The following is a 243,793-nucleotide window of genomic DNA, read 5'->3' as shown; positions in this document are numbered from 1 at the left end:
AGTTCTGGCAACTACTATTCTATTCTCCGTTTATTCCACATGTAAGTGAGATTGTGTAGTATTTGGCTTTCTGTACCTAGCTTATTTCACTTAGAATAATACCCTCTACATTCACTCATGTTGTCACAAATGGCAAGATTTCCTTCTTTTGTAAGCTTGAATAATATATATATATATGTGTATATACATAGATGACAGTTTCCTTATCCATTCTTCTGTCAGGTGGTTTCCGCATCTTGGCTATTGTGAATAATGCTGCAGTGAATGAACATAGGGTGCAAATATCTCTTTGACATACTGTTTTCACTTTATTTTCCAGAAGTGGGATTGCAGGATCATGTGATAGTTTTATTTTTAGTTTTTTGAACAGCCTCCATATTGTTTTCCCTAATGGCTGTAAGAATTTACAGTCCCGGGCCAGGCGTGGTGGCTCACACCTGTAATCCCAGCACTTTGGGAGGCCGAGGCGGGCAGATCACGAGGTCAGGAGATCGAGACCATCCTGGCTAACACGGTGAAACCCCATCTCTACTAAAAAAAATACAAAAAATAAGCCAGGTGTGGCAGCAGGCGCCTGTAGTCCCAGCTACTCGGGGAGGCTGAGGCAGGAGAATGGTGTGAACCCGGGAGGCGGAGCTTGCAGTGAGCCGAGATCACGCCACTGCACTCCAGCCTGGGCGACAGAGCAAGACTCCGTCTCAAAAAAAAAAAAAAGAGAGAATTTACACTCCCACGTACAGTGCACGAGGGTTCCCTTTTCTCTACAGCCTCACCAACACCTGTTGTCATTTGAGTTTTTATATATCTGTTGGCTATTTGTATATCTTCTTGGAAAAATGTCTATTCAGGTCCTTTGCCCATTTTTTAATCAGGTTATTTGTGCTTTTGGCACAATATTGAGTTGTTGAGTTCCTTATATGCTTTTGGATACTAGTTCCCCATCAGATAATCGGTTTGCAAATATTTTCTCCCATTTCATAGGTTCCTTCATTTTGCTGATTGTTTCCTTTGCTGTGCAGAAACTTTTTAATGTGATGTAATCCCACTTGTTTACTTTTGTTGCCTGTGCTTTTGGTGTTATATCCAAAAAGTCATTGTCAAAACTAATGTCAAGGGGCTTTTCTTCTATGTTTTCTAAGAGCAAGTGTTGATAATAGGAAGGAAACAACAGAAAATTTAAGGGCAGCAGGACCCTTGACTATCCAAGACTGTTTAAATGGTGTTTGTACTTAAAGTAAAAACTGAGAATATTTTAACATATGCCTGAAGTCTGTAGTGTGGATCTGGATTGCAGATTCTCCAGTGCTCAATCATCCTATATTTGTGGGAAAAGAAGTCTGACGTTTCCCAAAGGATTAAGTAATATTGTTTGATATGGAATAAAGTGCCATGTATATTGAGCTTCTTTAGGAGGATAGTTTTATTTATCTTTTTGGATCTCTGTCAAAATAAATGCAAGGGGAGGGAGGCCCAGTGCTCCACTGGTCCCTTGAACAGAGGTGAATTTACTGTGAAACAATGGCTTTTAAGTTTCAGGGGCTCCTGCTTGCATTAGCCCTAGCCATGTATTTACAAGATCATTGTCAAATTTACAGAAGTAAGACATTTTAAACATAATTGATGAATACCACTTATTAAGACCGCTGCCTCTTTTCACTCCCACTTCCCTTGATGTCAGGTGGTGCTGGAGTGGCTGTGGACAAAGAGAAGTTGAGTTGGGGATACATTTGGATTACAGGGATATATTCATGTTGTTCACAGTCACTTCTGTATGGAGTTACTACTGGCTGTCCTGATGTAGCAGGGGCTTCCAGGAATATTCTTACAGACTTCTGTGCTAACTCATCTGGCATCAGGACAGTACATCAATAACAAACTGAAACATCATAAGCTTTAGACTCTGAGTAACCTGGGTCCACCTACTCAATGAGCACAGTTCTTTGACTATGTAGAGTCTGTGCAAACCTGTGAACACCTCAATTTGGCATCCCAAGTAGGAGAGTGGTGGTAGAGGATTCTTTGATCCTTTGATTTACTGCCCCACATGTTACTGTCCTGGCCAATAACAATGAAAGATCTATTCTGGGAAAACTTTTGGCCTGATTTTACACTATTATATGAACTACAATCTAATTTAGAACATTTTAGAACATTAATTGATTGATTAATTTAGAACAAGGAGAAAATATATATATTTTTTTCAGTTGCTGTGTGTCATCTGCTTTTGTAGCCATGTCTGTAGAGCAAAAAGGGAGTGAGATGACTTGACTGTTAGTCTGTATTAATTCCTAATTTAACATTCCCTAAAATCATTTATTTATTACAAAGACTCTTTCAGCCTATTATATTTGTTGTTGTTTTTATAAAATATTTTTAGTAGAAACAAAAATATTATATAAAAATATAAAAGCTTTCATAAATCCTTAATGTAGACAACAGAAGCTTTTTAAAAAATAGAATCCAATAGGTTTGTTGTAAATTCTTACCTTTTTTGGTATACAGTATATGCATATTATGTTTAACTTAGTTAAAACATTTTATCACAAAAGTGGATCATATCCATATTGCTTTTAAACTTGTCTTTTTCACCTAACAGTGTGTCTTGGACATCTTTCTGTGTTCTTTTTAAAGGGCTATCCAGCATTGGGTGGTGGAGGGAGTGGTCTGGTTAATACCATTTAATCAATCAATTCCTTATATTTGAGTGTTTTCTGGTTTTGGTGTTTCTTTTCCTTTTTTTTTTTTTTTTTAAAACTGTAACAAATGATGCTGTAATGAGCCTTCTTATTCATATATCTTTGCACACTTGGGGAGTATTTTTCCCCTGTAATATACATTTCTAGCCATGAATTGCAGGATCAAAAGATATTTACATTTAAAAATGTTAACAGATGTTTTCAAATTGCCATCTAAATCATTGTACCAATTTATAGACTTTCCAATAATGTATAAGAGTGCACTTTTTCTCCACCCTTGCCAGCCCAATATTATCAATCACTTTACTCTTTGCCAGTCTTGAAAACAGTAGCTACAGGTTTCTTTAATTTTTATTTATTTAACAGTAAAGTTGGACATCTCATACCTTCATATTAATCATATTCTTCTATGGCTTGCCTGTTCATATCCTTTGCCCATTTTGAAAAAAAATTGATTGATTTTTTTCTTATTTACTTGTAAGAGTTATTTGGGATTGCTTGGGATATTAGCCTTTTGCCTTAGCATGATACTTGGTTACAAAGGACACTTACTATTGCATTATTTTAATATTTCTTACTTTTTCATTGGATACCATATCATCACTAAACATACTGCATTTTAAACTCTTAAGTGAAATTCTGCTATGAAAATCCCTTCAATTATAGACTCAATGATGCTGCATGTGGGTTATTAATAGCAATAAAAGGGGATGCTTCATACAGTTAAAAAATTATAGAAGTGACCATTAGTCAAAAATTTACTTAGAAGGTAAACTTGTTCTGTATTAGGGGAGAAGTTGTCACTTTTCTTCCCTAAGCCAAGGAAGGAGCCTAAGTTGGAAGCAAAGGTCCCATTGCCAAGCTTACAAAAGTTATGTGATTAGAAATTAGTCCTCGTTATAGCAGAGTGCATATCATGAATAGTTCGTTTTTATTTTTCATGAATTTACTGCTCAATATTAGGCTCTACATTTAATATTTATATATAGAAAAGTTAAACAATTTTTTTTTGAGACTGAGTTTCACTCTTGTCGCCCAGGCTGGAGTGAAATGGCATGATCTCGGCTCACTGCAACCTCTGCCTCTTGGGTTCAAGTGATTCTCCTGCCTCAATCCTGAGTAGCTGGGATTACAGGTGCACGCAACCACACCTGGCTAATTTTTGTGTTATTAGTAGAGAAGGGGTTTCACTATGTTGGCCAAGCTGGTCTCAAACTCCTGACCTCAGGTGATCCACTCACCTCAGCCTCCCAAAATGCTGGGATTACAGGCGTGAGCCACCGCACCTGGCCGACAATTTTTAATTATATAGGAAACTAGCATTTATGAAGTACTTCTGAATTTAGCGCCTAGGTCAAATTACGCTGGATATGTTTTCATGGAAGCTGTTGTATTCTCTTATTTTGCATGGTTTGGCTCTTAATTGCTTATAATTCTGATACATAATGAGCACAAGGGAAATATATTTTAAATATGCATAAGTTAAACTTGCCACAAACATTGAGATTAGAAGTTGCAAACTGACCACTAGGTCATATCTGCTCCACAGGCATCTCACATAGTTTGAGAACTATTTTGAACTAGTTGCTAAAGCTTAAAAATAGAGGGATTTCTCTTGAAAAATGGAATTTTGGATAATAATGGATTTATATATATATATATATATATATATATATGTTAGTCATGAACTGTCACTACATAGTAGCTATTATTTTTAGACAGAGTACGTGCTCTCCAACTTGACAGAGCTCCTGTCATTCTTTAATGTATTACAACTGGCCTACTTCACTCATATACCTTATGTAGATTCCTTTTTCGTTATTTGTAGATTTATATATATATACACACACACATATATACACACATATACATATCTATCTATCTATCTATCGAGAGAGAGAGAGGCAGATATATAAGGAAATTTCTTAGTTTTTTCATTAATAAATGCAAGACATCCAAAGCTTCTGTGCTTTATTATTTTTCTGGTACATTCATCTCCTTAAAAGGAGACATTAGAAGCAGTAAACATCCCAGAGATAGTAACTTTCTTCTTCAGAACTTTTCCCAACAAATCACTCCATTGGCTGGTGAAAAAGAAGATGACTGAAAAGGTTTATACTTCCTGGAGTTCCACTATCTTACGCTGTAATTTCTTCAGGTCTTTCTGTACTTTACATTTCTCTAAATCCATCTTTGTTTTCTGTATTTGCTGGAGAGAGCTGAGAGAGTCATGAATTGATTTAAATCCTGTAAGAGGGTAAAAGAATAGGTACACTTAAACAATGCATTAGAACTTTTTTTTAAAAAGTTGCTAATTGGCAGTCCTACCATAATTGATTATCATTTAATTCAAAGGGCATTAAATTCTATTAAGACCAGCCAAAAATTGTACATAATCTGTTTCTTGTATGTCATGAAGATTCATTCACAATAGTGTTTCAACTTATATCTGGTTATCTGGTTTCATTGTGAAATTAATTATTTTTCTCCTCCTCTCCGCAAATACATTGCATAATTCTATATTGCAAGAGAGAAATTTAAAATATTTTATTCTTTCCGTATGCTTTGACAAGAGATTTGTGTGATTTTTTTTTCAGTCTTGTTACCAAATTGAAGGTAAAGATCCCAGAGGAGATTTTAAAACTTCTCTGCAAGTAGCCCATTTGAGGGACCTCAGAGCAGCCCCCTGCTGCCCTCCTCCCTCCTGGCACTTTGTATATCTCTTACATCTAGTCACTCATGACCACAGACCTATCAAACCTCAAGGTCTTAGGGCACAACCCATTTGTTATTCACTGGGGCCTTTCACATAGTCGTTTCTCAACACATTTTTATTAAAGGCATAAAGCAGCAAACCGTTAATTTGAAGTTCCCACTTTCTAGAACTCCTCCTTGTTAGTAAAATGAAAGAACTTGCAGATGGTAAATTCCTTTTCAGTTCACTAATGGAATGAAGTTTTACTAATGGAATAAGTACAATTAAACCTCTGATAGTTAAACAGAAAGCAGGGCCTTTAAAAGAAGGGCCAGTTAAGTTTGGGACATGATTCCTGGCCAGATAATTCATTATTTTGATATGACGGTGGGAGGGGTATATTGTGAGGGTTGAACTTCCAGGCAGCAAATTCTACTTATATGCCAGGAACATCTGGCAGATTGAGAACATCATGTCCTCCCAAGGCACCTCCAACGTATCTCTCTACAGGACCAAATTTGGTAGAATTTACACATGAATTTTTCTGAGATCTAGAATAAAAAAGAAAAAAAATTACTTGGGACTTTCTCTAGTAAAGAAATTCTTCTGAGCCCTGGTAATTCTCTCAGAATTATGACTCAAGGCAGATGGCTGCTCCACAGCACCTATCCCATGTCCTTCCCTTTGACAAATTAGAAGAGCCTTTCAAATTAATCCTCTTTGATGTTAGCTCAGCTTGACACTGCTGCCATTAGCTTCTTTAAAAGAAAAGCAGTCATTATACTGGACTCTACTAATTCATCCCTCTTTCTCACTTCTAAAGGTCAGGTCTCCAGTCTGACATCTGTCCAAGCTCATTACTTGTAGTTGAATGAGAAGGGCATTTGATTTAGGCTCTTAATTTCATAACATACCCACAAGTCACGTCTTGGGTATCTCCAAGGATTTTCCAAGTCTGACAATTCCGTGATTCTATGATCTTAGTTAAAAAAAAAAAATCTGGCCGGGCGCGGTGGCTCAAGCCTGTAATCCCAGCACTTTGGGAGGCCGAGACGGGCGGATCACGAGGTCAGGAGATCGAGAGACGATCCCGGCTAACACGGTGAAACCCCGTCTCTACTAAAAAATACAAAAAAATAGCCGGGCGAGGTGGCGGGCGCCTGTAGTCCCAGCTACTCGGGAGGCTGAGGCAGGAGAATGGCGTAAACCCGGGAGGCGGAGCTTGCAGTGAGCTGAGATCCGGCCACTGCACTCCAGCCTGGGTGACAGAGCAAGACTCCGTCTCAAAAAAAAAAAAAAAAAAAAAAAAATCTCACGCCAATGGCAGGCCTGTGACATTCCAAGTATGAGTGAAGAAAGTTAATTTATTTATATGCCTTCCAGTATAATACTCATATTCTATAGGATATTTAGAAAAGTGGATTAAATACATAAGGATGTCACTGATGACAAGATTGATCCCTGACCATTAGCTCAAAGTGGAAGACTGAGGGATTGAACAGGAAAGGACAGATATTCTACCTGATTGATATTCATTCTGCATTGTCTCTAATTCACCCCAGATCTGCTTTTCCATTTGTTCCATCTTTTTGGACAATTTATTTTCCATTTGCTTTACTTTACTTAGTTGTGTTTCCTGTTTCTCTGTGTTAATGAAATTCTCTACTTTGCTTGAAAGCTGCAGCAGTTTTTCTTCCATTTTATTTTCAGACTTTTCCTGTAAAAGAGATTATGGGATAAAACTTCTGAAACGTACATGGATTTATCCTTCAGCTTAGAGAAAATGTTTTTAACATTCATTTTTCCATGCTGAGCATGAAAATTCAAACCAAGTTCCTTTGTATCTAAAACTGTGTTCATAAGTATAAGAGTTAATCCCTTTGGCCCTGTCCATTTGTAGTTTCTGGAATTCAACATGTTATGGAATAAAAGAAAAGGGCTGTAATGTGGCCCAAATTCCTTGAGAATTTGGAATTTTAGTCTAATATTCAAAGATATTTTAGATACCGCTTTTCCTGAGCTCCTTGCACATCCTCCTTCGAATTTTATACCTCCATGTGGACAGACTTCAGCTAGAATAGTGATTCGTCATTCCAGTCATTTACTAGAATCACCTGGACCATACCCCCCGCCCCCAGAAATTCTGATTTAATTGGTCTGTGATGGAGCTCAAGAACTGATAGGATTTAAGCACTCTCCAGGTGATTCTAATGTGCAACCAAGGTAGGGACTGCAGAGGCAGCCTTAGGATGATCAGCTGCTTTTCTCCTCACTTCTCCACAGGGAATCTGGGAGCAGGAGCTGGGCATGGCAGGTATGACCCCTTTGGTTCTCCTCTCTTTGGTCCCATCTACCTCAGGAATAAGAGTTGGTGGATTCCAGTCTCTGTGTTCCTTATGGTGGGAGGTTTCTGCCTGCACGATGACCCCATGGTTACCTAGTGCCGCCTATAACTGGTAAAGGAATCTGCCTAATTCAGGAGTGAAGAGCTAGCAGCCCCACTTGGCAGCTGCGATCTCACCACACATACTTCAGTAGCCTTACCAGCGATAAAGCTTTGTTCATCTCCAACTCTTGGACTCCTTTGTAACTCTATCAGCTATTTACAAACTCGGGTTGGAGCTGGGGACATTATTTCCTGAGCGGCCTCTGCCTGAAGTCTCTCTACCTAAGTTCTCAAAACATCTTTAGTCAACTGCAGGACTGGCAGCCATTGACCACAGTGATGGCGCTGTGCTGCCCTTCCTATCGGGTAAGATGTGATGGTTGCAGTGGAACAGGGGACTCTTGAAATAAGTATATTTCTCATGTACCTTGGTAGCCTCACCCCAAAGCTTGGCGCTGTCTTTACATGGTCTGATCTGAAAAAGGAGTTTTGGAAACCTTTAATCTACTAACAGATCTCCAGAAAAGTCAAATGATTTGTCTGCACATCACCCGGGGAGTGTGCCTATAACCACTGATTCCCAGGGGAGGCCCCTAGAGAGTCAGATTCCCTAGGGCTGGGGTGGCAATCTGGTTTTTTTTTGTTTTTTTTTTTTTTGTTTGAGACGGAGTCTTGCTCTGTCGCCCAGGCTGCAGTGCAGTGGCCGGATCTCGGCTCACTACAAGCTCCGCCTCCCGGGTTTACGCCATTCTCCTGCCTCAGCCTCCCGAGTAGCTGGGACTACAGGCGCCCGCCACGTCGCCCGGCTCGTTTTTTGTATTTTTTAGTAGAGACGGTGTTTCACCGTGTTAGCCAGGATGGTCTCGATCTCCTGACCTCGTGATCCACCCGTCTCGGCCTCCCAAAGTGCTGGGATTACAGGCCTGTATTTTTTTTTTAAAACCTCTTCAGATTCTTTTGATAAGGGTAGAGCACACTCTGAGAAAGACAGGTTTGCAGAGTTGGGGAGTAGCAAACAGGACCAGAAGACAGGCCTCTGGGCTCCTATTGTGGTGCTTAAAAAAAAAGTGACTGAAGCAGTGAAGATTACCATAAATGTAGAAGTGCAACCTCCCAGACCTTTACTCCCTGCTAACAAGGACCATGCAGGTGTTTACTTCACAAAATAACAGAACTCCTCACCAGTTTCTCCTGTAGGACCTTCAGACATTCATTTATATGGCCCAGGTGGTCTTTTCTATATTTGAGAAATTGGTTTTCTGTCCATTTTTTATTATTCTCAACTTCTTCATACAGATTACTTGAAAGTGAATTAAATCTAAGGGAAAAAATGTTTTGTTTCATTTTAATAAGTGAATTTAAACGTAAAAAATTAGTGTTGAAAAAGTCTGCAGTTTTTTGAGGTGATAAGACTCAATGTGCCTAGCCAAGTATTTGTGGGGTGATAATGGGAGGTGCAGAGGCAAGGCAAGTACACTCTGGGTTCCTGTCCTGAGCTTGAGTTCAGTCCAGCTACTGTTAACACCTCCTCTACATACCCTAAAATACATACACACATGACAGGAGCACTGTTGGCTAGGAGCTAACCACAGCCACACTGAAATGTAGCGTTATCCATGCAGAATTGCTCTCATGGCCTGGGGCTCACTGGTTGTGTGTGGAGGAAATACTTTGATAAGTTCACTTGGGGTGGGGACTATTACTCATGCTAGGAGTTGTCTGTCAAAGGCCAGATAGTAAATATTTTAGGCATCGTGGGCCATATGTTTTCTGTTGCAACCACTCAATGCTCCATTGCAGTGGGAAAGCAGCCACAGGTAGTATGTAAAGAAATGAGTATGGTTATAGTCTAATCAAACTTTATGTAATATTCACATGTCATGAAATATAGTTCTTTAATTATTAGAATGCATAGAAACCATTCTTAGCTGTGGGTAGATGTGGCTAAGGGTGACAGTTTGCTGACTCCTGCTAAGTGCCAGTATGTGACTGGGAGAGGAGCAGGGGCAGAGAGGACCTGCCTCTGACCTTTCTCTAGCAGAGGAGAGAAAGGTCAGAGGCAGGAAAGTGGAGGGAGAAAGCCCCCAAAGAACCTGGGAAATACGCCAAGGGGGACTTTATGTTGCCTTTGTCTCAGGCAAAATCTTCCATAAAGTCCCCATTGCTACCAAGGAGTCTGTGTGAGTGGATTTTTTATAGGGGGCATTTAAAGAGGCCCTGAATTACTCATGTGGGGCAAAAACAGAAGTAATAGAGGTACAGGAAGGGACCTATGGGACCTGTCAAGATGCTGCACCATAGAAGTATTAAATAACAGAGAATGAAGGATTTTTAAAAATGGAAGTGGACAAAAGGGTTGGAATCATATATCATCAGTTGAAAAGTCACTGTAGAGTGGCTGCGGGTTTGAGGAGAGAGGGGATTCCAATCTGAATTAAATCAGGTATGGGACTGGGAAGAGGTAGGATGAGGGATGGGGACTTGTGAGTGGTTTCTGTGTGTTTTCTGCATGTGACTTGCTCGTGATAAGATGTCGGCTTCAAATTCCCTTTTAGAATAGGTAAAACTTTTAGATTGGCAAGAACAATGTTTGTTATTGAAAGTATTCAGACTGTTTTACAATGTATGGTACAGACTGTTAAATTAATAATTGCTCTGATGTTTTCAGACAAAATTATATGCATATAATTTAGTTTGTGATGTTTATCATTGGAAATTAATGATTAAATCATCCTGGACATACACTGCATGTACATGCCTCTCTTTCTCTTTGGAAAAAGTGTTTGGGCTAATTATTAGAAAATACAAGTTCTGTGAAATCATTGCTTTTAGGCTAATGGCTCTCAACAGGAGGCAATTGCCCCCTCCCACCTTCTCGCCCCCAGGGGACATTTGGTAATGTCTGGAGACAATTTTGGTTGTCACAACTGAGAGATGTTACTGGCATCTAGTGGGTAGACACTAGGGATGCTGAGAAACGTCTTAATGCATAGGAGACGCCCACAACAAAGAATGATCCAGCCAAAATAACAATAGTGCCAAGGTTGAGAAAACCTGACTCAGATGATGAAACCAAGGAATGGGAAATGTAAGTTCATTTTCCAATAGTTGTATTAGTTACAGTCTAATAGCTAAATTCTGATCTTCGTCCTCTGAATTCTCTCATTATTTTTGACACAGAGTGATATTTTTCACATAGATATGAGGCATATCTTGATTGACTGTTGAGTACCTCAATGCTGCAGACGACGGAGTTGGCTTCTATTTGTGTTCTTTAGTCTACTTATGATTCCAATCACCTGTGCTATTGGTTAACAGCTATTGGATCTCAGACAAATAAACCCACCCACTGAATATGTAGACTCCCTTATTTTAGCCAATTGTTTTATCTATCTGGAATACTCTTCCTCAGAATATCTTTTGGCTCCTGCCCTCATTTCATTCAGATTTACATTCATACACCACCTTAAAAAATAGAACTCTTTCTCTTTATTTGAAACTTCCTATTCTCTTACCCTACTTAATTTTTCTCCAAAATTCTCACCACCATCTGACATACACTAATTTGTGTTCTATCTCCTCCACTGAAACTTAAGCTCCATGAAAGCAAGAATTTTGCATTGTTTATGGCTGAGAACAATGCCTGGAATATAATGAGTGTTCAATAAATAGTTGGCTAAATGAACAAATGGATCATTCTTTCTCATTAAGTATCTTTTATTAGCATTGCTGACAAATAACAAATCATAGATTTGTGAATTTATTTAGAAATCTAATCTATTTTGGTTTTCATCTTCCTTTCCCTGCCTCTGGTGGAAGTATTAATTAATAGTCATAGTTTAGGGGGCCAGTAAATCCCCAGATAATCAAGAGATAGCTTTACAATTGAGAATCCAGCCTTCAGTGCTCACCTTTACTGTATAACAAATAAATGAGAGCATCTACTCTTTTATCACTGATACAATATTAACTTCCCTCTGAAAACCAAGGAACCATTAAATATGCCCATGTAGTATCTCTGGAAGGGCATATCAGTAATTAAAATTCTGAAATTAAAGCCATAAAGAATGAATTACTACTTATGATCCTTTTGTTATGAGATTTGCTTGCAATTGAGAATTAATTTTCCTAGTAACACTCAGAAGTTGGACTCTGTTGGTAGTTTATTAAAATTTGAAAGCATTTTTGAAACAGCAATCTCCTTGAGAGATGAAAAGAATAAGTAAAATAAAGGTTTGTATAACTCTTTTTCTTTGCATAGGATTTTCCCAGACATAATGGACATGATTTGCCATAATCTATTAATTACAGAACTTACAGTTAAAATGTCAAAAGTATGAATCTATCTTAGATAACATTCACATTTTAGATCCCAAATCTTCTATTTCAATAGGTGTAAGAGCATTTCTATTAGATGTAGATAGATAGGTGATTAGATAGAGCTTTTTCTTTCCTTTTCCTCAAAACACAAAAGTCAGACATTTAAATTATAGCTAGAGACCTCACTAGGATGATGAGGGCTATTGGTTGTTTTTATGTTTTTGTTTTTAAGTGTTTATGCTGATTTAATCAAATTAAAATATACACCGAGAGCAATTGCAAGGGAGAAAGTTACAAAAGAGTGAAGGAAAGCTGAGTGAAGATCTACAGACACAGCAGAGCACAAGGAAGAGAGCTGCAGTGAAGGATTAGTGGTGAAGGCAGCCAGGGTCTGCCTTCCTTGGTCATGGATGACGTACAGAAATGAGGATGTAGCTCTATCCTAGGCCAGTTTTGCCAGTGCACTTATGTCCCAAAACCAGTGTCTGGTGTTAAAAAAATCTATTGAATGAACTTTTCCAAGATTTTGAATTCTTGGAAACTATTACTGCTGGCAGCCTCTCAAGAACTTAGATAGGGCTTTGACCAACTGTGAATGTAAAAAGAATTAGTGGCCTTTCATTTGCTGATAAACAGAAGATATTTTCAGTTTTTTGTAATCATATTTGAAAAAGAGCTTAAGATAGACCATATGCTATTTTATTTTAGAGATTGAGTCTAAGATTCTAAGTTTCACATCAGAAACCAAAAATTAGTTCCAAGAAATACTGTATTTCTACTAACTTTATACCTACAGATAGAACTCTCAAACTAATTTCTTCTTAATGTTTTATGATTTCTAATTAGTGACACTAAAAATCAATTCTGCCTCTACTCTGATAGAAAGACTTTTGTTTCTTGGATATTCCAAATTGTTCAAATCCCAATACATTCATAGCCTGTTTCCCAGCCACCCAAGTCAATGTGGTCTTTCCATTTTTAAAATTTCTATGGTAGAATTAGTTTTCAATAGATAGAATTGTGAGATGGAGACATCATGAATTGATCAGAACAATTTGAGCTTTAGAATCAGACACTTTCTAGCTGTGTGATTTTGGGCAAATTAATCTCCATGGTTGTAGATATCCTCATCTTTAAGATAGGGATAAATAAGAGCTACCCTGCAGAGCTGGGTGCATTGAGTATCTTCAGCGCTAGTGGTTGGTAGGCATTCATTAATGACAATTACTATATTTATTATTTCTGCCTATTGATATATCATCTCATTTAACATTGTCTTAACTTTTGCTTTTCCTGTGTTTAGCTTTTCACTTACGTTTTTTCTTCCCAACTGTAAGTGGCAAGGATTATGTTTGGATATTCTAAAACACAATGTACATAATATAGGTGCTCAAAAATCATTCATTCATTCATTCATTGGCGTCTACTTCTGTTTCAATGTGCTGGGTGCTAAAGATACAAAGGTGAATGTGACCTATCTCTGCACTGGGTAATTTTTAACTTTCTATTGTGGTAGTGTTTTCAAAGTTGGATGATATTATTTGAGTCTATGCATTTGCTTTGTTGACCAAATACTTTTTCTTTTCTTATAAATCACTGTCTACTAAACAAGCATCAGCAGTAAGAGGTATCTAGGGAGTGACTATTAAGGGCTGCTCCTGCCAAACCCTTGTTAAAAGACAGCTTTATTTCCTGATGGCCAAGACTCTTGCTATGTAAGCACTAAGTAGTTGGCTTAGGACATTACTTAGCAGAAGCTCTGAGGATGATCCTTCTGAGGAGGAGGAACAGTGGAGGGGTTCAATGTATGTCTTTGTCGGATCCAGTGATGAGTGCCCAAATCCCAGCAATTCACTGGAAAACCGTCAGAAAACATTGTAGCTTTTAAGTTCAATATAAGTTTAGTTGACCATTAAACTTGAATTTGTAAATGTTTCTAAATGGGAAGATTGCCTATTTAACCTTTTTTTTTTTTTTTAATTTGCAGACATAGTTTTATTATTTATTTATTTAGATACAGAGTCTCACTCTGTTGCAAGGCTGGAGTGCAGTGTGGCATGATCTCTGCTCACTGCAACCTCCAGCTCCTGGGTTCAAATGATTCTCTGCCTCAGCCTCCTGAGTAGGTGAGACTATAGGCGCGCGCCACCACACCCGGCTAATTTTTGTATTTTTAGGAGAGGCGGGGTTTCACCATGTTGGCCAGGATGCTCTCCATCTCTTGACCTCTTGATCCGCCTGCCTTGGCCTCCCAAAGTGCTGGGATTACAGGCATGAGCCATCAAGCCCAGCCAGATGCATAGTTTTAATTTTGAAAAATGCGCATGTCAACTTTGAGGCATCTCAGCTGCTGTTTCTGGTGCTCAGCTGCCAGGAATGGTGGCTATGGAAGCCAAGGTTCTTTGTATGTTTTGGCCACTGGTATCATTTTGACAACCTGCCTTAACAGGTTTTAATTGTATCTTGGCAAGTGAGGTGACACGAAAGCCATCATCTTGGATTTCAATTTACTAATGAGGATGGTGGTGGAGATGGAATTACCTCGGCATTTTGAAGGCATTTGCTCCTAGATTCCTTGTCAAGACACCTGCGAGTAGGTGTGGCACGGGGAAACCTTTTCAGTATTGCTCTTTTCTTCTTTCCCACCCTCAAGGTACCTGGGTCATTTTCCATGATTGACATCTGGTAACCACAGAGGTACCCTGAGTGAAGGTGGACCCGGCCTGCAGCAGCTCTGCTCTTTTTTTTCCTACTTTCCTAAACTTTATTAGAGAAAAAAGCACTAGAACATAGTCACTTTTCTGGGATTCCTCCCCCAAAAATGTGACGTTTGATTTCCAAACATGCCAGAAGTGTACATGGTTCCCAGTTGTACTAAATAGGTGAGAAGCTGAAGTCCTAAAGTGTTCATCTTCCAACGTCTCCCAATCTGTGGTCTGTCCTTGGATCAGCAATAATTGTCTGAACAGCTACTATGGCTTCATTAATTTTTGTCTGTAGCTCTCTGAGCTCTTCTATATCCAGCAATTGCAGAATTTGAGCAGCTGCATTAAGAACTGCATCTCCTGCATCAAAACCAATAATATTTTGTCTAAAGCAACAGGCAAACCCTCTTTTGTTTGATTTGCCTTAGCAACTGCACCCTGTGTCAGGTGCTCCTGGGCCAAAATTCGAATTGCCTCAGGCATTGCCAGGTAATCGTCATGACATTGAATCTGAAGCAGGTTAGCCTTCACACCAGCCTTAACATCAGGATTATTTACGTCCAAATTGATCAACGGTTCTGCATTTTTAGTTGCATTGTCAGCAGTTTTTGCATAATCAGGTAGTAAGTCCTTGTATTTTTCAGCATTATCTCCATATTCAAGCCTAACAGCTAGAGAAACCAGTCAATAGCTTCTTGTTGATCTTGAATCTTGAAAGGACAGTCAACATCTCTGAGACACTTTTCAAAGAACTTGGGCCAGTCACTGCTGTGGATGTTCCTTAAATTACCTGTCTTCAATCTTGTAGTGTCTAACTTTCTGGTCTTCAAGCCAAACAAAGGTTAACCTTAACCTTGCTAAAAGACTTTTTTAGAGACCGGGTCTTGCTCTGTCATCCAGACTGGCATGCAGTGGTGCAATGATAGCTCATCGTGACCCAAACTCCTGGGCTTAAGTGATCCTCCTTGCCTCAGCCTCCTGGGTAGCTGGGACTACAGGTGTGTGCCACCGTGCCTGACTAAACTTAACCTTTAATGTTATTAAAACACTTTTATTTAAAAGTTAATCTCTTTATTCAGAGAAATTTCTTTCTTAAAAAAAAAGCAAATTCTACACATTATCTACTTTATTTTTAAATTTATATGTACCTCAAAATCCTAACATTAGCGACAATTTACTTTTTTTTTTAAGTAGTAGAACTACTTATTCTTATTTTTGTTCAAAGTTAACCTTGTTAAAAACTAAATCCAGTACACTAGATTGAAACAGAAGTGCTCTGGAAAAAACAAAAACAAAAACAAAAAAACCCTGTCTTACTTTCTCTTTGAGCAAAATACATTTTCAATACATATCTCAGTCAAATGGTTAATATCTCTAATGTGAAAGAATCCTACACATTGATAAGAAAATGACAAAAATCCCAATACAAAATTTGATAAATAATAATGGGCAATTCACAGAAAATTCAAATAGTAAAAGGGAATGCAAATTAAAACAGATGCTTTTTTCATCCTTTGGCCAGTATTAAAAAGAGAACACATTCATCATTGGTTAAAATGTAGAGAAAGGTCTTCTCATACATTGCTGGTGGAAGTGTAAAACCCTACAACATTTTAAAAAAGAAATTTATGAAATTAAAAAAAATATATATATATATATTCTTTAACCTAGCAAGCTTGCTTATAGAAAATAAAAGTGCCAGTATTTAAGGATATCTAAGGATATACACATACTACATTTTTTTTTGTGATGATCATAAACTAAACATAATCCATTCAGCAATAAGATAAATGGTTGAATTAATTATGGCACATATATAAGTTAAAAGATTGTACAGCTATAAAAATGTTAGAATATTTACTGATCTGGACAGATATCCAGTATGTACTAGAAAAATCAAAGAATTGAGTAATATGTATAGAAATTATTTTTAAAACCCATGCTTCCTCTATACATGTAATGCATACATATCCTTCCTATTATATATTTATATTAACAAGCAGGAAATTGAGGACGGCTACATCCCTGGTATTGATTACAACAGAAGGCTGATATGCTGACCTCTTTTTTCACTGTTGTTGTTGTTTTTACAATTAATGCATATTTTTAATTTTTAAAACCGGAGAAAATTTAAATATAAAAGTCAGTTGTGTAAAAATGAATTATTAGAATTATTTGCCTGGGGAAAAGCGTGCTTTATAGATTCTCTGTCACCTACTGTAATACTACTGAAATGTTAAGACTTCACTACTTAAAGTGAGAAAAAGATTCAAGTTTACACTGTTATAAAAGTGTCCAGATTCAGATTTAACTACTCAGATGACTTTCCATAAGCCAAATTCCCACAGTACCAAACAGAAAAAATAAGCATCATCAGTAATGAAGCAGTTAGCCCTGGATCTCAAACATTTCCTTTTTCTCTGTTTTTCACTTGTTAATATACCTCATCCCATTTCAGTTTATAAATCCCATCCCTTCCCTATACAATCAATTCTTAATCTGTATATCTAGAAACAGATTACTTTTCTACTTTTCCTTTGGACAGTTTTCTTTGTCTTAATTCCAAGCTAAAGGTATTAGATCTAGTATCACACAGCTGTTCACCAAATACCCTCATTGTGCTAGAATTTAAGAAAGTAGGAATGCTTTCTTAGAATATGAAGAACATGGGTATTTTCTGTTTACTCGACAACTACTCCAAATTTTAGTGAGGACAATTGTTTTACATCAACTTGTAAGACACACATATTTCACATTTTAGCATCTCCAAAATCAAGAGCTATCTTAAAATGATGATATGCTGTGGTTTAATTGTTAGCTTCATGTCTTACAGGTACAAAATTATAATGGTGCATGTTATATTCAGTGGCACTTAGATTTAATAAAATATAGTACAGACGGGAAAAAAATAGAGAAAGTAGAGTATTATCAGGATACTGGATTTGACCAAGGTATTAAACCCAAATGGCATGAGACATAGAGGAAAAAGAATAAGAGTGTAAGGGACAGTAGATAGTATCCAAGTGACTAGAATTTCCCTCTGCCTGCACCACGACCCTGGGAAATGATGATCTTTTTTTTTTTTTTTTTTTTTTTTTTAAAAAAAGAGAGATTTGATAATAAGGAAGCCAGTAATTTGAACATTTGTAGAGCCCTGTCTCCTTTACTGCTTTCTCCATTGAGTGGAGGAAAAAATTCAGTTTAAGATGGGGTAGAGACCAGTCTTAAAAAGAAATAATGTAAAGGAGTAAATAGAGGACCTTAGAAAGAATCTTAAAGGAAAAGCTTGTGTATCAAAATCATTTAAAAAAATATTTGATAATCTTGAGGAATGAAATTATTTTCCATAGTGCTTTACTTTGAGACATTTTAATATAAAATTGATAATAAGTAAAAATTACAGGAAGGGCAAAAATGATTGTGTCAATTCAGTTGAGACATTGTGCAATCAAAGTGAATGACAAGATTAATCTTCATAATTCTTTTATTATAAATAATGTATAAATTACTTTAGTGTAGAATATTCTCTGTGTTAGTTCACTGCTTTATTTCTTGGCCAGGTTCAAATTCCTGGGATAGGTTTTTATTTCATGCTAATGCTTCATTAGTCAAAACTCTTTGGAATGCACTTAACAGAATTAAAAATCTTCTATTCACTTACTTGAATTCCAAAAGGTTCATTTCGTGGCGATAATCCCCCTGGACCATCTTTAACTTTGAGGTTTGCTCAGAACTGGCAGTCTCTATCTTTCCTAAGAGCTGCATCACCTAGTCAAAGTACAAGAGGGTTTTTTGTGTGCATATGAACAAAACCACCAGCATTCACATTAATATACTTTATTCCTTTCAGGAGCCGGGAAACAGATTTGAACGTAAAGCATGATTGCACTTGAAAATGCCTTGTGTTCAAATGAGTATTATAGTTATGCTATCTTCAAGGAAAGAATAATAGGGAGTGTTCCATTCTGTTGTGTAGAATATTCTTTTTGATCATAGGCCATCTAATGATATAACAAAAACATGCTCTTTCCATTAGTTTGTTTATTAATCTGTTAATTTGATTATATCTCTACTTCTCTATTGTCTCTCCAGTTACAATACAAGATATGTTATGCTACTGCCACCATATCCTCAGTGCACATTAGGTGATCAATGGTAAATGATCAACAAATACGTATTGAATAAATGTTTAAATACACAATCAGGCTCTGAGGAAAACACACATGACTGGCCCAAGATTTCCAGATAGTATTCTGACATGAACACAAATGAATCCCAAGTGAAATGACTTAGGGCATTTAAGGATAGGAAAAAAACAAATTCTAGTTTTAGAATTTAAGATTAGAGCACCTTCCAAATTGCCAGAAACATTGAGAAAGTTCCTTTATGTAAAAGAACTGGATTAAAAAATAGATGCAGAATTGCAATCCATAATCATGCCTAAAGTAGTCACTTCTAAGGAGAATGAAACTACATGATTGGCTTTGGTCAAACAGAATTCATCTGCTAATAAAGGTGGTCATATGGAGGAGAATGGGCATTTAATAAAATGAGTTCTTATGAAAGAAAGAGGGGAGTAACGGAAGGATTTGAATAGTTAAGTGTTGGGTGGGCAACCAACAGTCCTTGAGTGGCTATTTACAGGAGAAAGATACACTTAAAACAGGCTAAAGATGGAAATGTTTGAAATAAAATAATAGGCAATTTATTATAAAGAGAAATTATAGGTAAAGGCAAAGGAAAAGAAAGCAGCAGAGCAATATTAACATTAGGTAAAATATCACTTAAAGCAAAACACATTTAAAAATGGGACAAAGATGGTCATCTTTATAAATGAAGAGTAAAACTCATTGTGAAAATAGAGAGCTGTGAATATTTATATATTGAGCAAAAAAGTAACAATACATTAGTGATTTTAAATGACTTTTCTTGACTCTTTACTGGTCAAGTAAGTAAAATATAAATAATGATACAGGAAAATATAAAAACTATAAATGTATTTAATAGATTTATATACCAAACCATGTAACTTGGAAACAGCATTCTTTTTTTTTCAATATGTTGTTGATATGATTGAGTACCTTGAAAAACAAAGAGAGTTTAAAAATTATTGGGCCTAATAAGATGGGTAAGAGGTAGATAAGGAAAGCCAGATGACAGATGAGACTAGAGGAAACTATGTGCTCAGTAACACCTGCTCTGGACTAACTGGCTCCCACCAACAAATAATCAAAGGCCAAACTTTCATATTCCCAATTTCCAGAGGATTTCTACTTTGCTCTGCCCAGATGACTTCAGAGGAGAAGAGAAGTGATTGTTTTGCATAAGATATGTGACAAAGTGGAACACAGAAAACTTGGCATTGGGCTGCACTTTAGTGAAACCGTTGACTGGGAAGATGAAAAAGAGACACTTCAGGCAGAAAAGAGCACAAACTAGGGGAAGATGTGTAATATCTTGGTGTGAGTGGGGACCTACCTACAGGGAGCTCAGCATCACTGGACATAAAGGGTGAGTCAAGGAGCACAGTCAGTCTAGAGATGGCCTTTAAAATCCAGACCAACCAAAGGACTTACATGTCATTTTGTAAGAGATACAACCCATTGCAGGGCTTTAAGCAGGGATGTAACATGAACAATTCACATTTATGTTGGACTTTTAATAATAATAGCTTCCATAGGAAATTCTTTTGTTTATATTCCTTGGTTCCATAGTCTTTGAGTAAAAATCATTTTACTACTTCCAGAGAGTAAAACAATAACAGCAATGGTGGACTCAAGCAGTGTATGCTTAGAGTAGATGACTGTGTTGGAACACAGCAGACAATTCATTAAACATTTGTTGATTGAATTGACTGTTCCCACGGTGTACATGAGTGAGCTGTCAGAAGTACACCCTTTGGAAGAAAAGAGTTCTCTTAAAAAATTACCACCTGATTGGGCATTTTGATAAGCTATAATGATCTTACTTCTGGCAGTAACACATAATATGAGTCCCATCTATTTTCAGTTACCTTCATGTCCAAATTCTTGGAAAGGGTTTCCAGGGCGGGCATGAATTCTTGAATGGCTTTCTCAATTTGCCGGTACTCTTGCCTGAAGAAGTGAATGTCTCCAGAAAGCTTCACGATGCTTGAATCACATCTAATGGCAAGATGGAAATTGGTGTGAGATCAATATCTTTATAATATTTGTAATACTAGAGTAGACACCTGCACATTCATTTGATGGCCAAAGTTCTAAAGTCATTTGAAGAATGAGTTGGTAGATACTGGAGTGTACTCAGGAATCTCTTCATTTTTCTCTTCTCTTTCTGATGAGAGAGAAACCAGGTTGAATGCATTGGCTCAAACTAGAGCACCAACTTGAAATAGTTTAGATGGGGATATTGTGGTAAATTGAGGGAAATTTTACATTTTCAGCTTGATATTAACTTAGTCATAGAGAGTTATAACAAATTTTGATGTTTTGGAAATACAGGCTGCTGCCTATGGTTAGCCAAAATTAAAATTTGTTCCACTTTTATATCATGTTCTAAATCCATTTTCCTCTCTTTATCCGCTTTTCTTGGCCCCCGGACTGTCAATTCTCCTTTGGCAAGAAAAGGTGTCCCAGCAACCCAAAATCTTCCAATCCATCTTCTCCAATTCCTCACCCTTTTAGCCTCAAACAAAACTCCTGTTCCTTGAATGGTCTCAGTCAGGCATTGCCATGTTAAGACAAAACCAATTCGCACTAACATATGAATGAAGCTTTGGTCCATAAAGTTGCATGTGATAATTTACGGAAGGAATTCTGGTCAGAAGGAGCTAGTAAGGTGAGCTGAAGATTATCTTCCCAGTATGTTAGGGAAGATAACACACAGAACCACACCCTCACAGCCATTACCCTTGACTCTCTTGGGAGAGAGCAGGTTGTACAGTGTATTAATGGTCAGTTTCTGTATATTTTCACATATGCATGAAGGATAGGTTGAAGAGCACTGAACGACTTTATCTTATGTATATCTGAGTTATCAGGATTATTTTGATATTTGTCATTTTATAAAATAACTGTTTTGACTGTCATCAAATAATATTAATTAGGAAATACATTTTCATATTATTATGCTAAGTGATATAAATATTGTTTGCTTTATGACTTCAACATTTTTAGGATCCCAGAATGAATCTTTTTTCCTTAAAGTTTTTGGTGCAAAAGATTTGAGGCAAAAGTGAGTTAAGACAGCAATTTTGCCTGAGCATTTCTTTAAAAAGATCCTGAAGGTATCCCTTTAGTATCACCCTTAAAGATGACTGTAGTGGAGGCAAAGAGGCTGCTGGGAGAAAAAACTAGGAATTAGTCTGATCAAGAATGGGAGCAGGATGGTAGGCACAACATTCCTGATCAAAAGATGTTTTGCACCTTTGCATATACGAACTGTCATTGTCAGAATGGCACCTCTATTGTTGGTTAGTTAGAATGTCCTGATTTGAGTCCGTATTAAGAGCCCCCAAAACTACTCAGGAGTGGCGGCTGCTGCTACCACTACTTCCTGCCATCTCCCTTCCATCCTTCTCTTGTTTCCCACCTTCAGGGACAGCAGGGTCTGTGCAGTGGAGGCCACTGGTTAAAAATGTGGTTTCTGGTGTCAGATAGACCATGCTTCTGCTACTTCCTAGGTTTATGATCTGGGACAAGCTTCTTAATGCCTACGGGTTTCAGTTTTCCTCATCTGAAACAAAGGGGTAATGATGCCATGGTCACTGCATACAGTTGCACAACTTGTCTACCACACAACTCCGGGGGTGCCAGAAACACATGGTTGACAATGCAAATAGTGTCTCCTGGAGTGCTCAGCCTTCAAAACTGTAAGTGGCTGTCCTGAATAGTGTTACTTTGTAGGTTATTTAGGGATGGAAGGAGGCGATGCATGCAAAGCATATAGCCAGTGCCTGACACAGGGGGAGCACCCACATAAGATTAGCAGCTAGGATTTATTTACTCATCTCGAGAGTTGCCGCCTATTCATTCTCACCTCCCCTAACCACCACCCACTAGCCTAATCCCACATGTTGAAGTCAAGGATTGATTCATAGCTTTTCAAAGCTGCACTCTATATTCCAAAAGGAGTTCCTCTGCCTACTCCTTCTTTAGAATGATTTTATTGTTTCTGTTAAAATAGTACATGACTGTTACAAAAAATTTCATATCATGCCTAAAAAACAAAGGTTAACATCTTCCCAAATCCTGCTTAAAAAGTAACATTATGAATATTTGATTATCATTCTGTTCATCATTATACATATATACTTAAAATGTATGTGTTCTTATAGATATATATACACACACACATAGAGATAGGAAGGAAGAAACATAATTTAGAATACTGGGATTATATTACATGCATCAACTTTAAAATATTACATTTAATTTTACTTTAACCTAAGAAAAGGTAATTGTAGCGAGAAATGAAGAAACCACTGAGTTTCAGATATGTATTTCTTTACTATGAGAGAGATTTCTTTTCTAAAAAAAGAAGCTATAAAAAGCTATCATAGATTGGAATTGTTATACTTGTCACAGCTACCATCTCAATACCAACTTTAGATATTACTAACTTTAGATATTATCGTTGACCATATGCCAAAAAATGAGAAAATAAATAAGTTTATACACTTGTGCCTTCAACATTAAAAAAATAACTTGCTAATTTAAAAATGTTAAATTTTATGACATTTGCACTGTGTTCTGTCACTAGAATGCCTATGGTTATTTAATGTTCACTTTATATGTAGATTAGACGTTCATTGATCGTCCTTTCAAACCATGATTTCTTTTCTAAGATCCTTATTTTGATTTATTCCATGGTTGGCCAGAGTTTGTCATCCAGATTTTAAAATCAGGGCTCAGGAGTGCTAGAATTCTCAAGTTCTTGAGTGCTTGAGAATGCCTGACTTCTCTTGTGATTGAAAGGTAACTTAGTTGAGATAACATATTTTTCTTTCTTTCAGAACATGACAAACATCAATCCATTCTTTTCTAGCATTGGTTGAGGTGGAGAAGTCTGAGGTGATGACATTTCTTTCCTTTTTTATGAGACTTGCTTTGACTACCTGGATGCTCTGTGAGTCTTTATCCTTGCTGTTCAGCAACTTCAACCAGGATATCTTGGTTTCATTGTTCTTATATCATTTTTTCCAGGGTTACAGTGTTTCCTTTTAATCTATAGATTCAAATCTGTATTTCAAGAATGCTTTCTTCTCTTATACGCAGGATTTTTTTTTGAAGAATTTGTTCTGTTTCTTCTTTAGGGCCTTCTATTAGTTCTATGTTGGATGAGTTTTCCTTGTCTGTCATATGACAATTTTTCTACAATAATTTTTATATTGAAAAGTATCTCTTTTCATTTAGTGTGGTTTACTCATGTTTTTACTTTCTATAACTCATTATTTTTGGTTGCATTTGTTCTATTTTAGGAGTTTCTAAGGTAGATTAATCTTCATAATATCTTGACTTTTTCTTTTACCTATCCCTGAGCAATTCAGTTTATCTATCTCCTTTTGTTATCTGATAGTCTCTTTTGGAGGGAAACCTTTTTATACCTTACTTTGAAAATTATTATTTATTTTATCGAAGTAAAAGATGCCTGTAATTTGAAAGTTAATAATAACAAGTTGATAATAAACTACAGTGGTTTCTGACCCTTCCTCTCGCTGCCTCTCTCAGTTCCTCTCCCTAGTGGCAAGGGCCTGAAGCCTTTTGAGAATTCTGTTGCATAAAGTTAGGTTGTTCTCAGCTTATCCTACAACTTTAAAATTGGCCTTCATTCTGCTAAGGCAGTTTTCATGTTTCCATCTGCTTTCTAAGTTCCAAGACTTCTATGCTGATATCCCCAGTCCCTATGGGTTCATATTTTAAAGAAAAAACCTTTCTACTATAGATTCAGTGGGGCTTTTGGAAGGGCCAAACTACATGTGACTGTTCAAAAGTAACCTTTTTTTAAACAAATAAAATTCTTTGTCTTTCATTCTTAATTTCTTTGAAACCGGGAGAACTTTTGGTTTGAATTCTTCCTATACTTTTCTGGGTAGTTCCTTCATGAAGTATATTCACTAGTCTTTTGCTTACGTTTTTGTGTATCTATTATCTGTCTGTCTGTCATCTATCTATCTGTCTTCTGCCTATCTGGGGATGATAGTGGAGGTGATTCATATGCATGACTGCATTCCAACAATCACTATTATGTCTTTGAATGTTTCTGCTACCTGCAGAGGATCAGTGAGTGTGTTTGGTGGCAGGTAGATCGCATCCTCTATTCAGGCTTGCAGTATCAAATCTCTCTCCTTCCTCAGCCTGTTGCACTTCAGCCAGTTTCTCTCAGGGATAAGTGGGCAAGGAGGGAGGTCCTAGATGATAGGAATGATAAAGAACATGGTTGCATCTTTGGCTATACCTCCCAGCTGTTCAGTGTTGCTGACCTGAATCTCTAAGGGGACATGTCGTCTTTCTCCGATGACCCACCCGAGCCTCTACGTAATGCTGCTTGATTCCATTTTGCCAATGTCTCTCAAAATGATGACTGTTGACTAGTGGGAAATCATTATGTTTAAAACCTGAGAAGGACTGTATCAGTCCAAATGTCACAATATTTGGTAAGTGTGTTCTGTTTGTGGTTACTAGCTACAGCAACTTCCTTATTATATTAAAGATGGAGTTTTTGTTTTCCTCCTTTTTCTTTTTCACTGGCATTGAGCTGCCTCAAGTAAGAGGAGTGGAATAAAAGGTCTTTATTCTGCCCTCTGTAACCAAGACTGTTTCCTCTTAAGTGGTCAAAAGTCGATAATATCCACACACTATATGTTTCTTTAAAGAACATGATTTTGCATTTAATCACAAATCAACAAAATTTATATATATTTTTCCCCCCACATGTAGGTTTGTTCTGGAATCCTAAAGAGCCAAATGGGGCTAGAAAGTTGACCTCAGACTGCTGCTACGGATGGTAAGTCATATGCATCCCTAGGGTGCCCTTCGCATGCTCGCCTTTTCCTTTTTTGCACTTCATCTGAATCTCTAAGGGGATATGTCCTCTCTCTCTGATGACACACCCAAGCCTCTAGTCTATTAAATAAAGGACAGGGTGTCAAAAGCAGGCTGGCAACTTTGAGAACCTCGTCTCATTGGGAGGACTTACTTTTAAACAGCAATGTATTGCCATGGGAAATAAAGTGTAAAATTCAAATCTCATTGTAGTTATTAAATGTTGAGACTGATTTATGAAGCAGTAAAATGTTTGCTAGCAATTATGTTAAAACAACCAACTTAATTTTACTTATGCCAAAATGCTAATTGGAATAGAGGTCCCTCTATGTGGAAAGACAGTAATCAATCTGCCTTAGCTTGTCCATTAGTCATTTGCCTGGCAAAGGCACAGAAAAGGAACAGGAGAAGGAGGGTGAATTTAAGTCTCATGGCTCTTAGCCAAATTCTGTCTCAGATTGCCAAATAGATTTTAGAAATTTTCCATAAAAGGGAGACATTTCAAGGAAAAATAAGACCTTGTACTAAAATCACTGCTTATGATTGAAGGGGAAGGTAAGCAAAAAGCTAGCAGAGCAAAAAGAATTGCACATCTTGATGTAATTTCATTGATCTCTTTGTTTCTTTGAGATCCATTTGCTCTTTTGTCTTGTAAATAGAACAGGGTTTACAAAAATAAAATAATTGGTTTGTAAGTGGTTTGCAGGAAGAAATAGTTGGTAGGAGTGTCGTCAGCATACCACCAAATTTAACTGAATTATATTTCATTTAAAACATGTTTGAAATTAGCCAGTCATGGTGGCATACACGTGTAATCCCAGGTACTCATGAGGCTGAGGCATGATGATTGTTTGAACCTGGGAGGACAAGGTTACAGTGAGCCAAGACTGCACCACTGCACTCCAGCCTGGGTGACAGAGTGAGACTCTGTCTCAAAAAAGAAACAAACAAAGAGACCATGTTTGGTTTTATCTTCTTTGCAAAATCTTGGCACACCTAAATAGGGTTATGGGTTTGCTGATATTTGTCTTGTTATCTTGTTTTGTAACTTACCCAAATATTATAAAACTTCTTTGGTATTGATCAAATATTAAATAATGAAATAAATATTTCTACATATATTTAATTTATATATTCATATACAATATAAATTCCCCTCTTTATTCTCTGGACTCACCAGCAGTTATTTTTTTCTTTGATGAGAGTTTTTCAAACATACGTATTATTTCCTAGACAGCATCTTTTATTTTTAACAAGAATGAAGCCACACTCCAGAACTACAAAGTCTTTCCCAAAGCTACTAAGTCATTTATGTTGTGGGCCAACCAGAAACCTGGGCATCCTTGACACCTCCTCCCTTCCTCCCCTTTGAGCTCCATGCCCATTCCAGTTAATATCCTGATGGTGTCTCATACACAACATGGTGGAAACCAAACACTTTATTACTTCCTGTTTCTCTTTCCCCTTCCTTGTTATAATTGCTCCTTATTTCATATTTCCTTCTCTGTGGAATAACATGAGTATTCAACCAGTCTCTAAGCCCAGAAACTTTGGTCATTATCCTTGACCTCCCACTGCTTAATTCATCCTCCATGTTTATTCATGCACTAATCCTGTAGATTCTATTTCCTTAATGTCTGTGTTGTCTGTCGTCTGCTCTGGGCTTTCATGGCTAGTGCCTTGGTTTAGGCCCTGCCACTTCTCACCTGGATTGGTACAACAGCCTTCCTCTGATCTCCACATCCTCTTTTGTATCCTACCAATTCAGCTACAACTAGAATGTCACAAAACATGATATGCCACCCCCTACTTAAAATTCCTCCATGGTCATTTATAACCTTCTACGTAAAGTGCCAACTCTTTACCTTAGCCTACAAGACCCCTCATCTTCCAGGTCTGGACTGCTTCTCTGGCTTCATGTCCCAACTTTCTCAAAATGCCTGCTCCAAAATGCCATAACCAAAATGCCATTCTCCCAGGTAGGCCCATGAACATGTCACAGGATCCTTCCCTCAGTTCTTTTGCATATATTATTCTTCCAGGTAAAGTGTCTTTCTCACTTTTCCTTATCTAGTTAACTGTTATAAATCCTTCAAAACTCAGCTCAAGTGTCACCTCCCCTGGGAAGCCTCTCTTCTGCATGGGTCTGATTTGGACATTTCCATAGCCTCCCAGACTTTTAGTATAGCATTCACTTCATGAGTTATTGATACAGCTTGTTTTCCTTGGTAGACTGTGAACAGCTATAGAAAGGAGAACATGTTGCTGAATTCTAACACATGGCCTGGCATAAGATGAGTGCTTAATACATTTTTGTTGAATTAAATGGGTAAATACTCTAGGAGAGCTTTGTCTTAGGTAGTAATTATCTAATTCCAAGAGGATTAACCAGATGGAGACAGCAGTGTTACAGGAGAGAGGAATGAGGTACTGGCAAAAGATGTAGAGATGGAAAGGTGTCCACAGTCACCCATTCACAAGTCATCTTTGACGTGTCCACCAGAGTGGTCCTGCCATTCTCAATACCTACACATATTTGCTGAACTGCATACCATCAATTCTTTTGATTTAGAAATCCTGTACAAAAGATGTTATTCAAAACTTTATCCATTTGGCAATAAATCCCGTCAGACTATTATAATCCTTGTATATTTTAAAAGTTTTACTCATTAGCATTTGACATATATGGGGATTTCGTACATGGTTATGAAGGTGTGTCTATGTATGGATGTTGGCATTTGGACAGTTGAGGCCATAAAGACAGAACTCTGGTCACTTCCATCGGTACCAAACTGTGTAAGGGGTCTTTACAGAAACTTTGAATCTCACAGGTAGCGTGAAGCATTCAAAGTTCTATGGTACACTTTCTCAACTGCCATCTCATTAGTTTAGCTTAATGTGTAGACAATATCTTTTTTCTACAGCATGGAACTTGTTTGGGAATGAGAATTCACTGGCCAAGAATTGACCATTAAACATTAGTCAATATGCTGCTTCTCACCTGGCTACTCTTCCTCGAAGATCTCCAACTCCTTGTAGGTGTTTCATGTTTATCTCCTGTACTGCAAAGTTAGTTCCTGTGGCCGCCTGATCTCGAGCTCTTATTTGGTCTTCTAAAATCTGTAATTTTGAGTCAAATTTCCCATTAATTTCCCATCACACATGATAAGGAAACATCATTTAAAGCAGGGGTTACCTAATTGAATGCATTTTGTAGTTAGGCTGATGGTGTAAATGAGTGAGAGAGTCCTAGCTCAGAGAGAATTGATCTCTGCTAATTTATCTGAGGGACAGCAGTGGTTTGATTCTAGCTGATTATTGCCAGGTGGGAAAGATATCTCAATAGTGTTTTAAAGAAAGCTAGAAATCCAGATTTTATATGAAATTGCTCACATTAACAATATTGGCATATTATTCAAGATCTTTTACAAACCATATATGGACCAAACAGAACATATTTATTGTGTTGATATGGTCATGGGTTGCCATTGGCCATCACCAACATAAAAGCTTTTCACAAAAATGCATTTCACGATTGGTGCCATAAGTTTGAAAAAGGATTTTTTTCAATATGGCATCAGGCATGATTTTTTATGGATTGAACCAGAACCACAGTGAAGTTAACATAGTGCAAGCAAATCTGAATCAACCTGTTTAATACACAATGCAAAAGAGTTTATCTAGATTACTTAGAGAATATGAGAGATTTCTGGCTCATTCGTGTCCAGATTTTGTCCATGAATATTGTTAGTCATGTCTTTATTGTGTTTTGGTGTTCTGGAAATAGAACTGACTTTCTTGTACCACCAGGCTATTGGTCCCAAGAACCATGGATTTTAATTTTTTGTACCTATTTATAAGTATTGATTTAAAAAAATAAAAAAAATTCTGCTTGTCCATAGAAAAAAATTGTATTATACTTGACATTCAAATAAATTCCAATGTAAAGTGAAGACATATAAGAAATTGGTATTTACTAAGGAAAAAAGTGAGAGTTCTGTGTAGGCCTTTGGAAAACACAAATCTGTTACTTGGGGAGACATTTCAGTTTAAGTATTATATTTGACAAAGTCCTAAATTATGTTTAAACTATGGCTATGAATTTTACTAGGAAAGAAAGAATTTTTATAGCAAATAAATTATAGGAATTTCAAAGACCACAGACAGACTCTTGCTCATTTTTTAACTGGGATTGAGACAACCCAAGGGCAAATAAAGCCTTAATTGAAGATGTAAAAGTGTCAACAACACTAACTAGAGTTTGGTTTTTGTCTTTTTGCATGTATGCAGGTATTTTGTTTTCTGTTTTGGTAAAGTTAGTGATGAAAGGAAGCTTATTCTACTATATACTAAAATATTTTCTAAAATAAGGATAAGTAAATCAGTGTAGTAAAGGTACATAGCTACCTGTGATGTCATGAAGACCTTGGCAAGTGTAAGAAAGGAATATGCTCTATATGCAACGCACAGATCAATGGAGGAGTAATTTCACAAGTGGGTTGGGGTCTCTAATTACTCAGAAAATTATTAATTTAGATCCTTACCTCAAGTCATATATCATTATAGATTTCAGAAAAAAAAAATCTAAAATATTTTTTAAATTAAACCATAAAAGTCACAGATAATAGAGGAGATTATTTTGGAACTTTCTAGTCTGAGAAGTATAGTAGTCCCCTCTTATCCAAGGGGGATATGTTCTAAGACCCCCAGAGGATGCCCAAAACCTCAGATAGTACTGAACCCTATATATATTGTTTCTCCCTACACATACATACCTATGATAAAGTTATTTATCAGTAAGAGATTAACAATATCTAAAAATAGAATAATTATAGCAATGTACTATAACATCATACACACTGTGGCTGTAACTCTTGTAGCTTGAAGTGTGACAGCAAAACTAGCATGAATTTCTTTTTCCTTTGTCACAATTTCATGGATAGAAGATTTGTTCTTACCGTAGATTTTAGCAAACTCAGCATACAATTTTTTTTTTCCTTATTAAGTTGAGAACTTCAACCTTCTCACTTAAAGAAAGCTCTTTACAGCTTCTCCTTGCTATAGTGGAATTGCCAGCATCACTACTTTTGTGCTTTGGGGCATTATTAAGTAAAATAAGGGTTACCTGAACATGAGCACTGTGATACCTCATCTCAAAAGTTGATCTGATAACCAACAGGCTACTGAGTGACTAATGGGCAGGGAGTGTTGACAGTGTGAATGTGCTGGACAAAGGGATGATTCACACCGTGGGTGGGATGAAACAGGATGTGCAAGATTTCATCCCACTACTCAGAACAGCACACAATTGAAAACTTATGAATTACTCATTTCTGGAATCTTCCATTTAATATTTTTGGAAATTTTTGAAATCACAGAAAGTGAAACCACAGATGAAGGTGGGAGGACTACAGTAATGAGAGAAATTACAAAGCTAAATATTTGAATATTTACCTTTGTTTAAAACTTATAAAAACATTGTAAATACAATTAAGATAGAAAAAGCAAACTGAAAAAAAATTTTCATCATATACTATTGCCAATGGTCTCAGTGATATACTGCAAGCAGCCTGGATCTGTCTGTGAAGGTGGATTGTATACATCTCTTCTGATCTTTGTGTACAGTGTCATCTTGCTGGTTGTTTGAAATTATAGTAGGAGTATTTACACCATAGAAATAGGCAAATACTACAAACCAGGCTTTCTTTTCTTCTAGAAAAGGACTGATTGCTGATTGTTAAACACTTACTCTCATTTACCAGTTATTATTTCTAATATGTGAAATAAAAGAGCTCATCAAATCAACAAAAATTTAAAAGTACTAAAACCCAAAAGATAAATTAACAAAAGACATAAATCATTAGCAGAAGAAACGAAGCTGTAACTTTATTATTATTAATTTTTTGTTGTTGTTGCTGTTGTTGTAGAGACAGAGTCTTGTTGTGTTCTTGCTGTGTTGCCCAGGCTGGTCTCAAACTCTTGGCCTCAAGCAATCCTCCCAAGTCAGCTCCCCAAACTGCTGGGGTCACAAGTGTGAGCCACAGAACTCAGGCAAAATTATTACTTTAATTAGTCACTTTAAAAAAGTGGATTCAACACTTTCACTAAGAAAAAAAATCTTATTTCTGTTCTATGAAGTTAGCAAAAATTAAAGTAATAAATTTCAATTCTGGCATAGGTAAAGTGAAAAAAAGCACTCAAATAATGCTAATGGAAGTGTAAATTAGTATAAACTTTCTGGAAAACAATTTGGCAACATGTACCAAGAGCTTTCACAGTATTCATACCTTAGTAATTCCACTTCTAAGAATAGATACTATGGAAAGAATCCAAATGCAAATACATGTTTATGCACAAAGGTATTTCTTTTTAAAATTATTTTTATTTTGAGACAGGGCCCAGACTGGAGTGCAGTGGCATGATCATGGCTCACTGCAGCCTTCACCTCTTGGGCTCAGGTAATCCTCCCACCTCAGCCTCCCAAGGAGCTATGTCTATAGGCATGCGCTACCCTACCCAGCTAATTATTTATTTTTTTCTTGTAGAGGCAGGGTGTCACTATATTACCCAGACTGTTCTCAAACTCCTGGGCTCAATTGGTCCTACTGCCTCAGCCCCCACCCAAAGTGATATTTCGACATCAGGAGAATAACTAAGAAAACCATGGTGTATGCACCATGCAAAGAGATTTTAATGAGATATGATAGAGTTTAGGGTGAATGTTAGAATAAAAATCATGCTTACAAACATAGTCTCAGCCTCCTAAATGGAATACTTGGAAAGACTAGAGGGAGATTCATCTGGGTATTTGTAGAGATCACCATTTGGTGGTAGAATTGTGAGATATTATTTCCCCAAGTTTAAAAATTTTTTTTCCTAAACTTTCAAAATAATGATGATGAACAAGTATGGCTCTTGTAAGTTGAGGGGAAAACCCACAATAAAATAACGCTATATATAAAATTTTCTTTGAGTTAAAAATAAATTAATTCTAAAACTTTTATCAACTGCCTCCTTTAAAAAAGGAATCATTTGATTTTTAAAAAGAAACAAGCACTTTGATGCAATTGTGGTAGATTAAAAAAATTTTTTTTCATTTAATTTAAAGACCTGTGTCAAACTTTAGCTCACACTTGAATTGATCTTGTTAGCCAACTTGCAAATGGGCTGACCTGGTTAATGAGGTGAGTTTCTTTTAAAATACTTGAATAACATCCATTTCTCTATAAAGTGCTTATAGTTATTTACCAAAGGTAGCCGAATAGTTTCTTCTTCATAATATTTTAACTATGTTATCTACAGCCTTTAAAATATTTTCTAGTTCAATTTCCACAAACTCAGTCCAGTCCTTTTCATTTTCCTATATATGCCAAACCCTTAACACGGTCGTAGGTATTTTGAGGTTTTTGTCCTCGTCTTTTGGAAAATGTTTTGGATTTGTCTTTTTTTTTCAGAGAGATAATCTAAGATAGTCAATTATCATAGGAGAATAAACTGTCAACAAGATTTCTAGAGATTTGAAAGAAAGACTTTCTCCTTATTGCTAATAGCATTTTACTGGTGTATAATTTATATGTATTGAATGCACAAGTCAAAGTGTACATCTGGGTGGATGTTTCTAAGAATGTCATTGGCTTTTTCAATTACCAAGAAGTTTTGACTCCTAAATTGGAATCTTGTTTTAGCACTATGCTATACTTACTTGATTTTCTAGTCATTTCAAAAGGCACAGGGCTGCTTGCCTCTTGTCACTTTCATGATACTTCATTATGCATGGAAATACCTTTAATCACTTTGAGACTGGCATTGACCTTTGAGGCATTGAGGTCAATTCAAAATGTGCTAAATACCAATAAAGTGCCTTTTAAAAGTTCACTGAGGGTTTTTAACTTTTCACAGTGACTCAGATATATTATGGGGTCCGCTAAACCCTGCAGATGAAAAATAAATTAATAAACATCCTTGCCCTTAAGTACAAATTCATGAAGAAGTAATTGCTGGGTCAATCCCATAATTTTAATAACATCCAGTATTCTCTCTGATAGTAGAAAAGGACAAGTATCGTGAGAGAGCATTGTTGTTGATTCTCATGATAACTCCACAAGTTTTGGGCCAGTTTCCTAAAGTGCATTCTCTACAGCCCTTGCATGAAAGTTGTTAACCCAGATTCATCATGTACATTTGTACCCTAACAACTCTCAAAGACCTCTTATACAAGTATGTTTATCTTGATTTAGACAAATAATTTTCTTTTTTTGATGAGAAACTCTATTTTTACTTTAATGCCTTCAAATTCATTTATTTATTCACTCGTCAATTTAAGGATTATTTAGAGTGCTGACTATACCACCACTGTTGTCTAGTATGGGATGTGGGATTTAGTATGAAGAAAACAAACTCTTTGCCTTTATAGAGATTATATCTCAGAAAGAAAAAACAAACAGGAATCAAATATAGACCATGGTAGTTTGCAATGAGTGCTATGTGACAAAAAAATAAAGTAGGCTTTAAGGGAGATTGAAACCATGTGGGTAGAGGTGCTATTTTATAAAATGTCATGCAAATCCTGTCTTATGAGGTTATATTTGAACAGAGACCTGAAGGAATGAAGAACATTGCATAGAAATATCCAAGGGAAGATGATCCAGCCAGAGTGAATTATGAGTGCAAAGGCCCCAAGGCTAACAAGTGTTTGGAATGTCCTAGGAACAGCTGGGAGGCCAGTGTGGCCAGAGTGAAGGAAAGAAGAGTAGAAGATGGGGCCAGAGAAATTGCTGGCATCAGATTGCAATGGCTATACAATGGAGCATTACCGATGTGCATTATGAAAATCTCTATTTGAAATTATTGCATTAATAGAGTCTTGGAGATTTAAGCTAACATAAGCATTTTAGCACAATGTCTGACATAATGTCTTTATTATTACAAAATAAATACACAGTAAATATTGTTTGAATCGAAATTCCTTCTCCTTTTTGGCATAAATGAGCAGCTGAAAAATTGCACTGTTTCCCTCTTAGACCACTAAAATGTAATCATCTGAACTTAAGGAATAGTGATATATTTCTGTACTTGAAAAATGACACTGATGGTTGATAATCTTTATCAAGCAATGCTGCCAAAATACAAAACAAAAACAAAACAAAATTTAAAAAAAAAAAAAAAAAAGAACTACCTCAATGTTTTGGCTGAGTTTTTTGACGATGCTGGTGATGGTCTGGATGTGGCTTTCCAGTAACTTCCTGGCAAGTGATTCCTCTTTTCGAAAGCCATGGGTCCCCTGCAGACAAGCAGAGATATCCTCCTTGATGCGGAATGCTTGTTCAAGGAGGAAAGCTATGGTACGCTCCTGGTTATTCAGTCTGTCTTCTAGCTGACTTCTCTGGGTGTTTGGAATGATGGGGAGAAAAGGATGACTCCTGATCAGAAAAAGGAAAAGGAAACACAAAAGGGGCGTTACAAGAATGAGCTGGAGGAACCAGGAACCAGAAATAGAATCTTCACTTCTGATCCTTTATTTTTCACCCTGTGAGAAGTTTGATAGGATTTTAAGCACCTGTCATGGTAAGAGTTTGGTGAAGGTCTCATCTAAGAAGCGGATCCACTTTTTCATGCTTCAAGCCAATTGGTGATAGTTAGGAGTGGGTAGGGGGATTCATGAAAGAAGATATTAGAAGCCTTCTTCCAAGACTGATGCCTTTATATACCCCTCATTAAAATTCTACTTTAATGTAGAAAAAAATTAAGTTTTTAAAACTATAAAGATACAAAAGTGACTGTGTTAGAGAGTTTTCCAAGGTGCGAGTCCTGGAATAGCAGTCAGGAGGATAGGCCACCACAAAAGAATTCTATGATCAAATATACTTAGAAAACTTCGCATATGATGTCTCTCCCTTAGAGATTCCCATTGTGCATTTTCATATTGTCTAACAGAATTATTCTAATTTCATACATAGGGAAAATAGTTCATGAATGATACCAATCATAAACCCAAAAGACATAATCCCAAACATTGAAATTCCTAAAGTTTAAAATCTCTTGACTGGATTAAGGGGTACCTAGAACCTAGTGAAGCAGTGTATCTGTGAGGGTGTTTCCAAAGGAGATTAGTGTGTGAGTCTGAGTGCACTACACGAGAAAGATATATCCTCGATGTTTTGAATGTTTTGAAAATCACAGAAGTAAAAACAGGTGAAAAATACAACAAATGTCCCCTGCCAAATGATTCAATCATGTATGATTTCTGCCCCTTCACACATAGTGCCATGCTTGCCTTCAAAAAACACTCTTCATCAGAGAATAAAAAGAATTCCACAAACTGAGCAGCATTCTGAACCAAAGATGCTTGCTGATACAGAGGTTCCTCCAGTGTTCTGAAACTCATTGAATGATGAAATATTCTTAGTTAGGGATTTGACTGTCAAAGAAGATAGACTTCCTAAGTTTGCCACTAAATCTAACATAGACAAACTAGTGCATTCTTCACTGTGGCTGGAATGGCACTTTCAAAATCATCCCCATCTTTCTTATCAACTATATGCCATCATGCCCCAGCTGGATCCAAACTTTCTTGAACTTACCTGCTTCTTTATATATTAATGACTGGAAAAAGTGAAGTACTTTATAAACATTTATTTGAAGATTTGGTGGACTTTGCAGAAGAAAATGGATTTTAGTAGAATCCCCAAACCATGACAGATTTGGAATTAAGTCCCATCAAGGCTTCTAAAAGTGAATCTCAAGGTGTCATCAATAAAATTTGTTTTTGTCATTCAGCCCAATGCATTTGGTGAAAAATTCAGACAAGTGGATTGACCACCCCATATGGTTTAAAAATATTTCATTTGTTTGCAGTGGCATTCCTCCCAGCTAATGACATTTTAGGAAATTTTAATGAATTAAAGTCACATTTGCCTGAAGAGAAGCCAGCAAAGTTGCCAACTGTTTCAAATATAATTATGCACACAGTAAGATAAGAAGACACACAATAGTGTGACTATTTGATTATCAGTATTGCTTCTGCATATGAGTGCATGTGGAATGAATTTCTGTATACCAAAAACAGCACAGAAAAATTATGCAAAGATGGAAATATTTAATAGGGAGTGCTCATGTTGGTGTATGTTGAATCACAGAATTTCAAAAAGAGCAGTGCTATGTGGAAAATCAATGAAACGTGAACATGTTCTCTGAGGAGAGCCATGTCTTAAAAGAAAAAAAAAAAAAGCAGCAATTCATTGCCATGCAAGACTTCAAAATATGATTGTGAAAGTTGGCCAGCTCTAATGGACTACCTCCATGCAATTGCCCATAATGTAGCCCTGTAATATACTTTCTCAAATGTTGAATTTTCTTTCTAGTTTTTTCCCACTATCTTAAATTGTCAGCATTGTTATTATTACTCTTCACAATTTGCTATACTATGTATTTCATCTTCACATCATTTGCAATACTGGAGTACAAATTGTATAAAGACTTGCAGAAAGTTCTAATTTGTTTTATGCATATTTTATAAATTTCTCCACAAAAGTGCATTATCACAACATTGACTTCGTGTGTAAGCATCGTGTATGTAAAGATGTTTAAACTTCCCCAATAAATGAAGAGATGTCCTTTTTTGTACAACTGCATTTGTGAAAGATAAAATTTCTCAAGATCTCAGCTCTTTGTGCAATTGCATATGCCATAGTGACTCATTGAAGTTTTGGATCAATCTTATCAAAAGACTTAGGTTATCTGTCATGGTGTTTCAGATGACTACAGTTATAAAGCTGGGTTGCACAAAACTACCATCCATAGTATTATGCATTTATACATTTTGAATTTTGACATTTTTTTTATGAATATGGTTCATCCACTTATAACATTATACCCATATGACTGTTGTTAGTATATCTATATGTTTATGCTTCTAAAAATGCATGATACTATTGCCTATTTTATTATGTAAGGTGGCCTGTGAAATGCTCTGTCATGTTTTCATATGCTTCTAAAATAAATCTCCTTTTATAAATGTGAAGAAATGTCTTTTAAATTAGTTTTTCCAGAATTATATTGTGGGGATTTTGATCTTTTTGGGATGTCCACACTTGGTATTATGACATTCAGGATTGTGTTTTTTGGGATTGCCAAACCCATTAATGGAGTAATTAACTGGTCCTCGGTCATCCAAAGCCCATGCACTAAAACACTTGGTTATATAGTCCCCAAATACAGGTTATTTCCAAAGCCCTTATGTGTACTGATTTCTGACCCTACACCAAGTCACATTTTTAATACATGAACATGACAACCTTCCTTCAAATCTATGTAACTGAGTTAGAAGTTTACTTTAAATTTGTCTTTAGTGCTATTAAATTTCTTGGGGATTTCTTATTATCCTATCACCCAGAAGAAGGGGCTGTGCGTTTTCTCTCTTTAATCTTACCTGCTTAGTACACTGAATTTCTGCACGAGTTTTTATTTGAAGAAATATTTCAATGTCCCAGAACTATTTATTTAGTAGGGCCAGGATTACCTCTACATCACCTGTAACCTAGCCTAGGATGTTTTCCATGTTGTCGCCTCTGAATGGTAGCAAATTATGTTGTGAATGTCACTGTAAAGAGAAGTCAGCCTTAAGGAAAAGGGGATTTGGCCTTTGTTAGGGCCTGGGAACAAAATGATGAATAAGACAGATAAAGCCCCTGCCCTCTTGGAAATATATATTTGTATCTATATACTTATGTAGATGTATAGATATATAGTATATATATTTTTAAAACGACTATTATATATGCTAGATCATAAAAAGCCAAGGCCAAATAATTCATGCTTATTCCCATTGCATGAGCCAAAATAACTATTTGCTTTAGGCCAATAGTGACAAATTTTCTTGGAAGCGAAAATGTCCTCAGGACAGCAGATTTTAGGGCTAGATTGTGAACATTAGCATTTTCTGGACTGCAAGTTTCAGCTGGGGTTGTGTTTAGCTGTGTTTTTGAAAAACCAAAGAGAGTGACTTAAGTAAGTAGGATTTATTTGGCTCATGTAACAAGAAGTGGAGAGGTAGAGCAGCTGACCGAGGAAGTCATCAGGTACCCAGCTCCTTCTGGCTTCCTTGCCCACTCATAGTGTGTGACCTTTACCCTCAGGTCTCAAGGTTGTTGTTCCACCTTGAAGTGTTGTGTCCCCATTCCAGATAGAAAAGACAGAAGGCAAAAAATAAAATAAAATGTGTGCATCTGTTGAGTTTATCAACACCCGTCCTTTTTAAAATCAAGACAGACTTTCGAAAAGACTCACCATAACACTTTTGTCTGTATTTCACTGACTGAAGCCATGTCATATAGCCACCTCTTACACCTTCTTTTGTTTTGTTTTTTTGAACTGGGTACATTGCAGCCTTAAAAAAACTGGGACTTTTATTAGCAAAGAGGAAGGAGAAAATGTCTCCTGGATTGACTACTGGTAGGATTTGCCATATGCAATTTTCTTCCTTTTTACCTCTAATTTGATATCAAGTATCTCTGCCAAAAGAATTTAAAAAATAAGAAGTTTGTGTCTTCTCTGTTGGTTGTTTGCTGTCTTAGGATTAATCTGCAGCTAAATTTTTTTGGGCTGTGCCAGAAGCTAAATGTTGGCCACAGATATCATTATTATTACCCCAGTGATGGATGGTTGCTCACAAGGATCAGTGTGTGCTGACAGCAAGGTTTCAACTGCCCAGTGAAGGTCAGCAGAAACTGGTTGGCTCATAAAGGAAGAAGAGGGACTCATGCTATGCAGATAAAGAAAATATAGAAATATTACTTCTTTTTAATTTAGTAGCTCTGTAATTTCATCTTTATAAAACTGCTCAAAAGAAATATAATGTAAACCTTATAGACAATTTTAAGCTTTCTAATAGCCACATTAAGAACAATTTTTAAAAACCTGATGACAGGCCAGGCGTGGTGGCTCACACCTGTAATCCCAGCACTTTGGGAGGCTGAGGTGGGCAGATTACTTGAGGTCAGGAATTCGAGACCAGCCTGGCCAACATGGTGAAACCCCCTCTCTACTAAAAAATACAAAAGTTAGCTGGACATGGTGGCGCACGCCTGTAGTCCCAGCCACTCAGGAGGCAGAGGCGCAAGAATCACTTGAACCTGCGAGGTGGAGGCTGCGGTGAGCCGAGATTGAGGTACTGTACTCCAGCCTGGGCGACAGAGCAGAGCTCCATCTCAAAAAACAAAATAAAACAAAACAAAAAACTGATGACATTAATTTTTAATGATATATTTTATTTAACCTATTATATCTAAAATGTCACTGTAACGTGTAATCAATGTGAACTTTTTAATGGAATATTTTACATTCTTTTTAAAAATAAGTCTTTGAAGTCCAGTGTGTATTTTACACTTAGGGCACAACTCCTCAATTTGGACTAGCCACATTTCAAGTGCTCTACAGGCACATGTGGCCAGTGGCTACTGTTTGGGATAATTCTAGAACCTGAGAATCAGAAAGCGGGAGGAAAACACCACTGAGCAGTCAAAAGCGTTACCACCATGTCCATACACTACTCCTGCATTTTATAAATAGTTACAGCTAATATCTTTGAGCATTTAATATAAGCCAGACCTTGTGGCTAGCACTTTAAATTATTCATCTATTGAATCTTCATGATAACACCATGAAGGATCTATTAATATTACCCCATTTTTAACGATAATGAAACTGAGGCTTAGAAAGATTGAATAACTTGTCCGACTTTATTCAGCTCACAATGGTGGACCAGTATTCAAGCTAAGCAGTCTGGAGTTCATACTACGTTACATGCGGAGAAGAGGTCCCCTTCAAACTTTGCCTCCAAATCACCCCTGGAATGTGCTTCCTCCTCAATTTACCCACTATTCGAACAAACCAAGTTGGATGATTTCTGGATCCATATAAATGTAATACCTGATAATTCTATGCTGAGGAGAGGGTTGCCTACCAATAGATGGAAGAAATCGCAGATTAAAGGCAAAGATGAGCAAAAGAGTCAGAAGTTCAACGAAAAGTAAACAAAGTAAATTAGAAATGGGAAAAGACAAAGGCCAGGGCTCTTTCATGTACGCACGTACGAGCAAAGAAACTTAAAAATCCTGATTACCTCTCTTGGCATTAATCTATTACTCCTTCCCTTCACAGATCAGCTTCTTGCAGAAGCAAGCTAGTTTTGTTGTGCCTTTCAATATGTGTGGTTTGCTCCTCACCCTATGATAATCAGATACCTCTCTCTCTTTCTCTCTCTCCCTCCCCACTTCCCTCCTCTCTCTCTCTCTACCTTCAGGCATTTTGGGGGAAGCCAACTGCCATATTGAATAGCCCCAGGGAGAGGTCCACATGATGAGGAACTGAAAACTCCTGACAATAGCCAGCAAGGGTCTGGGGTGTCCTATCAAGAGCTATATAAGTGAACCATCCTAGAATTCCTGATCCTGAGAAACTGTGAGGTAAATATTTGCTGTTTTATGCCGCTGAGTTTTGGGATACTTTGCTACACAGCAATAGATAACTAATATGGACAGTAATCTACATGAAAAAATGAGGAAGGTCTGAGACTCAGATGGTGATCTTGGACACAAAGAAGGAGGATAGATGCTACAGATATTATAAACCTAGAAGCTGTAGAACTTTGAGATGGATTGGAAATGAGCCTGAAAGCGGGAGAGATTCTGATGTTTTGGATTTGAGCTTAATGTATGATGTCACTTTTCATCAAGACTGAAAATTCAAACAAAAAACAGTTAGGTTTAGGGGGAAGAAAACAAATTTGAGATTTTGTATATGGCATCTATATGGAGATGCCCCTTGAACAGTCTGAAATGTGTCTGAAGATAGAGATTTGGATGTTACCAGAGAAGTAAATGGTAGTTAAAGACTTGGGTGAAGAAAATGAGATTGCCTGAGCTGGCAGCTCTGTGTGTGTGTGTGTGTGTGTGTGTGTGTGTGTGTGTGTGTAAAAGAGAACAGGCATTTTTGAAATCACTTAGGTAGCTTTCAAAAGGAAGAGTTGCACCATCACTGCTCGCCTTGGCTCCTACCCCATCCCACATACTGCAACTGTCTGGTGGGGTGGGGGCCTGGGACCTGAGAAATGATGGGGGGTTCTGTGGGACTTACAGAGCAGATTTTGGCCCCATGGAAAATATTGCCATCCCCCCTGCCTAGAGGTGTCCAGAGCCAGCACACCTCTGCTCAGCTCTGGCTGAGTCTTCAGAAGACTCACTCAGCTTCAGCCTCCTGGGAAAATAAAGCTTTGAGCAAGCAATACAGAACTGAGGGCTAGCGAGAATATGGGAGCTAAAGTAAATCGACTCCAGAGGGATATGACAGCTCATGTCAGACAAAGTTCAGAAAGAAAGGAAATGAGTTACACAGTTATTCAGAGGTTAAAAAACTCCTGGGCTGACTATGATTTTGACAAAAAGGTTGAATTAATGTGGCTTCCCATCCTCTCTCCCTCACAAAATGCTGAAGGACTTGGAGAAGGTGAAAAACCCCTGGGGTAGTGGGGGCTATTTTAAACTGGTGCATGTGTGGGTGGTGCTGTGGATGCCACGATGTGCCCCCCAGCTCCCTGTTCAGGAAGGAAGGACTTATACCCCCCAGCTGTTGGGAGTGCTGCCAGCTGGCAGACCTCAGCTGTTAGCTTTCTCTGAGAACTGCCTTGTCAAGGTCATGCCCACTTTCTGGGGCAGCTTCATTCAGTGATTGGACAGTGTGTGGGTATAAAGGCCTGACATGCCTGGTCTAACTCTGGACAACTTTGAAGGGCTGTCCCAGCTCCAGAGCTTCCTGTGAAGTTGGCTGTAGTCTTCTTTGGTTCAAGTATTGGAGCCATGGTACCTAATGTATATAAAATCCATATATAACTAATTGAAATTAGTTGGCTCAACTCACTTTGTATAGTTAAACTATTCCTTCTGTTCAGTTCCATTCCTTTCCCTCCCCTTCCACAGGTGTTGATCCCAGTGTGCTCTATAATAAGCCTTCTATTCACCAGTCTCCATCTCAGAGTCTGTTCCCTGGGTAACCCAACCTGAGTCAGATGGCTGCGTTGGCCTGGGACAAGGGACAGCTTGGGAGCGCTGTGGGAAGATAAAATGGGGAAAGGGAACAAAGTAAGTCTGCTCTTCTTCTCTGTTGCCTTGGGACCAGTTGCTCTGACTCATGTGAAATGTCAAACTGTTCCAGGTGTCCTCTAAAGAAAGATTAGGCAGGGCAGAGAGACTGTGTTGGTAAGGAGTTGGAGCAGTAACAATAACAACAGACTTGGGGAACAATTGACTCTGGGGAGTTGCTGCCACCTTGCTCCACTTCTAAATGTCCCCAGGGTGGGAAAGCAACTGCCCTCCTAAACCTGCTTCTTCCTGGGAGCAAAAGGTGAAGACCTGGCAGGAGAAGTTATTTTGTGGAATAGTGAGTGGTTTTCTGGTGCCTGGGGCTCATCCACACCCCACCCCTGGACTCACTGGAGCTGACAAGGCTCCACTGGAGACCAGGATCTGGCTGAAATGCCCAGGGGAAGTGAGTTCAAAGGCCAAATTAATAGGACTTTTGAGGAGCACAGCCTTTTTAAAAGTAATTAACCTACAAATTAACAACCTACTAAATTACAGATTCCCACAGAAGAGAGATATTAAAATGTACACAATAAATTTTTAAAAGGCTAATAAACATATTAAGAGAGAAGACAATAGAAGGTATTAGTAAAATAAGAAAAACTAGAAAACGTAAAAGTAAACAAGTAGAACCATTAGGTATGGAAAATATAATTGAAATAAAAAATAAAAGGTAGGATAAATATAACAGAAAAAATAGCTAAGGAATGAATTAGTGATTTGGAAGACCAGACTGAGGAAATTTACAAGGCAGAACAAGGAATGGTCCACAAGTTGGAGATGTCAGGGTCATAATTTGAAAGTTATGGATTCCAAAATCAAATGTTAACATTAACTCCCACATTTTCTCATCATTCCAACAATAAGCAGGAGACCTTAATGCTACTCATGTGCCCTCATAGGGTAGCTGCATAAATAACACCCAGAAGTATTCTTAGACTCCAAACCCACAGTTTGTTTAGTTCTTTCTTCCTTTCTTGATCCTGGCTACCATTATCTTTTCCACTTTTCCTCCTAACAAATAGCACATCCTCCATACGGCAGCTAGAGTGGTCTTTCTAAAGTGTAAATGGTAGCCCTTGACTACTTAAAACCTTCCTATAGCTTATCCATTCTTTCAGAATAAAATCCTATCTCTCCTTTCTAACCTCATCTCCTCCCATTCTTCCCTCCGTTTATCTCATTCAACCACATAGGCCTTCTCTCATAATACCCCATTTTATCTTCTCCAAAGCATTTGTCATTACCTAAAATTATCTTATTTACTTGTTTCTGTTTATTGTCTATCCTCCATCACTAGAATGAGAGCTCCCTAAGTGAGGCACTTTTCTATGTGTTCTGCACAGTCCCCTAACATTGAGAAGAATGCATGGCACATAGGAGGCAGTCAATAAATATTTGTTGATTGACGGACTGATTTCTCTACCTGGACTGTTCCCTTAAGACTCAGTCGTTGAAAAACTGGACAAACAAAACAAAACAAAACAAAATGGCTCCATAAAGTCACAGTTCGTTGGAGCCTCAAGACATAGTTTACTCTCTTGAGCAATATAAAATAGTCTCAGCATGGGTGAGATTCTTCTTTTCTTTTTTTTCAAATTGAATATTTCATTAACATGGTAGTTGTTTTTGTAACACATGCATACACACTTGCACACTCAGAGAGAGTCTTCTTTTCTATCACCTGTAAATCTGAGGTGCAAAGAAGACTTTGCCAAGGGGTTTTGTGAGTCAGATTGCATTTACCACTCATTTGGTTCAAAAATGTTCTTTTGGAAAATCACCAAATGGTACCTACCATATATAAAATCCATTCCCCTAAAACCCCCACCATGCTGACAGTGCTACCCTGGATTGGATGTATGAGTCAGAGGCAGAAGGGAAGAAGATGCCAGGCTCTGCTGAAGGTGACACATAGCCTCGCGGTGGACTGCAGATTTGCTCATTATTTTCTTTGAGCCAGTGTTGCTTTGTGGCCTCTAGACAATCTATAGCCCAGATTTGCCAGCAAAGGTATTTGATCTCCTGGTTTTCAGTCCTGTACAGACACTTATAAATTATGCTTCATTTCTCCCCAAATTTAGAAATTGTTTTCTCCTAGATGTTTTCAGTATGGCAGACACCATTGGTTACCCTCCCACCAGCCACTCCCACTTCTGCCTGACTTGATTCATCCTTCCTGTCCCCCATAGCCTTCTGGGGGGCAAACTAATCATAAGGATTCCATTCTTCTGGGTTGAGATGCAATTGATCATGGTAAGAGCATGCGAAGCAATTCTGGCCCATGAGATGCAAAGAGAAACCTGCTATGTGGCTTCTGGGTAAAGTGTCTTTGCCTTCAAGAAGGAATACACAAGAAGAAACTTCCCTCTTCTTTGCTGAATGTTGTCCTGTCTGTGCAAGATGCTTGGAACTACCAAAGCCATCTTGTGATCATGAGGAAAAAGGAAATCGTAGAGAGAAAGGATAAAAAAAACACCTGGCTGCTTAATGATGTTCTGAAGCTACTAAATTTACCAAACTCTGGATTTTTTTTTTTGTTATATGAGCTAAGCAGTATTCCTACATTTAAACTATTTTTGGCTAGTGCTTCTATTATGTGCAGCTGAAAGTATTGTGTGTGTATCTAGTCACTTACCAATAAAAGTGTCATTTCAAATAAAGATACACTAAGTACTTACTAAATATTTACTCTAGTTCATATACAATATTTACTCTAGTCCATACACATGTTTACTCTAGTCCATGCCTGTAATACTACATATTTAAATATAATTGCTCTGTTCCTCAAGGAACTTAGATTAATTCTGATTTCTCATACTTCAATTGGTATCACAGGGGAGAGTGAGGGAGGGAAGTTGTTAAAATATAGATTACTCCACTCCAACACAGACCTACTGAATCATAATTTTAGGGTAGGCAGGGAGAGTAAGAATATGCATTTTAAGCAAGTGCATAGGTCATTCTAATGTATCCTAAAGACTAAACACCACTCATTTGTTTAGGATTGGTCATGTGAATCAGCAAATAATATAAGGCAGGATATATAATGAAGTGCTAAAGTAGTGAACTATGGAATATGAGCTCTCAAGTTCTGCAGACATCCAGAAGCAGCTTGGCAGGTTGGAAAGCAAGGTACACTGAGGGTAGAATACAGGCTCCACCACTTACCTACCAAGTGTTCTAATTGCTTCATCTGTAAACAGGGTCAACAAGGCCTGTTTTGCTGTGTGGTTGTAAGTTCTGAGATAATAAGTGAGAATCATGCAGTAGGGAGGGTGGTGAAACCAATGCCATACAGCTATATGTCTGGGGTTAGGAGGGTCCCAGTGCCTCACTCTTGGGGGTGAGGTGCTGTTGGCTAATGTCAAGATTATGTCCAGAAAGAGCAATGAGGGGGCAGACCCAAGCCAGCAGGTCTGTGGTCCTGTCTGTCAGGTCTGATTTCAATGCTGTGGCTATTTGGCCCATTGAAGGAAGCCTTTTAGGAGAGTATCACCTACTGCTATGCAAAGCTATTTGTCTGCAACCATGGAGACATTAAGTGGGATGCAAATGCTGGACTGTAGTTATTTCGTTTTCTTAATTTTTAAAGTTTATTTTAAAATTTTATTTTATGTCTAAATGGAGAGCTTTCCTTTTTGAAATTTCTTTTCAGGCCTGGGATTTACTATTAACTGCAGTCTTATTATTATTGCTAATTCTTAAGGTTTAATGAAGCCCCAAATCATGGCTCTGTTTGGTTTTATTTACATGGTTCCTGCAAGATAACAGACAGCTTATATTTTTTCCCTATTTGCATTGCCACAAGGACAGAGAATATTGTTTTCCAATTGACCTTTCTAAATCAACCATGGAAGAACAAACGCATGAGCATGTCTCAATTTTCTAAGAGCGATTCCTGACGAGGCCATTATTCAAATCATTAGGTATTCCTAAGGGATACAAACTGAGGGCTTTCCCTAGTAGTAAGATGTAAACTTAAGAACCTCACTGCTTTCTTAGTATGTTATGTATGTCAGTGGAACCTAGATCTAAATTTAACTATGAAAGGAAAGAAATAACTGAATATTCCAGACGAGTGCAGATGGAGTCACCAGCCACAAGAGGAAAAATTCCTAGGGGGCCTTTTCAGAGAGATATTTGGGCTTCACATAGATCATTGATTATGTAGCTGACAACTGAATCCGAACAGATTTTCCACAAACTCTGAGTTCTATTTTTCTGTAATTCGGTGTGACTTACACCAGCTGTGCTGTAGCTGGCAGATCGGCCGGTACATGGAGCCTCTCACTTCCCTGCCTGTTCTGTTCTTGTGAATAGAGTCCTAAATTTACTGAGGAGATTCTGATAACCATTTTGGCAACCTGTAATACTCAGAGAATCAAACTTGAGAATTTAACCTTTTTCTAGAACACAAAAAGGCATACTGAAGAAAGATTTCTACATTTTTATGAGATCTAATGTATGACTAGTTATGGTCTGAGTGCAGAGAGTCCTACAAAAAAAAATCTAAAGTGAAATCTCAGGGAATATTTTGATGCCTCACAAAAATAATCTATGAGTGTGTATGTGGGGAGTGATGAAATAGAAAAAAACATTTTCTATAGTTTCTGTGTTGCTTGTTTATAACCACTCTGGCAAGTGGATGTTTGTAGCTGGAGAAGCTCCCACTGCTGAGTTTTAGGTAGGGCTGAATGCTCTGGGGCCTGAGGCAGGCAATTTGAGTTCTGGTGGCCTCAGTCCAGGAGGAAGTACACCAGGCCAACATGGGTAGGCCATCACAGAGCACCAGAAAGGGCCCAAAAAGGAGAACTCCATATAGTGGCATGGTCCAGAAGAGACTGGAGAAAGAACTGGTCGTGATTCTTTTCCAGTGAAAAGTGATGCGCTCTATAAGGCATACTCCTCATGTTCAGTAGAATTTTTAATAAGATTGCAAAATGAGTGATGTGCCTGGTACAGGTTTTCCTTTATGTGGAGGTGTCAAGGTTGACAAAGGTTCCAAACAGAGTCCCTGGGTCAGTGAGGACAGGGTGGATGTCTGGGTCATATTTACAAGTAAAGCATATGCAAACTGCAGTGGCAAATTGTTTTGATGATGTTGGGAGTTCCTGTAGCATTTGTGGCCCTCTTGAGATACCATATTACCTTTCTCCTCTCGAGGGGAAAGAACGCTGTACTTGGAGTCAGAGGACCTGGGTTCAAGTTCTATCTCTGTCACAAGCTACCTTCAACCTCTCTGAGGTTGCCCAGAAGAGGGCTCCCTCTCTGTGCTGTGGAGAGAGGGACTCCTGACCCTCCCACCCGGCTGATGAGATCAAATTAAAGGATGTGTACCTGAAATACTTTGCAATGTCTTGTAACCATGTCTTGTACAATGTTATATATATGTGTTCTTACAATTATATATAATTATTAAATGGTATTGTGGGTTGAATTGTGTCCCCCCAAAAGAAATGGTGAAGTCTTAAGCTTAATACCTCAGTATGTGACCTTATTTGGAAATTGGGTCTTGCAGATATAAATAGTTAAGGTGAGGTCCTACTGGAGTAGAGTGGGCCCCTAATCCAGCATGGCTGGTGTCGATGTGAAGATGGCTGTATGTATGTATGTATGTATGTGAAGGTGGCTGTATGAAGACAGAAACATAGGGAGACACCATGTAAAGATGGAGGCAGAGATTGGAGTGACACATCTATAAGCCAAAGAGTACCAGGGACTCCCAAAAATCACCAAAAGCTAGGTGGGAGACAAGGAACACATTCCCCTCAGAGCCCTCGGAAGGAACCAATCCTACTGGCACTTTGATTTTGGACTTCCAACCTCCAGAATTGTGAGGTAATACATTTGTATTGTTTAAAGCTACCCAGTTTTTGGTAGGGAGTTCCCAGCCCAGGAGAAATATAAGGAATTTATTATAACACTATCTTATTTCTATTTAGTGCTTATAGTCAATGTATCATTTTCATTGCATTCCCATCACTACCCTGTAGCATAAGTAAAATTTGTCTCTACTCAGGAGGAAACTGAGGCTTGGAGGCTGTGAGTCACTCAGCAAGGAAACATTCCAGTTAGCCTCTCCTCTTTCTCCTACATCACAGCAGCTTTACTTGGGCCAATTAATGGCTCTTCCTGTTACATTCGTACTTTTCTCAGAGGAGAAAGGTGTGTCTTTCTCTCTGCTTCTTAATATGTAACTTGCTGCCAACATCATGTAATTTTTCACCAAGTCACCTTTCCTGTCTGGCTCACATCTCTCCTTGGAGTCCTAAGGGTCTTCTCAGAGGCCCAGAGGTTGAAGGGGGCTCCCTCTCTGCTCTAGAGAACTGAGATCAGCATCAGCCTGACCTCAGTGGAGTTCTCACGCTTGAGCAGAAGGTCTTAAATGTGACAAGAATCCAGACAGCCTCCTGGGAGGGACTGAGCATCATTTGGGCAGCCCCTTCCCTTACTAACTGGGGGTCCCTATGGGTAATGCCCAGTCCCTGCAACTGTGCCCACTCTCTGCAGAGCCTTGCCCATCACAGGTGACGGGAGGCATGAAAAGAAGAAAGAGAAAGAACAAAAGACTGCACTGTGGCTGATAACAGCACCATCCAACCTAATATGATCTATCCATAGAAAGTTCAATCAACAGAGTTTTGTCTTCCTTTCTCATGCATTGTAGTGTGAAATATCTGTGTTCATCATGTAGTAACAAAAGCAATGCATCACGGAATAATAAAGTGTCTGCCATGGTGCTAAGCAAAACCTTGAAAATGAATACTTTCAGACCCTGAACTCCATATTCCACTCATGAGGGGAAGTCATTAATCATTTATTATTTTGCCCATTTGACTTGCTGAAAGTTTTATGTATCCAGATTTTAAATATCATTCTTTGGTTGTCAGCCAGACCCTCATCTTCACAAAATGTACTCTTGAGAGAATTCCTGAGATATATATTGGCTATAGCCCAGCCTGGAAAACTCTTCAGTATAAAACATCATTTCCTTGGCCTCCTTTTTGTTCAGGAAAGTTGGAACTTGCCTCATGGACAGCAGAAACTCAGGATTCATTCTCTCTAGAGACTTCCAAATAGGATCCCAGATGCTATCATAGTTCCAATTTGTATTTCCCTCCTTTTCACCCCAGCCATCCTTGCCCCCATTCTGTTGCTGCTACACCATAAGAATGTTCTTGCCTTAGAAACTTTGCTCTTCCCCCAGATGACCACATGGCCAAATTCCTCACTTCCTGGTCTTTTCTCAAATGTCAACTTCTTAATGAGGCCTACCCCAGCCAGCTATCTAATAATTCGTTTCTCTGCTTCCTGCTAGAATGGCTCCAAATGCGTTATTAGATAGCTCCCTGAAGGAGCTTCTTGTCAAATTCTTATCACATTTGAAGGATCTTTGTCTGACTTGTTCACAGGTGTCTCTTCAAGCGCCTAGCATGTGCCTGGCACATAGCACATGCTTAATAAATAGATACTAAGTAAGTAAATGGTAACAACCAGTTTTTGAAGATCAAAGAATTGTAAGGATGGAAGAGACCTTAGAACGTATTTGATTCCACGGAAAAAAACTTCCCCCACCCCCAGGAGAGTCAGTTAAAGAAAAAAAAAGAAATGTACAGGCATAATTGATTTTACAATAAAAATTAAATCCCATGGGAAAATAATATACATTCCTAAAGCTTAACCGCTTACTTTATTTCACAGGACAATGTTGATGAGAAATTGTGGGCAGAGTTGAGAAGTAGCAGGCGCTCATCACTGATCACTTGAAACCCCCACCCCATTTTATAGCATAGGCAGATATTGCCAGAGAAGAAATTTTCTTTTTCTCAAGGTCATATAGCTGATTAGAGGCAGATGCAAGAGTAGACCTGAGGTGTCCTGGTGTCCTTTTAGTGCTCCTTCCACCACCATCAGCAGCAGAAGAATCAGAAAAAAAACGCTCTGGTACTTTTCTGCTCAGTTAAGCTTAAATGAGCATTGAATACCCTGTTGTAAAATTAGTGGATATCTGCTCATTGTGAATCAATGAACAAATGTGGAAATCTGAATTGTTACCTTTAATAGAATGTCACCATAATTGTCCTGTCAAAGACTGAAAGCATCCCTCCTTACCGTGCCCCATGGATTCTTATGACCTAGCATTTATCAAATACTAATAATGCTTGGATGCTGCTCCAACTGCCTGAGGCAGGAAGGGCTTTGTAAACACACCCCATCTGCCTGTTTCTTGAATGTGCGTATCTCTGCTCCTAGAGATATTCCCTCCTTGGCTGAGAATTACCCCTTTAGTCCCTGGATTTTTCCTTTTTGAGTTGTTATTCTTTGCTGATAGTATTACCTGTAAATATACCCATATAGGTTTTAAGGCCAAACCTCTGAAAACCTGTAATATATATTCAGGACATTTTACGAGTTGATAATGATTTTTACTTAAGTAAAAATGCTTTTCACATAAATCTACAGGAACCTATGGAGGTCATTTAAAGAAAAGGTAGTTAAATCTGCTTGTTCTGTCAATCAGAAAGGAACAGGATCACGTTTGTCTTTCTGACGTGATTTAGTCTCTCCTGAAGGCAGAGAGCTTAAGGTCTCATTCAGGCACATTCATCTCTGACTGAATAATTAAACACAGGATGTTTTCTTTCTTGCATGTGAGATTTGTCACAATAAATGCAGTTAATAGTTAAAACTAGTTGTAATTTACACACTTACTTGTCAACATATTCAACTAGATCTGTAGAATTCTTGGTTGACATTTTGGCTGGAGATAATCTTACCTAAAACAAAGGTTACAGATTCAGAATACATCATCTGCTTCTTTGCAGATTACTTTTACGCAGTTTATCTTTAAAGTGTTTTAATTTTAAACAAAAGATATACCATAGACCAGATAATCAGCCCAGTTAATCTTATACATGCCCCCTTTGTGCTGCTAATGACTAAAAACAAAATTACGTTCTGTGGAGCTATGAGAGAGCTGTATTTCATAGATTAGGTATCACATTCAAGAAAACTTTTTTGGAAAAGTCAAAGCCATAGATTATTCTTAGATAATTTAAAAATGAAATATCTAATGATTATTGACTGAATTACTAAAGAAGTCTTTACAGAGTGAATGATTCCTGACATGCTGATTTCTGAGGAGAAACAGCTAATTTTCAAACACAAAGCCCCGAACTACAAAACTAGCCTATCTAAGTATCTGGATGTCAGATTATTATAGCCAGAGCCCAGTCATATACATAATTTATTAACATTAAGTATAGCTGGCCATATGTACACTTAACTGGCAACTTCTAATTCAATAAAGTGGTACTACTAGAAAGTTCTATTTTCATGAAAGTTGATAATTTGCAGCATTTTTATGACAGGAAAGAAGATGCCCAATGTACTCACTGTTTTTCATATCTCGAAAATGCCTTAAATTCTTTTAAGTTTAAAAAACAAGACAGATTTATCCTAATTTTAACAGCCTATTGCTGAACTGGATTCAATATGGAGAATATGAGTGGTATTCCACCTCAGCTAAAAACTTTAACAAAATATATTCCTAAGATATTTTTTCTTGCTTTATGTTACTGTGTACTGTAATGGTGGGCAGAATATGTTAAGACTCACATACAGAAAGCATTCCTTTTTCAGAGGCCCAAGGAATTACTACTTCTTAAGTTTTAAGAAACTTAATTGGATACCTCCCTCCTCTAAAAAACTTAAAGAAAAAAATGTTAAGTCCATTATCAAGGATGCTAATAAAGAAAGCCTGACAAAGTCTCTCCTGACCTAGCCTTGTTGGTGGTGGGCGGGCAGAACAGGCTCGAGGCTGCTCATGAGGGAGCCCGTGAGCCCCCAGGAGAGAGCTTTTACCCTCCCCGCATTGCTGAATGGGGTCTGCAATGGGTCTAATGCTGTTAAGCCATGTCTTCCCCTAGAAAGTGTGGAAACTGTCCTAAGTCCCAGAGGACCTGGTGCCTTCTAGCGTGCAGCGTTTTTCACTCCTGTTTCCCACTGAAACAGTACTGAGTCCTGAGACCTCACCTACTTCATTGTCAGTTCTTTCCTCGTCACCTTTCCACCGCTCCCTCTGGTCTGTGGGGGGATCTATTTTTGGCATTTCCTCAGCAACCCGTTGGTCCCTCCTTGTATGTTTGCAAACAGTAGTCCTCTCCCAGTATTTGTAGGATTAAAGTGTACGATGAATACAGTGTCCAAGAGCACTAACTTGTCCTTTCTCCTTCTGAAGTGTAACAAGTAGATCTATGTTTTATTTTTATTTTATTAATTTTTGAGTCTTATTTGAAAGACCGTAAGTAGCATCTTCTTAAAAACACACCTACGACACACACTTTTTTAGTGACAAATGTTAAGCACAATGATGGAGGAATATTTGGAAAAGTATAGAAAAGTTAAAATACAGAATAAAAATTCTTGCTTGTAATTTTGCTACCTAGAACAAAAGCCATTGATGTTGGCTTTTGGTGCAATTTTTTAAGTGTAATTTTTAGGTATCTAAGACAGTATTTAAATTTTTATATCTTTGCTAATTGAACATAAGAGTCAGTTCTCTTTTATCCTCATTCCTATAAGCTAGGATGTTATACGTAAAAATTGTCTCACAAACAACTTGATGACTACTATGGGAATTTATCAGTTTTTAGCCATTTCATAATGATACTTTAAAATATTATAGCTTTTTGGTTTTATGGGCTATGAAATACTTTCTTGTATGTGACATACTTTTATTTGACATGATGCCCTATAAAGTGGATATCATTACCTTTACATTAGTATAAGGATGACATTAGTTACTTTAAGTAGCTGAAATCCTTATTATGGAAAGAAATTAAGATGATTATTTTTTATAGGTGAGGAGCTTCAGGATCAGAGAAGTACTAGACTTGCCCAAGATCATGTAGATGATGATGATAATCATACTATAGCCCTTCCTACTTGCTAAGCACTTACTTAGGTGACTCATTCAAACCCACAATAACTTTGTATGATAAGCCTAATTCACCCATTTTACAGAAGAAGAAACAGGTTAAGTAATCATTTCAAAGTCCCACAGCTAGTTTGTGGTACAGCCAATATAATACATACCAAAAATCAATGTTTGATATTGTGCTAGTTGTTTACGTAACAAGTGACTGCATCTGCCTCTTGTTATGTAAATTACGAGGTGTTAAGAGAAGTACAAAAAAAAGTCTAAAAACACTGCTTTAAAAAAATGTTCTTTTTAACGGAGAAGATATGACAAGTTCTAATAAAGGAAACATTCTATTTAGCTATACTGTTTTTCATGTTAGAGATAAAGTCTGCACCTTTAGTTTATCATGGTTCCTTTTGAATCATCATAAAACATACATCATGATCAACTTAAAACAATATTAGCCCCATATATTAAAAATCAGTCTAATTAGTGAAATTGTAAATCGAGGCCATTTTTCTTTTCAGCTTGTGTTGTCAGCACTCATTTTGCCAAGACAGAACAAACAGGAAATGTGGGAAAACTATTCTTCCAGGATGTCTGAAACTCTCTGAGCACTCTAAGCTTTAAAAAAGCTGAGCAAAGTATTCTAATTTTAATGTAAATATTGAAAAGTACTTGCTTTCTTTTCTTGGTTATTGGCTGAGCCAGGAAGGGGGCCATCAGGTTCATCTGGCTGTTCCTCTGCAGTCGCAGTTGGAGAGGCACTTTTGTTTACATCTGTATCTAGGTAACCAGAATGCTGAATCAGGTCAGGAACTATGGCAAGTGAATTCTTGCAGTGCGGCTAATTTTTTTTTTTTTTTAATTGAGGAAAGTTTCTGTACATACAGCTTAGCTTAAAGGGAGGCTTTCAATTTGTTTTACATTTCCCCTTTCCTCACTTATCCCAATTCTCCCCCATACCCCTATAACATCTATAGTTAGCTAGAAGGGCATTTCTTTACAGATACTTCTATAAGACTTTTAGAAACTTTGTTAGGATCAGACGGCTCTAAAATAATCGGGAATATATATTTTTTAAATTATACTTTAAGTTCTGGGATACATGTGCGGAACATGCAGGTTTGTTACGTAGGAATACACATGCCATGGTGGTTTGCTGCACCCATCAACCCGTCATCTACATTAGGTATTTCTCCTAATACTATCCCTCCCCTAACCCCCCAACCCCCAACAGGCCCCAGTGTGTGATGTTCCCTTCCCTGTGCCTATGTGTTCTCATTGTTCAACTCCCACTTGTGAGTAAGAACATGCGCTGCTTGGTTTTCTGTTCCTGTGTTAGTTTGCTGAGAATGATGGTTTCCAGCTTCATTCATGTCCCTGCAAAGGACACGACCTTATCCTTTTTTATGGCTGCATAGTATTCCATGGTGTATATGTGCCACATTTTCTTTATCCAGTCTGTCATTGATGGGCATTTGGGTTGGTTCCAAGTCTTTACTATTGTGAACAGTGCTGTAATAAACATATGTGTGCATGTGTCTTTATAGTAGAATGATTTATAATCCTTTGGGTATATACCCAGTAATGGGATCATTGGGTCAAATGGTATTTCTAGTTCTAGATCCTTGAGGAATCACCTCACTGTCTTCCACAATGGTTAAACTAATTTACACTCCCACCAACAGTGTAAAAGTGTTCCTATTTCTCCATATCCTCTCCAGCATCTGTTGTTTCCTAACTTTTTAATGGTCACTATTCTAACTGGCATGAGATGGTATCTCATTGTGGTTTTGATTTGCATTTCTCTAATGACAAGTGATGATGAGCTTTTTTTCATATGTTTGTTGGCTGCATAAATGTCTTCTTTTGAGAAGTGTCTGTTCATATCCTTTGCCCACTTTTTGATGGGGTTGTTTTTTTTCTTGTAAATTTGTTTAAGTTATTACCCTGTTGTGCCCAAGCCTTCTGAGGTTCTTCATTGGGATTCATTATTTTGTTTATATGTAAAAGGAAATATAAGATAGTGAAGTAGGAGAAATTTAGAGACCTCGAGTAGTCCGTAAGTACCTGAACTCATGATGCTTGGATTTTCCAGCTTTATTTTTTGTTGATTTGATATTTTTGAAAAAAAATCTCTGTGATTTTTTTTCTTTTTTCTTAGGAAGCCAGAGTACCAAGGAATTTTAAGTGCATCCTAACTAAGGTCTTGCTGTTTCTGGGGCCTCTTCCCAAGGGTGACTTAGTAGCATTGTGACTGCAGGAAGGATCTGTGATGTCAATGTGGCTGGCCCTCACAATTGAGGTCAGGAAGTCCCTGGGATTTAGAAGCTTTTAGCGTTTTCTGTAGTGCTCATCGTCATACAAATCACTAAGCCCTTCACTTCTTTGTCTCATGGGGTGGGAAGTGGCCATTGTTAAACTGATATTTCACACTCTTCTCCTGATTTCATCTTCACAGTTTGAAAAGAGACCAGTTATCATCAAGTTGGACCAAGAGGAAATGAAATGCTGCGGTATTCCCAACTCTTTCTCCAAGTATGTTAGGGAGGAAGTTAACTCTTCTAGGTTACAAGGTGACTTCACAGATAGTGCAGCACTAACGAAACGTGACATGGGTCAGAGTTTTACAGAAATAAAAATATTGAACTTTGCCTTTGTAGGGGAAATTTTGTTCAGTTATTTAGCCAAAAAGGGGTGGATGGCTTTAGCTGTAAAATGTTTGTCCGAGTTTTAAAATTAGAATTTGAATGTTTGTTAATACTACTTGGCCTCCATATATGGGAATGATGCTTTGGCTAAGTTGTTGTCCAAATTATGGTATCAGATTTGCCTTGTTTAAAGGCACACAATGTTCAGGATGCTGAGTGACAAACTTTGATCCCACAGATAAAGGACACCTATGATTTGGGTTTCCATGCATATCCCCTAGTCTTAAGCTAAGCCCTTAAAAACTCAAAGATGCAGTAGTTCATGGTTTGCAAGCAGTCCAAAAGGCTCATTACGCTACCCTAATCATCATTTTATATAGTGCCAAGGGACACTGATACACAGCAGTGACTAAGAGCAGGTGGCTACAGATTCCGAGAGAGTGTGTTGGAACCCTGACTCCTCAACCTACCAGCTATTTACTTTGGACAAAAGTACATCACCTCTTTAAGCCTCAGCTTTCTCCTCTGTGAAATGAGCTAATAATATCGATCCCATAAGGTGGTTGAGAGGGTTAAATGTAATAATATACTTACTGTGTTCAGCTGAGAGCAATGCCAGGAATCCACTAAAAGGTAACTATTATTAGTGGTTATTTCACAAGGTGCCAATTATCCAAGAAATAGACACAAGCAGAGTCTGTGTGAAAAAGAAAAACTAGATTTAACCTTGCTTAACAACTTTTTGAGATTCTTTCTCTTCTTAAATTCAGCTTTTAATCCATGGTATTTGGTTAGAAAAATTGGCCCTACTAAATTGGACAATTTTAGTAGGTTGTTCTCTAAACATAAATGGCTATTCAATTTTAACATAACAATGCACATAATATATATGTATATTATTCATGTCTGCTCTGGTTTGAATCTCTCCACCAAAACTCATGTTGAAATGCAATTGCCATTCTTTTTTTTTTTTATTTTTCGAGACAGAATCTCACACTGTTGCCCAGGCTGGAGAGCAGTAGCGCAATCTTGGCTCACTGCAAGCTCGGCCTCCCAGATTCACACCATTCTCTTGCCTCAGCCTCCCAAGTACCTGGGACTACAGGTGCCTGCCACCACGCCTGGCTAATTTTTTGTATTTTTACTAGAGATGGGGTTTCACCGTGTTAGCCGGGATGGTCTCGATCTCCTGACCTCGTGATCTGCCCACCTCAGCCTCCCAAAGACTTGGATTACAAGTGTGAGCCACTGCGCGAGGCCTATTGCCATTCTAATAGTATTAGGAGGTAGAGGCTTTAAGAAGCAATTAGGTCATAAGGGCTCTCTCCTCATGAATGAATTAAAGCCTTTATTGTGGAAATGAGTTAGTTATCATAGGAGTGGACTCCTGATAAAAAGGGTGAGTTTGGATTAGTATCTCTCTCTCTATCTTGCATGCTTATTTCCCTTCTTTTTATGTTACGATGTAATACAAAGATGTATCCTCTCTATCTTGGACTTCCCAGCCTCCGGAACCATGAGCCAAATAAATACCCAGACTTTGGTATTCTTTTTTTGGACAGAGTCTTGCTCTGTTACCCAGGCTGGAGTGCAGTGGTGCGATCTTGGCTCACTGCAACCTCTGTCTCCAAAGTTCAAGCAATTCTCATGCCTTAGCTTCCTGAGTAGCTGGAACTACAGGCGCGCACCATCACACCTGGCTAATTTTTGTATTTTTAGTAGAGACGGGGTTTTACCATGTTGGCCAGACTGGTCTCAAACTCCTGACCTCAAGTGATTCCCCCAACCTCAGTCTCCCAAAGTGCTGGGATTACAGGTGTGAGCCACCGTGCCAGGCCCCAGACTATGGTATTCTGTTATAGCAGAAGAAAATGGACTAAGACACCTTCCCACTTGTCTAAAATGTGTATGCAAAATCCTTCCGAGAAGTCAGTAATCTTCATATATCTTTCCTAATCTAGGGCTAATAAAAGCACAGAAGTTAAAAATGTTCCATTTCAATCTTAAAAGTGGCCTTATACTATAACATATTTAATATAGATCTAAAGACATAATCCTGACATGGTGGTCAGTGATGGGTGCTAGTCAGTGCTGAGGGTCATCAGACAGAAACACTATGTGGTTGTGCACTACACAACTCTCTGGGGCACTCATGGTAACACTGTAGATTTTCATATTTGTTACAATAATTTTTCAGGCATATATTAAGAAAATGTTTCATTTTAACAAAGAAAGAGGATAATTTTCCGACATGGTAGTAAAGGGTGTTGAGAAAGGGGCACCTATTTTTAACTCGCACAAGGAGTGTACAGTGAGGCACTGTCAATGACAGACTGCATATATGATGGTGGTCCCATAAGATTTTAGTGGAGGAGAAAAATTCCTATTACCTAGTGATGTTGTAGCCATCATAACATTGCAGTGCAATGCATTACTCATCTGTATCTAGTGATACTGGTGTAAACAAACTTGCTGCACTGCCAGTTGTATAAAAGTATAGTACATACAATTATGTACAGTACATAGTAGTTGCTAATGATAATAAACAACTATGTTACTGGTTTATGTATTTACTACACTATACTTTTTATCTTTTTTATTTTTAGTTGACACATAACTGTACATATTTATGGGAGACAGAATGATATTTAGATACACGTATACATTATGTATTGACCAAATTAGGATAATTAGCATATCATCACCTCAATCATTTATCATTTTTTCGTGTTGTGAATATTTAAAATCCTCTCTTCCAGCTTTTTGAAAATATACAGTAAATTATAGTTAACCATTTTTACCCTATAGTGCTGCAGAACATCAGAACTCGTTCCTCCTATCTAGCTGTAATTTTGTTTTCATTAACATACTGTCCTCATTCTCTTCTCCCACTACCCTTCCCAGATTCACAATTCTATTCTTTATTTCCATGAACTCAATTTTTTTTTCTGCCGCATGTAAGTAACAACATGCAGTATTTATCTTTCTGTTCTTGGCTTATTTTGCTTAATGTAATGCCCTCCAGGCTCATCCACATTGCTGCAAATGACAGGATTTCATTCCTTTGTATAGCGAAATAGTATTCCATTGGTTATATAAACCACATTTTTTTTATCCATTCATCTATTGATGGACATTTAGGTTGAATCCATATCTTTGCTATGGTGAATAGCACTGCAACAAATATGGGAATCCAGATGTCCCTTTGATATACTGATTTGCTTTCCAGTAGTGGGACTGTTGGATCATATGTTAGTTCTATGTTTATTTTTTTCAGAAGCCTCTGCAGTGATTTCCGTATTGCCTGTACTCATTCGCATGCCCACCAACAGTGCATAGGTGCTCCCTTTTCTCTGCATCCTCACCAGCATTTGTTAACTTTTGTCTTTTTGATAATAGGCATCCTAACTGGGGTGAGGTGGTATCTCGTTGTGGTTTTAATTTGTATTTCCCTTATGATTAGTGATGTTGAGCAGTTGAGCTTTTTTTCCACATTCCTATTGGCCATTTGTATGTCTTCTTTTGATTAATGTCTATTTAGACAATTTGCCTTTTTTTTTTTTTTTTTTTTTTTTTTTTGCATGGAGTCTCGTTCTGTTGACTAGGCTGGAATGTAGTGGTGTGATCTCAGTTCACTGCAACCTCCGCCTCCTGCGTTCAAGTGATTCTCCTGCCTCAGCCTCCCTAGTAGCTAGAGGTACAGGTGTGCACCACCACGCCTGGCTAGTTTTTGTATTTTTGTTAGAGATGGGCTTTTACCATGTTGGCCAGGCCAGTCTTGAACTCTTGACCTCAGGTGATCTGCCTGCCTTGGCTTCCCAAAGAACTGAGATTACAGGTATGAACCACTGCACCTGACCCTTTGCCCACTTTTTAATAGATGATTTGCTGCTGTTGAGCTGTTTGAGTTCCTTATATATTCTGGATGTTAATCCTGTGTCAGATGAATAGTTTGCCAATATATTTTCTCATTCTAATCGTTGTCTTTTAACCCTTTGATATTTTTCTTTGCTGTGAAGAAACTTTTGAGTTTAATACAGTCCTATTTGTCTATTTTTGTTTTCATTGCCTGTGCTTTTGAAGTCTTTAAAATCTTTGCCTAGTGTCCTAAAGTGTTTCCCCTATGTTTTCTTCTAGTAGTTTTATACTTTCAAGTCTTATATTTAAGTCCTTAATTCGTTTTGAACTAATTTTTTTTAAATATAGTGATGGATAGTATTCTACTTTCATTCTTCTGCATATGAATATTCCATTTTCCCAGCACCATTTATTGAAGAGAGTATCCTTTTACCATTATATTATTCTTGGTACCTTTGTCAATAATCAGTTGGCTGTAGATATGTGAATTTATTTTTGTTCCATTGGCCTATGTGTCTGTTTTGATACCAATACCATGTTATTTTAGCTATTATAGCTTTGTAGTATATTTTGAAGTCAGATAGTGTAGTGTCTCCAGCTTTGTTCTTTTTGCTCAGGGTTGCTTTGGCTATTCAGGGTCGTTTGTGGTTCCAAATTTTAGGAGTTTTTTTTTTTTTTTCTATTTCTGTGAAGAATGTCATTAATAATTTGACAGAGAATGCATTGAATCTGTAGATTGCTTTGGGGAGTGTGGTCATTTTAAGAACATTAATTATTCTAAGCCATGAGCATTGGTCTTTTCATATGTTTGTATCCTCTTCAATTTCTTTCATCAGTGTTTTATAGTTTTCAGTGTAGAGGTCTTTCACCTTTCTGGTTAAATTTATTCCTAGACATTTTATTTTTTTGTTAGCTATTTGATTTCTTTTTTAGCTAGTTCATTATTGATATATAAAAATGCTACTGATTTTTGTATGTTGATTTTGTATTCTGCAAATTTACTGAATGTATTTATTAAGTCTAAGAGTTTTTTTGTGGAGTCTATGTTTTTCTAAACATAAGATCATGTCATCCTCAAAGAGGGACAATTTGACTTCCTCTTTGCCAATTTGGATACACTTTATTTCTTTCTCTTGCCTAATTGCTATGGCTAAAACTTTCAGTATTATGTTGAACAGGAGTTGTGGAAGTGGGCATCCTTGTCTTGTTCCAGTTCTTAGAAAACGGCTTTCAACTTTACCCCATTTTTTCTAATTTTTAAACATTTCTGTTAAAAACTAAGACAAACACACACATTAGTCTAGGCCCACACAAGGCCAGTATCATCAATATTACTGTCTTCCATCTCTTGTCCCACTGGAAGATCTTCAGGAGCAATAGCATATACTGTTAGCTGTGAGTTTGTCATATGTGGTCTTTATAGTGTGGAGGTACGTTCCTTCTATGCCTAGTTTGTTGAGAGTTTCTATTATGAAGCAATGTTGAATTTTGTCAAAAGTTTTTTCTGAATATATTGTGATGACCATATCATATTTTTCTGCATTCTTTTGATATGATGTATTACATGTATTGACTTGCATGTGCTGAACCATCCGTGCATCCCTAGGATACATCCCACTTGATCATGGTGTATGATCTTTTTGACATGTCATTGTATTTGGCTTGTTGTATGCCTGATGTGCATAGATGCAAAAATTCTCAACAAAATATTTTGGAACAAGAAATGGAAGACAGTATAGGCCTAGGCTAACATGTGTGTGTGTTAGCTTTTAACAAAAATGTTTAAAAATTAGAAAACATAAAGTTTTAAAAATAGAAAAAAGCTTATAAATAAGGATATAAAGAATGAAAATTTTTGTACAGCTGTGTGATGTGTTTGTGTTTTAAGCTATGTGTTATTACAAAAGAGTTAAAAATTAAAATGTGAAGTAAAAAATTATAGTAAGCTAAGGTTAATTTATTAAAGAAAGCAAAGGTTTTAAATAAATACAGTAAATAAATACAGTATAGCCTAAGCGTACAGTGTTTATGAAGCCTACGGTAGTGTACAGTAAAGTCCTAGGCCTTCACATTCACTCATCACTCATACACAGACTCACCCAGAGCAACTTCCAGTCCTGCAAGCTCCATTCATGGTATGTGCCCTACACAGGTGTGCCATTTTTTATCTTTTATATCATATTTTTACTCTACCTTTTCTATCTTTAGATACATACATACTTACCATTGTGTTGCAATTGCCTTCAGTATTCGGTACTGTCGCATGCTGTGCAGGTTTGTAGCCTAGGAGCAATAGGCTATACCATATAGCCTCGGTGTTTGGTAGACTACACCATGTAGGTTTGTGTAAGTGCACTCTATGATGTTCACACAATGATGAAATCGCTTGACATATTTCTCAGAACCTGTCCATTGTTTGACCTTTGTAAAGCAATACATAACTGTATTTGGACCACTGACAGCCAGTACCCTGGGTGTCCTCTGTTGAACTGGCCTTAACTAGTCATGGGCCAAAGCAGCCAGTCATCATTGGTAGGCTGTGTCCTCCTCAACTCTCTTTTCTTTCTTTCTTACTTTTGCCTCATCTCCTACCTGTTGTCCCAAGAGCTCTTAGGGTGTCCTTCGGGTCTCCCTTAGGGCTCCTCACCTTTCCTTGTGCTATTCTGATTTTATCTGCTCTGGCCTTCTAGTAATCTCTAATGTGTTTAGCACTTAATATTTAGGAGATATTCTTCGTGTTTCACCTCATCATTCTTACAAGTGAGGCTGCACAGGTATGAATATCCTGATTTTACAGATAAGATTACAAGGAGGTTCAGAGAAGTCAAGTGACTCACTGAAGAAACTGGTGAAACTCTCACTGAGTAGACCTCAGGTCTGCTGACCCTTAGTCTTGGTACCATTCCTCCCAGGATGCATCACACCGAATTCCACTCAAGTGTGGGGCTTTGACTTCCATTCTCTTCCATTCTGTGTTTGAACCCAGTGAAGAGACTAGGGTTGCTATTTCAGTGAATGGGGCATTTTTTGAGGCAGGGTATATTTTCATTCCCCTCGAGCTGAGTGACTGACTTCTGTAGTCTTCAGAGAGATGACATGGATCATCTGGTAAAGTAGTTAGAAACATGTTCTCTGGCAACAGACTACCAAATTCAACTCTCCTCTCTGCTGCTTACCAGCTGGATAGTCTTGCAAAATGATATAATCCTGTTTTCCACCTATAGAATGGGATGATGATAATAGCACAATATTAATAATTCTGTAACAATATAATATTATAGAAATTAATCAGATGTGTAAAGCTGTTAAAACATGGGCTAGAGCACAGTAAGCACTCAATAAATCTTAGCTCATGTTCTCTTAGGTCTAACCACATCTGTTTTATTGAATTTTCTAGGTGGGTTTCTTAGTAGGAACTCAATAGCTATTAAATGAATAAATGTAAGACTGTACTTTAGCCGTGAAAGACCCAGCCTGTGGAAGGAGCCAGAGGCCAGTTTCCATGCACTATTTCTGAATGGCCCCAGTCTCCCTCCTAGTGCGTGGATCTGACCCGTCTCCCGTCACCACAAATCTCATTCTAGGAACCTCTACCACTGACTCAGCATCAAAGGAATTCTCTAAGATTTCTAGAATCATTTAAGAACAACTCTCAGCACCTCCTAATTTAAGGAACTGATTGTTCTGGGAACATTAAGAAAATGTTGAAAGTCTCCTTTTCTCAAGAAACTTCATTTCTCAGTAGGGGAGGGGGTGAGCCCACAGCTGACTTGTAAATCAAGGCAGCCAGGGCTACATTATATGGTCATACAGTTCCATCATCCTGGCTTCTCACGCTTCCCCAAACTTTCCCGGCTAAACCAAACCTAGGCGAAATCCATCTCTCTACTCACGCTGCCTGTATTTTTGCAGCAGAACATGGCTGGGAGAAAACATGCAACTGTGTTGACTGGCCTCCAAATTTATGACTACAAACCTTAAGTGGGTCCTTAATGCTTCCTGGCAATTATAGTATCAGATTTCCTTAGTTCATCACTCTCCTACTCGCCTAGATGACTCTCATGCCTTTTCCTTTGACCTCAAACTACCATCAGCTCCCCTGTCACCTGCTGACCTTTCCATTTTACTTCCCCAAGAAAACAGAAATAATCAGAAGGAAATTTTGACAAGCTCCACCCCCACCCCCACATCTATCTGTGACCTACGTGCACTCGTGTCCATATATTCTGCCTGCTCCTGTTTCAGCAGATGAACGATCTGTGCTCCTTGTTAGGGCCAATGCCCCAGTGGTCCTCAGATCTCACTCTCTCTCAACTACTCAAGGACATTGTTCCAGGGATTTTCCCCTCTTCCCTCTTTATTGGCTCATTTTCATTGGCATGCAAGCATACATTTATTTCTCTCACTCACCTTAAAACAAATAAACCACCTTCTCTTAATCCTATAATATATCCCCTTCCAGCTACCACTCAATTTGTTCCTTTTCTGCACAAGAACATTTCCTGAAGTGTTGTTTATATTTTTCTCTTCATAGTGGCCTCTTTGCTATGGCCTGAATTGTGTCCTGCCCCCTCTGATTCTTATGTGGAAGCCCTAACCACCAGTGTGGAGATAGGGTCTTTTGGAGGTAATTGCATGTAAATGAGGTCATAGGGTGGGGTCCCAGTCTGACAGAGTTGTGGCCTGAAGAGAAGGAGGAAGAGGAAGAGGTTGAGCATCGTGGCTCACCCTCATGCCTATAATCCTAGCGCTTTAGGAGGCTGAGGCAGGAGGATCACTTGAGCCCAGGAGTTCAAGACCAGCCTGGACAACATAGTGAGACCTCATCTCTACAAAAAAATTTAAGAAGTTAGCTGGGCATGGTGGCAGCGAGTGCCTGTAGTCCCAGCTGAGGCTGAGGCGGAGGATTGCTCGAGCCTGGGAGGTCAAAGCTGCAGTGAGCTATGATTGTGCCACTACACTCTCTCCTGGGCAACAGAGCAAGACCCTGTCTCAAATATATAATAAAAATAAAAAAGAAGGAGGGGGAAAGAGAGATCACTATCCCTCTGCCATATGAAGACACAGGGTCTGCAAGCCAGGAAGAAGGCCTCACCAGGAAACAAATCTGCCAGTGCTTTGATTTTTGACTTCTAAGCCTCCAGAACTGTGAGAAAATTAATTTTTGTTGTTTGAGCCAGCCAGTTTGGTATTTTGTTAGGGTAACCCAAGTAGACAAAGACACTCTTGAACCACTGTTTTCCCCAGCCATGTTCTACTGTACAGATACGGGCAGGAGTATGCAGAGAGGTGGATTTAATCAGGGTTTGGTTTAGTCAAGAAAGTCTGAGGAAGTGGAAGACGCACAGGATGATGACATCGTTTGACCATGTAATGTAGCCCTCGATGCCTTGATTTCGAGTCAGCTGTGGGCTCACCCCCTCCCTGACAGAGAGATTCAGTTTCTTGAGGACAGGGGCTTTTTTTTTTTTTAATCCTTATATTTCTCCTTACATTTCTCAATGACCTCAGCACAATTGATGCCTTAAATTAAGAGGTGCTCGGAATACTTCTTAAAGAACTCCTAGAGAATCTCAGGATGCTGAGTCACCAGGTAGAGGCTTTCTATCTATCCCTTGTAACTTCCATTAATGCTGCTCTTGTCAAGGTCCCCAATGACCTGTTTATCAGTAAATCCAGTGGTTAATTCTCAGCCCTCATCTTACTTGCCCACTTATCAGCATTTGACAGAGTTGACAGCTGTCTTCTCCCTGATACTTTTCCTTTACTTCTCTCCCACTTTTCTGCTACTCCTTTTCATGGATTTCTCGTTCATCTCCCTGACTTCTGAGTGGTTGTTCCATCATCTCAGTTGCCTAGACCTTTCCTGAAAATCCCACGTCCTTGGAAACTCCTCCCCTACCTCTGAATGTTGACGCACCCTGGAGCTCAGTCCTTGGACTTCTGCACTCGCTACCTTGATGATCTCCCCTAACCTAATGGCTGTAAGGTGATGTTGCCTCAAATCCTCTTCCCTGAAAAGCTGCTCCCCTCATAGTGTTTTCCATTGTAGTAAATGGCAATAGCCTTTTTCTAGTTTGCTCAAGCCCCAAACCTTGGAATCCTGCTTCACCCCTCTCCTTCTCTGATATCCTACTTATTTACCCCACCTTTAAAATATATCCAGAATTGGGAAGTTTCTAGCTGCTTCCTCTGCTAGTCCAAGCCACCATTATGCTAGCCCAAGGCATCATTCTTTCTCCTCTGGATGATTGCAATGGCTTTCTAATGCATTTCTTATTGCAATGGATTTCTAAAACCAATCTTGCCCCCTCTCATAAATTATTCTCAACAAAATAGTCAATGAGGTCAAAGTTAAGGCTGAATATGAAACTCTATTCAAAATCCTTCAAGATTTTCCATCTTGCTCAGAGTAAAGGACAAAACTTTTCTAAGATCTGCAAAACGTTCTGAGGCAATGTGACAGGGTCCTCCCATTGCTGCTGACCCCATCTCCTGCTACTCTTTCCCTTGCTTACTCTCCTCCAGCCACGGTGGCCTCCCTATGATTCTTTGAGCACACAGGCAGGTCCTTGCCTCAGGGCCTTTGACCTTGCTATTGCCTCTGTTTAAATGCACTTTCCCTAGATCCTCCCTCTTTACCCCCTTACTTGATTCACGACTTTACTCAAATGTCACTTTCTCAGACAGTCCTTCCCTGGCCATCTAAAACCACTGTTTCCTTTCATATGACACATACTTCCTGTTACTATTTCCCTCTGAGTATTTACCTATCTAATATATGTAAGAGTTAAAGAAGGAGGAAAGAAACATGAAGAATGGCTCAACAGTCAAAGACAAGTTTATTTTGGAGGATAAGCATAAGAGGGGCTTCTGGCCGATTTCAGTTAGGAGCACTCTCTCTTACAGACTAAGAGTGTTTAAGAGTTCAGGGTGGGATAATTTATCACAGACTTGGAATGTTTCTGTGTGGAGGAGAAGTTTATTGCAGGGTTGGAATGTCTCTGGTTGGAGGGGTTGTTATCCTGGGGCTGACATCTCTCTGGTAGTAAGGGAGGTTATCTTGGGGCTGGCATGTCTCTGGTCAGGGAGGGGTTCATCTTAGGGTTGGAATGTTTCTGGTTAGAGATGTCATTTGTTGTTTATGGTTATGCGGACATTAGCCATTAGGCTGATGCCCTTTGGGTTGGATTTAGGCAGTTTTTGATCAATGGGGAATTTTAAAATTGCGGCGCTTGTCCAAAATGGTGATGCTCTTGCTCTGTCAATATACATTTTAGTTTTCTTTTTAATTCTTTCCTCTGCTAGAATCTAAGCTCCATAAGACCAAAAATTTTTGTCTTTTTATTTCACTGCTCTACCTCAATGCCTGGAGTGGTGTCTGGCACATTGTACGTGCTCAATAAATATTTTAACAGACTGAATACATGAAAACCTTAAAAGGTGTAGACAAATTATACAGGCGAGTTCAGAAGCACAGGTGACTTCTCTCTGAGGTCAGGTGGATGAATGTGGCATGAATTATGGGGGATTTGGCATTTTACCTGAACTTTGAAAAACGTGCAGGCTGGAGATCTACAAAGTTTGAATGGCACTCATGGTTGCTTGACTCTTCCCTTCTCCCAAAATCAATCCTAAAGATACTTCCAGTAGCTCTTACTGCCTAGGACCCTTCACTGACACTTGTAGAGAGGCAAGCCCCCTCTCCTCACCACCAAAAATTCGTTGTCGTATTCTCTCTCCTGTCTGATTTTCAGCCAGTTGTCTATTAGAAAGAATCTGATCAATTCAGTATGGCCTTTATACCTGACAAGGGACAGTACCTTCATCCAGGCATTTCAAACATTAGTGTATATAAAACTCACCTGGAGAACTGCTTACACAGTAGATTTGTAGGCTCCACCCCACGGGTTTCTAAACAAGCTCATGTTGATCCAGAGATCCAGGGATCATACACTGAAAAACTCAAAGAAAAGGATTTCTAAAATGGTATCCCTGGAGGCCTATAGAGAAGTTAATTTTGGCCAGAGGGCATCTTTGATGTCCTTAAAATTGCTACCATATTCCTATAACTCTATCATTATCTATCTATCTCTTTGTCTGTTTATCCACCCATCCATCTATCATCTGTTTCAGATTCTGTGTTTGAATGAATTGTATAATGTAGCAATGCTGGAGATCTCTCCTTTCAACACAATTTCCCTGGTCTTGATTACCATCTGCATCTTTCCCAAGGCCAAACCACATCCTATGGGAAGTCCCTCTCCTATGCCAACTAGCAATTTGCTTTCATTCCTTCTTTCTATTTATACCTGGCTACTACCCCTTCTTCCAACTGTCAGTGAGGTACTTATTTTCATTTCTTTTGTTTCCTATTATCACTTCTGTTTTCCCTGCTCCTGAACAAAAAGCTTCTCCCCAGACACATATTTGTAGTCAAGATACTACGTTAAATCCCACCTCCCTTAGCTCTCATTTCATTTCCTGCCTTCAACTCCCATTGCCCTTTATCTGGCTTTGGCTAATAACAGCCAGATGAGTTGAATAACCAAATTAAGATGTGCAATGCATTAAGATATAGTGACCTTGATAATTTTCAATGGAATAAAATGCAAGGGAAAAATATACTCTGGAGAAATGTATTTGTCTTTGGCACAGTCTGTCACACATATTCACATGTGCAGAGTAAAACAAACAAACCAAAAATGACTAAAAAATAGACAAAATCTTACGTGATGGCAAATGCAGTACAAAGATAGGTGAGCTAACAATTCAAAGACAATGACCACTCCTGTGGCTGTTTATTTATTATGTTGCTACCAGGAATAGGACTAATAGACCTTTGTGGGGCCAATAAAAGCTGTGCTCATTGTTAAATTAGTTTACAGAATCTATATGCAGATCTATATGTAGTAGATCTATACTATATGGCAGTAGGAATATTTATTCTAGCTGCAAAAATCTTTTTTCCTATGGAGAAGTTTCTTGTTCTGCCAGAGAGGCTCTGAGCAAGCCTTTGTGGACCCAGCAGTCTGCTCTGAAAAACCCTTAGTCAGCATCCCTGAGACATCAGCCCACCAGGACCAGGCTGGTGGTGGGCAGCCATCCTAGATTACTGCTCTAATGATGAAGATCCTATTTTTGTTGTGGAGCAAGACTGGTGTCCCCAACTCTCCAGCCTGACACAAGCAACCTGTGCTTCAAGGTGACCAGAAATATCAGTTTAAAATGCATATAAATAGATTCTAATTCCAAAATCAATGGATGTATTTTTGGCCCTAGACATCTACACATTTAAAATGGCTCTAAGACAGAAGTTAATATTGTATCTGTTTTGTCTCATCAATTTAAAGAATAAGGAAAGCCATGAGAGAGAAGTTTTCATGTGTTCTGGGAATACCTTTTTATGCCACCATTAAAATAGATGATTCTATTCTGTACAAAACTTACTCCCGAGGAACCCTCTCTTCTGAAGAAAGGCCCATTTCAGTAGAGGCTAAATACCCACATCTCCCTGTGGCCATGATTACTTATCTTGTAAGAGTTTGGGCATCTTCCATTCATTATTGTTGCTGTCTAGCATGCCTTATCTTTTTAAAAATCAAAGTAAAAATAATTTGTCTGATGTATTTCTTTCCCTAGAAATGTGTGATTGGTTTTCATAGGTATAGAAACACCTAGGCCAAATTGTAGAGTAAGGAGATAGGAGCAAGTCAAACATTTTACTGAATGCCTACTATGTGCAAGGCATTCTATGTGTATATTCATTCAGATATTTATAATTCAACCATTCTCATAACAACTCAATGAGTATATTATCCCGTTTTACAGGTGCAAGCTGAGAAACTTTCTCAAAATATGACAAATCCATGCTCTTCCCACCTTACCAAGCACCTTATCACTGAAGTCTCTCTGTATCTTCTTTGTCTTCTCCTGTCCCCTTCTTTTTGGCACCACGTCTGCCCTTTGCCAGGCACCTTGTGATTAGATACTCAAGTTCCCCACTGAAGACATCCAATCATTCATTCTGTCATTCATTCAGGCATACGAGCATTCAAACATTTATTGGGTATCTTCTATGCACTTTTCTAGGTCTTGGAAATATAACAATACCAAACAGAAAAACATTTCTGCCCTTGCCAACATTCTAGAAGGGAATGGTCAATAAGTACACAGATAGCTAAGATGCAGTGTGGTGAGTGCAATTATAGAGGAAAGTCCTGTAGCTGCAGGGGTGGAGAGGAAGAGCACAGAGAGGCCTGCAGGGAAGAGGGAGGGAAGAAGACTTCTTGGAAACTTTGACATGTGAGGGGAGTTGTGTGGCCCTGTGAGAATTAGCCTCATGCAGTGGACAAAGCATTTCTGCTCAGTGAATGCCCATTCCCAGAACAGGTAGTGCAGGGTGGCAGGACCAGAGGGTTGACAATCAGAGATGAGGCCGTACAGCTGAGTAGAGGCAAGACTCTGAAAGACCTTCTATCTTTGTAGGCATGTTAAAGAGTTTGGAATCTATCCTGCTGCTGATGGGGAACTGAGTTGTCAAGTAGTGTTCACTGAGTCCTTGAGTCCTGTGGATGCCCTTACGTGCTAGAACAAAGCCTAAAAAGATGCGAATGAAATGTAAACATGGGCAAATGTATGAACTCTGATTCTACTTTGGTGTAAAGGTAAACTTAAGACCTCAAGTCAATAATGTGATATGTGATAAAAACTTAAGTCCTTGTGGAAAATTCTGTTGTACTTCTTCCTTGTGTCTAAAACTGCTGGTTTTTTTTTTTTTTAACCCATTCAAACTATTTGGAAACTTGGGACCCTGAGGCCACATTGCTGCTGAGGAGTTTCACAGCACTTTGTCAGAGAAATACCTATTAATTACAAAGCAGTTTCATTTTTGTGACATTAAAAAAATATATATGAATTTGAAAAGACTGTGCAAAATAAAGAGACAAAAAAATCAACTTTGAAAAATTATTTCCCAGAATTGGGGTATCTCTGTAATTATTTTTATGTTTTAAATATTATATTCAATTTTCACACATATATAATTTTACATAAAAGCATAAATGTCCTATAGCATAGAAATACCAGAAAGGATTAGTATTCTGAATATAGAAAACATATTCCAAAGTATACAGGAATGGACACCTGTAGTTATCCCCTTTGACATAATCACTGTATACATTTTTTATGTGTTTTTTTCTATTTCTATGAGATCTATTGAGATCATGTTATATATAATTTTATATCTTGACCTTTTTCACTTAACCTTAATGATAGGCTGTATTTTGACTTCTCACCTGTTATTACATATTTTTGAAAATGTGATAAAGTACATTCTATGGAAAATGTGATTTTGTTTATCTGCTTTTTTATTTCAGGGCCTTTGAATTGTGGTCTTTTTTTGTGGAAATAGTACTCCAATAATATTGTAAACAAAATCTTTTCATATATTTTTTATTGTTTTCTAAGGGAATAGTGGACTGATACGGTTTGGCTATGTCCCCACTCAAATCTCATCTTGAATTGTAGTTCCTATAATCCCCACGTGTGGGGAGAACCCGGTGGGAAGTTACTGAATCATGGGGATGATGGTTTTATAAGGGGCTTTTCCCCCTTTGCTCGGCTCTCACTCTCCCTCCTGCCACCCTGGGACAGGTGCCTTCTGCCATGACTGTAAGTTTCCTGAGACCTCCTCAGCCTTGTGGAACTGTGAGTCAATTAAAATCTTTTCTTTGTAAATCACCAGTCTTCACAGCAGCATGAGAATGGACTAATACATAGACTTAAGGGTAGAAATATTTGTGAGGATATTGATACATACTGCTAAATTGCTCTAAAAGAGATTATTATATTTTTTGCAAAGCAAATTAAAAATATGCAACAAGAAACAAATTTTCATCCCCAATTGCAGTAATTACGGGTCTGAAAATATGTCCTTGGGAAATAACGCAAAATACAGAAGAAGACATATATCAATGTGCTCATCACAGTGTTAAAATTACCAAAAAGTGGAATTTGCATAATTGAACACTAGGAAATCTGAAAAGTATTACTTTTGTAGGACTTAATTATAATATGACAACCATGAAAAAATATTTATTAATAATTACTTATAGTAGGAAAATGTATATGTTATAATGCTAAGTGGAAACTCAGGATACAAAATGTTATATACAGTTTATCATATTTTTATTACTGTGATTTTTTTATATTTTAAAAAGTGAGTAAACAACAACTCTTCCTTGATTATACAATTATACTTTTTTATTCCAGTTTCCTTACCATTGTCACTTTTTGTGTAAAACTTCAGTCATTTTCTCTTTATCTGATGGTGTACTCCAGTTTTTACATTTTGCTAAGTCATGATAGAAATCACAAGAACACTCTAACTGCAGCCTGCCTTGAAGTAAACAAACAGCCTGAAGATTTCTACTAATTCCAGAATGCTTTCACAGATTCTAGCTGATAGAGATAGATGTTTAGAATCAGGAATTCCGATTTGATTACTGACTTGCCCAATCCTCTGCATCTATTAGAAAGCAGCAACCGGGGAAGTTTTGTCTGGTCTATGATTGATCTGTGAAGCATGCAGGAAAGCACTTTCAGAGGAGAATGTTCAGCTTCAGACTGAGAAAACACTTTTCACTCCAAATCTCAGCCTTGATTTTCATCAGTCAATAATACATTTTAGATTTCAGTTTGTTTTTATTTTTTAAGATGGAAGAGAAAATTATTTGATGTGGCATAAAACAAGAACTGTTTTGAAGGCTATTCAGCAGGAGAGCTCTAAAATTTTTGTGAGAATTGGGAGGTTGCTGTAATTATTTTTATATTTTAAATGTTACATTCAATTTCCATATATAAGCTCATAATTTCACATAAATGGTTGAATGTGATTTTTTTTTTTAGTAGAGTCTTTTTTTCTCTTACTATTTTTACTTCCTTTATCTTCCAGCCCTCTTACCCATGTAGCCTTGGTAGGAGACCTTTCTAACTTCAGAACATGTCAAGTAGGTTAAAACACTCCTATTTGACTCAGATTTTTGGGTGGATATTGCACTTCAAATGTTAGCCAGGTTTGGAAGCTCTGTAGCAATGGATTGTCATTAGTAGCTCTTCTGCTAAACCTACACTTAGAGAAGTGTTATCTGATTTTACACAAAGAATTGAAGACCTAAAGTTACTGGCAGGTAAACAGGTTCTTTTTTTTTTTATGGTACTCCAGTTTAAAAATGCAGAAATAGGCCAGGTGCGGTGGCTCACACCTGTAATCCCAGCACTTTGGGAGGCCAAGGTGGGTGGATCACCTGAGGTCAGGAGTTCGAGACCAGCCTGACCAACACAGGGAAATCCTGTCTCTACTAAAAATACAAAAATTAGCTGGGCATGGTGGCACATGCCTGTAATCCCAGTTACTCAGGAGGCTGAAGCAGGAGAATTGCTTGAACCCAGGAGGCAGAGGTTGCAGTGAGCCAAGATTATACCATTGCACCCCAGACTGGTCAACAAGAGTGAAACTCTGTCTCAGAATGAATGAATGAATGAATGAATGAATGAATAAGCAGAAAATAAAAATGCAGAAATAAACGTTATGTGACTTTAAAGATCATCCTGTGGGCATTGACAGGGAAGGACACCAGGAGGCTTTTTGGACTGATGGAGATGTTCTAGAGCTTGAACTAGTGGTGGATACATGAGCATAGAGGATTTATCCAACCCGGCCCAACTATGTGCTTAAAATAGATGCAGTTTTTTGTAGGCAAATTATACACAAATGAAGTTTATGAGAGAAAAGCATTTCTATTCATTTACACTCTGGGTTTTGGAATTTGTTGTGAAATCCTTTCAAAAGAGCTCCAGAGTCTTGATAATAATGTTAAGGATATACCTACATATTTATTTTCACTACAGTCCTCATGCCTCCTCCACTGGTGGTAACATGTGAGTTTCAGATGATTTATTCTGTGGAGTCACTTAAGGATAGGAAGGCAGGGTGTGGCAAAAAAGTGGCTCTGCGGGTGACCAGGCGCCACTCAAAGAAATGTCAGCAGCTGTGGGCATTGCACCCTCATTCTGCTACAGAAGCGGCTTGGCTCTCTGTTCTTCTACAAACATCTCTCAGGTGGTAGCAAAACATGTAGAAGGAGGCAGTTCTTGATGTGGTATCGTGGATACAGAGTCCAATTCTCTCTCAATTTCTTTCTCTCTCTCTATCTTCCATTACTATATCAAATATAGGTCAGGCGGAACAATTGGTACAAGTTAATAAGACATCATTGTTTCTGATGCAAGCCAATCTCCAACTGCTTGTTACCATTTTGCTTAAGGTGGTTTTGGGCTAAACTTAATTGTCCTTTTTGTTCTGTTGTTTACTTTAATCATGATAACCAATAAGTTATGATGATTCAAGGAATCAAGGAATGATTTCATAGTATGTCCACCCTAAAGTCCCCTTGGTTAGAAACAGTGAAATTTAGACCATGAAATGGGCAAAGCAGATAATGTCATTTCCCCTAGTCTCCCAACATTTAGACTTTCATTAAACACTGTGCTCCCTGTATGTTATCAGGGAGACCCTGCCTTACATCTCAATTTTTGTTAAATCAACAATGCCTATGTTCATGTACGCTCTTCATTTGCTATTAGTAAGTCCCAGAGAGGGTCCAGTAGTAATTCTGGCTTCAGCCAAAGCAAAGGAGCACAGTAGAGTCAGGGAGATCCGGTGGGGCTGGAAAATGCACAAGGTGGAGTAAAGTGTGGCAGTTGAGTGAATCTGATGGGGATCTGGGCCGGGAATTGTAAGAGAGGTGGTGGATCTGGGTGAGCATGTGACTGGCATGGGAAAACACACTGTCTACCCAAATGTCTCCACTACCTCCGATGGCACCTCTAAACCATGTTTCCCAAATACTTTTTAATATTCACAACTACAGTTCACAAATGTAAAGTTTGGAGATAATGCAAATTTGTAATCTAATATTGGGTGTGTAACACTGAATCAATGAATTTTTTTATGCTCATAACACGGAGAAAAACTTAACTAGTTCAAATTGGTTGTGTAGAATCTGTGATAGTTTATGCAGTTTAGGCTGAAGTTTTTGACAGTATTGTCAACCCTTTTAAGAAAAGCTCTAGAATCTTGGTAATAATGTTAAGGATATACACAAAACTGAAGAAAGATACTACAGATACTCATGAGGAAAATCTTCAGCTACTTTCAAGAAAGTCAGAAAAATGAATTTATGGGTATATGTCTGGTATGTATGTATGTATGTATGTATTTTAAAATATCTCAACAAAGTCCCTGGGAATTCCATTGATTATTTATTAGCCTACTTTAAGTAATAAATAACAAAATTATATATTTAAGTAATGAAACTATTCAATAATGAAGTTTTCATTTTATCCAAATTGAAAGAGACCAACAGACATTTACATTATAACACTTAATAGATACAATAATGGCACTGACCAAATGATGAAAGCCGTAGGAAGTCAATCAGTTATCCATTAAGATTCTGTTCTTTAACATTCCTCCAGGTGGCACACCCACAGTAGGAAGGACCTGGAGCTGCTACCACACTTGGTGGGAGGGGTGGACCAGAGTGGAAAATATTGCCACTCTCTAGACCTCTAATCCCTCAGGATATCTTCCTCATCAGATTGGATATGAGTATGACTCAGATGAAGGTAACCACTTTTTAAAGGAAAATGCCAGGGAGTGCTGTCAGCAAGATGAGAAAATAAGACTTCCCACTCTTGCCCTCTTGCAAAAACATCAATTTGAACAACTATCCATGCACAAAAATACCTCCACAAGAGCTAAGGGATCCAGGTGAGAGATTATAGCACCTGAATGTGGTACAGAAATAAGAAGCTGTATTGAAGAGGGTAGGAAAGATCGTTTCACATTATCCTCGTCACCCTTCACCCAAACTCACACAGTACAGTGCAAAAATACCATCTACGTGATTCAGTTTTGGGCAAAACTAAACTTCTGTCAGCTTTAGGATGACTTCAGTTTTAGGATGACACAAAATGTGAGAGACACAGCAAAAGATGAAAATAATACAGGATTCTGGGTGACTTCACTGAGCTACTAAGTCAAATATTTCTTGAAAACTTTATTACTTTAGACTTTCAAGTTTTATAGAATATATAATCCCTTTATTGTATAAATCAGCTGGAATAGGATTGGACCTGTGGTGCTTAAGGGTATTAGGGTTTTCTAGAGGGACAGGACTAAGGATAGACACATATATATATATAAAGGGGAGTGTATTAAGGAGTATTGACTCACATGATCACAAGGTAAAGTCCTACAATAGGCTGTCTGCACGCTGGGGAGCAGGGATGCCAGTCCAAGTCCCAAAACCTCAAAAGTAGGGAAACTGACAGTGTAGCCTTCAGTCTGCGACAGAAGGCCCAAGAGCCCCTGGCAAATCCCTGGTATAGATCCAAGAGTCCAAAATCTGAAGAACTTAGAGTCTGATGTTCAAGGGCAGGAAGCATCCAGCACAGGAGAAAGATGTAGGCCAGAAGACTAAACAGTCTAATCCTTCCACATTATCTGCCTGCTTTTATTCTAGCTGCACTGGCAGCTGATTAGATGGTGCCTACCCAGATTGGGGGTGGGTCTCCCTCTCCCAGTCCACTGACTCAAATGTTACTCTCCTTGGGAAATACCGTCACAGACACACCCAGGAACAATACTTTGCATCCTTCGTTCCAATGAAGTTGACAATATTAACCATCAGCGATGTGGAACAATTTCTCCAAAGTACAAACTTAAGCTATTTTTCCTCCCTGTACCTTTTATAATAACTCAGGTTTTTCAAGTTTCAGGAATGAAAATATTTCAACTAATCCAAGAGTTATTAGGCTGAGAACATAGATAAAATTTTACTATTTCAAGGAGAGCAATTTAATCATAAACCACTTGAACATTAGCCAGCTTGTAATATTATTATATACGGCTGAAAGAGCATGCCACAAGTTGTCGTGAAAGAATAAGTTCAGAATATCAGTTCTTTTCATGTAAACTCATCTTTCTTGTCCCTTTGATGTTTTCACCTCCAAACAGGAGAAGCAGTCTTGGGAATCTGAGTCATTTCCCCTCCAGCAACTTTCATTAACCTTTGAGATTCTTTTTCTTGTTTACTGAAGAGCTGTGACTTGTCCTATTGAAATCTTGCTCTTGACTCAAGTCTGTTACTGCCCCTCGTCTGAGAGACTTAATACAGCAAGAGAGAAAAAAATGGATAGAGAGAAGTTGATATAGATGTGCATTGTGTTTTCTCTGCACAGTAAGCATCTGTTGACAGAACATAGCTAAGTATTTCTCTGTGTAAATGTGGAAGGGTGGATTCAGGAAGCTGTGAGACAGCAAGATGGTTCTGGAAGGAACTGTGTCAGACCAGGAGGACTTGTTAGCCACATTGGTCACAAACAATAAGTAGATGGAAAGAGGACCCACATGGGGTTACTGTAAGAAGATGGATGTATCAGCTATGGATGTATCACCCTAGGGAGCATCTGACTGTGCTGCCTTATGTCCCGACTGCGGAGAGATATGGTCTTTAGGTGACTCTCCTCATTATCATGAGATACTAATAAGGCATAACGAAGGAAATAGTAAACCACAGTGGGACGTTTGTGACCAAGACTTGGAGGGGCATAGAGATAGAAAGAGGAAGCTTTGTGGGGAGCTTGGAGGTACTGAAGGGGAGGAGGCAGGAAGGGGAGGAGCGAGACTCCTCACTGTGTCACTGAGTCTTTATCAGGCTCCAGCTGGTTACTGGGACCGCTTGAGGCAAATGCTTTCAAGGGGGAATCACAGGAAAGGAGGTTCTGCTACTCTGGGAATCACAGGAAAGGAGGTTCTGCTACTCTGACTCTTTGCTTTTACTGGAAAGACTGCTGCCAAAGGCTATTTGGCTGAGAACAGGCAGACCAATCCCAGTTTGTACAGGACTTTCCCCGTTTTAGTACTAAAAATCTTGGGAAACTTTTCAGTGGTTGGCCACCCTAGAACCCTGTGAAGTTGGGCCTGGTGTTTAGTGACCTTGCAGGAAGTGGTGCTCTCTTGGATGCCATATTACTGACCAACACCGGTCAAAAGAGAATCAGTGGAAGAAAATTTAAAAAGCATAGTTTCTATAGGAGATTTACTTTTCTCTGCATTTTAATTTGGATTCCAGGTGCCCTTGATCCAGGGAAAGAGGGACAGAGTCATTACTGTTGAGGTTCCAGATCATACTTCCAATCTTCCTCCAGGCTAGGTGAGGCATCAGTGATCAACAGACCTGAGTTCTAAGTTCAGGGGACAGAGAAAAGGTTTAGGACTATGAGGTGGAGGAGGGTGGGAGTAGATGCCTGGCTATGGAGTAGGTTTCTTCTTTCCCTCACCTCCTCCACAGCAAGAAGCTGGCTATTCATTCAATTTTACTCTTTCTCCTGATGGAAAACAAAGTGTATGCCACAGTTCTTGTTGGAAGAAGCCATTACTATTTGAAAATATGGAAGAGGGAATCAAATTATAAAAATAAAAATCCACTGATTTCAACTAAAAATACGTTTGTATGTGAGAAAAACTGCTGGGGAAAACATATAAGAAGATAAAATAGTGCCATGGAGCAAAGAAGAGTCATATTAACCTATAGCAGCAGCTACCTGTCCTTTGTAGAAATTAGAAAACAGAACAGTAACACTCTTTCACTCTAGAAAACGCTGTCCAGCACGTGGATGAGCCCCTGCTGATGTGAATACGTGATGGATACAGAGCTGAAGAGCCCTAGGGGGATGGAGTGGGACATAGAAGAATGGGTAATTTACCTTTGAAGCCTTTGAAGCTGCTTCAGTGGCTTCAAATTATTCATTGGGATATAATACTTTTTCCTTGATGGAAGACCTCATGGTCAAATAAGTTTGGAAAACACTTTTGCCTTAGCTCTCTTTTCAGTATGTACTTTAGCATGTCAAACTACTTAAATTTGTTTAGCTATTTTCAAAAGTAACGTTATTTTATTTTAAATTGGGAAACAGTTATCATCTCAGGGATATAGTGACTTATAGAATACAGTTGCAGAAATACTGCCTCAGAAGGTTTGTTTCTAGAATAATACCAGTGAAAATCTTAGAAAGGAATGTCCTTGAAATTCTTTTAGAGTCAATGGCATCTTCACTGGTAAATTTCCAAAATGGAACCTTCTTCTGCAATCAACCTTCTTCTGATTGCAGTGTCAATACTAACTGCCCAGAAAATTCAGTCCTTCCACTTAAACCCAAGTTTGACATTGGAATACCTGAATTTCCAGAAAATAATCATTACCTTATTTCATTGGAGCTCTGAATCATTGAATCTTTGTGACTTCTCTTGTTGAACAAATATTTTAAATCCAAGATCTAAAATGAGACATCTTTCAGAAATGTTGTAAACAAGGAAAGGGTTTAAAGGCAAATATGATCATTGAAGTGGCCATTTCAAGGTCCAAGTGATAATTTAAAAAGAAGCTTTATCACTTAAGACAATTGTTGTCTTAAGTGTCTAAAATTTAGATGGAAGAAAAAAATAAAAATTATGTTGAATAAGGGCCCACTGGGAAAAGATTGCTATTTACTTGGGGGAAATAGTTGAACTAGTTAAATATAAATATAATTTCCACTCAAACACTACCCTTACAATTGCAAACTTGTTGAAAGGGCAAAACATAGGAAAATTACTCTATAAATATTTTATAAGTAGAGAACATTTTAGCTGAGCAGCCTAAACATAGCCTTTTAGGTTAGAGACAATATACTCTCATTTTCATATGATGTAAATAGGTCATCCATCAGTATCTGAGATAATTCTTTTGCATTTAACTAGAAAAATTGGCTTTGTTCTGATGAAAGAGTAGGCACTGATTAATAATATTTAGAAACAAGATATATTATCTTTCAAGAATTCTTCTGAAGATCTGTCTTTATTAAGTTTTCCTAAGATGTATGAAGCTTTGTACAGATTTATTATACTTGACTAAAGTCTTCTTGAAAAGTAGTTTCTCTCTGAGAGTCATGAGACACAGGGAGAAAAGTAGATATGTGGGCCTTGGATGACCTTCTGTGTTCTTTCTGGAATTGTCATGTTCATACACTGAACCATGCCTGGGAAAATTTGTGAATGGTGTTTTTCTTGGGGACTTCCACACCCTCCAAGAATATTTCCCCTCCCCATTTTATAAACTCCACGGGATCCAACCCTTTAGTTCCCTGACTGCCCAGAGATCCTTCTTAGGTACTCCACCCTGGCCTGCTTAATAATGCACCTTTCCTATATGTCATTGAAACTTCAAATCTTACCCTCCTACCTTATTCACAAGAGCAAAACATTGGAAACAAATGTGAAATGGTAAGAAAATTTTAAAAATGAATTCTTATGAAATACTAATAAATAATTAAATGGATATTTTGATAACTAAAGAAATGTTAAGCAAAACAACTCAGATGCATGAAGACAAATGCCACATGTTCTCACTTATAAGTGGGAGGTAAGTAACATGTACACATGGATGCAGACTGTGGAATGATAGACACTGGAGACTAGGAAGGTGGCAGGGGACAGAAGGTGGGTGGATGATGATAAATTACTTAATGGGTACAATGTGCATTGTTCTACAAGGGACACACTGAAAACTCTGACTCCACCACTATGCAATCTATACATGTAACTAAATTACCTTTGTACCCCATAAATGTGTACAAAAATATTAAGGAAAAAACAAGATATAAATTCTGTGTATTATATAATCTATATATTAAACTTATTTTTTAATGTATTCTACATATGTGTGTATATATGCACACAAAATATATAAATTATATCTAAATACTCTCCCTATACCCATGTATCTATACATACATGCACACACACTGTTTATAGCACTTATCTCTTTAATTATGGTTGATTTTTGTCTTCTTTGTATGTTTTATTAATTCCAATTTCCTACAATGAATGTGTATTACTTTCCTAGAAAGAAAAAATGAAAACGGTTAAAAATAATAGAACTGTATTCTCTGTGGTTCATGTATTTGAATCCTTGGTTGTTGCTAGAAGAACTGAATTTATTTCTGTTCCTCCAGCAAACTGATGTTATGCTAACATCTATCATGCAGACTTGAAATTTTGTGTCAAGAAAGCTGGAGAATAGACTTGGCTCTCTGCTGATTGACTCTGTGACTTTGGACAAATTCCCTGGCCTCTCTGAGCCTCAGTTTTTTCACCAATAATAGAAAAGGTCTGGGAAGATCATGGTGGACAGGAGGCAGTACTAGATTGCAGCTCTCACTTGGACAGACAGAGTGGTGTGTGGAGGCTCACATCATGAACTTTTGCTCCAGAATGACTGCAGGAATAAATCAGGAAAGCCAAGAGAACCCACAGACCTTCTGAAGGAAGTGAATTTCTCCTGCAGGACCCAGGGGACACCTCAAATACTGTGAGTGCACTCCAAAAACTGTGGAAGTGGGAAAGAGGGATCATCCATCCCTGAACACACACTCTCACTGGGAAACCTGAACGTCTAGATCATGGGAGAAGATTCTGACCTTACCTGGAGCTGAATCAATCTAGAGAGTCAAGCAAAATACAGGGGTAAAGCCCTGTGTGCTCACTGGGTCCCCTAGCAAGCCATTTCTGCCTTGCCTCAAAGGGATCCTTGAGGAAAGCTGCCAGAGGCACTGGGAAAAGGCCACTGGAGAGGAAAACCTCCAGCTGAAGTTTGTAACAATTTGAACCAATAGAGAAGTCTCCTGGCCAGAACTTGGGGGAGGACATGAATCCAGTGTGCAGACTCCACAGGTGAGGGAAACATGAAAGCCCTATTTATTTTCACGGCTGAGAGGCAGGTAGCCTGGGGCAAGTTCTCAGCCCTGCTCACCCACTGCCTGGAAATAGACTTCGTACTGTTAGGTGGGGCATGGTGGGAGTGAGATTGGCATTTGGGTTCCGTGGGAGCTGGGAAAGGCCTGTGACTGCTGGCTTTCCTTCACTTCCCTGACAACCTGCATGACACAGTAGAGGCAGTCATAATCCTCCTAGAAACACAGCTCCATTGACCTGGGAACCACACCCCCATCCCCAAGAGCAACTGCAGTAAGACCTGCCCAAGGAGAGTCTGAGCTCAGACATGACTAACCCTGCCCCCATCTGATGGTCCTTCCCTACCCACCCTGGTAGCTGAAGAAAAGGGGCATATACTTGTGGGAGTTCTAGGGCCCTGCCCACTGCCCCATACTACCACATCTGATGCTCTCTTGAAAGCGCCACCTCCTGGCAGGAGGCCAACCAGCACAAAAGTAGTGCATTAAACAACCAAAGCTAAGGACCCTCACAGAATCCATTTCACTCCCCTGCCACTTCCATCAGAGCAGGTGCTGGTACCCCAGCTGAGAAACCCACAGACAGTTCACATTACAGGACTCTGTGCAGACACCCCCCACTACTAACCCAGAGCTTGGTAGACTTGCTGGGTGGCTAGGTCCAGAAGAGAAATAACAATTACTACAGCTTTGCTCTTAGGAAGCCACATCGCAGGAAAAAGGGAGAGTACTACATCAAGGGAACACCCTGTGGGACGAAAGAATCTGAGCAACAGCCTTCAGCCCTAGACCTTCCCTCTGACAAAGCCTACCCAAATGAGAAGGAACCAGAAAACCAACTCTGGTAATAAACAAAGTTCTTTAACACCTCCCAAAATCACACTAGCTCACCAGCAATGGATCCAAACCAAGAAGAAATCCCTGATTTACCTGAAAAAGAATTCAGGTTAGTTAATAAGCTAATCAGAGAGGCACCAGAGAAAAGCGAAGCCCAATTTAAGGAAGTCAAAAATTGATACAAGAAATGAGGGAAGAAATTTTCAATGAAATAGATAGCATAAATAAAAAACAATCAAAACTTCAGGAAACAATGAACACATTTAAAGAAATGCAAAATGCTCTAGAAAGTCTCAGCAATGAAAACAAACAATCAGAAGAAAGAACTTCAGAGCTTGAAGACAAGGTTTTCGAATTAATCCAATAAAGACAGAAAAAAAGGATAAGAAAATATGAACAAAGTCTCCAAGAACTCTGGGATTATGTTAAACGACCAAACCTAAGAATAATTGGCATTCCTGAGGAAGAAGAGAAATCTAAAAGTTTAGAAAATATATTTGGGGGAATAATTGAGGAAAAATTCCCCAGCCTTGCTAGAGACCTAGACATCCAAATATAAGAAGCTCAAAGAACACCTGGAAAATTCACTGCAAAAAGATCATCGCCTAGGCACATTGTCATCAGGTTATCTAAAGTTAAGACAAAGGAAAGAATCTTAAGAACTGTGAGGCAAAAGCAACAGGTAACCTATAAAGGAAAACCTATCAGATTAACAGCAGATTTCTCAGCAGAAACCCTATAAGCTGGAAGGGCTTGGGTTCCTATCTTCAGCCCTTAAACAAAACAATTATCAGCCAAGAATTTTGTATTCAGCAAAATGAAGCCTCATAAATAAAGGAAAGATAGTCATTTTCAGACAAACAAATGCTGAGAGAATTCGCCACTACCAAGCCACCACTACAAGAACTGCTAAAAGGAGCTCTAAATCTTGAAACAAATCCTGGAAACATATCAATACAGAATCTCTTTAAAGCATAAATTTCACAGGACCTATAAAATAAAATACAATTCAAACGAAACAAAACAAAACAAAAAACAAGGTATACAGGCAACAAACAGCACAATGAATGGAATAATACCTCACTTCTCAATACTAATGTTGAATGTAAATGGCCCAAATGCTCCACTTAAAAGATACAGAACTGCAGAATGGATAAGAATTCACCAACGAACCATCTGCTGCCTTCAAGAGACTCACCTAACACATAAGGACTCACATAAACTTAAGGTAGAGGGGTGAAAAAAGACATTCCATACAAATGCACACCAAAAGCAAGCAGGAGTAGCTATTCTTACATGAGAAAAAACAAACTTTAAAGCAATGGCAGTTAAAAAAGACAAAGAGGGACATTATATAATGATAAAATACTTTGCCGAATAGGAAAATATCACCATCCTAAATATATATGCACCTAACACTGGAGCTCCCAAATTTATAAAGCAATTACTAATAGACCTAAGAGATAGACAGCAACACAGTAATAGTGAGGGACTTCAATACTTCACTGACAGCACTAATCAGGTCACCAAGACAGTCAACAAAGTAACAATGGATTTAAACTATACCCTGGAACAAATGGACTTAACAGATATTTACAGAACATTCTACTCAGTAACTGCATAATGTACATTGTATTCATCAGCACATGCAACTTTCTCCAACATAGATCATATGATAGGCCACAAAAATGAGCCTCAATAAATTTAAGAAAATTGAAATTATATCACGCACTCTCTCAGACCACAGTGGAATAAAACTGGAAATCAACTCCAAAAGGAACCTTCAAAACCATGCAAATACATGGAAATTAATCTGCTCCTGAATGAGCGTTGGGTCAAAATGAAATCAAGGTTGAAATTAAAAAATTCTTTAAACTGAATGACAGTAGTGACACAACCTATCAAAACCTCTGGGATACAGCAAAGGTGGTGCTAAGAGGAAAGTCCATAGCCCTAAATGCCTACATCAAAAAGTCTGAAAGAGCACAAACAGACAATCTAAGGTCACACCTCAAGAAACTAGAGAAACAAGAACAAACCAAACCCAAACCCAGCAGAAGAAAGGAAATAAGATCAGAGCAGAACTAAATGAAACTGAAACAAACAAACAAAAAATACAAAAGAAAAATGAAACAAAAAGCTGATTCTTTGAAAAGATAAATAAAATTGATAGACCATCAGCAAGTTTAACCAAGAAAAGAAGAGAGAAAATCCAAATAAGTTCAATTAGAAATGAAATGGGAGATATTACAACTGACACCACAGAAATACAAAAGATTATTCAAGGCTACTAGGAACACCTTTACATGCATAAACTAGAAAACCTAGACAAGGGGCATAAGTTCCTGGAAAAATACAACCCTCCTAGCTTAAGTCAGGAGGAATTAAATACCCTGAATAGACCAATAACAAGCAGAGAGATTGAAATGGTAATTAAAAAATGATCAACAAAAAAAGCCCAGGGTCAGACAGATTCACAGCAGAATTCTACCAGACATTGAAAGAATTGGTACCAAAGCTATTGACACCATTCCACAAGATAGAGAGAGGGAATCCTCCCTAAATCTTCTATGAAGCCAGTGTCACCCAAATACCAAAACCAGGAAAGAACATAATCAAAAAAGAAAACTACAGACCAATATCCCTGCTGAACATAGACGCAAAAATCCTTAACAAAATACTAGCTAACCAAATCCAACAACATATCAAAAAGATAACCCACCATGATCAAGTGGGTTTCATACTAGGGATGCAGGGATGGTTTAACATATGCAAGTCAATAAATGTGATACACCACATAAACAGAATTAAAAACAAAAATCTCATGGTCATCTCAGCAGATGCAGAAAAAGCATTTGACAAAATCCAGCATCACTTTATGATTAAAACTCTCAGCAAAATCAGCATACAAGGGATATACCTTAATGTAATGAAAACCATCTATGACAAACCCACAGCCAACATACTGAATGGGGAAAAGTTGAAAGCATTCTCTCCGAAAACTGGAACAAGACAAGGATGCCCAGTCTCACTACTTCTCTTCAACATAGTCCTGGAAGTCCTAGCCAGAACAATCAGACAAGAGAAGGAAATAAAGGGCATCCAAAACGGTAAAGAGAAAGTCAAATTGTCGCTGTTTGCTGATGATATGATTGTTTACCTAGAAAACCCTAAAGCCTCCTCCAGAAAGGTCCTAGAACTGAGAAGAGAATTCAGCAAAGTTTCTGGATACAAAAATGTACACAAATCAGTGTAGCTCTTCTGTACCCCAACAGCAACCAAGCTGAGAATCAAATCAAGAACTCAACTACTTTTCAATAGCTGCCAAAAAATCAAAATACTTGGGAATATACATAACCAAGGAGGTGAAAGACCTCTACAAGGAAAACAACAAAACATTGCTGAAAGAAACCATAGATGACACAAACAAATGGAAACACATCCTATGCTCATGAATGGATAGAATCAATATTGTGAAAATGACCTTACTGCCAAAAGCAATCTACAAATTCAACACAATTCCCATTAAAATACTACCAAAATTCTTCACAGAACTTGAAAAAACAATCCTGAAATTCATATGGAACCAAAAAAGAGCCCACATAGCCAAAGCAAGACTAAGCAAAAAGAACAAATCTGGAGGCATCAGATTACCTGATTTCAAACTATACTACAAGGCAATAGTCACCAAAATAGCATGGTACTGGTATAAACACAGGCACATAGACCAATGGAACAGAATACAGAGCCTAGAAATAAATCCAAATACTTATAACCAGTTATCTTTGACAAAGCAAACAAAAACATAAAGTGGGGAAAAGACACCCTTTTCAACAAATGGTGCTGGGATTATCGGCAAGCCACATATGGGAGAATGAAACTGGATCCTCATCTCTCACCTTATATAAAAATCAACTCAAGATGGATCAAGGTCTTCATTTTAAGACCTGAAACTATAAAAATTCTAGAAGATAGCATTGGAAAAGCCCTTTTAGACATTGGCTTAGGCAAGGATTTCATGATCAAGAACCGAAAACAAACGCAGCAAAAACAAAGATAAATAGCTGGGACTTAATTAAACTAAGGAGATTTTGCATGGCAAAAGGAACAGTCAGAGAGTAAACAGACAACCCACAGAGTGGGAGAAAACCTTCACAATCTACACATCTTATAAAGGACTAGTATCCAGAACCTACAACAAACTCAAACAAATTAGCAAGAAAAAGCAATCCCATCAAAAAGTGGGCTAAGGACATGAATAGACAATTCTCAAAAGAGGATATACAAATGGCCAACATACACATGAAAAAATGCTCAACGTTGCTAATGATCAGGGAAATGCAAATCAAAACCACAACACGATACCACCTTACTCCTGCAAGAATGGCTGTAATCAAAAAATAAAAAATTATGGATGTTGTTGTGGATGAGGTGAACAGGGACCACTTCTACAGTGCTGGTGGGAATGTGAACTAGCACGACCACTATGGAAAACAGTGTGGAGATTCCTTAAAGAACTAAAAACAGAACTACCATTTGATCGAGCAATCCCACTACTGGGTATCTACCCACAGGAAAAGAAGTCATTATATGAAAAAGATACTTGTACACACATGTTTATAGCAGCACAATTTGCAATTGCAAAAACATGGAACCAACCCAAATGCTCTCACCAATCAATGAGTGGATAAAGAAACTGTGATATATATATATACACACACACACACATATACACACATATACACACACACACATACATATATATGTGTATATATATTATAGAATACTACTTAGCCATAAAAAGGAATGAATTAACAGCATTTGTAGTGAACTGGATGATATTAGAGACTCTTATTCTCAGTGAAGTGACTCAGGAATGGAAAACCATACATTGTATGTTCTCACTCATAAGTGGGAGCTAAGCTATGAGGATGCAAAGGCATACGAATGACACAATGGATTTTGGGTACTCGGGAAGAAGGTGGGAAGGGGGTGAGGGATAAAAGACTACACATTGTGTGCAGTGTATACTGCTTCAGGTGATGGGTTCACCGTAATCTTACAAGTCACCACTAAATAACTTACTTATGTAACCAAACATCACCTGTTCCCCAATAATCTATGGAAATAAAAGATGGGAAAAAAGAGGTTTGGAGGAGACAGCCCTTGAGGTGCCCTCTAGGTCTGTTGAGTCTGTGGCTATAACTCCCCTAGTAAGATATGGCTACTGGAAGAGGCTTGTGCTTTGGTCCCGAGGAATAAATGTAAATGAATAAACATTTTTGTAACATAAATGGAAGTTTTTTTTTTTCCTTGAGAAGTATTTGTGGCCATGTAGGCTGTCCTGGGCCCATATTTATTACTCTAGGATAATAGTTCTCAAACATATGTGTTTATCAGAATCACCTGGAAGCTTCTTAGAATGCAGATGGCTGGATTCTAACCCAAGAGTTTCTGGTTCCATGGGTCTGGGTGGGGCTGGAGCAACAGCATTTTTACAAGTTACCGGGTGATGTTGATGGTCTGGAAGAACCTACCTAAAGAGAATATCCTGCTTAGGGAAAGACATTTCTAAAATCTCGCTCTCCCCTCTCCCCTCTCCCCTCTCCCCTCTCCCCGCTCCCCTCTCCCCTCTCCCCTCTCCCCTCTCCCCTCTCCCTCCCTTCCTTCCTAGAATTGTTAGAAAAGTGTTCTGAGAGTTATTCGAGGATACCTTCAAGGACCTTTTTATTTTAAAATAAATGTATTTGAAAACATTATTCCTCTGAATGCTCTAAGTAGAAACAAAGGAAGGAATTAATGAGAGGCTGGGGTCTGAGGGTGGAATAGGGAAGAGGAAGTTGTTGCAGTTGACTCCAGTCTACTGTAGGTAACTGTCACATAATTTCTTTGACTAAGGAATTAAACAAGAAAGTGAAATGGCTTTCTCACAAGTGCATGTTTAACCTAAACACCAGGATGGTTTCAAGATGTCAGTTACTTGATCGGCACCTGGGTAATTCTTCATGCATATTTCCTCTTTCTTGTTATTTGACTTACAAAATCCATGGCAGTCTAGAGGTGTGTGCGTCAGAGTCAGCAAACTCACACAGGTGTGCTGACAAGGCAGCCTCCTCTGCCTATGGAACTAGTTCCCATTCCAGAAATAAATCATGTATTGTCACTTCCTAGATTGTTGCACACACCACTCCCTTTTCCTGGAGTGCCTAAGACTAAGCAACTTCTTTTTCTTCATTTTGTTCTAAGAGCTCTTTGTAAATCATTTTATTATAGTACTTACCACATCTTACTGCCATTGCTCAATGATGAACTGCAAATATCATAAGTGCAGGGATGGTCTCTGTTTCTCCAGAACCTAATAGAGTATGTAGGAAACATTTGCTATTGAAAATAGGGCCATGGATATTCATTCACAGACACAATTTTATCTTTAATATAAGTAAAATGATCAATGATCAATAAACAAGACCACAACTCAAGAATGAGCAAAGTGTGAGAGATCAAATACCATTGTACTATCTTCCTGTTCAAATGAAGCATAACCACAAACTTCCTCTGGTCCCCAGGCACTCTCAGCTCTCAGCCTCTCACAGTCTGTCTCTGCTCCAGTATCTGCCAGTGCTTTTGTGGAAATTACAGGAATCTGCCTTGGCTTTCTCATCTAACTTTTCCCCAGACATCGCTGAAGGGGATTCCCTTTTTGGTTTTCTTCTCAGAGACAGAACAGAGCCCTGATATTTTAAATGAATGAAATGCAGTATAATGTAATTAATGCTCAGAAAGAAGCTTGGATGTATTTGATACTATTTTCAATTTTATTCTTGCTTTTAAAAGAAGGAGGTATTTCTCTCCATTTATCTGTGTAGCTATTTAAACTAGCTATCTATCATATATTTGTTTGTGTGGATAGAACCGTGTCCGAAATGACATTTTTCTCCTTTTAATCATGGATATTTTAGATGGTAGAATTTAAGTATTTAATTAAGATGCTGTTCTTTATCCTGGTCAGCATTGTACTTAATTAGTGAGCATGTATTATTTTTATAATTGCTATTCCAAAATAATTAAAGAACCTACTGCTTCTGTAAATATTTAGAAGACTCCATGCCTCATCTAATGTTGAACTATGGATTTATCTGCCCTGTTATTTAGAGGGCCCCCAACACAAAGATGCATAGTCTTGAATTACCAAACTTCAGAGTGGAAAGATGTCTTGTATTTATTTATAGCAGTTTTGACTTTTGAAATGCTGCTGAGCTGAACTTGGGTTCCTTTTTAATCTGCAGTACACATGGGGAATGAATCTGACACTGTTTACCAGGTAGATTAAGGAGAGAGGTATGTCAGGCAGCCAAGGTGGTTTGTGTTTAGAATGAGTCAAAGCAATGGTGTTCATCAAGCTTTCTCCCCAAAAGATATGTAGCTTCAGAGACTAAAACATAGTGTACAAGGTGGTCATGAAGTAGTTGTTCTCCAGGTGAGAGAGTATGAAGGGTTGTTGTCTTAAAAGTAGTTGGTAAAGGATCTTTTTTATCTTGCAGACTTTATGGGGTTTTGGTGTTGCTATAAGCTAGCTATTAGTTCTTGCTGGGAACCGAAAGTTAAAATAGAAGTTTTGGCTGAATCCTCAGGTGATAAGTATCACATCAAAATATGAGCTGTGAGAGTATCCTATAGGAATTTCCAAGCAAATAACCCAAAAGTAGTTATATGTATAGTTATATGATTCTAACACATCTCATTTACCTCAAGGATAAAGAAGGGTCAGTTGTTGAAGATCAGGGAGAATTTGTGAAAAGGATTTCATTGGACACCTAGTCCTCAAGGAGGAAAGGTTTATATGTGTGTGGGTACTTCCCTTGCAGGCTGAGTCGAGAGAGAGAGGCTTTGGTGGGATCTCTTGGAGAATATGACATGTGTCCCCTTAAGTTAGGAGGACACACTGAATTGGTGTCTGACTCCTTCCTGGGAAATATTCAGGGTGAGAGATGGGCTAAGGACCTGCTGTGGCCTCATTGAGCCTGTAGGATGGAGAAAAAGACATATATTAGAATGACAGGGAATGAAGGTGTTCCAGGGACAGAGTTCTTTGGCTCTCTTTGGGATAGTGGCAGAATGCACTGCAGAAAGTGAAGTCCCAGAGAAAATAAACTTTTGAGTTATGGCCCAGGGACAATAGCTACCCTCGTACTGAGATTCAATCTATGCAATGGCCTGCTCCAAAAGGATGACAGGTCAAAGGCGGGATAAGAAAACATGTCAGTGGAGTCACTAGTTTATAAGCCATGTTAAGATAGACTTGGGATAGAAACCATAATAACCCTAGAAGAAAACCTAGGCAATGCCATTCAGGACATAGGCATGGGCAAGGGCTACATGACTAAAATACCAAAAGCAATGGCAACAAAAGCCAAAATTGACAAATGGGATCTAATTAAACTAAAGAGCTTCTGCACAGCAAAAGAAACTACTATCAGAGTGAACAGGCAACCTACAGAGTGGGAGAAAATTTTTACAATCTACCCATCTGACAAAAGGCTAATATCCAGAATCTACAAAGAACTTAAACAAATCTACAAGAAAAAAATCAAACGACCCCATCAAAAAGTGGCAAAGGATGTGAACAGACACTTCTCAAAAGAAGACATTTATGCAGCCAACAGACACATGAAAAAATGCTCATCCTCACTGGTCATCAGAGAAATGCAAATTGAAACCACAATGAGATACCGTCTCACACCAGTTAGAATGGCGATCATTAAAAAGTCAGGAAACAACAGGTGCTGGAGAGAATGTGGAGAAATAGGAACATTTTTACACTGTTGGTGGGATTGTAAACTAGTTCAACCATTGTGGAAGACAGTGTGGCAATTCCTCAAGGATCTAGAACTAGAAATACCATTTGACCCAGCCATCCCATTAGTGGGTATATACCCAAAGGATTATAAATCATGAGGCTATAAAGACACATGCACATGTATGTTTATTGTGGCACTATTCACAATAGCAAAGACTTGTAATCAACCCAAATGTCCATCAGTGATAGACCGGATTAAGAAAATGTGGCACATAGACACCATGGAATACTATGCAGTCATAAAAAGGATGAGTTCATGTCTTTTGTAGGGACGTAGATGAAGCTGGAAACCATCATTGCGAGCAAGCTATCGCAAGGACAGAAAACCAAACACTGCATGTTCTCACTCATAGGTGGGAATTGAACAATGAGAACACTTGGACACAGGGTGGGGAACATCACGCACAGGGGCCTGTTGTGGGGTGGGGGGAGGGGGAAGGGATAGCATTAAGAGATATACCTAATGTAAATGACAAGTTAATGGGGGTAGCACACTGACATGGCACATGTATACATATGTAACAAACCTGCACATTGTGCACACGTACCCTAGAATTTAAAGTATAATAAAAAATAAATAAATAAATAAAATACTATGTGTGTTAGACTTGTTTAAAAGTAAGAATAAAACATTCTCAGCAACAATAAAAGGAAAGAATGACAAAAAAATATATATTTGGGATAAGTCAGAATTATGGCACCAGTTACTTTGGGTTTCCATAGGCAACCTCTTACATAATTCCTGAAAGATTAATTGGTCCCATACCTGCTGAAGAAATCAGTACCCTCAGGTGTAAATTAGCAACAATTACAACATGAAACCAAGCAACCAATAAACAAAAACCTCTTGCTGGTAGTTCACACATCACTAAATATTGAACAAATTTAAGGAGTATCAGTTAGAAAGGGCACCAGATGATTAGTTTTACCTGGGAAACCCACATGTGATGGTTTAGCCTTGTATTTGGGATTTTGGTGACTCATACCTTGGTCCTAAGCTCATTCCTTCACTCTTTAGCACAGGTCTTGCCCCTAACACCATATCCCACACTATCAGCTTCACAGAGAAAACACAAGATTGGGATATTTTGAGTATAAAACTGTAAAATCAGAAAATTTTAAGCCTTATTTTATTTAAATCAACTTTAGTTAAAGAGTATAACTGAATTTCACAAATTATCAGTTCCAAATAGCAATTATTCATAAAGAACCAGGAAAGAATGGGAGTCTGCTGACGTATGAAATTTGTGAGGATAAGTCTTGAATTGACCATTACATCTTAGATAAATAAGGTAAGGCAACAAATATTATCATAATAGTTACTATAAAATTATAGTTAAAGATAAACTTATTCTGTGTCTTGTCATCATAAAATCAAATATTTGTCTCTGTTTACTATGGAAGACATTCAGCTTTCTTAAAATATTGAGATGCTGATTTGAGTAATTTCAAGGAATGTTGACTTGTAAGTTCCAGACTAGACTGTGATATGTATAGCAACCCAATTTATTAGAGTATTTGTTGCAGAAAACTATGTTTTTACTTACATTTGTAAACTACATTTTTCATGAGAGGTTGATTTACCATAGAAGGTTAAGTGTTGGTGGTTATTAACTAATGGTATTACTAATGTAGCTCAGATTAACTCAATAAGAATAAAAGGACTGTGGATTTTTTTAAATTAGGAGCATACCTAAATGTATAACTATAACTCTTCTTTGTGATATTTATTTACAATTAAAATGAAGAGTCTAACATATTGACTTGGAAACACAAGAGAATTTTGAGTTCTTTTCTGTGTCTTACAGTAACCTTTACCCCTGTCTAACCAACCAAGTCTACCTCCAGGGTAGAGGTTGTAACAAGATCCGATGCTGAAATCCAGACAATTTCCTTGACTCATTTTTGCCTGTCCATTTGTCTATTATTTAGAATTTTTGTTATAATTTTTCAATAATTTAACTCAAAATGATGACTCAAGCAAAAGAGCTTAATTCACACAACTGTAAAGTCTAGGCAATATGTTAGATCCAGTATCACTGGGATTGGCTGTCTCAGTCTCGACTCTGCTTCCTCATGTTGACTTTGTTCTCAGACAACTTCTTTTTTTTTTTCTTTTATTATTATTATTATTATTATACTTTAAGTTCTAGGGTACATGTGCACAATGTGCAGGTTTGTTACATATGTATACATGTGCCATGTTGGTGTGCTGCACCCATTAACTCATCATTTACATTAGGTATCTCTCCTAATGCTATCCGTCCCCCCTCCCCGCTCAGCACAATAGGCCCCAGTGTGTGATGTTCCCCTTCCTGTGTCCAAGTGATCTCATTGTTCAGTTCCCACCTATGAGTGAGAACATGCGGTGTTTGGTTTTCTGTTCTTGTGATAGTTTGCTGACAATGATGGTTTCCAGCTGTGTCCATGTCCCTACAAAGGACACAAACTCATCCTTTTTTATGACTGCATAGTATTCCATGGTATATATGTGCCACATTTTCTTAATCCAGTCTGTCACTGATGGACATTTGGGTTGATTCCAAGTCTTTGCTATTGTGAATAGTGCCACAATAAACATACATGTGCATGTGTCTTTATAGCAGCATGATTTATAATCCTTTGGGTATATACCCAGTAATGGGATGGCTGGGTCAAATGGTACTTCTAGTTCTAGATCCTTGAGGAATCGCCACACTGTTTTCCACAATGGTTGAACTAGTTTACGGTCCCACCAACAGTGTAAAAGTGTTCCTATTTCTCCACATCCTCTCCAGCACCTGTTGTTTCCTGATTTTTTTAATGATTGCCATTCTAACTGGTGTGAGATGGTATTTCATTGTGGTTTTGATTTGCATTTCTCTGATGACCAGTGAGGATGAGCATTTTTTCATGTGTCTGTTGTCTGCATAAATGTCTTCTTTTGAGAAGTGTCTGTTCATTTATTTGCCCACTTTTTGATGGGGTTGTTTGTTTTTTTCTTGTAAATTTGCTTGAGTTCTTTGTAGGTTCTGGATATTAGCCCTTTGTCAGATGAGTAGGTTGCAAAAATTTTCTCCCATTCTGTAGCTTGCCTGTTCACTCTGATGGTAGTTTCTTTTGCTGTGCAGAAGCTCTTTAGTTTAATTAGATCCCGTTTGTCAATTTTGGCTTTTGTTGCCATTGCTTTTGGTGTTTTAGACTTGAAGTCCTTGCCCATGCCTATGTCCTGAATGGTATTACCTAGGTTTTCTTGTAGGGTTTTTATGGTTTTAGGTCTAACATTTAAGTATCTAATACATCTTGAATTAATTTTCGTATAAGGAGTAAGGAAAGGATCCAGTTTCAGCTTTCTACTTATGGCTAGCCAATTTTCCCAGCACCATTTATTAAATAGGGAATCCTTTCCCCATTTCTTGCTTTTGTCAGGTTTGTCAAAGATCAGATGACTGTAGATGTGTGGTATTATTTCTGAGGGCTCTGTTCTGTTCCATTGGTCTATATCTCTGTTTTGGTACCAGTACCATGCTGTTTTGGTTACTGTAGCCTTGTAGTATAGTTTGAAGTCAGGTAGCGTGATGCCTCCAGCTTTGTTCTTTTGGCTTAGGATTGTCTTGGCAATGCGGGTTCTTTTTTGGTTCCATATGAACTTTAAAGCAGTTTTTTCCAATTCTGTGAAGAAAGTCATTGGTAGCTTAATGGGGATGGCATTGAATCTATAAATCACCTTGGGCAGTATGGCCATTTTCACAATATTGATTCTTCCTATCCATGAGCATGGAACGTTCTTCCATTTGTTTGTGTCCTGTTTTATTTCACTGAGCAATGGTTTGTAGTTCTCCTTGAAGAGGTCCTTTACATCCCTTGTAAGTTGGATTCATAGGTATTTTATTCTCTTGAAGCTATTGTGAATGGGAGTTCATTTATGATTTGACTCTCTGTTTGTCTGTTACTGGTGTATAAGAATGCTTGTGATTTTTGCACATTGATTTTGTATCGTTCTCAGGCAACTTCTTCCCTCAGTATGGTCAGATGGCCACTAGCAGCTCATGCTTCCATTTGAACAACTTAGTGGGAAAAGAACTTCTTTCTTAACACTTCCAATAAAAGCCCTGGAACTGATGGCTATTGGTTCTGATTGGCCCAGTTTGGGTCCACCCCAAACCAATCACTATTTTACAGAGATGCAGCACTCCAGTTGGCAAGATCAGGGTCACAACTCCCCTCCCTGTGAACAAGAGGAGGACCCACCTATTAGATAAACCCAGAGAGCAGTGTGAAGGGGATGTTTCGAGTAAGAAGCAGGTCTCTCTGGTTTATGTACAGCCTTATCAGGCCTGGTTCACTGTTCTTCCTTCTTTCCTGACAAACTGGTGGAGTTTGTCATTGTGCATACACTGTACCCTCACACTATGCCTAGCCTCTATCTGCCTCATTTTTTCCTCATCTCTAAGCCCTCATTACCTCAGTCCCACATTAGAAGCTACATGGGACACTTTAACTTTGAAAGATAAGGACACCCAGGCCCACCTGAGAGATTCTAATTCAACTGGTCTACGGTAGAGCCCTCTTGGCTGGGTTTTGTAAAAACTTCCTAGGTGATTTTAATGAGCAGGATTGAGAACAGCTTCCTCAAGCTAAACTTGATGCTGGCAAGAACTTGCCCACCATTCACACAGAGGAAAGTGGTTGTCGTAGAAATTCAACCAGACCCAATCCTTCAGCTGAAGGAATGAAGCACTAATGGTGACTTTACAGTTATTTACCAGGACAGAGAAAGTATTTGGAGAAGTATGGGCCCTTCTTATTACTCTTAAAATGATACCAGAAGCTGTCCCTTATTTTGCCTTTGCATATAGCTTACCCAGTCTATAACAACCTGGTCAAGATGAGTTACCAAATAGATGTTGTTCATTGATTTTTAGAATGAGAGACTTTTTAAAGTGCTGGCTTTGTGTGTATGTGTGTGTGTGTTTCCTCCACCAAAAAAAAAAAAAAAAAAAAAAAAAAAAAAAAAAAAAAATTCACTTAAAGAGGAATAAATCTAATGTATCCTTGTTTTTTTATACTGAGTCTTTTTTCATTTCCCATCCCAGGATTGAATTGTCATTGCTTGGCTCTCAAGAACTACGTTGTATATTTTCTGCTGCATGAATCATTATAAACAACAGCTTTGGGAAGGCGTTCTAGGGCCAGTAATTATACTGATGAAACAGAAAGACTGTATTCCAAGTGAGGTTAATTTTAGCAGAAGTCAGATAAAAATGTTGTCAACTAACAGCAAACATGCTGGCAATGGAGCCAAAAGCACTGGTAGCAGAATCTGCTTGTTTGGGCTGAGCAATTCCCAGGGTCACCACAGAGAGCCAGACCGGACCTCCTGGCAGCCCCAAGTTGCTTAAAAGTTTGAAGTAGACATAATTAGCTGATTACATAATAATCCTGAGAAATTACAAATGGAAAGTTTTCTGAATTAGAAATGTAACCAAGAGCATATAATGCTGACCATTTTAAATTATGGGTGTGAGGTGGGGTTGTGAGGGGGTGGCGAGGCTCATAGATCTCTGCAGTTGAGAACTGATCCAAACTTAAAACATTTATTTCTCCATGGAATAAGCTATTCTGTGAAGAAAATCCCTGAATAGAGAAAAAGAATGTTGCATCTTATTAGGAAAGACATTTAGATGTCTTTTTTTAAACATCCATGCTTAAACTTTGTTCAAAATTATGTTTTCTGCAAGGAATACAGTTTCTTTAAGAAATCACACAGGCTTCTTGTAGCGAGTATCTATCTCAGTTCAGCTTACAGAAATGAGTTACTGGATAATTAAGCAAATGAGTCTTTCCAGAAAAGAAAAAATCAAGGCTAAAATTGCAAAGGCAATTGGTGAGGAAGTCTGCCACTGAAGAGAATTTTGGCATAAGGAGTTCAAAGCATGACTTTAAAAAAGACTTCGACAAACTCAGAGATTGCCTTTGGATGATACAAGAATACCAACTCATTTTAAATATAATAAATACAGGCAAAGAATACAAGAAAGCATCTACCTTAATTTTCCTGTAAGAACTATACCTGAGGGTAAGCAAGTACTAGATAAAGAGTAGTTCTTCTTAGAAAATGTTTTATCTAATGAGGAAGGAATGTTAAAATCAGAAGATCACCATTTTACAACCCTCAGTGAATTAACAGATCTGTGAACTGACCATCAACAGCTCCTGACATTACATTTAAAAAATGCAAACAGAAATCATGTGCCTCCTAATGGATGTATACAGCACCACCAATCAATTAGTCTTGCCTACAAAAAAAGAAAAATATCTTTATCTATCTATCATCTGCATATTTATCTCTATATATTTACCTATCCTATTATTTATTCATCCATCCATCCATCCATCCATCCATCCAACTTGAATGTGATCAAACCTCTAAATATTACTATCAACTTATAGGAAACAAAAGAGACAGGGGAACATGTTCAAAGACACCTTGAGAATGCAAACAGCAGAAGTTAGACAGATGGAAACTCCATGAGACAAACAATTTGGCTTCTTCAGGAATAAAGTTGTAAGGAAAAAATATTAGATATAGTAGAAATCTGTAGATTATTAGAGGCATAAGAATCATGTTAACTAACTGTAATTATGTTCCTTGGTTAAATCCTAATTTTAACAAAGAAAATACTTAAAAATATTTATAAGCCAATTGTAAAAATATGAGCACAAAATGAATATTTGATAATATTAAATAATTATTGTTACTTATTAAAAGTAAAGTCTGTATTTTAGATATATAGTGAAATATTTACAGATGAAATACTCGAATACTTAGGAGTTACCTCAAAGTAATCTGATGTGAGTGGGGAAGTGGTAAGGAGTTTAGAAGAAACAAAAAATTATATTACAACATTTGAAGCTTTGTGATGGTTACATGGGGGCTAATGATAGATTAAAGATACATTCGTCTTCTTTAATATGTGTGATGAGGAATCTAATTTCATTTTTTGATGTTTGACTGCTGAAAGGTTTTAAGCCTCACCCTTCCCTCATCCCCTTGGACCTCACATCTAGGCAAACTGATAAGAAAGCCTGGTATTCCCTTCCTTGTCATAGGTGGGAGAGTCAAATCTTGCAGGCCCCTTCCCAAACAGGCAAACCCTTCTCCTCTCCCCACCCAGGCCAATCTCCTTTCCTGGCTTTGTCAAGCCATTTCAAACCTGCTTAAGAGGCCTGCCCCACTCTCCCCAGAGAACTCAATTATGTAGCCAGTTGGTCAAACATGTGGGTGGCCAGGGCACCCCACTTGCAGCTGGTGTCTGAAGTGGGGGCAGTCTTGTTGGAGATGCTGCTCTTTAACTTGTGCGGTCTGCACTAAATCTGGGTGGCTAAGATCAGAGTTGTGCTGCAGTCCACAGTATACCAGTTGGTGTCAGATAACTCTTCATTTGCTCTCTCAGAAACATCTGGAAGTCATAAAACCCATCTTCTTTTCTAAATACACCTCATTGAGCCACTGAAATGTCTCCTTTATACAAAAAAAAAAAAAAAAGGAAGGTTTGGGTAGATTGAAACTCATAAAAGCAATTAAACGATTCTAGAAAGCAAGCTGTATCTGAGGAAACAAGAAGCAATTTCTCAGCTAGGAGAGAATACCATTACACTGATTCCACTCAAGCACAGATTACTCTTGTTGGGCCCTGCTTTATTTCTGACAAGCCTAGAGCTATTTTTTGAACACACTAAAGACTTCAATATTAAAAATAACTTCAAGCTGAAGGCAGAGGAACATAAATTAATCCATTCATGCAACATATATATTTATTGAATGTCTACATATGCCAGGCATAGTTCTAGACTCTGGGCATCTATGGCCAAAGTAGACACAGTCTCTGCCCTTACAGAGCTTACAGTCTAAAAAGGGCTTGGATGAGGGAGAGAGACTAGAAAAGTAAGCAAATAAATAAGTTAATTTTTAGAATTGTGATAAGTGCTTTAAAGACAAATTTAAAAGTTAGCTGGAGGAGAATAGCTGGAAATGATGATCTCAGTGATGATGGGCAGCTATGTGAAAAGCAGAAATGAAAGGGGGTCTAGGTCTCTCAGGTGTAAAACCCAGGCATTGCACAGGGCCCTGTACTTAGCAGGGTGTCATGCTTGCTGTAAAGCTCAACTGGCACCGCCTTGAAATTCTTAATAATGAGAAAGAACATCCACATTTCAGCTGTGCACTGAGACCTGCAAAGTATGTAGCTAGTCCTGGGGAAAAGCATTATGATTAGAAAGAATAGAATTTGCTCAGACTGAGACAAGGAAGAATCGGTTGTATGAGAAAAATTGAAAGACAGCCAAGAAGTTTGAGGGGAAAGAGTGAGGAGCTGAGTGGCAGGAGATGAGGCCAGAGGGAGGCAGAAGCTCTGGCAGTTGTGGGAGTGTCCTCTCTGTTGTGGCCATAGACTCAAGTGAGTTCAGTGACACCTTATTAGTCTATTTTCACACTGCTGATAAAGACACACCTGAGACTGAGCAATCTACAAAAGAAAGAGGTTTAATTGGACTTACAATTCCATGTGGCTGGAGAAGCCTCACAATCATGGCAGAAAGCAAGGAGGAGCAAGACACATCTTACATGGATGGCAGCAGGCAAAGGGAGAGATTGTGCAGAGAAACTCCCATTTTTAAAACTGTCAGACGTGTGAGACTTATTCACTATCAGGACAACAGCACAGGAAAGACTTGCCCTCGTGATTCAGTTACCTCCCACCGGGTCCCTCCCACAACACATGGGAATTCAAGATGAGATTTGGGTGGGGACACAGTCAAACCATATCAGGCACAAAGACCATGCCCTCCTGGGGAGCCTTTTCTGACAATCCATCCCTAAACTGGGGCTGAAACCTTACATCACAGGCCAACAAGAGGCAATAAGCGGCTGGAAGAGAGCCAGCTGACTGGAGGCTTCCTGTTGGTGCTCTCATCTGGAGGCAGAGGGCAGTTGGTTATGGAGGTGGGGACCACTGGGGCCATTGCTGGGGTGATGGGGCTTCTGCCAACCATCATCAGGGATCCAGGAAGGTAGAAGCGCCAAGGAGAGGAATCTTCAAATGCCTAGGAGTTATTTTTCTCTATATTCTCACTTTAAAGTAATATTTCAAATCCTGTATTCTTTCTTCAAAGAAAATCTGGCATTTTAAATAGAGTCTATTTTGATTTGATTAAACAAAGTCAATTTATAAATCTAGTCGGCTGTTACTAAGTTATGAATAGCAAATAACGCCATCAAGTGGTGAGTAAAACTTAAATCATTTGTAAGTTTCAGGTATTTTCTGCTATGTGTAAGGTAGGACATTCTAGACTTTTTTATTGTGTGAGGAAAGCATCTATTTTTATTTCTCTCAAACCTTGAGATCACTGGATACTCAGGAGACAGGGGTTTAACAGAGCTATCTTCAAATTGATTAGAGACAGGAAATTGCTACCAGCTACTTTTCTCTCCCATCTGAAAATCCAGGAGACCTTAGGAGAGAAGGCATAGCACAGTACAAAGGTCATGTTGGAACCGTTATTTAAAGTATCTAAAATGTCTACATCTTTTCCTCACCAGTGGGGGCCCTGAGGCCAACAGGTCCTCCTGACCAGGCCGTAGACTTAGACAATGGTGCCAGGGTGGGATGTAGTGATTGAACTGGCACAAGATGGCCTTGGTAGGTAGCTGATTTTATAGACCCTCAACACCCGCCATGTCTGTTTGGGGATGAGAAGATGCTTAGGAGGTAGGCCTTCCTCTACTCACCTGAGAAATGGAGCTTATGAATTAGAATAAAGAAAAGCGTATCTGCAGTTGTTGAACACCTACGATGTGCCACACTCTTTATGTGCATTCTCACCACAAATCAAATAAGTAGTTCTTCTACAGTTGCTAAAAGTGAAGCTTGAAGCAGTTATGTAAGTTACCTAAGGACTGGGATCTTAATGCCCATGAGTGGAACCCTGGAATTTGTGCTTCAAGTCTCCCTGAAGTCAAAGTCCATTCTCCCAATGTTTACCCCATTCCTCCCCAAGGAAGCCTCTTCGCCCACTTGCCACAGAACTGGAGCAGAGCTGGGTCTGCAGTCAGCACTGTGTCCGTCTCAGACTGGCTGATTCCTGATTGGCCCAGTGCCTGCAAGAAACAGATGGAACAGACACTCGGATGCTGCTGTGCTCAAAAGAGACAATCAAGCCCTGCTCCGTAAGACTTTTCTACATGACATTTTGTTAGATGGTTTGAAATGTTACTGAAATCAGGGCACTAAAAAGCAAACATTAGCACAGCTTGGTTCACTGGATGTATGCTGAGATTGGTTGTTATGTTAAAACAGATTCATTGTTATTATGTTTTTAAAATACTGTCCAGTTCAGCACAGTGGGTTTTGCTTTAAATACCAGATGGCTCCGAATATCCAGCCAGATTCTCTCAGGGTATAAGAAATTTCTTGGCAGTAAACTGGGCATTTGGGGAGGTGTATTAACTCTTTCTGACTTATAATATGTTGACTATTGAAGTGCATCTGTAGTGTTCTCAAAGTGTTAAAGAGACTCATTCAGAGAACTAAAAACTACCTAATGCATATGAAAAACAAGACATTATTAAAGAGAAATTACTACCAAGAAACTAAAAATGATGGATTAGATACAAGCAATACTGTCTCTAAATTGGGTTTAACTATGATCACCGAGATGAGTGAAAAGAATGATCTAGCTACACTATCCTCCTTTCCCCCTTAATTGGTGAACCCTCTCCAGCCTTTGAACCTTTGCAAATGTGTTCCCTCTGCCTGGAGGGCTTTCCCAACCCAGCTCCATAGTGGGGTTGTCTTTTTCTTATCCTCTTGGCCTCAGCTTAGACGTTACATCCTCAGAGAGCACTTCCTTAGCAGTTCTCCGTCATTTTGTACCCAGTTTATTCCTTTGGCAGCATTTCTCACAACGTGGCATTTTTTTCGGTCGTCTATGTGTTTGTTTCCTACCTCCTCCTCTGGAATATAATCTCCGTGAGGGAAGAACCTAGCATATTTGCTTTAGTGATGTGTTGCCAGCTCCGAGATCCCAATGCCTGGCACTTTCAGAGAATCAGCAAGTATTTGTTAAAAGAATTCATGATTAAGTATCCCTTGACATTTGACAATAATTTTGAATGCCAAATTTCTCTAGTATAAACAAAATCTAAATTTTGTCTTTATAATTGATCTTCCTCTTAATAATTATGAATACTTTATTCCCAAAACAGAAGTTGGTACTCATGTAATACATTAGAAATAGCAGGAAGATGTGTGGGACTATGCATTATTTTTTTCTCTTTTTGAAGGAAAAAAAAATGATAGTACACTGTTATGTGGAGATTCAGAGCGGAGATAATCTTGAAGCAATCAAGATATTGACTGGCCTTCACATTTGCCTGGGAGAGAAAAAATCAGAGCAGAAAGATCAGAGACAAACTTAACCTATTACTATATTGAGAATTCATATTGAAGGACTTTTGACTGAATTAATAATAGCAGAGAGGAAAAAGAAAAATAGACTGGCAAACATGATGAAACAAAGAGTAATACTGTGGTTTTTATCTAAACTAGGTTTGAAAATTCTTCTTTGTCTAATTATTTCTGGAAGATGTATGCTGGGTTACGTGTTATGAGACTTTAGCTAGATTGTTAGAAACAGGGAAGTAAATGTATCATTCTGGTATAATTAGAAAAAAAGAGAAAAAAATGATGGCACAAGACTTTCAAAGGATTTGGAAAGATAATATGTTCTATAGGACTTGGATTGAAAGCCTAAAACTTTGTACTAAGCTAGGTAAAGTAAAAGCAAATTTAATTACCTAAAAACCACCAGTTAAGAAGGAGGAAGGGCACTAACTTCAGGAGGGAAAAAATGATTTGGCCTTGATAATACTAGATACTAGATGTCTTTATTGATAATACTAGTACTAGATGTCTTTATTTTAAGTCTTTTCTCACAGATGGAACGATACTAATAGCATATGAAAATATTATGATAGATGGAGAAACTGAGTTTTTAATTATCCCAAATTTATATCATTTGTTCTCATGCTCCTAATAAAAAACAAAGCTCGCATTTTAAATTAATAAGCCTGCCTAACCCCCAGAATTTGGCACCTGCATCTATCTTGGTATGGATGAGAACATATTTTATTTGCAATATGTTGCTTGTTTGATTATTATTCATTTTCCTTTTGACTGTCAAAGTGCTTCACTGCAAACCAATTCCTCTCTCACACTTTTTAAATCCCACTGCAAGTCTGGGCAGAATCCTCGTTTAGGTCTTCTGCTGCATTATGGTGCCTAAGCTATGGCATTACCCTAGGCTACTATGATGTTCTCCACTACTTTGGCCTCATGGAGCTCATTCTCCTTTCTTTGGGTAACAGAACTCTCATATTTTCCTTGGGGACCCAGCTGTGACTGTGACTCCAACCTGCCCATATGGCACATCCTGCCCTCCTGGCTGCAGTGTTTGGTTGGGGGTAGGCACTGGACCTAAGCTGATCCAATCAGAACTGATCCTGGGACTTCTACAGGAGCCAAAGGAAGAAGGCTTTTCCTCCCCTGGACTTTCAGCTATGATCATGTTAACCTGGAGAAAGGAAGCCTACCACAAGGATTGAGCTTGCTGGAAATAAAGCCATACAGAGGATGATGGCATAGCCCTGAGATGGAGAGAGGGTCCTACCTGACAACCGTTCTGAGCAGGTGGATTCAGCTTGTGACTTGCCCTCTGACTGGATGGAGAGTCATCTGTCCTAGAGGTTCATTGTCAGTTCGTGGGCCAATGACTGTCTATTATAAAGTTATCACTCATTCATGGTGAAAAGAGAAAAATCAGGTTAAGGCCAAGAGTTTTCAAAGAAGTTAGTTTTTCAAGTTGAAGAACTGCTCCTGTTTTTAAGACTATAGATTTTGTACATCTTTTAATGTTAAATAGGCCTTCATTTGTGATAGTAGATGATATTTTTTAATGTCCATATTTGGAATATAAGTATGTGATGACAACTGCTGTAACCTCAGATATTAATAGATTAACCCAATAAATTAATGTCTTCCTCAAGTAAAATCTGAATATAGGGACTATCCCCCATGTTCACTCAGGGACCCGAGTTGGCTTCCATATTGTGGGTCTGCCCTTACCTAGATTCCCCAAGGTCTCCTCTGTCCAGCTGGCAATGTAGGGAGAGAAGGAAGATTGCTAGAGGTAAATTTTTATTGGTCAAGCCTGGAAATGTGATATACAATTACTGCTATTCCTATTCCATTGCTAGAACTCACCATGTGGCCAAACCTAACAGCAAATAAGGCTGGGATTTACAGTTTAGCTGTCCGCCCAGGAGGAAGAGGAAGCAGGATTAGTGACAACTTAGCCAATCCCTCCCACATTTGGCAAAATTAAGTTTCAAGCCTTCTGTTATATATCTTCTTTTGTTCTTTGAAAGTTTAGTAATCTACAAAATCCAAAAAAACCTGGTAACGACTGATCTAACTTCAATTTCTTCATCCTATAAATGAGAAAACTTAATTCTGAAAGGTAAAATGACTTGCCTAAGATAGCACAGCTGTAAGATGACACACCTGTACTTAGATGAACTGAAGCCAGGGTGGACAGCTTCCATTAAGCCAGGGTTACCCAAACTTCAGTCATTCAAGTCATTCCTTTGTTATCAGTTTAACTGCACCACCCCTACAAAAGAAATGCTAAAGTCCCCCAGTATTTCAGAAATGTGACCTTATGTGGAAATAGAGTTCTTACAAGAGTAATACAATTAAAATGAGGTCATTAAGGTGGGCTCTGATCCATTATGACTGGTGTCTTAATTAAAAGGGGGAATTCGGACACAGACACACAAAGAGGAATATGACAAGACATAGACAGCACATTATTTACAAGCCAGGCATGTCTGAGGCTACCAGAAACTAGGAGACCTGGAACAGATTCTCCCTCACAGGCCTCAGAAGGAATCACCCTGCTGGCACCTTGATTTCAGGCTTACCAACTTCCGAAACTATGAGACAACAAATTTCTGTTGTCCAATCCAGTTGGTTTGTGGCATTTTGTTATGGCGGACCTAAGCAATTAACATAACCTTGATGATTTTTGCCATATTTGTGAACCTCTTGTGGTTATAAATTTTGAGTAATAGGGTTTTGTTCTAAGATGAGTCACCATTCAAATTTAAATAAATTTACTACCCTGAGTCCCTTGGCATACAGTTGGGCCTGTCTACATCTTCATACCCCCATGTCTTCTGCATGGGTTGAGAGCCCTCAGCTGGCCTCTTTCCAAGGCAGTGGGGTAGGAGCTGGGAGGGACCTCCAGTAATAAGAGAAATGCAGTACAGTGGTTGTTCTAATCGTGAGATGGTTTTGTTGCTGTACTCCATGAGAATGTCCTTGGTCTCTGAACTTACTTGGGTGCTGACAGCCCTATGTGCTGTCTGAGCTAGAGATCACTGCAGAAGGCAGGAGCTGGGGAATGGGATTCCTTATTCCTCCCTGTTTGAGATAAGTCTAGCCTAGCCTCTCCTTACCTGTGTGATTTTAGCCTATTAAAATCTAAAATGATTGTCCTTGTATTAACTGAAATCATATTACATGGTCCACACTTTGCGAAATATTGCCCCAAGCTGACAGCTCTGGCTGCCTTTACTCATACTGACTCTTGTACCTGGGGTGTCCTCACCTCTTTATTCCATTACCCAAATATTTTAATGTCCAATAATATGTCTTCCTTCATGAAACCTTTTCAGGTCCCCATGATCAGAGTACTTCTTCCTCCTGTTGGCCCACAGCATCAATTTTTCTCTTCACTCATTGACTCTGACACCTGGACTGCCCTGCTTCACATGGAGTTGGATGTCCTTGTCTTGCATTATTATTTACTTTTTCATTGTCCCTTGTCATATACATCTCTGTATCCTTATGCACGTTTTCATGATTAAACTTTATTGAGCAAGAGCATGATAGATATGGTAAACGAAGTCGAAAGAAAAAAAGCTGTGATATTTCAACCTCAATCTATTTTTTTTTTAAAGAAGCAACACTCATAAAGATGAAAGGTACTATGGAGGTAAGTACTCTGAGAACTGAAATAGGTAAATGCCAAACAGATCAAAACTATTCCAATATCTTAAGACTCTGAAAAAATTCCAAAATGCTCCAAGAGACAGAGAAGTCAAAGATAGCTGATAGTAGGTTAAGAAAGATTGCATTCATTGTATAGAAAAATTGGAATAAAATTAGAAATATAATAAAGTCAAATGATTCTGTTCATCTTCCCAAATGTTTGGATTATTCAGTTCGTAGCTTTGTTGGCGTCATCCTTTTTCTGGAGCATTTCCTCGCTCATTGGCAGCTCAATCAGGGAATTTATCTTTGTTTCTCAAAGGTGGCTCTGAAGGTCAGGTAGAGAGAGGAGGCTAAAGTGAAGCAATGACGTGGCTCAGGATCTGCAGGAAGAGATTTCACCTTGTTCCCTTTCAGGAGGTACAGAGGTGTCTCTGGCTTAGTCTCTCATTACTAATGTCCTTTAGTTCACTTTGCTTTGAAATGGGTCATTTTTTTTTTTTTTAGAACCAGAATCTGCTGAAAGACACAGTATTTTATTTCATCCCAATTGGTGCCATTGGAAAATATGGATTTTTTAAAAACAGGCAGATTTACTGTTCATTTTATTTCAGGTAAGGAACTGAATACTTAAAATGACTGGGAAAATTAGTAAAGGGTTAAAAGATCTATACATTTAGTTTTAAAAATAATTTAGGTGGGGGGGTTAAGAAAGAGAGCTAAGCACTTTTGAGCACACATTTTATGCCAGATACTGTGATTTATGCATTTATTTTTCAAATAGGCAATACATTTGATAGTTCGCAATTTGAAAGACACAGAATGGTACAGAGAGTTTCCCTCCCATCTTTTTTCTTCAGCACCCCCAGTTTTCCTCTTCAGAGTTCACCGAAGTGAAATGATCCTTGTGAGTCCTTACAGATCTATTTCATTCATATTGAACCTAGTTTTTTCTTTAAAAAATGCACAAATAGTGATATATTACATACTCTTTTTTTTTTTTTTTTTTTTTTTTTTTTTTTGAGATGGAATCTCGCTCTGTTTCCTAGGCTGGAGTGCAATGGCACGATCTTAGCTTACTGCAAACTCTGCCTCCTGGGTTCAAATGATTCTCCTGCCTCAGCCTCCTGAGTAGCTGGGATTACAGGCACATGCCACCATGCCCAGCTAATTTTTGTATTTTTAGTAGAGATGGGGTTTCACCGTGTTGGTCAGGCTGTTCTCAAACTTCTGACCTCAGGTGATCCACCCGCCTTGGCATCCCAAAGTGCTGGGATTACAGGTGTGAGCCACCGTACCCAGTTTACATACTCTGATTTTATACCTTGCTTTTTCACTGAACAATTTATTTTGAAGATCATTCCATATAAGTATGCAAAGAATTCCTCATTTATTTTATAGCTTTATAGATTTTTGTTGTATAGATGTGAATTTCTTGAACCAGTTTCCTAGTTTTGTTTATTTAAGGTTATTTCTAAGCCCCTGTAATTACAATCTTATAATGAAAAACCATGCACATGTTATTTCTTGACTGTGTGAAACTGTACGTGTGATAAATTTTTTTGATGCGGAATTACTTGTTCAAAATATATATCATTTTTGTGTGATAGATGTTGCCACATATCCTTCCATACTTACCAGTTTTAATTCCCACTAGCAGAGAGTTATTAGGACCGTAATAAAGTAATTTAATTAATCTTTCCACAACCCCATGAGCCTAGTGTGATTATCCTATTTTGCAGGTGAAGAAACTGAGGTTCCAATGAATAAACATACTTGACAAAGATGGCCTAGCTAATAACAAGCAGTGCCAAGCTTTGAACCCAAGCTTATCTGAACACAGATACATAAATCTACCTTCTTTCTGCCACGCCATCCTCTTGGACCTTATTATTTATATTGGATTATAGGCACAAATTTTTCTAGAAATGTTTGTTTTCAAATTCACATGATTGTAACAAAAATGCTTACAGCAGTATGCATCTTTAGTATAGCACTTACCTTTTAAAAACGCTCTCATGTTTGTAAGTATATATCTATAAAAAGACTCGGGAAGGCAGATTATATATGTAAGCATTCTGACACTGGTAAATAAATGTTTTAAAAACCTGAACATTTAGTTACTTGCATAAGGTCACACAATAAGTGAGTGGTAAAAGAGAGTCTAGAAACTTGCCTTTCTACTATTTAGCACCATGTTATACATGAGGTATAACATGCCTCAAGGAAAAAGGAAACAGACGGGAAAACAGGCACGGGCACCCACCTCTCTCATTAGACAGTGATGATCCGTGGTTCTCTGAACCAGGATAGGCAATCAGATGTGAGTTCAAAATGCTCCTTCATCACTCCTTTCTTTTTTTAATTTAGGACTATATAGTTTGACATTTTTCCTAAAAAGAAGTGACAGACTTGTAAAAATGGAGGGGGTGGGAGAAAATGGTTACAGTGTGAGATACAAGAAATAGTGAAATTCTGGAGACCACACAAGACTACAAGCTCCGTAAAGCAGAGATTGGTTGTTCTTTTATAAAATAAATATCTGATATACCAAAAAAATATTTCCATCATAGTACCTTATAAAGCATAACAATAGAACAATCACCTGGGGAAATATCACCCAACCCAGAACTCTGACACTACCCATACCACCGGGGCCACCTGGATATTCTTCACCCATCCTGTCTCCCTACTTCCTCCAAAGGTGGCACTATTCTGAATTTTGTGGGTTTTAAAATCAATTCCATCACAAGTGTATATAGTCCTAAATAATATATAATTTAGCTTTTGATAGAGTTTCATAAATCCTGGGACATGGCAGGAAGAAAGAAAGAAGGAAAGAAAGAAAGGAAGAAAGGAAGAAAGGAAGAAAGGAAGAAAGAAAGAAAGAAAGAAAGAAAGAAAGAAAGAAAGAAAGGAAGGAAGGAAGGAAGGAAGGAAGGAAGGAAGGAAGGAAGGAAGGAAGGAAGGAAGGAAAAGGGAAAGGAAAAGGAAAAGGAAAGAAAGAGAAAGAAGGAGAAAAAGAGAAAGAGAGAAGAAAGAAAGAAAAAGAGAAAGAAAGAGAAAAAGAGAAAAAAGAAAGACAAATAAAAGAAAGAAAAAGAGAAATGGAGGAAACGAAGGAAAGGAAGGAAGGGAGGGAAGGAAGGAAGGAAGGAAGGAAGGAAGGAAGGAAGGAAGGAAGGAAGGAAGGAAGGAAGGAAGGAAAGAAGAGAAAGAAAGAAAAGAGAAGAGAGAAAGAAAGGCAAATAAGGAAGCTTAGTCCATTGTGTTTCACCAACCATTGAAACAAGCAAAGATGTGGTACATTACTAAAAACTCTTTTACAAATAATGCTCTTTGGTATTTAATTATGTATATTGCTGTCAGTTATTATAAAACAAATTCTTATTAATAACCATTAGGAGAGTGGGACTGTTCAGACTAATGCAAGACCAGCTCTTTTTCATACTTTGAGGCGTGAAGATGGATGCTATTTACATTTGTGATCTCTGGGAGGAGCCCAGAACCTATTAAAAATAAAAGAACTTTAGGCCAGGCGTGGTGGCTCACGCCTGTAATCCCAGCACTTTGGGAGGCCAAGGCAGGTAAATCACAAGGTCAAGAGATCAAGACCATCCTGGCCAATATGGTGAAACCCCATCTCTACTAAAAATACAAAAATTAGCTGGGCATGGTGGCACATGCCTATAGTCCCAGCTACTTGAGGCTGAGGCAGGAGAATCACTTGAACCCAGGAGGCGGAAGTTGCCGTAAGCCAAGATCACACCACTGCACTCCAGCCTGGAGACAGAGGGAGACTCCATCTCAGAAAATAATAATGATAAAGATAATAATGATAATAATGAAATAAAGGGACTTATGTATGTTTTATGTATCTAACAAAAATCCTCTTTTGTGACACATTTTGGAAAAAGTAAATTATTTAGGTTAAATAAGTATTGCAACATCAGTACATTTCCCAAATAAAATAACTAGATGTCCTGCAAACATACTGAATATATCAAACACAATAAACTTCAAAAAGAATAAAAGTTTAGGAACTACCAAAATCTCTAATGAATATCAGGTCATTGGCAAGTGTAGTTAATTTTATCACATTACCATGGTGCACTCTTAAGCCTACAACTTAATCAGAGAATGCTCTTTCATTCAGTTGTATCAAGAACTGAAATGACTGTGTTTATTTCAAGGTCTTGGTTTCAAATGCAAAGTCATCAACCAGTGGCACTATAATTAAGTCGTCAAGAAGTAAGAAAGTTCTTTTAAAAAATGGTGTTAGCACGGCTTGTTCTAGCAAGTCAGAAACAAGACGAGTTCGCTGTTCAAGGCTAAAAACAAAACATTCTAAGAAGGTACTCCAGGCAAGTCAAACTTTGACATCAAGGCTATTAAACATTTTATAGACATTTTTCTTGTGCTGTTTAAATGGAAAGGGAAAACATATATTTGAAGTATATTCTTAGGTAAAATCTGAAGACAAAATCAAAGAGGAATGTAAGTAAAGAACAGCAATGAAAAATAATGACATTTAACATTTGCTGAACACTTACTAGATATCCGGCATTATTCTAAGTATTCTGTGTATTATGTCATTCAATCCTCAAGTAGATAGTGTTGCTAGTCTCATTGTACAGATTAATACATAGGAATAAAAACAGTTAAGTAACTTTCCCAAAGTCCCATGGGTAGTAAATGATGGTCAAGATTGGAACCATGTAGTCTGTATTAGTTTTTGCTGCTATGACAAATGGCTACAAATTCAGTGGCATAAACGACATAATTTTTTTATCTCACATTTCTGTGTTCTGCAGGACACAAGTCTGACACAGGTTTCATTGAACTAAAATCAGGATTCATCAGGGCTACATTCATTTCTGGAGGCTCTAGGAGAAAATCAATTTTCTTTCCTTTTCCACCTTCTAGAGCTGCCCACATTCTTTGGTTCATGGCCCCTTCCTCCATCTGTAGAGCCAACAAAGGAGAATTGAGTTCTTCTCATGCTGCATTACTCTGACCTTCACTTTACCTCCCTTGCTTACTTTTAAGGACCCTTGTGATTACTATTAATACATTGCCTACACATATCATCTAGAATAATCTCCCTATTTGAAGGGCGGCTAACTAGTAATCTTCATTCCATCTGCAACTTTAATCCCCCATTGCCATATAAGGTAACACTTTCACTTTTAGGACATCTTTTAGAGGCCTGGGGGTTACACTTCTGCATAACACACAGTCTTATTCTAAAGCCCATGCTTTTAATTTCACCTACTGGCACTGCAGAAATGTTAAATTTATTATTTTGAAAAACCTAGTTTGCAGATTTTTTGTTATGTATGATCCAAAGTGAATATATTTTAAGAAAAAAGCGTTTGACATAATGAATTTGGTAATGTTACCTCAATATTATTTTTTTCAGAAATGTTGGTTTGTTGTAGGCATCTATGCATTAACTATTTTCTGAGGGTTGTTTATGAAGTATAGGGATGGAGCCCTCACCACTGGATAGAAAGCCTGGGGCAGCCAGGTTCTTCTGTGGGAGAGGGTCCTGTTTGTCCATCTGAGCAAGAGCAATTGTGTGCAACTGAGTTAGGGAGGATCTAACTCTATACCTCTTCTTGTTGGGCTGAACTGAACCCACCCTTGCCCTGTGGCCCCCTACTGCCCCCTGCTTTGGACTTTGCTTATATGGTAGATCCTGCTTACATGGTAGATTTACTCCTGCAGATTTGTCCCCTCCTTGACTCTTCAGTAACTTCTTGGCAATCACCCATCTTCACTTGTCAGTTTTGGCAACTAGACCCTATTTAAATAGGGATCTCCTTCCCTAGTACTCCCTGCTCCATTCCCATAGCCTTGAAACCATGGTGATGAGGTCCTTTTCACCTGGGTCAGTCTGCGACCTGGCTGAGCACTGAATATGGACATGACATGTGTAGACTATTCCCAGGAAGTATGAGTTTCACAAGGAAAGAATTAGGACAATAACTTGAAGCTAAAAGGAAAGGAATTGGAATGAATCTGTTTATTGGCTGCAGAAAGGACCCAGGGGAGAATGACAGTGACTGAGGATACAGAAGATCAAAATCTCAAAAGAAGCAAAAAGGGATTAGATTAAGAAGGGTAATGCTAAGAAAGACCAGAGGGTCAACATAGCTATCTATATCACAGGGGAAGTTGAGGTTGATGCCAATGGAAAAAAATGCTGGAGGGACGAGTTTCTCTGACGTAGGATACAAGATCACCTGAAAAGAGAGATAAGTAAAGAAATGGGAGAATAAGTTGAATAGTGCCAAGTAGAAAGTACTTTTGTTTCAGTTCTCTAGTACTTCATAACCAATCACCCAAAATTTTGTGGCTTAAAACTCAGCCACTTATTATTCATGATTCTGCAATCTGGGCTAGGTTCACCTGGGAAGTTCTTCTACAAATGGTGTCCAAGGTGGTTCCTGCACTTATGTGTCTGGTGCCTCAGTGGGGATGTGTGGAACAGCTTGGGCTCCCTCAGATCCTAATGGTCTCAGGATAGTTAGACTTCTTACATGGTGGCTGGATTCCAACAGGGAGGAAGCAGAAACTGTCTCAGGCCTAGAACTGGCATGATGTCACTTCCAAATCATTCCTTTGGTCGCAGCAAGTGATGAGGCCAACCCAGAGTCAAGAAGAAGGAAAATAGTTTCCACCTGTTAAAGGAAAGAGCAGCATGCACATAGAGGGAGGGAAGGATTGATAGCAGCCATCTTTGGAGTGGATCTACCACAATCTGAATACTCCTCTGAGCCTGGAAAATGTCTAGTTTCCTATTGCTGCTGTTATGAATTACCACAATCTTAGTGCTCACAACAACACGAATGTATTATCTTACAGTTCTGAAGGATGGAAGTCTGAAATGACTTTTACAGGACTAAAATCAAGGTGTCGGCAGTGCTATGTTCTTTCTGGAGATCCAGGGAGAGAATTTGTTCCTTGACTTTTCCAGCTTCTAGAGGCCATCTGCTTTACTTGACTCATGGCCCCTTCCTTCATCCTCAAACTACATCACTCCAACCTCTGCTTCTGTTGTGACTTTCTTTTTTCTCATCTTGACCCTTTTGATTACATTGGACCCACCTGAATATAAGGATAATCTCCTAATTTAAGAGTGTTAACCTAATCACATCTACAAAGTCCCTTTTTCCATGTAAGGTCACATATTCACAGATTCTGGGAATTAGGGTGTGGGTACATTCTGCGGGGCATTCTGTTTTGCAAACTTTAATTTGTGATACTGTCAATATATAAAGTTCTGAGAGTGTCTCCAATGTTACTCAACTTCCCAGTAGTAAGGGTAGAGAAAATAAATTATTGAATTAATCCAGGTTTAGGGGTTAGTAGAGTAGGATTAAGGTATAAAGGCAAAGAGGTAAGTGAATTAAGGAAGCTGATAGAGATCATTGAGTTGGTTGTCCCTAGGGCCGGGTAAGAAGAGAAGAAAACTCAGGAGGTCCTGATAGCCTGTGAGAAGACTGAGGGTCAGTAGATCTTGGTGAAGTCCGTTAAGATTTTTTTGGACAAAGACAAAGGAGATGTAAAAGGATAAAAGAGTGGTAGTGACTCTTTCCCTTCATTTTATACCTACTTTCCTCTCTCCTTTCATTCCTTCCTTTTTTCCCCTCCCTCTCTTCCTCCCTGTCTTTATTCTTTCTTTCCTTCTTTCTTCTCTTCTTCCTTCAAAACAAATAAGGATATCTTAGTCTACTTTTAAGAAAATTCAACACCACTAAAAACAAAACTATATTAGTCCATTTTCACACTGTTATAAAGACACTACCTGAGACTGAGTGATTTATAAAGGAAAGAGGTTTAATTGACTGACAGTTCAGCATGACTGGGGAGGCCTCAGAAAACTTACAATCATGGTGGAAGATGAAGGAGAAGCAAGTACCCTCTTCGCAAGGCAGCAGGAAAAAGAGCAAAGGGGGAACTGCCAAACACTTTTTAAACAATCAGCTCTCATGAGAACTCACTCACTCTCATGAGAAGAGCATGGGAAAACTGTCCCCATGAACAAATCACCTTCCACCAGGTCCCTTCCTCGACACCTGGGAATTATAATCTGAGATGAGATTGGGTGGGGACACACAGCCAAACCATATCAAATACTTTTAGACAGAAAGAACATTTTTTTCTTTCTAAAATGTAAGCTAATGCATACCTTTGGGTAGGCAGCTCCAGTCGTGTCAGCAAACTGATCTGTAACATTGATACCACCAGACAAATGTTTCAATAGGAAACCTAATGAAAGGGATCAATGGGTCTAAAAATAATGGCATTACTGATTTGACAATCAAAAAATGACAAAATTTATTAGTATTGAGCAAACAGAACAGTTTATGACTAGATAAATGTATTTTTAGCAATATTCCATTTTGACAATATTTTGGTTCCTTTAAATTTTCTAGAACTCTAGGTTTCAAGGATTTAAGGTGGGATCATCATCATCCCAGAATAGCATTTTAATCTACTGCTTTGATGGAGGCAGAGCTTCTACATTTACGATTTCAGAGGAGAAGTAGTTCTGGGGGATGATCTGGGTAAGATGTGACCATAAGATTGGATAGCTGATGTAGATTGGAGTGGGGAGGTCATTGGAATGAAGGGGACCAAAGAGGGAGCCATTGACGTGGGACTCAGGAGGAGGCAGAAGCACAGAAAGCAGCAGGCAGTGAGTGCAGGAGCCAAACCCTTACTGACTGTCGAGGTTGTTAGAAGGAAACAATGAGGGGAGACTGGGAATGGAACGGTGCCTCAAACAGTAGTTTGGAGAGATTAATAAATGATAAATCAAAAAAAGTTTTCTAAAAAAAAGGAAAAAAAGGGTTCTGTAGTCCAGTCCATTTGAAAACACTGAGGAAACCCATTTAAGTTGGCCTCTGCCACATGGTCTCTCTGAGCCTTTGGTATAGTCGTATGTATTCTGTACTCCAAGTTAGGGGAGTGGGGAACTCACCCACGGTCTTCAGAATTTATCAAAATGATTTGACAAAAGAACAGCTGCAGAATGTCTTGAGGAACTTGTGCTTCCTGGGAAAATGCTACTGTAGAAATTCTGGATGAATCCAGAGAGAAACACCATCTCTCTTCTGTGCTGGCCCACACACTGTGCTGTACCCATCTGCTGTGTATCTTCCCCATAATTTTTGGAAGATTATTCTTCAACTTTTCTTTTCTTTTCTTTTTTTTTTTTTTTCTTTGAGACTGGGTATCGCTCAATTGTTCAGGCCGGAGTGCAGTGGCATGACTGCGGCTCACTGTGGCCTCGACCTCCCGGGCTCAAGCAATCCTCCCACCTCAGCTTCCACTCCAGCCATGTGCCACCACTGCCCAGCTAATTTTTTGTTTTTGGTTTTTTTTTTTTTTGGTAGAGACGGGATTTTACCATGTTGCCCAGGCTAGTCTTGAACTCCTGGGCTCAAGTGATCTGCCTGCTTTGGCCTCCCAAAGTACTGGGATAATCCTGACTGAGATTCTCAGCCACCGACTGAGCCCAACTCCTTCAACTTCTTCACTCTGTTATATCTTTGATATGACTTTTAAATTCATTAGTCTCCCACTTCAGAGAGTTGCTAAACTGCTGCAGTGAAAGGGCTTTGATTGCCATCATACAATCTTTTCTTCTTCATTGGCATCTTAGATGGCTCAGGCTGCTACAACAAAATACCATGAACTAGGTAGCTTATAAACAACAGCAATGTATTTCTTATGGTTCTAGAGGCAGGGAAATCCCCAGATCAAGGCATCAGCAGGTTCAGTGCCTGGCGAGGGCCTGCGTCCTGATTCATAGATGGTGTTTTCTTGCTGTGTCCTCACATGGTGGAAGGGGTGAGTGGCCTCTATTGTAAAGGCACTAACCCCATTCACATGACCCTCTTTTATAAAGGCACTAATTCCATTCACAAGAGCTCCACCCTCATCACCTAATCACCTCCCAAAGGCTTCATCCCTGAATACCATCTCATGAGTGATTAGGTTTCAACATACAAAGTTCGGGGAGACACAAACTTTCAGATCATAGCAGTTGGTAACCACTGCAAATCGTTGCACAGGTTATAGCAGGCTGTTTTTAAACAGGAAGACTGTATAGGATGAGAAATTACATACTCTACCCAGCACAGATTTCACTGTGTCCTAAGAGGACTAATAAGTATCAGACAGGGGAACGTAAGCTATTTTGCTTGACATGATGTTAACTCTTTTCAGAAAGTTTTCCTGAAGTAAGTGTTTTTATTCCTCTTAGGAGGAAATCCAGTGAAGACAGAACGTTTTGACAGATGTCTTATGAACCATAAAAGGTCAGTTTGCTGCCAGTTTCCGATCAATCTTGACTAAAGTGGCCCTTACGTTCCCCTCAGCTTGAATAGACTTTAGACAGGCTTCTTTCTGACTCTGGGCCCCAGACCTCCCTTCTCTTAGAGCATTTACTTTAGAAAACTTATCATTGCAAATCTTTCCTCAGCCCCTTTGAGATGTGAATTTTTTAAAAAGCCTCTTGCCAGTTTTATAACTCAGGAATGTCTTTTCAAGGACCAAGGAGTAAGCCATCCCCCTGAAATGTAATCATCAATCAAGGAAGATAGCGCCTCATCTCTTAGTGTCTGTGAGAGGGTTGGAGTCTAACTTTGGTGGGTTTCTTTTTCCAAGTTGTAAAATTACCTCCTTGCAGGAAGATATGAGAAAGTTTATTTTCCTTTAGGGAAGGCAATTATCATACACGAGTGATCTGTAATCTGCTCACCCCAGCTGTTAGTAACTCTTCAGCCCTTTGTCTCTACGAAAGGGGTACAGTTTTGCCCTGTACTTTCTCCCTGATGACTGGCAATAGCATCAGAATAAAATCAACTTCTGTCTGCTCTTTTCTAATGGGAACATTTTCTTTAACAATCTGCAGAAAGCCCAGGCACGGTGGCTCACGCCTGCAATCCCAGCACTTTGGGAGGCTGAGACAGGTGGATCATGAGGTCAGGAGTTCGAGACCAGCCCGGTCAACATAGCAAAACTCCATGTCTACTAAAAGTACAAAAATTAGCTGGGTGTGATGGTGCATGCCTGTAGTCCCACCTATTCAGGAGGCTGAGGCAGGAGAATCGCTTGAACCCGGGAGGTGGAGGTTGCAGTGAGCCAAGATTATACTACTGCACTCCAGCTTGGGTGACAGAGTGAGACTTCATCTCAAAACAAACAAACAAACAAAGAACAAAAAAGAATTTGCAGAGAAAGCTGATTCAACAACTATAAGGGATGAGGGTATAAAGAGAGAAAATACAGAAGCTCTTTAGTTTAATTAGGTTGCATTTGTCAATATTTGTTTTTGTTGCATTTGCTTTTGGGGGTCTTCATCATAAATTCTTTGCCTAACCCAATGTTCAAAAGAGTTTGCCCTAGGTTTTCTTCTAGGACAAGCTTGTTCAACCCATGGCCCATGGGCTGCATGAGGCCCAGGACAGCTTTGAATGTAGCCCAACACAAATTCATAAACTTTGCTAAAACAGTATGAGACTTTTTTTGCAATTTTAAAAAACTCATCAGCTATCATTAGTGTTAGTGTATTTTATGTGTGGTCCAAGACAGTTCTTCTTCTTCCAATGTGGCCCAGGGAAGCCAAAAAGATTGGACACCCCTGATCTAGGATTTTTTAGTTTCAGGTTTTACATTTACGTATTTGATTCATCTTGAGTTCATTTTTGTATATGGTGAGAGCTAGGCGTCCAGTTTCATTCCTCTGCATATGGCTAGCCAATTTCCCGGGCACCATTTATTGAATAGGATGTCCTTCCTCATTGTTTATTTTTGTCGACTTTGCCCAAGGTCAGTAAGTTAGTTGAATCGCTATGGAAAACAGCATGGAGATTTCTCAAAGAGCTAAAAACTACTATTTCACCCAGCAATCCCTCTGCTGGGTATCTGCCCGAAAGAAAACAAATCATTATGTTAAAAAGAAACCTGTGCTCATATGTTCATGGCAGCACTATTCACACCAGCAGTCACAGAAATAACTTAAGTGTCCATCAGTGGTTGACTGGATAAAGAAAATATGGTACGTATACACCATGGAATACTATGCAGCCATAAGAAAGAATGAGATTATGTCCTTTGTAGTAACATAGATGGAGCTGGAGGTCATTATCCTAAGTGAAATAACTCAGAAACAGAAAATCAAATACTGCATGTTCTCACTTATAAGTGGGAGCTCAACAATGGGGACCCATGGACATAAAGGGGGAAATAAAGGCACTGGGGACTCCACAAGGGTGTAGTGTGGAAGGGGGGTGAGGGTTGAAAAATTACCTAATGGGTACAGTGTTTATTATTTGGCTCATGGGGGCCCTAGAAGCCCAATCCCCACCAATATGCAATACGCCCATGTAACAAACATGCATGTGTATCCTCTGAATCCAAAATAGAATATTTTTAAAACGGGAAAAAACATGTTCAAAAAATAAATAAACAGACTAAGTGGTTGGATTAGTTGTAAGTAGCAACTGGGCAAGGAAAGAGCTGTGATTTCTAATTCAAGTTGCAGACAACTGCACGTTGATTTACTTCGCCCATTAAAAGGGGAGGTGGAATATTGTGTAAATTGATGAGCATAGGCTTTGCTAGGGAGGGAGTAGCTATTTTGGGGGGATTTTTGAGAAGGGTGGATTTATTTAAAAGCATGGTAACGCGGTTAGGACCTTGGTTGCCAGTGACAGAAACCTGATTCCAAATATCTTAGCCGTAAAAGGAAATGTACTGGTCTATGTAATTGCAAAGTCCAGGTATGATGTGTATCTGGGGATCAAATGATATGTTCAATAATATTTATCAAGTGCCTCCTATGTCGTAGACATTGTTATAGACACTGGTGATACAAATTTTTGCCAACCAAACTGATAGCCTTCTGTGCCCTCACAGAGCTTAGAGTCTAGTGTCAATGTCATCAGGACCTCATCTCTCTCCATATCATTATGGCTTCATCCCTCTCCATTTGTTGAGTCAGTTCTGCTTCATTTTCCTCTGTACTGTGGCTTTCACATCAGAACCCATGTGCTGGTGAGATGGCTACAAGAGTCTCAATCTCACATTACCATAGGTTCAAGTCTGGGCAAAAAGAGAGCAAGAAGCTTTGCCAATAGCCCCTGAAAAGTTTCTGAGAGTTGCTGTGATTGAACTAGCTTGGGTCATGAGTTTGTCCCTGAACCAATCACTGACCAATTACCGTATTTTGATGGGCTAGGCCTGGGTTACCAGTTTACCTTCAGTTCTAGGATAGAACCCTACCTTAACCATCTGGCCTGAGAGTAGGTAGAGGGTATGGGTCCCCCACATGAAAGTCTTGGCAGTGGTACTACCACCAGAGGGGATATGAATGTGTGAGAAGTAAAATACAAATAAGCCCTATAGGGGCAAAGTGGTTAAAAACACAGAACCTGGAATCAGACTGCCTGAGTTGGAATCCATCAGACACTAGTTACATATTCTGGGGTCAGTTACTTAACTTGTTTGTGTGGCAGTTAACTGATCTGTAAAATAATGCCAACCTTACTGGGTTTTTATGAGGACTGAGTTAGAACAAGAGCAGTCAGTTCACAGTCTAAAAAGAAGGTGAGTAAAGATCTTCTCTCAAGAATTCTATTTAATAAATGGCAGAGAAGAATGGTGTATCCTACCTTAGTCATGTGCTCATCCCTGTGGCTTGACTAGGGGAAGGGTTGTGTGTAATATTCTAGTTTGGCAGCCCTGATACATTTAGGTAGTGGGGAGAAGGGAGGATTAGTGCCACCTCAACACTGAAATGGGCGTGAGTTATCAGCAGAAGGAAGGAAGGGACTCTGGACAGGTGAAAACAGTAGATACCTACTCTATTAGCAACTATGTCATGAACTTTAAAAAACTCATTGAATGGGGGACTGCATGGGGATGTATTGCAAATAGACTCGGGCACTATACCTAAGTTCTGTCTAGACCTGCCCCTCCACTAAACCTCTCTTGGTCGTGGTTTCCTTATGAATGAAATAATAAAGTCAGGCAAGGTGATATTTAAGGGAGCTTACTGCTCTAATATTCATTGAATATCCATATGCATTGTTTTAATTTTTAATTAAAATTTTAAAAATATTTTAGAAATCTAAGTTATGTGTGGATATAGTATAAGTGGTTAAAGAGTCCTACATAAATTGTTAGAAAAAAATAGCCTCCTTCTTTCCTCTTCCCATCATTTCTATTCACTAGTGGTAACCAATTTTAACACTTTTACCTGATTATTGTGGTATTTACCTCTATATTTCTAACTAAGCTTGCTAATTTTGCTAATTTATGATATTAAAGGTCTATGTGCTGTCCACTGATTTCCCACTATGGGAGATGAAGATTTACTCCTCTTTTAGAAATCCCCTCTTCTAAATCCCAAATTATATATGCTCAACCCACACATTATTTTTTCTGTTTTCCTATCTTCCCAAGAGTTTATCATACTTTCAGTTAAATCAATATTCAGTGTTTATATTACTATGACTAAGTAAATTACATAGTATATTTTGTTTACTTGTCCTTTCTCAAATAACCTTTTGTTTTCTCTAGAATTAATTGTATTTTTTGTGTTGTTTACTAGCTTAGTTTTCTATGTCCTTTATACTTATTCAAGCCCAAACACTCCCCTAATTTTTAAAATATCCTCTTTTTTATGTTTTTGAGACAGGGTCTTGCTCTGTCACCCAGGCTAGAGTACAGTGGCACAATCATGGCTGACTGCAAGCCGGGGCCCAAGTGATCCTCCCACCTCAGCCTCCTGATAGCTGAGACTACAGGTGTGCAGCACCGTGCCCGGCTAAGGCACCTGGCTAATTTTTGTATTATTTGCAGAGATGGGATCTCCCTGTATTGCTCAGGCTTGTCTTGAACTCCTGGGCTCAAGCGATCCAACCGCCTCGGCCTCCCAAAGCGCGGTTGTAATAGGTTGTTACAGGCCATTGAGCCCGGCCTGAAATATTCTCTTCATGGCCAGATTCATTAGACATTTTCTCCTCACCAGTCTGAGCAGCTTGCTTTCTCAGCCTGGTTCAGGGCTAACATCCTGTACTCGTTTGCCTCCCTCTTGAGTTGAATTATCTTTTTCCTTTACTTTAAACTTTCCTTTCTCTTGATTGACTCCCTAATTTTGATGGAACACAATCTTAGCAACTTCCTGAGACGGGGTGTATGAGAGGAAACTTTTTTAGATATTGCAGGCCTGAAAGTTTTACCTTGTTTTTTGTGTGTGATCTGTTTTTTATCTCTAGAACAAGAGTGCACAAACTTCTGTAAAGGGTGAGATGTTTGTTTCAGGCTTTGGGGGCCACAGACTTTCTGTCATGACTACCCAACTCAACTCTGCTGTTGTAGTGTGAAAAAAAGCCATCAGCAAGGCACAACAAATGAGCATGACTGTGTTCCGATACAATGTTATTTACAAAAACAGATGCTGGGGGTGTGGCCCACTAACCATAGTTTACTGCCTCTAGCTCTAGAAGTATATAGGATTTTCTTTTGTGTCCATTGTCTGAGATGTCACTGAATATGTCATAAGATGGGCATGTTGGGCTGGGCTTTAGTCACCCCATCAGCCTAGTAAGTCATGCCCTTCAGTCCTGCAGAAATTTTTTTGAATTATTTCTTTGATAATTTATTTTTCTAACTTTCTTTCTCTGTAAATTTTATTATTCAGATGTTGGTTTCAGGACTATATTTTTTCTAATGTTCTTAGGTTTCTTTCTTCTATTTTCTATGTCTGCATCTATTTCTACTTTCTGAGACATTTCCTCAACTCTATCTTCTGCCTCCTCCACTGTACCTTCCATTTCTAAGGACTCTGTTTGTTCTCTAAATAGTCTCTTTGTATGTGTTTTAAATATCATCTTCTTGTTTAATGGATGCAACATTCTCTTCTATCTCTCAGAGAATCTTAATAATTTAGTAATGATAGTTTAACAATAGCCTTTTAAAAACCTTTCTTTTTTAAACATTTATTTTATTTTATTTTTATTTATTATTATTATTATGATGATGAAACAGAGTCTCACTCTGTTGTCCAGGTGCAGTGCAGTGGCGCAATCTTGGCTCACTGCAACCTCCGCCTCTTGGGTTCAAGCAATTCTCCTTCCTCAGCCTCCCATAGCTGGAATCACAGGCACATGCCACCACAACCAGTTAATTTTCGTATTTTTAGTAGAGACAGGGTTTTGTCACGTTGGCCAGGCTGGTCTTGAACTCCTGACCTCAAGTGATCCACCTGCCTCGGCCTCCCTAAGTGCTGGGACGACAGGCATGAGCCACCGCACCCAGCCAAAAAACACCTTTCTTTACCTTTATGCCTTGGTTTCCTTCAAGCTGCTTCTGTTGTTCACTCTGGTTTCTACCTTTCATGTCATGTCCCTCAGTTGTCTGTGTCCTTGGCTGTCTGCTCATATCTAGCACAGGAACACAAAAATCTAATTGGAACCCCTGGCAATGCCACACTGTATGGTTCTGTTTCTGGGCTGTTACCTGGGAAAAATCCCAGCATCAGTAGTTCTTTCATTTGGGCTGCTTAGAGTCCACAGAGAATTCTCTATGCTCCCGGCTGCCATTGTTCTGTGAGCGAAGTGGGAGAAGCCGGCTGGGGAGCTCCTGATGTCACTTCATTCATTCCCTGCTTGTTCAAGTGTAGCCCTACTTTTACCTGTGCCTCTATCCCCCAATCAAGAGACCTAGTTTTACCCCTCTAGACACTTCGCTTCCAGCCGTCTGCTGGTATCAAGGAGAAGGGAAGCTGCGCTGTGCAGAATGGGGAAGGAGAGGCTCAGGAGCCCCAACTTCCTAAACAGACTTTCAGGCAGTCTTTCTGTCATTAGGGCCCCCTTTGTCTATTCCAGAGGTGCGTGGTGCATTTAATTCCTGAGACTTTGGGAGTCTCAGTGATGTATAGGTGGTTGTTGTTTGACTTTCCCCACTGTCGATTTAGGATTTGGCTTGATCCTCTTAGGTCTGTTACCAATGACTCAGATGCTTTCCAGCTTCCAAAAGTTTGTGGCTCTTGTCACTTCCCTTTTTTTCCTTTGATTTTGTAGGTTTGTGTAAAAAATACCCCCCTTTCTGTCATTTTAGTGGGGTCTCAGGAGGGAATGAAATAAAATGCATTTGGTAAATTTATTACTGTAATCAGGATGACCACTAATTTATTTTAGTAAAATAAAATGTATGTATTGAACTGATAAAAATCAATAGCTGCTTATTGTAGAGAATATAGAAGGGTATGAAGAAAAAGAAAATGATCCCTCTTAGTCCCAGAAATGCCATAGTTATCTGACGTCTCACCTGTGAGCCTTAGGTTAATTTCAATTTCTCATATTACTGACAACATGCATTGAACAGATTTATAGAGAAATCTTTGCAACATTCACAAATATTTCTTTAGAACCAATTTCTAGAAAAGAACCGCAGTGTAAAAGAGACTGCATAATTGTATTGCCTTTTATCCCTTTGGGGGAGAAAGATTGTACCACACATTAACTTCTAACGGTGGAATTTTCAAACCAACAGTGGATGGGGTGGCATCAAACAACATGTAAGATCAGTTTTTATTTTTGAACAGCTTTTACAAAACTTTTAATGTGGCTGGTATATTTAAAAATTATAATGAATAGTAAAGAGAAAATTTCAAATGATTATAATTAACTGTAAGAAAGGAAAATATATATTTTAGTAGAAGCAGTTAAAATAGGAATATAAATGAATATTTCAGCGTTTGTATTTTAACTCTTTACTAATTATTCATATAGTATGAGTTAGGAACATTAAATGAACATGTTAGCTTTTTTTTTTTTTTTTTTTTTTTTTTTTTTGAGATGGAGTCTTGCTCTATCACCCAGGCTGGAGTGCAGTGGCGTGATCTCAGCTCACCACAACATCTGCCTCCCAGGTTCAAGCCATTCTCCTGCTTCAGTCACCTGAGTATCTGGCATTACAGGTACGTGCCACCATGCCCAGCTAATTTTTGTATTTTGAGTAGAGAAGAGGTTTCACCATGTTGGCCAGGCTGGTCTTGAACTCCTGACCTCATGATCCAGCCGCCTTGGCCTCCCAAAGTGCTGGGATTATAGGCGTGAGCCACTGCACCCTGCCAGCTTTTATGTTTTAATTATTTAGTATTTAGTATTCATATAGTAAACTTTATCCTACTTTAGAAAGTTACCTTTTGTTTATTTGAGGAGCAAAACTTCTCAACCTAGAGTAAGTATAGGATGGGTGGGATTTGTACCCCTTGGTGGAATGTGAGTGTCATTTCTGAGAGAGCAGGGGCCGCAATGCTGCTTTCTTCATCAACCCCTCATTGTCATCGTCGCTACTTTCAGCATTGCCCCTTACCATTTACTTTCACAGTCATCATCACTTTTAATCTTCAGCACAACCTCGTGACGGATTATTTTATAATTTCTGTTTTATGAATGGGGACCAAGAGGGACAGAGGTTAAATGTTTCATTCTCCACCAAGAAAGAAACAAAGGAAAGATTTTAATCTGAACCTTCCAGCTTCAAAACTCATTGCTATTTCTATTATACAGTGTGTGTTCTACCTTGTCTAGCACCGGGGCTTCAGATAATTATTTGAAATGAATACATTTGAAAGGTCCTATCGTCAGAACTGGTGTTCAAAAAGCAATAACCACCAGAAGACAAGTGAAAGAGGGCCAAACCATAAACTGTACAATGTTTTTCCTGGCATCTCTGTTCCAACTGATTGTCTGTATTGGCTCCAGAAATCATATCGTATGTCCTAATAAATGGCTAAAGCTGAAATTATTGCAAATTTTATGCAGAACACTATTCTTAATGGTGGGAGGAATGTATATTTTCTCTTTCGGTTACATTTGTCCTTTTAAATTGTCTGGAAGGAAAATCCATTTTTATAGAGACTAACTGCTGTATAGGAGTTAGTCTCTCCTATGTTACCAAGTCTCTCCTATGTTACCAAGTCGCTCCTAAATTACCACGTGATTTTTCTAGTTGGTAACCAGTTACTAAAAAGTGAAAATATGCCAAGGATGCAATTCTCTTTGGGTTTGCACAGATTGCAAAGGGTTTTTCATTCTTTACCGCTGATTAATAGATTGGTGGCAAAGGATGAACATCTGAATTGCCACTGTTCACGGTAGGATTAGGTTCCACAATCAGTGTCATGCAGCTTCTCAAGGAACATAGATATTAATTGCCCATGTATTACCAGATGGCTGTTGTGCACATGATCAAATTAGTCAACATAGTGAACCGTTACTGCTTCAACAGGAATGCCATGCTGTCTTCAGTTTGGTAGAAATGTATGCAATTTGAAATATTTCAGACTGTGAGCAGTGCCACACTGAAGACATGGTTAAGCAGGAGGACCTCTAGGGCTCCTTCCAACTCCAGAATTATTTGAGTCTCAGTGGAAATCTTCCTTGAGCGGAGAGCCTCACACAGAAAGAAAGTATTTTGTGCTGAAAAACAAACAGACTTGATATAGGACAGACCTGAAATTGAATCCTGTCTATTCATTTACTGATTGTAGCCACACTCAAGTGCCTTCCTTTCTCTGAGCATCAGTTTTCTGTCTTTAAAATGGGTATAATATCCATCTCATTGTTTTGTTGGCAGAATAATTGAGATTATGCATGTAAAATACATGGCAGAGGGTCTGGCATTTGGTTGGTGCAGAGTATATGTACCTCAAAAACACGTAGGCCACCCCAATTTTCAGTGAGTGCTTGGTCATGGTTAGGGGAAGGTATGTAAGATTAGGAGTGATCTTGGAACATCCAAAAAGGACACAGGACAGAAAAGAGGGAGAAAGAACAAGGGAGAAGGAGAAAGAGAGAAGAAGAGAGAAAAAGATGAGAGGAGAGGTGAGGGAAGAGAATAGGGAGGGGAGGGGAGGAAAAAGAAACCTTTGTCTAGAGATCCTTGGGTGGCTTTGATGAGAGGATACTTGGGAACATACTTGGGAGTAGGCTGATGGGACTTGATTCAAGCTGACCTCCTAGTTTTTGCTTTAAAGTTGGCTCTTAGGAGATTTTTCATTAACATTAACTGATGTGTCAGCTGAAATAATTTTCAGATGATCTGTAACCAACCTTTGTTTCACTGGGAAATAAAAATCCTTATAAAACTGTGACTGCAGTTTATTCTCAGAGCAAATATATGATGGCAGGCAATGGATTACAGAAGCATGTGGCACATAGCTGGGCTCCTGTCCAGCTCTGTTCTCCTCCCTGAGAGAAAGAAGCAAACAACATAAGCGAGATAGAACACCATCCCTTACTGTTGGGGCGGGGGGAGGATATTTTCAGCTCTGGAATGTGAGGATTTGCCTAATATTTCTAACTATGTATTTGCCAGAAAACATGGCATCTAGGGAGATCAGGAAATGCAGTGACTGTGCCAGAATGTGGTGCCCTCAGCTTCAGTCTGGCATGTCAGCAACTGACTGTGGCTGTTGGCTAATACTACTCAGTGGTGCTCTTGTTAATTCCCCTTCCAGTAGAAATTCCTTGTGGTTAATATCAGCAGCTACCATGTAGGAAGCGCCATGCTGGCTTTTACATTTTCTCTTCAAAACAACCATTGTGAGGTAGGTGAGGAAACCAAGGTTCAGATAAATCCATTGGCTTGCAGACACATGGCTATTGTCATTGAAAAGATTAAATATCACTCAAAAGGATGACCACAGTCACTGCATTAACATTCCAAGACAGCAATATAAATCAATTTAATGAGAGGAAATCCTATTTTTGATTATGTAAAGGAACCAACAACCAGTCAAGGATGGAGTCTGAGAAACTAAATTGCTCTGCATAATAAAGTAAAAACAAGTTTAGGTTGCCTGCTGGTGACTTGAGCAGAGGACAGGATTTCTGGAAGGCTGAGGAAGGAATAGAATGGAGAGTCTTTTGCAGGCAGAGTGGGCTGGCCACCTGGTGGCAAGTCAGAGCCTGAGGAAGAAAAAGACCCTCCTTTGATTGCAAATGGTCTGTGTATTTCTAGGGACAGTGGAAGCTGTATTCAATTCAAAGCTGGTTTCTGCACTGTGTGGGATTACTCTTAGTTGTAGTCAAAACTTAGTCAAACCTTGTTACATTTGAGAGTCTTTTGTTGTTAGCATTTGGTTGTGGCCCATGTTTGGGGCAAAGGGAAGAAGAGAAAGAACAGCAGTTACTTCAGAGAAGATAAGAGTGGGGATTGAGCATCAATCTGGGAGCAAGAATTTAGAGAAAGGAGAAATGGGAAAATGTGTGTCCCTCCTCCTAGAATCCTCAGAAATATTGAGGAGGAGCTGGACTTCTCTCAGCACATGAGTCATTTCATTTAGATTATGAAAGAAAGGATAAACCCAGAAAGTGAGTGATATGGTTTGGCTGTGTTCCCACCCAAATCTGATATTGAATTGTAGTTCCCATAATCCCCACGTGTCATGAGAAGGATCAGGTAGAGATAATTGAATCATGGGGGCAGGTTCCCCTATCCTGTTCTGGTAAGTGAGTTCTCAGGAGATCTGATGGTTTTATAAGGGGCTTTTCCCACTTTTGCCCCACACTTCTGCTTGCTGCTGCCATGTGAAGAAGGGCATGTTTGCTTCCCCTTTAGCCACAATTGTAAGTTTCCTGAGGCCTCCCCAGTCCTGTGGAACCATGAGTTAATTAAACCTCTTTCCTTTATAAATTACCTAGTCTCTGGCCAGGCGTGGTGGCTCACACCTGCAATCCTAGCACTTTGGGAGGCTGAAGCAGGCAGGTTGCCTCAGCTCAGGAGTTTGAGACCAGCCTGGACAACACGGTGAAACCCCGTCTCTACTAAAAATACAAAACAATTAGCTGGTTGTGGTGGTACACATCTGTAGTTCCAGGTACTTGGAAGGCTGAGGCATGAGAATTGCTTGAACCCGGGAGGCAGAGGTTGCAGTGAGCTGAGCTCGCACCACTACACTCCAGCTTGGGCAACAGAGCAAGACTCTGTCTCAATAAATAAATGAATACATAAATAATAAAAACAAAAATAAAAGAAAACCAGTCTCAGGCATGTCCTTATAGCAGCATGAGAACAGACTAATACAGTGAGAGTCTTGGGGCTTTTTGATATTATTGAGTGACAGCGAAGATTTGGGGCCCAGATGTGCCTGACTACAAAGCCCAGTTCCTTTTTAGTTGCTCACTGCTCTGTGCTGTGCTGACAGCACTAGCACTAGTTCAGCTGCACTAGTCTCAGATGCTCTGCGTTGATATCCCAGGTAGAGTGTACCCAACAGTGTGGCCTATCTTTTCCCTCTCAGCGTATAAGCATTATTGGCCTTTTATCACCGCTCCAGAGTCAGTTTTTATGAGAACAACTTCCTGTTATCAAAGGATTTTTTAGTGGAGTGTCAGGAAAAACTGAAGAAATAGAGTCATAACTTAGTAGCCACAAACTTTTCAGATGATCTGAAAGTAGGTGTATTAGCCAAAAGTGCATTTATTGTCTGTAAGAAAGGCCCACTTTGCCATTGAGTTTGTTCCATCATATTTTTAGTAAAATCCCTACATCTCAGTCAAATATGAACTGACACTGTGCTGTATAAAGGCAATGGACCAAGAGGATGGCAATGACTTGACTGATGCGAGTATTGTGTGAATAACTAATAATTTCCCTAAGAGTAGGGTTGATAACAAATATGGGTTGGATACTATGAATTAATGTCACATCTTCATTTTCTTAATAAATAAATATCTCTTACATAGCAATGTGTCTAAGGCAATGTCATTATAACCGTTCCTTTAATTTTACAGATATATTTTAGAATACATGTTGTCCAAGTGACTATTATAGTTATCTCTCACTTATTTTACATTTATGTGGAAATAATACCTTTTACAGCCCAGTTGTGAGACAGAAAATAAATAAGCAAGGCATGTAAATAGTCAAAATAGATACAACTCAAGCTTTTTATTTATGTGACAGTTCAGAGGGAAACTCAAGTACATGTTGGTTGAATAAACAGATGAGTGAGTGAATGAATAAGCTTACTTAAGAATTTATTTTAAAGATAATTCTAATAAGCTTGGATATTTATTTTTCCCAGTCAATAGGAAATTAGAAGAAACCCTTTACAAGGAATCAAATAAATTAGTAAAGTAAGACTGTTAGGGACAAATATACTGATAAAGGGAGTGACAGGGTGGGGCTGTGGGCAGTTAGAACCTGATGGTCAAAAACTAGAAAACGCGACACAAGAATGAAGAAAGGTACAGCTATCTGTGATTACCGCTAAGTATAGCGCAGTGCTTCTCAAAGTGTGGTCCCTGGACCAACAGTAGCAGCATCACTTTAGAATTTAGAAATAGATACTCAGGTATTCCGTACCTACTGAATCAGGAACTCTGAGAGTGGGGCTCGTAAATCCATTTTAACAAGTCCTTCAGGCCCTACTACACTGTGAGGGCCACTGGTCCAGTGGTATAAAACCTTCTAGATCTGGGAGCATCACTGCATTTCAGTAGGGTGAAATGAGTGTTCATGACTAGAATCAGAGTGGAAAAGTTACTTTGTATGGAACAGCCCATCTGAGAACACAGGAAAGTTACTGTCGAGTGACCAGACATCTTGTTTTCTGGGACAGTTTGGGTTTAGATACATTGCCCTCGCAATTATAAACAGCATCCCTTTTCTGTCTTGAAAGTGTTCCCTTTTGGTTGATAAATTATATGGTCACTCTATTAGAAGTGTTAGAAAGATTATACTCAAAATTGTTAAAATCGTGAGATATACAGAAATTTGAATGAAATAGTTATTTGGTAAATTCCTACCCCTCACGCCTTGATAATGACAGAGCATGAGGTTTTAGTGTCTTCATACTTTTTTTGCCCAGAATTATAACCAATGTTGTTTGGCTAAAGGTGGATTTTCACCATTCTTCTACAAGCCAGGTTTTAGGCTATTCTTATCCTTTGCTGAACAGGACCTAGAAACTACCATGATACCCATGCTGTAGCCCAGTATTCAAACCTATTGTCAGTGATAGAGAAGGACTAATAATCAGAACATCTTGCCCATCTCAGTAAATTTCAGATCCCCACATAGGCATACTTTCTTGCAAATAAATACAGTCACTTAACTCTCTTGTCTTAGTTCTTCAATCTTTAATTTCCTCCTCAAATCTGATCAGATACATTCTTCCTAACATCAAAATGATAGATGGACTAGATTAAAATTGGGTTGTTTCACTTAGTTATTAAAAATTATTTATTTTAGTGCAATTTTTATAGATAGAATGGTGGAAGTTTGTGAGGATCAAGTTCAATTCTTTCACTTTACAGACGTGGAAACTGAGGCATAGGAGGGTTAAGTGACTTGCCCATGGCCACACAGATGGTTATTTCAAGAAATGAGATAAGAACCCAGGTCTCCCGACATGATTTCTTCTCTTACTGTTTCCTGGATGCCCTAAAGGAGTGGGGGAGCAATGTTATGGTTACCTCAATTCCAGTTTAGAACATGAAATGGGGAGTAAAACGTTGAAAGTGGAGATTGAGGGACAGCTTTTATGGGTAAAGATATGGGAAGACTTTTCTGAAGCCTCTTTTGGAATGATAAAAGTGGAAACACCATTATATAGAAACTTATTTTTAGTAAAAATTTTAAAAATCTGTGACTGTTTTAACAGAATATACTCTGTAGTGCAGTAGCCTTTCATGTTCAAGTGAAACAAAAGAATAAGTTTCTTTACACACATTTTTTACATCTCCCTTTATAGTAACAGGAATCCTATTTTAGCTAATTTTTTTTTTTTCAAATGACTGAGCAACTTTTCCCACTTCAGGTGAAAGGAAGGCTGCCCATTTCATAGTCAATGCTGCAAGGAGGCTCTGAGAAAGCAAGATGGTTTGGTACTTAACAATAGCGATGTCAAGTAGCAGAATTTCTGGGTTTTCTCCACCTGCCGCTGGGTCTGGGAGGAAGTGCAACTGTTCCTCAAGAGAGCTGTTACTTTGGGTATTTCTCTTCCCCAAAGGTAGGAATAGACAGTGCAAGGGCATCATTCTGCACTAATAGTAAACAAAGAACCAAGAGCAAGGATGAAGACAAACATATGGTTAAGGTGTGAAGTTCCTTTTTTAAAATAATTCTTTTATTTTAGGATCGGGGGTACATGCGCAGGTTTGTTACATGGGCATATTGGGTGATGCTGGGGTTTCGGCTTCCGGTGAACCTATCACACAAATGGTGAAATAGTACCCAATAGGAAGTTTGTCAATCCTTCCTCCACTTCCTCCCTCCCCTGCTTTTGGAGTCTCCGGTATCTATTTTTTCCATCTTTATGTCCATGAGTACTCATTGTTTAGCTCCTATTTATAAGTGAGAACATGTGGTATTTGGTTTTCTGTTTCTGCATTAATTCACTTAGGATAATGACCTCTAGCTGCATCCATGTTGCTGCAAAGGACATGATTTCATTCTTTTTTTCGTGGCTGTATAGTATTCCATGGTGTATATATATCACACTTCCTTATCTAGTCCACTGTTGATGGACATTTAGGTTGATTCCATGGCTTTGCTATTATGAATAATGCTTTGATAAACATATAAGTGCAGATCTTTTTGATAAAATCATTTATTTTCCTTTGGATAGGTACCCAGTAGTAGGATTGCTAGGTTAATGTTAATTCTATTTTTAGAATTTATTTGTTCTAAAACTAGAATTAACATTCTATTTAATGTTAAATAGAGTGTTTAACGTTCGTTCTTTGTGAAATCTCCATTCTGTTTTCCATAAGGGTTGAGATAATTTCCATTCCCACGAATAGTCTATAAGCTTTCCCTTTTCCCCATGTCCTTGCCAACATCTGTTATTGTTTGACTTTTTACTAATGCCCATTCTGACTGGTGTGAAATGGTAACTCCTTGTGGTTTTAATTTGCATTTCTCTGATAATTAATGATGTGGAACATTTTTTTGTGTTTTTGGACACTTGTATGTCTTCTTTTGAGAAGTGCCTTTTCATGTTCCTTGCTCACTTTTTAATGGGATTGATTTTTTTCTTGTTGATTTGTTTAAGTTCCTTATGGATTTTAGATATTCATATTTTATCAGATGCATAATTTGCAAATATTTCCTTAAAGTGTGGAGTTCTGTATAGCAACACTTTCTATTTAGTTATATGAGAAAATATAGATGTTGGATTGAAATGTAATGTATTATAAAATTTATATCTCCATTAATGGATGAAAAGTATAATTATTAAAGTGCTAATACTTTATTAAGTCTTAAAACATCAACCACCTAACAAAGTATATTTAAATAATTATTTAATATTAAGGGAGAGAAATGTTTCTTTCAAGGAAGTACATTTTTCAACTTTTTTCAATAGAGTGATCACCAGTTAAAATGTATTTTGTTTTACTACTCTATGCTATTTTTATAACTTCTTATAAATACCACAGCAATATAATTGGTTATGTTTTTAGCATATGTTCAGTTGAAGACAAGTTTTGTATCTGCAAGGAAATTGAGAGTTCATTTATTCAACATATTCTTACAGAAAACAAAACAATCACCAAGACCCAAAAGGGTTGAGATTTACATGCCCAGTGTTGGAGAAATTAAGAGAGAACTGAGATACATCCTAAGTTTGTGACACCCAAAGACATAAATGGAATTTTATTCCTAACCTGGATTGCTAGAGTTCCTTTTGTTCCTATTGTTTTCATTTCCAAAAATTAAGAATAAGAATTTATTTAACTATAATTTCTCTATTTAAAATACATTATAGAGAAGTATATGAAAACAAGAGTAATAACAAGAGGAAAGATAGTGAAAAGGCAGGAGAACCAAGAATTTCTCAGGATCTAGGTTACTGGCAACAAAATAAACATTTCTTATTTCTCTTATAAAAATCTTTTAATTTTATCACATATAGGGGAAAATAGTGAAGACTGGTTCTTGTAGTTACAAATGTTGAAGTAACTCCAAAAACATTTTTTAAAGATCAGCAAATAGTAAAAAAGAGGCCGGGATGGTCCAAGCAGTAGAAGAAACAAATCAGTCCCTAATATCCAATCTGGTAAAGAAAAAGTCACAGGACAGGAAACTGTCTCTTCAAGGCATCACTCGCCATTGAAAGGTGAATACACTTAAGAAGGAAAGGAAAGGAAAAGAAAGGAAAACCCTAAGATGTAATATTTATGGCTTTAATAATACACTAAAATGTGAATTTAATTTTACTAAAGATGAGAAAGGCAGTTTTTAGGAGAAATATTTGAAATAGTCCCAAAGTAATAGAAGATTACTCAAAATAAAGATAACTTATGAATCAGTATCATGTGTATAAAGTTTATCTTGCTGACATACCATATATTATGAAACCATCATAAAAATAGCAAAATAGTAACCAAGGAAGAGTAGCCTATGTCAATGTTTTGTATTCTTCAGTTTGATGAAGATAAATGAACAGAGAGTTGAATTGTATATACCAAAAACCAATCTGAAGAAGACTTGGAAATATAATAAATCAATTAGTATGCTTTGAGATATATCTGCAATATCAACATTTATTTCCAACAAAGAAGATTGAATATCTGTTTTAAACCATTTAAAATACTTAGTGAATGGCTAATGTGTATTGAGTATTTATTATATATATTGGACATTTATGATGCATTTATCAAAGGCATTGTGATATATGTTTTGCATGGACTATCTCATTCAATCCTTCCAACAATTCTTTGAGATAGATAGTATTATCATTATTATCCCTATTTTGTTAATGAGGAAACTGAGCCCCAGAGAGCTTCCCTAACTTGTCCAAAGATGACACAACTCATAGTGGTAAACTTCGAATTTCAACTAGGCAGGCTGACTCAAGAATCTAAATGTTAAGCCATTGTTCTATCAATGCTTTGCTAAGTGATTCGTATACAGTGGTGAATAAAACACACATGTGCCCTGGCCTCCTAAAGCTTAAAGTCTAATAGAATCTTTTTGAATTGTACAGGTTAGAGCAGAAATATTGAATTAGATTTGCCCTTTAAGACAAAAGAGTAGAAATTAAAGCATGGCTCCCTTATAGGTGTTTTTAGTATTAAGTAGAGTGGAGACTATATCTCAAACTTCATGGAAAGGACAAGTATTAACCCTGATGTCAGTGGAAAAACAAAACCACCTGAAAAACAAAGAAAGAAAATCAATAGTCTACGATCTACAAAGTCCAGGGAACGCAAAACAGCTATAAGTGGTCAACATGTTGATATTCCAGGAGATGCCTGAGATTAATATCAGTGAATTACTTCTACTGTGGTGTACTGAACTGCGAGGGATGCTGACTGGAGATTATATTGTCAGGCAGGTACCCTAAGTGAGGCCAGTGGACCTCAGCTGAACTGGCTCAGACCTGCTGTATGGAAAAAACCCAAACTGCTTTTCCTGTGCTCTCACACCACAGCAATCAACACAAAAGACATCTGTAACCAAATGTGTGTGGGTTTTCCCATACACACCAAGCAAGCAATTCTGCAGTAGACACCAGCTGAATGTCCTCCAACCCAGTTTAACTCAGTGACGCTATCTACCTGGAGCTAGTGTCAGATCCCATAGGTTGAGGATTCAGTCCCATAAAACCATCCCCTCTGCACTTCCAATGCCAATTGCAGCCCAGGTTGTTTTACCTGTGCTTCTGACTGACCAGCTATAAATTGGGGTTCCCTCAATCCCTTTTGGGGTTCAATTAATTTGCTAGAATGGCTCACAGAACTCAGGAAAACACTTATGTTTACCAGTTGATTATAAAGGATACTACAAAGGATACAGGAGAAGAAATGCAGGGCAGAGCTTCCATGCCCTCCCTGGTTGTGCCAACAACCAGGAACTTCCAAGTGTTCAGCTATCTGGAAGCTCTCCTTACCTCGTCCTCTTGGGCCTTTTCTGGAGACTTCATTGGATGGGCATGAGTGAAGCTTGGATGACCATGCAGAAATGTGACTGGACAAAAAGAGTCTGATCTAATCTAATAGGCTGAGTGGGGAAGCCCAGCAAGGGTCTGTTCAGATTCTTCTTGGCCTCTCTGTGCAGCATTCCTTTCTACTGGGCACAGGGCAGGGCCGTTTCCAAGCTGGGAGTCTTATGAACTACTAACAGAAAAGATAGGTTATGGCCAGCTCCAAGACAGAAAGGCAGGGGAAGATTCGACTGTAATTTTAGTGTCTGTGGCCTCCCTTGGGGAGAAAGGGAGCAGGCGAAAGGAGGACAGGAGAAGGTCAGAGTTTTTTTTCTGAGGCTCGCTTCTGAGGCCTAATGCACTCCAGCATTGTAACAAAAGACTGCCTCCCGCCTTTATCTCTCTGAAGCTGTTTTAAAGCTGCTTCAGGAACCAAGGACAGAAGGCTAAATACTTCAACAAAAGATATGCTTACTGTTTTAGTCACTGAGGAAATAACGAGGGCTGTGGGAGTTATGAGGGGCCAGGAACTGTGGACGAAAACCAGTATACTGTAACTATGATAGTAGCGCACCTGCCCATCCTCTCTATCCTGCTGGGTTCCCTCTCTGAAGTCCCTGTCTTTACCTCCCAGGCACTGGCACTATCCTTTCTTTGTTGCTTTCCTGGTGTCAGAAAGACTTATTTGGAAGACGCTGAACTTTCTCACAGACCTTTGTCCTGTCTCCTCAGGCCTCCCACGAGCCAAACTGGCTTCTTAAAAGGAAAATGATACTAATTTATTAAAGGTAAGAAACAAACCTAAGGGAACTCAGTGATCTTGTAGACAGCTGAATATATTAGAAGCTTTGAGTCATTTTCTTCTCATACTTAATTTGACTAAAATGCAATTAGTGTGGAATAAATGCCAAGATTGTGGTGATATATATTTTAGCCTCACTTCTCTGAAGCACTTTCATTGGATTAAAATACTTTGCTGAAGTATTGAGAATCCTAGCTCTTAAGAGCTGGGAGCATTTGTTTTCTGTTAGTTGTTTTAGATTATCCAGATAAATTTAGCACTTAATGCTATTTGCTTGGGCAATTGTAACTTACCTCTAAATGTGCTGTGCTTTGTTGGAATCAGGAAAAGCAAAGGGGCAATAATTATCCTCAAAGTGTGAAGCAGACACTAATCATGATTAAGGGCATTTTATTTTTAATTGAGAGGGAGATGGGGAACTGTGTGTTATATATAACGGGTTCTCATTTGTTGATTTAGATTGATGGAATTTACATGCCAAAAGAAGGGACTACAACCCAAAGAATTATGCTTACACCAATGCCCTTAAGTCTTCTGATATCCAATTAGTATGCCCCAGAAACACTGGTTTTATGAGCTCAGAGCACACCTTCAGTCTGAGAGAGACAATTTCCCGCATGAAGCTGTTTTGGCTGGAGATTTTCATGATCTATGGCTGGAAGATACCTTATTATCCACTCGACTGTACAGAGACAACAACGAATATAAAACTTTATATTTTACTAAATTAACATGTGACCTTTATCAGCATCGATATAAATGTTTTACATAGCCGTCCTTGATTTCTTTTGGTTTTAAAATTTTTCCCTAATTTACATTATCTTGTTATGTGTTATATATCCTTCTGAAAAAAATGGCCAATTTATTTATATTATTTAGAGAAAGTGTCATGCTGTGTTGCCCAGGCTGATCTCAAACTCCTGATCTCAAGTGATCCTCCTGCCTCAGTCTCCCAAGTAGCTGGGAATATAGGCACAAACTACCATGTCTAACTGAAGTAGTCAATATTTTTTTTAAGAAAATAGAGCTTAAATAAATTAATTACTAATTTTAAACAGCATGTACATTATATTTTACAGTTCTTTTATGAACACCATTTTGTATACATATTGTCATTTACAGTATTAGTAGAGTTTACATATCTATAATTTTAATGAAAATGCTGTATTTGGCTGGTTGATGTACTGTTACTTGTTTAACCATCTTCCTCCATCTCATGTTAAAGCACATCTGTGTTGTACAGATTTGGTGAAAAGAATGACCACTAAGAGTATTGTGTATCATGTTTTATTTTGAATTATATACTTGAACATTTTCCCATTATGACCTAAAAAGTAGAGTCACTCTGTACAGATCTTTGGCAAGGGAAAATACAATGCTTCTATGTGCTCCTTTAGACAGGAAAGGTCCTGTTTCAAATTATAAAACATGGACATGAGTGGTGTAATAGAATTGCAGACAAAAAGAAGTGAAGGATAAAAGTACAATAAAACTTCTGGGACTATTTCTCAAAAGGAAACTATCATAAACTTGTAAAATCAAACTGGGGAACTTGAAGGTCCAAAAGTGAAAGTCTGTGGAATTTATACACTCCTGAGAGAAAAATATGGCTTATTTATCTTCTCTGAAATACATTTGAAATTTCTTGATGATCTACGATAAGAAGAGAAAAGATCTCAAAAAAGATGAAAATGATTTGGAAATTTCTACCATTGAGAAATACTTCATTCGGTGCAAGTATAGACTTACATTTTAATTCCACATGGGTTTGTTTCATTGATTGTTTTTATTTTGGCACCCATCCACACTGTCTTTGTGTTGCTATATAGAACCAGAATATAGTTCCATTTTATATCAAGGGAAAAGTACTGTCCTGTGCTTAAATAAATGATATACCTCAGGGGCAGAAAGAAGATTTTTGCTGGTGAAAACAACAACTATTGCCAGGTCAGTTCTTAGCTGTGAAATCAACAAAGATGGTTGTCTCCCTTTGAACTGACGTATCTACCATGCTATCAATCAAAGGCTAAGATGTAATCAGAAGGAGACCTGGGAGAGAGATCTTTTTTATGCCCACGAGAAAGGGAATATTTGCTTGTTCACCATACCAACTGTTAGTTTTCATGCCTGGTCATTTTGGCATCAAGGACTTGGAGAGGCTAACATTTTGATATAAAACAATCCCATATTCCATTATATTAATTTGCTCATGAATGTTCAAAACCTTCTCCAATTTGAACTCATAAAATTATCTGGTATTAGTTACCCACTTTCTGACCAAACTCTTACTGTTAGAAAATAAATAAACAGCTTCTAGAACTTTCCTGTTTGGAGGAAAGACCATCCTTCTTCAGTAGGAGTTAAGAATGAGTGAGACCCAGGGGCCTTGAGGGCGAAGATGTTGGGGAGATGTTGGTCAAAGGGCATAAAATTCCACTTATGCAAGATGAATAAGTTCTGAAAACCTAATGTACAGCATGGTGACTGTAGTTAGTAACAAAATATTGTATACTTGAAATTTGCTAAGAGGGTAGATCTTAAATGTTTTCACCATGTACACACAAAAAATAGCAACTGCGAAGGTGATAGAGGTGTTAATTAGCCTACCAGCCCCTGGTAAGTACCATTCTACTCTATTTCCATAAATTCAACTTTTAAGTTGACCCTGTCCTCCAGGGTCATCCATTTTGTTGCAAATGATGTGATTTCCTTCATTTTAAAGACTGAATAGTCTTTTCAACTGCAGTCATCATTTCATAATGCGTGCATATATCAAAACATCAGTCTGTACCTGCTCAATATACATGATTTTCATTCATCCAGTATACCTGAAAAAATACAAGTGAGCCCTAGGGACTCAGAAAAAGCCCATCCCTTCCCATACTTCCAGACCTCTATCTGCAGGAGTGAGGAAAAGACTCCATTTTCTTTTATCCCCTTTCTATCCTTATACTCTTGCAACACTCCCGGTCTCACCACTCTCTGCCTTATGACCTGTAGACTGCATGCAATAGAATCACCTTGGGGGGTTGTTCCAAACAGATGCCCAGGCCCTTCTCCAGACCACTGACAGAATTTCTGGGGAGGGGTCTCTGGCATCTACATTTTTACCAAGCTCCCCAGGTGATTCTTTGGCCCACTGTGGTTTCAGAACCATTGTCCCAGAGCCTGAAACACAGATAATTTACAGTTTTCTCCTTGTAAGTGTATAGTACTTTACAGTTTGCAAACCACTTTTATACATCATCTCATTAGATCCCTAGGACCATCAAAGGAGATAAGGCAGGTATTGACATTTTTTAAAAGAATAAATGAGACAATGGGTATCTGGAATGCCTGATGCCCTGGTCAAGCCATAGCTGAAGGAAAGAACTAGGTTTTCTTAACATAGCATGCTGCCTCCAGATAATATTGACCCTAGAATGAAGAGATTTGTAGCTTATGCTTCTTACGTTATTTCATTTATTCTCCCCAATAAGCCTGTGAGGTAGATAAGGCAAATATTATTAAACCTATGACAGAAGAGAAAACTGAGACTTAGGGAGTTGAAGTGCATTACCCAAAGTCATAAGCTAGAAAGTGGCAGAACCTGAAACTCCATGTTTTTCCAAGTACAGATGCTGCCTGCCCTCTACTTTTACTGCTACTCAAGTGGCCAATAAATGAAGACTTTGCAATGAAGTATAAATATTTTAAGATTTTTTTTATTGCTTAATATTTAATAAAGATTGCTTATATCATAAAATGTTTCTTATGCATGTTTGGCATTCTCACTTAGCAAATAAAATCTTTTCCTGAGTCCATCATACTATTTTTTTTTTTACTAGGCATCGTAAAACTTTTTATGAGATAATTGCTTTAATAATTATTCTATTGAAGGTCATGGTAGCTTTTGAAATGTAATCACCAAATCCAGTTATCATTTCTCAGTTCTTATCCTCCTCTTTTCTTTACAGCATTTAAAACTGTTGAATATCCCCTTTTTTCCTGAAAACCTTCCTTTCTGTGAAGTGGCATGCATGATTCTGAGCTCTCCAACAATCCTTTGCACTAACCTTTTTGATTTTCCTTCTACACCCAAGCTTTGTCTGTAGTTGCCTTCCTTTTGCCTTCATGGATTTCACCATGGCAGTACATACATATATATTCAGCTATTAGAATTATTCTGATGGCTTTCAAATGTAGCTTTAACTTTTCCTCCTAGTTCCAGATTGACTCAGAATCCTGAACATAACATACACTCATTAAATATTTCTTAAATTAAATTTCTATCTGTTAAACATCTAATTTCTTCAGCAAATATTTATGGTGAACCTTCTATGTGCCAGGCAATGTTCTAGGAGCTTGGGATACATCAGCTACCCAACAAAGTTACCACTCACATGAACCTTACTATTTATTTATTAATTTATACTTGATGAAAATTATATATATTTATTGTGTACATTGAGAGGTTTTGAAATATGTATATACATTATGAAATGGGAAATTGAGCTAACTGACATATGCTTTACCTCACATACTATTTTGTGTGGTGAGAACACTTAATATCTCCTCTCTTAGTAATTTTCAGCAACACAGTGTATTGCTATTAACTATAGTCACCATGTCATACAATAGATCTCTTGAACTTAGTCCTCCTAATTGAAGTTTTGTATCCTTTCACCAATATCTCCTCAAATCCATGACCCTCCAGCCCCTACCAGCCCCTGGTAAGTACCATTCTACTCTATTTCCATAAATTCAACTTTTAAGTTGACCCTGTCCTCCAGGGTCATCCATTTTGTTCCAAATGATGTGATTTCCTTCATTTTAAAGACTGAATCGTATTCTATTGTGTATATATGCTGCATTTTCTTCACCTATTAATCCATTGGTGGACACATAGGCTGATTTCATATCTTGGCAATTGTGAATAATGCTGCAATGAACACGGGAGTGCAGATATCTCTTTGATACACTGATTTCATTTCCTTTGAATATATACCCAGACATGGGATTGCTGGAACTTACTTTTTAGTGGCAGAAGGCAGACAAGAAATCATAAACATAAAAAATGTAAGAATTACATTTTATGTGAGAAACAGTATGAAAAGGAAAAGGAACAGGATGAAGAAGATCAAGAGTGCAGTTAGCAGAGGTGGTGATGGGAGGGGTGTTCTAGTTGCTGTTTTTCATAGGGTGGTCATGGTTGGCCTTGCTGAGAAGAAAACACTTGTGAAAGTCTTAAAGGTTGTGAAGGAGTTGGGCCTGGAGATATCCTGAGGAAATGCATTTTAGATAAAGGAATGACCATCGCAAAGACCTTAAGGTACAGGTGTGCCTAGTGTATTCAAGGAATAGTGGTAAGGAAGAATCTGAGAAAAAAATGAGAGGTCAGATTATGTAGGTTCTTGTCAGCCCTTATAAGGACTTTGACTTTTACACTATGTGAAATAAGGAGCTATTGGGAGTTTTGGGCATAGGCATGACATGATGTATTTTACATCTTTAAAAGATCATTCTAGTTACTGTGCTGAGAATAGGCTCTAGGGTGATAAGAGTAGAATTGGAGAGAGCAATTCAAAAGCTATTGTAAGACTGGTGTGGTCAGTCACACCTGTAATCCCAGCACTTTGGGACGCTGATGCAGGAAGATTGCTTGAGCCCAGGAATTCAAACCAGCTTGGGCAACATGATAAGACCCCCATCTCTACAAAACACCATTGTTTTCTAATTAGCCAGACGTGGTGACATGCACCTGTGGTCCCAGCTACCTAAGAGGCTGAGGTGGAAGGATCGCATAGGCCCAGGAGTTGAAGGCTATAGTGAGCCATGATCACATCATTGCACTCCAGCACGGGTGAACAGAATGAGATCATGTCTTTAAGAAAAAAGAAGGAAAAAGCTATTGTAGTAATATGGGCAAGACATAAGAGTGACTTGGACCAGAGTGGTAGTGATAGAGTTGATGAGAGTTGGGCAGGTTCTAAATATATTTTGAAGGTAGAGCTATTGTAATTTTCTTATGTATTAAATATGCTTAGCCTGAGAAACTAGAAGGATGGAGTTGCCATCAACTGAGACTGGGAAAGCTGCAGATGAAAAGATCAGATGGGAAAGATCAGAAGGTCAGATTTGGACTTGTTAAGAAGCAATTACTTTCCCTCTAGCCCTTAAAACATATATCTTTTTTTTAAATTAAATACTTATTTGTGCATGTGTCTTAGCTCCCTTTCTAGAATGTATACTCTGTGAAGGCAAAGATCAGGTTTAATTCATGTCTATGTCTGCTTAGCCCCTAGGACAGTTCTCTGCATTTTGAAGTGCTCAGAATGTGTATGCTGAATTGAATTATTGGTTCTTTTTGTTGCTTTTTTTTTTTGCTTCAAAGTTGAAATTATTGCCTTAAAAGTCACTCTTTTTACTTTTGATCTTCTCAGTTGTTTGTTTACTTAGTTTGGATTATTCTTGTGATTTATTCTTACAAGAGAGAACAAATCACAAGAATAATCCAAAAACTCTAAAAAACAATGCCTTGGCTGAAATGAATGCAATCCCTCTTTATCATGTCTACCACAGTAAAACAGAAGGGTTACTTCTAATTCAAGCTGACCACTTGGTTTCCAAACTGAAATGTTTTTCAGTCATTACATATACGAGTTATATTGATAGTTTTTTTCTGGACAAGGATCTGAAAGCACAGGCAAAAGCAAAAATAGACAAATGGGATTTGATCAAACAAAAAGCTTCTGCACAGCAAACAATAAAAAAACAAAAAACAGAGGAAATGTAAACCTACAGAACAGGAGAAAATATTTGCAAACAACACATCTCACAAAGAGTTATCCAGATTATATAAGGAACTCAACTCAATAGCAAAAAAAAATATATATATATATACATATAAAATTTAAAAATGGGCCAAAGTCCTGAATGAACATCTCTCAAAAGAAGACATACAAATGAACAACAGATATATGAAAAATGCTCAGTATCACTAATCATTAGGGAGATGCCAATCAAAACCACAATAGCTATCACCTCACTCCAGTTAGAAAGGCTATCATCAAAAAGACAAAATATAACAAATGGTAGTGAGGATGAGGAAAAAGGGGAACTCTTATACACTGTTGGTGGGAATGCAAATTAGTACAATTACTATGGAAAACAGCATGAAGTTTTCTCAAAAAAACAAAAAAATAACTGTCATACGATCCAGTAATCCCACTACTGGGTATGTATACAAAAGGAACAAAATCGGTATGCCAAAGAGGTATCTGCCATAAACTCCCTTGTTTATTGCAGTACTGTTCACAGTAGCCAAGCTATGGGATCAACCAAGTGTCTACCAACAGATGAATAGATAAAGAAAATGTGGACAATAGACAATGGAATACTATTCAGCCATAAAAAGAAAATCCTGTCGTTAGCAGGAACATTGATGAAACTGGAGGACGTTATGTCAAGTGAAGTGAGCCAGGCACAGAAAGACGAATACCACATGATTTCACTCATATGAAGAATCTTAAAAAGCTGATCTCATAGAAGTAGAGAGTAGAATAGCGATTACCAGAAACTGGGGGAGGCGGAGAGGAATGGGGATGGAGAAAGATTAGTTTAACAGGTACAGGGTCTAAGTTAGCTAGAAGGAACAAATTCTGTTGTGCTGCTGTGGAGAAGAGTGATTATAGTTAATGAATGTCTGAGATGGTGGAAATGCTAAATACTGTGATTTGGTCATTACACAAAGTATATATGTATATAAACATCTCACTGAACCCCATTAATATGTACAATTATGATGTGTCAATTTAAAAGAGTTGTATTAATATAAAAGCAATTAACTTTACTGTTCTCAAAGAGTTCAACGTAAATATTAGCTGTTCTCTCTTCCCCTTTATATTCTTATTGATCTCTTTTCACTGTCAATTTAGTTGAGCAAGTCAATGAAAAATAGTTGCTTCAAAATCATTTGCAATCATATCATAAATAAAGATTGTTAGAATACATTTAAAATAAATATTTTAAAATCAAATCAGGTTAGTCAATATTTGAGCAAAATTATGGAATGCCAATTTTGTCATTTTGCATTTACAGATTCAAGCTGGGAATTTCAGGATGTGAGCCTGGCAAATAATGAGCTAATCCGATCACATCCCAAAAGCTTTCTTCTTGTGATGACATATGCCAATTTGACATATCAAAACTATCTTTTGTTCACCGGATCAGTGACAAATTCCCTCAAATAAAGTAATATTTCTATCTTAGCTGACTCAAAACGGAGCAATATCCTCTTGGGAAATTAGTATATGAGTATTGGTATCTATCCATCATTTATTTTCAAACAAAAGTAGTTTTGTTGTCTTTCAGTTTTCACCAAGAACCCAGACTAGTGAAGTCAACTGTGACTGTACATACTTCACATCCAGCAAATATATATTATATGCTTATGATATGCTGAGTACTAGCTTGGTGCTTTCACACATGTTAACTCATTTGATTTTCACAATATTCTGGGAGGTGGTCATTGCCATTTACATTTTTCAGATAAGAAAATTGCAGTCTAGATAGGTTAAGTGACACACTAGTAAATGGAATTGTGGGCTTCATGAGGGCAGTATCTGTTCTGTCTCATTCACTGCTAGAATTCTAGAGTTAGCACGGAGGTACTAGAGTCTCAGTAAATATGGGTTTGATGAATGAATGAGAGTAAGTAAGGGTAAAAGCTAAATTTGGACACAGCCCTTCTAATGCCAAGCCTGTGTTTATCCTGCTACATTATGCTGTACAATAAATTCATTCTATATATTAGCAATGTTAAAGCTTTTCCATATCATCTTAAAATACAAACAAAAAAACCCCTCAGTTTTTAAGAGGTTTTTCTTATAAAGCTAACAAATGGTTGTTATAATAATCTGACAGCTCAAAATAGTGTGATGTGAGAAGTCCTCTGTGCCCCATATCAGAGGAAGCCACTAACAAGCTGGAGTGCTTTTTTCCAGATGCCTCAAAGACACACATGGGTTATGTATATATTTTATGTATGTATATAAATTTTAAATTAGTGATGGTTTTCTAGAGAAATAGAGCCAGTGTTTTAAAAGTTTTTTAATTTTATAAATTTTAAAGTTTAAAACTTTTTGAAATTTTAAAAAATTCTAAAAATTTCTAGCATTTTGATTGGAATCACATTGATTTAATAGATTCATTAAGTAGAAATGGCGGAGATTCAATATTGAATCTCCCCATCCAGGCGTTTCTCATTTACTTGAATCTTTTTCCATGCCCTACAATAGAATTTTAAACCTTTCCTCATATAGCTCTTGGATTTATCTTAACCTTTTTCACTTGTTTTTTATTTTTTGGTTATTTTTAATGGTTTTATTCTATTTTATTTTATAATGTTTTTTTTTTTTTTTTAAGGAAGGAAAACTATTGATAAACGATTGATTGACTTTTGTAATTTTGTTGCTGACTCCCCTACTGGCTTTTCTTATTATATCTATATTTTTTTCTCTGGAGTTTTTCAAATACACATGATATCATCAATAAATCATGAAAAATTTGCCTCTTCTTTCCAACATTTATACATCTTACTTCATTTTCTTATGTAAATGCATTGGCTCACTCACGTAGACACTTTTAAGTAGCCATTTCCTTATTTGACATCTATGCCTTGTTCTTGACACGCACAGGATTGCTTCTGTTATTGCTTTGCTATGAAGGATATTACTGGCTTTGGGGCTTATGCATATATTATCATATCATGTTAAGGAATTATCCATCTCTATCTACAAAGATTTTTAAATTTTAAATTAGGAAATAATGTTGAATTTGTTCCATGTCTTCTGAGTATTACTGGATATAATTTGAGCAATTAATAGGGGACCTTATTTTAATAAATTTCCTAATGTCAAACTGTTATGCCACCATGGAGATGAATCTCAATGTGTTCTGGTGTATTATTTTTTAAGGTACCAATAATTTCTAATTTGCAAATTTATGTATTTATTAATAACAATGGGCTATTACAATGTAAATATCAATTTGTAGCTTGCTTTTTTTGGCTCAACAATGTTTTAGTGAACATTTTTATATAAAAATATCAAACCGTCCCCTTCTTTTTGATTGCTACATAGACTTTTGTAAATAAATCTCAATTTGTATCATTTCTGTCTTGAAGAGCATTCATAGTTCTCCCTTCACTTTTTTGTAATTATTCACCCTTGCTGCTTTTTCTAACAATGCCGCAATAGAATCCTTATATATATATCTCCTAGTGTTTGTGCAGTGTTACATGGAAAAGATAATCTAGAAGTAGAATCGCAGAGTCATAAATTATGTGCATTTAAGGAGATGTTGCCAAATTGGCCTATTAAATGGCTGAACAACTCACACTTCCGTAAGTAGTCACTGTGACATCCATTTCTCACCCCTATACCAACAGCTGATGCTAATCAAACTACTTTATATTTTGTTACTCCCTGTGAATAATTTTTTTAAACTATATTTTAGTGGTGTTTAAATTCTCATTTTCTCTTCTTGCTAGTGAGATTTCACTTTTGCACATTTCTTGTTAATATCCTTTGCCTAATTTTCTATTGAGTTATTTGTCTTTTTCTTATCAATTTGAATAATTCTTTAGAATTTCTGTATTTAATCTGCCTGGTATATATTTTGCAAATATTTTTCACTGTTTTGTTTTTTACCTTTAACTTCATTTCTGGTGCCCTTTATTGTATATTATTTAAAATTTTATGTAGTTACACTTACCAGTCTTTCATTTAATAGTTTTTTTCCTACATAATATTAGAAGTCTTCCCTATCTTTAAGGTAATAAACCTATTCTACCCTAGTAGCCTCTTTTCTTAGTATCAATTTCTAATACAGTAAATATCAACAGATACAACAGACAGAAACAAAAGCACCCTGGGATCTTCGATAGTTTTTAAGTGTAAAAGGATTCTGTTGGAGAGAGGACATCTGCCAGGACAGACAGCTCTGAGACAAGGATGATCCTCTTTGGCAGATCCCAACCTGAAACTGGGGGGTAAGGGAGCTGCTGATAAGGTCCATGCAGGTCCCCCACCCCTGCCAAGCAGAATCTGGACAAGGATGGGGAGTAAATCTTCCAGGGGCAGATGGAAGATACCTAAAGAGTCATCTTACCCCTAGTTGCAGACATTTCTCTTAACCATTTGAAAAAACTCTATTTATGAACTAAGCCCTTTAGGCTCAGTTGTTGACATATTAAAGATAAAATAAAAGCCTGTAAAATCTTCTTAAAATGAGTGGCCTGGCAAGCAAAACTATTTTTCTGGTATGTACTTCTATTTTGCACATCAGCAGCTGAAAAGTAAACTGATCTTTTTCTTTCTATTTCTACTATAACAATTTCTAGTCTTCCCTGGCTCTCTAGGCAGTATAAAGAAAAGTTTAAAATATTTATGTATTAATTGATTAGATATGTCAATAATAAAACCATTACATGTTAACTTGAATACTATTTTTTTTTAATAAAAACTCTATATTTCAAAACAAAAAAATAGAAGATTGGGATTGTTTTATAAGTTTACTTTACTGTCTGGCTTATAAAAGACAGCCAGGTTCTCATATTTGCTTCTGCATTCAATCTTTTGTGATATTACATGTGCCGTAGTCTCTGGAAAACTCCCCTGTACATTTATGAGAGACTAAAAATAAAAAACGCAAATGACATCTTAGTATTATTATAAAAATGGTTTTCACCTTGCAGATCCCTGAAAGAGTCTCAGGTCGCCAGATGACATTCTGAGAGTTACTGCTCTAAACTTTGTCATACCTTTGAAAATAATTAAACACATCGAATCTTCTTATTTCAATGTGTCTTGTATTTCCTGCTGTGGTCCTGACTGATAAACCCATCCTGTCTGGATACCAAGGCACAGTCTTAGGGGATGAGGAGGGAAGGCTAGGGATGGGGGATGGGGAATGAGGGGTACACAGCATGGAGAGAGAGAGAGAGAGAGAAGAACAAGGATTCCAATTATCCGTTCCACCAGAACAGAGCACTTACAAACCAATTTAGGATGTAGCCACATGACCAGAAACTAGGTGGTGCTCTGTGGGTGGCAGGAAGAGCCCCTGACTTTGATTGTTTAGGTTTCCTGAGCCTACCTCATTTCTAGTGTTATGGATGCTGAACTGAGAGCCAGTAGGCCTGGGTGGCCTTGCAGCAGAGGTTCAGTTATAGGTAATTGTGGTGGGGGCAGGGGCAAAATAAGGGGCAAAATAAGGCAAATGACAGATGTCTGGGGTGACAGATAGTGGAAGCCAAGGAAAGGTTGAAGCATCTGGAAGTCCCTGGGCTCTGATCAAGGTGAGAGACCAGATTCTGTGAGTGCAGACTTGCCTATGAATGTTACTAGTCAAACTGGGTGAGTGGACAAGGGACAAGGGACGTCTCCTCCGGACCAGTAGAGGCAAATGGCATTGTCCTCCTCAGACTCAGGCTCTTTCTTGTTTCCATGAGGTTATGAAAGTCATGTCCTTTCTCCACCCACCCACATACCTTCTTAGAAAGAGAAAGCTATCTGAGAGACATTTTGTCCTGTAAACCAAAAGTATCTGAGATAGGTCTCAATTAACTTAAAAGTTTGTTTTGCCAAGGCTAAGGACATGCCCATGACACAGCCTCAGCAGGTCCTGAAGACATGTGCTCAAGGTTGTTGGGCCACAGCTTAGTTTTATGTGTTTTAGGCAGACATAGACATCAATCAATACATATAGCATGTATGTTGGTTTGGATTCTGGAAACAAGGACTTTCCAGGTCATAGGTGGATTCAAAGATTTTCTGATTGGCAATCGATTGAAAGAGTTTATCTAGAGAAGTGGAATCAATAGAAGGGAGTGTCTTGGTTAACATAAAGGGTTGTTGACTAGGCACAGTGGCTGTTACCTATAATCCCAGCAATTTGGTGGGCAGGTGTATCACTTGAGGCCAGGAGTTCGAGACCAACCTGGCCAACATAGTGAAACTCTGTCTCTAGTAAAAATACACAAATTAGCCAGGCGTGGTAGTGCACACCTGTGGTCCCAGCTACTCAGGAGGCTAAGGCACGAGAATTGCCTGAATCTGGGAGGCAGAGGTTGCAGTGAGCAGAGATGGTGCCACTGCACTCCAACCTGGGCAACAGAGTGAGACTCTGTTTCAAAAAAAAAAGAAAGAAAAAAAATATAAAGGGTCCTGGAGACCAAAGTTTTTATTACGCAGATGAAGCCTCCAGGTAACAGGCTTCAGAGAAAATAGATGGTCTTAAGGTCTCTGTTTCAATCTTAATGCTGGTCAATTGTACCTGAATTACAAAGGGAGGAGGGTATGATGAGGCATGTCTGACCACCCATTTCCATCATGGCCTGTACTTGTGCTTCAGGTTAACTTTGAAATGCCCTTAGCCAGCAAGAGGGATCCATTCAGTTGGTTGGGGAGCTTAGAATTTTATTTTTGGTTTACAGTCCCAAGAAGATACTAGGCATTTCCTAAAGAGATTTTCTAAATGATTAAATCTTAATTGTTGTTAAAATTGGGTTGGATATTTTGTTAATTTTCTCCGCTAACCTCTGGTTGAGTGGGGTTACTCTGAAGGAAAACCAGATTAGCAACAGAGAACCTAAAGGAGCTGTATATTTTTTTGCACATCTGCACAAAAATTAGCAGGACTGATTTTTGATCCCAATACACTACTATTTCAATATGAAACTATCCCCACAAGTCTTGCCATATATCCAGTATCATTAATGCTCAGAAGTCATATTTATAGATAACAGTCCCCATAAATGGCGTGTATAATTTTGTTTGTTTATAGCAGCAACTTTATTGCCTAAAATTAGTTTCTTAACCAAAAGCGGAGAGAAAAGTGCAGAGCGCCCACATGCTCTGTCTAGCCAGAGCCAAGGATGTAAAATTCCAGACCTCATGTCTTTGGAGTTCAGGCTATCATCTGATGTAGCCTCACAGAGACTAGCAATTCTCTGTCTCGGAGTGTTTAAATCGCTATTGGATCCAATCTGCCAAATTGTAGAACTGAATGAAAAACAGACCTGCAAACACTGAGAGTGGTGGGGACTAAGGATGGCTTAAGCCTAAGGTCCCCTAAAAGGTGGTGCTACCTGTAAATACCTCACTGGTCCCACCACTAACTTCATATGGGCCAAGTCGCCTCATGCCTTGGTTTCCTAGTTGCTCTATCAGTCAAAGGTGGAAAACAGTATCTGTAACGTCTACAAATCCTCATGGCCAGAATTTAGAGATTTAACTGTGGATGAAAGCAGAAGTCGAGATTGAGAATAAACCCGGGAGATGAACTTACAGGCTAATAAGGATCCGAGAAAACTTTTTAGCCCATAACATTTTATCAAAGGTAATTTTCTGCAGAAAAGACATTTGCACTTCATTCTACTTTTCCAAGAATATTTGTACACATTCTGCTACTCTTTCTTTCCATTTTCTCTTGTATTTTCTAGGCAAGTATTTTTAAAATAGGGTTTGCTAGAAGGCAGCTACATTTTTAGGCACTGGTTTGAAATCAATAACATATATATTTAAAATATGTATCTAACTAGTTTTATCCCTCTTAGAGAAAAAAATGTGTAAATTAGGGGATTGCATTTGAAATAAACAAAAAACCAATTGCAATCTGGACAGAAAGCATCAGGTTAGGAAAAAAAGAAGGAGTAGTATGATTTTAAACAGCAAAATGGCCAGATTTTGCAAAATAACATAGCAAAGAAGAAAGGTCTCCCCCATTATTTGGGCCAGTTTCCCAGTGTCTTTATTATTTATTAATATTGGTCTGTACTAATTCTGTTACTTGCCACACTGAGCCAGTTCCTTTAAGTTCAATACCCCATTGTGAATGAGGCAACCTAGGCAGATATAGCCTTTCTCTTGGTGTCAATGAGGATGTGTTCATCAGGATGTCTTGGGCTCTAAAAAACTTCAAGTAAGCAGATTTCTAAAGCTGTCTCCTTAATATTCCTGTCCTCTAGTTAATCAAATGCTAGTATAAAGAAATCTGTGAAGGGACATTATAGATATAATTGTTTCCTAATCAACTGAACTCAGTGTAAAGACCCTGGCCTGGATTATCCAGGTGGGCCCAATATAATTCCACGAACCCCTAACTAGAAAAAGGCAGAAGAGCCAGTAAGAGAGAAAAGGCAGGTAGGGAGGCCTACGAGATATGAATTATGAGAAGGACTCTATCTGCAATTGTTGGCTTTGAAGATGAGGAAGCCATGAGCCAAGAAATGCGGGCAGTCTCTAGAAACAAAGTATGGAGCAAGGAAATACAGATTCAATCCTAAAAGGGTATAGAACAATTTGGCCAATAATCTGAACAAGTCTGGAAGTAGATTTGTCTCCAGAGCCTCCAGGAAGGAACACAACCCTGCCAATACTTGGATTTCAGTCTTGTGAGACCTGAAGCCAAGGAACTAGCAGAGCCACACTGGGCCCAGACTTCTGACCTCTGACCCACAGACACTGTGAGAGAATACGTGTGTGTGTGTGTGTGTGTGTGTGTGTTTTTTTTTTTTTTTAGTTGGACATTATATTTTAGAGCAGTTTTAGGTTCACAGCAAAATTAAGCAGAAGATACAGAGATTTCCTATATACCTCCTGCCTCCACACATGTATAGCCTCCCCAGTTAGCAACATTCCCAACCACAGTAGTATATTTGTTACAAATGATGAATTTATACTGACATATTGCTATCAGCCAGAGTCCCTAGTTTACATTGGGATTTACTCTTTGTGTTGCACATTCTATGGGTTTAGACAAATGTATAATGACATGCATCCACCATTATAGTATCAAACAGAGTAGTTTCACTGCCCTGGGGGTTGTTTTAAGCAGCTAAGTTTGTGACCATTTGTTTTAACAGCAATGGAAAACTAATATAAAGTCAACAGAAATTCACTAAAAAGCCAGATAAAGTAACTTTCTAATTAATAATTAATAAGTACATAATGGGATCTGAGTTCAGGAAAGCCTCAGGGTGGATTAATTCTGTAGCACAATGACATCGTCAAGAACTGCTATTGTTTTTATCTCTCTTCTCTGCCAACTGTGGTGTTTGCTTCATCCTCAGATTCCTAACAAGATGGCTGCAGTAGTTCGAGGCATTGCAGCAAACATGTAGATAAGGAAAAGAGATCATCTATTTTGTGCCTCTTCTTTATAAGTGAAGAACTACTCTTCTGTGTCTGAGTTGATTCTTATCCCTCGATATTCATCTTCCCTTTCTTCCTCAAAAGCCCCCAATTCTTGACTGGACGCATGACTGCCCAGGATAAATATGTTGTTTCACTTAATTTTGAAATCGTGGGTAGGCATGGCCATGTGTCTGAGTTCTAAGCCCTGAGACACAAGAAGACTTGCAGAGTAACTGTAAAGAAAGGGTCACTCTCTTATTCGCTTTTTCTTCCTTTTTGCTGGTTGGCTGGAGCTTCACCGATGATCTTGGAGCATGAGGTGACTTTGGGAATGTGTGGTGGGCCAACAAAACAGAAGGAATACTATATGAGGTCTGGGCAATTACCTTCAGACTTCTTTAACATGTTTAAGGTTTATGTGTTACTCACGGGAGGACCCAGTCCCAATTAATATACCCTCCAATTAATAGTTTCCTGATTGGTCACATGTCTGACATAAAGGATGGAATGGCCATGATCAGTGGAGACTAACTTTCCAGAATATAATGGATGCTAAGGAGTCTACCCTATTATCTATTCTAGGAAGTCAGTGGACTATATCAAGGAAGTAAATAATAGATTAATACTCTGGCTCTCAAGGGGCCTCACTTTTAGGGAATAGATTATAGGCTCAGATAAACTTTGTCTTTATAATTCCCTGTAAAGGCATTGTATGATTCAAAGGACTCTTGCTGGAGAACACTACTTTTATCCTCATAGAGTGGTCAAGTTGGGAACCTCACTAGCTAGGAATTAAAATGTCCATTTTAATATGTCTTAGTTTGGATTCCCTGAGAAGCTGACTTAGTGACAAGGACTCAAATGCCAAGCAATTTATTTAGGAATTGCAGACACCAGTTTCAGTGGAGTGGAGCAAGTGGGAGAGGGACGGAAAGGAAGCTGATAGAGGGCATGTTACCAAGCCAGTGACCAGGAGATGCTGGACCTGGGGGAAATACAGAATCCTTTCCTCTTTCTTATCACACCTAGTCCCCTCATTGGGCAGGAGGGAGCTAGAGATACCTCAGCTCTCATCAATGCCATCACTCATTGGTTGAAAGCTGTTCCAGGCACTTGGGGGAAACGGTGCAGTTTGAAGCCAGCCCTGAGGAAGAAAGATGCAGATACACTGGAGTGCTGGGGCCTGAGAGATAGGAGTAGGGGGTCCTGACGGCCTCTGCCACATGGTATTATTCAAAGGGGATTATTACATGACCCTCTAGTGCTACTGGCCTTTTTGTATAGTATTGAAAGTAGAAAATCAGATCAGGAATGAGTAGATGGATTTTATCATATATTGGAGAATTGTTTCAGAGGTTTACACAATTTTTAAGCTGAAAAAGACCGTAGAGGGTAACTAGTTCTATTTCTTTATTTTCCTAACAAGAAACTGAGGCCCCAAAAGCTTCTTGTAGATACAGAGCACTTGGGTGCAAAACCAAGGCAAACACCCATGCCTTCTGACTTTTCCAGCACAGAATTGGCATCAAGGCTTGGGTTGGAAGAAGTTTTTGCTGTCTTCTGATCTCCACTTAACCACATTCTCTCTTTGACATGGACGATTGATTACAAAAAAAAGGTTTTTAAATGCAAATATAGTTTCAAGTCTCCTCCCTCTCTCCTTCTGGCCACATGAACACTCATGTCTCTCTTACATAGAAATAGAACTCTAGAATTTTAAAAAACACTTTGATTTAAAATAAAATGTGACATGGCTTAGGTTAAACAGAATAAATACAAATACCTCCTCTGAAGTTACTTAAACATTCAACTGAATTTGAGAGCTCTGCTGGGATATCTTTCAAGAAAGAAATGACAAAAACTAGTTTATAACCAGAATAGGAATTCATTCCCTTGAGTTAATCGTATAGCTGGCAGTCAACTCAATATGGTGAATTGTGATGACTGAGTTCTTGGTTTTGAATGGTTCAAAATGCTTCATTCCATACAGGCAGGATTTTTCCATGTACAGTGGAATAAATCAGTCTGGTAGGTTTTCTTGTTTTCGGTTACAAAGTGATGATAATGCCACTCTTTTGGACAGGCTTTACTCATTAAAAATGCTTTTTACATTTGTCTTTGAATTGGGTCTTTGTGAGATGGGTCAGGTGGACAGATATTATTATCCCATTTCAGAGACTGGGAGAGAACATGAGGGCCTGAAGATATCTGGCCTAGTGCTGGGAGCTGGGACAGCAGCCAGGACTGCACTGACAATGGGGCTCCTAAAGTGCCATTTAATTGGCCTTTAACTCTGTTAGTTCCAGAAATGTTGTTTTTGTGCCTGCATTTACATCCTTGATCTCATCGAGTGGAAGGTTTGGTTCTGTCCAAGATCATCTTATTGCTCATCTAAGGCAAGGGGATGGATCAGTTCATCTTTTGAGGCTTCTTTCCATTATTTATTCTATTTGTGCATTTATTTGAAAATTAAAGAAGCCATGTGGCTTTGGAAGCCCATGGACCTGGCTTCTATTGTCGGATCTGCTAATTACTCAATGAGTGACCTTGCAAGGCACTTAATATGCCTCAGGGTTGGTTTCTTCATCTACGAAATGGGGTTGCAATGAGAACTGTGTATGATAAATAATGCAAACAGTTTAACATGATACTTGAGTACCCCATGTCCAAACTAAGATAAATCTTCTCAGCTGTGTCTTTAATTTTATGTATTTATTTATTTCTGAGATGGGGTCTTGCTCTATCACCCCTGTGGAGTCCAATTGCACAATCATAGGTCACTGCGGTCTCAAATTCCTGGAATCAAGTGATCATTCCTCTTCAGCCTCTCAAGTAGCTGGGACTACAGGCAAGAGCCACCATGCCCAGCTGTCAGTTCTATCTTCAAAATATCCTGTATCCAGAATGTCACTATGGTCACCACTTCTCACCTACCACCTCAGTGGAAGCCACCATTGTCCCTTTTGTATGACTCTTATCTAAACTCGGTTCCCAGAATGGGCTCCTATCTAAACTCTGTTCTCATCCATGCCTCTCTACTCTATTGTCAACAAAGAGGCCAGAATGAGCCTTTTAAAATGCAATTTGATTATTAAAAAACTCTACTCAAAGCCCTCTAATGGCTCTCCATTTTACCCAAGTCCAAAGTCTTTACTGTCACCTACAGAATCCTGTATCATCTGGCCCTGAGCTTCCCTGCAATATTTTCTCCTCTCATTCCCCTCTTGCTCTCTTTCTTTCAGCTACTTTGCCCTCTTTGCCATTGTTGAAGCTGAGAATGTTCCTGCTCAGCCTCTTTGTGCTTCGTGTTTTCTGTTCCTGGAAAAATGTTTCCTCAGATTCACTATGTGGCTCCTTCTGTCACTTCCTTTGGGTTTCTGCTCAAATATTGACTTATACATCACTTCAACCTCCTGAATATCAATGTTTGAAGCATATTTAATATTAATCTAAGCAATAAATATCAATATTTGAGACAGTAAATTGTAGTAATAAAAATAATAGCTAACATTTATTAAAGTCTTGGTACATGGCATGAATTTTGCTTTTCCTTGCTAGTGGCAATCCATCTTCTTGTTATAGCCTGCCACTTGCACTAGATCTTAGCTCAGATGCCTCCAACAAGAAGTCCTCCTTGATTAGTCAAGCCAGAAGTAATTCTTCACTTCCTCAGTGATTAATTTGTACCATTCACTTTCTGCTTGTGTTGTAGAGTTTTTATAAGTATCTTCTCTTAAATATAATAAGACATTTGACAGAAGAGACCTTATCTAGTGTAGCTTTATATGATATACAATCTGTAGGACAGTCTCATTTTATAATCCACTTCAGATATTTAGGAAAAGTTACATATGCTTTTTCAAGATATGTAAATGAATTCATATTGATGGATGTGTTATTTGGGATTATAGATTTCAGAACTCAAAATCTCAGAGTATTTTAAGACAGGTAGAAGAGAAAAATAATATTAAAAAGTCAATTAAATGCATTATTAAAGACTAAATGAATTTAAGGTTGAATTGTGTAGATTATTTCCAGTCTACAATTATGACAAACTAGAAAAAATATTTTTCCTCTTGTTCTCTCTAGAGAATAAGATTTCTGGGTAGTGCTGTTTCTTTTTGTGCTTTCAGAGTAGCTTTATATTCAGGTAATTTTTTGTGATCTCGGTGCTTTCAGCTTGATTGTCTGGTGTGGAAAAGACAGTTTGCCTTGGGCTTTTGAAAATGATCTCCATATTGATTTAATAAGAGATTGATGCAGGTTTGGAGCAAAAGCCTCCGAAGACGGTTTGTAGCTCAGTTTGTAAGACTAACACTACCTTGAATGGCCAAGTCCTTAATGAAGGTTTCTACTTATTTTGATGGAGATTTTCAGTTTTATAAAGCTCCCATATATAAAGCTCATAAATACTCTAGAGAGAGTTAACACTTAAGCCACCATCAGCTACATAGAGTTAGCTATGATATTTATAATTCAGCTGAAGAGTTTTAACTGAAACTTTAAAAGGTTTACCTGAAACTTTTAAGTGAAAAGCAAGGACTAACTCACAGAAATAAAATACAGAGAAAGAAAACTGGAGTGAAGAGGAAGGAAAAGCCAATGAAAAATGCCACCCTTTCTGCTTTAACCCAAGGGGAGGTGCCTCCATAAAGGCAAATGTGGTTGACTTTTCTTATTCTGTGTGGAGAGAGCTTCACAGCCTCTGTGTTTACATTTGCAGTTGTGAGTTTGCCCTAATGTGGACTTGCCTCATCAGTCCTGGACTTTTCCATCATTTGCTTCTCAGAGGCTTCCTCAGGGATTAGGTGGGGTTGGCGAGAACAGAGCTACAGAGAAAGGGTAATCCATCGTAGCTCTAAGACTGTTTAATTCTCTAATGATTAAGGTTCCAAAGGAAAACTTTCAGCAGCACACAATTTTTACAAAAAACATGCTTTATTATTACTGTTTTGCTTTTATTTATACTTTAAATTTTAAAATAATTATGGACTCACAGGAAGTTGCAAACATACTATGTAGAGCTTCTGTGTGACTTCACCCTATTTCTGCCAATGATATTATCATACATAACTATAGTTCAATATTAAAACCCAGGAAATTGCCATTGGTACAACTCACTCACCTTATTCAGATGTCACGTTTTTATGTGCATTCATGTATGTATGTAGTTCTATGCAGTTTTATCCTGTGTATAACACAGATTCATGTAACCACCACCACAATCTAAATTTGTCTCATCATAACAAATAAACTTCTTTATTCTGTTCCTTTACATTTGCCCCACCACTAACCCCTGGCAACCACTATCCATCTCTGTAATCTTGTCATTTCAATAGTGTTATTTAATTGAAGCCCAATGTTTATCCACTCACATTGCTCTTTTTCCAAAGCATAGTATTCATATACTTGGGAAATACTGGGTCTGCCAAATAACATCAACTATATACAGGCACCGAACTAAGTCCTTTTTCCACTTAATCTTCAAAACAGCCCTGTGAGGCTATTTATTAATACCTGGCATTACTATTAGTAAATCACATCACATCACCCTCACGATTAAAAAAAAAAACCTCTAATGTTTCCCCATTTCATTTAGAGGAACCATGAACTCTCACTCTGGCTATAGGACCCACTCGCTTAGCTGACCTTTTGTTTCACTGCATCTCTTACCAACCCCACCCACCTTGCTCTACTCTATTTGGAGTGGTATCCATCTGTCCTTGAACATGCCTAGCCAAGCTGCTTCCTGCTTCAGGACCTCTGTATCTGCTGTTCCTTCTACCTGATATTCTACAGTCAGATCCGTCAATAGCTGGTTCTCGGTCCTCATTAAGTCTTAACTCAAAATTTTATCTTCTCAGAGAGACTCTCCCTGTACACATAATGTAAAAAACCAAAAATATCTCCATATGGGGTTGCCAGATTTAGCAAACAAAAACACAAGACACCCAGCTAAATTTAAATTTCAGATAAATAACAGTATTTTAGTGTAAGTATGTCCCATGCAATCAATATTTGGGACATATATATACTAACATTATTCATTGTTGATCTGAAAGTCAGTTTAATTGGGTGTCCTGCATTTTGTCTGGAAGCTCTTCCTCTATAGCCACTGTTATGTGGTACCCTGCTTAACTGTTTCCATGGGACTTTTCAATATTAGAAATTCTGTTTATCGTCTGACATCGCCTCCCAACCCTCTTCCTCACAATAAGCTCCATGTGGGTGGGACCCTGATGCCTTGTTCACAGCTGCATCCCCAGGGCCCAGCATAGTGTCTGGTACATAGTAGGTGCTTAATAAATATTTGTTATAAAGGTAAGAAAAACAAAACAAAAAATTTAGGTTGATAACACCTCCAAAGCACACTGCTAGCCAGACAAGACTGTGCTGCTGCAGCTTAGGGAACTCTCCCGTTTTCCACATTTAGGAGGACGAAAGAGGCATTGTGTTGGCTGGCCTTTCAGAAGTCTCTCCTAGTAGGATCAGAAGACCCTGACTGAGCAGCTTTGGGAGAAGCAAAGTCTGAATGAGCTAAAAAGCCTTTTCCATTTGCCTTGCAACAAGCAAATGAAGTAACCAAAGAAAAAATGCGCTTGAATGAAATGAACAAGATTCTCTGCGTGCCGAATCGGATGAAAGGCAGTGCGCATCACCCATCTTAGTCCACCGTAAACTCCCTGCAACTTAAGGGCTGGCTTTATCGTCAGACTCCGGAAATGCTAGATCCTGATCATAAGAGACCAGTGCAGAGGCAAATAAAGAGAAGGGAGGGGTGGATGGGGATGAAGTCAAGACAGAAGAAATTAAACTCTCGTCTTGGACCCAGGGCGCGCAACGGGGCGGGGGCAGACGTGTTCAGCCTTAGAACTCCGTCGGGTTCATTGCTCAGAGTGGACGTTCGGCACCCCCACGAGACCCATCGAGGGCTCATAGTCTCCACTCCAGCTCGCTTCATCGGACCCAGACGATCGCCAGCGCGGCCAGCGGCCAGCGCACAACAAGCTGCGTGGGCAACTGTGGCCCGATCCTAGGGAGCAAGCTGGCTTTGGGCCCTACCTAGCTCCACCCGGCTCCTACCGGCCCTCCCACCTAGGAGCTGGAGGATGGTCCCGGGGCGCCCCAGGGGGGCTGCTGGTCCCCGGAGTCTCCAGCCAGACGCGCCGTGTTGTGTGAGCCGCGTGCGCGCCCAGTTTGGAGGCAGCCGCCCCCGCCGCTGACAGGTGCTGCCCAGAGGGCGCCGGGTGCGGTCACTGGCGCAGCTGGACGCGCACGCCCCGGTGCGTGCAGCTTCCCGAGCTCGGCCAGCGAGAAGAGGGAGCCAGGGCACGGCCTGGGGGACGCCAGTGGACTGGAGCCGCGGAGCTTCCAGCGAGAAACTTTGCAGGCGCGGCGGCCGGGATTCGGTGACGGCTCCAGCCCACCCCAGCAGGTGCGGGAGGAAGAGGCGGTACCGGAGTCCCGAGGCCAGAGAGCCTCGGCGGCGGCGGTCGCTTCTTTCCCCCGAGCTGGCCTGAAGTCGCTGGGCACTCCCGGTTTCTGCTGCTGCGCCCGCCGCCGCCGCCGCCACAACCGCCACCGCCGCGGGGACCCGGGAGGAGGCGCAGCCGGAGAGGGAGGAGGAAAAGCAGGAGGAGGAGGAGGAGGAGGAGGAGGGGAGAGGAGGAGCAGGGGGTGGAGGATGGAGCCCCGGGCTGCCGCGGCGGGCGAGCCAGAGCCGGCGGCGGCGTCCTCCTCCTTCCAGGCCCGGCTCTGGAAGAACCTGCAACTGGGGGTGGGCAGGAGCAAGGGCGGCGGGGGCGGGCGCGCGGGGGGTCCGGAGCGCCGCACTGCGGACACCCCTTCGCCCTCCCCGCCACCCCCGGTGGGCACACGGGACGCACCGGCCGGCGGGAGTGGTGCAGGCAGCAGGTGGAGCGGCTTCAAGAAGCGGAAGCAAGTGCTGGACCGAGTCTTCTCCTCCTCGCAGCCCAACCTGTGCTGCTCCTCGCCGGAGCCCCTAGAGCCCCGCGGCACCGGCAGAGCAGAGCAGGGGTCCACGCTACGCCGCCGGATCCGCGAGCATTTGCTCCCCGCCGGAAAGGGGCCCGCGGTGGCCACGGGAGCAGCGGGAGGGACGCCTCCTGGCGGACGCTCCCCAGACTCAGCTCCTTCCTCTTCCTCCGCCTCATCCTCCCTGTCCTCCTCGCCCCAGCCTCCCCCGAGGGGTGACCGCGCCCGAGATGAGGGTGAACGGCATCGGGGCCCTGGGGCGCACTTGTGCCATCAGAAGAGCTCCTCTTTGCCGGGCACCGCCTGCCTGGAGCAGCTGCTGGAGCCGCCGCCTCCTCCTACAGAGCCGGCGCGGAGTCCCGCGGAGTCTCGGGCCCCGGAGACGGGCGAGGAGCGCGGCAGCAGCCAGGTGAGTGCCAGTTGGCGCGGCCCGAGACAAGGTGCGCGGGGCCACGCCTCCAGCTTCAGGCGTTCACAACCCGGGGAGGGGGGGCGGGGGCCGGGAGGCGGGAGGGGAAATGCTATTAATTCTAAGTACATGAAACGGTGGAAAGAAAACATCTCGCTGTAGTTTAGCAAAGATGAAAGAGTTCTGACTTGCACCCGGACTTTGCTTTTGATAGAAATGATACCTGTCACCAGAAGCTTTCTGAGTAGTCAATGAAAAGTTAGATCTAAAGTGGGTACTCTTTAGAGGTCTCCTGGAAGGAGATATCCAGCCAAGTCTCATCTTGGCAAAAGAAAAAACTAACCCAATAACTTAAAAACAATTACAACCATGTGTGGTGGTGTGGAGGGGCACCATTTGAAGCAAATGGCTGGCAGGAAGAAGTAGAGACGTGGAGAGGTAAATTATGGCACATGTGAGGTCCTGTGCCAGGGAAAGCATCAGCGCAGGTCTGCTCATTTTCCGGCACCCCTTTCTTAAACCTTCCTGTTGCAAGTGGATCACTGCCCTTCAAGTGGACAGCGGGAGCGTCTCCTCCCAGTTAGTCAAATGCGTATGCTCCTATGAGCCTTCTGAAGTTTTAATAGTCACCTGAAGCACTTGCTTTTAAAGTATACTGCTTTATACATCATGTTGACTGCTCAGACAAGAGTCAAGGTTTTTTAAAGTGCTTTTACGAGAAATTTTATGTGTGGGGCCCACAACGCGTCCCGCTGAATAGCTGTTTTTACTCCCTCAGTTTCAAAGAGGCACTGCTGTTTTTGTAAATGTCTATCAAATCATTTTAATTCTAGAAAATATTTTGGACGTTTCACTCTGCCAGACACCTAAAGAACATTTTTCTCCCAATACATCTTAGTTTATTTAAACTTTCTCATTGTTTTGACTCTGATTCATTATGTTAGATGAATGACACTTACATTAAAACTTTAGTTATTAGTAGATTAAAAGCTCAGCTACAAAGAACCATCAGGCTGTGTTTTGAAGGGTAAGATACAGGAATAGATAGGCTTTCCATTGAAAGTTTTTAGAGTTAATGGACTGATTTCTTAGTGTAGCTTCAGCAAATAAACCAGAATATGAATATGTTTTGTTCCTTAATAAACAATATTGCTTGCAGTAAGCAAACACCTGATGATCCAGAAAAAGATTTTATTCGCAGAAGAGTAAGTAGAGATAATAGTGACAAAAAAGACTAAATACATTTACCTTTCCTGTCATCTTGAAAGTGTGAATAGAGCCCCTGTTTTTGGTTTTAAAAGTAAAGTGATCATTGTTTTTAGAAGAATGTTTTAAATTCAGTATAGATGAATACTATATATTAAAGGAAGTATTGATTTTTGAGTGTGTACATAATCCTAATGTATAAGAATTTCAGAGTTGAGGACCTTTATATTTTTTTTCTTTCACTATCAAGGATAATAGAACAACAGATAATAATTGAATTATTTTGGAAGGTATATATCATGTTACTGTGAATGTTAACTTACTAAATCACATTGCAGTTCACTGACCCAAGACATTTTCAAAGCAAAAATAGATAACTCTGAATTTTTATGTTCCTTTTTGCCATAAAGTTTTCTGAAACTACCAATCTTTATTAAGAAAACACTACTATGTAAGTATGAATTTTGTATACAAAAGATATAAACTTATTCTGGAGAAGATACTAAACTAACACTATTATGTACACCTTCATCATATGCTGGGCATTTTATAGCCTGATATAGTTTAACCCCCACGGTCACTTTACAGATTAGTAAACCAATGCTCACATAGGTTAAATAAGCTTTCCAGGGTCACGTAGTTAGTAGATGACAGAGAGAGGTTTTGTACTCAAGTCAGTCTCCAGAATCTTTTTCCATTATGACAGCTACGTTTGACAACTTTTAGAAGTTGTTCCATTTTTTAGATGATTTTGGTCTTACTGATGAAACTAGAGCCTTGCAAGTTTACGTGTATTCTGGAGATTTTTCCCCATCCCTATATACAATCAATTCTATGATGGATTACCTATCTTAATTTGTAATTTGTTCTGTGATGCATTGTTGCATATATATTTTGTCACATTTACAAATGAGATTATCGTGATCTGTAACTCTGAAGAAGCTTTTCATTACAGAGAATCAGCATTTTGACGTAGACATAAGAGAAATAGAAAAGCTAAAATATCTTTCAGAAAATAAGAGAAAGAAGGGATATAGGCAGACAGAATGGTAAAACCTGAGGGACTTGCCCGATACCAGACACAGTCCCAGAAAGAGATACCATTTTTGGTCCCTAGTGTCTGCTGCTCATGGTGCCGTGTTCTCTAAGAAGTGGAGAGATTTCTCTGTAATGAGTCACAAATACGACTTTCATCAGCACTCTATGACCAATGTAAAAGAGAAGATTTGGCTCACCTCTGAATGGGGAAGAGGAAGAAATGGAATTGGAACCTGGAACTGGAAGGGGACTCATTCAGCTGCCCAGAAGTCAGCTTAACTTTGTAGCACTCTTCCAAGCTTCCTGAATATCTCAGAGATCTTTCCTTACTCTCTCAGCAGCTCATCTCCAAAGAGACCTGGGCATGGGGAAGGGGTGTGTAGCACATACAGATTTCAGCTTTATTCCCAGTTCACAAGCACAGTACTCAAGAAAGTAACACAATAAAAGCATTTAATACATCTTTAGAGTGCCTAGATGAAAAGACTGTTCTTTCAAGGCAGAAATAAAATTTATTGCAAAAATAGGCAAATTGTTTAATTTTTTCTCTTGTTCTCTGCTTGATCCTGGCATAAGCCATGTTCTCCAACACACTCTCCACGTCTCCACCTCCCTAGCCCAGCACGAGGCCCCAACAACATATGTGCACGTACTCTGACAGTGGGTAGAGATGTTAAGCAAAAGCAAAGAAAACAAAATCGGTTTGGATGGCTGGGGAAAGAGATTTGGGAGTCACCGATATATATGAGTAAAAGTGAACAAACCAGGCTACTTTCCATGTGCCTGCTGGTCCTCTTGCTATTGTGTTTTCATTAGCCAAATATACCTTTGCAATATGTACTAACAGACTTAATAATGCCTTGCTATTGGGGGATGTGCGTTATTTCAAATGTTCTGTTTTGAGAATAAGGAAAAAAATCCCTTTTTCCCCACTGATTCTAGTTCACGTGTTGGGCCATATTGTCATACCAGATGCATTTCATTTTCTGCAACACAGTTGGAAAAGATGCTTTCTCAATTTGTGTGCATATCAAAAATATGCCAATTTTATGTATTCTGCCTTGACGAGTTACTAAAATTATGTTTTGCTAGGATCAGAAAGTCAGTATTTTAAGATAAAGAGTGAGGAATGAATACGTTGCATTTTTTTAGTATTTTAACAAAAGCATGTAGTGTTTATGAATGCTGAACTTTTAGTTTTTTCTCTTTAAATAAACTTTGTTAAAATTGCTTTCACAAAGGAGAAACTATTTTTGAAAAGAAGTAGGAAAATTATTCAGTGTATGTTAGGTATGTTTTAAAACATAGCAAGAGGAATCTATTCATTGGGATAAGATTCCTAAAACATATCTGTAAGCCCCGATAAAAAGTGTAAAAAATATTTCCTACAATTAAGTCTATACATGAAGTATATCTTGCTTTATTATCTGAGCTTTTAAATAAAGTACATGTTTAGCAAAATGATTCGAAAATGTGACTTGGGTGGGTTTTTGCAATTTTTCAGGTGTTTTTACTATATGACTTCAAAGAATACAACTCCACCTTAAAGAAGGCACAGATTTAAAAACATATTTTCTATTATAAATGACTAAAGTCACTGAAGAAAACTAGTATAAAAATCCAGCCCCTAAAACAATGTTTTTATCTTTATACTGGTCTGGCTTCAGAAATGACCCCTTTCAGATTGAAAGTGAGAGAGGCTGGATGAGACCTTAGGACATTTTGGAGCAGGGTGGAAAGTGGAGTTTGATGTGCGATAGCATTCATGAAAAGTGCTGCGATCATCAGCTTATTCCAAAGGAAGGGAGTAAAGAGGATGACATATTTCCCTTTAACCTTTACTTGCTATAATACGTATCTGGCAAATTTGAGTTGAACTATGAATCTTGCATAAATGGAAGTGTTAACATGTAGATGTTATGAGAGATTGGCTTAAACTATAGCAAGTGTTCAATAAACATTAGCAATTGCTGTTGTGCTTGTTATTATTATTGGAGAGTATACTGAACTTTTGCAATTGCTGCTATTACAAATAAGTGTGTGGTTGAAAAAAATTAACAGGGTACTTTGCCAGTCCTTCTTATTTAATTTAGGATATGAACTATGTTACTTGCAGTGTTGGAAAAAGTAGCCCATGACTAATCAAGGTAGTATTGGTGACGTTACAATTTTATACAGCAATGAAAAAAAATCTTACATTATTTTTAGCAAGTATGTATGCATTACTATGAAGAATGAATATGTTATGTTGAGGGAAAAAAATGGGATTAGCAGATTCGTTTAAAAATAGAACCTTCTTCTTCCTCTTTCTTTTACCTCACTGTTTGAAAATGATTTCACAAAATAAAGGTTAAGAATATATTTTTGATATCTAAAGGAAACATGTAATATGATTTCTTTGATCATAATGCTTATTAAATCATTTACGAATCCTGGTTAATGGAGTATAAATAATATGTCTGTATAACTTTATAAGCGTTGACAAAATCTGCAGATTTAGAAGTTAGGTTATATATATTTTTTCTTTTTGGTCTATATCTATTTATAATATTGTAGCAGACATCTGCTTTAGGTAAGCAGAAAAAATATATATATACATATATATATATATTTTGAGATGGAGTTTTGCTCTTATTGCCCAGGCTGGAGTGCAATGACGCAATCTTGGCTCACCGCAACCTCTGCTTCTCAGGTTCAAGCAATTCTCCTGCCTCAGCCTGCCAAGTAGCTGGGATTACAGGCATATGCCATCATGCCTGGCTAATTTTGTATTTTTAGTAGAGATGGGGTTTCTCCATGTTGGTCAGGCTGGTCTCGAACTCCCGACCTCAGGTGATTCACTCACCTCGGCCTCCCAAAGTGTTGGGATTACAGGCATGAGCCACTGCGCCTGGCTTGAAAATAATTTTTTGAAACATTTGCTTTAATTGCTTTTTGCTACTGGAAAACTTACTAAAAATCACATATTTCCCTGCCTCAGTAAGTCAAGCATCCTAAATAAGACCATTTCTTGATAACTGAGGGTCATTATTTGCATTCTGGACTTTGCTTGTTTGTTTAATGTGAATGAGTAGATATTATCCTACAACTTCCTTTATATAAGCGTGGATGTTTTTATAAAACTAGAGTATAAACCATACCTGTTTATGACATGCTTACCTTTCTGTAAAGCTAATTATTGAATCAAAGAAGAGGCACCCTTTTCTCAAGTCATTTGTTCACTTAACAAATAGTCTTTACAGTTTTTGTAAATTTTGATTTGTTGGCACCACTGAAGATACAGCTTTTTTCTATATCATTAACTTTATGTGCCATTTTAATTTGCTTTTCACCATCAACCTTTTCTTCTAACTCATAGTGCTTTTTATGAATCAGAAGTGAGAAGTTTACTATCCCTAACAATTCAAGATTTTATCCAAATACATTTTCCCCTCTAATATGTAGCAGTTTGTTATCATTAGAAACTTTTTTTTTTTCTGGCAGAATATCAGGCCACAATGTCCCTAAAGTCTCCAAATATTTGTATTTAGATGAAGTATGGGTGCAGTATGGAAAACTGTATTTGTAATATAATGAGATTTAAAAGTCCTGCCTAGTGTCTTCTTGAGAGAACAGTTTTCTTCTCTTCAGTGAAGTCTTTTCGAGATATTTTATACCAGCCTTATTTCCTGTTCTTTTGGGTGCTAGCCAATTTGGAAAATTACAACAAATGTAGGCAAGTGGACCTCTGGACATCTTAGGATCTTTGTATCCTCGTAATCCCACTGGGTTCATTTAGAAAGGCCTCTTCAGCATTAACAGTAGGAACCTATTTTGCTTAAGCCTGAACCACCTTCACTTGCCTTGCCAGCTCTGCTGGCATAGAATTTGGCAAGCCCTAGTACAACTGACCTGGTGAATCGGTATTGTAAAACAGTTCAGGGGAAGACTACTCGATAAGTGGTGACAATGAATGAAGGGATGAATGGATGGGCTAGAACTGTTCAGAGATAAGGCCTCTGGAAAAGCTTCAAAATCGCTTTATGTTTGTGAAATGATATTATTGCCTTCTCGATTCCAAGTCCTTTTAAGCCAGGCAGATATATTTGATGTTCCCCTCTTCCCCCAGTTGGTAGCTTGGCTTTTGCCAGCCTAGACTTTAATTCTGATTCTTGGGCAGAAAAGAACCAGAATTAAAGTCTGGTGAAGGGAGGATGTGGCACCTACTAAGTGACTGCCATATTGTGTTCCCGTGGAGGATGGAAAAGTATCCTATTTCTGAGGTCTCCGGGTGAAGGATATAGTTCTTGGTATTAGACTCTGACTCTGGGTATCCATTTTTTGCACCCAAGTCTCCCTTTCTGGCCTCTGACACTGCACCCACACATCTGGATTCCTGATTCCTGCCTACACATCCTCACTTAGCTATGCCTCTGAGTCTTGAATTCTGCCTGGATCTTGGCTCAAGATACCCTCCTTCCTTCTTCACTGCTACTTCTCCTTGACCCATCTCCTTGACCTGTTTTTTGTACCTGCACTTCTCCTGCATCCCAAACCCATTATTTAAGAAAGTCTCTTATCTTCCCTTTACTCCCAGCCATGACTCAGATTAAAATCCCAATATTGGCTGGGCGCGGTGGCTCATGCCTGCAATCCCAGCACTTTGGGAGGCCGAGGCAGGTGGGTCACCTGAGGTCAGGAGTTCAAGATCAGCCTGGGAAACATGGTGAAACCCTGTCTCTACTAAAAATACAAAATTTAGCCGGGCGTGGTGGCAGACACCTATAATCCCAGTTAGTCGGGAGGCTGAGACAGGAGACTCGCTTGAACCTGGGATGCAGAGGTTGCAGTGAGCTGAGATAGCGCCACTGCATTCCAGCCTGGGAGACAAGAGTGAAACTCCGTCAATAATAATAATAATAATAATAATAATAATAATAATAATAAATAATCCCAATATTGACCAAGAATCTTGTCCTCACTAGCCTGGTTCATTCTGCTGTCTCTTAAATACCAAGTGTGTGAAGTGGAGTTCAGACAGGTGGCCAGGTGATATTTACATTGACCCCTCCTGTCTAATGCTGAGCCTAGTTAAAAAAAACCCCCAAATCCTCCCTCCAGAAAATTTGCATTGCCCATCAACTGCATTTGCTTATAAAGGATGTTTTTCTCCCGTGGAGGACTAGACTAGAGCAGATTTTTCACTGAGCATGGTTCATTGTCTCTGTGTCCTTGCCCTTTTCCCTTCTAATTTTAAACATCTCACATGCCTAGTCTTTAACATCCACACCCACTTTGTTAGTCCTTCCTGCCTGCTTTCTTCCTTCTCCTTAATATTGTTTCTCATCCTGACTTTCTCTGCTTGCAAGATCTGCTTCTTGTAACGAACCATTTAGCATCCAGAGATGTGCTGTTCCATGTGGCAGCCGCTCCCCACATTTTGCTATGGGACTCTGGAAGCATGGCTAGTTAGAATTGAGAGGGGCTATAAGTGTAAAATGCATACATGCACACTGAATTTTGAAGACTTGTACAAAGAAAAGAATATGAAATATCCCATTAGTAAACTTTTCATATTGATTGCATGTTGGGATAACATTTTGGATATGTTAGGTTCAATTAAATATATTAAAGCTCATTTTACAAGTAAAATTACATATGTGTCTCATACTTGTATTTTTATTGGATGCAAATGATCTAAAGCAGGGATTTCAAACTCCAAACTCCAATGCCCACAGGGGTCACCAAAATAAAGACAAGGGGCCAAGAGGGTTTGGTGGGGCCGTGGTGGACCAGGGAACCCCTGCCCCCTTGAAGGAGCAACTGCTTCTCAGCTGATTACTGGCACCCGGGAAAGAAACTGTATTGCCAGAGCTTCTAGATTCTTTAATAGAAGCCAAATCCCAGATTTTTGTGTGAAGTCTTTAGATTCCTGAATTTTTGTCAGATAAATCATATATTTTTAAAAGCATCATAGGTTAAATAAAATATATCTCTGGCATGAATTTAGCTGTCAGTTTGAACTTCTGACTCAGAGAGGTCATATCTGGTTTCTCCCTTCCCCACTTCCCCTTCCCCCAAGTGCTGGGCAAGTGCTAAGCATGTATTGTCTGGGGCAATACATGTAGGTACCAATACTACACGTAGGTGTCAATACCTTTTACAGACTAATGGGATGAGTTCACCAGCCGGGAGAAATGAGTGACCAGCCGGGAGAAATGAGTGGTGGGATGCAGGTGAGAATGCGGTGGGTTGGGGGTATGTGGAAATTGTGGGGGTGGGGACAGGGAGAGTGGCCAAGCACTTTGGCTCTATACAGACGATAAAAGAAAGCAGTAGTGGGAGAAGGAGAAAGTGTTAGAAACGGGCCATGGAAAGGTTTTTATAAATGGAGATACCTTGAGTGAGTTGATGGAGCCTATGGAGAGGGAGAGGTCAAAGATAAAGGAGAAAGGGGGATAATTGATGGGATAAAGTTCCTAAGTACATGTGTTGGGGTGGGTCCCACAGGCCATGGGAGGGAGGTCTCCCTTAGCCTTCAGCCAGAAGAAGCACCCCTCTTTCATTGCAGATGGAAGGAGACAGTGTGGACATTGATGCAAGGAGGTCTGTAGACTTGGTGGCCACAGTTTGAGGGTGTTCTGTCTGGCGGCCACTTCCTAGTTTTGAAGTGTGATTAGGATTTGGACATAGGGAAATGGTGACAGACTGTTGACTAAGCACAAAGGCAAATAAGTGTCCTGTGTATGCAAAAAATAGGAAGTCAGTAGCGGGACTGAAATCTAGGGTGTGGGCATAGGGGTAATGCGAATAAAGATGAGAGTGAAAGGGTGGCCAGATATCAGGGCTGAGACATGTACTCTCCAACCCTGGAGGCAATTGAGCAGGGTAGTGACTGGGTCATCCTGAGCCTTAGGAGGGAGAAGCTGGCGTGGAAACAGGAGACCATGAGGAGGCCTCAGTAATCTCAGTGAGAGCCTGCAATTGGGCTGTGCTCTGACCTTGGTGACAGATGGAAAGAGGGATCAGGGGTTTGGCTGAATATTCAGGGAAGGGGGAGTAGAAAGAGTTCATCACAGCATGTTTTCCCCTTTCCTTATGTTTTTGATTTTTCCTAGTTCTGTTCAGAGATGCTTTTGTTGAAACATATATATTTTTTTCCCTGGGTGGGAGTTGAGTTTTGGGTTTGCATTTCTGCAGAATGGCTGAGGGTGCCAGGCTCCTAAGTGTCAGATTGTCACCTATTTACTGTAATAACTCCTATTCTTTAAGTTATTTTGAGTTCTTCAGAATAAAATGGTTCTCTTTTTTGTGTAGTATCAGGCACTGAAAGTAGTGAGTGTTAATAGAGCAAAGGAAAGGGTAAAACATGTTAGTTTTAAAAATCAGACAAAACAAGAACACCTCCTACATATACCTGTTAGCTGAATTTTTATGGTGCTTGATGCCAGAGTGGCTACATATTTGGAGAAATAGTTACAATGAAGGAGGTTGGGATCCAAGGGCTCTGCTGGAAATTTTGATTCTTGATCAAGGTAGTGTGCTGCAAATGTGTTAAAAGTGCATCCTCTCTCCTGTGCAAGGCTGATCTGTGCGTGGCAAATGGTCCATTTCTGCAAACTGCCAAAAGATATTCTCTCAAAATAGAAATGATATTCTATCCATACTCTTAGGCCATATCTGATTCTTTTTCTTATATTGAAATGTAAAGTTGATTTTGATATAAGAATAATTTAGCTATTTTTATAGTTGCTTTTGAATAGTATTTTCACCACACCACACTGGAACTCCAAGTGTTTTCCAAAATATCTTTTGGGATTGGAAGTGATTTTAGAGACAAGCTCTGGGTCGCCACAGAACAGTTGCCTCCTGTGCCCTGCGGGGCCAAACCCCCAAATCAGCAGGGACCACGTGTCTCTAGCTGAGAAGTAGACATGGGCTGCACCTTCTCTTTTCTTCTTTGCTTTCCTCTACTTTTACAGGAAGCTTCAGGTGAGGAACAGTAATGGGGTTTGGCTGTGATTGTGACTTTGCCTGGTCCTGTCTGGCCTTGTATATACACCAGTTGAACTCAACAGAGTTTCAATTAAAAAAAAAAAAGACTTGACCATTTGAGTCATCCCCTCAGCCTCTCTCTGCTCCCTTTGGCCCACTATGCAGCAAAATGTTCTACACTCAGGCTGATGCTTTTGTTATTTCCTTGCTTTCTCTGTGGGAATCAGCAGAATAAGACAGAAGGGAATAGTCAGAGATGGGAGGGAGACCTGCAGTTGGCAGAATTTCTCAGGCCGCATGCTCTCTGCCTGTGGGCTTTTCAAGAAAGACAAAGCATTTTGAAGTGTATTTATACCTATTATTTATCTGGCATTTTCACTTTCTTTGACTTCAAGTTTTTCCTACTGGGCATTTGCCAGGAATGAGGAAGAATTATATGCAATTTGCCATAGGAGAATCTTTGTATAACCTGGATGACTTGGATAACTTTGTATGACTTGGATAACTTTGTATATCTTGGATGACTTGGATAAATTGGATGATTAGCCTATGGAACTGTGTTGTGGGACTATCCAGGCGGTATATTATTTAGGTCTTGGCTCTTCCTTCTGTGCCCTCTGGCTTACCTTTCAGCTATAGTATCAGTTTTCTTTCTTTGCTTAGAAAATGAGCAGGGAAAATAAAGAAAGGACAGTCAGGCAATTTTTTTTATTAGTAGCTTTTATAAAATATCTTTTTTCATGGCAAAATTTTAATAATTGACTCCTTTGATGTTTGTGACATTTTGTGTTGCTTTGATATATGCCTTACACACATGTATGCACACACACAGAGGATACCTTTACCAGGCATGGTTTATGCACGTGCCTACTCTTTCATGCATATGATATTTTTCACTGGAGTCAAAGATAACCAGAAGAACATCAGCATTCTTCCACTTCTAAATTTAATCATCCACTTTAATAGTAATAAAGTAATAGTATTACATTTAAATGATGATATAATCTTTACAAATGGCTTTAGTTTATCTAGTCTGAATAGATGCACAAAAACTAGTTCAGCAAAAGAGAAAAAACAATTGGAAGATGGCATTTGTGGTTAGTAAACCACTATCGTGTGTGTTCTACAAAGGAAATGAATAATCTTACTTTGAATTTAAAATATATATAAATATAAAGAGTGCCATATAAAAATATATATTATATATAATGTTTTGCTTATATTATATATAATATAATATATATTAAAGCTATGATATATAAGGAATGCCTTTTCTTCAGTAGGATAGTCATTCTCCTATAAGTGTATATCATATTTATAGCCACCATGGGAGAGCACTCATTGAATTATTCCCTTAATCCTTTCAAACCCAGGTATCACAATAATATCAATCATTAGTGTTTTCAAGCATGGCCTGACTTAACTCTCACAAAATGATCCTTACAGGTAAAAAATAGGGAGGCATTTTGGTGAGTTTCTCTATTGATATAGTTCATTTTTTTTTCTAATTTGAGGAAGGGAAATACTTTTAGGATCATAAAAATATATTCCCATAATCACAAGATATATTCCCATAATCACAAGAATCTCATTTTTTGAGATCACCTCAGAATGAGAGCTGGTAAATAACTGAATTAGGAACAAATTGGTCTGAGACAGCAGAGCCTTCCTGTGTGGTGGGTGGCTGCCTAGTGTAATGTCTTATTTTCTGTTAATGTTGCCATGCTAATGCCTCTCAGTGGCTCTATTTGAAAAACATTTCTTACACTATTTTATTACTTTCTTCATCCTCTTAATTATATCTGGATTATATCCTGAATGGTGTATTTACAAATGCCCATTTCATATTTTAAAATCTATTCTTTTTCTAGGAGTATATGCCTGATGTGAGTTTCAGACAATTTCATTTGTATTTGGTGCCAGAAATGTGTTGCGTGAGCTGCTTTTGCGTAAGTGTACACGAACATATTTATTGTGTTATCTATTGTGGTAGGGCTTGCTCTTTACTACCCTGTCTTTGAATTAACTTTTGTTAAATCACAATATGAATTTTTTTTTTTTTTTGAGAGAGTCTTGCTCTGTCGCCCAGGCTGGAGTGCAGTGGTGCAATCTCGGCTCACTGCAACCTTCACCTCCTGGGTTCAAGCGATTCTCCTGCCTCAGTCTCCCAAGTAGCTGGAATTACAGGCGCCTGCCATCACACCTGGCTAATTTTTGTATTTTTAGTACAGATGGGGTTTCGCCATGTTGGTCAGGTTGGTCTCGAACTCCTGACCTCAAGTGATCTGCCTGCCTCATCCTCCCAAAGTACTGGGATTACAGGCATGAGTCAATATGCCCGGCCTGCAGTCCATCTTCTAAAGCTGCATTAGGTGAGGTCTGACTTGCTGACGAGTTCCTCCCCTACCCTGAGCTGGGCTCTGTTTGCTCAGTTGTGCCATCTCACCTCTGGCCTGAGGCCAACCAACATGTGGAGCTTCTTACCCGGTTCCATTTTAAAATGACACTTCATAACTGATATTAATAATAGCTATACATATATAACATTATGTATTAGGCATTATTCTAAGTATTGTATATATATTAACTGATTTATTTACTACAACACTTAGGTTGATGTCTTCTTCATTTTCCAAATGGGGAAACTGAACCACAGGCGATTAACTGACTTGCCCAAAGTTATACATCTGTATGATGGACCCAGGTCTATGTCACCAGAGTCTGTGTCTTTAAACACTACAAAATAGGCTGCCTAAAGTAGGTTGTGCCTGAGGAACCCAGCTTAGGAAAATATAATCCCAAGTAACTAGAAACTTTTAAATGACAGTTCTACTTAAAAAAAAAAAATTATTCCTTACCAGGCACCCCACTAAATCACCATCATTATTTTTGTTATTGATACTATTATTAGACATATGTTATACATTAAAAGTTCTATAATTTTTCATTTCCTATATTCTATAGCCTCATCTTGTTTCTATCATTCTACTTTCTTCTCCCCTGAAAGGCATGATTTTAGGGGAAATAAATGAAATATATCTGTCTCTTAGGCATTCTATATACAGCATCTCAAAGAAACATTTATAGATTATGTACATTGTCTCACTTAAACTTCACAGCAGTTTCGACAAATAGATATTGTTAGTTGCATTTTATGTATGGGAAATTCTTAGAGAGGCTAAGTAACTTTTTGGCAGTCCTGGTTTTGTCCATAGTTAGTAAGTGACAAAGCTAGATATTGACAGACATCTGATTACTACCAAAGCCATAATTTCCAGGCTACCCACTGCTTCACCATTGGTGAGGCCACATTACCACACTAGTGCTAGATACATGCTTGGTGCCCAAACCTGTGATTTGTGGTTGAGTCTGACTGTCCCTTAACACCAGCCTTGCTGGTAGGTCTCTCCACAGTTTTGGGGAGAAGGCTAGAGGAAGGTGCCACCATTAGTTAGAGAAAAGTTTCCAGTGAATGAGAATGGGTTGGTGTGTTTATTTTTGGCTCGGTTCTGAGACCTCATAGTGAATATTTTCAGATCTTTCTTCTTGTGAGTTCTATACACATATCATGACTTCAAATCATGTTGTTAAGCTCCTCTGAAAAATAATGCTGTATATTCTGTATTTAGTCTAGGAGTTATGATCTTTGGACAGGAAAACAAATTCTTTTCTGAACACTTAATTGTTTTGTAAAGATGTCCATTTGGGGTATATTCCTTTAACAAGGAGAAAGCAAGATATGAGATAATGTCTTCTGAATTTGGCATAATTTCTAATGTTTCTTAATAATGATAATATCAGCATGCAAATCTTAGTCTTATGCCAGTTGCTGTCTTAATGGATTTGCAGACATTACTTCATTTAATCTTTGTGACAACAGTAAAGCAGTGGGAATTCTTAGCCTCATTTTATAGATAAATCAGTGGAGGCTTAGAAAAAGTGAGGACATTTCTCAAGGTCACACAGCTGGTAAACAGTAGAGCTCAGATTTTGTACCTAAGAACTGACTCCAAAACTCATGAGTCTAACTGCTATGTTATAGGTGGCTTTCTTCAACATTGAAAAGCTGCTAGGTCTGCTTGCTGGGTCTGACCTGCAGACCCTGACCCAGTGATGGATGAAAGACGTACACTGACACAGATATTTTGCCTGTCAGTGCAGCTAAGGGAATCTGCTGCCTGAGTCTGCAGCTTTGGTCCCGATAAGCTGGTGAAGTTCACATTTATTTAGTACAGATTAAATGACAAAGGTCTCCAGTAAACACTACCAGAGGGTGATTAACATCGCCAACCTCCCTAGTAGAGAGCAGTGATGTATCCACAGATGATCAAAGGTTGGTCTTAGGACCACATGAGTAAACAAGCTATTTAGATAAACTCCTCTACATTCCTATGTATCTATGCCCTAAGTTTTTAAGAGAATTCTGCTGCCTTCAGCCAAATCTTTTACTGAAGCTATGCAAACCTCCTGGCCTTCCAAGAAGGTTTGTGACTATTTCCTATAACTTTATAACTTCTTCCACCACCTTGAATGATCCCCTAAATCTGCTCATGAGTGTTGTCTTGTAGCTGTTTTCCAGATGTCTTGGAATGGGGAGAATATGCAGTTAAAATGTTCTATATAATAAACCAATCCCAGATATGTATGTGTAGCTGGAAGATCTCCTTCCAATTAAATACCAATGATTTTAGTAACCATCTTTCTCTTTCTCCCTTCCTCAAATATTTATGAAATATCTATGTTGTGGTAGACAGAGTATCTTGTTAATACCTTGATAATAAGACAGTTCCTACTCACATAGAGCTTATGATCTTATAGAAGAAACATCCATTACATTAAAATATATGCAAATTGTTACCAATTACAATTGTGATAACTAAATCAGAGAAGTACAGAGAATTATGGGAATGAATTGTATAATAAGTAGTCTCAACCCAATCTTGAGAGAGGGAGGATCAGATTGGGTTTCCCTGAAGAAGCATTTAGGATCAAATGAAAATAATGAATAGGAGTTAGTCAGATTTCTTCAGGGTGGAGGGAAGTCAGGGATGTGGCAGACAGTTCTGGGCAGAGGGAACCACAGCAGGAGGTACTTAGAGGAAGATTGCCTGGACAGTGGGGATTTGGTGATTAAGAGAGAAGGTGTGTGTGTGTTGGGGGAGATGGGTCTGGGATTAGTGGCAGGGGCCAGATTATGCAGAACCTTGCAGATCTTGGGGAGATTTTGGACTTTAGCAAGCACTGAAGCAATTTTGAGAGCCTGGATGCTCAGCCTTGAAGAGAGGAACCATCTTCAGGAGACTTCATGTCCTTGGTCTGGGAATAGCTTTCCTTTGCTTCTATGTGTGGAACCACATTGTACTCACAAAGTTGTCTTGTAAAGAGATAGGGAAGTAGGTTGGAGCTATGTTTTCCCTATTAGGATATGGTATTTTAAAAATGTCGACAAAAATAGAAATACCTAGAGGATGAAAGTATCTTTCCCCCTGGAAAAACATGCCATTTCATTCTTCCTATTGCTTTTTTATTGAGTACTATTGGAAAGTAAATGAAGGCAAGAAATGCAATCTAATGTCTCATTATCAGTGCTCAGGGGAGAGATTTCTCCTAGACAGCACATTTCCGAGCCTAGGTAGAGATGAAAATTAGATAAAGCTCAGTGATCCAGATGTTATGACTGTAAATTATAAAAAATACATTTTCAGGAGTTTTCAACTTCTTTCCTGAAGTTAGGGTGGGGAAAAAATGAAAAACTTTGGAAAGCGTTCTATAAGGAGTTGTACATTTAAAAATCTGTATTGTTTGTTAACATAAGCATGGGTTAATTAGGAAGACTTTCTGTTGAACAGATCTAAAGCATGGTAAAGTAGATTTAATTTGTTATGTATTTTCCTATATATTTTCTCAGATATAAAATCTGAATTTTATATTTCCATGTATAGCCAATATTCGTATTTATGAAACAAATTTGCAGCAATGTTCTCAAGCAAGAAGGAAAAGTTAAAGTGTGTAAAAGCTCACCATTACATTTGTTATGCAATGTTATAGGAGGGAAAAGAAGGAAATGTCAAAATATTTCATGGAGACTGTAGTCTGTCACACAATCAAAATTGAAGTGGCAACATAAGCCAGCCTACTTGCTCTTCTGTGAACGCTCAGGGTATAGATTCTAGCACATCTAGCAAATGTGAGTGATCAGAAATTGTACCAACCCCTGCCCGACTGAGGTTTGCCAATCTCTGCATTGACCTCCCCAGCCAACTACTACAGTGACCAATATGAGCATGGACTGCTTTAAGCACTCAAGCATTACTGCCATCTGGACTAGGAAATAGCATCTAGTAGAAATTTTCAATGACAGAAGCCACGCCAAAGTCAAAAGGGTATCAAGAACCTACATATTCTTTTATTTGCTATTATGGAAAAATGCGATGTAGTCTTTTTGTTGTTGTTCTTCATGTAGTATTTTACTGGAGTCATAACCAAGTAAACATTATGCTATTCAAACAGTAAACAGATTTAAAGAGTAATTCTAATTCTATTTTGGGTATCGTAAACCCTTTTCAGAAACTAACAAAGGTTGTGGTATTTTCCCCACCGAAATGTACACAAAACCAGAATTGTGCATTCTTCCTCAAGGAGGGAAACTCATGACTTTCAATCCGTGGACTCCAGAGCTCTCAGTTAATACCCTTGGGTAAAAGGAAGACTCAGTAACAATTCTTATGAAATTAGATGGCTTCATTAGCATTATAAAAGTTAAAACTTGAGTCTCTGAAATTTCAACCATGGCCTGCATATTTGTTTATCCTAGAACCTTGCAGGGCACTTGGATTGATTTTAGGAGGAAAAATCTGTAGACTGGCCTCCTAAGAGTAGGTCTAGACGTGTCCAGAAATAAAAAGGAAGCTGTAGCCTACAGCATTTACCAAACATACCAGGGTACGAGGGGAACCCAAATTTGGAGTTTCTTGCTAATATGGGGTTCTGTTTCCTAGAAGTTGATTTCTGTTTCCTTCTTATGCATTCTTATATGAGACTCTTCTTTGGGTCTGAGCCTTTGAGAAGCGAGATTCCTTTACCAGAGGCTGTGATATCTAATAGAAGCTCTCTCTGATTATCCTCCTCAGTTGTCAACATTTGCCGACTGCCACCTACACACATAAGAAATTGAAAATCTGTTCTAGATTCTGGAAACCCAATACTCCTGCACTCCAGAGATTTTTTCTCTTAGATGAGGAGGTAGCATATATACGTAAAACATAAGTGTCACTACCAGGTAGCACAGACATTCTACTTTTAAGTAAATAAAACCATGGGGATCCCTGTGTCTTGGGAGATAAATACAGAGGCTTAATGACCTCATTTGCGACAACTACCTGAACAATTGGTCTGGTTTGCACCAGCAGTAGTGTACTCTCAGCTCTGTGTTCACTTCTTCTCATTGATTTCATGGCCATCTTATAAAAGTGCTGGAAAATGTAGAAGCCTGCAGTCTGAAATCACCATGAAGAAAGAGTTTTGTTAGAGGGCAGTTCTCAAACCTGTGAGGTGGATGATTCACAGGGATATGGATCTGTGCTTGTGCACTCTGGAGTTTGATAAATGGGCGCACAAACAATTGCTTCCTTTAAAATAAGCCAACCACAGGCCTAACTTATAGCTCCTTGCCTGGAAGCCCGATTCTCTGCTTGGGGCAGCAGCCTATGAAAAGGAAGCTGGGTAGAGCTGAGGGTGGAATGTGAGCACCTCTTGGACTGAAGCTTGGGCTTAGTGTAAGAAGGCCAAGGAGACTGAGCTGCTGCTGGGGCTGACTCCTCATGTCCTGCCAGCTAGGCCATGCTTGGGAGCTAAAGAGGCACACAGTAGTTCCCCATATGATACTGGGAACATTTGAGGAGTGTTGGGTAGGAGTGGAGATGTCTAATGGGATGGATGGAGCAGAGCCCAGGCATCAGGGATGGGCTGTTCACGAGCCTTTCATTGCAAGATATAGCAGCTCAACTCTTCCTTGATTAGGCTTCAAAGGAGAGTGTATTGGCCACAGCTGAAAAGATCCAGGGCAGGCTGGATCCAGGCCTCAGTTGTCAGGTCTCTGTCTTTACCCCACCACCCTCTGCCACCTTTCCTTCTTTCCTTCTCCCAGAATTGCTTGGCTTTGGACATCTTCCCTCTCAGGCAGACTCTCTACTGGCGGCTCTCAGCATCTCTAGGCACACATCTTCCTCACAGCTGTGACCACCCATGGGAAAGACCATGCTTGGGAGTGAGTGACATTGGGAGTGATTTGGACCCTCACTGTGTCTACTGTGGCCAGTTGGTGCTTTGGGCAGGTTATGTGTGTATTTTGGAACCCAGAAGTGAGGGGCATTCAACCCAAACACTGTGGACTGAGAGTGGGAGAGAGGCGGGTCTTTAAAGGCAAATCAGATTGCTCTGGGCAGGCAGGTATTTCCAGTGTCCACGTGGGGTGCAGTGCCCATGTGGGGTTTGGTCAGTCACCAGCAGTGGGGAAGATGAATAATCAGCCATCCAGAAAATCTATCTGTGAGCTACTGGACTCAGCTGCTGGTCTGAAGCACTGCCTTGGAGAGGGAGACTGTTTTTCTGTGTTTTCAATATAAAATGAACATAGAGTATAGAATTTTAAAGTGTATATCAACTAGATTTTTAATGCTTTTCTTCCTGAATGGGTTTTAGTATTTGAAAAGCCATACTAATGAGATGACTAGTTTTAAAGTTAGCTATGGTACAAATAACAGCAACTGAGTTAACCTAAAGGCTATCACATTAATGAAGTCCTAGAATTTTAGCAAAGAACTTAGAAAACATACTTTAGAGAGGTAAATACTGATGCTCAAGGGATAAATCCACTTACCATCCTCTTTTCCTCCTTTCAGAGCCTAGAATATAAACAGTTCCTGATCCGCACTCCACTTGCAAGCAGCTTCATTATACAAATATACTTTAGTAGTGTTCACCCATTGCTGCCTCAGCTTCTTTTACTGTCCCTGTCATCACACTTTGCAAGAAGATGGTTTTTTAAGGGGATCTGTGGTTTCGATAAAAAAGAAGAGAAGATAACAGTGCAAGAGAAGAATGGCTTAGGAGAGTTGCCTGCCCCTGGGTGGAGACTGGACTGGTTGACTTTGCCCATGGGGAAGAGAGGTGGAGGCAGACTGTCTTCCAGAACTCAAGTAAGTCTTAACCTCTCTAAACCTCACATTTCTTTTCTGTAAAACTGGGGGAATAACATACCAACCTGATGGTGCTGTTATGAGGGTACAATGTAAGTTCCTGGTATGTGGCAATGCTCAATATACATTCTTTATTCTCCTCCACTCCATCACTTCTGATAGTCGTTCATCTCCACTTTTGAGGCAGCAGGTATCTTTAAACATTATACTGGTGTCTCTTGGAGCCTTCAGGAATGACCATTTATACTTTAGCATGAATTAGCTAGGTTCTTGCCTTCTAATTTCTGGATAGAACATTGTAAATTTTGAGCAGTGGGCATGGGTGGAAGTGATTTAGCTCAATCTGTAGAATTTGTGACAGCAACCTGGGCCTGGATGGGTGCCAAAGGACTTAGTATGGGGGAGGTGACAAGAGGCTGGAAACTAGTGGAGCTTTGAATGGAGGTGCCTGGGAAGGGAGGCATGAGATGCTAACTACAGACTTGCTTTGATCCATAGCTTGGCTGAAGAATGGCTCTGGGTCTGGCAAGGGAATGGGAAACTGCCATGTTCTCCTCTGCCACCCTCCTGTCCCTCATAATTTCTTGCTCCAAGAACTTGGGCTGGAGCTGCTAGAAGTACATTAGGAGATCTCATCTGCAAACCAACTCCCATTAGTGACATTGCTTCTCTGGGCAAATGAAGACAGTAAACACAGCTTCCTAATGAACTCTGGACTTTCCCCAGTTCAGGAAGTCAGAGGCTGCTCGCACTGCATAGATAATGTTTTCATAAGGCTTAGCCTTCGTACACTTGCACAATTTTTTTGTCACATCTTAAAATGGAAGATCTAAGCAGGAGTCACTTGTAGTCACTTCCTTTGCTTTATATACACTTTGCACATAGTAAATGCCCCATAAATGCGAAATCAAATTGAATAATATATGATTTGTCTATTATTTGAAAAAAGCTTTTAATTTTTAGAGTAGTATACAGAATAATTAGGGATAGATGACATTGTTTGACATAAATGAACTTTATTTTTAATTTTTTTATATTTATTGAAGAGTTTTGATATTTCGTTAAAATAATGTCTGAAGGGGTTAATTAGCCACAATTTTTTGAGTTTCTAGGTTTTTAAATTAAGCTACTTTTTAATCCTACTGAGAATTTCCTACATTGCTACAATTATGTTTACAGGGAATTTATTTTTCAAGGTTAAATAGAGATAATCACTTTCTCAAATAGAGATATTCTAAATTGATTTCTAATCTTCTAAGCACACAACTGTCCATGCAGTCTTGTCTCAGATTTTAGTTCTGAGAACCGATTTAGGCATCTTTATCTCATTATTGGTCCTTTCATATTATTTTTATATCTGATTTCCTCTCATTTCCTAAAAATGGGTGTAATGTTTAAGAATAATGATACTTTTGGTATCTTTTTACGGTGTTTACAGAGTGTTTACCTTATGGGACGTACTGTGCTTGGAGATGTGAGTAAAAGGTGCTGGCTTGGTTAGCCATTTCACAGTTGAAATGAACTGTGTGCTCTTAGAAATCACCTGTGATCCTGTGATCAAAAAATGTCTATGGATTGTAGGATTGATTTTCAAGAGTTAGATTCCCTTAATTTCTGCTCGACTCATGAAGGTAAATGAACAGGCGAAGAGTTAGTGAAGGCTGACCTGTCTCTGCCCAGATCCCCTCATCTCGAGACGGGCCCATCCCCTGGCTGCTGGGGCATGGACTGTGATGGCTTCACAGCTGTGTCCCTAGTAGGCATTGCCCTTGGCCTCAGGACACAGCCTCTCCCAAAGTTATGTCCCTCCAAGTGGCCAGTGGCTGGTTGATGAGGGGCTATAAAGACCCAGCCCTCTTGCCTCTATTTGGGGCAACTCTGCAGTCCCAGCCCCAGAGCTCCCTGTAGGACCGAAGGAGGCCTCAGTTGAAACCACATTGTGGGTTACCTTCTCCTTCTGTCCAATCCTGATTCCTTGCTTCCTTATGGGTGTATCTCCAGGGCAGCGCAACCCACCCCCAATAAATTGGCTAGATGTACATCTCCATTGCAGAGAACATTTACAAGGAACTCCGTCTGACTGACATCATTGTTGAATTTCTTGAAGAGATCTGTAAGTTTTAGGAAGAAACAATCAGATGTCATAGAAACAGTGGCAACAAACTTTGAAGGGCTTGGTGACAGATGAACATTTTGAAGCAATCAAGGGAAGTTTTGTGGTAGCGTTACACCCAGGCTTAAAATAACGTTTATAGAAGGATGAAGAAACACAGATATCCCAGAGAAGATGAGCGTTAGGTGGCACCAGAGTGCAACAAAATTAAATGGAGATTGCAAGTACTACGAAAAATCATTTATTACAGAAAAGAAATTAGATTTTTAAATAAGCATTTCAAAAAAATCACCAAATGCTAATGTGGGAGGAATCTTTTTTTTTCAGCTACAGAATCACACTATAGCCGGGAGATTCAAGTGCTGCAGAAAATTATTATAAAGCGCCCACTGCATACTATTCATATATGTACTGCTTCATTTCAAGGATCGGGAAATGGTCTTCAGCTGTGAAGACCATTTGGTGTTTATTATGGATCAGAGTATGAGGTCTCAAAGTGGTTAAATGGCTTTCCAACAGTACATTTGTCTAATGCATAGCAGCTACTCAGATATTTATTGAATGGATGCAGAAATCAATGAATAGGGCTGGGAACAAATTTAGGATATTTTCCTTACTACCTAGAGGAATGGAATTTACGTCGGAAAAGTTTCACAGTCTAATGGGACTTCAGCTTCTTTGGGTTAGCTCCTGTGCATAATATGTGTTATTTTAACTTTTTAAAAAAGTCGAATGAACTTCTAGGAATCTATTGCAAAGACGTCATCAAAGGATTGAACCAAAAATATATTTAGAATTGTTTATCACTCCGTTAGTTTTAATAGAAAATTTACAAGAAAAAAACAAACAACCCCATCAAAAAGTGGGCAAAGGATATGAACAGACATTTCTCAAAAGAAGACATTCATACAGCCAACAGACACATGAAAAAATGCTCATCATCACTGGCCATCAGAGAAATGCAAATCAAAACCACAATGAGATACCATCTCACACCAGTTAGAATGGCGATCATTAAAAAGTCAGGAAACAACAGGTGCTGGAGAGGATGTGGAGAAATAGGAACACTTTTACACTGTTGGTGGGATTGTAAACTAGTTCAATCATTATGGAAAACAGTATGGCGATTCCTCAAGGATCTAGAACTAGATGTACCATATGACCCAGCCATCCCATTACTGGGTATATACCCAAAGGATTATAAATTATGCTGCTATAAAGACACATGCACACGTATGTTTATTGCAGCACTATTCACAATAGCAAAGACTTGGAATCAACCCAAATGTCCATCAGTGACAGATTGGATTAAGAAAATGTGGCACATATACACCATGGAATACTATGCAGCCATCAAAAATGATGAGTTTGCGTCCTTTGTAGGGACATGGATGCAGCTGGAAACCATCATTCTTAGCAAACTATCACAAGAACAGAAAACCAAACACCGCATGTTCTCACTCAAAGGTGGGAACTGAACAATAAGATCATTTGGACTCAGGAAGGGGAACATCACACACAGGGGCCTATCATGGGGAGGGGGGAGGGGGGAGGGATTGCATTGGGAGTTATACCTGATGTAAATGATGAGTTGATGGGTGCAGCACACCAACATGGCACAAGTATACATATGTAACAAACCTGCACGTTATGCACATGTACCCTACAACTTAAAGTATAATAATAATAAATAATTATTGACAGTAAAAAAAAAAAAAAAAAAAAGAAAAACTGGAAATTGCTCACATTTCCAATAATAGAGGAATGCTTAAATAATTACAATAAACCCTCTGGGTTATTACCTGGTCATTTGTTCTGTGCTGGAAATGTGCAAGGGGAGAAGAAAAGACACACACACAGTACCTTTAAGGGTAGACAGCCTTTATCCCAAGTATATGGCAATACAGATATAATAAGCAAATGATATAAGCAAAAGCAAATTGCAATGGGAAGGGGAGAAGGGAAAAGTATATATATACATACACACACACACATACATATATATACACACACACATATATATGTATATATATATTTACACTCACCAGACTATGGAGGATTCACCAGGAATCAACAGCCTGGGCTCCAGAGTCGGCCACTCATCCGTGCACAGGCAAGGAGAGGTCTCATGACGCTTTGGTGCAGTCTGGAACCCTCTTTTGTAACGAGTTCTTTGGCATGGGGTCCAGTCACCAGGGCCTTTTGTGACTGGGCTCAAGGAATACAAAAAGGTCAACTTGTTTTTGCGATTGTCTATTGTTTTTTAATAACTAACATATAGACATAGATTGAAATAGAGATTTCTCCGAAACATCGCTGGATGAACGCCTCAGGGGGCTCACACAACCTGTTCTGGGACTTGGTGACCATTGTTTGTGTCATGTTCAATTGAGTTCAAATTTAATATTTAACTTTTCCTCCAAACTTGGCCTCAATTTGATACTCAATTGTAGGAAAATACCCTTACAGATACATGGGGAAGGCATAGTTGATATAGATTACAGATACAGGGTGAGCACAGGAGAATTAAAAGCACAATTAATAAAAACCACACGCACCATGGCTTTTCAAGGAGAGTAATATTGTGAAAATTGTCAGGGATAGGCACATAACATTCAGTATGAAGTCAGGCACAAACCCCTCCTTGGGCTGCGGTAAGCATATCTAATGCCATTCGATTTTGCAACACAACAGTACACAGCTGAGCAAATTCATCTGATAACAACATACGTCCAATGCTACTGTCATTAAGAGCTTTTTCTACATGTAAGCTTAATATTTTAATTTGTCGCCGAAGCAGGATTGTACCGGTGGCAGAGGAGAATACTGTGATAGGGTACCGCCACCAGGGAGTCCGGATTACTGGGGAGGGGAGTATTATCCCGGATGGTGAATGGAATTAATGGCCACCTCAAAGTGCATCTCCCCATCCAATGTGGGGGCAGGTATTGCCACTCGTAGGATCTGCATACCCACAGGGTCCTCACCAGGGTACAGCGATGGTTTTGCTGTAATTATAGAGTATTAAGGTGTTATTAAAGTAGCAAAGAGATTGTGTTTCACTGGGGGCAATGTTGTTGATTTGGAGTATGTTTTGACAATTGTCTGGCAGGAGAAACCCCAGAGTAACATTAGAAGAGCCATTTAAGGCCTCCAGACAAAAGGGGGGCTATATGGAATCTGGCCACTAGCACAGCAGTTTCCCAATATATACTGTTCCAGGCATATTGGGCAGGATACCAAAGCTTTTGACACAAGGCGAGGGTGGAGTTCACCTTTTGTCTCATTTGGGTAAAGATAGATTTCTTCCTTTGGTCAAAGGAAGTCCAGGCTGGGTTGCAAGTATTGTTGTGGTGTTGTTGTGGCCCCATTGGCAGTGACTCAGCCATTCAGAAATGTTGGCAGGGATGATTCTCCAAGGTAGTCTATTTCCTGTGGCCTCCGGCAACTCGATGCATAGTCAACATTGACTGCGGTTGGCTTCTTCTGCTGCAGTGGCTACCCAGTTGATGAATGTATTCTTGGCCGCAGACACAAAGACACAGGTACTGATCATTAGTAGATAGGTTATTCCCCGTAATAAAAAAAACAGAGGGGAGCATGATATTGTTTTTCATCTTTAGGAAATTGTACTATGCCTTCATTTTCTGCTCCCATAGCTACAAGGTCACCAGCCTTAGGGGTGGGATCTGGTGGACACTGTACCCATATTTTGGCTCCAGGATTTAAGCTACCTGTACCAGTGGATCTGAATCCCCCATTTCTGTATGTAGCCTCTGTTGGGACAGACATTTCCTCAGGGGTTAATTGTTGACAAGGTACCACTACCAATTGAGCATCATTTTAAAATGTTTTTGAAATATTTTGATAAGCATTTTTAATGAACTTTTATATAGAACACTTTTATATTTAAAGAAAAATTGCAAATAGAGGTCAGAGAGTTCCCATGTACTTTGCATCCAGTTTCCCCTATTATTAATAACTTACATGGCTCTGGCATATTTATTACAATTAATGAACCAACATGGATTCATTATTATTAACTTAAAGTCCTTACTTTATTAAGATCCCTTAGTTTTCACCTAATGTTTCAGTATCCTATCTAAGATACGATCTTACATTTAGTTATGTCTCCTTAACCTCCTGTTGGCTGTGACAGTTTCTCAGGCTTTTCTTGTTTTGATGACCTTGATAGGTTTGAGGAGTACTGGTCAGATCTTTTGTAGAATGTTTCTCAGTTGGGATTTATCTGATGTTTTTCTCACGATTAGACTGGAGTCATGGGTCTTTGAGAGGAAACCACAAAGGGAAAGTGCCATTCTCATCACATCACATCGAGGGTACCTACTATCAACATGACTTACCACTGTTAATGCTGACCTTGATGGCTTGGCTGAGGTAGCATTTGTCAGGTTTCTCCACTGTAAAGTTATTCAGCACTTTACCTGCCCTCACCCCACCCCCTTTCCATACTGTAGTTTTTGGAGGGAAGTCACTATGCACAGCTTATCCTTAAAAGGTGAGAAGTTAAGTCCCATCTCTTTGAAGGTTGAGTATTTACATAAATTGTTTGTAATTCAGCACAGACTTGTCTGTTCTCTCCCATTATTCAATCATATATTTATATCAGTGTGGGCTAATGGCTACTTATTTTATACTTTGGATTATAACCCAATATGACTGTATTTATTTCTTTGCTCAGATTGTTCTGGCGCAGGCCATTGGGAACGCGTTCATTTTGTTTCAGTGCCTCTTTGATATACTCCCCTCTCTGTGTGTGTGTGTGTGTGTGTGTGTGTGTGTGTGTGTGTTTTCTGGAGCACTTCCTTCCTTACTTCTTTACGGCCCCCATTAGACTGTGTAGGCTCTTCTTCTTTTTTTTTTTTTTTTTTGAGACGGAGTCTTGCTTTGTCGCCCAGGCTGGAGTGCAGTGGCACGATCTCGGCTCACTGCAAGCTCTGCCTCCCGGGTTCATGCCATTCTCCTGCCTCAGCCTCCCGAGTAGCTGGGACTACAGATGCCCGCCACTGTGCCCTGCTAATGTATTTTATTTTATTTTATTTTTTATTAGAGACGGGGTTTCACCGTGTTAGCCAGGATGGTCTGGATCTCCTGACCTCGTGATCCGCCTGCCTCGGCCTCCTAAAGTGCTGGGATTACAGGAGTGTGCCACCGCGCCCGGTCGCAGGCTCTTCTTATATATTTCCTGCTCTAGTCCTAGAAATAGCCATGTTTTCAAGGATTCCTGTTTTTTTTTTTTTTTGAGAATAGTATTAGATGACAAGATCTGGGCACTAAGTGTGCTCATTGCTATTGGAAGCATTTTTAATGGCATAGAACAGTGTTCATTATAATCTGAAATTTTAAAAACACGAAATTGGACAAACCGTGATATGAATTGTATGTGTATATAATCTATGAATATAAGTTCATCGAAAAATAAAAAAATACCAATGTAAGCATTCATTTATCAAAGAGTTGTGGGTTTTCTGTTGTCTTCAAATTCTAGATCATGAATTATATACCTTATAATTAGAAAAAATAAATAGTAGCAAGTGTTTTTTTTAACATTAAAATTATTTTTTAAAAAGTAAAATGAGACAGATCTTGTTAATTTTACTCATCTCCTCTGACTATATTTTTAGTACTCATTAAGTACCTATATCCCACAAGCTCTCATCATATACACAAGGAATTGAGCCAGAAACTGTTGTCAACATCTGTTTTGAGGAGAGTCCGAGGACAGTAATGTAATGATGGAAATTTCCTGGCAAACCATAATATTTTTTTTAATTTATTTTTTATTTTTTATTATTATTATACTTTAAGTTCTAGAGTACATGTGCATAACGTGCAGGTTTGTTACATTGTTAAATGTCCTTACCAGTACTGAAATTATTTAAGAACATTATTATTTCTTATGCCAGGGTTTCCTAAATTCCAGCCATTCATAATTTTGACCACATATATCCAACACCTGCACAAGATTTATTTAATAGTTTCTCTAATTTGACTTTACAAATTTTATGTATGTATTTCAGAAAAACTCTGTCACTACTCTAAGTAAAAATCCCATGTCATGAATAGAATGTAAACATAAAATACATTGGAACAAGATAGTGTCATTAAAGTTAAAACAATAAAGTGAAGGGCATCCTGATGTAAAGTCAACATGTAAATGTGCCCTAAAATGTCCTGCTTGGGTTTGGATCCTACTTCACCACCTCATCTTGCTTTCTCTTACTCCCTGCAACTAACCCAGGTCTCGTTCCTCTCTCTGTCTTTTTAGCTGCATTTCTGAAAAGTTTATTAGGCAGAGTCTAGTCAGAAAAACATAATTCTGAATATTTAAAACAGAGAGAATATAATGTAGGAAATTGGTTACACAGCTGTGGAAGAGCTAAGAAGCCAAAAAGAGACTTCTAGGTAACCCAGGGTTTGGCAACAGCAGAATGTCACTATTACCCCTAGGCTGGAGGGACAGAAGATGCAATGTAGTTAGGAGTCCAGCTGTCAGGGTCACCCAATGAAGTAGGTACCAAGTACTCTGACTTCTCCCTTCCAGCTCTCCTCCCATTGCCGATCCCAGTTGGATGCTTGCTGACAGAGAGCCAGCAGTCTGAGATGGGTAAGGAGAGGACAAGGATTGGATTTGCCAGCAGACATCTGCCAAGCAGCACAGGGACTGGGCCATGCCCCGCTTCGAGGTGGGGGAAAACTTGCTTCCAGCACCTCTTCTTAATACCTGCCAGAAAAGAAACCTTCATTTATTTTCCTTCCTTATTCTTCTTTCATTTTGTCCTTTCTTTTCTCCTTTGCTCTCATTCTTCTTTTCTTTCTTTCCTGAGAAATATCAAACAATAAATCAAGGAAGAAAGCAAAGGAGGAAGTAATGTAAGATGCGTCAAGCTACGGTTCTCCCTATTTAAGTCCCGCATGGCAGGACTTGGTGTGGATTTTTACCAACAGTTTCATAAAGTAGGATATTTAGCCCTTTATTTGAGAGCATTCGATGCTTCTGATTAGGCATGAATGCCCTGAGCTACAGAACACCTTCCGTTGTGCTTGTTTATGATCGACCTTCTGCCTGGTGCAGTGCTGGGATGCACAGATTGCTTAGAGAGGGCAGTGACTTACTGATTTCTGGAAGAATCCCTGAGAAGTTCTGGGGCCCAATCCTTAAAGGCAGGAGGTGCAGTTAGATGCTTGATTGGGGATTAGCTTATGTCTTTAATTCCTGGTTCTCTGACACTCTGCTTCTCAAGTAATATCTGACTTTTGTTCTCTATACTCCTGTTTAAAATAGGAAATATGAATCGCAGTCTTCTAATTTTATATTTTCTAAGAAAATGGTTCAGCCCTTCTCAGTTGTTCTCAGTGTATCTTTGCAGCTTCAGGCTTCAGGACCTGTAACCTTTGCCTGTTCACAGCAGTAGAGGCGGGATCAGTGCACCAGGGGTACCATCCTGCCTTTGCAGTGCCACTCAGTTTATTCTCTTCTTGTTCTAAGTAGAAAGCTTTTTATTTGGTTTCCTTCCCTGCTGTAGTATATGATTGGGAAATGAAAGAATGAATTCTAAAAACACCTGCCTACTCCCTTCTCAGAAGTATCCAAATTCTATCAATTATTTAAAATGTAGGTAAATTCTTATTTCTTAAACTGTCTATTTCCATTTATCCATCATTTATTGAAAACTGGCTCTGTGTCAGGCACTGTGCTAGTGCTGGGGATACAAATATTAGTAAGACAGGGTTGCTTCTCTTGAGGAGTTTGCATATAGAGAAAGATGTTTATTCATCTTTGGAAAGATCTTTACAGAAACAAGAGCTTCAAACCCATTATCTGCTGCAACCCTTATCAATTTGGAATAGAACAGTGACTTTCAGACTTTTATGACCATATTCAAATGAAGACATACATTTTATATCAGATTCTGTACACACATATGCATACACACATGTACAAGAAAACCCTGAAAGTTTTAAGAAACTAAGATAACGATGGATATTTTCCATTCCATTAAAAAAAATAAAGTTGCTGGTTTTGACTCATTTTATTGATTTCATGACTCACTAATGGGTTGTATCCCACAATTTGAAAAGAGCGATATCAATAGAATTTGTCATTGTTATACGAATTAATATAACAATGCTTCCAAAATCTAATTGTCTTGGCCAAATCACAGAACTGGTGAGTGGAAGTGTCAGAACAGGTTTTTACATCCAAAAGTTCTCTCTTCTGCCTCTAGTGTATCTATATAGTACATAGAGAGAATTAACTTGGCAATTAATATGTGTAGTAGTTTTTGAAATATTTATTTTATCATCTTAACCTTTCATTTTGAGCATCTTAATATAGTATCCATGTTTACATTTCATTATAGCCCCCATATGGCTCAACATAATGACATATAGAAGAGGGTCAATGTTAATTTTGAGATTAAGTACTGAAAGGTGTCATATGTAGATGATTAGAAAAGATAAAATGCCTTATTGACTGTTAAGCTTGTGGGTAAGATGTAGGTTCTGGAGCCAGGCTGCCTAGTTTAGAATTTTGCTTCATCACATTCTTGCTGTGTGACCTTAGTTAGATAGGGTATTTATCCACAGTGTTCCTGAGTTTTCTCATCTGGAAATTGGAATAATTATACTAATTATCTCATAGGTTACTGTGAGAATTAAATGCATGTAAAGACCTTAGAACCAGTGGTTGGTATATAGTGAGCCCTCAAATGTTGGCCATAACAAATGTTAGCTGTTTTAATTATCACTATCAATACAACCATTGTTTCTGGCTGACTTTATAGGTAGCTTATAGAAAAAAACATTGTCAGTGAAAAATTTCGGATCTTAAGTATAAGTTTGAAAGAAATATAAGAGGGAAGGGAAATATTTGAAGCTCTGTTAGTTCATTATGAATGAAATGCTTCTGTAGTTTGTGGTTTGGAAGACTAAGATATTGACATTTTTATTGACTAGATTTTTAGCAGTGGTAAAATTGCTTGATTTGAGTTTTAAAAATCTAGGAATTTATTGCTGGCTTAACAAAAAGTTAATATGATAATAGGTATTTTGTGACCCAGGCTACAGTATATTCAGCAATCCTGAAAACTGCAAATATACAAGAGCAGTATACTGTCTGCTACTAGAATACTGGACTATGCTTTCAAAATTAGCAAACTCGCAGTCTCCTTTCATCCCACACTCGTTCCCACCACTAGGATTCATATGTAATGAAATGAAATGTCTTATCAGAAACTTTAACAATCTTGTCTTTTTATATTAGTTTGGATTTGCATATTTATTGCTTTCTTACTTATATATGTACCTATACATTTATTTTATTCTAATGATGTGTTCTTTATTAATAAATGGTTATAAGTCAATTTGGGCCTCTCTTTAGTAACTGTTTTCATACATTTTCATTGGGAAAGATCAAAGACAAAGATTCACTGTAGAAGGTTAATATGAGGGGGTACATAATATAGCTGTGTTTGCAGTACATTGTTTAATTGTGTCTTAATTAATTTTCTATTAAATATAAGCTAGTATATGTCATGTATTATACCTTCTTCTTGTTTTGAATGGAATTATTAAACTTCCTGTAATCAGAGATCAAATTATACCAGGTAAACGGTTGTCCCACCCCCTTGCAGTGTTCTTACAGAGTATGTGGATAAAAATTCTTGTACAGTTATGAATAAAAGGGATATTTTAGAAATGAAGTTTTGTTTCTAAAAAGAAATGGTAATTTTCACGCACATAAAACTAAGAAAATCCATCTTATGGGTTCTCACCTCCATCTTATCCTCTTGCATATTCTGCTAGTGGCCATGTAAACTGCTGTAGTTATTTTATTAGTTGCTCATTTTCATTTTCCAACATACCAACGACTCTTTCCTTGAATGATTTCTGTGTCAGACAGCATTGGCTCATGGCAACAGACAGTTTTAGAAAATCATCATCTGGAATGTATATAAAATGACCTTGTTTGTCAGTCTGCCTAGGTTGTTAATGCCACATTAGATGGGCAGATTGCCAAATTATTGTTAGAATTGAGCTATATTTGCTACAGCGCTTAATTCTTGGGAATTAAATCAGTTCCATTGACAGTATGCAGCCCAATATATATGATTTTAGCTTGCTCTGCCCCATCTAGTTACTTTTTTCTGCCAAAACAAAGGCAGAAAAAATGAGAATTAAGAATGTGACTCTACACATTCTTAAAAGGAAAAATAGGGAAAATAGGAATGGAGTGCCTAAGAAATAGAAATGTTAAAGTATGAAAGTAGATCCTAGACCCAGACTGTGTAGGTTCAGATCTCAGCTCTGCTACTTATGTAAGGCCAAATGCAAATTAAAAATTGGAGGCTTAATTCTTCGTCTTAAAAATAAGGGAAAAGATTTCTACCCCTTCCCTTTTCTTAGAGCATTTACTTTAGAAAACTTGTAATTGCACATTCTTTATCTCTTTGAAATCTATATACATCTTTTTAAAAACTAAATAAGGCTCTTGTGAGTTCTATGACCCAGGAATATGTTTCTCAAGGATCAGAGAACCGAGAACCATCTTTTTGAAATGCAATCAAGGAAGATAGTGTCCCTATCCTCCAGTTTTTGTGGGAGGGTAGCAGCCTAACTTCAGTGGGGGATTCTTAGTTCCTAAATTACCTTCTGTCATAGAGATAGGAGACGTTAATTTTTCCTTTGGGTAAAGCCAATTAGTAACACAGATGGTCACCCCAATACCAGGCTAATTTAGGATGAACTGTGCATGAAAAATGGTGCTGTCAAGTCCCCTTCCTTGAGGACTAGTCATTGTTTATCTTAAGAACATGTATGTATGGGTTGTATCTGCTTGGCTATATAAATATAAAAAGGGTACGATTTCTTTCCGTCTTTGTAATCTCTTAGCTGATTGCTTGTGATGTATGATATTCAGCTTTGATGCTTATTCAATAATAAAATTGTATTCTTTCTCTTCTACCGTTGTGGAGAAGTTTTCTGGGTTGGGAAGAGATTTTGTTTTTAATTATATGCACTCAACACTTACTAGATATGTGATTTGGGGTAAGTTTCTGAATCTCTTTGCGTCTCAGTTTCCTTATCTATTAATTGTGGATAATAGTATCTATTATTACTGTTGTTTATAGAATTATTGTGAAGATTGGATGACCAAATATATGTAAACTGCTTAGAACAGAGCCAAGTACTATAATAGTAAGCACCATATATTACTATTATTACTATAAGAGAAATTTTGCTTGCTTTAAATTCTGGTTCCTTCTCAACTACAGTGTATTCCCAGGGATATTTCAAGAGCAAACATAAATAATATTAATAGAGGGAATCCACCAGCAAGATAAGAAATCTCAACTTAAACTCCACCATCCACATGTATTTATGGAGTTAAATACTTTCCCTAAATTTGAGAAACGTGTTTTTAAAAATTACTCTTCTAGTGAATAATTCTTTCTTAATTTCTTTTATTCTTTCATAATAACTCATGAGATCCAAATCCGTACCATGCTAGGAGTACCTGCATGATCTGGCCTCTGCCTACTTCTTCAGCCTGAACCTCTTACCATTCTCTTCTCTCCCACTTTCTGTGAGAAGGTGGGCATACTGACATTCTTTAGGTTCTTCTAATGGTCAAGCTTGTTCTCACCTCAGGGTCTTTGCACTTGCTTTCCCTTCTGCTTGCAAAGTGCTTCTTTCAGATATTTGCATTGCTGGCCCCTTTCTGTTGCCAGGTGGGAGATAAAGTAAACCCTTCTCATAGAAGCTTCTCCTAAACCTCACCAGCCACCCATGCTCTTTCTTGCCTCTGCTGTTTTATAGCACTTGTCACTGTCTGAAGTCCTTGTCTGTGTTTGCTAAATCTGTGTTTACCAAAAGTAAGTTTCATGAGAGCCTGGGCTTTCTTTGCTAAATCTCTGCTTCCTAGTTCGGTGCCTGGAGCATAATAACATCTCAATAAGGATTGCATGAATTAGTGAGTGAATAAAATAAGCTATTCTTATCAACTAGTCGTTGACTGATTTAACAGATATTTGTTGAGTAGCTCATACACTACATACTGAGGAGATTCAGCATTTTCCATATAAGCCTACCTATTAGTGTTAAGACATATATATGAGCTTTAAAAATATAGTAATAAAGCTATAAGGAAAAAGTAGAAAATGAGAATATCATTAAAGAGGAAAGCATTTTTTTTTTGTGCTAAGTATTGTTCTAGGCATTTCACATAAATTATTTTGTTTAAATTGTACTCAAGAACGCTTTCATTTATATACCATTATATTCATTTTTATAGAGGAGGAAAAGAAACCCAAAAGTTAAATAACTGGCTTACAGTTGCCCAGCTAGGATATGGATGGACCAAAATTCAAACTTATATCAACCTGACTCTAAATCTTATTTTCTTTGCATTATACTAAAAATAAAAACCCTCTCCTCTCCTCTGTCAAAAACTGTGAAGGGTCTGAAATGTTATTATCCTTGCAAGCTAACCAGTTAGCCGCCACAGTTTCATGGATACTGACATGCAAGGTCCCTGGATTAGAGACAAAGGACTTTATGAGTCATGACATAGCAATAACATGAGCTTCGCATTCATGCTCATTCCCTCAGCCACCAGGTCCCATGGGGAGATGCAGAGTGGCTCAGGCAGTTGCTGTACACCTGAATTACACAGAAAACTTGAGCTTAGGGAACTCAACATTTCATAATAGGCTACAAATAAATGTGCCCTTTGCTTATCTTCATTACATTTATTCTATCTTTTTTGTTATATTTTTAAGTTCTAGGGTACATGTGCACAATGTGCAGGTTTGTCACATAGGTAAACGTGTCATGTTGGTTTGCTACACCAATCAACTCATCATTTACATTAGGTATTTCTCTTAATGCTATCCCTCCCCCAGGTCCCCACTCCCTGACAGGCCCTGGTGTGTGATGTTCCCCACCCTGTGTCCATGTGTTCTTGTTGTTCAACTCCCACATGTGAGTGAGAACATGTGGTGTTTGTTTTTCTGTCCTTGTGACAGTTTGCTTAGATTGATGGTTTCCAGCTTCATCCATGTCCCTGCAAAAGACATGAACTCATCCTTTTTTATGGATGGGAAAGAGTTGCTCTGTTTTTTGGAATTTTCAGCTTTTCTGCTCTGGTTTCCCCATCTTTGTGGTTTCATCTACCTTTGGTCTTTGATGTTGGTGACCTACAGATGGGGTTTTGGTGTGGATGTCCTTTTTGTTGATGTTGATGAAATAGTCCTTTCTGTTTGTTAGTTTTCCTTCTAACAGTTAGACCCCTTAGCTGTAGGTCTGTTGGAATTTGCTAGAGGTCCACTCCAGACCCTGTTTGCCTGGGTATCACTAGCAGAGGCTGCAGAACAGCAAATATTGCTGCCTGATCCTTCCTCTGGAAGCTTCATCCCAGAGAAGTACCCACCTGTTTAAGGTGTCTGTTGGCCCCTACTGGGAGGTGTTTCCCAGTCAGGCTACACAGGGGTCAGGGACCCACTTGAGGAGGCAGTCTGACCGTACTCAGAGCTCAAATGCTATGCTGAGAGAACCACTGCTTTCTTCAGAGCTGTCAGACAGGGACGTTTCTGCTATGCCCTGCCCCCAGAGGTGGAATCTATAGAGGCAGCAGGCCTTGCTGAGCTATGGTGTGCTCCACCCAGTTCATGCTTCCTGGCAGCTTGGTTTACAGTGTGAGCTACTCAAGCCTCAGCAATGGTGGATGCCCCTCCCCCTGTCAAGCTGCAGCATTGGAGGTTGATCTCAGACTGTTGCACTAGCAGTAAACAACGCTCCATCAGTGTGGGACATGCTGAATCAGGTGCAGGAGAGTATCTCCTGGTGTGCTGGTTGCTAAGACCATGGGGAAAGCGCAGTATTTGGTCAGGAGTGTACCATTTCTCCAGGTACTGTCTGTCATGGCTTCCTTTGGCTGGGAAAGTGAAATCCCCCAACGCCTTGCGCTTCTTGGGTGAGGTGATGCCCCGCCCTGCTTCAGCTCACCCTCCGTCCAACCATTCCCAGTGAGATGAACCAGGTACCTCAGTTGGAAATGCAGAAATCACCCATCTTCTGTGTTGATCTTGCTGGGAGCTGCAGACCGAGGTACAGATGTACAGATATACTTCAGTTTGTTCATGCATTCACCTGTTAATGAACCTTTGGGCTGTTTCTACTTTTGTATTCCTATTCAGCCACCTTGGAAGCAACCCATTACATTTAATAAAGGGAGGCATTATCTTTAGGAGACTGTACATTAAAAATACCTTCTCTCTACTCTGTAGGGATATACTCTTGTCTTTTAAGGTTTGCACTGTATAAACATCCTAGAAATGATGTTCTAGAACACAGGCATCACAGGCATCCAATTAGTGCCAATATGCAGAAAGCCGAAGCACCAGTGGAGAATTGTCTTCTAATACTCTCTGTCTGTGTTTCTGCTTACAGTAAATGGTATCGCCATTGTCTTGTTGCCCAAGACAGAAAGCTGGTTATTTTGTTTAGTTCTCATTCTTTGTTCATTCATCTCTTTATTTAACTTAGTCTTAACTTTGCCTCCTTACCACTTCCAATCCATCACCAAATTCTTTCCATCTTACCTTTTTAATATCTCTCGGATTCGTTCACCTTTTTATCCAGCAGCAACCTTGGTTTTAAGTCCCTGTCATCTCTTGAGTGGATTACTAAAATGGTGTCTGTCTCTCCAGTTTTGTCTTATCTAACATGTTCTCCAACTAGAGCCAGAATTTCCTTTTCTTCTGCTTTCTTAAAATGTCACTGATTCCTCATTGCTCTCAGGACAAAGTCTAAAGTCCCTATCATGACATATTAGAGTCTTTATGGTCTGGCTCCTACCTACCTCATTTCTCAACACTTCTTCCTCAGACTCTATGCTCCATTCCTACTGTGGTTTCCCAGGTTCCATGATGACTCTTTTCAGAGTGCTGAATGTCTCCCTCTGGGATGCACTTCCTCCTTTTCCTCACATGTCTAACTCTTTCTCCCCTTTAAGTCTTAGCCTAAATATCACCTCTTCTAACTGGGCTCACCTCATTTGTTTTCCTTCTTTCTGAAACTACAGATGTATGCCATCTATTGTTCTGGGTCTGAAAACTTTTATATTTTTCCTATTTTATATTTCTCTCTTTTTTTCTATTTTAAATCAGTCTCATCTTTTCTTATCATTGGGACTTTTCTGTGAATTCTGCTTATCCATTACTTTCATAGTTTGTCATGATCACATCATCCATCAGAGATGAATGTCTAACAAAGCCAAATTTCCCTTGTATCACAGTCTTAAAAGGAAGTCATGGTCCTCATGTCATGTCTCTGTGTCCCTCCTAGTGCTGGAATTCATCTTGCTTATGGATTCACGTGTCCTAAATAGTGGAAGTTCTAATTTTCACAGGACCTTTAGTGACTTTTTGTGGGGGTGGCATTTTATGAGCAGATAGTTTTTAAAAACAGGTTTATTGCAGCATAATTATCACACAATTTCACATATTAAAACTACACAGCTTGATGAATTGTGAAATGTGTACATCCATGTGAAATAATCACTACATCAAGATAACAAACATTTCAATGGCTCTAGAAAATTTCCTTGTGCTTCCCTTTAATCCTTCCCTCCCTTCATCCCTTTCCCTGTGCTACCACTGATCTGACTTATGTCACCTAGATTTAGTTTTCAATTTCTAGAATTTTATATAAGTGAGATGAAAAAGTATACATCCTTTTTATTAGGAAGTCTGGATTTTTATCACTCAGTGTAATAATTTTAAGATTTATTCATGGCATTTAATAGTTCATTATTTTTTCTTGCTGAGTAGTATTCCAGTGTACAGATATACTTCAATTTGTTTATGCATTCACCTGTTAATTGACCTTTGGGCTATTTCTACTTTTATGTTGTTACAAATAAGGCCAGAAATATGAAATTTATTATTACTTCCAGTAGAACATTCTCTTGTTGCATCTCACAATTTTGTAATTGAGGGCTCTTATTCAAAAAGTGGCCTTTAAAAAGATGCCAACGATTAGAAAACTTTCAGAATCTCAATTAAATTTCCAAATGACTGAGTTTGGATAATAGTTTTCCTCTTTGTATTTTTACTTCCCTCTTTTTAGTAATGCCTCGCCAGAAATAAGTAGGAAACGCAAAAGGGAAAAAAGATAAAGAAAAACGTAACAAACTAGATAAATCTAGTTTTTGTCGGTTAGAAGATGAATCTATTCATTTCTTAGTTAAAAATAGCTACAACGTTGTTAGTTTTAAATGAACAAGGAGGACCGCTCCATTCAAATGAAATGATGATAAGCATTTCTCTGAGGACTTTTTTTCTCACTAAGCCTTTGCATAGGCGTTTTGATTCATAAAGGGGTTGACGTTCATTAAACTTTATACTCATTTTATATTTTTATTTTCTTTGTCTATTTTCACTCAGTGAGAGACTGTGGTTCAGTGTTTCCTTTTTTGGATAGCATGTAACTTTCTAGCTTTTCAGACTATTTTGCTTTGCAGAGTTGTGCTTTAAGTCTCCCCCAGAAGGGGAAGTGACTCATTTCTATACAGTAGCATGTAGGTGTTTGATGAATGTTGCTGCCAGGTAGAAATAGACTGTAATGCCAGTGTAAATGGAGTTTTACAGCTACTAAAATTTGAAGGATTTCAATTTTCTTAGGAATTTAATTGGGGAAAATTACTTCAGAAGTTTGCAGGAGCACTATGTTCTGAGGGAGAACTTTGAGCAAATAGAGATGTTGTATAAATGTTATGAAATTGCTAACAGCCTAATGGAAGAATAATGTGGTCTTTGAGATACTTTCCCCCACTGAAATGTTGCTAAGCTGGAGCAGGATGAGGCTCCAGGTGTAGCCTGATATGTAAGATCACCTAGACCAATTTTTAAAACTTCTGGCCATTGTAAATTCAGAGGAACCTCCAAGTCTATGTGTTTTTCAGACTGCCGTGGTTTAAAGGAAATGAGTTGTACAGTTATCTTCCTATGCAGACAACTTAATGTTCTAAAAATAATGGCATTATCCTCATTTTAGAAACCATAAGTTGAGTTATAAATATCACATTGTCCTGCAAAGCAGCTGCCACACTGAGACATGAGAATGATCTTGACTTGTGTGGAAAGACTGATGTCAATGTTTTGGGTCACATTTCCCACCTGGATAGGGTTTACTGAATATGAAGGATAATAATAGAGAAGATATTTGGCTAATTAAAAGTTTCTTTTCCTGATAAAGATAGATTTCAATAGTTATATCAGTACATAGAGCAGCACCTTATTATATAGTATGTACTTAATAAGTTTGCATAAAAATAAATGAATTTAAAACAAAGTACCCCCAAAATTAGAATATCTGGTTGGTTTAGAATAAAGGATGATAAATAATTTTATAGTATAAAATATCCTACTAGGATATTTTCTAATATGTAGTCTCTCTCAATTAAAATGAAGAAAGGAGGTGGGTGGAGAGAGAGAGAGAGAGAGAGACAGAGACAGAGACAGAGAAGACAACAAAGAAGGAAATATGAGGATTTAACTAGTCAGAATTTAAGCTATAAGTATGAAAAGAATGTGGATGATAAAAAGAAGATGAGGGATTCTAAAGGTAGAGGAATGTTTAGATTAAGCCTAAAATGGCACACTGCTAAGACTTCAGTGTACGTGACCAAGTTTTAAATCTGCCTGCCTATACACACCTAACAAAGATCTCACAAAAATAAGCCTGCACTGATTTGATAGATCTGTTTGCCGAATATTTTTCAAAGTCTGTTGAATATTCACTATTTGTCAAACACTATCCTAGACAAATAAGTAAAGCATCTACCCTCAAAAGGTCCATAGTGCAGTGAACGGGACAGAAGCAGACCAGAAATTATTGTAGAGAGCTTAGTTCAGCCTTTTCCTCACTGTTCTGCCCAAACCTTAAGAAGTTCTCAGCCTTTGAAAGCTCAAGAGCAAATGCCCATCTTAGCTTTGTTTCTGCCATCCCTGAACTTGTATGTGAACACCAGGTTAGCACCATACTTAATCTATACAACTATATCTCTTATGTGTGCAAGGCATGATACTCAAAGTTAGTATCTGAATGTTAAATTTTAAATGCAGGTAAGCATCGTAGATATATCCTAAAATGAAAATAGCCTTATATTCTTTTTATGTTAAATGTTGAATTCCAAAAAATTAAATAGAAATAGGCAAATTGTACAAACACTAAGAGATGCTGCTTTCACTAGATAACTTTATGAAGAACATTATATGTTTTCAATAAATATACAGTTATAAAAATTATACAATTTGTATATAAATATATACATTATAAAAGTTTAAATGCCAATACAAAGAATAGTAATACAGATGAGATCGTAGTATATTTCAAACCTTTGTAGAATTGTTAACCTATATAGAAAACTTTATGACTCAAAATTTCATGAGGAGGAAAACTTGCATAAAAATGTGTAATACCATCTATAAGAAATCTTCTTCAATTTGACATAATAAAAACATATAAAATGTGAAGAAGAAAATGTTAGAAAAAGTGATAAGGAGAGATCTACAGTGGTGTAATAAAATGAAGAGCCTCATAGGAAGAGAGATCATCTGTCCTAACCCACCATTGAAAGCAAGTGACCTTCACCTCTTTCCACCCTCTCAAACCTTTAGAAATTAGAAAAGCAAAGAAGAGAATAGTAAACATGTACCCAGGAGTTTCTGTAACTTAATACAGGAAAATACCTATATCAAGAGAAAATAATTAGCAAAGTCATTGAACATCTTTAACCCAAGTCAGGTAGTCTCTGAATTAAAACATGCAGTCTTCAATTACAGACCTCTAGGAATGACTCCTGTTTGTGTTTTGTTTGATTTTCACAAGTCTTATAATTCATCCCTAGAACTAGACTCATCAGATATGTCTGGTGGCAACATCTTTAATTAAATTCTTTATTAGAATCTACAGCTGTCAAAATAAACCTTAAAGTACAGAAATAAACTTGAGAGGACTTTTCCATTAAGGCATTACCTGGAAGAAATTTTTCCAGAAAACAGAGTGCTTGGACAATGGTCACTATCATAATCTGGGCTAACTGTGGTCATAGAAAGTTTAGGAACTTGAAAACCCCCAAAGCCTAAACTGATTTAAGATTGTCTATTTCGTTTCTATGCATCTTCAGGAGATTTCTCCAGGGTGCTTGGATGTGCATCATAACATTTTCATAATTTTGCCACTGGAGGGCTCAATGGCCTTTTTAATGTTTTTTTTATGAGACACAGTGAGATTTGAGACCAAGTTTTTTCTCCCGTTTTTGAGAAAATCTGTTTTGGGGGGTACAGTTAGATGCCTGATAGCCAAAAGCTTTTGTAAATGCCCTGAAAGATGGAAATTTGTCATAGCTACATGTATATTGAAATCAAAAAGGATGCCATTCGTCTCTCCCCAGAGAATACAAGGGACTTGAGATTATACCGAGCAAGGCTTGTGCTGAGTTAGATCTGCTGCATATACGCCGTGTGCTTGTGTTTGTATTCTGGTGGCAGTATGGAAAGCAGTGGAATAGTGAAGGCTTAGGGATCTGTAGTCATTCAGGAATTGTATGATTAGTGTAGTTGGTATGGGAATGGGGATAATTTTAAGGACTAATTGGAAGAATATGAGGCTTGGTATCAGGCGACTAGTGATCATGCAGTTGTTCCAGGATTTCTGCTGCATGTTCTGTTATAAAGGTTGTGACAGCAGTTCTGCTTTTCCTGAATGTTCTATGTGTGCCTGTGGTCCAACCTCTCTGAGGCTGCTCCTAGAGCCTGGACTGAGCAAGTGAACTCTGATATGAGTGACACATTGATTTGGCATCTGCATAATTTTTTGTGATGTTTAGGAGTAACAATGAGGTGTTATGAAAAAAGTTGGAAACAGTGTTAGCCACCATGCAAAAGTAAAAAATCAACATAAAGCAGAGAGATAGACGTATCGGAATGCCTCTCCCAGAATGTAGCAGAAACCCAATTCTATTACATTTGGTTTATGATTAAGAGTTAACTATAAACTAACTGAAAGATTCACATATTTAATGATTAATAATAATATGCCAATCCGAGAGAGATGGTTGCTCAGACTGAAACCTCCTTACAGATAGGGGAGAGTCAGAGAAAGATAACTGTGGAGACGCTGGCCTAAGAACTGCCCAAGGAGACTGGCATGGAAATGGAAATGTCGATTCTTGTGACTTTCTCACATGGAGATGGATGTTTGTTGCCTCTAAAATTTTGAATCACTAACACATTTCCCTTGTTCTGATTTCATGCTGCTTCTGCTACATTTGGTTTATGATTTGGCCTTACATAGATTTGCTACTGCAGAGATTTGCCTTACATTCTTTGCTACTGCAGAGAATGTACTGGTCATATCAATGTGAATATTCAGATCCATATGTCAGTTATGGTTTTCAGACTGGCCCAGCATCTCGTGTGGCATGCTGAAGGAATCAGGCTCTGTCTTAGCAGAGTCAAAAACAAGCCTCTGGATCATGGTGAATTACCCCAGGTGAATGCTATTTCTTAGGCTACTTGCAGCTTGCCAATTGCCCATTCCAATCTCTACAAGTCCCACTAGATGTTTCGCAGAATAAAGCAAAAAAAAAAAAAAAAAAAAGAGGCTGGGATCAAGAAAATGAATTTCCAAAGGGAAATACCAAGTATTATAATTATACATTTCTCATCATATTTTATTAATGAATCAAAGGAGTTAGTGAGCATTTATTTTCCTCTCTTGTGTTCCACTGCAATTTACCAGGAAAATAAAACGGACTCTTTCTCTCCCTTTCAACTCTGGTTTTCTTGCTGTGAAAGAGCAGCCATAACTTCTAGCAAAGGCTCCTGAGGGAGGCAGTGAGTAGCCACCTAGGAACTTTACGATGGGGCTTCCTATCTCAGTTGTGCCTAGAGGAACTGAAGCAGTTCTTAATGCACTGGTTTGAGGTCCGTCTTACCAGAGTTCCAACCCACCCCATGTCCCTAGTGGTCTATTACTTACTCCATTACTTTTAATGGCAAAAACCACAGTTACTTTTGCACCAACCTGATATTTCACAGCCACTCTCCTGGATGTTTCTGGGGAACTTCAGTCTAGGCTCAGATGTGGTGCCTGCTGGTTCTGGGAAAAGGTTAAGGGGCTGAGTGGTGGCAGACACTACTTCCTCCAGACTGTCTATGCCATGGCTATCTTTGGAAATCCTATAAATGGCCTGTCAGAGTCTCACCTTGCCCATCCTTAGAAGATTTTTGGGATTTCTGGCTTAAGAATAGGCTGGGCCGGGCGCGGTGGCTCAAGCCTGTAATCCCAGCACTTTGGGAGGCCGAGACGGGCGGATCACGAGGTCAGGAGATCGAGACCATCCTGGCTAACATGGTGAAACCCCGTCTCTACTAAAAAATACAAAAAACTAGCCGGGCGAGGTGGCGGGTGCTTGTAGTCCCAGCTACTCGGGAGGCTGAGGCAGGAGAATGGCGTAAACCCGGGAGGCGGAGCTTGCAGTGAGCCGAGATCACGCCACTGCACTCCAGCCTGGGCGACAGAGCGAGACTCCGTCTCAAAAAAAAAAAAAAAAGATTAGGCTGAAAAGTGGGACTGGAGGTTACCGCCACATACCCGAGCATTCCTGGAACTTTCTGGGAATGTTAACTGATATGAAAATGGCTTAGACTACAAGAATTATAGGGAAATATCAGAATACCCACCTAAGAATGGCTTACATAAGAAGGCAATTTTAAAGCTTACTTCATGAGGAATTTTGAAATAGGCAGTTCCAGGGTCAGTTTGGCTGCTCGACAGAGTCTTCAAGGATCCAGGCACTCTTCATAAGTCTCTTCTGCCATCATCAGGATTCAGTGAAGTTTCCCTGTATGGTCACAGGATGACTCCAGCAGTTCTGATTATCCTGGGTTCCTGGATGTGTTATGTGCATCTTTATAAATGTTTTTGTGATTTTTCAGAGGGAGACAAATAGCAGACAACTCAGCCCATATCTACAATTTGTGGAATGTTCCCATTATCACCCAACAGGCTTCATCTTAGGTATTTTTGGTCAGAACTAAATTGCATATTGACTTTTTATACAATAATCAGCAAAGACTATATATAACCTCTATCTAGACCAATCACAATTGACCTTCTGGGGATAAGCATATAGCTTCTAGACAGTCCTCACAAGAAATAAGGGAGAAGACATAAAGGAAGATGGCCAGCTATTAACTATGTTTTCCAAGATCTGAAAAGAAAACTGGGTTAAATTACACTAAAGAATTTAGGATGGCTTTTAGGAAGAAAGTGCAAACAAGAAAGTGGTATTGTACTCTGGATCACATTATTGAACTTGTACACAAATATATTCCCTATCGTCTAAAAACAGAATGAATAGATTTTGAGTAGGACTTAATTCAGCCTTGCTTGGAGCTTGGAAGATGCAGTAAATTACCTTAAAGCATTTTCTTCATGATGTTGATAAGAGAATATCATCAGCAAGGAATTAGTTAAGAATTGTATTAAAATTGTTGTAAAAATGGGCATGGCCTCTTCTTTGAAAGATCTATAAGTTCAGAAGTCCCAATCTGTTCCATTTTTGTGACCATGTTCTTCCAGTTGAGTTAGTCTTAAACTTTACTGTGTTTAGAGTAAATTGGGAGCTTGTTAAACATACAGATTCGGGCACCACTTTCCATAAATGTTGCTTCAGTAGGTGTATTAGTTTTCTGTATCTACATAATTAATTATTAAACTTAGTGGCATAAACAATACCTATTTGTTATTTCACAGTACTGTAGTCAGAAGTAGTTCAGGGAGGCTCAACTAGGTTCTCTACTCCGGCTCTCACAAGGTTGACATCAAGGCATGAGCTGCACTGACCTAGTAGCAATTTTGTAGATTTTCCACAACAATGACTATGTCATCTGTGAATACAGGCAGTTTTACTTCTTCCTTTTTTGGTGAATAAGCAATAAGTATTTATTAAATGAGCAGATGAAAGAATTATCACAATGTGATACAGTTACACTTTCATTATTATTGCACAATACACTTTTAAAAAATTTCTAACTTTTAAGTTTAGGGGTACACATTCATGATGTGCATTTTTCTGGAAGTTTAAGCCAGTGTGGTAAGGAAAGAAAGAAAGTGTTTCTACTTCTTCCTTTTTAAACTAGAGGCCTTTTATTTATTTTTCTTTCCTTATTCTGCTGGCTTAAACTTCCAGAAAAATACTGAATAGAACTGATAAGAATGCACATCCTTTTCTTTTTGCTAATCTTAGGAAAAAAGCATTTAGTTTTTCTTCATTATCATATTAGCTGCTGGTTTTTGTATTGCCTTTTATTAAATTGAGGGAGTTTCTTTTTATTATTTCTTTGGTGAGAGTTTTTATCAGGAATAAATGCTGATTTTTTTGTCAAGTGCTTTTTCTGCATCTATTGAAATTATTATGTGGATTTTATTTTTGAGTTCGTTAATATAGTGAATTACATTGATTTTTGAAATTAATGTTAAATCAACCTTGCATTTCTGAGGGAAACACTGCCTGATATATTAGTTTTATATATTGTTTATATATTGCTAAAATTTTGTTTTAAATTTTGAATCTATGCTCATGAGAGATATTGGTCTATAGTTTTCTTATAATGTGTTTGTTTATCAGGGAAATAATGGCTTCATAGAATTAGTTGGGATGTATTTCTTCCTCCTCAAATTTTTTGGAAGAGGTTGTGTAGAAATAATATATTTCACGTTTAATCTTGGTAGAGTTTACTAATGAAGCTATTTGGGCCTTGAATTTTTTTGTGTGGGACAGTTTTTTGCAAATCCAATTTATTTACTAGCTATAAGGCTATTCAGGTTATCTATTTGTTTTTGAAGTCAGTTTTGGGAGTTTGCATCTTTTAAGGAATTTGTCTATATCTTCTAAGTTGTCAATTTCGATTGAGAATGTCATTTGTATTCCCTTATTATCCTTTTAATATTTATAGCATGTATAATAATGTCACTGATAAGTTTTAAATGTCTATGTTTATTCATGTTATTACAGAAGTAGGCATGAGGTTTCAGGAGTAGGAATAGAATATTATTACTCACAGCAATAACTGCATTGGTTCCTGTTTCCTCAATCGTTCCCTCTTCTTGGAGGATGAGAGCCAGAAGTCACCCAACTTGTACTGGTATCTGAACTACAGGTGAGGAAGGATAAAAATTCGAATCTAGGGATTTATGTAAATCTTGACTATTCTACTCCTGAAAGAGAGAAATTTAAGCTTCTCAATTTAAACAAATTCACCCTGAGAGGAAAGGGAAAGATTACTGGGTTATTACCCTTTGGAATATAAAGAAATATCTCCAGGAGGAAGATAAGTCTTTGTGTTTACAACCTGTGAAATATCCCTATGGCTCTCTGTCTCAGCCCTCTTTGAAATGTAGACACATACCTTTGAAGAGGTAAATCTTTCTGGATGGTCTCTCATTATTGAATCACCCTTTAACTGCCAAGATTCGTTTGTTGACAAAAGTTTCAAATGTATTTGCTCAGAAAAGCCTTACTGCAAAAATATAAAAATATTCTTTCCTTGGAAGTCATCTCTCTTACGCTGACATTAGAAATTTGTGTCTTCTCTCTTTTTTTTTTTCCCCCCTGATCCATCTGGTCTGGCTCGAGGTTTGTCAGTTTTATTGATAGTCTCAAAAACCTAGCTTTTAGTTTCATTGATTTTCCCCACTGTTTTTCAGTTTTCTATTTTATTAATTTTCCATCTGTTCTTTGTTGTTTCCTTTTTTCTGCTTACTTTGGATTTAAGTTGCTCTTCTTTTTTAAATTCACAATTTAAGCTAAGTGGATTTGAGATCCTTTTGCTTTTGTATTATAGACATTTAATGCTATAAATTTCCCTTTAAACACTACTTGAGTGGCATCCCTCAAATTTTTATGTTTTCATTTTTATTCAGTTTAAAATCCTTCCTAATGCTGATTGTTTTATTCTTTGACTTATGATTTATTTAGAAGTATGCCATATAGGGCCAGGTGTGGTGGCTCATGCCTGTAATCCCAGCACTTTGGAAGGCCGAGGCAGGCGGATCACGAGGTCAGGAGATCGAGACCATCCTGGCTAATATGGTGAAACCCCGTCTCTACTAAAAATACAAAAAAATTAGCTGGGCGTGGTGGTAGGCACCTGTAGTCCCAGCTACTCAGGAGGCTGAGGCAGGAGAATGGTGTGAACCTGGGAGGCAGAGCTTGCAGTGAGCCGAGATCGCGTCACTGCACTCCAGCCTGGGTGACAGAGCGAGACTCCGTCTCAAAAAAAAAAAAAAAAAAAAAAGAAGTATGCCATTTAGTTTCTGAATATTCAGGATTTTCAAGAGATCTCTTTGTTCTTAATTTTTAATTTAATTCTATTGTGATTAGACAGCATCTTTTGTATAATATGGATCCCTTTAAATATATTGACATTTGTTTTATGGCTCAGAGTTTGTCTTTTTTGGTAAATATTGTGTGTGCACTTGAAGTATTGGATATAATGTTCAACAAATGTCAGGTCAAGGTGTGTTGTTTAAGCCTTCTATACTTTTACTGGATTTCTGTCTATTTTTTTCTACCAATTATTGGGAAAGAGTTGTTGAAATCTCTGGCTATAATTGTGGTTTCTCTATTTCTCCTTACAATTCTATGAGGTTTTGCTTCATGTATGTTGAAGCTCTGTTATTAGGCTCATAAATGTTTAAGATTATAATGTCTTTTTGGTACATTGACCACATTATTATTTTGAAATAATTTTCATTTCCCCTCATACTATTCACTATTCTGCAGTCTACTTTGTATAATATTAATATAGGCACTTCAGCTTTCTTTTGATTAGTATTAGCATGATACATCTTTTTGCATAATTTTATTTTAACACATTATGTCTTTAGATTTAAATTTCTTGGGAGGCAGAGGTGGCTGGATCACAAGGTCAGGAGATTGAGACCATCCTGGTCAACATGGTGAAACCCCATCTCTCCTAAAATACAAAAAAATTAGCCAGGTGTGGTGGCAAGTGCCTGTAGTCCCAGCTACTTGGGAGGCGGAGGCAGGGGAATTGCTTGAACCCAGGAGGCAGAGGTTGCAGTGAGCCAAGATCGTGCCACTGCACTCCAGCCTGGTGACAGAGCAAGACTCCAGCTAAAAAAAAACCCAAAAAATTAAATTTCATTTCTTGTGGGCAACATATAATTGGAACCTTTTATTTTACCCAATCTGACAATTTCTGCCTTTTAATTGAGAGTATTTAGGCCATTTATATTTAATGTAATTATTGATATGATTCAGTTAAAGTCTATTATCATTATTATCCTATTTGTTTCATTATGTTAGTCCTGTGTCTTCTTTCTTTCCCTTTTCCTTTGTATCTGCCTTCTTTTGAATTAATTTAGTATTTTTTGATGGTATAATTATTTCATCTTTGTTTATTAGCTATGACTGTTTTTTTTTTTTAGTGGTCACTTTAGTTATTCTTATTTGGGAGCAGTTTTATCCTCCAGGGATCATTTGGCAATGTCTGAGGACATTTTTAATTTTTGCAACTGGGGAGATGCTGCTGGCATCTAGTGAGTAGAGTCCAGGGATACTACTAAAACTACAATGCACCTAACAGCTCTCCATGACAAAGAATTATCTGGCTCAAAATGTCAAAAGAACTAAGGTCAAAAAACACTGCTTTAGGTTTTATACTCTACAAATATCCCATCAATATCCCTTCATGTGTAATATAAGAACCTTACCATAGTATACTTCCAATTTTCCCTTCTTGACATTTATAATACTGTTGTTATATACTTTATTTATGTCTCTGTTGTAAATTCCACAATATATTTTTATTTTTGCTTAGACAATTATCTTTGGAAGATATATAAATAATAAGAAAATGATCTTACCTATTTACCAATATAGTTATCATTCTTGGTGCTCTTCATTCCTTTATGGAGATCCATACTTCCATCTGGTGTTACCACTGGCTCTGTTACAGCTAATCCACATTGTGCTGTGGTGTAGAATCACTCATGGCAGTAAACTGAGTCAAATGTAGGGCCTACTTTGTATATTTCTTATTTTTTGGATATGACTGTCTTTTGTTGCCTGATGTCATTGCCTTAAAAACTATAGATTCACATCATAGATTTGGTCTGTTTTTGTTTTTGTGGCTGTTGTTGTTTCAAATGAGAAGGTAAATCTGATTCCTGTTACCCCAGTTTGTTGAGAAGCAAAAGTCTCTCTCTCTCTCTATATATATATATCCTTATCCATCAGTTTTCTTATGAGTGGATTTGGCTTCAAATTGCTATCAGTTACTTAGGTGTTATACATAATATTCATGATCATTAAAATCATATTACTATAAATGTCTGAAGATGTTATAAGTATATAGAGCTGTTTATGCACTAAATGGCCCTATGTTACTCTACTTTTGAATTATTTTTATTTAAAAATTTTCAATCTTTCAGTGACATTTAGGAAATGTTCCAGTGTTCACTGTATGCAAAGAGCAATTATATGATTACTGAACACAATATTGTCCCTTGCTATTGGTGAAACTTCTCTAACAGCAATGTCAATAGCCATTTCCATCTTCTACCTCTATTTGCATTCTCCATGAACTGTTTGAAATGTTCCTTCTGTTAAGAGCAACATTTCCAGATAAGATTAAAAATCTAAATGATGGGAAGTTTTTTTCAGTATGTGCTAATGGGAAATTATGAACGAACTAAGTATAGAATTTCAGTTAAAAAAAAGGTGTGTGGGGATGTTCTTACAGCTGTCAGTGTCAATTGACATCAAATTCACTTCTTCATTGAAGTTTAAGTTTTTCAGAAAATGCATTTCTTTTGCATATACCGATTAAAACCCATATATGCCTAGTGTCCCATTATTGGAGCTCTAAACATATAGGAGTTATTTATATCCTGCTGCTCAAGGTCATTGCCAAGGTCTGATTGCAAAAATTTGAAAAATTGCAGCCTCAGGCAAACTGGGTTAAGAGTGAGATTTTGCTAGTCCTCTGGCCAGGGAGCCTAAAGTCCCATATTGTGTCTTTCCATCTCCATTCCTTCCAGCTCTCCCACAGGGCTCACTAGAAGTCATGTTTTAAGGACCAAAAGCAGAATGGGAATAAAGATGCAGCACAAGGCAATGTTTAAAAGTGGGGATTCTCGGATAGATTGCCTGGTTTCATCTCAGTCCTGAAACCTACATACCTTAGGCAAGTCACTTAACTTTCTATTGCCCCAGTTTCCTCATCTGTAAAATGGGGTTAATAGTAAGACCTATTTCACTGGGTTATTATGAGGGTTAAATTATATATATAGTGTGTGTGTATAAATATAGATTTATACTGTATATATAGATTTATACTATATATACACACATATAGTATATATAGTATAAATATATATAGTGTATAATATGAATATATATAGTATATATAGTATGTATATATAAAGTATATATGTATATACACACACGCACACATACATGTATGTGTATATGTGTGTGTATTTGTGTGTGTGTGTTTCATTGCCTGTCACATAGAGAATGGTTTATAAGAGTTTGTTAACTAAAGAAAGGTACCTTCCTCTTTATTATATTCTGCAAGCCTATGAGAGCTTCTCTGTTAAGAGGAGCATGTGCTGTAGTTCTGGAGGCCTCCTTTTCTTCACCATTATACTAGGGGTACGGTGACTATTAAAGGGCTAGACAGAAATGAATAAAGGTGTGGGAAGAGAGCAGGAAGAAGATATGTGGGAGATCACTTTTCCAGTCCCCTCTTAAGAAAGGAAATCTTTTCCCAGGGACTTTTCCCACGAAGCTACTAAGTATGCAGACACAGGCTCTCAAACACTCTGACACGTAATGTCTCTTAAGCATCAGTGGTCATCTCCCTCTTACTGTGTAACCAAAAATTTTTTTTTTTTTTTTTTTTTGAGATGGAGTCTTGCTCTGTTGTCTGGGCTGGAGTGCAGTGGCGCAATCTCAGCTCGCTGCAACCTCCGCCTCCCGGGTTCAAGCGATTCTCCTGCCTCAGTCTCCCAAGTAGCTGGGATTACAGGTGCCCGCCACCATGCCTGGCTAATTTTTGTATTTTTAGTAGAGACGGGGTTTCACCATGTTGGCCAGGCTGGTCTCAAACTCCTGACCTTGTGATCCACCCTCCTCAGCCTCCCAAAGTGCTGGGATTACAGGCGTAGTAACCAAACTTTTCTCTCATCAGTGAGGCAGAATAAGACCCAAGGAAAGGAATGGTGGCAGTACTTGCAAATGCTTTGGGGTTTCTCAGAGGAGAATTTGTAGCTATACTGTCCAAGATTTTAGTAGAAAACTAATCGAGTTGAGGTCACTACCTGGGATATAGTTCATTAGTGTTTTAGGTCAACAGTTAGCCTGAAATTCTGTCAAGTCACCTCATTACTGAAAAATTTTCAGTGGCTCCACATTGCCTTTTGGATAAAACCTAGGTTCCTTAGTAAGAATCACGGATCTCTGCACCTCATCTAAATTGTATCCTTGAAAATATCTCTTGCCAGTGTCAGGTAAAATTGCTTGTTCTGGCTTCGGTCAGCTATTGGTGTCCTCCAAACTTCCTGTGTTTTTTGGCTTTCGTTTTTTTAAAGCACATCAGAGTGCTCATCTATGACGCCTTCTTTTTCTTCTCTACTGTATTAGTTCATTATTTCATTGCTACAAAGAAATACCTGAGACTGGGTAATTTATAAACAAAAGAGGCTTAATTGGCTCACAGTTCTTCACGCTGTACAGGAAGCATGAGGCTGGCATCTGTTCAGCTTTTGGGGAGGCCTCAGGAAACATAATCATAGCAGAAGGCGAAGGGGGAGCAGGAACTTCACATGGTGAAAGCAGGAGCAAGAGAGAGAGGTGCGAGAAGGTGCTACACACTTTTAACCAAGCAGATCTCACAAGGACTCATTCACTATTGTGAGGACAGTACCAAGGGGGATGGTGCTAAATCACTTACGAGAAATCTGCCCCATGATTTAATCACCTCCCACCAGGCCCTACCTCCAATATTGGGGATTACAATCATGAGATCTGGTGAAGAAAGACACAGATCCAAATCATATTATCTACTAATTTGGGTTATCCTCACTCCTTCAGACTCAGCTCAAATTTTATATCTTTTGACAAACCTTCCCTGGTGACCCCATGGAACTGGCTCATTTCTTTCATTTCTCTCTCTCTCTCTTTCGGCTACATGGAAGGTTTTCTAAGTTTTTGGCCCAAACTCTCTTATCTTTCCCCTTGGATAACTCTTAGGTTTCTCTATCTCTTCCTCTATAATATTGATTCTTAAATTACATCTCTAGTCCCATCTGGTATTGGCAGTATGTCCAGAACCTCATTTCAGAGTGTATAAAATTTAGCTTGTTACAAATGTCCCGTGCTGGACAAGCTGAACTACTTAATTCCTAAATATTCATTGTTTATTTTTGCTGTTGTTCTTGTTCTTTTGGATGTGCCATTTCTTCCACTAAGGGCATATTCTCTTTGAGTTCTCTTAAATCTTGCCTTTTCTTCAAAGTCTCAAACATCATTTTATTCCTGAGGTTATCTCTGATCAACTGATGGGAAATCTCTCCATTTTTTGGTGCCTTTTGTTTGAACTACTATAATAGCATTTTTATAAGCAAAAGTGCTTATCCTAGTGTCTGATATATAGTATATTTTAAGTATTTTAATGTATAAAAACATGATCCTGACTTCTGAGCTCTTCAAGCATGCATTTTCTGAGCTATTTTAGTTTATGCACACTAAACTTTCCACCCAACTAGATAATAAGCTTTTAGAGGGTAGAGACATAGTTTATACTTCTTTGTATTTTTTACAGTTTGATAAATGCTTTGCATTCTATTTTTTAAAAGCAACAATTTGTTAATTCATAATGTTAATATAAGGGAGTGACCTAATGCTAAAAAAGTAGTATGACATGTATATTATAAAACATCCTTCCATTAAGCCCCCATCTTCAGAAAGCTATGTAGACACAGCCTGTCACTAGAAAGGAGATAATATTACTCTGAGACAACTGTACATGTGCCCTGGTTCTAGAAGATGTTATAAACTATTTGTTATGATTACTGTAAAGTTGTCTTTTGTTAATACCAAGTCTGTCTCAGATGGAAATCTGATCTCTCTTTGACTACTCTCATTTATTTCTCCCCTTTGTCTTTTCTGAATTCTGGAGGCTGTTTAGGTTCTGAGCTTTGTCTTGGGTTTAATCTTGAAGTGGGTAATGATTGATTCTATTAGGGCGAGAAAAATAGTTTAAGCCTTCCATTTATACTGGAACAGAACATCTACACACATCCCAAGCTTTTCTTTCACTAATGTTAACCATGGTCTTTCCGAACATAACTTCAAGGTGTTGTGATTAAACAGTCACGGTCTCTGCTCTGCGTTATTTTTGGGGGATTGGGAATAAGGCAAAAAGAAAAGAGCTGAGAAGACACATGAAACATAGCCTAATCAAATCTTCTGAGCTTGGATTTACCAGTTGTAGCAGGATTTAAGGTGTCAGGTTCTTATTGTTTCTTAAAACTAAATCAATAAATCAAATTCTGCCTCAGTGGCCTCCAAGGCTTAATGGGCCTGCGTCTATTTGTCTCAGAGGCTGACAGAGGCTGGGAGAGGGGTCTGGAAGAGAGCTTTTCATCCAGCAATCTCCTCTCCTCTCTCTAAGGGCATCTTCTCTTTGAATTCTCTTAAATCTTGCCTTTTCTTCAAAGTCTCAAACATCATTTTATTCCTGAGGTTATCTCTGATCAACTGATTGGAAATCTCTCCATTTTTTGGTGCCTTTGTTTGAACTACTATAATAGCATTTTTTTGTAAGCAAAAGTGCTTATCCTAGTGTCTGATATTGGTATATTTTAAGTATTTTAATGTATAAAAACATGATCCTGACTTAAGGTGTCAGGTTCTTATTTTTTATTTGAGTGGCCTAAAATCCCATTGTATTTTGTAGTCTCCGCTTTGTCTGAAATTGCATAGCTGTTTTGTTAATTGCTTCAGGAAATGAAGGGTTCTTTCTTGACCTCTTGTGGAAAGTAACCTCAAATTAATTTTTTCTTTGCTTCACATCCATCTTGATATCAACATAGTTTAAAATGGGACTGTTCTTTTAATGCCAGTTATTAGATTTTGGTGAACATTTGGATTTTTTTCTTCAAAAAGTTGCATTTTTACTTAACAGTAAATATTTTCAAAAAGAGAAAAATCCCAAATCTATGAACTTAAATAAAATCCTCTCATAGAAAATAGAGAAAGGAGCCCTCCATAGTTGTCAAGTTAAAAATTAAAAAAAGGTGTTCTGAGAGAGCAGTAAATTGTGAGAGAGGGCTTAGTTGACTGGTAGAGGAATTGCAGAATGCATTGGCAGTGGATGTGCAGTCACTTACCAAGATTGATTCTGAGGATGAAAAATCCTGCACCTGTCACACAGAGATTCTTCATACTGTTTTTGCTCACTTAAATAGTTTTGCTCATTTAAATATTCTCTGGTATTGCTTAGTGGACTAGAATACATGTTCAAGGCACAGGGAGGTGAACTCAAAAGAGAAGAGGAGGTTCTCTTTCAATTAAATAATTAAAAAATTGGCATAGCTATGGTACTCTATTTAAATATATACAACATGCTTTCCCCAAAAGAACAAGAACAAACACATTAACAGTTAACATCCTTGGGCCCAGATTATGGCCAGATTAGAGAGGTGGGGTAAAGAAGGAGTGAGAATGGACTTTGGGGAAGGGTGGGAAGGGAGTGAGGGATAATAAAAGGCTACAAATTGGGTTCAGTGTATACTGCTTGGGTGATGGGCACACCAAAATCTCACAAGTCACCACTGAAGAACTTACTTATGTAACCAAATACGACTTATTCCCCCAAAACCTATGGAAATTAAAAAAAATAAAATTAGAGATGATATGCTTTCATCCATCTCTTAGGGAATAGGGTCACAAAAAACTCATGCATCAGAAAAAATTTAAGAGCAAATTATCTAATGATTTTGGGATCTCTCTCTCCTCATTTTAATGGAATACATATTTACATTAAAATCTCTTTTAAAGTCAAAAAAAAAAAAAAAAAGAAAGAAAGGTATGAAGGGAGATGGAGAGAAGAGGGTATGGGGACAGACTGGGGGGAGGAAATGAAGAGGAGAATGCCCTTAGACACAAAGGAAAACCCAGAACGGAGCAAAAAGATGTAAAGGGGAGAGATGAAACCCTGAGGAAAGATGGGAAGGCAGCGGCAAGCACTGTAACCTCTCAGTGGAATGTGAAGTGGAAGGGGAACAGTAAAATGTTCTTTCCCACTGGAACTTGGGACATGGACCATTCTTGGAATCTTAAGGCCTAAATAATAGTCTAGGACAATGGATATATATTCTTTATTTTCATTATTCATTTGCTTCTGGTTTGGGAAGCGTGTGCATATTTGTTAGCATCTAATCTCTTTTGGAACTGGTATTGTAAAGTTCCTTGTATGTTCCCATAGCCTGGGTCAGAAGCCATTACTGTCTGGAGTTGGGAAATGTCCAATTTATTATGAAAATGTTAAGAGGGGAATCAGCTGAATTATTCTAACATCTCTAAGGCCTATACTGCTGACACCTGTGTCAGTCAATGAATAAATGATTTTTTAACTGTCATGTTTTTAGAATATTCTTTTAAAACGGTAGCCAATAAGTGGGCTGTCAGGTATTATTAATAGTAGGCTGAGTCCATGGAGAATCCAGAGGAAACATTAACATGTAAGAGCTCATTATTCTACTGATATGAGACACCTATGAGCTATTTTTGCATACTTATCTGAGAAATGATGAGAAATTTCTTCTTGTAAGATAAAAGAAAAAAAATCTCTGTAGTCGATTGGTTTAAATTTTAGGTTTTAGTTTCTATTCTATTTCCAGCAAAAGCCTCTTGATATGTTCTTTACTACCCTTCAGGAACATGTTCTGGTGCATGTTGTCATTTATACATGGCAAAAAGGCTGAAAAAAGTAATTTCTCAATTGATAAATTAAAGACTTGTACTTTGCTCTTTGAACATTTGAATTGAGTAGCTGTTCAGGAAGAAGACAAATGATTGGGGGTGTTAAAGAGGCAGTCTAGGCTGGATGCGATGGCTTATGCTTGTAATCCCAGCACTTTGGGAGGCTGAAACAGGAAGATTGCTTTAGCCCAGGAGTTCAAGACCAGCCTGGGCAACATAGTGAAACCCCATTTCTACAAAATTAAAAAAATTAGCATTTCCGTACTTCCAGCTATTCAGGGGGCTGAGGTGGGAGGATCATTTGAGTCCTGGAAGTCAAGGCTTCAGTGAGCTGTGATCATGTCACTGCACTCTGATTCTTTGGGATGCTTTAGAGCACTATGTAATATTTGCTAATATTAAATATAAATATCTCCTTAGATACTGACAAGGCAAGAATGAATCTTGGAATTTCTTTTGGTTTTATCAGGCCCAACAGATGAAGGTGTGTAGAAGACTAATTCCCATCTCTAAGGGCATATAAGAAGCTGCTGCATATCCTAGAAACCCTATTCCAGGCAGTGATGGCATACCTCCCTTCAGGCCTGCCCAGTGCCCCGTTATTCCAGGGCCCACTGTGATTGTGGAGTGAAATTCTGTAACATGCTCTTTATGGCAACTGGCACCACCAGAGCCATTGCATTTACCATGTTGCTAGGGATTGGAGTTTCCCCTATTTGTACTGTATTTCCCAAAGTTGGCATGGGATTTCCTGTTATTTAAGTACATTTCTTAGAAATGTTTTTCAAATAGCCTCATTGTTTACTATGAAAATAGTCTAGAAAAACAGAAAGTGTTTCTATTTGAGCTGATCGTAAATGTTTGGTATGACCTTCTTAAAAAACATACAGATAAACAGTTTTAGGCACAATTCATGGCTTAAAGACTTCAGCAGTAACTTTTAGACTGAGGCTCAAGTTAACAGTGAAGAGGGAACCGTAATCCTCTCTGTTAGACCCGAGGAAAATCACTTCTGAATGTTACAGTGTTTGCTGTTCCTTCCCTTTGAGTCCCCTAGTTATTTTTTTTTCGAATTTAGATTTTCTATTACTGCAATAATTTTTCCAGTTTCAAGAAATATTCAAAAGAAACTTGTGGAGTTATTGTTAGTAATGAATAATAATGATTAACACAATTAATTAATATTCCTGGTTAACAATTATAATGGCCATGAGCCATTTGTTAAGCAAAATGTACCTGGTCCACTCCCCCTTAAAGAAGGGTGTGATGATTATTTTATTTTGTTTTATTTTTTTGACACAGGGTCCCACTCTGATGCCCAGGCTAGAGTGCAGAGGTGAGATTGTGGCTCACTGCAGCCTCAACTTCCCGGTTCCGGTGATTCTCCCTACTCAGACTCCTGAGTAGCTGGGAATACAGGCATACACCACCATGCCTGGCTAATTTTTGTATTTTTTGTAGAGACAGGGTTTTGCCTTTTTGCTCAGGCTAATCTCAAACTCCTGGGCTTAAGTGATCCACTCACCATGGCCTCCCAAAATGTTGGGATTATAGGCGTGAGCCACCACACCCAGCCATGATTAATTTTACATGTCAACTTGGAGGGTGTTTTGGGTTTTTGGATGAGATGAACATTTAAGTTGATGAACTGTAAGTAAGTGGATTCTCCTCCATAATGGGGGTGGGCCTCATCCAATCAGTTGAAGGACTGAATAGAATGAAAAGATGTCCTGAGCAAGAGAGAAATCTCCAAAGGACTCCCTTCAAACTTCATCCACACCATCATCTCTCATGGGTCTCCAGCCTGCTGGCTCACATTGTAGACTCTGGTCTTGCCAGCCTTTATGGTCAAGTGAGCCAATTCCTTACAGTAAATTTCTTTCAATATATATGAAGCACAGTCTATGTATATTAATTATGTACTTTTAAAATGTGAACAGATATACATAAAACTGTTTATATGACTAAAATGTTTAAAATATTCCTTACTAAAGTGATTATTTTAACTGGTCCTAAAATTCTGTCTTTAAAAAAGTAAAGGTCCTTCATAGAAAAAGGGAAAGCCTTAAAGTTTACTTTTTATAATTTCATAAATGTTTTACATTTTGTGATAGCAGAAATGACATCCTTACAGGAAACAAACTGTAAAACCATGAAGCAGAATTCTTTAAAAGTTGAAGGAAAATTAGGAAATTTTGTTCAGATATCAAACTCAAGTAACTGTGTTGAATAAACAATTAAGTATCAATGTGTATTTTGTTAACCAATGATAAATGCTGAAAGAATCTTTAAAATTAGCAAGCTTTGAATATTAAAATATGATTCTTAATTGAAGCAGAGACTGCTAATTGTCCTCCAGTATCTAATCTCTCTTTTTAAATTCAGTATAGGTATAAGAGAATCCCTAATTTTTACCTGGGCACATGGATCCCTGGAATAAAGTCTTTGTTTTCTAGTTGGCTTGCCCCTAGACACAGCCATGTGACTAGGTTCTAGCCAATGGACTGCAATGTGGCGCAACAGAATGCAGGCAGTCATCTTGGACTGTTGGGTGGAGGCTGCATGCTGAGGATAGCAAAGCAACCAGGTAGACGGAACCTGAGTGCCTGACATCATGGGGTGCCAGCCCAGACCTGGGCTGATGACCTCCGGTCTTGTTCTTTGTTTGAAAGAGAAATAAATAATATTTAACCAGTTTATTTTCAGTTACTGGATCTAGACCCATTTTTAGGGTCCAGGGTTACTCTGACAGATACATCAAAGTGTTTTTCTTTTTGATCACTTGTAAAACAATTTTCTGCGTAAATAAATTCCTCAAGATAATGAAGTTTGATGGTATGTTCTCAGATCCACAATAGCATTGAAAGTCTGTTTTCCAGTAAGATTTCATTTGTTGGACTTCAGTGATTAGAGGACTTGGTTGGGTAAGAACAGGTGAATGAGCCTGGCTCCTGAAAAAAGAGAAAACCCATGCTGGATTCATCAAGACCTTATATTCAGCAACCATTGCCTGTCACCTGAACAAATGAAACAACGAACAGGTGTAGTGAAAGCCAAGAGAGAATACATATGTTTTGATATTAAAATGTTTTGATATTAAACATGGAGCTAAATTTTGCAAAGGTGCAGGTTAGAGCATAAAAGAGAGAAGCATGGTAGTGGTGATGTCAATGTCTGCTTTATACTGTCACTACCATTACAGACTATATGTATAACCACATATCTCACATGTGCCCCATTTGTCACCATGGGAAGTAGAGGACAAACTCAAAGCCACGTGCAACCCCAAGCACAAGCCCTATAAGATGACTTCTTTCTGTTTCGGTCCGTATGCAAAACCTGCCCAGACAGATGGCTCTGCCCAAGTGGGAGGCAAATTTAGGCTTAGGAAAATGCTTAGGATAAAACAGGTTTACCTGGAATACTCTTCCTAAATGGAACTCTGTTCTTTCGAAGTTACAGACATACCAATCTGAACTTTTCATTGGCACTTTTTAATGAAATTGCCGTGATTTTTCTTTCCTATTTATTATAAGTGTTATAGTTATGTGACTCCCAATCCCTCTTCAGAGCACACTGGCATGTTAGCTGGTTTCAAGGAAATGAAAACAATTCTGGCTGGCATGTTTTTTACATGTTGGTTGTAGCATCTATGCTGGACAGCATATTTTGGACACTCTTTAAAAAAGTCATTTTCTTTTTTCCATAATGTTAGACATGTTTCGTTCTTATTTTAAGCACTTTAGGTCCTTTTTGCATATTTTTTTCTGCCTTTACTGATGTTTGCAACACATCTCAATTTAGTACCATCTGTGATTCCATCAGCTTGCTATTTACTGTCTTTTCTAAGTCATTAAGGGAGATGTTATGGCAATAATGCTTTATTTACATGTCACTTTACAGGAAGCTCAAAGTATATTTGTAGGAGTTACTGTATGAAACAATGGCACCCATGTGAGGTAAAGAATTTCACAGTTAGCATTTCAACATCAGCGTGACTTACTTAAAATAGAAAAAAATATTGCCGTGACTCGAGTTGAACCGTGTCTGTTATTAGGTATTCTTGTTGTTCTGAGCTATTAAGGAAGTTGTTGCAGTAGCTTCTGGTGGCTGTGTCATACATGAGGTGAGAGTTACCGAGTTAGACTGATGAATGAGTTTTACTTTTTGCCAGTTCCCTCTTGGCCTCAACATCAAAGTCTTAATTATTGTGAATTGGCTAAAAGCCAACAAAATTAGAGGAAGAAGGAGAAACAAAGGATTCAGGTAAAGTGAATTATGAAGAATGAAAAAAAAATTCTGATAGCATCTCTCTTGCTTTTAAATTATGGTTATGTCAATGTTTGCACATGCTTGTAGAGGCCAGCGGACTAAGGGATTCTTTGTTAAAAAAAAAAGGAAGAAAATGAGGATCCTGGTTGATGACTTAATAGACAGATTTTATTTTATTATTTTATTTTTAAATATTGTACTATGAAAATCAAGTTGTGCTTGGTTAAACTTTAACACACAAAAAAACCTCATGTGTACTTCATCAGTATTTTTAGTAACTCTTCAGTGACATAGGTTATTAGCAGCTGCTTAAGGAACCTCAGCTCTATTTTAGCCCTTTTTTTATCTTGAGTTCTGAAAGTCAGAAATTAAATGTCATCTATTAGCAACTAATACTACCTTTGCAAGTTAGTTCAAGAACTTTGGGCTCCTAATTTGTATATTGCAAGCTGTTGCTAAATTTAGTGTGAGATGTATTGTTTGCATATAACAGAATTAAACTTATGATCATCCAAAAGAATTTGTAGGACCTAACAGAACTTCTCATTGATTTTGGGTTTCTAAATTTATCATTTCTCTTATTCTTACACCTATGAATTCATTACCCTAGTAGCTTAGTATTTATTTCTAAATTAGCTTAATAGTGGAGAGTCAAATGAAGGGAAGGTTACAGGCATCTTTCTTAATAAGAATATAAAATTGCTGGCAGGTTTTGGAAAATGGAGTTTTTGCATTGGCATTTAAGTTGCTCACCAGGACACTGAAGATTATGTTTACGTTTATTTGCCTGACCGTTGTCTCAGGTTGCTGTGTCTGCTGGGGATGGCTCTGTGCGGTCCACCCAAAGCTGAACAGCTACTTTCGATCTTCATTGTTGGAGTAGCAATGGAGACCTAAAGACCATAGGGAGTTCAAGGCGGTTAGAACACAGCTTGCCAAATTTAATTCATTTGAGTGTCATCATCTAATTAGTGCCGTATACACACATGACTTTATTATTTACCTAATGTTTTTCTTTTAAGTCAACTCGATTTTGTGTTTTAAATAAATTATTTTAAAAGAATTTCTTTCTTTTTTTTTTTTTTTTTTTTTTGAGACTGAGTCTCGCTCTGTTGCCCAGGCTGGAGTGCAGTGGCGCGATCTCAGCTCACTGCAAGCTCCATCTCCCAGGTTCACACCGTTCTCTTGCCTCAGCCTCCTGAGTAACTGGGACTACAGGTGCTTGCCACCATGTCTGGCTAATTTTTTGTGTTTTTTAGTAGAGACGGGGTTTCACTGTGTTAGCCAGGATGGTCTTGATCTCCTGACCTCATGATCCGCCCGCCTCAGCCTCCAAAGTGCTGGGATTACAGGTGTGAGCCACTGTGCCTGGCCTTTAAGGGGAAATTTTTACATTAGTAGCCCAAATTAGAAAAATCATTTTTTCCTAAAATAGATGGTAACTATAAAAATGAATAGGATGAAAAAACAGATGAAGTACAGTCATGCATTGCATAATGACATTTGGTCGGTGATGAAATGCATACACAATAGTGGTTCCAGAAGATTATAATACTGTGGTTTAACAGTACCTTTTCTATGTTTAGATATGTTTACATACACAAATGGTTACCATTGTGTTACATTTGCCTATAGTTTTCAGTATGGTAACATACTGTATAGATTTGTAGCCTCAAAGCAATAGGCTATACCATACAGCCTAGGTGTATAGTAAGCTATACCGTCTCAGTTTGTGTAAGTACATTCCATGAGGTTCATAGAACAACAGAATCATCCACAACACATTTCTCAGTCCCTATTGTTAAGTGACAAATGACTGTATGTAGTTTTAGCTAAATAATGTTACCTAGAACTCAGTCCCTGGAAACATGTCTCCTGTTTAAACAAGAATAGAAAGATGTTAAAGGCCTACTAGTACCAGACTGAAACTTTTCTCCTTGATATTAGAAAATTAAAAGGGGAAAAACTTTGTCTCTACCTGATTAAGAGTTTTTAATGTACCATTACCACCTAAAATGATGTCCCACATTACCAGCTGAAGCATTCTGCACATTGGGAAATACTAGATTAAAGAAACAAAGAAAAAGGATCAAATAGCCTCAGTCACTCTCCCATTCATTCATTTCTCTTGTTATGGGCCTGAACCTGGGTATGTAGTGTTGAACAACAAAAACCAAATTCCTGCCCCCGCGGACTTAACCATTGAACACGGATCTTTTCTTCCTTGTAACCTATTCTATCATGCATCTACTCTTACTCTGTCAAATTCTTTTCATCCCAGCTCTTATCTCATTGCTGTCCCAATATAGTGTAACTCATTTGGGGGACTACAAATTCCTTGGGGCTCTTGTTCTCCTCTGACATCAGACCAGTCCCTTTGTGTAAGGCCAAGCCTTGGAATGGGCCCGGAAGGCTCTGTCTCTGGTTCACAGGCTAAATCTCCAAGCCTCTAGCAAATCTGGACAATACATGTTTCTTATGCCTTTCCTGAAATTCCTGCATGATCAGAGAAGTTGGGGAGGCAGTGGGGCATATCTAATAATAAGAGGTCCAGGATCATGATTATTCTTTCCTTTGTGCTACTATTTAGTGGCAAGTTAAGGTTTTAATCCAAAAATATGCTCTGGGGCCTCAAGTGCACAGTCAGGCTTCATCAATTGTCTTAACATTGCCTGGTAGAATCCCTTAAATGAGGGGTGGTTAATGCAAAAGATATTTATTTTATTAATATTATTTGGTATATTAGTAAGTGCTTTTTAGGTTTCCATATAAAATCTTGCCTCCAATGTTATTACCAAGCCTCAGAACTTCTTCAGAGTTAATGCCTGTGAACTCCTCATTTAATGCCCCATTATTCCCACAGAAATTAATCACAGCGAGTGTTGTCTGACTTCATGGGAGTTTAATGACAGAGATTATGACCTCACATTCCATTTGCAGAAGGAAAGCAGGTGTGGCCAAGACCAGCTTTACTAAAAGCCTCCCGCCACATCTTTATTCAAAGAAATGTAGTTTTCTGTAGTTAGAACAGGGAACTCGTAAATTGTATTTGTTGTTCTGACTGAACTTTTGTCAAATTATGTAAGTGCTTCGATAAGGAATTGTATCTCTCCCATTACCCTTCTAAATTTAGAAATGATAAATTTCGACATCCTCTTGGGGAAGAAAACTCTTGAAATCTCTGATAAAAGCAAATCCGTTAACAAATTTAAAAGGTAATGTCAATGTTAAATTCCAGGAAAGAAAGCTATTTACAGTATATGCTAGGAATATTTGAAAACAATACTAGGAAATCTGAATGTGCATGATTAATAAGTATTTTTTAAAGTTTTCAAAGAGTATCAGTGATCATACATCTGTAATCTTACTTAGAAGTGAATCTGTCTTGTTGCTTTCTGAAATCTTTACTGTGCATTTTCAGTTGTGGATTCCACTAGTGCTGTATATACGCATTTGCTAGAGTGATATACCCTTTGGTAGTCAATAAAAATGCCAAGTGAAAAACATTGAAATCTTTTTATTTAGCAGTTTTCTTCCAGAGGTAGCATCAGGAGAAATGATACTGGCTGCTCTCTTATACTTTACTAATAATAGTAATTTAGAGATGAAGTATTTGAAAAGATTGGCATGTAAGTCAGGAGGGGACAGTTGCATAATTTAGATTGAAGAGAAAATAAGTATCTGTTTCCTTGTTGCCAGATTATCCATCAGCTTAATGCAACTGCAGTTTCTGACTTTGTATGACAATGCGTTTATAACAAGAATTTATAATTTTGCCATTTCACTTCTCGGTTTGTGTGACCTTATGTCTCTTGTACATAGCTACTTCTTAGAGTGTTGTGATATTGGATACCTTTGACATCTGGTGGAATTTCCTCTGAACGCCTAAGGAGAAACTCATACCATTTCTGTAGAGCCATCGCAGCAGGTACCTTTCATGCTTGGGAGCTTGGAAAAATGCTGGTAGAACACAGTAGTAGAGGAATAAATGCCAAGAGAATATTCTTGCTATGGGTAGCTGTGGAAAATGGACAACCTACAGGATGGAGTAGTTTCTTAGTAATTCTCTGGAAACGTAGGGGATGACTTTTCCAGCTTTAGTTCCTTGGACCAAAGCCCAAGCTTCCTATGTATGTATCATAGCAAGAATTCCTGGCAACGTAACAGTGTCTCCAATTCTGCCAGCACAAGCTTGCTTACTGAGTTATCTATAAATAGGATGGTCATGACACAAGGGCATCTCCAAAGTCGGGACTGTTTTTAGGTAACATTTAGTGTATATTTTTATTCATTGGAAAAGGCAATGCTGTTTATTATACTCCCTCTTAGAGTACCATGAAGAATGGATATAACAAATGCCAAAGATAAAAGAGTTAATTTATTTATAATATGTTTAACAAATATTTCAACATCAAAGAAAGTAAACTTTTAGTTTTTCAAATAAAGAAATATCTTAATTGCTGTTCACAGATGTCAAGCAAATATTGAATTGTTTCAAAATGTTATCCCTTTAGATAGAATAAAGGTTTTCTCATTTGTATATTTTTTGTTTTGAATTCTTTAGGTATTAAAGGTGTGTACAGGCTAATGTTAGTCAAAGTGTCTGTGTTTAGAACTCCCTCCCACAAACTAGATATTTTATAAGTTTTGTTTACCTCCCTTAACTAGAGGTTGAGAGGTAGGTGGTTGCTGGCTCAAAGATTTCAGAGTTTAGTCCTTGCAATTTTTTTCCCCCTATTCTTTGTGGCCTTCTTATGGTTATAAGATAGGTGCTCTATCTCTAACATTACATTCATATTTCAGGTAGAAAAAAAGGAGAGAAAAAAGCAGAAAGGCTAAAAAGAAAAAGTAGCAAGGCTAAAAGAGAAAAAATAGCAGCACGGCTAACAAAATAAAAAAAGGAAGGGAAAAAAAGCTGAGTTTGTTCCCTTTTTGAGTAATTGCTCAATCCACTTTTATGTCATTGGCTAGAATTGTATTGTATGGTCTCTCCTCTCTGCCAGACAGGCTGATTATTGTTTTTTACATGATAACGTGAAGATCTCCCAGCCCCTAAAATGATATTCTCTCATGAAAGAAGACAGAAAGGGAAGGAAATCAGTCTATCACAAAAATTCATCTTTAATGCTACCTCTTAAATAATTTTCAAATCTATTCATATTTCTGTATTTCCATTTATATCATATTTTAACAAATGAGAAATAAATCAGTTGGTTGAATTGATCAGGGAGGGTCTCAGGGAGGAGATGAGACTTGAAAATGGGTTTTGAGGTTTAGCTATTGTTTGGAGAAGAAGGGAAGGTAGGAATTCCAAGCAAAAGGGAAGAAGGGATAAAAGCTCCAAGATGGATGTGATCATGGTACATACATATGAGTGTGATTATGGTTATGGGCAGAGAGACAATTAGGAGATAAGATTTCCTTGATGTGAGATGTTTGAGACAATCTTACAGCTATTTCTTTAAAAAGCAGAATGGGAGAGATGTTGAGCAAGATGGCCAAATAGAAGGCTCCACTGATTGTCTCCCCTGCAAGGACACCAATGTAACAACTATTTAAACAACAACAACAAAAAGCACATTCACGAGAACCAAAAATCAGGTGAGCACTCACAGTTCCTGGTTTTAACTTCATATCACCGAAAGAACCACTGAAAAAGGGAGGAGACAGTCTTGAATTGCTGATGCCACTCCTCCCGCATCTCCTATGCCCCAAATGTGCAGCGTAGAGAGAGAATCTATATGCCTGGGAGAAGGAGAGCACAGCAATTGTGAGACATTGCATTGAATTCAGTGGTGCCCTATCACAACAGAAAGCTAAGCCAACTGAACTCATTGGCCCCCGCACTCATGAAAGGAGTATTTTAACCAGCCCTAGCCAGAAGGGAATCACCCATCCCAGCTGTCAGAACTGAGTTCTGGCAAGCCTTGCCACCACAAGATAAAGTGCTTCTGAAACCCTAAATAAACTCATACTGTAACTCCTAGGCAAGTCCTAGTGCTTCACTGGGCTCAGAGCCAGTGGACTTGGGGGGCACATGACCTGCTGAGACACCAGCCAGGGAGGCTAAGGGAATCCTTGCACCACGCCTCTCCCCAGTCCCAGGCTGAACAGCTCGCAGCTCCAAATGAGACCCCTTCCTTTTGCTTGAGGAGAGAGAAGATTAAAGAGGACTTGTATTTCATCTAGGATACTGGCACAGCCGCAGTAGGAAAGGACACCAATCAGAGTCAGGAGGCCCCCTTTCCAGGCCCTAGCTCCTGAACAACATTTCTAGACACACCCTGGGCTGGAAGGGAACCCACTCCCTTGAAAGGAAGGGCCCAGTCCTGGCAGGCCTCATCGCCTGCTGACTAAAGAACACCTGAGCCCCGAAAAACCAGCAGTGATACGAAGGCAGTATGCCACAGGCCTTGAGTGAGACCCTGAGACTTACTGGCTTCAAGTGAGATTCAGCATATTCCCAGCTCTGTTGTTTATGGGGAGAGACTCCTTCTTCTTGAGAAAAGCAGAGGGAAAAGTAAAGGGAACTTTGGCTTGCACCTTGAAGAGCCATTGGCCCTTAAGTGAACATCAGTGGGTACCAGCTTGGCCATGAGGGTACAGCACAAGTGGGCTCTTGGGGTTCCCAGTTCTAGGCTGTGGGCCTCGGATGGCATTTCTGGACCTGCCCTGGGCCAGAGGGAAGTCCACTGCCCTGAAGGTGAGTCCCAGGGCAGCAGCATTCACCACAAGCTGACTGAAGAACCCTTGGCCCGTCAGTGAACATCAGCGGTAGCCTAGCAGTACTCCCCATGGGTCTGTAATAGTGGCAATGGGGTGAGGCCCCTCTGCCTTTGGAAAAGGGAGGGAAGAGTGGGAAGGACTGTGTTTTGTGGTTTGAGTGCCAGCTCAGCCAGAGTACAGTAGAACACTGAGTATACTTCTAAGGTTTTAAACTCCAATCTCTGGCTCCTGGATGGTACCTGTGGACTTGCCTGGAGATTGGGGGAACTTGCCACCATGAAGGGAAGGACACAAACCTGGCTGACTTTGCTATGTGCTGATTGTAGAGCCCCAGGTCCTTGAGCAAACATAGGCAGTAGCTAGCAGTGACCACTGGCCTTGGGTGAGACCCAGTGCTATGCTGGCTTCAGGTCTGACCCAGCACAGTCCTAGTTGTGGCCACAGGGGTGCTTGTGTCACCCAATCCCTAGCTCTAGGCATCTCAGAACAGAGACAGACTCCATTTGTTTGGGAGAAAGAAAGGGATGAGAACAAGAGCATCTATTGGTAATCCAGAGAATTCTTCTGGATCTTACCCAAGACCATGAAGGTGGTACCTCTTTGAATTTGTAAGAACCATGGTATTACTGGACTTGGGGTGCCCCATAATGCAGATAAGGCTTAGATCACAACACTGAAGCCCCTTCAAATACTGGAAAGCCTTCCCAAGAAAGATAGCTACAAACAAGCCCAGACTGTGAAGACTAAAATAAATATCTAATTCTTCAATGCCCAGACACTGATGAACATCCACAGCATTGAGACCATCCAGGAAAACATGGCCTCACCGAAGGAACCGAATAAGGCAATAGAGACCAATCCTGGGGAAACAGAGATACGTAACCTTTCAGACAGAGAATTCAAAATAGGTGTTTTGAGGAAACTCAGAGAATTTCAAGACAATACAGAGAAGGGATTCAGAATGCTGTTGGATTAACTGAACAAAGAGATTGACATGATTAGAAAGAATCAAGCAGGAATTCCAGAGTTGAAATGCAATTGACATACCAAAGAATGCATCAGAGTCTTTTAATGACAAAATTGATAAAACGGAAGAAAGAATAAGTAAGCTTGCAGACAAGCTATTTGAAGATACACAGAGAAGACAAAAGAAAAAATAATAAAAAACAACAAAACATGCCTACAGGATGTATAACATAGCCTCAGAAGGGCAAATCAAAGAGATATTGGCATTAAAGAGGAGGTAGAGCAAGAGATAGAGGTAGAAAGTTTATTGAAAAGGATAATAACAGAGAAACTTCCCAAGCTTCAAGAAAGATATCAATATCCAAGTACAAGAAGGTTATAGAACATCAAGCAGATTTAACTCAAAGAAGCCTACGTCAAGGCATTTAATAACCAAATTCCCCAAAGTCAAGGATAAAGAAAGGATCCTAAAAGCAACAAGAGAAAAAAAACAAACAAATAACATACAATAGAGCACCAGTCCATCTGGTAGCAGACTTTTCAGTGGAAATCTTACAGGCCAGGAAAGAGTGGCATGACATATTTAAAGCACTGAAAGAAAAAAAACCTTTTACCTTAGTAGTAGATCTGAAAAATATCCTTCAAACACAAAGGAGAAATAAAGACTATCCCAGACAAACAAAGGCTGAAGGATTTCATCATCATCAGACCTATCCTACAAGAAATGCTAAATGGAGTACTTCAATTTAAAAAAATAAAGGATGTTAATGAGCAATAAGAAGTCATCTGAAGGTATAAAACTTACTGGTAATAGTAAGTATATAGAAAAACACAGAATATTATAATGCTGTAATGGTAGTGTGTAATCTACTTCTATCCCATGAAGAAAGACTAAATGAACCAATCAAAAATAACTACAACAATTTTTCAAGACACAATCAGTACAATAAGATATAAATAGAAACAAGTTAAAAAGTGGAAGGATGCAGCACTTTGGGAGGCCAAGATGGGCAGATTACCTGAGGTCAGAAGTTCGAGACCAGCCTGGCCAACATGGTGAAACCCCGTGTCTACTAAAAGTACAACATTTAGCCAGGTGTGGTGGCACAAGCCTGTAATTCTGGCTACTCGGGAGGTCGAGGCAGGAGAATTGCTTGAGCCTGGGAGACGGAGGTTGCGGTGAGTCGACATCACGCCACTGTACTTCAGCCTGGCTATCAGAGCGAGACTCTGTCTCAAATAATTAAATAAATAAATAAAAGTGGAGGGATGAAGTTAAGGTGTAGAATTTTTATCAGTTTTGTTTTTACTTTTTTACGGAAGCAGTGTTAGGTTGTTATCAGCTTAAAATAATGGATTATAAGATAGTATTTGCAAGCCTTACGCTAACCTCAAATAAAAAAATACAATAGATGTGAAAAACATAAGAATCCAGAAATTAAACCATATTACCAGAGAAAAATCACCTTCACTAAATAGAGGACAGGAAGAAAGGAAAGAAGGAAGAGAAGACCACAAAACAACCAGAAAACAGATAACAAAATGGAAGGAGTCAGTCTTTATTTATCAATAATAACATTAATGCAAATGGACTAAACTCTCCAATCATAAGACACAGAGTGGCTGAATGGATTAAAAAAACCAAGACCCAGTGATCTGTTGCCTGCAATAAATGCACTTTACTTGTAAAGATAAATATAGATTGAAACTAACGGGATGGAAAAAGACACTCCATGCCAATGGAAACTGAAAAAGAGCAGGGGTAGCAATACTTACATCAGAAAAAACAGAATTCAAGACAAAACTTTAAGAAAAGACAAAGAAACTCACTGTGTAATGATAAGGAGGTCAATTCAGCAGAAGGATATGATTATTATAAATATATATGCACCCAACACTGGGGCACCCAGATATATAAAGCAAATATTATTAGAGCTAAAGAGAAAGATTCCAATACAATAATAGCTGGAGACTTCAATACCCCACATTCAGCATTGGACAGATTTTCTAGAGAGAAAGTCAACCAAGAAACATTGGACTTAATCTGCACTATAGATCAAATGGATCTAACAGATATTTACAGAACATTTCATCCAACAGCTACAGAAAACACATTCTTCAGTACATGGATCGTTCTCAAGGATGGATCACATGTTAGGTCACAAAGCAAGTCTTAAAACATTCAAAAACTTGAAATAATATCAAACATCTTCTCTGACCACAATGGAATAAACTAGAAATCAATAACAAGAGGAATTTTGGAAACTATACAAACACATGGAAATTAAACAATATGCTCCTGAATGACCAGTGGGCCAATAAAGAAATTAAGAAAGAAATTGAAAAATTTCTTTAAACAAATGATAACAGAAACACAACATACCAAAACCTATGAGATAGAGTAAAAACAATACAAAGAGGGTAGTTGACAGTTCTAAGTCCCTACATCAAAAAAGAAGAAAAACTTCAAATAAATAACCTAGTGATGCATTTTAAGGAATTAGAAAAACAAGAGCAAATTGAATCCAAAATTTGTAGAAGAAAAGCAATAATAAAACAGAAATAAATAAATTTGAAATGAAGGAATTAATACAAAAGGTCAATGAAATAAAAGTTGGGTTTTTAAAAAAAGATGAAAATAGTTTGTAAAACTTTAGCCAGACTAGTAAGAAAAAAGAGAGAAGATCGGAACAGATAAAATTAGAGTTGAAAAAGCAGACATTGCAACTGATACTGCAGAAATTGAAAGGATCATTAGTGGCTACTGTGAGCAACCATATGCCAGTAAATTGGAAAATCTAGAAGAAATTAGTAAATTCCTAGGTACATATAGTGTTCCAAGTTTGAAACATGAATAAATCCAAAATGTGAACAGACCAATTGAGGTATAACAAGTAGTGAGATCAAAGCTGTAATAAAAAGGCTGCCATCAACAATAAGCCCAGGACCTGAAGGCTTCACTGCTGAATCTACCAAATATATATATTTAATTTTTTTGATTTCCATAGGTTATTGGGGAACAGGTGGTGATTGGTTACATGAGTAAGTTGTTTAGTGGTGATTTGTGAGATTTTGGTGCACCCATCACCCGAGCAGTATTGAAATGGATTGAATGTCCATATTACCTAAAGCAAGAGACAACTTTAATGCAATCTCTATCCAAATACCAAGTGTGCAAGTCTCGTCCAGGTTGCTGTGAATGCCATTAATTCATTCCTGTCTATGGATGAGTAGTATTCCATTATATATATATAATTTTTATATATTATATATAGTATTTTATATATATAATAGTTTATATGTTATATATATTTTATATATTTTGTATACATAATATTTTATATGTTATACATAATTTATATATATCATTTTCTTTATCCACTCATTAAATGATGGGCTTTTGTTGGTTCCACATTTTTGCAATTGAGAATTGTGGTGCTATAAGCATGCATGTGCAAGTATCTTTTTTGTATAATTACTTCTTTTACACTGCACTCAATTTGTAGTCTTTTATCCCTCAATTACTTCAATTGCACTGCACTCAATTTGTAGTCTTTTGTCCCTCACCCACTTTCCACCCTTTCCTCCTGAGTCCCCAAAGTCCATTGCATCATTCTTATGCCTTTGCATCCTCATAGCTTAGCTCCCACATATGAGTGAGAACATATGATGTTTGGTTTTCCATTCCTGAGTTACTTCACTTAGAATAATAGTCTCCAGTCTCATCCATGTTGCTGTGAATGACATCAATTCATTCCTTTCTATGGATGAGTAGTATTCCATATATATATCCCAGAGGTGTGAAGATGGTTCTACATTCACACATCGGTCAATGTGATACATCAGAACAACATAATGAAATACAAAAACCACCATATGATCATTTCAATGAATGCTGAAAAAGCATTTGATAAAACTCAACATCGCTTCATGATAAAAACCCCAAAAAGTAACTGGGTATAGAAGGAACATACCTCAACAAAATCAAAGACGTGTATGACAGACCTATAGCTGGCATCATATTGAATGGGGAAAAGCTGAAAGCCTTTCCTGTAAGATCTTGAACATGACAAGGATGCCCTCTTTCACCACTGGTATTCAACATAGTGCTAGAAGGCTTAGCTAGATAAATCAGATGAGTAAGAAATAAAGGCCATCCAAACTGGAAAGGAAGAAATCAAATTATCCTTGTTTGCAGATGATGTGATCTTATATTTCAAAAAACCTAAAGACTCCACCAAAAAACTACTAGAACAGATAAGCAAATTCAGTAAAGTTGTAAGATACAAAATTAACATACAAAAATCAGTAGCATTTCCATGTGCCAACAGTGAACAGTCTGAAAAAGAAATCAAGAAAATAATCTTATTTACAGTAGTTACAAATAAAATAAAATATATTAGGAATTAACCAAAGAAGTGAAAGATCTCTATAGTGAAAACTAAAAAATATTGATATAAGAAATTGAAGAGGACACACAAAAAATGGAAAGATACGCCATGTTCATAGATTGAAGAATTAATATTGCTAAAATGTCCATATTACCTAAAGCAACAGACAAGTTTAATGCAATCCCTGTCCAAATACCAACATTATTCACAGAAATAGAAAAAACAATTCTAAAATTTATATGAAATGACAAAATATCCTGAATAGCCAAAGCTATCCTGAGCAAAAAGAACAAAACTGGAGGAATCACATTACCTGACTTTATACTACAAAGTTATAGTAACCAAAATGGCATGGTACTGGCATAAAAACAAACACATAAATCAGTGGAACAGAATAGAGGACCCAGAGATAAATCCATAATATTCAGTGAAATTATTTTTGACAGAGGTGCCAGGAACATACATTGGGAAAAGGACCACCTCTTCAATAAACAGTGCTGGGAAAACTGGATATCCATATGCAAGAGAATGAAATTAGACCCTATCTCTCACCATACACAAAAATCAAATAAAAATGGATTAAAGACTTAAGTCTAAAACCTCAAATTATGAAACTATTAAGAGAATATTGGGGAAACTTTCTAGGACATTGGACCAGGTAAAGATTTCTTAAGTAATACCTCACAAACACAGGCAACCAAAGCAAAAATGGACAAATGGGATTACATCAAGTTAAAAAGCTTCTGAACAGCAAAGAAAACAATCAACAAAGTGAAGAGACAACCCACAGAATGGGAGAAAATATTTGCAAACTATCCATCTGGCAAGTGATTAATAACCAGAATATATAAGGAGCTCAAACTACTCTATACGAAAAAGAATCTTATAACTTGAATTAAAAAATAGACAAAAGATCTCAATAGACATTTCTCAAAAGAAGACATACAGATGGAAAACAGATGCACAACATCATTGATCATCATAGAAATGCAAATCAAAACTACAGTGAGATACTATCTCATGCCAGTTAGAGTGGCTTTTATCCCAAAGTCAGGCAATCACAAATGCTGGCAAGGATGTAGAGAAAAGGGAATTCTGGTACACTGTTGATGGGAGTGTAAATTAGTAAAACCACTATGGAGAACAGTTTGGCGGTTCCTCATAAAAGTAAAAATAGACCTACCATATGCTCCAGCAATCCCACTGCTGGGTATGTACCCCCGCAAAAAGGAAAGCAGTATATTGAAGAGATGTCTGCACTTCCATGTTAATTGCAGCACTATTCAAAATAGCGAAGATCGGGAAGCAATCTAAGTGTCCATCAACAGACGAATGGATAAAGAAAATGTGGTACATACACAGAGTGGAGTACTAATCAACCATGAAAAAGAATGAGATCTTACCATTTGCAACAACATGAATGGAACTGGAGATCATTATGTTAAATGAAATAAACTGGGCACAGAAGAACAAACTTCCTATCTTCTCACTTAATTGTGGGAGCTAAAAATGAAAATGATTGAACTCACAGGGAGTAGAAGGCTGGTTACCAGAGGCTGGAAAGGGTAGTTGGCGAGTGGGCAGGGCAGAAGTGGGGATGGTTAATGGGTACAAAAAATAGTTAAAAAGAATGAATAAGATCTGGTGTTTGCTAGCACAACAGGGTGATTATAGTAAAATAATTTGTGTACATTTAAAAATAACTAAAAGAGTATAATTGGATTGTTTATAACACAAAGGATAAGTGGTTGAGGTGATGAATGTCCTGTTTACCCTGATGTGATTATTATTCATTGCATGCCTATATCAAAATATTTCGTGTAACCCGTAAATATAGACACCACTTTCTACCCACCAATATTAACAATAAAATAATAAAATAAAGTAGAGCAGAACTAGCAGACAATGACTGAAGGCACAGATGGCAAAGGAGGAGCAGGGAAATGACTGTCTGCCTTCCTCCTGTTTCTACTCCAGCTTCCCTGTTCCAGCTCTTGCCATCTTGTACCCAAATGACTCGTAGATCCCAGCACTGCATCCTTAGCTAATGGTTTGCTCCACTGTTTTCATATACACCAAAGCTCTGCTATATGTAACCTTCTTGTATTCTCAGCAGTCCAAAATGTTAGTGTCTTATTTAAAATTTAGAATAAATATCAGACTCAGTAGCTGTCCAAAAATTCTAGAAGCAAATGAAAAAGATCTATACAAAAAAGAATTTTTTTTAAAAAAAAGTAGGGTGAATGCAGATAGCTATGTCAGATACTCAGATTTGCTTGTCATTATAGCACCACGGAGACACCTGAAACAATCTAAATCTGAGGAAAATTCTAATCCTTAAGGTCTGAAACAAAGTAAAAATATCCCTTGTTTGAGGCCATCCTAGAATTTTCTAAGTTTTTAGGTGATTCATTGCCTTCCTGGAATAGGGGAAGTATTCGTGTATTTGCAGAGTCAAATTCAATTGAATTTTCCCCACTTAGCAACACTATTGGGAATGGCGCCACCCCTTAGTGTTAGCTGAAAGGTCAGGCCTAAGCTGACACGTTGGTTTCTCCAGACATGTCTTTTTTCCCAAAGGAAAGCACATTCATAGCTGATGATCTGAGCCAAATATACGTTATCTTGAGAATTTAAGCTGATGGTTTCTGAGGGTCTTACTAATTTAGTTGTCAGGAACAAAAGGATCAGGTCAGGTGAAAATGGAGTCTCCGACAGCTAAAGCTATAGTCAGAGCAAAGTGGTGAGGGGCAAGGGAGGCCATAATCCTGGAACAGTCAGAGGAAGCTGTATTGCGTGGAGAAAAGGTGCAGGGAGGAGCAAATGGGAAGGCATCACTCTAGAGACATCAAAGTTTCCTGTTCTCAGAGGTTTTGCTTGACTTCATCCTTCTTCCCATGAAAATCCGCATTGTCCTTTCAGTAAGTTTTCTTTCCTTGAACTGGTTTGTATTGATTTCTGTTTCTTGCTATCAGACCTAACGAAAAGAGAAATGTATTTGAATAATATACCTATAATTCTTATTGGGAGGAATAAGATTACATTAAATGAGGGAGACACTATTGACATGTTATGGCTCTTTAAATGGCAATATAAAATCAGTGCAACCACATTCCAACTGCCTTATTCTTGCATTATTACTCATGTTTCAAAATAGGAAATTTGTAGGACTTATAGTAAAATATTTTTTTAAAAATAAAAGTCTGTATTATCTCTGAAGTTAGTACAAATTATCTTAAACTACTTTTATATACTTGTTAGTCCCATTACTCATCACAATTTTTCCAATCATGAAACCTCTAATAACATAATTAGGATAGGAAGGATATAAGTGGATTTTCTATATTTTTATCAGGAAAATCTGAATGTTCTACAGGGGTCTATCAGAAATGTGTTTGGTGAAAAGGCCCCAAAACTCTGATTATGTGACAGCTTCCTTGTTCTTATGAGCCTTTCAGGTTTACCACAGATACCATAATCACCTCCTTGATTTATTTGGTGAAAATTACCTCATAAGCCAAGCTCGACCTTAGATAGTTCATCAGAGTGGATCCAGGGATGCTGCAAAGTAAGCACTGATTACAAGAGAAGGTGTTGACACCACAGCTCAGGGTAAGCACTTGCCTGAGATGAAGAATGAAGGAGAGACCTCAATCAATGTGAAAAGAAATGTCATCATTACGGTCATATAATTTTGTTTTGTTTGGTTTTGTATCATTAAAAAGTCCTCTCTACGATAGCAATAAGGATATTTAGAAGGAAAGGACTTGTGTGGAACTCTGTGAGTTGACAGTGTCTTCCTTCCATGGGTTTGAGCATTCCCTGTGCTGACCCACACCTCTGTCTGAATCAGTGATCCTTGGAAAGGTGAGGTGGATAAGGTATAGGGTGACTGGTACAAACCTCCAGTATCTTACCCCTTAAAATATTAGTGGAGCTTTATTTTGGGGAGAAGAGGGATTGAGACTGGATGATAGAAGTATCTAGGGCTACCCTTAGATTAGGAAAAGAATGTTTGGAGGTCACAGTTCACCAAGATGGGAATGTGTAGGGGGCATGAGATGTATTGAGGAGATGGGAGTTGAAGGGACAAGAGAAATCCTCCTTTCTCATATAACCCCTTTGTTCTCCCCTCTTCCTGCTCTCTTCTGCTTGTTTCACTAAATAACAATGAAGAATCATTGTTATCTCAGGCTCTGCTTTAGGCAATCATATCCAACTCCTGAGCAATTCACTCAACAGTCCTGAGAAGATTAGATGAGTCTGCCTGGAAAAATGGTCTAATTAGTGGGAACTCCCAGCACGTCAGTGAAAACCAGCCATGGTGATTGTGGGTTCAGAAAAAGACTATCCACTAGAGGGACTTAGAAATAACATATGGAGAAGTTGTCATTTGCCATGCTTTATATTCTTTATAGTTTATATTGAATTGATCATTTATTTTCCAAGTACTTTTTCAAAAGACAGGCAGAGATAGAATGAGTTTCTAAAAATCTGATTACTTGAAGAATTATTTCACTAATCCATACTAGCAAACATCAAATTTGGGAGCGTTACAAGAATCATCAATTATGTATTACAAGTGGTTCTCAGGGGCTGTAGTTCCAGCATGTTCTACATGAATCCAATTTGTTTTCTGCATTCTAGAGTGCTGGACTGTTGGTAATTACTTTTATGTTAACTTTTCACCAAAAGATACATGTGGTATTCCTTTGCATATAGTACAAATACATTATTTGACTATAGGAGTTAGTTATCAATTCAGTCTATTTGCTTTGAGGAGATTGTTATCTTTTCTTAAGAGGGATCAACTTTTGCCTCTATAGTATTACAGATTGTTTCCCTTGGATACATCTGGTATATTGAATTACTCAATTTGTTTTAAGATGTGCTTTTAGAACTTGAAAGAATTTTATTGGAGAGTTCTAGGTTTTTTATTAAAATTAAAATGTGTTGTAAGTTGTTAGGCATAAATTACTGTGTGATAATTATTTCCTCTGTAAGTAATATACAAAATGAAATATTCCCAGTGTTAGCTCATTATTTACACTCTGGTTTGTGGTTTTTATTTTCTTTAGTTTTATTTATTCTTCTGAAATAATCCTAGAGAAATTAATGTGCTTTGTTGAGAGAATTACACACTCAATAAAATTTACTTTTATGTTAGAGAATAGATATTCTAGTTGTTTATTCAGTGTTGAGATAAATTGATGAATGATAAGGTTAAATATGCTTGGATTTTTTTGAATAAGAAAATAAGATTAGTATTCCACACAAAGCCTTAAAATTTATTACACATAGAGAAAATTATTGTATAACAATGTCGTTTGCTATTTTATGGATTATATGTTATTTGGAAAGTGGACAGATAGATGAATAACATTATTTCTGTGTCAAAAATACTAACACTAAAGATATTCACAAACGAATTAACTCTATGTAATTCAAAGGGAATTGCTGTGAAATTTACAATAGATGTCCTAACTTGAATTGCTTCTTTGGGGAACAAATTTCCCCTCCCTCTGGTTGTGAGTTATGAGTAAATATAATTCAAATGATCACTGACTCAAAAAAATTTATAGAATTTATGTCAGTGATGTCTTGATATTCATAAATGTATATTTATTGATGAGAAAATTAACACACTTAAATAATTTTTTATTTTATAACATATACTTTTAAACATTTTTTGATATAGCAGAGGGTTTTGATTTTTCCAAATGGCCTCAAATTAAGGGCAATTAGTGCTTATGATTAGCCTTTCCCCCATTTAGGTTGGTAAAGCTAAATTTATTACATTTGAAAGTCAAGCATTATAGAACAGGATGTTCTTGTTTAATATTTAGTATTCTTTTATTTTTATGTACTGTTGGGAAACTTTCTTGTGCTTTCTTGACAAAAGGAAGTTAGTTTGGCAAACTGTTTTTTTTTTCTGATCTCATTTTATTCTTTAAAAAATGCTTAGTGTTTTGTAGCATCAAAGTGGCAAAAACAGAATTTGAATTCATATTTATAGAGTCTGTGGCAAGTCTAGAAAACAACCCTAGCACACAAGTCAGAAACTGTAGGTCATTTAGGGAAATGGCGTTGAGGAAGTCAGGCTTCAAGGTCATTATACTGGTTGTATCTGAGAGTCAAAGCTAGGAATTTTATAGAGAGCATCATAGCTGATCTTCTTTTATCCCCCTTCAAACCTCTGTATTTATAACAAATTCATTCTGATTATATGAGGATCTACAAGTAGAATACAAATAGTTACAACTTTTTTGTACTGTAATTAAAACTGAAAGCAATTAAACAATTTTATTGTTTGCTTTATTAACTACAAATTAGTGTTCAGAATTTTTATTAAGATGTGCATACTTCCTTATAACTTCTACCACACTAGACATTTTATCTAGAAATAAAGGTAAAAAGTACACTTTTCTTTTTTTTGCCAGAAGTCTATCTGATGTTGTAAAATGTCATGTTACCTGTCAGTATAGTGATTTTTATGTTTTAATTCAAATGCTTTTCAGCTGATGATGCCAAAGTTCAGTAAGAATTTGCGCAGCATTTATATGCCAAGAACTGTATGGAATTAAAAAATGAGAGATTATAATCTGGTGGGGAGATACCCATATATGTTGACTATAGGATAAGTATGGGCGAAACAAGTAAGAGAGGTAAAACAAATAAGAACAATTAAGAAACGCAGCATTCGTTTTGACTGAGTCTTTGGAGTAGAGGCAATATTCAAAAGAGCTTCTTAGAGTAATGTTCAAACAAGACCTTGAAAGATAATTGGGACCAGTGTGGAAACATTCCAGGGACAGGTATGTGATGGAGTGGCCTAACAGGAACTAAAGTTTAGCCACTGGTGAGCCCCAGATATATTCAGAAACATCAAATAATCCAGTTTTAGGGGAAATGGACTTTTAGGGGAAATTACTCTTTACTATGAGACCAGATCATGGACAGCATTGAAGGTTGTGCTGTGGAATCTGGACTTCATTCTGTGGATTATGGGGATTCTCTGCAAGTTTTTAAGTACAGGAATTATCGTTTTAAGAACAATAACTCTGCTAACAGTAGAAAAACTGTAGGTGTGACAGAAGGAGGGAGGGAGGAAAAGAGGGACCAGGCAAATGGAAATATTTCTTAGGAAAATACAAGTAGTTCAGAGACCACGGACTAAGTTGAGACTATTGATAAGAAAGAATTTCTGAGTAATATAACTGGTATCTCATGGCTGATTGTCCAGGGAAGGGGAAAAGAGGAAAAGAGGAGGTGGCAAAACTTTCTCCCCTCAATGTTTTGACTTAGTTACTGGAAGGATAGTGATGCTATTAGCCAAAGTCAAGAATGTTGGAAGACAATTGGGGATGATACAATTCCCTTTTGGTCATGTTATATGAGGATTAGTGGGATCTTCTTGTGGGGAAATCAAGCTCAAGAGTTGTGGTGGAAGTAAGAGTGATAAAGATCTATATATGTTGTGTCTTCATACATTTGAAGGAAACACATATGTGGAGCAATTGCAGGAAAAGAAAGGCAAAGAGATAACAGAACAGGGTCATGAGAAGAAACAGATTAAAGAAGGAAGGAATGGTAAACAGTGTTGGATGATATAGATTAGAGAAGTGGATTGAATATTGAGAATTCTTTGGCTTTGCTGATTAGTGGATCATTGGTGACTTTCAAGAAAGTGATTTCTAGATAAGCAAGAATAGTCAATTGAAATAGCATCAAAACTAAGGATAATACATATGTTCTAGAACCCCTTTTTATTTCCTGAAAGGGTTGAAGATGAATAGGTTTGTCTTTTTTGTCCTACACTGTGGTTCTTGATTCCTAACACCCATTGTAGAGGCATGGGTTCAGGGCTGGTTGAAGTTCCAGCTCCTCTACTTGTATGTTCCTTCTCATGTTATTTAAACCCTCAAAACCAAAGTTTCTTCATCTGATAAATAAAAATAATATATTTACCTCTTAGATTGTTAGGAATTAGCTAAAACATGGGAAAGTATTTCATAAATATAAGGAACTTCTGTACAGTGTTGCTGTTACAATATATGTATTGACATTTGATGAAGTGGTAAATATAGAATTATAAAAAATGGCAATTGGCTGGGTATGGTGGCTCCCGCCTGTAATCCCAGCTCTTTGGGAGGCTGAGGTGGATGGATTGCCTGAAGTCAGGAGTTCAAGACCAGCCTTGCCAACATAGTGAAACCCTGCCTCTATTAAAAATACAAAAAATTAGCTGGACATGGTGGCAGGCACCTGTAATCGCAGCTACTAGGGAGGCTGAGGCAGGAGAATCACTTGAACCCGGAAGGTGGAGGTTGAAGTGAGCCAAGATCGCACCATTGCATTCCAGCCTGGGCAACGGGAGCAAAACTCCGTCTCAAACAAACAAACAAAAAGCCGGTAATCTGTTTCTTGTTATTGCTTCACTGAGTGACTCTCTCTCTCTCTCTCTCTCTCTCTCTCTCTCTCTCTCTCTCTCGCTCTCGCTCGCCCACTCATTCTTTTTGTCATTTTAGATTTGTTACAAAGTGACTCCTGGTGGTGTGCTTCTTGTCCCTTCTTTCTCCCTAGGTCTCCTCATTTTTAATTTATGTCCTTCATCTTTTAAACTTTCATTCCTATTTTCTCCTTCAGCTTCTGTCTCTTTCTCAATCACATTTTTATTCATATTCAGTAAATATTGAGAACCTACTATGTGCTAGGAACTCTTGGGATGTGGGGATATGCTAGTCTGTAGCCTTTGTATTTGTGTGTGTTTACCAAGACAATTTTATGAGAATTTGTACTTACCTCTCTGGATTAATGTATCTCACTCTGATAACACTCATTATTCATATTCTGGACCTCAATGTAATTCAGTTTTACTCTTCTCTGACCCACTTCATTTTGTCCAAACTCTGATCAATTTAATCAGAATTAGCAGAGATATTTAAAAAACATTTTGAACAGTATGCAGAAACTTTTGAATAGTTTGCATAGTGATTTTCACTAGATTGGGGTAAACACAGCTCCCTGTATGTGTTTTTCAGCATTTGAGGGGAGAAAATTTTTCCAAAATACATATATATTTCAACTTGCAGGTTATCAAACACTCATGTTCCTCTGCTGTCCCAGAGATATGCCCCCTACTCACCACCCCTGCTGCTCTATATTGAAAGATGTTCTATATTTAAGATCATATCTCGATAGGAACTTGCCAGATTCTTCTATTAACATGTCATCTTCATTTCACTGGACTAGATAACTCATAGTCTCTTCTTTATTGCCAGGATACTCAATATTTATCATTTAATTCTGATCATGTTCACAAAATATTTTTTCCTGTCACACCCTTAAGTGTGTTGGGATTAGTAAAATAACAACAATAACAAAATCCCTAAAAATCATTGATCTATTGGATGAATATAAAAGGACATATGTGCCTGTAATCCCAGCACTTTGGGAGGCCGAGACGGGCGGATCACGAGGTCAGGAGATCGAGACCATCGTGGCTAACACGGTGAAACCCTGTCTCTACTAAAAAATACAAAAAACGAGCCGGGCGAGGTGGCGGGCGCCTGTAGTCCCAGCTAATCGGGAAGCTGAGGCAGGAGAATGGCGTGAACCCGGGAGGCGGAGCTTGCAGTGAGCTGAGATCTGGCCACTGCACTCCAGCCCCGGTGACAGAGCGAGACTCCGTCTCAAAAAAAAAATAAAAATAAAAAAATAAAAAAAAATAAATAAAAAAAAGGACATATGTATGTCAGTGGGTATAAATATATAATTTGACTTCTATAATGAACAAATTCCTGAAATCGTATATATCAACATTTAATAAATGTTAAATTATAAGTGTAGTCTTCAAATTTTGTGACCTAATGCACCCTTTAAAAAGGCAAGGCATGGTGGTGCTCACGCCTGTAATCCCAGCACTTTGGAAGGCCAAGGTGGGTGGATCACGAGGTCAAGAGACATGGTGAAACCCTGTCTGTACTGAAAATACAAAAATTAGCTGGGTGTGGTGGCACGTGACTATAGTCCCAGCTACTCCGGAGGCTGAGGCAGGAGAATTGCTTGAACCTGGGAGGCGGAGGTTGCAGTGAGCAGAGATCACGCCACTGTACTCCAGCCTGGCGACAGAGTGAGTCTCCATCTCAAAAAACCAAACAAAATCTATAAAATGAGAGATAGAAATGTCCTAAAATTTCATGATTCTCAGTCTCCAGAGATTATTAATTTTTTTCTTGTAACAGCTTCATTGAGATGTAATTCACATACTATACATTCACTCATAACCCCCAAAAGAAACCCTGTACCCATTACCACTCAGTCTCTATTATCTCCAGTCCCCTGAACCCTAGGCAACCGCTAATCTATGTTCTGTCACTATTGTTTTTCTTTTATTCTGAACATTTAA

At 38.4% G+C, this 243,793-nt stretch overlaps 2 protein-coding genes and 1 pseudogene across 5 annotated transcripts in view; 1 reads left to right on the top strand and 2 right to left on the bottom strand.

The window, feature by feature from the left end:
* Positions 1-4,673: 4,673 nt before the first annotated feature.
* Positions 4,674-123,502, bottom strand: FAM81B (family with sequence similarity 81 member B). The gene is made up of 13 exons (XM_078004359.1): positions 123,401-123,502; positions 111,836-112,003; positions 100,831-101,030; positions 97,205-97,322; positions 54,565-54,684; positions 51,671-51,735; positions 34,999-35,242; positions 28,825-28,943; positions 20,816-20,945; positions 18,464-18,570; positions 8,960-9,095; positions 6,913-7,108; positions 4,674-4,943 (listed from the first exon to the last, which is right to left on the bottom strand). Exons 1-13 carry the CDS (start codon positions 123,500-123,502, stop codon positions 4,810-4,812), a joined length of 1,839 nt encoding a protein of 612 aa, XP_077860485.1. The 3' UTR covers positions 4,674-4,809.
* Positions 15,005-17,419, bottom strand: LOC106998854 (RNA transcription, translation and transport factor protein pseudogene; annotated as a pseudogene).
* A 36,960-nt stretch (positions 123,503-160,462) lies between the features above and the next one.
* Positions 160,463-243,793, top strand: part of MCTP1 (multiple C2 and transmembrane domain containing 1) — a 596,052-nt gene continuing 512,721 nt past the window's right edge. For all 4 annotated transcript variants that reach the window (XM_015140441.3, XM_015140440.3, XM_028850075.2 and 1 more), the window contains exon 1: positions 160,463-161,391. In XM_015140441.3, coding sequence (XP_014995927.2) covers positions 160,672-161,391 — 720 coding nt within the window. In that variant the 5' untranslated portion in view covers positions 160,463-160,671. The remainder of the gene's footprint in view (positions 161,392-243,793) is intronic.

Source organism: Macaca mulatta, chromosome 6, assembly GCF_049350105.2.
Source record: "Macaca mulatta isolate MMU2019108-1 chromosome 6, T2T-MMU8v2.0, whole genome shotgun sequence".
Lineage (NCBI taxonomy): Eukaryota > Metazoa > Chordata > Mammalia > Primates > Cercopithecidae > Macaca > Macaca mulatta.
Note: the sequence above shows the minus strand (reverse complement) of the source record. Positions and strands in the feature narration are given on the sequence as shown.

Coding starts and splice junctions, on each gene's coding strand:
- FAM81B (XM_078004359.1), bottom strand. CDS start 123,502: ATGAGCAGACAGCCAAGGACACAGACAACTGAGGGACATGACATGAAA. Junction 28,944..34,998: donor AACTCAGCCAAAACATTGAG/GTAGTTCTTTTT, acceptor TCAAAATTACAG/ATTTTAGAAGACCAAATAAG. Junction 4,944..6,912: donor GCAGAATGAATATCAATCAG/GTAGAATATCTG, acceptor ACCCTCTTACAG/GATTTAAATCAATTCATGAC.